Genomic DNA, 288,358 nt, shown 5'->3' on the forward strand with positions numbered 1-288,358 from the left:
ACAACAGTAAACAAAGATCCAATGTAATTTTTTTCAACAAAATCCCAGAAGGAAGCTTGCTAAAGCTAAGAAAAGATATGCCTACCAAGAGGCAAGTGGCATACAGGACAGCAAATAGAGAGGATTTAAAAGGAAACCCCCATGTCACTTAGCCATCAGCACACTCAATGTATAGAACAAAGAAGAATATTGACAGCTTCAAGATAGAAAGTCCAGATAACATGGAAAGTCAGCCAATCAAAGTAACAGCTAACTTTTCTGTGGAGACTTTGAAAGCCAAAAGGGCCTGGACCAATGTTCTATAGTGCCACAACTGTAGGCTAGCAAATAAAAGCTGCATTACTGGGTGTCATTTATTTTTCAGTTGTTGGCCAGTGGGGCCCCATAGATTCCCAAACATTACAGGTTAATGTTATTGCTCTTGATTACCCTTTAGAACTTGATGGTAAGACAATATTTCAGAAAACATTATGTACTTGAGCCATGGTCCTTAGAGAAAACAAGCTGTTACTGACCTGGAAGTTTCATTCCTATTACCTACCTTTCATGACTACGAAAGGTACTATGTTACTTGAGAAGAAAACAAATCATCAATCTTACCCAGCTGTAATCTTAATAAACTACAACAATGACTATTCTGACAAGATATGTCCATTAATGTAATAGTCTCACAAATATTACAGGAGTTATTAACTACTTTTGATTGGATTTAAGAGCTGTTTCATGGAATGGAAACCATACTTGGCATCATTATTGAGGCTAAGAACCCATGTCTACATAGGCCATAGGCCTAAGGGGAAAATCTACTACTATTATTCTGTTAAATGTCCACAATGTTAAGCTGACTCCTAGTGACTTATCATGGCACTCAGAGATTAGTATATTATCAGCTTTCATCATTCATCAGATAATCTTTTCTTTGCAATAAATGCAATTACTATGGAAACTCAAAATTTCTTGTATATGTTTAGAGAATTTACAGAGTGCTGAGCTAAATAGGACATCCATATTACACCCCTTTCCCCAAGACTCAGGGAATCTTCTTAGAAGGGGAGTGATGGTGGAAATACTGTAAGAGCCAGAGGAAATAATGTTTTTCACACACAGCAGGGCAGTTGTACATGTGAACTCCAAGCAGTTGAGATTCATTAACAAGACCTGTGTAAGTTGAAGCCAGAAAAAAAAAAAAATCCTAGAGAAGAAAGGAGATAGAGGTAGTCATAAATTCCTACCCCTAGCTGGGGAACTATTAGCATTTTATAGCTGCTGGGAAAGAAAGAGTCAATTATCTTTGAGAGTGTGACTCTTGATAGGTCAACCATATTGCAAGGCAGACCCCACTTAAGAGTATTGGGCAGCACAAATTGGACTTGGGTTTAAAGAAGAAAAAGATAATGCAATATTGGAAGGATAGTGAGGAGTTGAAGGAGGGGTGACTATGATAAAAATACATTGTATGAGAGTCTCCAAGAATGTTTTAGAAATTTTCAAAATTAAAAATGTAGAACAATGATATAACAACGAAGAGGTCGGCTATAAATAGTTGGCAGCAATGGAAGCAAGGAAGGAGTTGTCTTGACGCAAGGCAAGAATCTACACACTAGGACTGATTTACACAAACAGAAAAACTCAGGATTAGTTACAGTGTTTTTCAGCCTTTTCTCTTTTTTTCTGGTATCTGAGTCAATGTGCTCTCTAGAAATTTGTCTCATTTAAAGCCTACCACCTCTCTAAAGCTTCAAAATTCCCCCTCTCATTGGTGATGGTGCTTATAGGGTTTTAATAATTCCAGTGTAGTAGAGTTGATAACCAGGAACAGCCATCAAAGTGGGTAAAATCCAATCTAAGACACATGAATGCCATACAGACGAGGAGTTCAAGTTCAACTTAAGAATCTGAAAGATGTCATATACAATACAGCAAAATATATAGCTAAACCTATTCTCAGTTATAAATGCTTTATGTAGTTGTATTTATCAACTAACCACTATGGCAAAATAAGGACATAATGTTAAGGATATAAACACTAAGGAAAAAAAAAAGGATGTGACATTCATTCATAATCCCAAAGGCTTTTCAGAGTATATGCTATTGTCAAATGAAAGGCTTAAGTCAACTAAAGGAATGATTTAGGACCTATGTGAAAGGTGACTCAATATCTTATAGAAATTCACTATGTAAAAATCTACTTAAAGTTAAAATGAAAAATATAAAAGGAGTTAAGAGGAACCTGTGTGGATAGATAAAGTTGCTCTTAAAAGCCATAGGTTATTAGACAAAAATTCCAATGCCAAGTAGGGGATACTACTTTATAAGGTTTTGGCCATAAGTTTCCAGAAGTCCCTTAAATAATACAGGCCAATCACCTTGTTACATGGTTGCTTACCAGAACTAGATGATAAAACCTGATTGCTGAAGTCAACATATACTTTGATTATAAGAAACAAAGAAATAAAGTTAGAACTGACTTATATTCTCCTGGATAGCTTTCATAGTTTTTATGTAGGAGGCTGGGTGAGAAAAGTCATCAGTGGTTTTACCAAGCAGTGGATGTCTCCTGTTATAGTGTGAATCTGCCAGGAAGATATATCCACTAGTGTAATAATAGTATGATTGCTCTTGGCAATAATCAACCACTTTCTAATTAAATTTGTGGTCCACTATACAGGAGGTATATCATGGCTGGTACTGTATGCCTGGTCAAATACTCATGGCTATGGAATGGTCTAGGCTCAAGTGGAAACTCAACCATCATTTTCTTGTTAAATAGACACTGTTGTGTTGTGAAGCAAACTTATAAATATTTATTCTTGTATTCATACATCTGTGCAGCTCTCAGCTTTGGTCAAAAACACATGTTTGTAGTGGCCAGTAGTTACTTCAGAGACTTATCATTGGCCAAGTATGGAGAATAATTGACTGTTGAGTGTTTAGACCTCAATGGGACATTTACATCATTTCTCCTAACCAGTGCTCAGGAATGCCATACAAAATGGAGCAAAAAGAATGTATAAACCAAAAGGCAGGGGTGTTATGAAACACTATCTATATACCTGACATGGCAGTTATATGCATGAGCTCCCTGCAGTCATTGTTACCTCCACAAGATCTTCAAAAGGTCAACCTAATAAATATTACAGCATGGATGGGAAAGGAAATCATGAGCTCCTCTCTCTCCCCCAAGGGGGTATAGGGAGTTAATGGGAGGGAGGAAGAGAGGCTGAGCCTGATGTGGGCTTTTGAAACTTCAAAGCCCACCCTCAGTGACACACCTTCTTCAACAAGGCCACACCTCCTAATCCTTCTTAAATAGTCTACCTACTGGGAAACAAAAGCTCCAATATGTGAGCCTATGGGGGCCATTGTCATCCAACCTCCACATTTCTATTTCCCATCTGTAATTGTGTTGTTTTCTTGATGTCCATTTCTTTTTAATCCTTTGGATGTTCTAAATATTGATCAGATGCATAATTGGTAAAGAAGCTTCCCATTCTTATAGGCTGCTATTTGGCTCAAATGATGGTGACCTTGGCTATATGGAAATTTTGTTTTTATGAAGTCTTGTTTACCAATTTTTGGACATGATGTTTGTGCTATCTGGGTCCTATTCAGAACATCCTTTCATGTGATGATAATTTCAATAAATTCAGGATATCTGGTCTCATGTGGAGGTCCATGATCCATTTGGAGTTGAGTTTTGTGTACCATGATAGATGTGGTTATTTTTATTCTTCTATATGCAAAAGGCCTAGGGATGTAGCTTAGTAACCCAGCATTTCTCTTCTGTCTTATTTACTTTTCCCAATGCTCTTATAAAATACACTGACAAAAATAACTTAGGGAATAAACAACTTATTTTGTCTCACAGTTCAAGGGTATAGACCATCATGGTAAAGAAGTCATAGTCACAGTAGCTTGAGGATTCTGGTCATATTACATCTGCAGAAAGGAAGCAGAGAGCAATGAGTTTTGTTCTCAGTTCATATTTTACTCAGTCTAGTGTCCAATCTCAGGAAATGTTGCTTTCCATTATGGTAGGTGTTTCTACCTCTCAATCAAGTTAATCCCCCCTAGTCAAAGCTCCTGACTAACCAATTAAAAAAATACCTCACATGTATGTCTGGTGGCTTGTCTCCTACGTGATTCCAAATCCTGTCTAGTTGACAACCAGCACAAAACATTGGGCCCACCACCTACAAGGCCATGGGTTTGAACTCTCATACTAAGGAAAAATCACTTTCAGTACCTTACTTATTTTAATAATGAATACCATTTTCATAATTGTGATCATGCAGTCACTGTCTATGGTGATATTTTATTTGTACTGAATGTGGTTTTATTTGTATGTTAATAAATAAAGTTGCCTGGGGGCCAGAGATAATAGTAAGCCATAGCAGAGCTGGGTGTTTGTGGTGCATGCCTTTAATCCCAGCACTTGGTAGGCAGAGCTAGGTAGATCTCTGTGTGTTCAAGGATACAGCCAGCATAGAGACATATGCCTTTAATCTCAATACCAACCACAGAAGACCTGGAGGTCTGTACAGACCGGCAGTGATGAGGCGGTCATGTAGTTGGGTTTACAACTAATGAGAAGGCAGAACAGAAAGTCTATATAAAGACAAACACACAGGATGTAGGTCTCTCTTGGCTGAAGAGGCTAGCTGCAGCAGACGGGTAAGGCTCTTAGCTCTGATCTCTTGGCTTTCTTCTTTGCATTGGTTCTGTGTTTCTTATTTAATAAGATGGTTAGTTACATCTACATATGGCGCCCAACATGACAAGAATCCATTAAAAACCGCTTGGCTTGGCTTGGCTTGGCACCAGGTCCGGTTTCCTGCCTGGGTGGCCAGCTCCCTAACTCGGGCCCAGGTCAGCTTGGTCTCAGGCCAGACTGACTGTAGCCCCAAGCAGTTAGCTGCAGCTGGAGCTACTTGCTTAAAGCCAGTGCTACAAACAGCTTAGGCCTGCCCTGCCAAACAGGGCCCCTACCTGTAAAGCCAATGGACGTGGTCAGAGCTTAAGGTAGCCGGAGCCAAGGCTTGACTCAGCTCAAGTGGGAACACGTGGCTGATTTAAGCTTTTAGCCAGAACTTGTGGCTACACTTTCTTGAGCTCTCTCTCTCTCTCTCTCTCTCTCTCTCTCTCTCTCTCTCTCTCTCTCTCTCTCTCTCTTTCTCTCCTCTGGATTCACACCCCGGACACTAGGTGGCTGTTTTGAATTTCCCTCAGATTTCTACTGTTCTGCACAGACTTTGTAAGTCAATTAACATATCAGATATTTTAAAGGAAACTATTTAAAAGAGAAATTTTTTCCACATTAAAAAAAATGGGTTTTATGTGTACATTGGAAGAAAATTGGGCTTTGTTTGAAATTTTAGGCAGTCTGACAATGGAACAACTATGTGAGAAGATTACTGTTGATCAAATTATGCAGTTTATTACTTTTTTATCCTCATTTTACTATTTAAAAAGATAGTCAATTTAAGTGCCAGGATAACAGTTTTAGAAAAACCTGTTAAACCTGTGAAAATGAATTATAGAGAAATTCAAATTCAGACAGAAGAAATTAACAGTGAAGTTGTTTCAAGACTGGATCATAAGGTTACAGAAAGAAAGCCTGTTTTCACACATTCACCCTTAATTTATCCAGTTGCCTAATCAAATGACTACACAAAAAATTTGGGCTGTAATTGAAATGTTAGATTTAACGAAGGTTTAAGGAGGCAATAGTATCTTATGGCATGCATTCCCCATATGTAAAGCAAATGTTAAACTCTTGGTCAACATATAATAGGATTATACCACAGGACTGGTGGGAGCTGGTCCAGGCTGTTCTGGAACCCAGTCAAAGGCTCCAGTGGCAAATGTGGTTCAAGGATGAGCCTAAAAACATAGAAAAACAATGGAGGGATAAAGGAATACAAGCCTTCCAGGATCAGCTTATTGGAGAAGGCCAATATGCTTCAGTACAAGCACAGTGTTTATATGATGTCCAAACCCTAATTCTATGTCAAACGGCAGCCTTGAATGCATGGGACAGAGTTGAGGAACCAGGAAAAAAAACTGAGTCATTTACAAAGGTTATAAAAGGCCCATAAGAATCTTTCACAAAGACTGGCTTCAGCAGTAAAGAGAATGGTCCTGGATTCAGAAGCTAGTCAGGTAATAATTGAATCTTTGGCCTTTGAGAATGCGAATGCAGCATGCAAAAGAATAATCAGGCCCTTAAAGGCAAGATCTGCACCTTTGGAAGATTGGATTAAAGACATGGTTAATGTTGAGGCTCATGACCATGATGATATGTGGGTAGGAGAAGCAATTTCAAAAGGTTTGAGGAATGTTAGATGTTTTTGATGTGGAAAGCAAGGATATTTGAAAAGGGACTGTAAACATGTCATTCCTAGAAACAATGTTTCTTCAAGAAACAACGACAACAGAATGCCCCTTCCTTCTGTAGTATGCAGAAGGTGTGGTAAGGGAAAACAATGGACCAACGAATGTAGATCAACAAGGGACAGGCAAGGTAATCCTTTGCCTCGGTCTTCGGGAAACTCCTAGAGGGGTCTCATGGAGGCCCCCATAGCAAATCCTGTTCAAACCTTTCCTGCAATCATAGAAGAAAACCCTACTCAGAGCAATTAAATAACCAAATGCCTATTGGAATAAATCATGCTGGTCAGGATGATAAAACAGACAGAATAGAGAATTCAGGAGAAACCATAAAGAAAAATTTTTGGCAAACTTCTATTGATGAACAAAGACCAAAATTAAAATAAAGAGAGATGATTGGATCTTGCCTCGAATTGCACAGGAAAAACTTATATTTGGAGTTTGTACCTTTTATACAAATGCCAACAAACAAGGAAAGGCAGGTTACAAATCAGAAAATTTAAGTAAAGTGGTTCAAAGTCCATATAATTCAGTTCAAAAATCAGAATTGTATGCTATTCTGTTGGTATTAATGAATTTTTCAGAACCTCTCAACATAGTAACTGACTCTCAGTATACTGAAAGAGTGGTATTACATATTGAGACTGCAGAATTTATCCCTGATGCTTCAGAATTAACTTCAGTTATTCAATTACAAGATACAATCAGGAAAAGGAGTCATTCTTTATATATAACTCACATCTGATCCCATACTGGTCTGCCAGGCCCTCTAGCACAAGGCAATGATGAGATTGATAAATTATTGATAGGAAATGTGCTGGAGGCCTCAGAATTTCATAAAAAACATCATGTCAATAGTAAAGGTTTAAAAGAGGATTTTTCCATAACCTGGCAACAAGCCAAAGAAATAGTAAAGAAATGTCCTACTTGTTCCTTCTACAATCAAATGCCATTACCATCAGGATGTAACCCAAAGGGTACTCAGAGGAATGAAATCTGGCAGATGGACGTGTTTCACTTTGCAGAATTTGGAAAATTGAAATATGTACACCATACCATCAATACTTATTCAGGATTTCAATGGGCAACTGCTTTGAGTTCTGAAAAAGCTGATTCTGTAATCACTCATTTGCTAGAAGTTATGGCCATCATGGGTATACCTGCACAAATCAAAACTGACAATGCTCCATCATATGTCTTTGTTAAAATGAAACAGTTTTTTGCTTATTACAATATAAGGCATATTGCAGGCATAGCACATAATCCTACAGGTCAAGCAGTTATAGAAAGGTCAAACAGAACTCTAAAGAATATGCTAAACAGAAAGGGGTAACAAAACCCCCCAGAAATAGACTGCATAATGCTCTATTAACTTTGAATTTTCTCAGTGCCAATGAGAAAGGAACAACAGCTGCAGAGAGACATTGGATAATAGAAAAAACTACAGAATTAAATCAGCTTATATACTTTAAGGATGTGCTAACCTCAGAATGAAAACCAGGATATGTGTTACATTGGGGACAAGGTTTTGCTTTTGTTTATACAGAAGAAGATAAGCTGTGGGTACCATCAAAACTGATAAAGGTTGGATTTGAACAAGAGAGGCCTCTTATTTAAAGGAAGTGATAGTTCATCAACCAGCATGAACATCCAATTTAAAATAACTTATACCAGTAACACATGTCTTTTCATTTAATCAGACAATAACTTGCCAAAAAGCAACATCCCCAAAATTAGTCTTGGGGAAAGTTTTTTGTTTTTGTCTTCTAGGAGAATGAAGATTAAGGAATCTGAAGAACACTGGACAAATGAGACAACTGAAGAAAAGGGACAAATCATCTATCCCAGGAAACAGAGTGAAATGGCATATGGGTATCTCATCTGAAAAATTTTATGTCTTCCTAAATGTTTGTTTCTGCTCTTCTATAAATATTTAACACTATTGTCTTCCCATAGTCCCAATTCAATTAAAAATTAAAGCTGACTTTGGAGTTGGAGAATGGCTTTCTCCATCTTTAAATTCAAGCATGTTGTTAAAAGGAAAATGCAAACTCCCTGTATCATGACAGAAGAAAAGAGCCATCTTCTGCTATGGGAAAGGAGAAAAACCAAACTAATTAAGGGACTATTCTCTTACTAATCTCAACTCTTTGATTCTATTCTGATTCTTTAAACTTTTCTTAAAGTATGAATTTTATATCAAAATTTACAAGATTTATACACACACACACACATATATATACATACATACATACATACATACATTTTAAACTTTGTTAAGATATGAATGGTCATATAGAGTACTAACTAATTCTAGAGAAAAGGCTTCAATTAGCTGCATATATATGTCTTTGTGTTCGAGTCTCTTATCAGTTTTTTGCAGGGAATCCCGGCCAGGCCTAACATTAACTGAAGTCTCCAGGAAGAAGATGGGGCCCCACAACAACAATTCCACGTGGACAATAATAATATCACTAAGCTGACAAACATCATCCACAGATCAGCTTTGAACTACAATGTGCTCAGAGCAATTTTGAGATGACTAGCTGAGATGATCCAGTCTCAAAGACTACTTGAATTAGGACTTGAGATAAACCCTGAACTTTGGCATTATACACAGACTGGATAATGAAGGATATAGTTACCTCTCCTAGAATTTGACAATTAACCTAAAATTTTTCTTTTCAGGATAAAGATACCTTTGCCTATACCCAGCAGGAATCAATTTTAAGAATACGACGCCCACATTCCCAAAGACGTGGTGTGGGGCGGGTGGTTTTTTTGGTGTTTTAATGGGTTTTGGGTCTGGGATAATTTTCATTGTTTATGGGGTTTGGTTACAAGTTGTTGTCAAGGTTAAGGGAAAGGGCTAAGCAAAGGAGATTAGGTTTAAGGTTTTTTTTTTTTTTTTTTTTTTTAAAAAAAAAAAGAAAGAAAAAGAAAAAGACAATTACTAGTTTTAAATTCTTTACACAGGATTGGATTGTTTTATATTATATATTGAAATTGATATTGTTAGAAAATGCTATATGTATATTTCTCATTGTACTTATACCGTTCATTTAACAAATAATGCAGTTTTCTGAATCTTGAATGTTATTATTGCCAACTATTAGGACAAAAAGAAATGAAAGTTAGTAGTTAAACATTACAATAGAACTTGTAGTCATATTAGGTATGTTTTCAAGATTGAGCAGAGATGTTTTAGACAGGTCATCTTCAAACCCTTCAGAGATCTACAGAATATGACATTTAAAATGTTTTAATAACTTAAAAAATTTTTCTTTTTGTTATAACTATGAGACATGTTGGCTCCTGGCAGTACCAATCTACTTCAGAGAGAATATGAGCACTGAAGAAACTGCATATGGAGTTAACTTTCATTGTGGCAAAAGTTAGCCACTGGACAACAAAGTATCCTCGAATCAACTGCTGACAAACAGGACAGACAGGACATGAAACAAAGGACTACAGATTCTTGCCAAAACAAGTGTTGTTATGGTTTTATCAAAAGGTAGCTTCTGAAGCCAGGACAATATGGTACTATCCCTGAAGTGGCCTTCACAATCCAGAAAAGGTACAGTGCCCTTTTCTTTGAAGGCAGCTGAACAGGCAGTGGGCTGATGGTTTCTGATGTGCAATGGAACAGCCGCTGAATCAGTTATTCTTGAAGAGTAAATAAGTTCACACCTCTCAATAGTAAACTGGAATTTAATAGAGGGATGCAGAGAAGAACAGGATGCTGAGATGAAGCCATATATACACAGCCAAGAAGAATGGACAGCTGATTTCAAAAACCGTCAACAATTTTCAGAGTTTAAAATCCTGAATCATGACATGACACTAGTGGAATTCAGGTGTTTCTGGTACATGGACTGCTCTCACCCAATGTGAGGTTGAACTGTTGACCTTATGTACATCCTACTTCACAAATGAGTCTGTCAGATACGCTAAGCCTATAGGCTGAAGATGATGCCCCAACACTGTGGAGAAACCTCAGGTGACTGTCCAGGCAGCTAGCTGTTTCTGTCAACTCACAAATTTTTTGGAAGTTGCTTGCATGCACTTCCTGTTTTTATTTTTGTTAGGTAATATTATTTCCTTCTTGGGTCTCTGAGGAAGTTGAAGATTAGTTAGAGTTGAAGATTAGTTAATTATAGTTGAAGACTAGTTAGGATAGAAAGTGAAGGTACATTTTGGATTTACCAAAATAGGATAGATAATGGAATTATTTTCTCTAAATTTGTCAAATACAAATGGACTAGACATTGATTAGGTATTTATTACTTGTGTATATTGTATATAGTTATTGTACTTTTGTATATAGTTTTTCTTATGTTAGTTATAACCTTTTTCCTTTTTTCTTTTTACTAAAATAGGAAAGGGGAAATATGGTTATATTTTATTTGCACTGAACTGTGATTTTATTTGTATGTTAATAAATAAAGTTGCCTGGGGGTCAGAGATAATAGTAAGCCATAGCAGAGCTGGGTGTTTGTGGTGCATGCCTTTAATCCCAGCACTTGGTAGGCAGAGCTAGGTAGATCTCTGTGTGGTCAAGGATACAGCCAGCATGGAGACACACACCTTAGTCTCAATACCAACCATAGAAGACCTGGAGGTCTGTACAGACAGGTAGTGACAAGGCGGTCATGTGGTTGGGCTTACAACCAATGAGAAGACAGAACAGAAAGTCTATATAAAGACAAACACACAGGATGTAGGTCTCTCTTGGCTGAAGAGGCTAGCTGCAGCAGACGGGTAAGGCTCTTAGCTCTGATCTCTTGGCTTTCTTCTTTGCATTGGTTCTGTGTTTCTTATTTAATAAGACGGTTGGTTACATCTACAACTATCCTGTGGTATAACTTGACAAAAGGAGAAAAAATAAATAAAAGGTTTATATTAAAAAACTAAAGTATCAACTGCAATATTTACAAATTAAATTGTTACCCATCCTACACAGAAGTAAATAGATAATCTCTAAACTGATGAAATTCAGGAATAACAGTAGAAGCTGATTAATTATAAATGCAGAGACAAATGTCATGAGCAAAACTAGGGAAATTAGTGGCTGTTATCTTTAGCAAATAAAACTAAACATTGAAAATATGACAGATTATTTTTTTTTCTAAATGTAAGTCATTGAGAACTAGTTGTTCAATTGCTTTGTTTTACCTGTATACACTTTGAGGTAGGGAGAAGAAACCATAGGCATGCTTCATGCCTTGTGGAGCTGGGTGATTGGGCACCATTATGATTAGCAAATATATGGTGTGGTACAGGACAGAGAGAGAGAGAGAGGCAGAATGGTTCATGACCTGTGGAGAGAGGCTGATCTGAAGAGGTGAAGATGGTGAAGAATGAGCTGATGTGTGGGGCCTGTTTGCCACCTGGGGCCATGGTGATGTCCAGACCTGGGGTACTGCCAAGGGACGGGGTCAGTGTTGATATCCATAGTGCTGTTACCATTGAAGGCAAAGTGGATGACCAGGATCTGGACCCTCACCTGGGGCCATGCTGGTGCCCAAGGGCCTGCAGCTGGAAAGATCCAATCTGATGGCCTATGCTGCCACCCAGGGCCATGGTAACATCCAGCCCCGGGATGCTGGCAAGGACCATGTCTGGGTCCATGGTCCTACTGGGGACTGTGTTGATGTCTACTAAAGGCCACCCAGATGCCCAGGTTTTGGGCCACCACCTGTAGCTGTGTTGGGGACCAAGAGATGTGACACAGTTGGGACTGTGCTGATCTGAGTGGCCTGTCCTGACACCAGTGGCTGTGGAGTTGATGTGGCCCGATCAACCAGGGTCTACAGTCATGTCAGTGGCTCCTGTTACACTGAAGGTTGTGCAGATGCCCAGGGTATGGTCAACATCTGAGGCCATGTTGGAATCCAAGAGTCATGCTGCCACAGGTACCACACAGATCTGAGCGCCCAGTGCTGTTACCAGGGGTCAAGATGAAATCTAGGCCAGATCTCTGGCTGGGAGCCATGTCTAGGTCTGTGGCCCTACTGCAGCCAGGGTCTGTGTTGAGGTCAATGACTCCTGTTACCATCAAAGATCATGCCCAGGATCTGAACCAACACTAGGGGCCATGTTGGAGTCTGTGGACCACCCTGCTTATCTGAAAGGTTTATGTTGCCACCTGAGACCATGTGACATCTGGGCCCAATCTGCTGCTGCTGGCCATATCTGGGTCCATGGTCCTGCCATAGCTTGGGTCCGTGTTGACGTCTGTTACCTGTGTTACCACAAGGGCCCATGGGAACTATGTGTTGAACCTTGTGTTGAAAAATGTGTTGTACCACCTGTTGAGTACAAGGGTCATGCTGAACTAGTCCCATCCATCACTAGCCCAAGAAGAGCCTACCCCCTCCCACCAGAGGGCTGCCCCTGCCCCTTACTGGCCCTGGGATAATGGACCCTGATGACCCCCGCATGGGTGAGCTGATCCTCCCCATAATAAGAGAGCCAGGCCCCCACACTTGGGTAAGCTAGCCCCATGGGCAGTAGAGCTGATTCTGTCCCTTACCTGAGGAGGTATGATGCTAGCAGCCTGGACTGACCAACTTAGCTACCACCCAGACATATACCCAGGGCTTTGGGTTGGCACTCCCCAACACCTACCCCATCTATGACCTGTTGGAGCTTTTGAAGGGACTGGTCCTATGGAAGAGTTAGCTGCAGGATCTCTATGACGCAGGGCAACAGGAGGATGTCTGAGAATTTTGGTGATGGTCCAGTTTTGATGGTGTATCAGAAGTCAGAGGCCTTGAGCCAGACCAACCACATGTCACACATTGAAAGTTGTTTGGACAAATGGTTATCCCACGTGATACACAGCAGCTCCCATGCCCCAAAGATGAATGAAGGCAAGAAAGACAGAAGAATGAAGCGTTTTTGTTGTTTCTTTTTTAATTAATATTCTTATTTTTATTTTTTATTTAAGTTTTATGATTTCTCTTTTAGTTTTCCTTTGTGGGTGAATGCTGCAAAAGTGGATGGTGGATAAGGAGGGGCTGGGAAATGGGTGGGACTGGGGTGCATGATGTGAAATTTTTAAAAAAAAATGTTTAAGAACTCCAGTGCCAGGAATGATTACTTCTTTTTGAGTTGTTAGCCAATGGGGTCACATAGACCTTCATGCATTTCAGGTTATTGCCAATAATTTTGAGTACTCTATACAATTTGATGATAAGATCCTGTTATTGAAGATACCCCATACTCAGAGCATTGAGAAATCAAGCAGGTAGAGTAAGGTAGATGAAGATCTGCAGTTTTCATTCCTACTAGCAGACTTTCACAGTATTCATTGTTGGTAGGCGTACTGTCACAGGAGAAACCTTTAATTTCATCAATATATGAACCATATAAGCTACAATAATTACCATGTTGGCAAGATATGTCCATTTGTACAATTGTGGCATGAATAATAATAGTGATAATAATATCACTATTGATAGTGATCAACCACTTTCTTATTGGATAGAAGGCTGGGTTGCATGAGATAGAACCCATACCTAGAACTGTTAGAGACACGAGAACCTGTGACTACATAGGTCATAGGTCCTGGAGGAGAAGCCAATACTATTGTTTTGCTGAATGGACATAATATTAAAATGACTCCTAATGACTTACTGCTATGCCAGTAGACCAGAGCATCTTTCATCCCTCATCAGAGAAGCTTCTCCTTATAGTAAATGGCACAGAGGTCTTCAATTAGTCAATGTGCAGAGAATGAGACTATGCTATTGTCAGCCCTAAATGGGACATACATATCATACCCTTCCCCACAAGACCCAGGATCTTATGAGAAGAGATGGGGAAAGGTTGTAAGAGCCAGAAGTGGTGGATAACATCAAGGGAATATTGTTTCTCCAGACACAACAGGACACCTGCACATATGAAATCATGGTGATCATGAAAACATGTACAAAACCTGTTCAAGTTCCATCGAGGCAAATATTACAGCATAGAGTGGGAAGCTGGGCATACAGTCTTACCATTAACTGAAGATCTATTGATATTCGATAGCCACAGGGAGACTGAATCTATTTCTTTAGTGGTGTGTCCCCTGCTAGGGAGACAACACACCAGGCAGGCCCCAACTCCAAGAGTAGCTGTGTAACACAAATTGGACTCAACATGGAAACAAAACAAAAAGAAGAAATCTCGAAGTTGGGTGGCAAGAGAGATGGTAGTGATGAGTAGACTTGGGAGAGGGGGGTGGATATGTTCAAAATGCATTGTATGAAATTCTCAAGGCATTAGTAAAACTGTTGTTAAAATGTTTATGCACTTGCTTGTTGCTCTTAAAGCCACTTCTAAAGAATTACACTCTTGCTTGTTCATGCTTGTCATTTCCTGACATTTTCTTTCCAGAAACGGTTCTTCTTTAATGAGCTTTGATTTTATGTTAACAACACCACATCTCAGACATTTAGGTATCTTTTCTTTAAAGTGAAGATAATGCTACCTGGCTTTCAAAAGTATACTCACAGAGTGATTCACGTATTTTTAATGTGAAAGGCTTGTTTGTGAAGGCCTGCTGTTGTAATATTTAATCAAAGGTGATCAAACACACCCTATGCTTATGCATCTATAAAATATTTCCTGAATACCAGTTGGGTGTACTGTTCGAAATTGTGGGAACTTTGACCAGACCAAAGATCTTGACAGACATATTTTCTGGCAATAGACATATATAAAAAGCAAATCAAATTGCAAAATAATGTCAGGAAATAATAAGCACTATTAAAAAGTAAATCAAACCAAGGCTAGAAAGTGATATTAGTTGTCACATGTAGAGTCCAACTATTCCATTTCCCCCCCTCAAAACAGCAAGCTATTTAGCAGTCTCAAAATTTTAACATCCAAATACTATATGTATTCAAATATAGAGGAAAAAACCCTGGCAACTCATTTGGACCTTGACAATATGTGTTGTCAAGGGTTTATGTCCAAAGCAATGCTTAGATCTAATAATCTTTAAAGATTACTTCTCTGCTTTTAATCTCAAGAGTATCTGAATATGTGAGACAAACTAATAGACTCTTTGATTACTTCCAATTCTGTTTTTCTATGACATGATGATACACTTTCTATATATGAATGGTAATTAAGAGAAAGTGAGGAAAAGAATAAAGTTCTTACACATCTTAGCAATTTCTATTGGAGCTAAATTATTGTAGATGTCAGAATTTGTTATTTAAAACAGGTAGAAAAATAAAATGTGACATAAATTACATAGAAGAACTAAATCCCAAGATATTTTTATGCATTAATATCCCTAGAGGATAGATATTTGAATATTCACTGCAAATCACAACCAGCAAGAATCTATGAATTGCCTTACACTATCCATGAATGCAATTAAAATTAAAATATATACTCTAGCCTCACAGAGTTTGCATCATGATAAAAAATAAATAAATAAAACTATGGAAATAACCATGGAATATTTGTGTCCCTTGACACATTCTAGGGTTAGTGTTAGGATGAAGTTTACCCCATAGCTGCTTCATTCAATTGCTTTTGTCCCAATTAAAATACTGTAGAAATTAAGAGGCAAGGATTGTTTCTTGGATGATGCCTACTACCTTATCTTGTTCCTGGTTGCTCTATCACCTCTAACAGAGCTTGCAATCTGCTTCTCTAAGTGTGTGGCTGTGGGTGGAGTGAGGGAAATACTATCTCATGAAAGTATCTCATTGTCTTTAGCAGGAAGTTGGCTGTAGAGAAACTGTGAAAAAGTTGGCCAAATGTGTTCACCAGGCTAAACGTTGTCAGGTTTGTGTCAAAGATCCAGCTCACTCTGAGTACACAGTCTCCTCAAGGGTTCAGTCTATGTTGGCAAAGAATTATTAATTCATAATAGAATATGGGTCTGTGGCTTGGCTTTGCCTCACTGAGTTGAAAAAACAAGACTGAGAATGAGTCAATGTAATTTCAGAGATAGTGTAGCTCTACATTAATTAAGGGGTGACATAAAAGTGGAGGACATAGAGGAATTATTATGCACGGTATTGTCATGGTGTTTATATTAAATGAAATAAAACAGAAATAGATCAAAGAACAAAGAATGGCAGACAAGAAGTAGATAAAGGAAGATGAAATAAATTATCATTATGAATAAAGAACACATCTCATAGTAAAACTGACTAACAAATTTTCTGTAAGAATTGCAAAGTCTTATATAATTTTCTAAAATAATAGCAATTATTATGATGATTTGGGTAGTTGAAACATGACTACAGAAACCAAGAAATTGAATTTTAAAACTTGTTGGGTTTTATCTAATTTTAATCTAACCACATTTATCCAATGGCTGTTGTGGATATTACCTTAACTAGGCAAACATGTGTTACATTTGTTTATGCTGTATTTGTTTAATGAATAAAGATGTGTTGCTTTGCCTGCCTAAAGCACCTGGTTAGTCTAATACAAATTTGAACAGCCTATAGCTAGACAGTAGATGAAGAGACAGGGATGGTGGGCAGAGAGAATAACTAGAAGGAGGAATCTAGGCTTTGGGGAGAAGAAAAGAGAAAAGAATGAGGGAGAAAAAGAGTGAGATGCTCTGGGACAGTCAGACAGACACAGAGGAGGACATACAGAATGAAAAAGAGGTGAAAAGCCCCAAGTTAAAACATAGATGAAGAGAAACAGGTTAATTTAAGTTATAAGAGCTAGTGGAACAAACATAAACTAAGGCTGAGCATTCATAACTAATATTTCTCTGTGTCATGATTTGGGAGCTAGTTGGTGGCCCAAAAGAAAGCCTGCTCCAAATGAAATGGCTACCATCTTACACATTACTGTCCTACAGATTTGGGAAGACACAGATGGAAATCAGTGCATGGCTAAGCCTACAGCTGAAGTGCTCTGTAGGATAGCACTGGATGCCTTCCCACTTGCCTTTGTATCCTTCTCTTTATTATCTATACTACTTCTCTACAGGTCCAATAGGCCAAAGGCTGAACAGAGCTGGTTAGGCTTGCGAAGCAGGTATTGGACATGCCGTTGGAATTTAGGTGCTTGTTAATTAAGCACTACTCATAAATATGTACCCTTTTTGTCTTTATAGGTATATGGTCTTCTGTCAGAATGTCCTAAATAATTTTATATGGAGCATCACTTCCACATATAGGGAACCTTCAGTGTTGCCAAGATTCTCGCAGATGATCTAGTAGGTAAAAAATACACATTCAACAAGTGAGCTCCAGGAAAGGCGCAAAGCTACACAGAGAAACCCTGTCTCGAAAAACCAAAAAAAAAAAAAAAAAAAAAAAAAATACACATTCAAAACACGTAATTAATATATTTGACTTTTTCCCCTATGCTGACATTGGCACCAATTTTATAGAAACACTCTTAATCTAAAGAGTGATAACACACTAAACAAATTTTAATTGGATTCTCCATTATCAAGCACTTAAGCTTTAAAAATATCCAATTTTACTGGAAAATATTTTAATGAGGCAATAAATTACTAATTTTATTGAAATTAAAATAGCACACTAATAATTATTCAAATGAAAACTAGATTTAATATAAAAATAATAGATAAGAAAATTAATTGTATTAAATCTCAATTGACACCACATTACTAAAGATGAAATTTTAGTTTTGATAACATTTTTAAACTTTGAAAAGCCTATTTTTTCCACAGTTAAAGTATGAGTGATGGTTTGGCTTGAGACTACTTTACATTATGTAATGAAGTATATGAAATTTTGAAAGGTTGACAAAAGTCAATGAAAAATATTTCCCAAACGACTAAGGCACAATGATTCATGAGTAAAATACCCAAAGAGGTTCCTGGAGTTTAATGGCACACAGCAGTGCAAGGCCCTGATACAGCTCCAGAATGCACAGCACAGCTCACTTGTAAGAATCTGCAGCGTGTCAGAAATACTGTTTTCAATTACATGAAAAGGTTATTGAAGTAATTTCCCCTTGTTCAACTGTAAATCAGTGTGAGGTGAAATTCCAAATGGCAGCAGGACAGCATGGCCGTGGCTGTAGTGCAGAGTGCATCAAGAAACCAACGGTGTTAAGATGTCAAAGAGATTTGAACAACTGTAAAGCAATACACTTTTCAAACTCTGCGTACTGGACTTTTCAACAGGCGTATCTTTCTGTAAAAACGGGTATTTTTGTTGGCATGTAATTATTTCTGAATGAATGAATTAAATATCTTATAAATTTGTGCCTTAATTGATATTTGTATTATACATACCTTATTATAATCCACATGAACAAAGGCTCTTAAATAACAAGTATCTCCTTCCATACAAGGCTAGAGGAAGATCACAGAATAAGGGCCAGAGAGGCTCTAAGGGTCCAAGGTTTGGAAGTATTACTGGAAAATACTATCTTCTGGTCATGATAGGGCCAGTGTACTCATGAACTCGCAGCAGCTGTGGGTGCCTGAACAAGACCAAGTTGGTAAATATTCCAGCATAGACAGAGGCTGAGCTCAGGAGGCCCTGCCCCTAGCTGAGGACCTATTGGCAATTGCTGGCTGTTGAAGGAGGAAGAATGGGTTTTCTTCTGGGGTCAAACCCATGGTAGGTTGCTCATGATTCATGGATGGCCTGACACTCCTGCTCATCTTAGCAACATCGATTTAACTCAGTGAGTTCACTGGGTTAAAAAGAAAGAATAAGAGGGCACGAATTTGGGAGGAGGATATGAGTGGAGGTCTGAGAGGAGTTGGAAGGGCATAGAAAGACAATCATACTCTAAACACATTGTTTATGTGTATCAGATTATCAAGAAGAAATAAAAATGAACGAATTTTAATAGGAAAGAATGGTAGAAAGTGAAGGAAAGAAGAATATTAGCCATATTTGAAGAATACATAAGAAGAAAAGCTAAAGTGAAAGGATTAGTCATAGATAAGTGAGACTGTATTTTATTTTTTACAACATTGAGTGTATTAGTGTTGCTATAAACAACACAGATGAAATGAAAACTAAGAGATACAAAGCCATGGTCCAAATTTGGTCTGCCCAAAATTCATATTGAAATCCTAGCCCCAGGGTGATGAAGATATTGGGAAGTGATTAAGTCATGAGGACCCTATTTCATGAGTGGGATTAGTGTTCTTATAAAAGAGACCTAAGAGAGACTCCTGACTCCTTCCATCATGTAAGTTAGAATGTGCCATATGAAGCAGAAGTCAGCCTTCACTAAATCTGTCAGCACCGGATCTTTGACTCCTTGGAAATAAAATTCTATGGTTTATAAAGCATATATTTGTTTGGCCTAAATAGCTCCAGATAATGAGATATAGTATTAAAAGATGTAATCCTCCACCATTAAAGAGGAAACCTATAAGAGAGAGTGAGGAGAAGGGGAACTTGAGATCCTGGCCACCATAGTCCTTGGGCCCTGCAATGAAACAGAGACAAGTTGAGAGGCTTTGCTGTGCAGCAGAGAAGGAAGGGCCATGGTTAGGTAGTTCAGAACATTATCAGCACTTCCCTGAACTTGTTCTGTCTTTCTCCATAATGTAGAACAGAGCAACTTGCTCAGACTGTCAACTTCAGAGCTAGCAGAGAGATAGTGAGCAGCTTTGGCACACAAGGGACTCTTGGGGGTACTGAGGGGGAGGTTTATTTGTTTGCTTTACTTGGCATATTTAATTGTCTACTTAATATAAAGCAAATTACACTAATAACTTACTCTGGCAAATAATTGCTATGTGTTATAATCTTTGATATCTGGCAAATGTCTAACTTAATTAAGCAACTTTACTAATTATAAGTGCAGACATAATTCTTTTATGAAGGACAAGGAGACCTTAGGGTAAAATATACCTTCTGCCCTAACCATAGAAAAACGTCAAAGGTGGCATCATGGGACTCCTTCATCAGCAGTTGTCCTTGTATCAGTTCTTTTTTTCACACTGCAGTGATAGATGCTTCACAAAACTAGCACACAGAAAAAAGGCTTCATTTTGGCTCTTGGTTTGAGTAGGTATGGTCCATAATGCTGAGGGGTCATGCTTGCTGTGGAGGCTTAGTCCACGGTGCCAGTTGGGTAGCAGAAATGAGAACGCCAATGCTCATTTTTCTATCTCCTTCTTCCTGGTTACTCACATCCAGGGTGGAGCTCCCTCTTCTGTGACACCCTATTGGAAATGTCCTCAAAGACATGCCCAGGGGTGTTCATCTTATGTGATTCCATATCCAGTCAGATTAACAAAGAAAATTAGCTACCACAAGCCTCAAAGAGCATTGATGATGGCAGAAGAGTTCATGTAAAACCTCTTAATAAATTTGATGGTACAAAGGCATTGATGTATTTCTTTTGGTTTTCTGTTTTGTATTTTGCACATCTAATTGTTTAGTTTTTGCGCGCGCGCGCGTGTGTGTGTGTGTGTGTGTGTGTGTGTGTGTGTGTGTGTGTGATTATGCATGGTGTGGTGGAGCATATCTATAATCCCACCCCTTGATAGACAGAGGCAGGAAGATAAGAAGTTAAAAAAATAAAAGGTTATTCTTAAGTTCTGGGCTATCTTAGGATACTTGTAACCTTGTTTTATGAAATAATAATTTAAAAATGATAACTAAAGAGATGGTGTATCCCCACTACTGGAAGCTTTTAATTTATCTTCCAATGAGCCCTTGACTACTTCAATGAGTTTTCTTTGATTTCCCAAGACTTGTTGAATGCCTTTTCACTGGAATCCCATACCATGAACAACAGGGGGCACTTAAAAAGAGTTGTGGGGTGATCCCACCCATTACCAGTGTATCAGGAGTCAGACTCAGATTGTCTGGTTAGGCAGCAAGAAAATGTACTATCTTAGTCAGCTATTCAGCCTCATCTTTTGCTTGTTTTAAAGTGAAACTAATGCTTAATTTTCAGCTTGTTTCTCAAAATATTGTTGCCTCAGAGAATTCTAAGTGAGCATAAAATAAGGATACCTGCATCCATCTTTATTGCAGTACTATTTATAGCAACCGGGTCGTGGAATCAGACCAGATACCAATTAAAAAATGAATAGACAAAGAAAATGTGCCATTAGGTATAAGTCATATCTTGTTGAGTCATTGGCCAAAGTGGTCCTATAGAACCCTCCAAGCAGCAAGGCTATTTTGCCAAGGCTATTTGTTACTATCTATGAATTAATCTATAACATTGATTTCTTAATGCTCTATCACTGAAGACATAACTTACTTATGTCATCAAATATGAAGAAATCAAGCTGGTCCTCATATAGGCACTTTCATCCTACTGACTCGCATTCATGGTGCTTGAAGGCACATTTCAGGCTACTGGATGAGCAAAGTAATCATTAATATCACCTAGGTAAAAATTCAATAACCTGCAATAGTGATTTATCTGCAAGACATACTGGTTAAAAAACAAGTGGGATAAACATTGTGGGAGTAACCAACCACTTTTTGATTGTACTTAGAGCCCACTCCATGGGATGGAACTGTTACATGACTAAAGTGCAAAGAATCCAAGATAGGGTAGGTAAGAGGCATAGAAAAATTCCTAGTACTATCAGTCTGCTAAAGGAACGTAGCAATAACATTGTTCCTAATGACATATTGCTATATCCATAGATCAGAGCATCATCCAACCCTATCAGAGCAGCTTCTTCTTGCAGGAGATGGGAATTAACAAAAGGATCCTCAACAGGACAATGTGCAGATGGTAGAGACCTGGGAACACTCAGCCCTTAGGGGGATGTCTTGGTCAAATCCATCATCTCAAGGCTCGAGGATCTATGCAGAAAAGTCAGAAAGACTGTAAGAGCCAGAGGTGCTGCAGGACTCCAAGGAAACTTCTTCAGAAAACGGGACTTATTCACAAATGAACTCATAGAGACTATGACAGCATACACAAGGCTTATACAGGTTTAAACACTGACAAAATTCCAGCACTGAGAAGAAGAAGCAGGCATAAGTCCCCATTTTTAACCAAAAAGATATTTGCAAGTTATATCTGCTGGAAAAGGGATAAGGGAAGATTTTCTCCAGTAGAATATCACTGAGGCACTCTAGAACAATCCCCTTGCCCCTAAGTAGTTGGCCACTCGAAAATGGACTACGTGGCTTGTTTTGTTTATTTGTTTTGAAATGGGCTTTTTGCTTATTTTGATTTTTTTTTTTTTTTTTTTTTTTTTTTTTGGTTTTTCGAGACAGGTGTTTCTCTGTGTAGCTTTTGCGCTTTCTGAATCTCACTTGGTAGCCCAGGCTGGCCTCGAACTCACAGAGATCCGCCTGCCTCTGCCTCCCGAGTGCTGGGATTAAAGGCGTGCGCCACCACCGCCCAGCTAAAGATTTATTTATTTATTATGTATACAGTGTTCTGTTTCTGCTTGCATATATCCCTTCAGGTCAGAAGAGGGTCGCTTTACAGCTGCTCGCAGTACTAGAGAGGGTTGAAGGTTTGAGCACTCGATGTCTGTACTGCGGGAATGGTTGAACTCAGGACCTCTGGAAGAACAGTCAGTGCTCTTAACCTCTGAGCCATCTCTCCAGCCCTTGTATTTTTTATCTTATTGATTTTCTATTTTAAAGTTTATTTTGATTTTGTTCCCCTTCTTGTTTTCCCTGTTTGGTTTGTTTGTTTGTTTGCTTTTTGAGAGGCAGAAAGAACATGAAATTGGATGCACAGGGAAATAGGATCTGTGAGTTGAGGTAAAAAAAAAAAAATGACCAAATATATTATAAGAAAAAATTAAACAAAAATTAAAGAAAGAAAACATTCCATTTATACACTGCATAGCTTTATTCAGTCATGAAGAAGAATGCAGTTTTGTCATGATCAGGAAAACAGATGCAACTGAAGCCCTGTCATCTTTTAACTGAACTGATTTAGACTCAGATACACAAATACTGTGTTTTCTCTCACACAGAGAACTAATTTTTAAAGAAAGGCTGCAATCAAGCACACTTTTTCACACATGCAGGACTAATTTTTTTAATGCTGCAATGAAACAAGTCATTTTATATAAGAAATGTGCAAATAATAGAAAAGAAGTAAAATTACATAATTTACCAGTTGTGATTCTGAGTAACTGGAAACAGGATGTTAAAAGGATGTTTTCTTCCCTCATGTTCCTAAGCATGGTTTTAACTATAGACCAACAGCAGAAGAATGGAAAAACATGACATATACATATAGTAGAATATAATTTTTTAAAATTGCTGACCTGGCCTAGGAACTAGAGTTCTTGCCTAGAATGTACTAAGGCCAGGATTTAAATTAACACTACTTCACAAATCTGGTTGGTGACATATGCTTATAGTCCCAGTACTCAGTAGATAGAGGCAAGAGGATCACAAGTTTACCAAAGGTCATCCTGGCTACATGGTAAGTCTGGGATACACGAGACTCAACTCATCTTCCAGTTAGCTGTTGACTCCTCCAGCGAGGTTTTCTTGATTTCTCAAAAGTTCCTGAATGCCTTTCTATTTTGGGCTCCATACCATGTTATGCCAAGAACTGCTTCAGAATATGTCAAAAGCGGGAGATATAAGTAATTATTTGTTTTCCTGCATTTCTTAGACAACAGTTATTGGAAGATAAAGAAATGCATGTATATTTTTATTGTCATTTCCAGACACAGGACCTGGAACAAGCCATGCAACTAGTAAATGTTTCTGATGAAATTAAACACATGTACAAATAATAAATGAAACAGTGGTAGATTTAGTTTCAGATGGTTGTTCCATGTTGCATAAGGGGACAGACTGACACACAGTGGAAAGATCAAGGACTTACATTTACAGTACAGTCCAAGCAGCTCTTTACTATGTGGCACCAGGAGGTTTTGATATAAAGATTGTGGGACAGTTAAGAAATTTATGGTCCTTTATATCCTGTCACTCATAGCAAGATCGTTGCTTAGATATATGAAATCTTTCATATCACCTTCATCATCACTAGGAAAATAAAAGCTTAGTAGCCCAAACATATATTGGGCCACAGTGAACTCTCATAAGTATTTCTTTGAATATTTTTTAAAATTTTATTTAAAAATATGGAGCCAATTCTATCTTAGAAACTTTCAGAGATTACAGCTAATTTGAAATGATGCTTTTGAATACAGAATACATTGAATAGATTCATTATTCAAAGACTATAAAAGAATTGCATAATAGAGGAATTCTCCATTATTTCCACATGACCCAGCAACAGAATGCTTATGGCAGGCACTGGAGGATCTTACAGATAATTTGTAAAATGAGAGCTTGACTTAAGTAGAGTGTATTTTTATGATGCAGAGAGCCTCCCGGATTCCTCGTTGGGATTCAAAATTCATCTGTTATCTGATCTCATGGCATTAGGTAATTTCTCCTTTATCGAATCGTACCGAGAATTTTTTTACATAATATATGTGTTGTAAACAAGAGTATAATTTTTAAAATGGGTGAAGAAAATGCATGAATCCTATGAGTACACCATTTTAACCTCAGAAAAAAAACTTTACACAAGGATGATATGTAGAGAAACTTTGATGCAAGAGAGTTAGACAACTGAGGTTTAGGTTACACACAATACTTATCCACTCTCTTTCTGTCAATGACTTTGTTCTACTAAAGGGAATGCCTGCTGGGTGTTGTTACATCCAAAGGAGAGAAATTAAAATCTTTTTATCTCAAAATAAGTATACTGTGTCAGTATTAAGTCCCTACATGCTCAAAAGAAATTCCCCACAAACTATGAGAATGAGTTTCTTCATATGTTCAGTAGTGAATAATGTGTGTCAGATCTATAGACTGAAGAGAAACATGATAAGCATTCTAGCACACAGTGTATGTCAGGCAACTACAAATGCAAAGTATAGAATGGCAAAAAAATGTTTGCTTTTCCATAATTGGGAAGCATTTATAGTTTCTGGAATATAAAAATATATGATCATAATATATCCTTTGTTTTCTGATACCAACTTTGGGCCATCAGAGAAACATTCCAGACCCTTATTTATATAATTTTTTCATTGTTGAAGAGCTCAAGAGAAAAAGAAAGGAAAACTGTGTCAATTACATAAATATGGAGAGGTTCCAAAGTGTAAACTGTGTCGCTAGAATGAAAACATTATTTTTGAAGAGTTATTAACAGCAAAGAAAAATTGAAATATTGTGGTTTTATTTGCAATAATTGTGGTATGGATATCCAGGGAAGGAAGCAAAACAAAAACAAGCACAGGCTTTGGATTTTTTTTTTCCTACTGGTGCAAACTCCTAAGAGAAAGTAATACCAAAAAAATGTGAATGATTTGAATTTACCTTGCTCAGACTACTCTGTGCTGGACTTTAAAATTTCTGGATACTTGTTGCAAGTTCATTAAGTAAATGACTGGTGGAATATTTGGAGCATTATAGGTGGGAAGTTGCTTGGAAATTAAATAAATGGTGTTCAAGACATCGAGATCAAAAGAAGGGCATCACTTATCCCAGTTAGATACATGATATTCATCAAATAGATCACCCCACCCACCCACCCCCACACATACACCTTTCTTCAGTATAGTTAAGCTATTCTGGGTATAGTATTCTATCAGCATTGGGATTAATTTCAGAGCTGTGCAACCAGGCACAAAATCATTTTGTTCCCTTTTCCTCTCTGTACTTAGAGATAAATGTAGCACCCAATTGAGAGGATGCTTGTAATTATGAATGAAACAATGCTTATAAAATGCTGTCAAAAAAACAAAACAAACAAACAACAGTAACTTGAAGCTGGGCATGATGGCACAAGCCTTTAATCCCAGCACTCAGAAGGTAGGGGCAGGTGGATCTCTGATTTCAAGGCCAACTTGGTCTTACAATGAGAGTTACAGGACAGTCAGGGCCACAGAGATTTCAGGATAATGGCTCCTATCTCAGTCTTGAGCAATACTTTCTGATTTTTCCAACAAACACTAGTTAGTCATCTGAATTAGAGTTATGTTGTATTTGTGTGGGACCTAGAGGAGGAAACAGTACTCATTCCCATATTGTAGTGGTATTTTCCTCATGATTCATTGTGATGTCATTATACTGCCATGGAATCATTCCAAAATTCTTCCCTGAGAGTTTTCTTAGCCATAATAGTGACCCAGCATCAAACTGATGATTATAATTACTAATATGTTTAGATAAAAAAAAATCTCATAACTGAGTCTTCACTCCATTTTGAATATACAGAGATTCAAGAGGGACTGTGCTCCTTGGCCAGGCCCTTTCTCTGTTGAGATATGAAGAAGGCTGTTGGTGACCATTTTTTGACTATTAATAATCCAAAATGAGCACCAAAAGACAGTGTTCATCTAAATACTTTGCACATAGCTGACATTCATGAATTACCATTGTGATGCACTGATTCAAAAGTTACAACTCTGAAAAATGTCAGGTATGAATGTCCAGATGATCATGCTAAACATATCAAATGCTCATCAATGAATCAGCAACATGTGTACAATATGATGAATAATATCAGTAGTTATTCGAAAGAGAGAGGTAGAGCAGAACTACATTATTATGAAGATGTTATTTGACTGGCATAATGAACTGTAAGGAAATAAGTCTTACAGCTATGAGCAACAGTATTTTAGTTAGAGGCCATGTGGAACCACAAGAAGAAGTGGAGAGTAGGGCAGCCATCACTGATGCTGGCTGCTGAACTGTCTGTTTTAGAGGTGAGCAGGTTTCCAATTTGATGGCAGCTGCTTAGCATCATTAATACAGTGAGGAGAGAAATGGAGATGCTCCATAAAATTAACCATTGACTTAAAGTAAAAGAAAACTTGGGGTGCCCTTGTAAGCTGTGTTTGTGGATTCTTCTCTGTTACAACTTGTAGTAAGCAAGGTGGTTTCTGAGAGTCAAGACTTATTGGCAAAGTGCTTCATATGAATGTTTGTGGGAGATTAAACCCACAGCCTTGCCAAGTATCTCATGCCAAACCAGAACCATATTAAAGGAAATATGCTAGGGCAAATAAATATTTCTCCTCGAGTCCTGGTTTCCTAAAGCAGTCTGGGAGCAGAGAAGCAAAAGAACTCACGGCGTTTGTAAAGTGAATTTTCTGTACACAGATCACTGCACATGATAGCAGACAGTGTGTATAGATTTATCGATTCAAATTTCTGTTCTGATGACTTTTCTACAATTTCTGTTCATCAACTCTTACTGGGTTCTTGCTGTCCTAGGTGCAGAATGTGAAAACAGAATAAATTTCAGTAATAAGTTTCCTGAAGTCCTTATTTTGGTCTTATAATTCTATTGTTATTTTACAATATTAACTGAAAAAAAATTAAATTATGTGTTATTTGGATGTCAAAATGATAACATTAAATTAATTTTATAATTCTCAACTTGCATTAGAGTTTGGTGAAATGCTACATATCACAATATTTCTTATGCTTAAAAACATTTATGTTTTCAGGCAAATAAGAGATAGCATATGTCATTACTAGAATTGGCAATGTATAACTTATTGATGTTAATCTAGTCACTATAACCAACATAGAATCAGTAGGAAATGGAAGCCCATGCCATATTACTAAGGGGTTTGTTCCAGTGTGCTTTTCATAGTGCCCTACTATCAGTTCACTTGATCGAAAGTCACCAAAGTGACCTATGGAGAAGAAGCCCATGATTGGTGATGTGCCAGTTTACTATAAACTGTGGTTCCTAGTCCTGTGATATTCTATGGAACAGTCCAGAAGTTTCAGGAAATCTGCTGACAAAGTGTCAAATGTGGCACAAAGTACATGATGAAAATCTTTCTCTTTTGTTTTCTTGATTGTATGAATGTATCAGAGTTTTTAAGCATCTCCAGATGGACATTTGAACAATGGCTTTTCATTCTTTCATAAAATACTGGCATGCCCCTATGGCAGGAAAACATTCACTGTCAAGTATGTGCTGTACAAAACCATCTCGAACCCTTGAGGCTCCAGACATGCTCTTCAGAAATCATGAAATAGCCGGCGTCTTTGAAATTTCTTGAATAGTTCTGAGTCTGAAGTTAAAAATGGGGAATTTTCTTTTATTTTCCTTTTATAATTCAGACCAGTTAGCAGCATCCCAGTGGTCTTTTCCTGCTCCAAATATCCTCCGGAATTATAGATATAAGATCAGTTGCCAGGTAGCTAAAAGTAAATAAATTATATTCTTCGTGTTTGTAGTCTGAGGGAGAAGACACAGCATTTTGAAGCACTCAAAAAGTCAGGACTTTATGTGGTTATGCTGAGAAGAATCTGAGATGATGGTGTAACATTAGAAAATATTGTGGAAAATAGTAGGGATTAAAAAAAAAAGAAACACAGCATGAATGAACACAGAAGAACAGAATTTGATATACAAAAGTACTACAGAAATTGCTATCTCTACCTCTAGGATAAAACCCTCCTAGATTTGGTAATTTAAGCTTAAAGAATCAATCCTTTGAAAAAGCAAAACACAAGGAGGAACATGCAGAAGAAACTCTGGAATAGTCTTTACCAGGGTGCACTTCAGGAAGGTTCTTAGAGAGTCCTTTTCATGATGAGTAAAAGAAAGAAAGGGAAAGAGATGGGAAGGAAGAAGGAAGTCACAAAGACAAAGGAGGGACAAAGAGGAGGGGAGGGCAAGGGGGAGGAAAAGGAGAGAAGGAAGGAAACTGAAAAAGCATGAAGAGGATTCTATAGTCTAATAAAATAAGGTTAGAAACTAAAACTAAATAGATAAAAAATTTCAGACTTTATTTTCCTTGTATTTGAATTTATGATTACATGAGGATGGTGTGTAGGTTGTAGATTCCCCCCTCCTCAAAAAAAATTGATCACTGAAATGGCTGAAATACACTTGGAAAAAAAATGCTGCTATAGACTGATTCTTTTTAAAGAAGTTTTTTAAGAGATCAAACAATTCTGGAAGGTCACCAAATCCTGGAATAATACAGGTCCTTGGTTACAGAGAGCATCTATAAAAACAAATACAAAAACATATAATACTGGTGAGTATTTATCCAATTATTCATAGGCTATAAAAATTTTCACAAAAATTTCTATTTTGATTCTCAATACACCTTTTCAAAATAAGTATCACCTCTACATGTACAAATAAAGCCATAAATGCCGGTGGAGTTGAGGCTTTTAAGATCACATAATTAGTGGCAGAGTTTCCATTTCAACTGTGAAATTCTTCCACTCAACCTCTCCTGCTGCTGTATCGTACACCGATCATAAGTGGAAAGGAAAACTCTCTTTTAGTTTTTTAAAAATGAAAAAAATGAAGAATTTTTCTCGGACAGATATGGCATATCTCCAATAGGATGTTTTGGTTTTCATGGGAACAGAACCACTCTTTAGGGGGCTTTTTAAATCTTGAGAATTTATGGCATGAAATGATGTTTATCAATCCAGGGGTACTACATACCAACTGTATGTGGGATAGGCTTATACTACTTTCAAATGTAATTTCAATTGACAGTTTAACAAGTGTTAAACATAGAGAAATTATGGTGTGGTAGGACTCTGTACAAGTATACATTCACTAAATTTTATAAAACTTTAACAAAATGCTCACTAAAGTAGGTGATAGTCATTTTGATAGGAATCTACTATGGTATACAGACATTGCCTTTCTGATCAGGTAAGCTTCCCTCCTCTTCATCTTGGTTCTTCACACAACTATATTGGTAGCTTTAAACACTATATATTAGTTTGTTTGTTTTTTTTTTTTTTTTTTTTTTTTTTCATTAAATAAAAAAAAAAATAAACAATAATAAAGTTGTGTTTGTTTTCACAAATTGAGAGACTAGAACAATCAAGATCAAGGTGTCAACGATTTGGTTTATTACCTGCCTTAGGGACAGATGACTTATATCTGGTTAAAAGACTCTGATACTTAAGGAGAGGAACCTCCAGGTATTTGCTAAAATTATCCAGGTATATTGAAGACTAAGTGAGATAAATGATTGTCTTCGCAAAGGAGGGTATACAAGAATTTGCTAAATTGTTGTAGAATTCCTTGCTGAAGCTAAATCACTTTCCAGGAAGGGAGCTATCTGGGTGTTTAGAGCCACATCTGAGGAATACCACACAGGCTCCGATATGAGAGTGCTTGTGTACTGAAACTCCTAGGTGCAGCCATCACGTATTCAAACAATTTGAGAGGTAAACTGATGAGCACTGAGAAGTCATGTGTATTTCCTATGGTTTCAGGATGAATGGGAAGTGCTGGAAATTTGAGTGAAAGGGAGTAATCAGGCAAGGCTGTGCTTGAGGTCTTGATATCTTGATATCTGGACCCTACTCTGAGATTAAACAGGTAAGAGACTTGGAGGCATGAGCAAATAGAATGTCAAAACGAAGATGTTCAAAGTTAGCTTGGTGAAACTAACACACACACAAAGTCTTTAAAATGCCAATCCATAAGTGTGAGATTTGCCCTACAGGCTATCTGGTGATTACATACTGGGTTTGTTTTCTTGGTGATATGTTTCCTGCATAATGAATCGTTATACAGCCTTAATGTTGCTTCTGATCCAAACAGGATGACCACTAATGCATGTGGTATCTTTCTCTGTGTGAAATTTGAAAACAGTGTTGCTTTTTAGAAACCTGTTACTTCATCTATCAGAAAATTAGTATATACAGACTTTAAAAAAGTTAAAAACTCATTTTACTGCCATCTACTGGAAAATCATGTCATACAAATGAATGACGTGGCGAGAAATAGTCTTAGTAGCCCTAAGCTTTTTGTCTCTAATCCTACCTAAAGAAAATTTTCTCTCCTCTCCTCCCCTCCCCTCCCCTCCTATCTATTCTTCTCTTTCAGCATATGTGTGTGTGTGTGTGTGTGTGTGTGTGTGTGTGTGTGTGTGTATTCACAGTTAGAAAAGTGGGTATAAAGAAATAGTTGGGAGTGTGCGTGTGTCTGGATTGAACCCAGGGCCTTTTGCCTATGAAGTAAGTCCTCTTCCACTGAGCCATATATCTCCAGCCTGAAGAAAGTTTGATCTTCACCATTAATTTTTTTAGCTGAGCAAAATTCAGTTTCTGTCCTATAAAATGTTGCCCCACTAACAAACACTAGGCATTATTATAGACTATTTTGCTATAACCAAACATAGTATTTTAAACAAAAAACTCTGGTTTTCACAATAATGAGGGCTGGAAATCCAAAATAAAGTTTCTGGAGGATGTGGTCTCTATTGAGGGTGTTCTTAAATGGGGTCTTCTAAAAGTAGCTTTAAATTATTGTGTGCGGTGTGGGATGCAATGCTCTTGGGCACCTTTACAAATGTTCTAATGCCATTCATGAAGATTACTCCCTCATCACCTGATCACTCTCAACGGCCCCATTTTCTAATACTATCTCCTTGTTGGCTAAGATTTCAACTAATGAGCTGGAGTGGTGTGGGGGCAAGAATACACAGACTCTAACAGAGATCCAAGAAAATGACTTGACTGACCACTTAAGAAAGTGAGCAGGAAGAGATAGTTGGAGACATTTTCACTTTGTATTAGACTCATATATGAAATTATCTATTTGTTTCTATGGGAGCAATTTCTTACCAAATGTAGTGAATGTTTGCTTCTCAGAATGGATTCTTGTCCAGAATAAAAATTTCGTTGAGTTGAATTAATTTTAAAACACACAGAAAAACACCCTTACTTTGTCATTTCATTGTCAAACATTTATGCAGAAGCTACTTTTCAATAGTTCTGTTTACTGACTATAATACATGGAATGCTTTCAAACTAATATAGCACAGTAATGCTTAGCCCCTGTGCCAAAACAATTGATAAATAAAAAGGGGGCATTAGTTGTGTATGCTGGCACACACCTTTAATCTCAGAACTAGGGAGGTACAGGAAGGTGTATCTATGTGAGTTTGAAGCCATATCTATATGAGTTCTGGGATACCCAGGGCTACACCCAAGAAGTATAAGTTTCAGGGGTTTTTTATATATATATATATGAAAATTAGAGATACCCTTTAACCTACCCCTAAAGTTTTAGTTTTCTCACCTATAATATAAGTAGATAAATTATAATTATAGCTGATCTATAAGACAGTGCAGTTAAAAGTAGCTTAAATTTTAATATTTCCAACAAAGGTTTCCAAAGTGTGGCCACGTACTGGCCTACAAGTATGTTCAAATGAAATTCCCAGACCTACCTCCAGAACGATTGAATCAGACACTATGGGAATTAAGTTCACAAACCTGTGTCTATGGCAAATTGTTATGTACGTTAGAGTTTGATAATCACTGCTTCGAAATAAATAATGCATTTCATATCAATGTATTCATACATGTATCACCAATGTTGTTTTCTCTCTTAACTTCCACCTCCTCTAAAATTTCCTCCTCCCATCTCTCAATGAAAAGGATTTTGATGAAGATAAAACTTTTTTTTATGCTTCATGTCTTCAGATATTCTTCATGGATACATGGGATCTTGCAAACAAAATAAGCTCATGCCAAGGAAATGGTTATCCATTTAGAGTAATTTTTAAGGTCTGTAGAATTTTCTTAGTGGTTAGTGAGCTTGCTGTTTTTATGGAGGAGTTCAGTTTCTAGTATCACATAACCATGAGTAAATCCAGTTCCAGGGATTGGACACTGTTTTATGACCTCTATGGTCATTGTACACATGTGGTCCACTTACATGTAGACAAAACATCTGTAAACATAAAATAGAAAAGACAGGGTTTCTCTGTGTAGCTTTGTGCCTTTCTTGGATCTCGCTCTGTAGACCAGGCTGGCCTAGAACTCACAGAGATCCACCTGCCTCTGCCTCCCAAGTGCTGGGATTAAAGGTGTGCGGGCTGGAGAGATGGCTCAGCCTTTAAAGGCTAGGTTCACAACCACAACAACAACAAAAAAAAAACCAAATATTTTAAATAGTAATCTTTGTGAATTTTTTTTTTTAGAATCATTGGATAGTAGAGTAGTGAATTAATAGCATCAATACAAGCTCACAGGTTAATAAGTAGGGGAAGCATTTTGCTGCCATTTTGTGCTTATTGTGAGTTAAAAGAAGTTCGTACAGGATTTTCTCCTAAAGGCTAATCTCTAGAGATCAGTTGTAATGGGTTAAAATGACAAACCCATGTTATAGATTTGTAACCTTAGAAACAAGCACCAGGTGATATCCCATATTTATCCTGTTCTTTCTGCTACAGATCATAAAAAAATGAGAAATTATATATATATACACATACATACATATATAATTCTGGGCACAAAGCGACTTCATCAACTGAGAGAGACTCCTATCTGGTTTTAAATTTGTTATCCTCTCTAGGTTTATAATGTGGTCTGGGGTATGTTCTCACGTACAGTTAGCACTAGTTTGTAAGCACATTTATAGAAATATTAATCAGAAATCTTATGAGGTTTCACTTGTGCTTTTGGTTCAAACATCATGCACCCTTGCTGTCTGAGGGAACCTAAGATGAGTTAAAGCATGACATATTTCAACAAGGGTATATCCAAATGGAGAACAAATGGATTTGATTATAGCTGTATGTTCTTCTTCTGTCTGTGCCCCATAATATTTCAATTCCTTTTATAAAACTTCCTTCAGGAAAGCCATTTTTGGACAGGCTTTTCGCAATCCTTAGTGACTGGGAGATTGAAGTAAATGTAGATACCACTCCCCCAGGAGTCCTTCCAGTTCTCTCAACTCGGGTCTGGAAGCCAGTTCGGGCCTTTCGTTTTCAGTTGCTGGATTTTATATCTTGATATAGACAGGGTCATTATTTGAGGAAAGATGTGATGAGGAATTCAAGGATGTGCTCCTGAGTGACAGTGATTTGATTCTGAGCTACAGCAGCTTGACTCAGCAATAGCAATGGACGTGACTAAGGCAGATTGGGGCTGTTTGCGTTCAGTCTCTAGGGAATGATCCCACATGGCCTAACATTTACATGTATTTTTGAGAGAAACATTTCATCATGAATAGAAAAATCACATCTTCTCCTATTCTCCACTATCCTTCTCTAAGGTCATTGTCTTTTGAGTTATTGGCCTTCCTGAGTCACTACCAAGACTCAAAAATTCAAGTCTAGTCGGTCATTGCTTTCTCTTTTTTTTCTCACTTTAGTTTCTATCATCTCTAACATCTATTTTCTTCAGATATGAAATTGGAAGAACTTGGGTGACTTGGACTTTCCAGGGGTAGTGTTTGTAAAACAGATGCAACTAGTTTTACTGTTAGGGCTTCCTAAAGAATCCAAAGAGAAAAGAGAAGATGGGGGTGGGTGAACTCAGCTACATTCTCTCCCTAGGCAGCTCCCCAGGGTAGGTAACACCTCCAAACGCTCTCCCATCTCGTTTGCAAACTAGTTCTTTCCCTGTTTCATCATTTTGTTTCTGATACTGTTAAGTGCTTCGCACCTTTCTTTGGTGTTCTTTGTTTAATGATTTCCCATTGGTTTGATACCATTTGGTCATGTCTATGCTTTTATGTGTTCTCTTTTTCCTCTCATCACAGGTCACAGACAGCTATGCAGAGGAACTGTTCACCTGAAGACTGGTTATTAGGAGGAGCCCAGGAAGTGGGAAGAGCGGAGCTATCAGGTTTTCTTCATGCTTAGAGGCGCATTCTGGTTCTGCATACCTGAAGTGTGAGAAGCAAAAGCTGGAGCCAGGCTAAGGCAGGACCAAGATGAGAAGCCTGTAAAAGGAATGTTCCTGGAGGGGGTGTGAACTAGGAGAGGCAAACTAGAGCCAGCCTGCCAGGTCAGTAGCTAACAGTCCATGAGTTTGCTACTAAGGAAATTAAGACTGGAGCTAATGAGATGGCAGCCACCTCCTGAGAGGGAGCTGGAGGCGTCCTATTAATTCTCTTTTCCAGGTACCTTCGCCTAAACAATCTTAAAGTTGTTTCCTATTTGTTTAAAAAGCACAAGACCCAGAAGACAAAGGCATTTATAGAAGAGAAGTTGGAGGAAAACTCTTATTACACTCTCCCTGGAAATGTTCTTCAACAAAAAACATATCCTAGGTCACGGAAAGAAGATAGAAGGGGGAAAAAAAAGATTCTGCATAGATAAGAAATGCAGCCAAGATGACTCAGACAGTCTCAGGGGGAATTCTGGTGAGAGGGCATTGATAAATCTGCTATTGGCTCCGTAGACTCAGCATTGTTAGTCTACCTCTTACAAGCACATGAGTCGATTTTGAGAATTTCAGGTGTTGAGCAGTCCTAACTTGTGTCCATTTATCCCCCCACCTCCACCCCACCCCACCCCCTGCCCGGTTGCAGAAGTCTCTTCAACTGGCAGGTCATCAGGAGAGTGATTGGAAGTCTGGCTATAGCTTGTTCCTGGATAAACATGTAGGGTCACTTTATAGCCTGGGACTCCAGCTTCTGGTTGCACTGTGGTCCCTTACGAACCGAGCCAGGTCTTTGCGGGAGGGCGAAGCTGAAGGAGCCTTGGCTGGCTTGGAAGAAGACAGGCAGCCTCTTCGCTGCAGGCTGCAGTGATAGGGACGTTTCGGAATGAGGATGTGAGGGGTGGGACAGCTCGCGAACTTGTCCCCCGGCATCATGACGCCAAGGAGGTCTGGGAGAGACCCTAGCGGGATGTTCCCCCCGGGGCGGTGCAGCTGACATCCCCCAGCGGCGCCGCGCGGCCCCTCTCTCCACCCGCGAGTGTGCGCGCGAGCGGCGGCAGGCGGCGGCGGGAGGAGGCGCAGGCGCGCTGCTCGCCCGTCTGCAGCCCCGCGCCGAGCGCCTCGTCTCGGGGAGTTGATGGCAGCACCACAGTGCGGCCGCCCGGCCGAGCGCACCGCGCAGCCACCCGCCGCTGCCCTCCGAGCGGCCGATATGTGGGGGGACTGGGGTGGGAGCGGCCGGAGCAGCGCCAGGGACCCGGGCGCGCAGCAGCCTCTGCTCGCTCGCCTGTCCTGACCTGACTCGCTAGTTCCCCCACCGAAGAATGTCAGCCAAGTCCAAGGGGAACCCCTCCTCGTCCTCTGCAGCCGAGGGACCTCCGGCAGCCTCCAAAACCAAGGTGAAGGAGCAGATCAAGATCATAGTGGAGGATCTGGAATTAGTCCTGGGCGACCTGAAGGACGTGGCCAAAGAACTTAAGGAGGTGAGAGGGGCTGGGGTGGGGAGGGAGTGGGGCGACCCGCGCCCTTCGGGTGGGTTCCGGTCCCCCTCTTCGCTTGGGACCGTGGCATTTCCAAACTCCTAGCAACTACAGAGGGATGCCTGCAGACCGACTTTCTTGGCTCTGGCTACTCGTGAGAAGAGTTGTGGCACTTTCCATCTCTCTCTTTTTTAATCAGACAGAAATCAACTAGTGTTCTAATCGATGGTCTCAGTAGGATGGTGGGAGGGATGGAGGCAAACTACTGTCTACACGGGACTGCGGGTGGTGTCAGGGGAAGGGGTTAACTGGGGGTGTGTCATCAGAGAAGACGTGAGCACCGGCTGGCCGGAGCCTGTATGATGCTCTTTGCCTGCCCGGCTGCTCCCCTTAGAGTCCTTTTTGGCAAGTCCCTTCCTGGCCTGGCAGCTTCTGGAAGCTGAGCTGAAGGGGGTGTCTTCTGGGCCCTGGGCCAGGCCAGGGAGGGCACTGGGAGGGGGAAAGCTCAGCTCTGGCTCCCCTCTCCTCTTCCCAAGCCCCACCAAAAAGAAGGCGACCCTGGATGCTGACAGGAGAATCCTGCTTTGGGGAAGGAGCTATGTCTGGGACTTTCTCACTTTCGCAATTCCTGAAGCATCTCCTGCCCCTTTTCCCAAATGTTTCCAGCAACTCTGGGCCTTCGCGCCACCCCGGGTGTCGCCATTCTTCACTTCCGTCCTTTCATTCTGTCATCGCTTGGCATTGAACCTGAGCAGTAGGGCTTACAGAGGAGAGTGTATGTGTGTGTGCGTCGCGCGTGCCTTGTGGTCTCGCCACTTGCATCCTGGGTTTTTTGAACTGGGATTGTTTTCCCCCTCCCCCGCCAGTATTCTACCCCCCTCTATACTCCGCCCCTCCCTATCCAGGTGAACTGGATTGGAAGAGGTGAGGTGTCTGTCGGGTTGAGGCTGCGTAACTCAGGCAGCCTAAGCAGTCCAGGGCCCCAGTGAGGGCCAGTGGGCAGGAGGTGGGTCTCCTTGTCAACCTGGCTTCCTCTTGTGGCTGGGGGAGCTATTGGCGATGCCCACAGCGCTGTCGCACTATGGAGTGGGGCTCCTGGTGCAGTTCTTGGTGAGGGAGTCTGGCAGTTCGAGCTGCAAGAAGACAAACTTCTTAGGTGGTGGTTGTGGTGGTCTCCATGGAAAGATAAGGGGAGGGGCAATCATAGCCTAAATCCGAAGTCTAAGAAGTCTAATTCGGTTTCCGAAGCCGAGTAGGGGGAAATTGGGGGCTGTTTGGATGATTGGCCTCTGGAAATTATCCTCCTGTCTTTTCCAGCCCAAATGTGAAGAGTCTTCCAGGGATTACCTCTATGAACAAAACCCCGAGTTTCTAACCAAATTCACAGCCTGTTGAGAGGATCCATTCCTGGCCAGAGTTTGTTTTGCCGATGATGAATTCTTTCCTGTAGGTTTCTCTGCAAAAGGAACACAATTACTGCTAAGGTCCTGATAGTGGTGGTAGGCATTGACACGTCAGGAAACTTGTTTGTGTTTGCGGGATTTTCCTAGGCTTGTTTCACAACTAGTTGGCAGCTGGAGAGGTTGTGCACCGAAATCCAAGGCTAAAGATGTTTGTTTCTTTGTTATCCTTTCACTAGCCATGTTTGGCAGATTGTTTTCATTTGCAACATTATGGTGGTTTTAAAAATGAATAATTTAGAAGAGCTCCTCGTGGCACACCCCTGCTTTGCATTTAAAAAAAAAAAAGGTAGTGGATGTAGAAAACCAATAGCACTGAAGGGTATAGCTTGTTTTGTTTACAGGGAGAGACTATGAGGAAAGGTGGCCAGCTAACATTTTGCTTCTGTGGGTCATAGTAATGTGTCAGGACACTCACTCTTTTGGACAGAGTAAACCAGAAGCTACTACTCATGACCTTGGTTCTTTGCATTATTATTATTATTATTATTATTTATTATTATTATTATTATTATTATTATTATTATTATTATTATTTAGACATTTGAAGGCCAAGATAATATACAGGAAAATGTTTAACCTCTCTCTGGTCTGTGGCTAGAATTAGAGATGTTGGTCTTCCCATGTATTCATTTGAAAAAGTATACATATTTAAGAGGACAAAAATCGGTACTTCACAAAGGGACAGAAATGCAGACCTGACACAGCTTGAGAAAACATCTTCATTTGATGCCTTGCAAGGTTTCATTCACTAAGCAAGGCCTAGTTGGGTAAATATATCAGCACAAAGCTAAAATATGTGAGTGATACATGATGTGATTGATTACCAGCTAACTTTGCTGTGGACAGTCATCATCCTAGGCTTGAGTGTGGGAGTGTATATGCTAAAGCTAAATATCAAAAGTGGCTATTTATAGAAGAAGAATGGGAGTATTTCCAGCACCAAATATTTATAGGGCATGTTTAACCTATGACATCTTGCGGTTGTTCAGCTTTGATCTGTCTGGATAATGCAGCATACATGACTAAGTATGTCTTTCATGAAGCTTTAAAGAAGCACATCACTGAAAACTTTGGTAAACTCTGCAAAGCTTATTTATACATATATACATTATTATATAGTACACATAAATTATTATAGTATTATACTATTGCTATACATAATATAAATTATTATATTCAAAATTCAAATTCCTTTATGCATAACACTATGCTTTTAAACCATATTATATTTTGACATGAATTTACAGTGAACTTTTATTAACTTGGAATGGAAACTAAAGTAATAACATAATTTTGACTGAATCACTGTCAATTTCATTTTCATTACAACTTAAGGTTGAAACATTCTGCCTTTTATCTTTGTACAAACCTCAGCAATAACACTGAATTTTGTTTGATTACTTTAATATTTTTGAAATTAAAGTATAATTACATCATTTTCCCCATTCCTTTTCTTCCCTCCAATCCCATTTGACCCCTCCTTTTCTCTCTTACAGATTCACGATTGATTATTTTAATAGTAGCTTTTTGAATTCTGATAGACAGGGTAGATTTGATCACCATACTAGCTGTTTGAAACACTTAATAATTAGTAAGAAAACTCCAGTGTGTTCACTAAGAGGAGTACTTGTTATATCTTTTTCTGATTTGTTGTTTAGTTATAATAATTTAATCAGTTATAATTGCATTGAGTGTTATAAAGAGACAGGATTTCTAGAAAACCCAGAGACTGTTTTATTCATTCTCAAAATTGAATAAAACCTCAAAACAACAGAAATATTATGAATCATTTATCTTTCTGTGCTATAATAAAAAACAAACCTAAAATATAGCTCTCTATATGTGTTCATTCAGCACCTACCATGTTACAATAGAATTTTGATTGTTGCTAAAATGAATAACTTTTGTTAATGCTCAAAATTTTACTTATGATGTGTTATGTTATTAAACATCAGTACTCTTAAAAAGTCATTAATGCTTTTACTGGCTGCTCTGACTATTGCTGTAAAGTAGAAATTGAAGCTAAGAGTACTAATTAGTACATGTTCATTTATAAATCTGTACTGGTTATGTACTCAGTAGTATGGTATTCTGTTAGCAAAGAACATGAAATTTAAGAAGAGAACAAGATAAAAACTTTAAGAAACTTATAGTTATCCAGGTTTTCATGGTGGACATAAATGGATTGGTTCACAAGAGATCACATATTCATGTGTTGTAAGTACATATGTGAGAGCTCCATGAAGAATAAAAGTTTTATAGAAATATAAACTCAAAGTATGAATCTTCCTTTGCAATATGGATAAGATTTGAAGAGTTAAAAAAGAAAAGACATTAACAAAATTTATCATTGGAATATGTGATTAATCCATGTTGTGTTTTCTATAAATTGAAGAAAGTGTTTGTGAAACTTTAAGATTAAGGAATAAAATTAAGCACAACTGGTATAGCAGATGTTAGTGTTCAATTTTTTACTAAGAAATGTGGAAACAAATCCACTTTTTAAAATATATTTTAAATAATTCAAAATGCTGGTAATAATCTGAGTGTTCCTTTCTAAAGATGGGACTTGTGAAATACTTTACATTAAATGTTTGTTTGCTGGAATCTCCAATAAAGAGCCTTAACTGCTTTAGCTGAGTTATCTTTTTGTTCAGACTATTTATAGCCTTGAACTTTCCTTATAGCATCTCAGTGCTTTAAATCTTGTCACAGTACTATTTTATGAATGGAACAAACTTTAACATGCAATATATAAAACTTAGGTTTATAACAAGTAAGAGGGGCACTTGTGAGTACGTGTCATGGAGGCAAAATAAGAACCATTCTGTTAGTGAACTAGAATCACCTCATGGCTGGATTCCACAGGTAGGCAGGTGAATCTGTGAATGGGAAGTACCCATGAGTTTTCCTATAATTTCATAGACAAAAGAGAGGAACAACTTAAGTTAACCTTAGAAAACTTGGAAAGTCGACATTGATTAAAAACAGAATTAACAATTACTTGTTAGGTATTCTTGCCTTGTAATGCTTTCTGTTTTAAAAATTATTGTTATTAATTTAAGTCTATGAGTGTTTTGCCTGTACGTACATGTGTGCACTATGGAGGCCAGCAGAGGGCATAACATCCCCTGGACCTGGAGTTAAAGATGGTTGTGAGCTAACGTGGGTGCTGGGAATTGAAGCTTTTTAACTTTTTAACAGAGCCATCTCTGGACCCCCCTTAATGATCTATCCTACTGACTTATTCACTTGAAATTCTGTAGTTGATTGCTCTGAGAAATCCTACAGTATTTTTAGTTAATGAATCTATGCATATAAAATGCATTCTTAGAACAAATTATAGAGAATGATCTCTGTAATATTTTCTAAGTTCTAAAATTATGAATGAATGTAAGTCAACAGTGCATCACTCTATCTTTACTACTCTATAGCCTACCTTACCCAAACTGAGATGTATTCACTAAACATTAACATGCATTAATTACCTTTTCTCTTCTTAAATATGGTGCCTTAGAAGACTACTGAAAGGATGCTTCTGTGAGCATAAGATAACTAATATCCACCCCTACCCCTCATCTCTCTCTTTTAATGAATTGAATCATTTAACACGAAGAATTAGCTGGTAAGAAACTCAAGCAGCCTTAAAGTAGTAACGTGCTTCAGGCAGTAGTGACATGACAGATAATGAAATCAGTGTAATAGATTTCATTGTTACCTGGATGGTGTTCTTCCACCTTGCTGCTCTGAGGATTTCAGATTTTTGTGTCTAGGTGTTAGGAAAAGAGAAAGGAATATGAATCAGAGCGAAGCATATTTTCCCAAACAAAACAGATGACATGATCTGCTTATGGAGCTACTTACTGGCAACTTTTGAGAATTGATAAAAATCACAACAGACTGATGATTATATTCTGACAGAAAGCCTGGTAACTGATATCAAGCTGCCAATGTAAAACTAATGCACAATAATGATACTACATTTTAAAGAACACTTTTTTTTTCTGATTGCAGAAATTTATGTGATCTGATAAATCATCTGGAAAGATGCTTTAAATGAGAAAATAAAAAATAATATTAATAGAAATAGATAATGCTGGACATTTTGTTATATTTATCTTTAGTCTTTTGCTGTGTATATTTTGATGAGGCTGAAGTAAGAGAAATATGAATTATATGCAATGCTATTGTCTGTTTTCTTTAATAACACTAGAGTATAACTATTATATGGTAGCTGTAGGATAAGTGATAATTCTGATAATGCCACATATACAACTTATCTCTAATGTTTTGTGGCTATTAAGTATCATTAGAAGCTGCAAGTTTGGCAACAAACAAGGCTAAAGAAGAGTGTTCTATTGCACCAGGTTGTCCTCTAAATACTCTTTAAAATTTTAACCCATCTAGTCCTCATAACCGTCATTTCTCATTTTACAGATAAGGAAACTAAGGTGATATGGGTCAAGTTCCTTGCTCAAAGCCATTTGTGCAAACACGAGGCTTAAAAATCATGTTTGTGTTGGGGACTAGACATTTCACTGTTCTGGACTATGGTTTCATTTAGAATATTTTGACTTTGTATTTATTTTTTTTAGTTGAAAGTGCAAGTTTTGAAGTCTTCAGTTCATATTAAACTACCATCCAGAGATGCTTCTTTTTTTGTTTTATTTTTCATTTTGTTTTATTGCCAGCAGCAGAATATATACAGATGCTTTTTCAGATTCATAGTGATACTAATAAAGTACTTAAACTCTAACTCTTGCTGTGTGGATTAATATCTTTTTGGTAACACTCCTTTTCTTTTTTTTTCAAAGAGTGTGAAATGCATTTACATTTTGGTACCAGGATTGAAGCAACCATTAATAGTGAAGAAATTAGATTCTTCAGTTTTCATTTTTCAAATAAATAGGTGCTTCAGTAAATCATGAATGTTATGCAGCTTTTCAATATCATGGCTTTGAAAGTAAGATGAAAAGTCAGTAAGAGTGATTCTAATGTCTCATGTTATGTATGAATTATACATATAATTATACATATATAAGCATAATTTGTATACAATATAAGACAATAGAAGAGCTTTTATTGGCTTTTCCTTATATTTTCTAAGCAATAACATTGAAAAGCTGTATAAGATTCACTATACACACACGCAAACACACAAACACACAAACACACACATTATTTTTCAGTGCTGGGTTTTGAACCCAGGACTTACACTTGCTAGTTATGCACTATACCACTTTGCTACAGCCCCGGTCCTATACAGGTCTTTCCAATGAAGAAAAAATAATTCAGGAAGTTATCATCTTTTGTTATCATATTGCATTCAAAGAAAGGGCCTATCATGATGATTGAGATTTGACAATAATTTTGCTTTTTGCACTAATTGATAAGTTAGAGAATTTGTTGAATTCTTAGCCAGGTAAAAAAGCATTAAACTGATTGATGCTGCCTTGTGTATTTTTATGTTCTTAGTCATGAGCCATTTCCTTTCCATGACATAAGAAACGTATAAGAAGTAGCCTTAAGTGTGTTTCCTTTCTGGTATGACATGAGCAAACTGTTTTCATCATATTGAAAGGTCATTAGGAAAAACTGCTCTAAATGAAGATTTCCTGTATAATCTAGAAGGCTCAAGTCAGCGATGTCATCTCTAAACAAGAGCCAGAAACTAATATTTACTGAAATGAAAACAATAAAGCCATGTCTAATTAATGCCCAAATCAGAAAACACTCACAAGATGGCCTGTCAACTTACAACAAATGTTGCCATATATTGCATGAGTTAGTCTGTGTATTTATTTATTTATTGTCTGAAGATGGAAAGTTAGGAGATCTCAAAGTAATTAAACTCCCAGATTCCACTTTCAGCTAAGAAATAGGAATAATGGAAGCACAGAACATTTACTTATGATCCTTGCCACTCCTCCTGAACTGTGCAAATGTTACTCAGGTACTGTCTGAGTACTTTCTTATGTGTAGAATAATTGAAATGACTCAAGTTCTGTTATTATGGTGTTTTACACAGCATAAGTAGATTATCCATTATGGATAACATATGCTTATTAGGAACAAGCAAATTTGATGATTCCTAACAGGTTATTATTACTTTTTCTTTAACAAAATAACAAAGGTTAACAGATATGCTGGTGTGTAAGCATCCTTTTCCCCAACATTTTATCTTATCACAAGATTTAAAATCACATTGTATATAGCAGAAAAATGCCAGGTTCAAACACTGACCAAGTCAATTATCTTAAATGTTAGTGATTCTTAATCTTTGCTACATATAATACTATGAACAAATGTTTAAAATCGGGGATATTTTTCCTGGAGCAAAACTCACGCTATTGTAAGTGTGTGCACACATTCTGAGAACTTTTGGTGAGTGAGGAGAACTCAAATAAAGGGACAAAACAGTCACTGACTGTACTCACACATTTCCAGTCTGTAATTTGAGCTCTGTCTCTCAAGTTTTCAATACTAAAAGTCTGTATCTATGGAAATGGGAAAAAAATCAACATACAAAATGGCTGAAGTCAGATGGTGTGATGGTTAGCTTTTGTTAACTTGACACAAACTAGAGACAGATGGGTAAAGGGAATCTGAGCTGAGAAGTCACCTCTGTCACACCGGTCTCTGTCTGTGTCTGTGGGCATTTTCTTGATTTCCGAATGATGGAGGAAGTTCTAGCTCACTGTGGATGGTGCCACCCCTGGGAAGGTGGTCCTGGGTTGTATAAATAAGTAGTGGAATGTGAACCTGGAAGCAAGCCAGTAAACAGCTTTCCTTCATGGCCTCTGCTTCAGTTCCTGCTCTGAGTTCCCGCTTTCAATTCCTGCCCTACCTTCCTCCAGTGACAGTTTGTGACCCATGAGTTGTAAGATGAAATAAACCCTTTCCTCCCCGAGTTGTTTTTGGCCTGTGTTTTATCAGAGCAATTAGAATGCAGACTAGGACGGATGGCTTTATTCCAGGGAGCACATTAGTAGTGTGTCAGAAATTCACTAATTTTAGAAGATTTTGTGTGTGTATGTGTGTGAAGCCACTGCTCTCCAAAATTGTCAAATTCACACTTGATTGATGTCTGGCTCATTTTTTTTCTTACAAAGTATAACACAGCAGAGCATTTTACAACAAGATAAAATATTTTTAGACCTCATTTTTAAGCATAACCTTTTCTTAAAACTTTCCCCAGGGAAGCATCTATCTTTGTTGTTATTAGTTTTCTCTGCAATGTGTATCTGTGAATTATAAAACATATATTGAATCTCTGACATGTGTAAGGTTTTGTTCTGAAGGCCCTGAAAGATACATGCATGAGTAAACTCAAGGACGTACTCTTAGAGAATGTTACTTCTGGGAAGAAGAGCTTCAGTTCTTTAAAGTTAAAACAGGGGCCTATGCAGGGACACTTTGCTCAGCCTGGGAGGAGGGGACTGGACCTGCCTGGACTGAATCTACCAGGTTGAGCTGAATCCCCAGAGGAGTCCTTGCCCTGGAGGAGATGGGAATGGGGGTGGGCTGGGGGGAGGGCGGGAGGAGGGAGGACAAGGGAATCCATGGCTGATATGTAATATTAAATCAAATAAAAAAAAAAAACAGTAAAGAAAGTTCAAAGGCCATGCTAAATTATACAGTGACCACAAAACACGAGACAAATCCATCTTAGTCTTTTTATTGGTTTCTGTGTTAATGCATTTAAAACTTCTCTAAATAATATCTGCAGTAACTCTTGCATTATGTTGTGGTTTCTGATGTGAGGGTAAACTTTTGAAACTCGTAAACACAAATGTTCATGTGATATCTTATAGTAGTGAATTATATTAGATTATGGTAAAATTTCTACCAGTTACTAACACTGGAACTTACTTTTATGAAACAATTCTCCCAATTAGAATTTCTGTTGTCAAGGAATGATTGCATTACAATAATCAATTATCATTAATCACATTATAAATAATTAGTTATTATTTATGTTTACACAGATTGGCATGGGCTTTCTTTAGGTACATTGTACTTACATTTTTAGTTCTATTGTATAAGACATGTAAACAATTTTAAGCAAATTACTGAAAAAATGGATTTTCTAATCATGATAATTCCTCAAGATACATAGAATGCAGAGTGTGCTGGATAAAAGATAGGATGGCATACAAAGAAGTGGTACATGTCGGGGGAAACCATGTGTCAGTCACTACTAGAACTGCATAAACTGACCATGAACAAAAATAATCCCATTTGGTACCAGCGTGAGCAGATAAAATCTACCAAAGAACTGAGCAAGCATTCATTCTCTCTCTCTCTCTCTCTCTCTCTCTCTCTCTCTCTCTCTCTCTCTCTCTCTCTCTCTCTCTCTCTCCTGTGTAGCTTTGGAACCCTTCCTCAAACTCACTCTGTAGACCAGGCTGGCCTCCAACTCAAAGAGATCTACCTGCCTCTGCCTTCCCAGTGCTGAGTTTAAAGGCTTGTACCACCACTGCCTAGCATGCATTTTCTCATTTTTAATACAATGGCTTTTTTTGGAGGGGTGGAGGTGGGACACTTACTAAGCAGATCAAACACATCCTTGAACTCTATGTTCTTGTCTCTGCTTCCTAAAGGCTGGGATATAATGGGCATGGGTCACCACCATTCCTGGTTTAATGCACATCCAAAGTCTCACTCTTATTTGACGGGGAACTTGAGGAGCCAATATTAAAGAATATCTAGTAAAGATATTAAGGACTAAAAGCCAATCATTCACTTGAGTGTTAGACTGTTCTTGTTAGTTTACTCAATGAAATTACTAATCTTCCCTTGTTTCTCTTATACCATCACACTGTTTTTTAACAGACTGCTAGAGGATTTCTCTCAAAATAAAATTGAAATAAAATATAATAAAGCTCTTTTTTATATAGTTCATGAATACTGCCATGCCATTTCTTAGCTTTCCTTTACAATAAACTTGAACCAGGGGGCTGTGCATGTTAACAGCTTTTTCTTCTTACTTTTTCTTAAACCCATTCCAACCAGGTCTCTTTGCATCACTCTAGCAAAGACATCTCTCCTAGGTTGACAATGGCCCAATTATTTAATCTAAAGTTCAATTTTCAGTGCTAGCATTCTGTAATCTATTAAGGGCTATTTTACATATTAGTAGCACTTGAAGTCTTTGTTAATATTTTTTCCGTGTGTTTGAAGAGTGCTGTATTTTTTCAAGCTACTAATTTCCCCCCTTTCTGGTATCTACACTTACTCTTCCTTAGAGATGTCTGAACTTAAATTAATATATTTTGTTTGTAATTTGCATTTTTTCTTTGGCATTTTTATTTACTCTGTGAATAAATTCCATTGATACATTCTCCAACTCTTAAATTTGTCTAACTAGTCCTTTCTTTCTTCCTTCCTTCCTTCTTTCCTTCCTTCCTCCCTCCCTCCCTCCCTCCCTCCCTCCCTCCCTCCCTCCCTCCCTCCCTCTTTCTTTCTTTCTTTCTTTCTTTCTTTCTTTCTTTCTTTCTTTCTTTCTTTCTTTCTTTCTTTCTTTTTTTCTTTCTTTCTTTCTTTCTTCTAGATTTTACCTGCCTAGTCTGCTGATATTCTTCCTCCTCCTAGACATTAGCCCCTGTCACCTTTCTCATGCCAGTTGGAGTTGTCTTTCAACTGGATTTGGGGACCATTATCAATTATCTCCAAGCCACGTGAAAGCATGATTGAATCTGTGTTCAAAGTTTGTCCAGGTCTTAACTTCTCCACTTCCTGCAGCCTGCACCTACCAACATACTGTCTCACTTGGGTTAGTACAATACTAACAATGCCCCTGCTCTCCTTTCCCTAACCATTTTTGTCCCCTATAACTTATCTAACCTCCTTTCTTACTAATTTCTTATTGGTTCTCTTTGCTTCAACAGCAGTAATCTTGCTATTTCTCGAGTGAATGTGATAGGCACATACAAGCTGTCTTCAACTGTTCTCTTTGAGAACCATTCTGTTGTTTTACTGTGTGTGTGTGTGTGTGTGTGTGTGTGTGTGTGTGTGTGTGTGTGCAGTCTTGTGTATACCAGTGGTTCTCAACCTGAGGGATATGTGAGAGGTTTGGAGGAAGGAAAGGAAAGGGGAAAATGTTGTAATTACATTATTATCTCAAAAAGTCATGTACAAATATCAACAAATACTTGAATTTATTTCTAACTCTAAATTTATCCTCCTAAACCTGTCCTCTTAAGGTTCAAAACCATCACCATTTACTTTCCACTACTATGCTACACTTTCTGAGAATGAACATATATAATACACATATAATATAATATGTATATTATATTATATACAATATTATATATACTTATATATAAAATATAATATTGTCTATCATATATAATAAATACATTTTGTAAGGATTCTTTGTTTTTCTTATCTATTACATGTAAGTTAGTTGAATGAGATCTTGTTTTCCCTTCTTTGATTTCACAATTGAGCAACATTTTATCCTTTGAAATGCTCAAAGGTTTTTTGGTAATGCTATCATGCTGAACAATGATTACATGCCAGAATTCTAAGTTAAACAAGTCAAAGCAAACAAAACCTTATCAAATCGTCACCCCTCTCATCCTTTCCCCTTTGGTTCTTAAGCTGTTCCTCCCATTTTGAAATTCTCAACACATTCTTTCTGTATAAACCATAAATTTGGTTTGGAATACGTTGGTTTCTCTGTCAGAAGAAAAAATTCTAGGTATGATTTGAGAAGGCTCATTTTCTTTGTAATACAGAGAAGTCACTTTAAAAATTTAAAACATTTAGCAAGTTATCTCCAATCAATTATAACTCTATTTTTTCCTAGTAGAATATGTAAATTGAAATGGAGAGAGAGTATATTTACTTTTTGAATAAAATAACATTTACGTTTGTTTCCCTTCTTTGAATATTGTTCATCTTCTTTTCATTAACTTTGTCAAATTTTAAACTGACTGGAAAAAAAAAACATTTAAAAAAAGACGTTGGATTTTGTTTAAATGAGTTTTAGCACTCCGTTTGAGAATCAAGCATAAACAACTTAGTGAGACCTAACGCATAAGATACCAAGGGAGTACAGCAGACCTAGGTTCAGCTTCCCATTTCTTTCTCTTCTACACTCCCTCTAGTGTTCAAAAATATGGACACTTACAATTAGTCTATTGTCATCATAGTACAAATGGTTATGTGGAAATAGTGTTTTCTTCTTAATAGTGTTTTGTTTTCTTAGGTAATGTTGCCCCGATCCTAACCTCTCAGAACTCACCGTCTCCCCTTCCCTAAGGCTGCTTGCCAACAGGTCTGGCTTTCCCATGCCCATGCTTACAATCTGTGCACTTCTGTCAGGGAACATGCCTGGGTTTCTGACTTTACATTTTCCCTCCATTAGTATACCTACAGTCAAGGTTTTAATTTTGCAACTTGAAAGGTCTCACTAAGTTGCTCATGCTTGATTCTCAAATGGAGTGTTAAAAAATGATTTAAGCAAGGCCCAATGATCAGTTATCTTTTTACTATTTGCTATGATTGAATTGAATATGGATATGAAAACATTAATGATGTAGTTTTGCTATAATATTATTGAAATGCCATTTAAATACATTCCTTTCAAATTCCCTTAAGAAACAACTAGAAAATCTCTAGGAGAAGAATGTTAAAAGGAAAAATGGATGGTTATTCAATATAAACCATTAATAATTATAAAACATGTCAAAGAGATTATTTTCAATCATGAAACTTAGCTGCTATTTGCTGATTTTTAAAAATTTGGGCCTAGTATTTAAATATGTTCTCTATATTAACTGGAAATATTACAGATATTTGTTTAATATTCTATAGTTTTTAAGCAATTTTAATGATTGCTATCATATTTTAATTTCTCATTATTAGATGAAGTTAAAACATATATGAAGAGAGCATTCAACACTTCTCCTCTCCTTCTGACTTCTGGGCATGACATGGCTTTTGTTTTTTAAGATCACAGCATCCATGATTACCCACATAAGGTCCCCAAGTCTGGGTCTGCCATGAAGCAGGAAAGAGCTCATGAGATCTCGTCCTTCCCTGAAGATTTGTAGGCACTTCATGGTTGCTGAGGGAAAGAGGGACATTTTTTCTTTTTCAGTAGCATAGTTACTGCGAAAGTATCCATGATCCTGTAGAGAAATCCTCTTTGTACGCCTGTAAGCAAACCTAAGGAAAATCATTTGGTTCATTAACGAAAACCAGAGAGACACGGTTTCTCTGTGTAGCTTTGCGCCTTTCCTGGATCTCGCTCTGTAGACCTGGCTCTGCCTCCCGAGTGCTGGGATTAAAGGCTTGTGCCACCACCGCTGGGCCTGAAGGGAGGGTCTTTAGGGAAAGGATGAGGACCAGCTGCAATTGAAGGGGGTGAAGAAAGTGAAAAGAGGTGAATAGGATCAAATGACATTACATATGTGGACATTTGTCATAATAAGAAACCAAAGGGAGAAAATAGAATAAAATTATGTTCAGAGCTACTGCTTCAAATTTCTGTTCACTGTTCAGTATATTATAAAGATTGATACATTTTAAAATAGAACTCAGAACTCAACATGCACTCTTTAACAGTCTTCCAAATTTATTTTGGGTGCTTAATCCTTGTTCATAACGGGTTACACTGTGTACCCTTGCAGGAACAAATTTTTAATACTGAGAATAATGCAATGCAGTGTGTGCATTTTTTGATTGTTTCATGAGTCACAAATGCTTGAGAGCTTACCATCTGCTTCCTGAAGTTACTAATACTCACAAGTCAATAAATTATATTACCAACTGCCTCTTAGCTTACCTGAGCCATGTAGCTCACTGAAAGCTGACATCCTAGCATGTTCCTGGAGAGGTAGAAGGTTTTCAAGAAACTGCCCAAGTAAATCTTCATTCATAACATGTTTCTTTTGCCAAGATACCAAGAAGGAAGTCCTAAGTTGTGCATAAACAATTTAGTATTACTTAATAGCATTAGCTTCAATAGTGTTCAATCTAGCTTTCAGAGATCTGAAATGTTTCTAGCTCTGCTAATGTTCTTATTGGATTATGATAATGTGTCTTATTTTTCCCTAAAGACTGGAGAAGAAAAAGATTTAATGTAAAAGTGCTGGCATCTGATCAGAGTTGCAGAGAGAAAAGAAAAACAGACCAAGCATTACCATTGAATGGCTGGAGAGAGAGAGAGAGAGAGAGAGAGAGAGAGAGAGAGAGAGAGAGAGAGAGAGAGAGAGAGAGAGAGAGAGAGAGATTGAGTCAACCCAGGGTTTCCTTGAACTCAATTTAAATCTTGTAATTCTAATCTGCCAAATGCTAGAATTACAGACGTTTGCTGCCATATCCCACTGCTAGTTTGTGCAATGTTTAGGCTAGAACTCAGGAATTAGGCCAGCACTCTGCCACTGAGTTTTATCCCCTGAATGGAGACTATATTAATAAGCTTGCTTTGTATGTAATGTTATGACATTATTACTATAATAGTGAAACTGAAAGAAGTCCATTATCTACTAGATTAATATATGGGGATACTTTTCTTAAACGTTAAGAAAAAAAATGAGCAGGGCGGTGGTGGCACACGCCTTTAATCCCAGCACTCAGGAGGCAGAGCCAGGCAGATCTCTGTGGGTTCGAGGCCAGCCTGGCTACCAAGTGAGCTCCAGGAAAGGCGCAAAGCTATGCAGAGAAACCCTGTCTCGAAAAACTAAAAAAATAAAAAAAATAAAAATAAAGAAAAAAATGAGTCAATTCATTATTTCTTAGCCAGAATTCTTGATTTCCTTTGTAGTGATATTTTATGTCATCTTGTAGCAACAACAGATGTAAAAAGTTTGTAGATCCAAAAGCTGTCCTTTAAAACACGTCGTCTAGTAACCATCATGTCACCATTAATCCAAAATACTCTTATAATGATAAAATACACCACAGTACTTTGACTGATGTAGTTTTCTTTGATGTTTATTTTCAGATTAATTATACTGACCTAACCTACATTTTAAAGTGTACTATTATTATTGTATATCAGCTTCCAGTGGTGTGCATACTTTGGATGGTTTTGGATACTCTGGGAGACTGAACCTCGCTAGAGGAAGTAGGCCAGTGCAGACAGATTCTCTGGGGTATATTATCTCTCCCCCTCCCCCTGCAGCTTTCTTTGCTTCCTGTCTGGCAAACTGGGAGAACAGCCTTTACCACCATCTCTGGCTGAGAAGAGTTTCTGCTCCAAGCTATGGAACAAGCCAGAACTGGGTGAAATGGTAGCTAAAAGGAATCCTGTTTCCTGAAGTTGTTTCTGTTAGAGATTTGTCATCGCAATGAGAAAATTAACACATATACCACTGCAGATAACTGCTTCCTTGATGAGCAGCAAAGGGGTCTAGCACACACAGGGTATTGTAACTTCTAGAAGACCCTGCAAGAGCCTCTGATTGGAAAAGTAAAGAGAAAATAAAGATGAGTTACATTAAAAGTTACTGTAAATTACAGAAAGCATATTATAGTTACCAGTATAGGCAGAATGTCATACATCCACACAGGTAAAATAATTTTAAAATAAGTTGTTTCTGTGAATTTAAGACAAGCTTCCTATAACATGCTCTCTTTACAGTGTCATACAGAGAGAATTTAGTTAATGATAAAAAAAGTTGATTTTAGCACTTATAAAACTGAGTGAAGTTTATTTAAAATTTCTAGAATAGTATCAGTTACAAAATATACAAAATTAATTTAAAAAACAGCTCAATGATTACAGTCAAATTGATTTCCATTCCTCAAGTGAACCAAGAAATGTCCAATCTGACTTACTATCTACCTAATCTATAATTCTGATTAAAAAAAAATGGCTCCTGGTCCTTTTATTGGGTTGTTGTTACTAAGACTACCATATTTTCATATATATACACAAAGTTTGACATATACACATTGTTAGCATTCAGACACGCCCCTTGGGGACCTGCCCAGCATCCTGACAATGCCATCTTACTAAAGTCCTCTTTAAGAAAACCTCTCCCCCTTCTCTCTCTCTTCCTCTCTCTCTCTTGCCAGGAGAGCCTGTGCACCTCCTCTTTCTTTCTCTCTCTCTGTTTTTCTCTCTCTTCCCTTCTCCCTTCCCCCTTTAATAATAAAGCTTTTCATGTGAGCACTATTGCATGGTGTGAGTGACTTTCAGCCATGCCCCTCGGCTCCAAACCTGCCAAGGCCTCCGCTGTGCCCTTTTTAAAATACAGCACACATTTCATAGAAAAATGGAGACACTCACACTGGTTAAATGCTACCTTAGTTTCTTTTTTTGTTGCTGTGATAAAATAAAATAAACCGACAAAAGCAACTTAAGGGTACGTGGGAGGTGTGTGTATTGTTTTGCTTTGCTTCACAGTCCAGGTTATAGTCACTCGAAACAGGGAAGTCACAGCTGCAAGAGCCCCAGACAGCTTGCCACATTGCAATCTGAGTCAAGAGCAGAGGGAAGAATGCTTATTCTCAGCCTTGTCCTTATGCAGTTCAAGATCCCAGCCCAGAGAATGGTCCCTCCCAGGGTATGCAGATCCCTTCATCTTGGTTAACCTAATTAAGAGATTCCCACACAGGCAAATCCAAAGGCCCATCCCTCTGGTGAAAGTACATTTCATCCATTTGACAATTCAGATTCATCATCTCAATATACATATCATCCTCTGGGCATTTTCTTCCTGTGATCAGCATGTTAGCTTACAGCATTGTATACCATGCAGCAGTGTTATAAAAAAGAGTCAATGAAGTTCTGTACACATAAAATTCAAAGTTTGTTTTTTGACAAGTATAATTAGCTGATATGGAGTGAATGAGAGATTTAAATATCTGAAATTTGTACTTAAAATCTTCTATCAGCCCCATTTCTACTACTTTCCTTATGTCGGGAATTCAACTATTGCCAGAGGGTGTGGTAATTAATGTCAACACTTGGGAGCCTGAGGCAGGAGGATCTCTGTGAGTTAGAGACCAGCCTGCCATTGTATAGGCTGGCAGCATGGTGCAATATGCCATAATGATATAGTACCCTCAAATCTCTGTTATCTAACTCAACAATAGTTCCTTTTGTCTGATATGAAAGCACTCTCCAAAGCCACTGGGTAAGGGGCTGTGCTCTAGTGGGTCATTCTGGGGCTCCTATTCTTCTTATTGTCGTATCAATATAATGCTTTTGAGGGGTAAATTCAAAAACTAATATCCACATGAATGTTTTAACCTTCAAGGAAAATAGATTTCCTGTACACACAGAACTGTGTTCCATAGAGAAATATAAGGGACTGAAGCTTTATTTATTTATTTTTATTTTATAATTAATTTAATTTTACATATCAGCCATAGATTCTCCTGTCCTCCCTCCTCCCACCTCCCAGCCTTCCCACCCAATCCTCCCCCGATTCCCTCCTCCTCCAAGGCAAGGTCTCCCTGGTATTCAGTTCTGCCTGGTAGATTCAGTTGAGGCAGGTCCAGTCCCCTCCTCCCTACACCAAGGCTGAGTAAAATGTCTCAGCATAGATCCTAGGTTCCAGAAAGCCAGCTCATGCACTAAGGACAGGTCCTGGTCAAACTGCCTGGGGGCCTGCTAAACCCTTCAAGCTAATCAACTGTCTCACTTATCCAGAGGGCCTGATCCAGTTCCATGGGGGTCCTCAGCTATTGGTTCATAGTTCATGTGTTTCCACTAGTTTGGCTATTTGTCCCTGTGCTTTTTCCAATCATGGTCTCAATATCTCTTGCTCATATAATCCCTCCTCTCTCTCTCTCTTGCTGATTGGACTCCTGGAGCTCCACCTGGGGTCTGGCCATGGATCTCTGCATCTGCTTCCATCAGTCATCAGTTGAGATTTCTAGCATGACAGTTAGGGTGTTCAGTCGTCAAATCACCAGAGTAGGTCAGCTCGGGTTTTCTCTGGACCATTGCCAGTAGTCTATTATAGAGGTATCTTTGTGGATTTCTGGGGACCTCTCTAACACTCTGCTTCTTCCTATTTCCATGGGTCTTCATTTATCATGGTATCTCTTTCCTTGTTCTCCCACTCTGTTTCTGATCCAGCTGGGACCTCCCGCTCCCCTAAGCTCTCTTTCCCCCAACCCTAGCCCTCCATTGCCCCACCCCCACGTCCAGGTTGCTCATGTAGATCTCATCCATTTCTCTGTCGTTGGGTGATCCCTGTGTCTTTCTTAGGGTCCCCTTTACTAGGTAGCCTCCCTGGAGTTGTGAGTTGAAGTCTGGTTATCTTTTGCTTTACATAAGTGGGTCAGGATGGCCGAGCGGTCTAGGGAGTGTAGCTTTATAAACCCACAATGGAAATGAAATGTGTTGAAACCTGAAGGCTCAGTATGATCCTACCCACAACTTAACATGATTTTAGTTTTCAATTTAATGATAATGTGATATTAACTTTATAGGATTTCACATATAAGCATACAGATACATGTGTACTTGTGTACACATGCTGAGTTTCATACATACATAGAGAATATGACAAACTCAACATATTGGTATTATTTTCCAGATGCTTGAAGATATAAGTTCTGCTCTTTGGTGGTGGTAGTGGTGGGTGTTGGAGAGATGGCTCAGCAGTTAAGAGCACTTCCTGTTATACCAGAGGACCTGAGTTCAGTTTCTAGAACCTACATCAAGTGATTCACAACCACCTGTAACTCCAGTTGCAAGGATCTGACGCTGTCTTTTGCCTTCCTCTTCTGGGCATTTGCACACAGGTGTCTATCGTTCACTCACACAGACCATGCACACATGCATATAAATAAACCTTTTGAATGAGTCTGCTTTTTATTTCTGAGATTCTGAGTCAGAATTACTGATTTCATAAAACACTGTCCATGATCTTCCAAATTGAATGCGTGTCAGAATGTGTCAAAGACTCATCTTTAGTGGAATCTTTTGTCTACAGTAAATCAAGGATACATCAGTTTGACTGTACTTGTCAGCAAAACCATAAATAGAAAACATAATGTGCCCTTTACTTTACAATGGCCAACATTTCTGGATGCGTCAATGCCAGCATATAGCTCAGAACACAAAGTCAGAGGCAAAAGTAAACATCTACCACTCTCTAAGCAATTCTAATCCACTTGTGCAAGAATCACACACTAAAATTATTTCATGTTTTGAGCTCCAGCATGGTCTGAGCTGGCTCAGGACATATCCAGTCTTCTTTGTCCACAGTAGGCTATAGACACTAAATCAGAATAGGCAGCAGGATGGCTACTTGTCTCTTCCTTGAGATTTGTACTCTGGCCTGAGTGTGAAACAGAAACAAACAAACAAACAAGCAATCTTATAATAACTTTCATGAAACAAGCAAGTCCCCAAACTGTGAGGGTCCCTGAAAGTATCCAGGCAGAAAAACAAACCACACAAAGAGAGAGATACGAATGAAAACTAACTGACTTTGTCAACCTGGATCAGACTTTGGGGAGTCTAATAACAGGCAAGGTTTCATTGCACTAAGAAGCATAATTACATTGAAACTCTACTCAGAGAATATGACATTTCCTCCAAGAAGGTGGGTTCTAGAGATAGGCTACCTGTACTAGCTTAAGGGCCTAAGGATCTGACCTGGTTTTAGTCATACAGATAGCATAGAGGTCATTTGGGCTATTAGCCATGTTTGGTCCTGGTTGTGGGAGCTTTGGGAGTCTCTGACTATAAAGGTCATTTAGATTACTAGCTACCTCGGGTCATGGTCATAGGAGCTTGAAATAGCCTGACCCAGGAGATAACACAAATCACCAGGCTATTAATCACTTCCAGTTTTCAGCTTTCTGGATGGAAAAACAGGTTTTTCATCTTTTTCATTGGATAGATAATCCTATGTGCTTAACATAGGTTTCTCTGGAGACTTACGGGTACAAGGATCTTCCTGCTATGCTCTCAACAACAAACAGGGTGGCTTTTTGTTTGTTTGTTTGTTTGTTTGTTTGTTTGTTTGAGATAGAGTTTCTGCTGGCCTGGAATTCACTCTGTAAACTAGGCTGGCTGGCCTTGAATTCCTGAGTGCTGGGATTAAAGGTGTGCACCACCACCACTGGACAAGGGTGGCTTTTAATTAAAGAAATTCCCAGTTACTTCATTTATCCAAATGAAGACACATATTCTGCTTGAAGCATTAGAGTATGACTAAGGCATTATGACTGTCTGGGGAAACACTAGAAGTTCAAAGAAACTTCCATCCCCCAGAACTGTAAACATCAAAAACATAAGGCTTCAGAAAATATCCTCTTTCCACCAGAAGTTAGAACCCAATTGCAGAATGCTCTCTTAAATTTGTAGAATGAAATCTGTGATCTTGATTTTAGTTTATTTTCTTCTTCCTAAAGTGATACAGTCAGTAGGAAGCATAGTACTTGATCCTGTAAGGGGTTCTGAATTGTACCCATTACATATATTTTGTATAATTTAACTTATTTGGTGTTCAATTTAAGTAGAATTCTAAAAATTTATATATTTTATTAGTTTTATTTTTTAGAGTCGATTTAAACATATTTTCCTATTTCTTGTATAATAACTGAAATTTTACAAAAAATATTTGGAGACTTTCTCAAATTATACAGAAAAAGTAAAAAGATAAGTTAAATACTGACTATCTTTGATTTTAGGAATAAAATTAGTATAAACATGTAAAAGGGCCATCATATAAGCTTTTAGCACATACACGGGTGCTATTTAAATCACAGAAAGTGCCAACATTAGATAGCCATCATCATGGTCACCTCTGGGCTTTCAACATCTGTTTGTGCTTGTTGTGGATGTGGTGGGGTTCTCCTAAATGGAAACAGCTACATAGCATGCAAATAGCTCATTATGACACTTCCAGATGTTGGCTGTGAATTATGTCCTAGATTTTCTTTCTCATGTTTCCCGGATAACACATTGACTATCCCGAAGTGACTTCAAAAGTATGGAAAATGTTGATGTCCCATAATGAATTTTCTTGGCAATCTGTTAACATGGCATTGACAATGTGTTACTAATGCTACACATCAGTCACCATCTCTTCTGGCTCTGTATGAACTTAGACAGGAGGTAGAGCAGGTATACACACACTCTCTTAGTGTTATTTGTGTTTTGGAACTATCGTCTTTACAGAATAATATTTATTCTCTAGATCATCAAACCTTGATAACAAACTTCATTATGTGTATTTGATGAATCTGTGAATTTCGAATGAGATAATCACAAGTACAAAGAGTGTTACAAAATTGTAACTGGATTTGATAAATTAGTATTTGGTTTCTTTGTTCCTTTTATTTGAATTCACATAAAGGAGACATTATACATCTTTAAAATTTTTGTAACTAAAGTTTCTTGATTATGTCTTTGAAGTTGAGTTAAAACACAACAGAAAAGTAGTATTGTTGTGAAAGACTATTTTATGCCAAAGATTACATTTTCTTTGTATTTAACCAGCCTTAATGAGTTGATACTATTTGCTTTTTAAATTTAGGCTCTAAATAACTCTGAATAAATAATTATTTTAGATTCACACACACGTGTAAAGAATATGTAGAGATTTCTTTGATCTTATCTAGCCTCTATGTGGAAATATCTTTCAAATCTGCAGTAAAATATCATAATGAGGATATTCACAATGATGAAGTCAGGCTACCAAAGGTTCTCACTGTCAGTCTTTTACAGCTATCCCAAATTCCCTACAACGTCCACTCAGGCACTAACCATTAGCAATCCTTTTCTGTAAATTTTCCTGTGTAAGATAGTTACAGCTATGAAATCAAATTATGTGTACTATTTTGAACTTTTTTCATAATTACATAATTATCTGGGGATTCATCAGCATATTGTGCATAGCAACAATTTATTTCTTTTTGCTTCTGACTAGTATGTCATGGTACAGATGCCCTACCCATTGTTGGACATTCACACATTGACATCTCAGTTTGGGGCAATGATGAAAAATTAGTTTTGACGGGTGAAAAAACAAAGAGAGGATATAAATTTGAGTGATAGGGAAGTAGCATTAACTGGGATTGTATGAATACAACACTAAAATATTTAGAAGAACTCATTTAAAAAGGAAGCGATATACTTCAAAATACTTGGAGATGATTTTGATGGAATTACACAAGTTTCACTAGATGCTGACCATCTTCTTTGCCTAGGAAGACAAGCTGACTTGACAATGTTAAAATAGAGTCCCCTACTTGAAACTGAGTGTGAAAAGAAGAATAAAATTTTGGAAAGAGTGTAGTTTATGACATGGTTGTGAAAAACTCATTATTTACTATTTTTTTACCTTATTCTTCTGAGATTTTTTTTATTAAAACACATCTCTTTATGATATAAAGAAGTGTTAAATTAAAATTCTGTTTCCATGTATTGACATACCTCCATTCATAGACACATGTTGAACTCTCCACGTTGAAGAATTGGATTTTATGTGATCCAGTGACTCATCACAGAGAGAAAGAAGTGATTAATATATGTTCCTAATGTCACTGGAGCAGAGAGGATGGGCTCCAGTACTCTGGGAATGACATGTCTTAGTGACTCACTGTGAACCCATGCAGCAATACCACTGGAGGGAAACTTGTCAGTGTATATCAGGAGCTGTCTCTATCCTTGGGGTCAGCAATTCTATTTCAAGGAGTTAGCCTAAAAGAATAGATAAGTACAGAACCACGACAATATACTGCTAATTCTATAACAATCCTAAAATAATTTCATGTTCTACTCTTGTTTCATTTTTAATTCTAATATTTCATTATATGGTTTTTATATTAGAAAAAGGAATTGAGTCTCAATTGGTAAATAATTATAGCAGATATTATTCTCAAAAATATATTTTTAAAAGGGAATTATTTTTCTCATTTTTATTAGTTCTTACAGAATTTTTTATATTGTATTTTGGTCATATTTACCCATTCCCTACTCCTTCCATATCCATTTCCTTTTCCCTACCCACCCAACTTTGTCTTCTCTCTGTTTTAAATCCATCAAATTCAGGTTGTACTGCCTGTAGATTCTTGGGTGTGTGGTCTTCACTGAAGCATTATTAATATGGAAAGTTTTAGTTCACTTAAACCACATTTAATAAATAGTTCGGGGATAAATATTTGTATTGTCTCTGTTTCTCTTCAGGCAGGAAATCCCTTTAACTCTTCCTGTGGCTATGACAGAAAAGTTTTCAGTTATAGAAAATAGAAATTGTGATACGAGGACAAATAAGGAGGAAGAGGCTGTGCATGCTTAAAATACAGCCCAGCCTGGGTATGAACATTTGTTTAGATCCAGCTCTGACACTAACCCTAAGTGAGTCTTGTTCCTTGTGGTAACAGTTTCCTTTTAAATATTTGGGGTAGGTGATGCTCCTTTTATTTTTAGGTCACACAGTTCTACACCAGCAATTACAGATACATCCTAATAAAATAAGGAATAAACTTGAAGTTAATACAGCTGTGTTTAAAAGAACAAGTAGTTTGTCTGTTGCTTTATTTGCTGGTCTTAGAACTGAAGGGATATCTCTGACCAATCTAAACTTCTCATCTTTATCAGTGAGATCATTATATTGCAAACTGAGAACAGGTTCATTCATTTAAGAAATAGTTTTGGGAGTTGAGAATCTTATTCTATACATTAAAGCATATGGCATACTAGCTGGGGCATTGAGTTGAAAATATCGTTATCCCAGTTAATCTTGGCTACAAGACACTACATTTCATCATTGAGAGTTCTATGAGCCCATTAAGACATAAAGTATTGTATTATTTTTAGCACAGAGTGCCTACATTTTATTTTGGATAAAAGGAAGAAAAAGAAAAGAAGATACAGAAAAACATTTCCTTAAATGCAACTTACAAAGGTTTCCTGTTTTAAAAATCATGTTTTAGACTTTTCAACTTGCATGAAATTCTGTCCTTTCACATGCTCTCACTTAAAGAGGGTTGGGCAAACGTGTTTTCTCCCAAAGTGTGTGGGGCCTAATTGAAAGGAATAGATGCAGAGTCATCCCAGGGAAGGTCTGCAACCCAATGGTTATCCCGAGGTACATTAAGAGAGAAATCATGGCCTTTTAGAGCCCATTCCCGATGCCTTACTCAGCAGTGATGCAGTGGGGAGGGGCTTGGTCTGTTTCCAACTTGATAGGGCAGTCTGTGTTGACTACCTAAGGGAGGCTTTACCCGCTATGAGGAGGGGATGGGGGTACGATGGGTAGTGGTATTGGGCAGAGAGGTTGTAGCTTCTCATGAGTCTGTTTTCCCTCCTCCCCCTTGCACTGTAATTGGATCAAATGATTTGTCATATCATCTCAAGTTCTCATCAGCTGTCACTGGAAGCACATTCTGACTCTTACTCTACATTCAACTGTGGCAGAAATAAAGCCAAAGGCATGTAAGAACTTTGAATCTCTACCGGGTGCTCTTGAAGCATGGAGTTAATACATTTCTAAATAATAATCATGGAGGTCTATCTATGCTTACTCACTTACATTGTGGCTGCTTGCTTTGAAGAAGGCTGTCTTGCACTCTGATGATATATTTAAAAGAAATGGTTTGTTTCTCATTTCTATGAGAAAATGTGCTTTGCCAGAGGATGCCAGGTGGGAATCAAAGGAGACAGCCAAGCCAGTCTTTACTACACAGATGACCAGCTCTCTTCAACAGCTATTTCCTCTGAAGCCAAGATCCTGAAGGGCCTGGCAGCACTGTAACACGTTCACACCCTGTGTTAATTGTTTAAGTGCCAGGGAGTCACACACTCTGAGATAACCTGCACCATCAAAATAACAATTTCCAGGGCCAAATTCACAAATATATAGGTGGGCTGTGTGGTGGTGGCAGTGGCGCACACCTTTAATCCCAACACTTGGGAGGCAGAGGCAGGTGGACCTCTGTGAGTTTGAGACCAGCCTGGGCTACGGAGTGAGTCCTAGGACAGGCTCCAAAGCTACACAGAGAAACCTTGTCTCAAAAAACCAAAACAAAAATGACAAACCAAAACCAAACAAACAAACCAAATATATAGGCATAGAAATACTTGTGTCTTCAAGAACTCCCATAAGCATGTAAATAGGTGGAGAGTTCATAAGGCAGGAAGTTCACTGTACTCTCCTCTCCCTTGTTCTTGGGAATTTTGTGATTTTTTTTTCCCCCTGAACAGTTTTGGAATATAATCTGAAAATTAAGCTTTATGTCAATCATTTCAAAAGTAATACAAAGCAGTGATTGCACATGATTAATTTTGTTCTGTCCTTTCTCTTCATTTTCTTTTCCCTTTTTCCTTTCCTGACTACTCTAAGAGATTCAAGATTATATTAATTTAATGAGGCTTTCCCTAAGTATTTTGAAGTTTTTTTTTTTTTTTTTCATTAAAAAAATAACTAATGGAACTACAGCTGGTAAGGGGTAAGGGTGGTACTGAGATTGTGGGAGTGACCAACCGATGACTAGTCCAGCCTGAGACCCATGCCACGAGGCCCACCCCTGATACTACCTGTAGCACCAGGACCCAGAGGCTGGGTGGCCCAGAGACCTGGGATAGAACCAAACATGACTGGAGGGGAAAACGGCAATGTGATGATGCCTAATGATATTCTGCTAGACTCATAGCTTGGTGCCTGTCCCAGTTGTCATCAGAGAGGCTTCATCTAGCAGCCTTTAGAAACACATGCAGAGACCCACAGTCAAGTATTAGGCTGAGCCCAGGTAGTAGGAGCCAGAGGGGTCAAGGACATCACAAGAAAACCCTCAGAATCAACTGACCTGGGCTCTTAAGAACTCACAGAGACTGAACAAAAAACCAGGGAGCCTTCATGGGACTGACCTAGGTCCTCTGCATACATGTGACAGTTGTGTAGCTTGGTCTTTTTGTGCGACTCCTAACAGTGGGAGTAGGGGCTGCCTCTGACTCTTGTACTAGCTTTTGGAATCCTACTCCTCATACTGGATTGCCTTACCCAGCCTTAATACAAGGGGAGGTGCTTGGTCTTACTGTAACTGGATGTGCCATGTTCTGTTGATATCCATGGGAGGCCTGTCTTTTTTTGGATAGAAACAAAGGAGGAGGAGGAGTGGATAGATGGGGCAGAGGGGAGGTGGGGGAAGGGCTGGAAAGAGAGGAAGGAGGGGAAACCGTGGTCTGGATGTAAAGTAAATACATTTTTAAAAAAGTAAACAAACAAAAACCCCTACACACTCTGGTGTGTATGTGTGTGTGTGTGTGTGTGTGAGAGAGTGAGTGTGTGTGTGTGAGTAGTGAGAGAGAGAGAGAGAGAGAGAGAGAGAGAGAGAGAGAGAGAGAGAGAGAGAGAGAGAGAGAGAGAGAGAGAGATACGTGTACCACACCATGGCATGCATGTGGTAGTTGGAGAACAATTTTTTTGAATCCATTTTTTCCTTCCACTTTTTGTGGGTTCCAGGGATCTAACTCAGGTCCCCATTATTGTAAGGCAAGGACTTTACAGGCTGAATCCTCTTGAGACCCGTCCTGATAGTGTTCTTAATGAAGAAGCAGTCTCTCATCCAGTTGGTCACTGAAGTACTCTAGCACATACATTGACTGTTGAACACAGTTTTTGCCTCTGATGTATGAGTAGACCCAGGTATGAATAGACTTCCTAAATTGTACTCCTGTATTCCACAGGTCAGGTAAAGATAATTTGGGTAGCTGAAGTTGAAACTCCATAATTGTAGTTTCAAAATGTAATTTTGGGATTGTTAGTGTTGATTTCATACTATACATCACTGATTCACAAAGCCTCCATACATGTACATGTGTCAATTATTTTAGTGGAAAAATGTTGTAATATTTACTTTTATTTTTTTTACAAGAGATTGATAAAAGTAGAGTTTGAAGTAGGTTAAACTTTCTGCTGGATTTCTATTTTAGTGATTTCCCAACAATCAAAAATATAATGACTCTGCATGAATTATTTGACATATGCACTTTAAATTTATAAAATAATCTATTCTTAAATGTACTATTTCTTTTTTGAAAGTATGTGAAGAAACATTTGTATATACTTATGTATATATACACTATGTTTGTATATATTTTTTTCATACATATGTACAAAGAGAAAATTTATGTATATATACCCCTTGCATGCAAAGTATATCTGGATTTTTCATGTTGACCTGTCTATCCACATCACATCACAAAGTACTGAATGTTGCTTGACTTGAAAACCTGTAGGTATCTATTTTCCAGATAGAATACTAAACAGATTATGCACCCTGAGATTACCATGAGTCGTTGTGTTCCAGCAGTGACTATTTTGGCTTCAGAGTGATGTACTTGAGATAGTTAATTTTTATTGCCAACTTGGCAGGATGTAGTGAAAGCATTTCCAGGAAAGTTAAGCAGAGAAGGGAAGACCCATCCTAAATATGGTGTTACCATATTGTGTGAGGAGGGTCCATACCAAATAGAAAGGAGAAAGGAGAAACTCTGGTGAGTGCCTGAATTCTCTTCTTCCATTTTCAGGTCCTTTTGATGTGAACAAGCAGTTTCACATTCCCATTGTCAAAGCCATGAGACACTTCTATTTCCACATTTTTCCTGTCATGATGGGACTGCGTTAAGGAACAAGCTAAAATAAATAATACCTCTTAAGTTTGTCTCATTTAAATGATGAGAAAGCTTCTCAGCACATGTACTCTCAGACCATAGAATTTTAAAATAGACTTTCTATAGGTGTTAATACCTTCCAGTATTAAACTTAAGGATTCAAACTCTAGGCACTTTTATATGAGGGTGGAGGCCTGAGATCGATGTCTGAAACTTTCTCAATTGCTCTTCCATCTTATTTTTTGGAAGCAGGGTGACACCATCAAACCTAGATCTTAGGGATATGGTTAGTTTCAGACTGTTCAGGGGATTGTCTGTTTCTTCCTTTTGGGGCTGTAGTTAAAGGAGACCAACCACACTCACTCAGCATTTTCGAGGTTCTGGAGATCCGAACTCCTCTTGTATGCCTAGCAAGTACTTTACTCCCCAGCCCCAGTTAATTCCTTTATAAGGTCGATCTGAAGTGTTTTGGAGATCATTGGGGCATTAATTACTATTTGATGAATGAATCCGTGTAAATTTTGTCAGAAACTTTGCAAACTGTGACTCATTGCGTTTGTTCACAGAAACAACTGGAGCTGAGAGCAGAGCAGTAGTAGACACTCCTAGCTAGTCATTATTTTTATTGCTTATTTCTCTCAGTTTTTGAGATGCTAATGTGCTTGTGAAATAGCTGTATTTCTCAGCTTCTCTTACTAAAGTACGGCATAATAAGGCCAGTCCTATCTCTGTAGGAGTCATTGGTGAAGCTTCTGCGAAGGGATTAAAGGGAGCTGACGGGGCTGCACATGCCTTTCTGGAAGGTCGAGCATAGAATCTGGTGGCATCTGGAATAGACATTCATTCCAGATTTCTTAGAGTTGTTACATCATCCCTGGGTGACTTAAATTTGGCTTCCTGTTATATAAAACCCTCTGTGCTGACAGCAGTGCTATTTGGTTTGTGTGTGTGTGTGTGGTTTGTTACAATTGAACACATTTTCAACTGTTATAATGAAAAGGAGAATGTGAAGATCCCGCCTCTTCACAGCAGTCTCTGTAGCATGATGCAGTCAGTATTTTTGAGCGTCCTTTGATATGTAACAAATCTAGACAATCTCAGTTGCTTTAGAACTTAGAGCAGAGAGGAAAGGCTTCAGGCTAGTGTGAAGCCTCTCTATGCGACTGGGCTCCATCATATGTAGAGAGAAGGCATGCATCTTCAATATACCTGAAGTGAACTTCACCAATCTGTGTTTGTCTAATAGAGCTTAATTTGAATCATATCGCCTAGCAAGCATTTTATGCTTGACACTTAGATGTATCCTTCTCCTGTATAGGGATCATTACACATTTTAAAAGTTTCATTTAAGGGAAAACTAATTATGCTGTAATCAACCCTTCAGTATGTTAAAAAATGTTGCCATAGACAGTAGAAGTTCTAAGATTATTCTTGTCTGGATATAACTGAACATTACTGGATGTGTTTTCTGTACAGATTTAGTTGGGTTTGGGGCATAACGATGACAATTTAGTAAGTTAATCAAAATTTGTTAAATTGAGGTTACCTAGAGATGGGGCCAGCTTTCTCTAAAACAGACTAGTTTACACTGTATAGTCCTGTCTAACGTGTGTCCTTGAGACATTAAATGGCGGACTTCCAATTAGCTGGGAAAATGCAGTAGCACAGTAAATCTTTGTGCTGCACATTCACACATGGTTTGTATTTCTTGCGTTCATCTTGTAAATACTTTTGCTCACACACTTTGTAAGTGACCACAGGCCTACAGTGCTGTAATCTGACATCTGTACACCAGGTTTCCCTGCTGGTTTCTGTTGAGTTATTTTCATCCATGTATAGCACCGTTACAACCTTCTGCTTTCGATGACGTGTAAGGATCAAATGACAGACTGAGACCACCAGAAGAAAGAGGGTTAGTCATCTCGGGCTACTAACATATCCCACTTGTGTGCAGTTGCATAGTAGGGAGTCTGTGATGCTGGCGGGGCTGTTTTGTTTTATATCCAAAGTGAGACAAGAAAGAGTGAGTAACAAGTGCTTCCACATTGAGGATTTCTCTACTGATTATTTCTCAGTGTTAAACACGTTGGCATTTAACATTACTTAGCCAGAAGGTTTCCATTTGGAAGAGCATATCATCCATTTTAGGCTACTGATGGCTGTTGCATTTTCACTGTCTTTTGGTGCTAGAGGCACCAGGGTTTTATGCTACAGTGCTCCAGGAATAGCAGGAGGAGATTAATGTGGGCTGCAGTTTGCCAGGTGAATACCAGGCTGCTCAGATTGTATTGTATAAATTTAATCAGAAAATTTCACTAACAGAGAGCAAGTAGTTTTTATTTTATTTTTAAAATTACCCTGCAAAGTATTAGGTATCCTGACTTTTTAAATACTAATTTTTAAATAACTACCCCTACCCTTGTTCACCTCCTTACCTCCAACTGACACCTCTGATTTTTCTTCCTGCTTTTGTATAACTGGGGTCCACTTTTCTTTATCTCTCCCTCTCTTGGTTCTTATCTAGTTCTTTGAGCTTTTACTCATGTTTACACCATTTCTATGTATATGTATAAACATTATAAACTTTGATCTATATGTGAGAGAGAGCATGAAGTTTAAATTGGAATTTTGGATGCTGATAAAATTGTCTTGAGTAACTTTTAATCCTTAGTGACCTATCAGGTTTTCAAGTCACTTCTCAGGAACAGTCTTTCAGATAGACATGTTGGGTTTCAAGCATGCATAACAGATGATTTATTACTTGTCCATCACACTGTTTTCTACATGCATCTGTTTAGAGTCGTGCAGCAGGTAGGCCTAACAGCCTCAAAGACATTTCAAATGGAACTAAACTATAAATGTCAACCAGTCTTTATGGTTACACAGACAGACCTGGGAAAACACCAATCACATTGCAATTGGTCTTGTAAAGACTGACCTGACTTTTGTAATTAGCTTACTCTGACTTACTGTTAGTTTCTCACCTGCAAAGATGAGAGAATGATTTGCCTCTAAAGAGATGATATTTATGAGCAAAGTATTTGTGAATGGCAGAGCCCTGTGTTCTTAGAAATCCATTTAAATAATAAATAATACCATTCAATGTGTTATTAGGAGCTTGCTAATATATGTTAGAATACAGTTAATAATGGAAATCTGATAAATAAATAGGTCTCAACAGTTGAAACTGCTCCCCAGTGGAAATTGCTAAAATGAAAAATTACTGTCTGGCATGCTTATCATTGTGCAGCAGAGCCTGCTATCTGTGGAGGTTTATTTTGCACTTCCTATCATTTGTAGAAAAGGATGGTGATGTCCCCTGAAATGCCATCTGTATCCACATATTGGATGTGAGACATGATGCGATGTTACCATTTTTTAAGAAGCAGTTTTGCACAAAACAGATGAAAGAAACAGAATGCAGTAGGTGATGATAGCACGGTGAAGTATGAAAATAATATACTCAGATGAATGAATTCGACAGTACAGTCCCCAGACTGAACCACCCAAGCAATCCCAGCTTACTGCAGGTCTCAACATTGAACCAGTCAATGGTGGATTACACTTTTCAATGATGTAGTAAGGTTGTCATGGAGGGAATGGTGGACAAAGAAAGATTTTGGTTCAGATTTTGGTTCAGGCCTGCCACTTAATGACCACGTGACCTTGATCATCTCATATAGGAAACCTATGGATTATCTCTTTTTAATTGCCTTATACAATAGTTATCGTGTGATTGGGAATGGAGGACAGTGTTAGGTTTTATGGTCTTGTTTTCATTTTTACTATCTTAAAACTTGACCTCCTGCATATTAATACAGACCTGTCTTGAAACATCCCATGCACAAGCTCCCAGTAACATGATAATAAGAGGATAATGGTTAAGAGGATGTATAGCTGAATCGTAAGATCCAGCATTACTAAGATGGACGGATGCTTTGGGCTAGCTGTTTTTTTCCCTGAAGGCAAAGTACTTGGGAAACCCCAGTGTGATTAGAAGCTTGCATAGTGGGCAAATGTTAAATGATGTGCATTTTCTAGATGAGAATGTGTCCAAATAAAAGTCTCCCTCTTGGTAGAAACAAAGAGATGATATCCACAGCCTACTTTTGATCCCAGTTTCTGAAAATGTTCATTTTCTGATACATTTGTATATTTCTGAAATGACAGACCTTATCTTTCTCTCTGACCTATATACAGTGACATTATAATTTAATTTTCAGAAGGAAAATTTTATCTCTTTTGTTTCTAAGTCACTGGCATTTTTTAAATATATCCTTCTCTTCACTTTACTGCATGTAATAGGTTAATTTCAATATTTACAGAGCTAAGATGCAGGGCAATTTCTACTCAATCTATTTATATTGGGACTTGATATTTTAGAGGCAATCAGACTTCTCAAATTTCAGTCTCATCCTGTGGTGGGTAAAATGCTTAATTATTTTGAAAGCCACAGAAGTGAAATACCGTCTTTTTAAAACGTGTGTTCATATTTATTTATTTACTCCCCCCCTTGAGTGTGTGTACCCATATATTCGCATGCACGCTCGGAAAATTGCTATGGTGTGCATACCAGAGGATAAACTTTAGAAGTGGGTCCTGCGGATTGCACTCAGGTTCTTAGACTTTGCCACAATCACATTTACCATCTCCCAGGCATAGCATCTTCCTCATGTAGTGAAGTGACAAGATGCATTTACACAGCCTGAAACCTAAAGGATTGACTCTGGACATGTCATTCCTGACAACTTATAAACTGAGGAAACTTTCCCTTTCTTGAGGAATTCTAGGAATGAAAAGTTGGTGTTTGGGTGTGAGCAGATCCTGTCTGAACCTTCGAACTTCATTGTGGATATGCTCAGGCTTATGACTCAGTCCAGCAGTTAGGTAATGTTTTATTCAAGTAGTTAGGAACAGCAAAGGTTTGGAAAGCAGTTAACGACATTTCCCAATCATCTTTACCACCGCTATGCTGACTGAGCACTACCTGAATTTCAGGCATCTGCTGACCAGATTTGCTGGCTTCCCTGTGGTTCATGGGAGCCTGTTTCTGTTACCACATTTCCCTTTAGCTACATGGATAGCATCCATCTTCCATCTACTGCCCTTAACTTGCTTATGAGGCATAACTTTCCATTTCCCTGTAGCTTTAAGCATAAGGTTTTGAGGGCTGGCTCCTGCTGATTAAATACATAAAGGATCAGAGTGGCCTGGCTATGGTTCTGCTCCTAGCGAAAAATGCCAGCAACTTTAGCAGAGAGAGAGAGGAATTACATAAAGCCAAGGTATCTCATACAGAACCTCTAGGTGGGAGTCTCTGGCTGTTAGAGATGCCCTTCTGACTAGTCTTCTGGGACATTTGTAAGAGAAACAAGATGTGAATGTTACCAGGAGTTGTTTTCTGTCTGCAGAAACAGACAAACAAATGAAAAAACCAAGGCATAAACACAACTTAATCTGACTGCAGAATCAAATTCTTTTCTTGTGGCAGGGACATGGCACTTAGAATGCCTGTCTCAGTCAGAAGTGCCACCTCCCATTAAAATGTGTGCCACTTGGCTTTGCTCCAAGCCCTGTCTACAAATGCCCCTTTCAGATGTGGTCACTTAATTCTTTGCCTTGTATGTCTTCAAGGACTTTCTGATGACTAGATGTCTTGTGATGGCAATTTCTCATTGCTTGTCTTTCCAACTCTCCTTCCTTTATTAGTCTCTGGACACACCCACTCCCTTCAGTTTTTCCAAGATTTCACAGGCCCAGGCCTTAAAGCTCTGCTTGAGATTCTGTCCCCAAGACTTGTGCCCAGTGTCTTCATTTCACACACTAACGTCTGCTTCTCTCACCAACTCTACCCACCACAACATTCACTATTTCCTTCCTGTGTTCTCACTTTTCATAGTGCCTGTCATCTTTTGGCTTAACCTGTTTATTCACAGTTTTACTTAATATTCCATTTGATAATTGTAAGTTCAGAGATCACATGTTTTATATTAGCATATGTCTGTCATTTCTCACCATTTTTGGTATAAAGTCAGCACCAGAATAAGTTACTGATGAATGAATGATAATGGGTAAACCTAAGCTTCCTTTTTCCCCCCAGTGGATCCTCTTCCCTGTGCAATTGTAATGATCACCATCTGGGATATTTGCACATTAAGTAAACCAAAGTGATTCATTCAATGCTGTGTCAGTTTGGGACTCTTTCTAAATGTGTTGTAAAGGAATACTAATGTATTTTCTTTAGATGCTTAAAATTTATATATGTCATGTGTTTTCTTGTTTTAATTAACAGAACATATTAGATGTTCCTTCTCATTTTCCGTGGAGGTCCCTTTCTAAACTGATGCATTTTATAAATCACTAAACCTTTGATGATATGCCATAAATTTTGCTGAAATGTAAACTGATGGATAACATAGGCCATGAGAACCTTGCACATCACCTCCATTTATATCACTTTTTATTAAATTGTACGACTCTTCCTAAGGAAAACTGAATAACATTTTTATATGAATCTTTGATAGCATCTATACATATGAGATATTGATTTAAATAATAACCATAGCATATTTCTTATCATCAGTTTTAACTTATGTTATAGAATAGAAAGGTATAATATGTGTGTATCAACTAGTATTCAGTGCCAATATCATTTATGGTTTGTTAGATTGTGTAGCTTTTGTTTCAGCCAGCAGTCTCTTCCCTGAACATTGTTTGCAATATTTATTTCTCAGATTAGCATCTGTTCTATTTTCTTTATGTCCAGAATTTGGGATGAGTAAGTTCCACTTTTCGAAAATTTCTTTGCGTGGGACAACTTCTTCTCTAGAGTGTCCTCATGCTGTAATTTAAAAATCCCTGTAAGAAATGAAAGTAACATTTTTGATACTATACTCATGAGAGAAGTACACATACATTAGCAATTATAAGGCATTTAAATTTTTATTAAAATCTTCTTCACAACTTTAATGCCTATAGAATATTAAGTCTGCAAGCATTCTAGGCCCCACATGGATGTTTTTCTTTTTCATAGTCAAAGACTGATCAAAATGTAAATTGGCTACCAGCTGCAAATCTTGACAACTGTATTGGTGGGAATGAGTGGTATTCCAAGGATTGTGGGATGTTTTGCATCATAAACTAATGCTAACTCCTCTGTGGCAAGAGAAGCTGGTGGCTTGAGAACCTGCTGCTTTATTTCCTGTTTTAGCAATTTCCATATGGCTCCTGTGGTACCTACCAGTGGGCATTGCCAGGCAGGGCAACTGCATTGCCTGTGGCATTTGGAACATCCTGCTGTGTCTGTATCCCAACCAAGAACAATTTCTATTGTTAGCAAGCTCTGAGAGAAATACCCACAAGGTAAATACAGGCCAAAGAGGAGGCTGCTCTGGGATTCCCCTGAATCAGAATTAAAAACTGGTGAAAAGAAATACTTGGCAATGTGAGCTCATACTGCTGTGCTGGAATCGTCAGGGGTGTGTGTGTGTGGGGGGGGGGTGTAATGACGGAGAACCTAGTGGAGCATATTTGCTTGTCACGAATCCTTTTGAAAACCCAGTCTTCCTCGTTGTAACATGAATTTTAATGTTTTGTTTGTTTTATTATGCAACCAGTACACAATGCAGTGTATAACCCTTCCAAATATTATGGTCAGATAGGTAAATGCCTGGCCTGACCATGCTCTGCACGCTGAACAGCAGGCCTCTGTCCTTTGCTGGCCCTCATCCCCACTCACTGTAACTTCAACTATGCTAAAGGCTTTTGCTGCATTCTTCCAGACACATCAAGAACCTAATTCAGGTACATAAGTGGATTCTCATAAGATATATAATTGCCTTTAAAAGAGGCATGAATAAAAGAAAGTAAGATTTGGCAATACAAAAAAAAAAATGTCTCCATACAAAATTCAGGATTAAAAAAAAATAAGTTCATAGTTAGTCTTTCTATCAAAAATTTGCTAGGATATTCAGATTTCTGTCTGACAAGAAAAGTACTTCAGGAGGCCCACTGTTAACACTCCACTGAGTATTCCCAAGCAAATTGCTGCTTTCTGTCTCAGTCATTCTATACTAGAGTCTATAGAGAGAAACTTCTGTGGAAGCCTGACTGACTGGACTCTATTGAAAACCGGGTGATTTGGATTTTAGTCTCAGTCACTGTTCTTGGCGTGACATTTCCACTTCCCTCTTCTAGGATAGCAACAAGGAGTCCCTGGTCTCTAAAGCACGGAGATTGTGAACCATGTTTTAGTGTGCTTGCAAGTTGAAGGAATTTTTCTGGTTGGTAGAAAGTTATGTTTCATAATAGTGAGTGATGGATTTTCAGTTCAACTGCCTGACTTTAAAACATCTTTCAGGTATGTAAGGGCCATAAGAAGTTATGTATCTTGTGTGCAGCAGCCTTATTTTTCAAGTTTTAAAATTTTATATAGAAAAGGGGTGAGGATTCATATTTCATAGGCAGCTTAAGGATTAAATGAGAATCTATTTACGAAGCATTCAGACAAGTAAATGGTTAGTGTATGGAAATTTTATTAAGTTTGAAGTTATATCATCATGCATGATTTTCATGACTGCAGTAATCTTAGTAAAATGGTGTGCTCAACTTTAATAATTATTTATTTAATTACAGAGTAGATACGTATCATTAAAAATAGGATGACTGTAAGACTGTTGATTCATTAGAACTCTGGGGCCCTTGAAATAGAATTATTTGTACAGAAAGGAGACTGTGATGGGTCTTCCATATGAGAGTCAAAAACAACATTGACATTGATTAGTATAGTTTATGAAGTTGGTTAATTTTGCCTAGTGAGTATGAACAGAGGCAATGAGGACCATTTTTATTTTCTGTTGTGTGAAATAATAAAAAGTTACTTTGTCTTTTTATCTTATTTAATGGCTGGGTTGTAGATGAGATAGCTGTGTTAGAAGAGCCATCATGGAATATGAGGCAGAAGTCAATTATGGATGTTTCTGCAATGATCATGAAGAAGTAAGACTATCTGACACCAAGCAGTAGTATGTGTTATAGACCATTTATTTCTGGACTCTCATCCATTGTCCTGTTTAAGGAATTATGGTTATTGTTTGTTAGTTAAGTCTATGTATTCACTAATGCATAGTAGTACTTTTGCTGTTCATTTAAACTTTTATTGATTCTTTGTGGATTACACATCATGCATTCCAATCCCACATATCTCCCCTATGTTTTTGCATCTGCCTTGTGCCCTTATAATCCCTCATCAAATTAAAACCAAATTTAAAAGAAAAATAAAAAACAAACAAAAGTAAACAAAACAAAAACAAACAAACAAGAAGGAGGAGGAGGGAGAGGAAGAGGAGGAGGAGGGGGAGGAGGAATAGGAAGAAAAGAGGAGGTGGAGGAGGAGAAGGACGAAAAGAAAGAGGAGGAAGAGGAGGAGGGAAGAAGAAGAAGAAGAAGAAGAAGAAGAAGAAGAAGAAGAAGAAGAAGAAGAAGAAGAAGAAGAAGAAGAAGAAGAAGAAGAAAATTCTTGTCATAGAAGCTGTAGTATGGCCCATTGAGAAACACAGTTTATCCTTTAGTCCATTCATGTTTACTTTCAAGTACTCATTGCCACAAGTCGTGGTTCTGTCTCAAGGACTCTAGCTTCCAATAAGGGGCTGTCATTGAGGTGCCTCATGGATATCCTATTGTTCTGTGTCATGGAGAGCCTGCTGTTCTAGATCTGTAGGTTCATCCTCTTTACATGCTCCTGCAGTTCATAGATTGGGTAGTTATGGTAACTCAACTCAGAGCCCTGGTTCTCAGCATGGGTGGTAGCTGAGTTGGTCAGTTCTCTAGCTTTCTCTCATCACGACCCAGATGAGCTTTCCAAAACTGCCTAAGCTAGGCTACCTTACCCAATGCAACCTATTGAAAAGAGTAGGCCAGATCTTCTGCTCTCTGGCCCTCAGATCTGGTCCCCCTCACTCATATTTCCAGGGCCAGTTCTACTGATTATTTTAAGCAAGGTGCAAGGCTCTCTTCCATTTGCTGTAGGGGAAATAAGAGGGAGGAACAGGGTCACATCTCATGGATGGCTACCTGCCACCTTGACAGCAGAGTCTGCTCTAGTGTATTTCCCAGGAGGACTTCAGGGCCCACTCTCCTGTGTGCTATAGTAGTTTTAACTCCAAAGAAGGAATAGTCACTATTCATTCCCTCTCAGAATACAGAACGTGGGGGATTTAGTGAGAATCTTGACCCCAGGACTTGAGGACAAATAATAGGAGCATGCCCTCAGGAGAAAGATTCATATTCATTCAATAAACTATTAAGTTAGTATCTACTTGGTGAGAGAATGTTGCTTGTGGGATTGGGGAATATGGAAAGACTTTGTGGTGTGTAGTAGAAGTACATAATCAGAAAGAGGATAACAGTTTCTTAGCAATAAATTGATTGGAACTTGTCATAAACAATAGCAGAGACATAGAGTATGAAAGAAGTGCCAATTTCATAATGTGTTAAATTGTTTCTTTTATGTACATTTGAATCATAGAATGAAGCTTGAAAAGTATTCCTGTTTTTTTTTTTTTTTCTTCCCATCTAATCATGATTTCACAGGATGGGGTGGTAAAAAGACACCATTGTTTATTTTGACATTATCTCCAGTAAACGTTAATTATGTTTCTCTCATTGTTAACTTCAGTCTTTTAGAAACTTACCACAGTTCTCAAATAAAATATGCCTTGCACCAGCAGGGAAATGGTAATAATGTTTCAAACTTTGACATATATTTTAAGAGGGGAAAAATGTAAGATACTTTGCTGAGTTCTTAAGATTTTAGGTTAAGAAAAACGCACACTAGTAAGAGCCCTCTCTGAAAAATAATAATTTGTATTGATTTTTTTTCTTGTTTTTAAACAGTTGGTTATGGCACTTTCAGTTTTCTTTCCTATTTTGAAGGGGCTTAGCGTTTTAAATCTGTTCTTCCACACTTGCTAGTAAAGATATAGGGACAAAAGGGTTTGCTCATGACTCACTGTGTCACACTACAGCTTCCATGATAGATTTTTCCTTTTTCCTCTTAAATTTTATATTAGTTTTTTGGGTGGGGGGAATTGCAAGGGCAGAGAGCACATACCAAGAGACAGAGAAAAGAATGGGGATCAAGATGCATGATGTGAAAGACAAAGAATAAGTAAAAAGAAAGTTTAAAACAAATAAATTTGTTCTTCTATACATCTATCTTTGAATTAATTAAACAAACGTTTAACTGTTCTTTTCTGAATCTTCTCTACTTACTATCGGTCCTGAAAATTATTGTTCTGAAAATTTTTATTAGAATTTCTCCTACAGAATTCATTTCCATTTCTGAAATGATAGATGAGTCAGTTCAAAGGGAAGCAAGGCAAAGGAACTTGCTGGGTAGATGCCTTCTTTACTTTAGAAGGGTCCAGGCTGGCACGCACATAACACCTGGAGCTCATGCTACTCTTGCCTGATGTAGCGCATCAACATCTCTTTGAGTTTAGATGAAGTTTTTGTCTTTGCATTTTATTCTTGTCAACTGAGGATCTTATTCGTTTTTCAAATATATGCCACAGTGAAAATCACATGCTTAGTATCAAAAACAGTCATGAAGATTATCTGTTGAAAATTTTGAGGATCTTGTTCATATGGACTTTTGGTTTTCCCTACCAAGTACAGTGTTCATCTGACACATTTAATTCTTTGATATTGAACTGTGGAAAACATTGCTTCGTCTTTCCTGTTACAGGAATTCTGTCACCGGTTCACTAGCCAATTGAGAGCAGTGTTTTTGGGCCAAGAGGCGGGGTTTTCATTGGGAATGGACTTGACCAAGAGAAAAGGCAGAGTGAGGAATGTGTGGGCCTTCTTGAGCAAAGAAACAAGCATTGGTGAGTGTGGGCGGTGGCTTGTGATATGGCTCAGGTCCCCCTTTTGTTCTTTAATATTTGTGCACAGGATTTTGCATTTTAATAAACCATAAAGAAATTTGTAACACTTTCCTTTGATTCTCATATCATCATGGTTCTTTTGTTTTTTCTTTTGAACATGGAAACTTGTTTACAAATGAATTTGACACTTGTGTGTCTTACAAGAATGATGTTATTTCATTTAATGCTAAATAACATTTAATGCTACTATCAACAAATGCTGTTTATTCTTATAGTATTGTGATGCTTTGACATGTAAATTCCAACAGTTTTCATTAAAATTCCTTAGCATATTGCAATTCTACTTTTATTTTCAACTAAAATATATTTTTCCCCAGGGCTTATAACTCCACTCTGGTTCTTACATTCAACGATTTTTTTCATGCTTGACTTTATACATTTGTTAAATTAGTAGAACATCTGTTTTCTGGTGGAAGTCACCTTCTGTCAATATTTTCAGAGCAACTGCATATATATATATATATACATTTTATACATATTGATTATACAATCATATTTATTTAGACTTATACATATTTAACTCAATCTGTACCACAAAAATGTTCTATAATGTCAAAGATACACTGTAATAAAAGTGGTGTGCAAAACAAAATTATATTTAACTATGTGGAAATAATAAGTGAAAACCAAGGGAAATAATATTAATATAGAGTAATACAAAAGTGGTGTGAAAATAGAGGGCCTCATCATCTGTTTCAGCATATTAAATCATCTAGTCTTCAGCTTCACCATACTGTGTTCTCTTTTCAGCCTTAACAGTTGAGCTGTGCTGTGCATGCAGACCTTAGTACTTCAGTTCTATTGTGTCCAGGCACAACACTAATAAACTAAGTACAAATTAAAACTCTAATGTTGTTTTGATTCTCTTCTTCCTCTTCTTCAATTTATGTCCTTTTTTCAAATTCTTCCTGGAACATGGCAGATTCTAAACAAGCCCAAGCATATATTAATTGTAAGTTTCATGTCAGGATGATAGCTTAAAGAACCACAATATATAGATAATATTGACTTAATAGTATCAATCTCCTGTAGTGGCAACACTCATCCTGGCAGTTTTACAGCAGTAGGTAGGAAACTTTTGAAGTGTTGTAAAGGCCAGTGTCCTCGCAAATTCACTCCTAGAAATAATTATTGATTCCTGCATATGACTCTATGCACACAAAGTTGTTATAGTACATGTCAATACTAGGAAGTCATGAATGCACTTTTTAACAGAAGACCATACTGAGAACTCACCAGTTCAAGTGGCCAAGTTGGTGCAATTAGATATTAAACATGTTTGTCTTTTTAAATGAGGCAGTGAAAGACTTACTAGGCAACGATAATCCTTGCCCTCTGATTCAACAATTTTAAGAATCATTTTTGGGGCAGGTATTTTCCTATTCAATAAAATAATAGAGGAAACTAGATTTGAAGTGAAATCTGATTCAGTCTATCCTTGGCTTGGAGAAGAAGCCTAGCAACAAGGATTTATGCAATATAAAAAAAAAAAAAATGACTCCTGTCTTGTAGGGAAAGTCATCCCTAGCACAATGTGTGAAGGTTGTGCTGTTATATAACTCCCAGGGAGTTTGTGCTTCAGGTTAATAAAGGTCTCACTGTATGTTAACCTCTTTTCATTGCTATGAGCCTTAGAGGCATTTTTTCCTATTCATTCACCAGGTCCCAACTGATGTATCTTTCCTGATGTGAATCCAAACAGAAGATCCCTTTTCCTTCAACACTTTAAGATGTGCATATTTTGAAGAAACATTTGTATATTTAATTATAGCTGTGTACTACTTCTCCGTTCTTTGTGCCGTTTTCATTACATGTAACAAACCTAATAATAATACTCACTATTTCACTTCCATTGTCACTTATCAGTAGTATGATATAATTACTGTGCTCCTTTTTGTTCCTGCCAAATTGACAGTCCACCTAATCACTGTCACCTGTATCAACTGTGTTTTCTACTAGAGACTTATTATCATAAAATACAGATACAGTATCTGGAAGTGCAATTGTTGGTAAAACCTTAAAACTTTTGAACAAACAGTAATATTAACAATGTAACAAGTGAAAGAATAAATATGTAATTATTTATTATTTGCCAAAAGTTTCCAGGTAGTCACAATATTTATATTTTTGGTGAGTCTGTGGTAGCAGAATTACCTTAACTATTTTAGATCCTTGAAGAGATTCAATAAATTGTGATTTGATTGGCCACTTGCGACCATTTCTCACATAGCATTCTGCTCTAAATTGTTTCACAATGTGGGCTTGGGGGCTTTTGAATCATAGAAAGATGAAATTGAAAGAAACACAGGCAGCATCAGAGTAAAAGCAACAACCCTCCCCAAAATTACTAACTATTCAAAGTGAAGTCAATGTTGTACGTGAATTAACAGCTGAGGTGCTTGGAGTGTAGGTGTGCCTATTGTGAAAGTGAGACCTTTCTTGATGCATTAATTTTTATTTGTCTTATAATCAGTATAGATGATGCTTTGATAGATAATGTTTCCTCAGTTAAAGCCTATTTAAGCTAGAACACAAGTAAAAGATGCAACAAACAATCACAACTTCCATTCTAAACCGCCACCGACCCAGGCTCCTCTGAACCAATTTTCCAATTTGAGATCTGAGAGTTACTCAGCCTGCTTTGGTCTTTGCCCGTGTATAGAGATCCATGCTGGACTTTGCAGTTCAAACAAGATCACGGTACTAGAAGTTCCAATTAGCATTGGGACACAGCTATTGCTACAGTCCTAAATCCCCATGCCAGAAAGGCTACTTGTGCAATTCCCAATGGGAAATCAAAGAACAGGGTGAACTACAGTGAAGAATGGCTACAGTGAAGATGGAGACAGTTGAGTTCCAAGGAACACAGGCTGAACAGCAAGGGATATAGTGCGTCATTGTGATTAAGATCAAGCTCACCTTTGCCAGGCACACACCAGTCTGCTTTTCCAGGTTTCCATTTCGTCATCATCTTTTCAAAAGAGTGATGCTTTCCGCACATGGTTTTTGCAATACATAAAAACCAATACCAAAAAAAGCATTCAGTGCCAGCAATGAGTACTACTATTAATTTTAAAATGGCAACACCTATTTTAAAAAGAAAAAGAAGTTAAAGGAGTTACCATGTTTTGCATATAATCAATAGCACATAGAATAATATGGGAAAACATAATGTGAAACTCAGACTTCTTGCTCTCATTTAAATGCTGTGTAAATGTTCCTTTGTTCTTCATGATGGCTCATCTCAATCTGAGTAATCCCTTATTCCTTGGCTATTTTTGTTTTCTTTTATTATGATAAGCACTCCTGAATAACAAAGGGCACTAAATGACACGCAACATGGGCCTGTTCTGACCATGGACCAGATGGGACACAGAAAAACTTTAGCAATAGCTAAACCTGTGTGTGTGTGTGTGTGTGTGTGTGTGTGTGTGTGTGTGTGTGCATATGAGTCATGTGTGTGTGCATGTACCTGTAAGAGCCAGAAATGTTTTAGCCAGAAATGTAGACAGGATTTCTTAGTGAACCTGGAGTTCACTGACAGCTATACTAGTTACCAAAGCTTCAGTCACTCTTTGTCCTTCATGTGTCAAATTAGCCTGCTTAAGTCCAAGAAATCCTCATTTCCCCTCCTATCCAGCACTTGGATTATAGACATGTATGGTAATGGTGCTTTTTATATAGGTACTGGGATTGGATAAAGGATCTTACACATGTATATCATACATTTTACTAGCTGAATTATATCCCCAGCCTCCAAAACTTCATATAAAGTTCCATAGTAACTATTCTAGGCTATAAGGGCTGGAAAGAGAATCAAGGATAAAATGTGGATACTTATATAACAATAACACGTTTCCACACATTTTATTGATGAATTTAAAATAATGGCATTCAAGTTTTCACAAAACAAATGTACAGAAGAGACTAATTAAGAAGAGTGTTTTTGTTTACAGGATTGAAGAAGAGGGTAATTTTCTCCCTAATTGTGGCTCAAGTTAGTTTTACCTTTCATCAAATTGATTGCTAATGTTCTCTTCTGCAAATATCCTTAGTTTGCATGCTGAAGTCATTGCAGACCTGATTTGGTATGGGGGTGTAGTTTGCTGACTGTATCCTTAGAAGATTTAGAAAGCAGAGGAACCAATCTACACTGATCAGATGAACATATCTCAGTAGACTCAAGGGAACTTTAGTCATGAAGGTAAATGTTTCACTGAAGCAGTATCTAACCATATTTGAGTGGGTGGATGATTTGAGACCATACTGTGGACCCCTAGTTTCTGAAGGAAGGCTCTAAAATTCATAACTAAGTTTCATTTGTCTTTTCAGACATTTCATGTTCACAAAGTGGTTAGGAAAGGTGGACAAATTCTTTTTATGGACACATTTACAGATGGTAGCCATTTTAGCAGAAAGAAGAAAGCCAATTTAAGGCAGCAATGAGGGATACTTATCTAATTTCTACTCTTAGAAGAGAACATGGAAGAGAAATTGACAATTTGAAAGAAATTGACCCCTTGCTTTCTGTTTGTTGTATGAAAACACTGTGAAGAGGGGAAGGAAAATCCATATACAGTCAAACACTCCCTTGTGTAAATAATAAAGTTTGCAATGACATTCTTTAGTAATTATTGCTATAGATTAAGGTCAGTATGAACAGGTGTGCAGAAATCTCAGTAGTGATAGGGTGGCTTACTTCTCCTGGCATGCCATGAAGGATGTTCTGTGAGCACCTGGAAGAGAAAGTGTGTCTTCCCTCCTGGTGCTGATGCTGATGCTGCTGAGGGAAATTCTAAATGTTGAATCAAAATGGGGGACTTAATATAAAGAGAGAGAGAATCCAAATGAATCTTCATAGGAACAAAAATACTTGAAGGATATTTTTATTACATTTTTAAGTTGATATTTTCTTAATTTTTATTTTATGTTTATGAGTGTTTTGCCTGAATACACACTTACACATCCTGCGTTTGCAGTACTCATGGGGTCCAGAAGAGGGCATTGAATCATCTAGAACTGAATTTACAGATGGTTGTGAGCCATATGTTAGTGCTGGAAACTGAAGTTGACTTCTCTGGAAGAATAGGTGCTCTTACCTGCTGAGCCATTTCTTCGTCTCCCACTAGAAGTTTGCAGACTGAGCTGGTATCCTTAGAGGAAGGTAACAGAGAGGAACCATTGAAGGGTTAGTTCAAGCATAATAGACTCAACATTTGGATAAAACTGATGGCTACACACTTGTAGAAATCAGGACACTGACCAGCTGTGTCAACTTTGCCTATTCAAGGGGAGGGATATGAAAAGAGGTGGATGAAGAAAAGTAGTACCTCAGGGGAATTACAGACCCGTAAGTCAGTTATGAAGTTGAGCTCAGAGAATCCATGAGATTTTAGCAGAACTCCAGACCTCCATGCAGAATGGGTAAGTATAGAAGCCTACTTGTAGAAAAAAAGAAGAGATGACAGAGGCAGCAGATCCATAGGTGATGCAGAGACTGGTGTGAGCATATGCTGGACCAAGTGCTTTCCACAGAAGTAGGAAAGTGAAAAAGATACCGGGAAGTAGGCTGAGGTGACTCGGCTCTGTTGCATTCATTATACTGAATTCAGATTGGTATACTCATACTCATGAGAGTACATGAGAGGAAAAAGATGGGGTCGGTGGAAAGAGACAAGTTATTTGGTTGATACCAACATTAAAGAGAAAATAATGTGCTTTGCAGCACTTTGGACAGATAAGTTTTGGGGATTTAATTTTTCTTTCCTCTTTAGGAAATAAATTTCATATCAACTCAACAGTCTTCAATTCTTAGTGAATATTAAAGCAGTGTGTGCCATTGATGAGCATCAAAGCAATCCATGTTCATTATGATTGATTTTCTCTTTTAGTATATGCTGAGGACCCAGTAAGTGCTATGTAACGTTTTAAGAATGAACTTGACATGAATTCTTGAGAGAATGGTTGGAGGAGTTGTATTAATTACGGCATAATGGTTACTGCTAACAAAGAGGGAGATGAAATCACTGCAAAAACATAGAGAAGACTTTTGTTTTCCTTTATGAATGTGTAACAATACTTTATTCACACACAGGTTGCTCTTCAGACAACATACCTAAAAAAATGTATGATAGGGACTTACTTTTTAAAGTTGTCTATATCTAACCCCAAATTCAGTGTTTCATCTGTAAAATCATGAACACAATAAATAATCTTCTGGATTATATAAACCATTGCTGTGGCATTTGTATGTTTGAATTAGGTACAGAATTTCCGGCTTGGGTTTTATGTATCACAGAATATATCAGATTTTTAGCTCTATGAACTGCTCCCACTCAAATCAGTTTGACGAGGGGTAAAACAGGACAGAACATATACATTTCTTAAACATCATTGTGAATAATATGGAAAAGATTAGGTAAGGATAAATTTAGTGATTATGAATATCAGAATACCAGGAGAAGATATTTTAACCCCTTTGTATTGAATTTCACTAAAATAGAATAATTGTCAAAAGATCTAGTTACCATGGTGACACATCTTTTAAGAGCAGGTAACTAAAATCACTCAATTGTAATACCAGAAAATATTGAATACAATTTAACTGATTTTTCTTTTTTCTTTTATCATTAACCTTTTTTTAATTATATAAAAGTATTATAAAATTAAGTTGTAGGTGCTAGAATGAAATTAGAGGGTAAGACTGCATTATGAACCATTCATTACAGTTTGAGAGAGTGTTCTTTTATGTAAAATTATTGCTTTGTTGTTGTATAAAATGCTAACGCAATCAGACCATTTAAGAAGTAACACAGTTACTATGGAAAAATGTTCCCTCTAAGCATGCTAATACAAACACATATATATACACATACTGATACAAATTCACATGTACACACACACAAACACATATTCACATATAAAAATGTATGCAGTCATGTATGCACACATACATACACACTACATAGAAATATACACATAAATACACACATACAGATAGTCACACAGACATATAAACACATATACACAGATGTATACATTCACACAGTGCACACATAGATATAAACACAGGTATACATGTGTATACTCACCTGCACTAATACACACACGTATACCAATACACACATAAACACACATATATAAACATATACATACAAACAAATATAAATATACACATATACATGCAGTTTCCACATATTTACACACAAACACTTATGCACACATACACTTATATACATATATACACATTCATTCACACATAGAAACACATCCACATACATACACACACAAATGTTACATACACAGTTATGCATTCACAAAATCACACACATACATACAGAGGCACACAAGTACAATAATAAGAACATACATATATACAAACACATAAGTTCACACATATACACACTTACACATGCACACACATACATACCTATACAAATAAATATACACTGACACACATACAGTCACACACACACACTGAAACACTGAACGTTTTTCTATATACAACTTGTTTTGTAACATCCTATGTTGGATCTTGCAGTGGTCTGAATGAGAAGGACCCTCATTGGCCTTCATGAATGCTTGGCCCCCAGTTGGTGGAACTATTTGGGAAAGATTAGGAGGTTTAATCTTGTTGGAGGAGGCATGTCACTGAGATGGGCTGTGAGGTTAAAGGGTTGCAGATTTAGGAAGGTCGAGAAGCACTGCTTTTGTAAGAGATGGGGGTAGAGCTGGTAGAATCTTCTTTAGAACTATAGTCACATCCATTCATGAAGAACATTCCTTAGCACAGCAGAAGCGAGAAGCAGAAAGAAACACACATGTACCGAAAAGTAAAAGCTGTGCTCTGACAGCCTTCACTGTCCTCCAAATCTAACATTCTGTCCTTGATTACTTTTCTCTGCACTCAATTGCATTGGCTAAGAACTACTATGTAGACCAGTTGGCCTCAAACTCATAAAGATCCAACACCTCTACCTCCCAAGTACTGGGAGTATTCTTAGATTTTTAAGAGCACTTGAGAAAGCCTGATTGATGTATCAACTATGGCATGACCATTAATGTCATGTTTGTTAAGCTCACTTTGGTGAGACTTTATGGGTGTAGATTCTGATGTTACAAGGGGACACAACATCACAGCAAGCTTCCTGATGATGCAAATATGAAGACATCTCTTCTCTCCACAGTAATACATATTTGGAGCTTGTTTGTTTCAGAAAATTGTAGTTCTTTGAGGATTATTATTAACTTTCTTCATAGGTCATTAATGTCTGCTGGTATAGAGAGGACATCAGTCTTACATAGGTAAATTAAGGAGAGTCATGCATATGGGAGATATGTAACAAAGTCATTCAGAATCAATCACAGGTATGGATGTGTGTGTGCATATATGTGTGTGTAACTTGTATCTACCATGTATCTATATATACCATCTTTCTATCTGTGTATCTATCAGTGTGCCCTATATATATTATTTGATTTATTATTTGTGGTAAATCTGGGGCAGTGCAGATCAACATACAGGACTATGTGATTGTTATATGGAAGCCAGAATGTTTTCAGTGATTTTCCCACACTGTCTCATTTCTAGTTTTGAGGTTAGCATTTTCTTGAGAAATTTAAACCAAATTACCCATTAGATTGTGCATCCCACCCTTGAGAACTAATGACAAGCAATTAAATAGTATATTCTTCCATAGGAGTCTTGAGGTTGTAAATTATTGATTAAGGGTGTTTTGACAACTTATTTGTTTCCTAGGATTCATGAACCAAGTTATTTTTTATATTCATGGTTCTTTCTAAAAACATTTAGCCTTTGGTTAAAATTGTGATTCCAGACATAGAGTGTATATTCCAGAATAATAGCACGCAGCTAATGTTCCGGGCTAAGCTGAACTTCAGAGAATAAATGTGTTCATCAAATGAAAAGTTTTCCTCTGTGAAGTCCTGGACAATTCAATTTATACACACCTGATATTTATTTCCTTCTTTGTTTTTCTTTATGAGTTTTTCTTTTTCTTTTTTAAAATTTTGGTGTTGCTAACTATTCCCAGCACCTTGTACATGCTAGACAAACATGGTCCCACTGAGCTATGTTCTCCAGCCCTGTCTTGTTTTATTCAGTTTGTTTTTAAAAAAGGTCTCATTCTGTAATGCAGCTTGATTTTGCATGAACTCTAAGAAATCTACCTGTTGGCTTTCCCTTGATCTTCCTTGAACATGCAAGAAAGGGTACTTTCTCCCTTTTCTGAATGTTCTTCTCGATCACAGATTAAGAATACATTCTGTGACATCCTAGGACAACTGCTGGAATCATGCCATTGACCTTTCTTTACTAGTTTTCCTGTGTTTTTCCTTAATAGTGGAATAGTCCTTGGACATGGCAATGACCACAAGTTAGCCTGTTTTAAGGCTTAAAAGTGATGTTACTTAGGTTAGAGAAGTTTTTGAAAGAAAAAAAGTAGATTTTTTTCTCCAAGTTAAATTGGTGTCATTTTTTTTAACAGTGAAATGATAGGGCATTCTCATGTCATCTATATCAACAGTTTCTTAATTATGTTAATAAACTCTTAATTTTGGAATAGCTCTATAGTTATAGAAAATTGACAAAGATACCACAGAAAATTCTTGTCTATGTAGTCGCTACTACTGGGTTAGTGTTTTGGCATATTTCATTACTTGACACATTGGAAAATATTAAAAAAATCATTAACAAAGTGACAACCAATGTCAATTGTTTAATATTTACTGAACTGAATGGTTCTTTGTACATGTGCCTGTTACTCTGCCAATCTTCCTCTTCTGCTCTGTGATCCAATTTAAGAAGTGGCATTCAATTAGTCCCCAGATTTCCCATGCATGAACACAACAGAATAAAAACATGGAGTGATAGTGATTACCTGAAAGACTGTTGGAAGATGTCATTGAGTACATCACTGATGAGAAGAGGTACATAGTTCATATGCACCCACTGCAGTGTCTGCACCTACTGTTGAAAAGCCCTCTGTTTGGAGGTACATCCATCTTTGCTTATTCACATTATTTCTTGCCTTTGTGTAGATGGTAAGTCTGTTTATATCACTTGCACTTATTATTTATGGATTCAAGATTAGAGATAATTTAGATGATCGTTAGGAGTAATTATACAACCTCAAAGTTTAATTGCTGTGTTTTTACTTATAAATTATGCACTCATTCTTTTAAAAGGAGAGTAAAACTTTTCATAGCATTATTACATTTTCTATCTATTAGCAATTACTCATTTGATTCTAATATATCTCAAACTTATTTTCATTAAAAATTTGTGGACTGAAATATAACCCACTTTTCTTTTAGCTGCATAGATTCACCTTGTTTGAAAGTCTTAAAAAATTGACTGTTTCCTATATAGCAAAAAAAATTCTGCTGGAAAAAAATTTAAATATGTCAATGGTATTAAAACTTGATCAAAATTACTCTAAATATGTTTAAGATCTACTCTTACATTCAGTGCTGTGTAGCACTGGTGACAGTCATAAGAAAACTATTTTTTTTCTGAATGAAAAAGTTTCATGAGTCTGCTGTTGACTTTTATTTAAGAACTGTTGGATGAAAGTACATCAGGAGCATGCTTCTTTTTCTGTTCACTTAGAAGTCATTCATTTACTCTCAAATATTGCCATGTGAACAGGATGTTTCTATGTTAGAGTTTACCTTTGTAGTAATCGATTTATAGGAGGCTGTATTCTTTCAGTTGAATACGCTTCTGGCAAGTGTTATCTACATTTACAAGATAAAATGTCATCGAGAGTAGAGAAGTGATTAAAAGAACATTGTTTTTATCAACACTGTCTACAAGACAGAGTTGCCTGGCTTGAGTGTGCCTTTGCACTGAGTGGATTGTTTTGTGTTTTTTAGAATACATGACCAACAGCAACAATGCATGATTAAAAGGCTATCAGTATGAGGGTGAGCAGAGCTGAGTTCTACATTATGCTAACTGTGAGAATTTTAGCTTTACATTTGCTCTCTGTGGGTTTCAGTTGCCACGAATGTGACATGAGAAGTTGAGTCGAGAACTTCTATTGGAGAGAGACTATAGAGTGTATTGCTTTACAGACTGATGACTTGGATGATTATTATTATTATTTTATTATTATTATTTGTCACTGTCATGTATAGTTTCTAGTCTGTGGCTGTCAAACTGTGAAGATATCTGGGATAATTAATTGATGGGCTTCTGTAATACTTTCTGGCCATTGTGGAAACAAAGATCTAGACCATAGGTGACAGGTTCAGATGTCTGGAGTTTTGTGTCAACTACAGAAATGAGCGAAGAAAGAGAAACCAGGTGCCCCAGCCAGGATGTGCCCTTTTTGAGGGGACACCTGTTGACTCCACAGATCAATGTTAGATCTTCTGACCTTTAAGAGAAAGCTGTATAAACAGCCTTTTGTATGAACTCTCTAATCTTTAAATGTTAGCAACTAATACAATTTCAAGAAAGCCCCATTGTAGATTAAATTAAAGATTCAGTAGTTTGGAACTCATTCACTGGACACTGGTTTGGACTTCTGCTTCCTTTCCGTGGTTTTCAAATTTTTTCCCCATAGCAGCAATAATAATGCATTCCCCATCATAATCTTGTATGCCCATGCTTCTGTGTGTCTTTTTCTGTGAAACAACAATTTTCTAAGGCAGTGTATGTCATGCATCTAAGTTTCTATTTTATGCTATATAGCAGATTTTGTTGATGCCAAGCACAACTTCCATCTCAAAGGTAATAAGAAATAATTTATTCCGACCCAAATGTGAGTGGCAACAATACAGAACCTGGATTCAGGTTACTCCAAATAACATGTTCTAATATGGAAGTAGCAAAAGGTTGTAAGAATACATCCAAAAATGAATTTTACCTCACATGTCAGACATAGAAGTAGGCAATGAATGACTATGGGGACTAAAGATAGCCCAAGGTAATTTGATTCTGGATTTGCAACATGGGATTATTTCATTCTGTGTTCCATCAATTCATTTGATTATACAGCATTTCATCTCTTCTCATTACAAAGTTCTATTACTCAGCTTTGCAGAATCTAACATAGATACAGTGTTTTTGGCACAGATCTGTTCATAGTTCCCCTGTTGGCCAAACGTCACATTTTGTGCACACACAAGCTAAATATTTTAAGTTTGATGGTGCTGGAAAGGCTCATTCCTAGGGTCAGAGAAAGAGGAAGTTTGGGTAGGCAGAAAAGCATCTTTAGGAGAGAATAATAGTGTTAAAGGCATTAAGAAAGTCTCCCCAGATCCTATCAATATCTCTGGTCCAGTCTAGATGTGATGTTCTCTCTGTTTCTGCCCATGCATCTGTTATAACATCTACACACCACTTACAGTAGGCACTATATCATAAGTTCAAATAATCAAGAATACGTAATACCCTCAACAGCAGATGAAGGAAACAGGCATTTTAACCCACAAAAATCACACTATTTAAGCAAACTAACTATATATAGTTTCTTCCTGTGTCTAGTTATTTATATTTTGTGAACTATTTTATTTGATGTTTGGTCTATTTGAGATGGTGTATTACTTGTTTTTCATACTTGAGTACTGAATGTATATTATTTTTGCCCCCCTTTCTCCTTTCCAAATTCATGACCTCTTCTTTAATGACTATTCTGTCTTTCTTATATATACATATATATATATACGTATATATATATACATATATATATATATATATATAAAATCTACTGAGTCAATTCACCATTATTTTTATTCTAGATAATTTTTTGACTACATTGGTTTTACAACCATAACCCAATACAAGGTTTGGCTGGCTTTAAATTTAAAAAAGTTTGAACTTTTATGTCCAGATCAGTGCTACTTAGTTTTATCTGGTACTTTTATTTGTCTTATTATTTGGATATTATACCAAATTACAGTATAGAAAAGGAAAAGGATAGCCACATTACAGGGGAAATCAGACAATACAGTGTTATTTAAAATAACAATACAGTGTTATTTAAAAATCCTTCCCTCCAAATTGTTCTCTCTCCACGTTTCAAACAGTGGTGGCAGACACAGAATCAATAGGCCAAACTGATTAGAAGTTAGGTTTCCACAGATTTTGTGGGTGTAATAATAATCATAAAGAGAAATGGAATTGTGGAAGGAATGACTCCATGACATTGTCATCTGCTTCTCATTGGTGAAGTTTGAGTGCTGTTTAGCAATCTTCCCAATTCTGGCTAAATACAATACAGGGCACCTTAGACTGATTTTTAGGAGTTTTTAATTTTTATTGAAGATTTACTTTTGTCCATACTTATGTGTGTCTTTATAAGGCTATGTGCACATGAAAGCAATCAGGAAGCAAAGAGAGATGTTCACCAGAATGCTGGGGTTCATCTTGCTTTTTCATTTTCATGCAGTCTGAGACCCCAGCCCCTGGAGTGGTGCCACACATATTCAGTGTGTCTTCTCACATCAAACCTAATCTGGATAATTCCTCACAGGCATGCCCAGAAGCTTGTCTCTTAGAGATTCATGTTCCTGTCCATTTGATAAGCAATGCTAATCATCAAAATTGCACAAAATAATTTAGCTCTGTATTTTCAAGATACCAGTCCCTTACAGTCATGAATTTCTAATTAGTCCAGCAGTCTCTTAGAATCCTTAGCAAATGTGTGGCCTTTTCTCAGAAAATTATCTATTCTATTCTGCATTTTTTTGTATTTAATATTAAATTCTTTCAAAAGTACTCGTATAGTTATTAAATAATTTTACAGATCACCAGCGGATTATCCTGCTCATTACTTCTATGAAAAAAACTAGATAGCAGTATTTTTGAACATGAGTGGGACTGGGAATGTAATTATAATAATTTCAAGAAATATAAATAATTATTATAAAATTAGATATGAAACATGTTTGGGAATTTCTGCCTAGAAACCAGACTTCCAAAATATTTTACAGGCAACTTCTTCAGCACAGAATCTTAAGGAACTTTTCATATATACTATGAACACATTGCTTGTTGAGTTGTGGGTAAAGTCTATGCCTCTAGACCTGACCTGCCATCAGCCAGCAGAGTAGAGATGGTTTTGACCCTGTATCCATGACAACATAATAAGCAGAATAATACAGTGGTGGCTAGGCTTACAGTAATGGTAGCAGGCTGCTGTTACTACTGATTAATAGAAGAGAGGCAGTACCAGGCAATATTCATTTGAGAATCTGTCTACCACTACTTTCCCCTGCCTTTCAACTCCACATGGTCTTGGAAGATAATGTTGTATAAAGAATGGAGAGGGTTAATTAAAGTCAGGATATAATGACACACCTTCCATGAGGTCACTAGTAGGTAGGGTTTTTCAGTGACACAACTGTGGTTGGGTCACTGATGCTCCCATGAGTATCCACTCAGTGATGATCCTGCAATCAAGCACAACAAACTCAACTGCTTAGCAAGCTGGACTTGTACAGAACCTATTTCTTTGACCTATCATTGGTACCCTATGTGAGTTAAGTGAACATTTACTCATATCTTCCCAGGAAATAAAAGTAAATACAATATATGGAATTGTGAATTCTGTGTAATCCAGATAACCAGTAAGCTTAGAAGTCATAGTTCTGAGACGGAATACAGAACTGAAGGAAAGACACAGAAAAGCATATGTGTATGCATATGAGCATAAAACTGAGCATGACATTCCTTTTCAATAAAGGAGTTCCTTTTATTCCCTTTAGTCAGCACAAGCAGCTCATGCAGGTGCTTATAAACAGGCTCTGTGGAGATAAGCATCCCAATTTCCAAATCTTAAGTTGTTATCTGGCAAATAAATGTGGATTTCATCAGAAAGTAAATATAGGTATCTTCATTCACTGGATTCTGTTCATGCAATTTATATTTATCAGAAATTAAATGTGGAATTGATTAATGTTCTCTGCTCATTTTAAATGTTTCAAGCTTATTTTAAATGTTTCTTTCAAATTAATATATTTATTGTTGACAAGTCCGTGTATGGTGATAGCTTTCAAATGTCACAATAAAGACTTGAAAAGCTCACATTAAACCTTTTACACTTCATGTAATTTACTCTTAGGTGAAAATAATGGCAAAGGAAAATTATTAAACTTTTGTAAGAATAAAGATATCATTTAACATCCAAAATTGAATGTTTTATACAATGCTGCATGGTGTATTTTATAGTTTTATTGATATACTTACAATAAGATCCTAATATTATATATTTTCTTAATGAGTTATTGAATACAAAGACTATATTATTTGTGAGTGTCTCAATTTGATAGGGATTAAGAGGTGTGGTCTTGTTGGAGTAGGTATGGACTTGCTGAAATGAAGGTTATAATGTATGTCATCAGAGGTGGGCTTTGAGGTTTCAGACACTCAGGCCAGGCCCAGTGTCATTCTCTTTCTGCTGCCAGTGGATCCAGATGTAGAATTCTCAAGCTACTTCTCTAGCACCATGTCTGCCTGCATACTGCTATGCTTCCTGACAATGGACTAAACTTCTGGACTGTAAGCAAGCCCCAATCAAATGTTTTCCTTTACAAGAGTTTCTGTGGTCATGGTGTATCTTCACATCAGTAGAGCATGAAGACTAAGTATTTAACTGAAAACAAATCATTTGTATCCATTAAAAAATAGAGTTAGGAAGACACTGGCTAGCCTCATATTTCACCTCACGTTTTATACCTGCTTTCAGATAAACTTGTTTCCCAATTCTAACTCAAGTTGAAGGAATACACCAAAGTAAGCTATGTTCTTCCCAATTTCTTTTACATAAATTTACCATATACCTTTTGGCTCTAAATTTCTTTGATTTTGACTGTACAGTTAGATAAAGATATGGCCTTTAGTAGTAAAGTAGACATGTACCAGATTTATTGAGCACTCACCATACAAAATACTTTTCATATATTACTTTATTAATTCTCAGAGCACTTGTTTGAGAGTGTTTTATCATTTCCATTTTATGAGTGTAGAAGCTGGAGTTAATAACAATTTTGCACAGTTGGTGGTAGAGCCCATGTTTTAAACCACTGAGATATTATGTCTCTGTATTTAGCTAAACTGACATTTACGTGCAAGCTGGTAATCAAATCATCAGAGTTCTTTGAGTATGGAGGGGTGCTTTTACATAAGAATTGGTTAATGTTCAGTTACTGCACATCAGTAAAGATGTATATCTTGTGCTGTGAAAATAAGAAAATGTTTCTATGAAGTATAAACGATGGTTGTTGGCCCAGACCACCCCACTACCAGCCACAGTTTCTCATAAGACCATCAACATGTTTTCTATGATTCATTAGCAAAATGGTTATTGCTTTATACTTTGGGAATAGAGCTATTGGAACAATCTGTGATCAGTGAACAGGTTTGCACTCATCCTTGAGTAGCAGATTTTAATTTTGATGCCTCATATTGTCTTGTGTGATGAGTCAAAAGCAGTTAGGGAGGGTTTAGCTAGAGTTCTCTGTCCTTGAGAGAGGTAAGAATGGACTTTGGATAATTATCTCACTGAAAGGCCTTAGTGTGTGTGTGTGTGTGTGTGTGTGTGTGTGTGTGTGTGTGCATGTGCAGATCAGAGAAAAAGTTGCAAGCATGGGTTCAGTCCTTCTGTCATGAACCATTATTTGTTTCAAATCTATGTCCTTTGAAAGGACAACTCCAAAGAGGAGGGGGAAGCAGAGACTCGGGGTGGTAAATCAGGTAGTGAAGAGCATGTCACACAAGCATGGGGACATAGGTTCCATCCTCAGCACTCATATAAGTAGCCGGTTGTTATGGCTTGCCTCTGTAACCCTAGTGTGGTGGATGTAGAGATAGAAGAATCCCCGGGCTCCTCTGACCAAACAGCTAAGATTTTGGTAAGTCCCACATCCCAGTGAAAGACTTTATCAGCATACAACAAAGTGAATGGTGTGTGAGGATGAATGATACCCAAGGTTGTCCCCTGACCCACACACACACTTGGAGCAGCACACACAGGAAAACACACACACACACACACACACACACACACACACACACACACACACACACAGATAAATAGAGTGAGGGGATAATCAATTTGTAGATTATTGTAAGTCTCAGTTGCAGGGATAGGCAGAAAGCAGAAGAATCCTTCTTCAACATTATCTCCTCACAGGCTACCTAGAGGGAAGCAGTTTGAGATTCTCTCCAAACCAAGTTTAGAGAGTTGGCCTGTCCATGGGGGAGAACCAGAAGATGTGGTGATTCTTCTGTCTGTGTGTGGTGTTCATCCTGGGTCCTTAACCGATGTTCCTAGACCCATGTTTCCTTAGGAAGACAATCTATCCTGACTATGCTGCAGTTTTCATTCTCATAATGAATTCTCTTGTGTCATTTTTCACAAGAACATAAAAGTTGAAAGTGTTGTATCTGTCACAGGATATTTGAAGAGTAGAATGACAGTCACTACAGTGAATAAAGTGAGCAATTTTTGCAATTTTAAAAAATTTCCTGCTCCAAATTTTACATTCTGTCATGCTGTTAAACTCACAAACATTCAAAAGAACTCACAGATCTATCTCTGGGTCTATACAGATACAATAATGCATACTGCTTCAAAGTATATGCTTATATACATATGATTTTATATATCTATGTACTCACCAAGCAGTGAGTATGGTTTTTGTCTAATTTATAGGAACTTCAATAATTGACATGTTCGATAATGTTGATGAAAAACAAACAGAATTTTTATGAGTAGATATGATGAGTTGTGACTTAGTACATCCTCAGCCTCTCTGTGATAAGATAAGACTATTTAAAGAGATAAAGATAATGGGTGAGGGTGTTTTGTAAGTTGAGAACCCAATTTGAAAAAAAGAAAACCACAAAGAATCTGCATATAGGAACTCCCAGCAGCTGTGACTGCAGGCACAAGGTCCAAACCAGATCAATGCAGACTCAATCCCAGCATGTGAAGGAAAGGGTCTCAGGAAGTTCCACCTGTACTGAGGAGCTGCTGGCATTGATGGTTGCTGGGGTGGGACAATCAGTTTTCCTCAGGGGTCCAGTGCCTTGGAGTCTACTCACGCTCCAGTAAGTAGGTGGACTTATACCCTTTTCACATTGACATCACTGAGTAGACTTAGTCAGTTTAAAAAAAAAATAGGAAAAAAAAAAACCCAATATGTGAAACTGGGAGGGAATAGTGGGCAGTGGGGATAAGGAAAGATTGAAAGAAAGAGGATGGATGGGCATGAGTTCATCAAAACACATCATATGAATGCATGAAATTCTTTTTTTTTTTTTTCTTTTATAAATTTCTTTCTTTATTTATTTCCTTCCTTCCTTCCTTCCTTCCTTCCTTCCTTCCTTCCTTCCTTCCTTCTTTCCTTCCTTCTTTCTTTCTTTCTTTCTTTCTTTCTTTCTCTTCTTCTTTCTTTACTCACATACTTATTTTACATACTGGCTACAGTTTCTTCTCTCCTCTCTTCCCAGTCCCTTCCCCGAACCCCCTTCTGCACCCCAGGATCTACTCCTCCTCCATTTCAATTCAGAAAAGGGCAGACCTCCCATTGATATTGACAAAACATGGCATATCAAGTTACAGTAAGACTGAGTACCTCCCCATATATTAAGGCTGGGCAAGGTGACCCAGTATGAGGAGTAGGGTCCCAAAGCCATGTTTTTATGCACTGGACTGAGTTTGTCCCCCAACTCCTGACTGCTGTAGACTTGCAGATCTTTACCTGTTTGGTCTGAGAAGTATGATAGCCCATTTTGTCTCTTGTCTTACATGTACACCCTCTTGTTCTCTCTGTCCGTCTCTCTCTGTCTCTCTCTGTCTCTGTCTCTGTCTCTCTCTCTGTCTCTCTCTCTCTCTCTCTCTCTCTCTCACACACACACACACACACACACACACACACACACACACACACACACACGTTTCTTTCTTTTCTATGATAAAGCCCAGTTATCTTTCTTAAGAAATCACAATGGCTTGTTTTCTACGTACCTCTAAGTCTCCTAAACTCCGCATATTCTCCCTTTTGAAAAGAGAAATGTATTAGAATTGTCTCCTACAAGATTAGAAAGCAGTTCTTTGTAGTCTATCCCATCAGCTGAGATCACAGGGTGAGCGTTAGAACCATTATTCAGCTCTGACTTTCCTTTGTACGAAAGCTTTCCACTGTATTTTCACCTCTACAGGAACCGAGCATGTCTCCTTTCCTTCCTTCATGTTTGCTTTCCACCGTCCTCCAGCCTGGAGCCACACCTCTTCTGCTTCAGTCCATGTTCTGTACCTGTCATTCCCTGGCACGGCATCTTCTCCCCTTCTGTGTCCTTGTGTGTGGACCCAAGCTCTGGCCCATAGTAAACTCTCTCTTTCTTCCTCTCTATCTAGTGCGGTTGGGTCCTTACATCTTCCCCTTGCTCTGAACATCTTAGTGCATTTGTTACATTAACTGTGCTCTGAGACATGGATCTACAGTTTGCATTTCTTATACATTTGAATGCTATCATGTGCATGGAGATTTTCAGCATATACCTTTTGATTCCTTAGAAATGAACATTAGCATTGTTGGTCTTGAGAAAACTGACACATTGTCATACAGATATAAGATGGAGACAAGTCAGGGCTAGTGGACCTATGGTGGGACCCTGTAGCTGGAAGTTTTCCTGTGTCCTGCCTGGTCCTACAGCAGCTCAGACGCAAGTAAACACACAAAAGTGTATATTAATTATAACTGCTCAGCCATTAGGTCAGGCTTATTATTGACTAGCTCTTACACCTAAACTCAGCCCATTTCTATTAATCTATATGTCACCACATATTCTGTGGCTTTACCTGTGTGCCATTACATGCTGCTCCATGGACGGCAGGTTGACATCTTTCCCCTCTCTTCTTTCACTATCTCCCCTGGACTTTCCCACCTGGCTCCATCCTGCCTTGTCATAGGCCAATGCAGCTTTATTTTATCAACCAATCAGAGCAACACATATTCACAGCATACAGAAAGACATCCCACAGTAGGAACACTGATTCAATTTAAGGCAATTTCATATCATGCCATGAACATGCTAGTGACGTGTCTATAATTCCAGCATTCACAAGACAGAATTAAGAGGATCTGAAGTTGGTGACTAACTTGTAAGTTAATTAATTCAGCATATACTCATGAGGCAACTACAGTATACAGGATTGTTGCTAGGCAACTAAGGATATATCCTAAGTAGAGTCAGTCAGCTCCCTGCCTCTTAGAAGACTCCAGAGGACTAAAACCATATAATCACTCAATGAACTTTATGAATGTCTCTGTCAAGAATGCAGTTAGGATGCATAAAGGGATTTATCTAGTCAGGAACACTTTAGTGAGAACAAACTTTACTCAGAGGAAAAAAATATGAGAGGATTGAAGTTAAGTAAATAACAAGAGGAGGGACATCTGTTAGGCAGAAAACATCGATGGCACATTATCAGGAAGAAGAGGGATTCCAGGAGACATTTTATCAGACCTATTCCCACTGTAACTGCAAGCATCTTGGGGCACATGTTCCTCTACTTTTGCTTAATAACAAGTCTAAGTATGTTCTTCAAGGCATTTTATGTTTGTTTCTGAGATATAACAGTCCTGTTCACTGAGTTTGAATAATTTGCCCTAATTTTTTAGAGACTGGCAGAGTAGAAATGATTTGACTCTGGTAAAAGATAAAACAGAGTTTTGAAGTATGAGAGAAAATACGAGTGAGATAAATTCACAAGCATGGGATCTAGGGACTTCTTGGGTTTGGTGATGAGGAGAAGTGCAATCAAGGCTCAGAAAGCAGGTGCACATTCCTTCCTGTATGAGAGCAAGGGTATTTCTGCTGCCTCTTGCGTGGAGTAGGGCTAAGGGAAGTCACAAGTGCGTCCCAGCGCAGGGAAAACAAGGGTGAGGAGAATGTGTTGTCTCTCAGTCAGACAAAACTGCAGGCCTCTCCTGGTGCTATTCCTAGGGTAACTTCTCCATCTGTGAAACAGAAACAATGTAGAAAGTTGAATTACTATTGGTGTAAGTCCTAAGCATTATACCTTCAAAGCAGAAAATGTTTTACTCTCTTTCTCTCTCTTTATTGCATCCTTCCTCATCATTGACACATTTTAATGAAATTTAAGCCAATATAGGGAAGGGGAAGGGCTCAGGAAGTGCCTGATAATTTTAATCTTTCTTACCTTTTAACCCTGCTCACCACTGTTCACTTTCTTTTTTTTTCCAGTTAAGATACTTTTACAACACAAATTATATAGATTGAAGGCATAGAATGCACTGTTTCAATGTATGAATACATTGTGAAATAATTGCTCCAACCAGTCTTACCAACCTATCCATTACTTTATGCAGTCTTCTATTTTTGATTGTTAGTCATCAGACCCAGATGGGACCCAGATCCTCCCATGCTACACAGGCAATGTCCAGTTGACTTATATCCTCAGCCATATTTTCCAATTTTTAGTGTGAACAGAATATGTAAAAATCATTCTTTTCAACCCATTTTAAGGACAGAATGCATTAATGCTGCAAACTATAGTGGCTCCTCTGAGCTAAGTTTGTAGATCTTATACAAGTGTATGGTCAACATCTCACCTCTGCCTCCAGTCTTGGTTCTTGGTAGCCTCTCTATTTCTGTGAATTTGGTATTTAAAAATCCCACATATGAGAGCACATAGCCCATTTTTGCCGCTATCTTCCTTTGTTAAGTAATTGTGAAACTACAGTTTGCATACTTAGTTTTAGATTTAGATTAATTATCTATTAAGGATGGATAATAAGAGCTCCCTTATCAAACCGCTGTTCTGCTGGCACAGTGCATGGCATGTAATCAGTGCATGATAAATCACGTTCATTTTCTCTTGAATATTGCAGAAAAGTCAAGTTTAAACTTCTGCTTCCTCAAATGTCATGGTGTTCAAATTCAAGTGTTTGCTAGCAAATGACAATGATTCCTTTGATGAACATGCAAGAGTAGTAAAATGACATCATGTTGGAGGACTTGCAGTTGATGCAGAACCAATGAGTGAATGAGTGTGGAGGCATCATCAAAGGATGTCTTGGCTCACCACAGGAAAGACACTACTGGCTTCTCTGACTTGGTAGAATATCTTCTCATGTTGGCACCATATCTTATGCATTTAAAAATATGACTGGTTATGTGAATGAGAATTTACCCAGGAGCCCATCCTAGGATGTACAGAGCATCTGAGGACTTGCTTACTCATTTAGCACCACACAAAGGTTTTCTACTGACAGTTGGAGTCTTAAACAAATGCCAGTCTCACACAACCTTTCAGATTCACGAACTCCTAGGACCTTTTGGAGACAAAAGTAATTGTCATAGTAGTAGAGAGCTATTGAATGAGAAGGTTATGTTTGTTTATTTGAGACAAGATCTTGCTAGGTGGCCAAGGCTGGTCCTGTAACTAATCAATCTCTTGCCTTCCCAGGGGTAAGATTATAGATATGTTCCACTACTCGTAGTTCATAGCAGATTGTGGGCTTTGTTTGTTTATCCCATAAAGGATCTACCATTTTAGTCCAGGCTTACATGGAAGTAACTATGTAGCCCAGGCTGGTATCAAACTCAGGATCTAACTACCCGAGTCTCCTGATTGCTAGGTCCACATAGGCATAGCATCATGCCCAGCTACAAGGATACAGGTTTGGTATGATTTAGTGAACCTATAAGGTTTCTACTGATTGAAAAATCACTTTTTGTCTCTCAAATGTTTCTAATGGTTTCTTTAAGACAGCATGTCTAGTGATATTGATATTAATAGTAAACACTTATTTGGTTTATTGTATTACCTCAAGTCATTGCATTAGGATCTAAGGCCTACCATTAATACTATATCAAAAAATTAATCATAAATATCATAACAGTAAGGTGAGCATTTTATTTCTGGAAAGGTGTTGAAGTATAGTATAAAATCAGAAATTGTAAAGCAGTTAATGAAACATAATATTTATTTATTCTTTTATAATTCAGAATTTATTCTATTTGTATTCTATTTAAGATAGAGTACAGATAAGGATATATTTTCTGACTGTATGGATTATTCTTAACTTGATATAAATATTAATGTAGGTTTTGGTGTTTTTAGGTAAAAATAGTTTTGGAAAATACTTGTCATTTTGAAAACCAGTATTTTTCATGAATTACCTATTTCATAATTTGGAACAATTACTATGGAATTAATTAATATGAAATTTCCTTCTTAACTATCTAATCTTAGACAAACCTTGTATTTGTCTTTTTTTATTTATATAAAATTGTATTTAGTATTATGAAAATTTTGCATATGAAATGTGTTTTCTTTCTCTATAGAATTTCATTCTTTCCGAAGTTTCTCAGAGCTTGTTTCTTGCTGTTTTTTCAAGATGTACAGGATGTTCAGCTAGTGACATAATAATCAGAATCTGCACTAGCAGATCAGAGTTCTGAGCTCCCCCATGCAACTAACCAGTTTCCTGATCATGACTACATGCTCTCAGCTCTCCACAATCACAGTTCAGAGAACAGCCCAGAAAACGCAGATAACTTCTACCACTTGTAGAAGGCCCCGAAGATTTTACTAGCTTGTTCAAAACAAATTTATCTGAGCAATAGACCTATGACTCTAAGTGGTCTGACCTTGGCTACATTCCTGTTTTCATGCCAGAGAAATTGACACAGACCACAGAGTATTGAATAGCAGGTCATATTTGCATGGTATAATCATAAATTAGCATGCATGTATGTAAAGAGGTGAGTGTTCTTACAAACTTTTGCATAAACCCATTATTATATCTGGTGCCAAGAAGAACAATGATGACCAGGATATAGTGTAGATTCTCCAGGAACAGCATAATCACTCTCATGTAATGTTTTCATTGGGTACTAGGAATAATTACATCCTTTGTACCATACATTGATATTAGAGAGGCACCTTGAAGAGTGGGTTATGATTTCTTTGTTACACAAAGAAACTATCTCTAAATTCAGGGAAAAAAGGGTCTCCTTGGAATTTTTACTTGGTTTTCAAAAGTATGATCATTCTAAAAATTATATAACAGGTATGATGTCCTGTGTGTGTGTGTGTGTGTGTGTGTGTGTGTGTGTGTGTGTGTGTGAGCATAATGTTTAATCTTAACTGTCTAGTTGATTGGATTGAAAGATGCTCATATTACTAAAGCAGTGCTTCGAGTGTGATTACAAGGGCATTTCCAGAGAGGATCAGCTAAAGAAGGGAAGACTTACCATGGAGGGGATATTGGTGGCACAATCCCATAGCTATGGGCCTGGAAGGAATAAAAGGGGATATAGGAGAAAACCAAGCCATATGGGTTTCTCTCTCTGTCTGCTTCCTGGATATCTGCAATAATAAAGTGCACCACACACTCCCTTATATGATAGCGAAACCCTGAGATCCATGAGCTGGAATCAATCCTCTCTCCCTTCAACTGATGTTTTCCACAGTATAGATAACAAAAAGATTCTTAGCTGTTGTCGTTGTTGTTTCTCCTTTTCCTCTAAATTGCTTTCTTTTGCCTTTATAAAACTTATTTTCAAAATTGATTTATTGACTGTAGGTAAACATGAGATGCTTCACAATGTATTTATGGATCATTTGATTATCACAACCTTTATATTGAACTCTTACATAAAAAACTTACATAGTAACTTCTGAATCCATGTGTAAAAAAATGAAACTCCCTTATCCTTCAAGATAAAACAAAGCCATTTACTCAGATATACACATAACCATTGTCTTTTTTTTTCTTCTGCACTCTGGTTAGTATTGTTTTAATTCTCTATTTCTAATCATGTTGAAAATAACATCCTCATTGACGTTATATCTTGGTGTAATCGCTATCTAAAAAACAAGCTTACTCCTATCACATCAGTGGACAGCTTTTCATTGAATGAGGTAGCATGCAAGTAACTGTCCATCAAACCAAACAGCCATAAATGCCCTATTTTGCTTGAACCAGAACAGCTTATCTAGTCACATGGTGATCTGTTTTGTTGTGTTCTTTTAACTCCTTGTTCTTCATTTGGTTAAGTCCATAAAATGAATATAAGCTATATTTATAAATGATTCACAAGCAAGAGAGACTAGCAGATATACTGACTTTTAGAATTCAGTTTTGAAATCAGGCTTATTGTTTTGTTAGGAAGGATCAGGTGTATGTGCGGGAGTGAGGCAGAGGACTTCGTAGGCTGTCCTTATGTCTACCCACTGTAGAAGAGCTCATTCCAATAAACCCTGCACAAGTCTGCAAGGAAGTATCTATACATAGATATGTTTTCCTGTTAGTAGCAAGATCTTGATAGATCCTGTCATCATGGGTGGACATTATGACCAAATTTAATCAAAGGGTAATTAAATAATTCAGTTTGCAAATATAAGATAGGCAATGATTTTTAAGAAAATAAAACTGTATATTAGAGAACCATACTACTTCATTAGAAATCAAGGCAAGAATAAATGAAGGAGAATACAGAAGTTCAGAGACAGGACGAGAGGGTGATAATAAAATTGAAATTGCAGTTATCCCCAAACTTAGCAGTATTTCTCTGTTGAATAAGGAAAATAGAAGAAAGCTGTAAATACAATGATGGACACTGATTAACTGCTAAGTCTGAGGCTCAGTATTGTTTCTTTTTCATATACTACGTCACTCAGTCTTCATGCTGTCCTAGAATGCAACCTACTCAGGTCATTTCAGCTGAAGCATTCCCTCTGTTACCGTGACTTTAATATTAGAGTGCTTTGAAGATGTTGGGAGTCGGGATGGATTAGAAGGAAGGAACACAGCTACCTGTTGAAGTGGCTTTGAAATTGCTGAATGCAAGAGCAGTACCAGGCAGAGTGCAAACACCCTCATATCCCATTCTTCACAGGCTGCCACGAAGAATGTATGTCAAAGGTGCTCTGTGTCTGGGGGATTCTAACAGTGTGTGTGTGGGGGGGGGCAAGTTCCTGCCCTGTAAAGACACTTTTGTTATAAGAGATGATTTTGTAGTGTGAGGGAATTGATACTAAGGATTTCTGTAATTAGTTCTAGAGCATTTTATAAACACATTATGTGTACTTATTGACTGATGCTATTTTCATTGATGAGGACAGCTGCAGTATTTGTTCCCTCACTCAAAATGAGTTTTACTCATATTCTAATTCTAAGGAGCTTTTTAATCCCAGAAGTATCACATAAGGATTATATGCAAATGGATTAACTGTTGCTGAAAAGTGTTTTGAGCTCACTGTGGCTCGTGTATTTGCCAGCTAGGGGCCTTTGACAGCAGCCTCCAAAGAGGGAGGTTTAAGCCATGGGAATTTATTTCTTATAGTCTTGAAACAATAGATTTAAAATAATAATACATGTTTTTTTTTTCCTGGTTTACAAAAGCTTACCTACTATTGAAAACAGAGCTCTGGTTGCTTCCCCTTCCTATAAGGACAAGAAAATAAGGGAGGTGGCTCAGTGGTTAAAGGTGCTGGCTGCCAAACAGGATTACCTTAGTTCGAGCCCCATTACCTACTGACTCTCTTAAGTTGTCCTCTGACCTCAGTATGCAAGCTGTTTGTGTGTGTGTTTGTGTTTGTGTGTGTGTGTGTGTGTGTGTGTATTTATACATTTAAAAACCTATTTATTATAGGATCACTCTTATTACTTTATCTGAGCCCAATTTCTTCCTCCATACCTTAGTGTCAACATAAGAATTTACAGAAGATGCAAACATTCATACAGAGCAGGGCATGTATAAAATAGATAGCAAGATAGATTTATAGATAGCAAACCCATTCTGCTATATAACACTCTAACCTTCTATTGGTCTGAGTTTCTCAATTAATTTTTTCTCTGAGTCTTAGCAGAGCATTGGTTTCAAAACCATGATTCTGATCATTGTCACATTTGTTATACACTTTAGCAAAAGAAGTAGTAGTATTTTAGAAATTGTAAGATTCTGTTTCTGTGAGTAGGGAACTGTGTGCCAGCCAAGTCCTAATCCTTTGAATATATTCATCAAATTCTCACCAACACCATTCTGAGGTGATACATATTATATTGATGGGAAAGTTTAAAAGACATAAAATAGAGTTCTAGCTTAACCTCCACTCTCACCAGCTCTACAAAAGCATACACATCTTTTGAAAGAGAATCGGCCATCAGTCACTCGCATATCTTCAGGCTACCAGTGAGAACTTTTAATTTTAATTATTCTAGAATCACTTTCATTCTTTGAATTTCATACTATCATGTCAAACTTCCTAGTGGGAAGTCTTTTACGTTTATAATTTCTGTGATCAGATTCTTCCTGCTCAGGGCCATTATTTCTATGATTTCCAGTGTACAGCTCTTGAACTGACCAGATGTATTTTAAGGATTAAATAATGAGAGATATTTCTTTAAAAAGAACCTGGTGTAGCGTAGATACTCTATAGACTACCACTGGCTATGCTGGAGTCCAAGGCTCCTTTACCTTTCACATCCACTGTCTTTTCCATAGTCTGTACGCTTTTGTTAAATTGAGGTAGATTGGACAGAATGTGAAAGTGCTCTTCCTCTTGGCTGGCCAGGAATTTGCATTATTTGTCATGGAAACTGGGGGCTGGCTGCATTTGAATCTCATTAAACAGACTTAGTTGACTTTCTTTGGAGAAGAACTTAAAAATCTTGCACAACACTTCTGCTTCCTTACTGGGCCCTACAAGTAGCATTAAGCAATTTTAAACTCCTCCTCATCTGAGAGTTCTCCAAAGAGCTAGCACATTCAATGACTACACAATGAAAGTGTTCAAGGATGCATATTGTAAAAGATTTTCTAATTTTATAATAGATTATAAAGTTCTCTTTATAGAATCGCATGCTACCCTGAGCTATTGGTATTACTATGACATTCAGCAATATGTATGTAAGTATATTAACATTTGAGAGCTATTGTCTCTAATGATGTTTTTAAAGTAAAGATCATAAAATTCTCTCAGCTCTTGGAATCAAGAAAAAAAACTGACCCTTCTGAGTTACTGATTCACAATTTTTGAGTTGAAGAAACTGTTTATTAGAAAGAATTAATTATAAGTTTGAATTCTAAATGTAAAATTCCTGTTCCTTCCTTTACTTGAGAAGTAATGTAGTTTGGATAGGAAACTTTTCCCAAAGTCTTCTGTGTGTGAACACTCAGACATCAACACATAGTGTTCTATTGGGAGGTTATAGAACCCGTAGGCATGGACTGCTTGTTGGAGGGTTGACCTTATGTGTTAGGGTCCTCAGCTACATCTGTATACCTAAGTCTATGTGGTTCTAGCTGTAGATATAGGTATACATCAATAATGTGTTAATGCATGTCTATGTATATCTACATTGTCCTCCTCTCTTTATATTTTATTTCACATGTATGGAATTGAAAGGAAATATATCTTTGCTTACTTTGCAAATTACTTCAAATTGTCACTACTGACACAATTAACTAAATATGCATTTATGTGATGACAAGGTATATGGGCTGGATTTCAAGAAAGCTGGGTTCAAAGAATTGACTCAAATAATTGCCATTGGTAACTTTGTGAATTTGGGCAAACCTCTGGTGCTTACGGTATTCATTTTTTTCATACAAATGAAAAGTTTAATTACATGTGGACTAAAGGTTTACTTAAGTGTGAACTAAAATATGTAATTTAATCCATTAAATATTTAAAGGAAGAAATACTAATCACGTGTAAAATACATAAATAAAAAATTGCAACTATTTAGCATATCTTAAAATAATTTTTTCAAAGTTAGATTTTCTATACATGGATATGTATTCTGAAGAACTTCTGTAACTTGCACTACTTAGAACCTAAAAACACTTAGAAATTGTTTCAAACTTTGGGAGGAGCTTCTGGTGAAGACATTAGAATTTCCATTGGGAATTAGAAAGCATTTTAATATTCATATGCATACATAAATATCCTTCAGATATCTTAATTCCTGATTTTTTCAATTTTTAATATATATAAAATCAAGAATTAAATAACTATGGCTTAAAATAATATAATCATTCAATGAAAGAGTGAAGAAAACTGAGGAGTTCTGCATGTAAAAGCCATTTTAGATAGACCATGTCCTAAAACAAACAAAAAGTGTTCAAAGTTTAAAGAATATAAGGAAATAGATTCTTTTTATATAAACAAGTTTCCAATCAAAAAGAGAAAAAGTAGATTTTGTGGGATGGTAAGATTAGCATGTGACTTGTTTTTTTACATAGGAGATTTTGAAATAAATGTGGATCTATGAATATGAATTTTGCAATATATTGCTTTAATTACGGGTTAATCACACTTGTATGTAAATTCAGAAATACTTTCAACACACATCTAAATTCCTTTACCAACAGTAAATTTCCAGTAACCAATATTTATAAGGACTTTTTTAAGTTTTAAATGCATGTGATACAGATTGCATTGTCAACTGTGACAGAGTAAAATATAAAACTTTGTTATGTTCTGAAAACATAAATACACCAGGTTAGCATAAAATCCTCTAACATCTTACGCCAATAATCCACTGTTGGAAAGGTTTGAGCTGTAGAGTGGCATGATGGGAGGGAAGGATTCTTGAACAGTGAGAGGCTAATGAGCCATGTATACACCCTTGTTTAGCTCAGTGATTTCATGTGTCACAAGTTAACTAGAACAAGACAACATCTTAATGTTAGAAGCTTGGATAACCCTGTTTAAAAAGCAGAAACTACTATAAACAACTACTATTAAAAAAAACCCTACTACATATAACTAGTGTACATATAAACTACTATAATTACATTGACATAAAATGGCACGTTTTGCATGTAAAAACCAGGCTATCAAACTAGTTCAAGTGATTAACCTTGTATAAATCTGGAGAAACATGCAGATCTAGTAATGCCAAAAAGACTGGTCCTACCATGTTTGATTTCTAGCTCATTAAAACGCAATATGGGGAAATGAGATATTAGAAATAAAGTATTATCACTGGTTAACCTTGTCTTTTTAATACTAATTTAAAATATGGTTACATAATATACATATTTATACATATACATGTATATGTGTATAAAATTATGACTGGGAGGGTACTGGGAGGGACTTTAGTAGTGGTTCTCAACCTTTCTTATGTTGCAACCCTTTAATATAGTTCCTCATGTTGTGCTGACCCTCAATCATAAAATTATTTCATTGCTATTTTGTAACTGTAATTTTGCTACTGTAATGAATTGTAAAGTAAATAACTAGCGTGTTGGATATCTGATACATGACCCCCCAAAGGGCTTATCACCCAGAGGTTGAAAACCACTACTTTAGAGCCTGTCTTTCCCACTTGTTGGCTGGAAGATTTCTAGCCAAGCTTTCTTTTATATTAGAAGTAAAAGTTGTACTACAACTTAGTGTTCTCTGATGCAAGAAAAGTAGACTGTTTTCTATAAAATGGCTTTGTTAATTCCACAGCACATTTCAAGACCTCGTATTTATCTTCTCAAAGCCCAATCCTGCTAAAATCTCATTCTATTTTATTGTTTTGAGCATTGGGCTTATTATACGTGCAATTAACCTTACAATTATATCATGCATGGATTTCTTTCACAGTATTTTGACATTCAATACATTTCAAATGGTTTTCCCCCTGAATTTTGACGAGGCTCAATTGCACATCACACATGGATCATAGAGCATTCTGTTGTGTGAGGACATAGGAAGACTGACTAGGATGTATCCCCTATTACTCATCCCAGGATGTCATAAAAACATTTGATTGCCATGTTTTGGTAACTTTTATATATTGTTTTGGAGTTTGTTTTTTAAGAAAATTGTAGAACCTTTTAGCCTTACACTATTTAATAGTATTTTTAACAGAAGACTGTGACTCATGGATGGAAATGTTTTTGACACCAATTTCAGATACGGTTATATAAATGTATGTAAAAATAAGACTGGGAGAGGCCTGTGGCATAGTGCAATAGATAAGGCGTTGGCTGTGCAAGCATGAGGTCCTATGTCTGGACTGCTAGCAGCCACGTAAACAACTGCCCATTGCAGAGCATGCCTGCCTACTCAGTGACAGGAATCAGAGGTTGGTGATCCAAAGACTCAGAAACAATCAGTCTGGAACAAACTCTCAGTTCCAGGTTTAGTGAGAAACTGTCTCACAAAATGATGTGGAGGGCAATAGAGAAAGACACTTGATGTGAGCCTCCGACTTCTACACGAGGCCTTAAATATGAGGGTGGTTGCAGACTCCTGTACACATCCATAAATAACACACATCCTATACAGAAATAGAATCATCTATTTTTTTGTTTTAACAGTGATTCATTTAAAATCGTGAGTACATGCATATGCTTTAGAATTTAGAATTTAGAAATTTCAAAAGGGTATGAACTTTGTGCTACAACTTTTCCTTGTCGAGGATCGTGCTTTTCCTTCCCCTGGGAAGTAATGACTGCCAACAGTTTCCCTGCAGTCTAGAAGTAATTCTCTATGAATTCAATCAGTGAAGCACTTTACTCTAACCTAGTCGGTGTTATGCTATTTTAAGTTTCACTCTAATCTTTGTTATAGTGCTCTCAAGTTGACAAAAAAGAGTTACTTTCCTACAGGTTCCTGAAATTTTCTCAACTATTTTTTTTTTTTCATTTTTAAGACATACTCAATTCCTGTACAGCTTCAAAGTACACAGCTTCTCTGCAGTTGGCTTTGGCCTTTCTTGTTAACCAGACGTGCTGTGCTGTACTTTCATGGTTATCACATCTTATAACCAGATATAGAAGAATAAAACTATTGTCCTAAGTCCAGTATCTCACATGTACAATTCAACCCTGAAGTGACATTCACATATCTACTAATGAACAGTTTGTCAAACTTAGATAAAATAATACATGCCCTATCAGTGGAGCTGGGTTTGTGCTCTTGCTTTTTTGACCTGGGGCACAGGCTACATGACTAGAGTCCTAACAACATACCCAGCTCTTAGGACTTGTTACCTAGGGGACTAGATCTTGCCATGGTTCTTCATTTTACTTTCTTGACTATCACGAAGCTTTAATCATCGCCTCTACCTCTTTGAATTACAATACTTTCCTGGGATTGAGTTCACAGAGGACAGGCTATCAGAAATGGATCACCTTCTAGGGATCAGCCTTGTGTAATAAATGAACGATCACTTTGGTGTAAGGTCATAGTCATTGATATCCACTCGACTTCCTATTTGACCCTTTTTGGTCATGTCTGTAAATGAGGCTGCACTGGCAGGTATATGTTTTGGTATTTTATGATGAATGTTTGACTACAACTAAATGGATATATTTGAACACTACATTGTTTCAGTAGTTATTAATTAGTAGCCTAAACCAGAAGAACAGATGATTAGGAAATGCACTGTGATGCAATTTCTTCTTTGCATATACTTCATCATATTAGGTCTATAAAACCAGAAAAGCTGAGGCAGATGAGCAGGCATAGTACAACAATAGCAGAGATTAAAAATGTCAAGACATTCACCCACGAAACTATTTTTTGTTTGATTGATCATTTTATTTATTTATTTATTTATTTATTTATTTATTTATTTATTTATTTATTTAGAAATATATGTCTCCATGTGCCACGCAGAGAGTTTCTGGATCAACAGGGCTGAGACAGACCCTAAAATATGTATAGTACAATCCCCCTAGATAACTAAAGCTATGGAGCTGGTGAGGATTATCTGTGCCACAGGGCAAGGAGTGAACTTTCTTTGACTCACTATGATGAAGGATTTGTATTATTTCTGGGAAACAGCATTCCTGAAAGGCACCAAAAGGAAACCATTAGGGGAAAATGGTATTTTATGGCTTTATACAAAAACAATATAAAGATTATACTCTTCGTCCTCAGTTTCCTTACATTCTCTACCACCTAATCAAAGAAAAACAATTGTAAGTAAAAAGTGTTGTTCAATATTTTTGATGTTTTGTCACTATTGAATTTTTATTATATGCAGTGAAAAGATAATACAAAATGGAGAACTACACATTCTTTTGTAATGATAGGTTTCATCCAGCCTGAAACATACTTTTTAAAACGTGATTTTGTTGCTGTGTAGCAGAGGAGTTTAGACATTAACTCTCTGTTAGATGAGATTAACTTGTCAGAACCGACCATCTCAGAAGAAATTTTGTAAAATGAACTCAGCACATTTTAGGAAGATTGTCAGATATTTTTGGAATGCTGTTGTTGCGAGTTCTTGGAAAATATGATAGACTATCAAACTATCTCCGCAAGATGTAATTCCCATTTGATGCCTCAACTGGCAGAATCTTATTTTTGGCTGTAGGAGGATCACTCATTTTATTCATAGACTTTCATTTCACTTCTCACTCACATAGGAATCTTTTTTTTATTTTTTAGTCAATAAATGTTTACAGACATTTTGTCAATTTAATTAAGTGTTTCTATGCATACTTATAAAATACTTTTCTTAAGGCAATGTTTTGCTGTGACTTCACATTCTTTTCTTTCTTTTTTTTTTTTTTAGTCAGCCTCAGAGTAGCCAGTAGCTGAAATTACAGTCACCTGCCATTGTACTGATCCAGTCACCACACACATTTCAAAAATCAATTGCAATTTTATCTTCCATTATCATTAAAGAAATTTACTTTAAAAACACTTGTTTGTAGTCTAGCAATTTGCATGCATGTCAAGATTCACAAGAATGATGGACACACTGTGAGAACATCTGGGGAAACACCCTTGCTAGGTGAGAAACCACTAGTTTAGTTCTAACAGTGACTGAAACACAAGAGCTTTATATTCCACATAGAATTTTATGTCTTAGACAGAGAAACTGGAATCAGAAATTTTCCCGCTCCGTGGCATGAGCACGGACACAGTGTGTTTAGTTAATAAGTATTAAGTTAAGCAGTAGCCTGGGAAGAAATAGCAAAATAAAATCAGTGGTCTCTGAAAGTCTACAAATTTTACAAGGGGACAAGCATAGTACAGAACACAAGAAATTATCCACTGAAATAGCAGTCTCAAAAGAATGACAATAGCAGACTATCACTGTACAAGGAGAAGCAAAAGAGAATGGTGGGGTCGTCAGGAGCGAGATGGAAAACAGGCTTGCACTGGCAGTGTGGCTGGGCCTCGGCTTGACTGAGAGTAGAAGATGTCAGGGCAGTGGAAAAGGACCTGCCTCTGAGCAGCAGGGAAGGACAAACAAAAAGAAGCAATTGGAGATTAACCCTGGGTGGTGTTGTACCTTCTTTGAGACAAGTAACAGGAATCCCTATTGAAGAAGAACATTAGTGTGGAGTATGAAAGCATGACGACTGCGTAAGTTTTCAGGGACAACCTGGTATGATGATGCCTCCCTGAGAATTCTTGGAAAATAATGAGTTGAGAGCCTACCTAGCAATGCAATGAGATCCCATCTCAGAAAAAACACCCCAGGAGTTAAGACATGGATTCACCTTAAGGTCGAAGGCAGACCTGGATTTTGTGCTCCTCCTCCTTGACTTTGGATACTCAGGGATTAGTTCCTTCCCAGATTATAAACCTCATAATGTTCATTATCAACCCCAAAGAAAGAACATTTTCTGTTGTAAAAATAAAACTCTTCCCTTCAGAAGCCAAGGCATATATGTCTAAAAGTGTTCCCTACATACCTCTCTCTGATTGGTCACTGTGGAAATAGAGGATGGAATTTGTGGGAATGTCTTTTGCCACACAGTTCTATTTCTATAACCACCTAGAGTGCTTAAAATGGAGATGGAGTAATATTATCAGGGGAAAATCTCGGAATTACAATAGAAGAAAGAGAGGACACATTTTAAAGGAAGCCATCAGTGTCTCGATTAATTCCCTACCCTAAAGGATCAGAAGCCCTGTTAAAGAAGAGGCAGAAAGATTATTAAGAGCCAGAGGGGAAAGGAGGACACCATGGAAAGAAGGCCTTCTAAGCACAGGAAGACTAATTTACATGTGAACTCACAGAAGCTGTGCCAGCATGCATAGGTCGGGGCCAGATGGGGTTCCAGCACTGATCGGAGAAGTGGACACAAGCCCCTATCTCTAACTCAGAAACTATCTCTAACTGAAAACCATTCACACAAAAAAGAATAATTTTCTCCAAGGGAGTCTCACTGGGTATGTAAACCACTCTTAAGTCAAGACAAAATTAAGTCAATGGTATTTTTGGAGGGTTTACCTATTTATTTATGTCTCATAGTGCTGTGTCTGGGCATTTTTCTATTTTTCTTTTATTGAAAATAGATTCTTCCAGGAAAGGCGCAAAGCTACGCAGAGAAACCCTGTCTCGAAAAACCAAAAAAAAAAAAAAAAAAAAAAAAAAAAAAAAAAAAAAAAAGAAAATAGATTCTTTTTTCCTTTCCTCTTTATTATTAAAAGATTTTCTATTCATTTTACATACCAACCCCAACCAACCCCAACCAACCCCAACCAACCCCAACCAACCCCAACCAAACCCAACCAACCCCAACCAACCCCAACCAACCCCAACCACAGATTCCTCTCTCCTCCCTCCTTCCTCCTCCTGCCCTCAAGTTTTCCCCCACAACCCACCTCCCATTCCCACCTCCTCCAAGGCAAGGTCTCACATGGGGAATCAGCGCAGCCTGATACATTCAGATGAGGCAGATCCAGGTCCCTCCTCCCTGCACCAAGGCTGCACAAAGTGTCCCACCATAGGCACTTGGCTCCAAAAAACCAGCTCATGCACCAGGGATGGGTCCTGATCCCACTGCCTGTAGGCCCCCTAAATAGTTCAAGCTAAACAACTATCTTGCCCATCCAGAGGGCCTAGTCTAGTACCATGGGGTCTCTTTAGCTATTGGTCCACAGTTCATGCATTTCCACTAGTTTGGCTGGTCATCTCTGTACATTTTCCCATCATGATCTCTATGTCCCTTGTTCATAGAATCCCTCCTCTCTCTCATCAATTGGACTCCTGGAGCTCGGCCTGGCACCCGGCTGTGGATCTCTGCATCTGCTTCCTGGGCATTTTTCTTTTCTTACTCTACAGGTCTTTTGTTTAAATATTTCGGTTTTCATTTTGTTTTTTTTATGGAATTTCTATGTTTGCCAATGTGTGTGTGTGTGTGTGTGTGTGTGTGTGTGTGTGTGTGTGTGTGTCTGTATCTATATGTGTTCTCATGCTTCATTGAGTCTTTGTTTCTTTTGCTTTATTCAGGTATTTTTAGTTTTTATTTCTCCTCCTCCTTATTCATGCCTACTTGTTTTCTAATGATAGAAAGTAAGAAAGGGTGTGGATTTGGGGATAGGTAGGCAGGATTAGAACATTAGAGAGGGCAGATATCGTACAAGGTTATTGCTTCTTTTAAGGATCTAGATATTAACATACATAAGATAACAATGCATTAGAAAGTTGAGATCAGAGGACTGATGCCATTTTAAAGGATTGACAGGACTCTTGAAAAAACAGAGGGAAGTGTGGATTCAAGGGAATCAGAGTTTACTTAATTTGCTTTAAACTCAGCCAAAACCAGGGATAATAAATAGTGTCTTAAGAGAGGATGATTTTGATTGCATTTACTTCTGTGTAGCTTGTGACAAAACATAATGACCAAGACAACTTACAGAAGAAAGAACTTATTTCGCTTAGAGTTATAGCAGCTTAGTGTCCATAATGGCTGGCAGAGTGCAGCAGAAGACATGGTAAGTAGGTGGCAAAAAACAAAAAGCTAAGAGCACATGTCTTGAACTGCAAGCACAAAGCAGAGAGAGAGAGAAAAAAAAAACCCTAGAATTATGTAAGATTTTTAATCACAGCCCCAAATGACAGACTTCCTCTGGCAAGGACACACCCTCTAAATCTTCCCAAGCACTTCCACCAACTGGGGACCAAGTGTTCAATGCACAAGATTGTGGAGCATATCTCATTCAAATCCTCATAGTCTGATTTTCTACTTTATTGGGGAAAAAAATCCCTAAGATTGGTATTTAAAACAGCTATTCTATAACGTACTGTACTTTGTATTTAAAAGACATGGGAAGTGCTCTCATGTGCATAGTTCTGCTTCATGAGCAGCTAACTGAGGTCATTTGAGGATGGTTTGTCTGGAATGTCTAAGGCACCTTTACAGACATACTTATAGGAACATCAAGAAGACTAGGATTAATTGAGTCCTTTTTCTTCTATGTAGTCTCACAGCCTCTCTCATGGTTTATCTATCATGGTATTCAGAGAATTTATACAAAGACTACGACTGCAAAAGCAAGTTCACAAAGGGCCAAAGTGTTACTTTCCAGTGTTCTAAGGACTTAATCTAAAAGCTAGGTGTACATCACTTCCATTGCTTTCCACTGATCATTTCCATTGCAGACTCTTCTCAGATACCAGTCTTCAGTCTCTCTCTCTCTCTCTTTCTTCCCTTTCCTCTCCCATTTACTCCACCCTCTCTCTTACTTTATTATAATGGTATAATACAGCCTTACTAATCTCTCTCTGAAATATGGAAGAAATACTAGTTTTCCATAGGCTATTTTGTTCTTAAATGAGGGAATGAACAAAAGGCAATGTCTGCATTCTCCATAGATCTTTAAAATGCTTTGGGAATAGCTCCTACCTCACTGTTTTGGTTTGTGGCGATATATTGTGTCCCCCAAATATATTGTACACTCCAATAAACATATCTGGGGGTCAGAGAACAGAACAGCCACTCTATTAAACATAGAGTTTAGGCAGTGGTAGCACATGCCTTTAATCGTAGTATTCAGATCTCTGTGAATTCAAGGCCACAGTGGGAACAGAGCCAGGTGTGGTGTCACACACCTTTAATCCCAGCATTTGAGATCTCATATCTTTGCTTGGGAAGGACACACACCTTTAATCTCAGGAAGTAATATGGCAGGACACAGAAAGGTATATAAGGCGTGAGGAAACAGGAACTCACGCTCTTAAGGCTGAGGACCAGGAACTAGAGGCTTTTGAGCAACAGTTCAGCTGAGATCCCTTCTAGGTGAGGACTCATAGGCTTTTAGTCTAAGGAAACAGGATCAGCTGAGAAGTTGGTGAGGTGAGGTTGGCTGTGGTTAGTTCTGTTTCTCTGATTTTTCAGAATTCACTTCAATATCTGACTCTGGGTTTTGTTTTTGTTTTTGTTTTTTTTTAAAGACCTTTCAAGATTCATGTTACATTGGTTGTTGTTTTTATATATACTGCTATCACTCATGAAGTCACTTTTTACTCTGCTACTATTCAATTAATTCACTCCCCCTATTTTCATGCTTTTGAATTTTATTTTGGATGAAATAAAATTACAGTGTTTTACATAATTGCAGAGTATTTTAAAGCTTTTTATTGTTGTTCAAAATCTGTAGGATATCCATGTAGCAATAGCATACAATGTTTTTATATTTTAAGAATGTAGATACTAGAACTAAATGGAAATGGACAGAGTAAAGAAAACTCAGTCATAATACAGGTTTTATGGGAAAGAAGCTTATAACACTAGTAACAATAATGGTACTCAAATGTATCATATTTGTGTTTAGTTTTAGAAAAAGACATTCGTGAGGATGATATGTGTAGATATAGTTGATTTAATAGCATATCATTTAGTTTTATTTCTGACACATAAAGATTTGCGTGTTTATAGATGAAGTATAATAGCCAATCCAGGGCTTAATAATCAAACCTAAGGAATTATCATTTTCATTTTCTTGGACACTCCTTCTTTCTTGTTGTTGGTAAAACTCATCATTTGATGGGAGAACTCTTCAACCATAAATAGCTATTTGCTGTGACTTGCTTAGGTTATGAGAAGTATCTAAACTCTCGATAAATTTTAATGATTATCTTATCAATGTGGTTTATTAAATGGGCATTTGTTTGAAAAACAAGAATTAAAGGCACTGGGACTTTTTTTTTCTGAGCAACAAGAGAAGTAGCACAGTGGTTGTGTGCCATAGGGGATGTTGTGGGGAGGACGTTCAGTGGTTACATTTTGTCTGTAAAAACCCGAGTTGCTTGTTAGATACCCAAGCAGACAGGGAAGTAGCCTATGAGCTATATGAGTGGAAAGTTCAAGAAAGTCTCTGCAGAGAGCTATTTATTTATAGATACTATTTGAGTTAATGAAACTAGATGGATTTCACTTAGGGATGAGGGAAGAGGTATAATTACTGAGCCTCTGAGAGGTTCAAATGCTGGTGATTACAGAAATGAGAAGGAGCTAATAAAGGGACTTTAAAAAGTAGGTCATGAAATAGAATAAGGGGAACAGGACGTCCAGAAATCTAACGAAATATTTGAAGGAATGGGGACCATGTAATTGGCATATTCTGTGGATTGTTAGGTAAGAATTGATAATGGAACAGCCATTTGGGGCCTGGAAACCATTGACTTTTATAGATAAAACTTTGCTTCAGTAGTTTAAAAAGGAAAGCCCATGGGAAGTGTTCTCACATGAAATATGAGGAGAACATATGGAGAAAGCCAGTGTGGACAAAGTCCATGATACACTTTCCACCTTACCAGCTATTTGCCAAAGTGAAATGCCACTCTTGTACCTTGGCTACCTCTCCAAGTATAGTTAAATAGGAGGCTTTTTCTACACCATTAGCTTAGGTGCAACTGTTGAAGTGAATACCTGTGAACTGAAAAAAACTTATCAAACAAAAGAATTGTTTCTGGTCGATCATAAGAGATTTCAAACTTTTTGTTGTCTAAATTAACAATGAAGTTGTACAATTAGGAAAATAATTGGAATATACTATTAATTTGTCAGAATTCAAATTATCTTTTAAATACTTTTTAAAGAGTAGCAGAAATATCTCTAATATTTCCTTTCTACATTTGTACATTAACTATGCTGGTTAAAATTGAAAATAAAAATATTCATGTTAGACAAAATATAATATTTTCAAGACTTTTTTATATAAAGTGTAATTTTGAAAATTATAATAATCCCTAACTGTACTGGGAAAGCTTTAATAAATTAAACTAGATGAAGCTGAACTGCTGCTTAATGAAAAATAATAGAATAATAGAACAAAGTACATAGAAGGAAATGTGTGTGATAGGTAGATCTCTGAGAGAGACAGAGCTTATTTCTAGACTATAATAATTTAAAAATCAATGATAGCACCAACTGATAAAGATAAACCACGTCAAGTGTACAAATGATACGAATAGCCAAATCACAACATAGGACACTCAGAGGGCCACAAAACATGAGAGGTTGCTCAAGTTCATTAGTCAAAGAAGTACACAAAATTAAAATCACTTTAAATTTTATTTTATTTCTTTTTCTTTTCCACTCTCTTCTGCTCTCTATTTTAGAAATTGCCACAATGTCTCTCAAGATGGCTTGAAATGCACTATGTAGGCCAGACATATAGCTGGCTTTTAACTCCCATAATCTTCCTGCCCCAGTCTCATAAGTATTAGAATTACAGTCATCGTGAGCCACCACACCTGATTTTTACAGGATTTTTACATATCCCCAGAATGATTACAACAGGAAAACAAGTGCTATGGAATACTAGTAAGGGTAAGGAATAATTAGAACTTTCATATACTAGCGGTGAAAATGTAAATTATTTAGGTACTTTGAAAAGTGTGTTTTAGCATCTACTGAAGCACAAGGAATGTGCTCATTAAGCCCTACCTGTAGGTGTATGCCTACAAAATATTTTGTTGTTGTAATTACTGTCTGTTGCTTGAATATTTGTTTAGGCATGTAAACACAACTCTCATCACCCACATAGTGCACTAATGTCAGACAAAAAGAGCAATTCTACCCAAGTGTAGTTTGGGGGACCAGTGAACTTGTTGGGGTTACTTAGAAGGAGCATGGGTGACTGAAAGGCAACTCAAAGCCACCATAGCATGGATGAGAACTCAAGAAAGCTATATCAATGGAGCTGCCTCCCTGGTCAGCTTGAAGGCAGCTCCCTTGTGGTTTCTCTTTCCTTACTGTTTGCTGCATCTTCAACTTCAGGCAGGGCCTTGTCAATTTTGTAAAGCTATGGTTTCTTAGCCTCGTAAATTTCATTAGCTTCCTGGTCGTACTAACCTCCCTCCTTCTTTAAGGAAGTGTTATTTTAATTTGGAGGAAATAGCTGTGTGAAAGTAAGCAAATGATCATTTACAGAAGGATTATTTAAAACAGTCCAAAATGGGGAGAAACCCAGAGTAATAGTAGAATGGAAAAGTGTGATGAAAGCAATACTTCATAGCAAAGGAATAAATTCGATGCCACAATAGGAATTAATCTTGATAGCTTGCTCACTTATCAAGCAAAATAAGTCAGATATGAAAGGTAAATCAATTCATGTAAAATTGAAAGCATGTTAATGAAGCAAAAGTAGTGTATATGTTAAATCATACCTCTAAGTGTAAACCACAGGATCTTGTTCATGTAATTGCCGCCTGTTGAAGGTAAATTCCTGGTAATATTTCTAGGGAAATAGAAGCAGAGAGGCCTGGGGGGGAGGGGGCTTTAGAGTTTTGTTTATAGTGTTTCTTAAGCTTCCTGCTCGTTTTGTGGCTGACTTCACTTTGGAATCAATTGTAAGTGTTTTATGACCTTTTGTGTATTCCTGGTATACAACAATAACAAATACTGTTGAAGGTTGCAAAAATTAAGGGAAATTAAGGAAGACTGTTTGTAGATGTAACCAACAGACTTATTAAATAAGAAACACAGAGCCAATACAGAGATGAAAGCCAAGAGGTCAGAGCAATAGCTAAGAGCTAAAAACCTTACCCTTCACGGTCGCTGTACCTCTCCAAAAGAGACCTACTTCCTGAGTGTCTGTCTTTTTATAGTGTTTCTGTTCTGCCTTCTCATTGGTTGTAAACCCAACCACATGACCTTCTAGTCACTGCCTGTCTGTACAGACCTCCAGGTCTTCTATGGTTGGTACTGAGATTAAAGGCGTGTGTCTCCATGCTGGCTGTATCCTTGAGGACACAGAGATCCACTTAGCTCTGCCTCCCAAGAGCTGGGATTAAAGGCGTGCACCACCACTGCCCAGCTTCTGCTAAGGCTTGCTATTAGCTCTGACCCCCAGGCAACTTTATTTATTAACATACAAATCACATTTTAGTACAAATAAAATACCACCATAACTGTTTGCAACTAATATAATGCCCACACTAGCTTTTCCTAGAGAAAAGATGAGTTTCTTAAATAATAAAGCCCTTTCTAGTGCTTAAGGAAAAAAAGTCCACTCTTATACACTGCTCTGTGTCAGGCCATTTATTACCCTACAAGGAGCTTTAATCATACTACTGCCTTATTTTTTCATTTTTATACGGAAAACATAAAATTATGAATGTAAAAAATAATAATAAAATAAATATTTAAAATAATTTTTTCTTATTAAGGATTTACTAAAACATTTTTTGGTGGGTACTGTGACACTTCCATATCAATTTTGCCTAGTCATACTTACTGATTAGAATAACGCATTTGCATTTTCCTCAAGGGATTTCCTTTTTTCTTCATTTTTATTCTTCCATTTACTTTTTCCTTTGCTCTGGAACCACCACACTATATCATATCATGAGTAGCAAATACTTCCTTGATATTTAAGTTTGTGGGTTTGATATATAAAAGTTAAATATAAATATTGTGTTTAGATAGTTAGGCATTGGTATAACAAATTTCAAATATGTTCTATTTTGTTATCATTTAGTGATCAAGGGAGGTATTTAAAAAATGTTTATTTTGTTCTGTAACCCTATACTCACATAAATAAGCAGGTCTTCTTTGAGTCGTGTTTCCAAAGATGAATTCATGGGGGCAGATAGCTGTAAAGATGGGCTTGTATCAGGTGTTTGTATTAGGAAGTTTAAAACTTACCAGAACAATTACAGTGTTAACTTGAACCACACTTCTCAGGAAGCTGCCTCTTTCCTGTCTCCTGCATCCAGGAGTGTCCTTCTGTCTGTGTTCCTTTTCCATTTAACCACCAAGACCAAATTATTGCATAATGTTCACTGCCCTTTGCTGTAAGTTTCTAATAACAACCTGCTTGTGCATATGCTTGTACTTACAAAAGCAAGGTTTTGTGGAACTTAGGAAAAATGTTATTAGTTTTTTTTTTCTCTAAGCCCCTCAATGTCACAAAGGTAAGAAAAAAATACCTAAGCTACTTATATGTATCATATATAATACTACTTAAATAGTTATAATTGGATTGGACCAATGTAGTTCTTCACTTCACCTCTGTCAAATAACTATGAATTTTTATATATTAGGTACCCTCTTAATAGCTTGGTTTACTTAGTTTACAAAGAAAAAATGGAATATGGTATTTTAGATTTTTCATTATCTTATTTTATTTTTAAATATCTACTGTTCATAAAAAATTACCTTGTACATATTAATTGAGAGCTATAATATGCACTGTGTGAGGCTTAAATAAAGTATAATATTTTTAATCTCCTTAAATGTTTATCTTTTTTTTCTGGCAAAGTTTTCAAAGTCCTTTCTTGTAGCATTTTAAAATGTAGAGTTCATTCTTATTTTTCAGAGTCATCATGTTTGATAGTAATAATCCAGAGTCTCTTGCTTCTTTTCAATATTCTGTAGAACTCATTGATTGCACAGTTCCATTTTTCCCAAGGTACTTTTTCCACCTCTTACCAACTGTTACCCTCAATTTCCTTAAAAGCAATTCTTTTTGAATTCTACATTTCAGTGAGATCACACAGAAATTATCCTCTGTTCCTAGCTTATTTAGTTAAAGAAAATGTGCAGTGTAGTGGGTAGCCATTCCAGCTTTGATCTGGAAGTTCCAACCCCCACTGAGGCTTCCGTAACTGTCACACCTACAAGGTGGGGCTGAGAGAGAACCCTGAAGACCCTAGATCCACATGCAGGGCTCTCTTGGTTCCTGGACCTTGGATGCTGGAGGTAGGTCGAGCAGTATTCTCCAGAGAACACCGCTAGACTGTGCTACACCTTTCCCAGACCCTGTAACCAATCCCTTCACTTGTAAGTTAACCCACAAAATAAACCTCCCTTTTAACTACGTGGAGTGGCCTTAATAATTTCACCCATAGTGTGGTTCTACCTATGTTTCTATAAATTATAGGGTTCCATGTGTTTCTATCACTGAGATCACTGAGGAGGATTGCCTGTGTATATATACCAGCTTACCTGCATATCAGTTGATGAACACTTGCACTGTTTCCATTTCTTGGCTCTTTCAAAGAGTGTTGTAATATGAACACAGGACTGAGAATTTCTCTTTAACATAATGATGTCATTTCCTTGGGTACATGCCCAGGAGTGGGATTGTTGAATAGTGAGGTAGTTCTAATTTTAATTTCTGAGATGCCTCCATATCATTCTGCATAGTGGCTTTGGTAATTTACAATCCCACCAACAGAATGTAAAACTACACTTTTCAACACATCTTTTGCATTAATTGCTGACTTTAGACTTTTAGTTAGCTCTTCCTCAATCTCATTTGGAGTTCAACTTGCTTTTCCCTGGTTTGTGATACTGCAGTTTTTATCCTGTGATTACTGTCTCCACTGTGAAATGTCTCTATTTACATCTATTGACCACATTTAAATTAGTTTATATGCTTTCAAGTTTTGTAACTTCCTTTATATCCTGGGTATCAAACCATTGGCTGATACACACACTGCAAATATCTTCTAGTACACAGGCTGCCTTTGCATTTTTTCCTTGGCTGTGCAGAAATGTTTTCGTTTAATGTAATCCCATTGTTCTCTTTTGACTTTACTTTCCTGTGCTTTTCGGAAGCAAAACAAATTTCAGGATCTATTGTTCCACTCTAATCTGCACAGGAGTGATCAACGGAATACGTTAATGTTCATATGAAAATTACACATTTTCTATAGGCTGTGCCCAAAGGTAATATGCTTTCCACTTGGCATAGTGTGCATTAGCGGCAAGCTATGACTCTTTGCACTTATGTTTAAGTACTTGACTATAACGCCATGATGTCATATTCAGTGTGGCAGTGTGACAGGGTTATGGGGTGTCTAGATACGAATACTGTCTTGAGTATGTTTATGAGACTGTTTTGTGTGAGATTGAACAGTTGAGATGGTAGACTGAGTAAAGCATATTGCCCATCCTAATTTCCAGGCTTTCCCTCTTTATGTTAAAATCCTTAACAGGAGAAAATGTGGGAGCTTAGGTGAGCAGGAGTGAAGGCCTGCCTGACTGTCCCACAGGACCTTTCTTTTCCTGCCTTTAGAATCAAAGGGAAACAACAGCTATTCTTGAGTCTGATGCTGTTTTATTTATTTATTTATTTTGTTGGAACCCAATGTTATTAATTCTCATGGTTTTCAAGTCTTCAGACTCTGTAGACTCACACCACCACATCTATTGTGTGCGTATGAACACAGATACATAAATATATGTGCATGCTGATAAGTTTTCACATTTCTCTTTTCTCCTAGAATTCTTATAAACCACTTCTAAAAAAAATACATATATATATATATATATATATATATATATATATATATATATATATTTTATGTTGAGAGACTTACTTCCAGGAAATGGTTAAATGAGGGTAAATGATTACATAATCTTGTGAGTTCACCTTAAATATGATTCACATGAAACTCACAAAATGTTTTCCAAGGATGTTCTTTGAAATTTTGACAAAGATATTGAAGCACAAAGAGTTTTGTATTTTTATCTAAATGTTGTGTTTGAAGTCTTGCTATGCCCATGTTAAGAACTCACTAACATGAAGTCTCAGTAAGGGCTATAAACTCTTTGGGAAAGAAATTTGGGATTTGGGAAAGAAAAGAAAAAGTCCTAGCAAGAGAGGGAGAGAGTGGTGGTGGAGAGTTAGCAGTCCACTGAGGTCTAGAAGATAAGCTGGGCAAGCCTTCATTCTCATAGGATGTAAATTAGTTGCAGGGTAGTTAGTTCAGTTTTCAGGAAATGAAATAGCAAAGAAATAATACCAATATCTTCTTTAAGACAGATTTCACTTCCACAGGTTTCTGTGCTGTGATTATTTATTTTTTAGATTTTATAAACTTATATGAAAAGTCTTGCAAAAGCATCACACATCAAAATCAAGCAGACCCCAAATCCACATGACTCAGTGAACGTCTATACAAGTAGAATAGGAATTTGGAACAGACACTGTGGAACTTCACATTTTTAAGTTTTACGTTTTTCAGTATCTAATATACCTTATACACTTATCTTTCAAGAAGCAGATATTTTTCCGATGTTTGGGGGAACCCCAAGTTATGAATGCTGCTTTCCTGCAGAGCACTCTTAAAAACCTTTCACATCGGTCAGTGAAGTCTGAAAGGCTGCACAGGTGTGTGCTTTGGTTAGGTAATGTGTGCTGTGCCTTCTGTCTCTGTTTACAGTGGGTCACATGAGAAGTGGGAGATGACAAAGCACCTGTACTTTTATTACATGCGGGCTACAGGTCAGGTGTAATTGGAAGACCTTTATTTCTGTGAACTCACTTGATTTTCCTGAGAATCGGAGTTGGAGATGACATCATTATGCGAGTATTACAGACTGAAACTACGTTTACACTGTTAGAAAATGATTTAAATATCATGTAAAGCCAGTCATTTTGAACTATTTAGACCAAACATTAATTAATGTGGTAACTTACAAAGGGAAGAAACAGAAGAGAGAAGGGATGAAGAAAACAAGAGGAGAGAATTAAATTAACAACTGCTTAGTATGAGAAAAGACATTGCACTAAAATACTCTGAAAAAGAGCAAAAAGGTAAAAGAAAAAGAAAGTTAGTTATAACCTTTAAATCTAAAGACCCCTTCACTTTCCCTCTGTTACTATGCAGCTCATACATTCATTTTATTATAAAGCTGTCCTCAGGAATTTTCTGGTGCCATGATTCAGTGTAAATAATCTACTATTGTACAAAATTATACTGAGTAATTGAGTTATAATTACAGTAACATTATCTTCATTACTGGCATGTGCCTGTCATTGTGATATACAGAACAGATGGGGACACCAGTGGAGTATTTTTTCTAAAATTTGGGGCAATCTTTCTCCTCTAAGTATCTATTTTACATGAAACTTGGTATTGTTTCTTCACAGTATGTGAAGAGGTGACTCGGTTCAATATTTGATTGGTATGCTCTGGCCTCAGCTGCCAATATTACAAAACAAAAAAAAGTAGTTATAACTGTTCACCCTTGACGTTACAATTCAGCTCTTAAAAAGTTACCTATCCTTGTGGTGTTGTTGAGCATTCTTTGGGTATATACGCAAGAGTGCTATCGCTGGTCTTGAGGGAGGTTGATTTCCAATTTTCTAAGAAAGTGCCATATTGATTTCCAAAGTGGCTGTATAAGTTTGCCTCCCCACCAACAGTGTAGGAGTGTTCCCCTAGCTCCACATCCTTTCCAACATAAGCTGTCTTCAGTGTTTTTGATCTTAGCCATTCTCATGGGTGTAAGAAGGTATCTCAGAGTCATTTTTCATTTCCCTGATGATTAAAGATAATGAGCAATTCCTTAAATGCCTTTCAGCCACTTGAGCTTCTTCTGTTAAGAATTCTCTATTTAGCTCTATAGCCCATTTTTTAATTGGACTGTTGGTTATTTTGATGTCTAATTTCTTGAGTTCTTTATATATTCTGGAGATCAGCCCTCTTTCAGATGTGGGATTGGTGAAGATCTTTTTCCATTCTGTAGGCTGTCGTTTTGTCTTATTGACCATGTCCTTTGCCCTACAAAAGCTTCTCAGTTTCAAGAAGTCCCATTTATTAATTGTTTCTCTCAGTGTCTGTGCTACTGGTGTTATATTTAGGAAGTGATCTCCAGTGCCAATGTGTTCAAGACTACTTTCTCTTCTATCAGGTACAGAGTAACTGGATTTATGTTGATATCTTTGATCCACTTGGACTTAAGTTTTATTATTTGTAATAGCCAGAACCTGGAAACAACCTAGATGCCCTTCAGCTGAAGAATGGATAAATAAAATGTGGTACATATACACAATGGAGTACTACTCAGCAGAGAAAAACAATGACATCATGAGGTTTGTGGGCAAATGGATGGAACTGGAAAATATCTTGAGTGAGGTAACCCAGACTCAGAAAGACAAACATGGTATGTACTCACTCATAAGTAAATACTAGATATAAGCAAAGGATAACCAGACTGCAACTCACAACTCCAGGGAGGCTACCTAGTAAAGAGAACCTTAAGAAAGACACAGGTATCATCCAGCCACAGAGAAATGGATGAGATCTACATGAGCAAACTGGGGGTGGAGGGAGGTAATGGGGGGCAAGAGTCAGGGGAAAGTGAGCTTAGGGGAACAAGAGGTCTCAGTTGGATCAGGAACAGAATGGAGAAAAAGGAAAGAGACACCATGATAAATGAAGACCCCATGGGAATAGGAAGAAGCAGAGTGCTAGAGAGGGCCCCAGAAATCCACAAAGATACCTCTACTATAGACTACTGGCAATGATTGAGAGAGTGCCTGAGCGGACCTGCTCTGGTGATCGGATGGTCTAACGCCCTGATTGTCATGATGGAACTCTCATCTAGTTTCTGATGGAAGAAGATGCAGAGATCCATGGCCAAACCCTAAGTGGAGCTCCAGGAGTCCAACTGGTGAGAGAGAGGAGAGATTGTATGAGAGAGAGATATGGAGACCATGACTGGAAAAAGCACAGGGACAAATAGCCAAACTAGCGGAAACACATGAACTGTGAACCAATAGCTGAGGAGCCCCCATGGAACTGGATCAGGCCCTCTGGATAAGTGAGACAGTTGATTAGCTTGAACTGTTTGGGAGGCATCCAGGCAGTGGGACCAGGACCTGTCCTTAGTGCATGAGCTGGCTTTTTGGAACCTAGGGCCTAAGCTGAGACACTTTGCTCAGCCTTGGTGCAGGGAGGAGGGGACTGGACCTGCCTCAACTGAATCTGCCAGGCTGGGCTGTATCCCCAGGGGAGACCTTGCCTTGGAGAAGATGGGAATGGGGGATGAATTGGTGGGAGGAGGGAGGACAGGTAAATCTGTGGCTGATATGTAAAATTAAATTAATTATAAAATAAAAAATATTTATTAAAAAATTTTCCTGTCATTGGCTTTTAAGACAAAATATCTCTATGTGATTTACTGGAGGGCTGTATCGTACGAGGAGCTCAGATTACTGGGATCACTCTTTTCTTTAGCCACAGTGTGTACATTTGCCAAGTTGTTTTTCTTTTCTTTCTTCACACTCTCCCCTGTCATTTCAAGAAAGTCCCGTAATGATACTGATTAGAACCATTCAGACAGAGATTAACTTTTCACAAAGTAAGCATTATGTTTATGAACCTTTCATTTTGTATAATATCCTCACCTGCAGATTACCAAGGCTTCCATTATCCCCTCCCTTCCTGCAAATCCTCTCCCACAACTGGGTGTTAAGATCATCATCAATCTTGGCCCTCTGGAGAACAGAGACTGACAAAAGTTGCTTTGTTTTTATTCTTTCAACACCTTGAGAGGAGCTGGAGGCTACACTTCTCTCAGGGAGGAGATTGTTCACTGAGCTTCTGGCAGATGAAGTTCTGATTCAGAAAATCACTTTTCTAGGTAAGCTGTTATCACATGACTTTTCAGTTTTCCACACATTTCATTAGAATACGTTCTGCACAGGTGCTGGGAACCCATCACTTTTCCTTGCTTGATCGTAAATCACAGTCATTTCTTAAATTTGATTATCTCCTTTTGCCCTTCAAATCAATCATTTACAAGTTTGTGTTCTCAATTTATCTGTGCATAATCATATATAATTGGCATTAGGTGACTTGACACAGTGGTATGGTAGATTAAGAGACCATTTAGAGATCATCTTTACTACTTATCTTTACAATTGTAGATTTAATTCAATTTATATTATAGAGACACTTCAGTTGATATTTTTCTTTCATTCCCATGGCAACCTTACTAACAAGGTGCAATTATTCCCTTTAGAGACAGTAGAACTCAAACATAGATTAAAATATAAATTCTAGCCTGGAAAGGAAGTTGAGTTATATTGGCTTCAGGACTACACTATTGGGTGGATTGGAATGGCATGTTTCAAGAAGGCTTGTGGAATGTCTGTGGACATATTTGTTGGTGAGTAGATAGATTCTGTGGATGTTAAGATGAGCCATTGGCCTGTGTGGTGGAGCATTTGCATAGCACTCATACATCCATAGGTTCTAGGTTCAATGCTCAGCACTTAGATAAAAGAAAAAAAAAAAACAAGGAAGATAGTGATGAGCTACAGGTTTAAAGAGAGATTCGAAAAGAATTATAGAGTGAGGGAACAAAACTGCATTTCAAAGAGATGAGTTCCTAACTCAAAGTATTTGAATGGAATTGAGTTTGGGTTTTATAGACCAGTGCATTTTTTAACCAAAAATAATTTACATTTCATTAAAAAGAAAAAAGAAAAACTTAAACTAAAACAAAATAACAAAACAGCAGTACCTGTGCACTACCAAATCTTGCCAGAGAGAAATAGCTGAAGACGTAGAAAAAATATTGCAGAGAACTTCAGAGATAACCTGGATGATTTCAACAGCAGGAATGTAAAATATTCTTTTTTGTTTGTTTGTTTTGGTTTTTCGAGACCGGGTTTTTCTGTGTAGCTTTGCGTTGGTAGCCCAGGCTGGCCTCGAACTCACAGAGATCCGCCTGGTTCTGCCTCCCAAGTGCTGGAATTAAAGGCATGCGCCACCACCGCCCGGCTGTAAAATATTCTTTCTCAGATTATTTCACAATCTTCCATGATGGTAATATTAGCTGTAGAAACGTGAAATGAAAAGTTGATATTTTCTGCCAATAAAAAAGCATTCATAAAGCCGGGCGGTGGTGGCGCACGCCTTTAATTCCAGCACTCGGGAGGCAGAACCAGGCGGATCTCTGTGAGTTCGAGGCCAGCCTGGGCTACCAAGTGAGTCCCAAGAAAAGCGCAAAGCTACACAGAGAAACCCTGTCTCGAAAAAACCAAAAAAAAAAAAAAAAAAAAAAAAAAAGCATTCATAACGTATAGGACACCTCAGACTTTTTTAATTCTAGTTGTAAATTGATGTTCCAAAGTCCAAGCAGACTTCCAGATCCATACTGGTTGTCTATTGATACCTAAAAAGTCATCCTGTGATCTGTTAGTTTAAACATAGCAACGATAATCTCTTATTTCTATTATTATCATGATTTCTAGAAACTCAAATGTTAAGGGTTTATAATTATCTGTGTTCTTATTCTATCACAAAATTGCAAGGTCTAATGTGGATCTTGGTTGAAATATCTGTGTGGGGCATCTGCAGGTAGCTTGTACTTACCTATAATATGATAGCTGGATTATAATGACAAGTGCCTTAAAAGAGTGAGCCGTGAAAAATCACATGACCTTTTTACATTCTAATATCAGACTCTACTCAGCATCACTTCCTCTGCGTTTTTTCTTTTTTTAGTAGAGACAGTTACAAAGTTCTACCCTTGTGTCTTAGTGATTCTATTGCTGTGAGTAGACACCATAACCACTCTGCATCCCCAGGTCTGATGTCAAAGCCATCTCCAGCTCTCCAACTCTTTTCATCCTTATTGACTGCAATACACTTTCTTTCTCTTGGGCTGGTTCCACTGCCTGTTAGCAGCTTTCCTCAGCAGATATCCTACAACTCTGCATCTCAACACCTTGGGTTCTCCAAGGCAATGTAGGTTTAACCTTCACAATTTCACACAATGGCCTCCCTCTAGGCCTCCATACACCACACCAAGTTTCAGGAGAAAAGACGTATGGAGCTCACTTTTCACTGTAGGATTTCTAAATGCTACATTTTAATAGGAACACTGAAGGTGAGATGCCTGGCATAAGACTCTGTGTGTGTGTGTGTGTGTGTGTGTGTGTGTGTGTGTGTGTGTGTGTGTGTGTGCGTGTGTCACCATTTTTGGAAAATACAATCTGTCATTCCATCTGAGAGTTCTAAAAATTACCAAGACCTGGCCACAAGGTAGGAAGCAATGAGTCACATTAACCTCCTGGAGGTATTTTATTAAGCACATCAGGGGTTACCACAAGGGGAGACTTTATCCTGTCTCTCTTATACTCGTGAATATTTGTACTGCAAAACCTCAGGAAATTCTGATGGGTTAGATTGCCAAGTCTAAGCTTAGTTGCTTGATGCAAGAGCAGCTTCCCTAGTTAATGCATGCACAGAAAATACTAGCTTCTGAGTGCCGACTACCCAGGCTGTAGGCTGTCTTTAGTTGTGTGATGCTATGAAGGCTCTCAGACACAATAACTGTCATCATTCAGGTGACTGACCCAGGCTGCCTCAGGGATTCCCGAGATTTTCAGTCATTGCAAAGATGCCCTGACTTTTATTGATTTGTTTAATACTTACTAAATACTTGTTATGGGTCAATCACTGTGTCTTATGATCAAAATGTAAAGATCAGCAATGATTTAGGAATCTATCTTCTAAGGAAAATAGAGGTGTACACAAGTCATTTTGTGATGCGCTCGGAAATAGAAAAAAAAAATAGGTACCTTTTAATGTCTCCCCCCAAATAATGACATTATATTAATCCATGAAAGGATTAGTCCAATGATTAGGCTAGAGTCTTCAGGATCTGATCAATTCCCAAAAAAACATAGACTGGCAACCAAACATTACCATCCAAGTCTTTTGGGGAGATATTTCATGTCTGAATCATGCCAGAAAAGTCCAGAAAATGAAAAATCAGTTGGCCTTAAAATTATTTGCTGTTCTAGAACATGAAAAATTTTTGCTCCTTCCCATTCATCTCCATCCTATGTAGGAATTATCTTTGTCCAGGGATTCCACATTGTATAGGCTATCAGTCCTATTTTCATTTATTAGTCCTTTTGGCTATCAGATTTTCATTCACAGTATTTGTGATAGTTTGAATGAAAACACCCACCATGGGCTCATATATTTGATTGCCTGATTACCAGGGAGTGGGTCTATTGGGAGGTGTGGCCTTGTTGGAGGAAGTGTGTCACTGAGGGTAGGCTTTCAGGTTTCAAATGCTCAAGCCAGGCCTAATGTCTCTCTTTCCACTAACTGCTGATCCGGATATAGAACTGTTAGCTACCTCTCCAGCACCATGTCTGCCTGTATGCCTCCAGGCTTCCCACTATGATGACAGTTTACTAAACCTCTGAACCTGTAAGCAAGCCCCAATTAAATGCTCTTCTTTTACAAGAGTTGGCATGGTCATGGTGGTTCATCACAATAATAGCAACCCTAAATAAGACAGCATTGCAAAGCTGTATTCAAGTAACCTTAATTTTACTTAATAATGGCTCCAAAGCACAAGAGTAGTCATGCTGGCAATTTTGAAATGCCAAAGGAAAAGATGTAAAATTCTTTAATTAAGTGAGCAGATGGAAGTTTTTAATTTAATAAAAAAAAAGACATTACATATTCAAAGTGGTAAAAGCATACAAAAAGCATGGAACTTGCATTCATGGAATTATGAAAAGGAAAGAAAGCCATGTGCTTCTTTTACTTTTGCATCCTCAGCTGCAAAAGTTTCAGCCACAGCAAGTGATAAGCAATCAGTAAAGATAACATTACATTATTGAGTGTGTTACTATCCGTGGTATCATGAATTCCTTGTAGGTCTTGGGACCCACCCTGTAATTAGAAGCTTGGAGGTAATGTAGTATCTAGGACATAGAGGAATAGCTTATTGTTTATTCTTTAAAAGTGCTACCTGAACTAAATAGAAAACTCAATGTCTTCATTTTCCTGAGTTCTGGTTTAGAGTCTGACTAAGCAAATTTTACAAGAAGACATTAACATTTATAAAACTTATGAATAGGAAAGAATTTTAGAGGTCAGGTCATTGTTATACAACCCTAGTTAAGTATGGGCTAATAAACTGGTTTATGAAGTAAAAGTATCTATACTTGAGCAACAGACTGAAGTTAATTGCTATTTTTCTTGCCTTTATTCTTGAATTTTAAAACATTTTTATGAATGCTGTTTGAATTTATTATACTGCATTTATTGCATTTTTTACTTACTAGACAATATGAAATTTGATGCTTAAGCAAAGTTTTTAAATATACACCAAGCAGATTGTCTCCATTTTATAGTGGACTCTGTGTTTTAGGTGGCCTTTGGGTAGCACATTGATGAAACATTTAGCAATTTCTGAAACCAGAAATATTTTTTTTTCCTGGCTTGTGATTTCAAATATAATGTTTAAGATCAAGAAAACGGCTTGTAAAATAGTAGTATTCTGTGTCTGTCACTTGTATGGCATGCAGGGGGATCCTCTAAAGCCCAGCTTCTTAAACTGTATAGGTCAGCACCTCACAGGGAGTCCTTAACTGGATGTGAAGGCCATGAAGAACTTGGCAATGGTAAAAAGTTCCTGGCTGCAGAGTGACCAAAAATCAGTTGAGGATCAAAGGCACAATGAATTTCTGGAAGCCTGTGACTGTGTTGCATCACACAACTTTACAACAACATTAGTTCTGAACACAGATTACATGCTCAGCCCTAAATGTGCTGCCCTGCCAAGCAACGTGAACTCTGCCTGAAACATCTCAACTCTGAGTATTTACTCATTGCCAAGTTCAAATAAGGTTTTCTCACATCTGCCCACTGTAATTCCTCAGCATGTAATGAATTAGTAAAACCTTTGGCTACATTATTTTAGAATATTTGATTTTTAAAGTTACTTTTTCAGTTCCTGACTCAAATTTCATAAATTATTAAATGAATTTGTTAAGGTTTATGACAAAATTCCCAGCAATATCTCAAAAGCCCCAAACATGACTCTGCCTTTTGCCATAAATATATGTTTATTTTTATATATGGTTGTTCTTTGAGAGTTTCATACAACATGTTTTGGTCATATGTACCCCATCCCCCATCTCTTCCCAGATCTATCTCCCTCCCCACTCACCCAACTTTGTGTCTCTTTTTCTTTTTTTCTCATCAAGTCAAATTTGTGTCACCCAAATATTCTTGGATGTGTGGTGTTCTACTGGAGCATGATTGACTTACCAGGCTCTATATTCTTATAGGAAATAGTTTCTCAGGCAACAATTGCCAGTAGCATGCCAGTTAGGGATAGGATTTTGTGCCCAACTCCCATCGGCATGCTGGAGTTTCGTCTGGCTTAGGCTTGTGCAGGTTTTGTGCATACAGATGAAACCATGTATATGTATATGTGCGGTTTCCCAGCTGTGTCCCCCAAACACCATTTTTTCATAGTCATCCACCACCTCTACCACATCTAGCTCTTCTGCTTAGTCTGTCCCCTCTTTTACAGTGATTCCTGAGCCTTGGGAGGAAGAGGTGAGACACAGACTGAGACATAGACATTTCATTCAGAGCTGAGCATTCTGCAGTCTCTTATTCTCTACAACTTGACCAGTTCTTGGTCTCTGGTTTTTTTTTGTTTTTTTTTTTTTTTTTTTTTTTTTGGTTTTTGAGACAGGGTTTCTCTGTGTAGCTTTGTGTCTTTCCTGGAACTCACTTGGTAGCCCAGACTGGCCTCGAACTCACAGAGATCTGCCTGCCTCTGCCTCCCGAGTGCTGGGATTAAAGGCGTGCACCACCACTGCCCAGCTGGTCTCTGTTTTTATCACTCTATGCTGCAAATAGAAGCTTCTCAGTTGAGGGCTGAGGGATGCATTGATCTATGGTTAAGTCAATAGGAGTCCGTTTACCATGGTTCTTTAGCAAAATAATAGTAGTAAGTTCTTCACTATGGCCTACAAACTGTCTAGCCAGTGGAGTTTCATCACTGGTTAATATAAAATAAAAAATATTGACAAACTTTGAAAACTGAATAGTTAGTCAAGATTTAATTCTTTTGTAAAATAAATAAGAACATCCATCAAATAGGCATGCAGATTTGCTTTCATCTGTTAAAATTATAAAGTTATATCAACACTAAAGAATTACTTTACATAATCTCCATATGATTTGCTATCAGCAAATGCTTAATTTGTCTCTATTTTTTTTAATATGTATGTAGGCTTTGGTGGTTTGAATGAGAATATCTCTCATAGGTTCATATATTTGAATACTTGGTCCCCAGTTCCTGGAACTGTTTGGACAGAATTACAAGGTGTGGCCTTGCTGGAGGAGGTGTGTCACCGTAGATGTGCTTTGAGTTTCAAAAGCCCACACTCTTCATAGTTAGATCTCTTTGTTTCTGGGGTGTGTTTCAAGGTGTAAGCTCTCAACATTTGCTTCAGAACCATGCCTGCCTTCCTCTGCCATGATCCCTGCTGTAATGGTCATGGACTCTAACCTTCTGAAACTGTAAGCACCCCCAAAGACTTTCTTTTATAGTCTTGGTGTTTTATCAGAGTGATAGAGAAATAACTGATATATAGGATTATGTAAGATTCACTCAGACCAAAAGGGTTGCAAGCGGGAAAAGCTTACAGAGTCATTGCTGTGTGCTGTCCTGTGTCTTCTTCCCAGCCCTTCTATGAGATGGCTGGTGCAAGGGAACAGCCAAGACTGTAGACACAGCGTGATAGCCATTCCACCCAGCAGAGACACTTTCTAACTGGACCGACTCAGCAGTTGTTTTCAGACTCTCAGAAGGACTTTTTCTCAGAAGAGTAGCTAGGAAGAGATGGAGGGCAAACTGGAAAAGCGGTGCAATTCTATTTCAGTGAAAAAAAAGTGAAAATTCTAAAAATATAATGAAATTAAGAGTGAAAAAGATCATTTCTCACAAAAACAGCGAAGAAATTTCCCCTTCTCCATGTGCAAGCAAAGGCCCAATTGCTTAAAACCATATAAAAGGTCAACAGGCTTTGAAATACTACAGGGAAATAAAACAGATATGGGAGTCTAGCACAGCGCATGCCTTCTCTTATGAAAATGGGCACACTGCAGACCATTAAGTTTAAAGTGAGTGGAACAACAGCATTCGCCTACACCTAGCATAAGAGAATTTCGTAAGAGAATTTCACTGATGTGACCAGTGAAAGAAAGTGTATCCCTGTTTGGTTACGATTATTTAAAGTTCTAGTCTGTTTCCTTGCTCTTCCCTGTTCCTTATAGGTACATACTGTAGGTTAATTTATTGTCTCCCATATTAAGTATTGGATTATGAACCATCTATAAGAATAAATATTTGAAGTTAATATTTCAAGATAACTGTGAGTTTCAGATGCATGTAAGCACTGTACATTGATTTTTTTAGGATTCCTGCTACCATCTGGCTTACTCTGTAGACAAATAATGTATAAAATACTTTTAATTTACTTATAAAATTATTTTAGTGTTAAAAATAATATGCCTAACTATTGTAAGAAATAATAGACTAGATAATTCTGCCTTAAGAAGAATAGGTAATCAATCTATTAAGAGGAAATAGATTATAGTATAATCCTTGTTTAAACTCTAATACTAAATACCTACCTAAAATTATATTGAAATACTATATGTCTCAATTATATATTTTTGATTGTGAATTTCGGTAATTTGTACTTAAAATTCAGACAATGTATTCATCTGTTGTTCAATCATCCTGATTTAACCCTTCCTGTTTCTTTACTTAAAATAGTAGACCAGTGTCAGTCATGGTGGCCTATATCTTTAATGCTAGTCCTCAGGAAGTTGAGGTAGCAAGCTGAAAAGGTCAATGCTAACCTGGGCTACACCATGACACCCTATCTCAAACAAAACACAAAAAAACTGGGCAGAAGTAAAATTGTAATACAACCAGCATTTTTATTTTCCTCTATCTAAAATAGGATTCAAACTATTTGTATTAAAACCCAATGCTAATAAGCTTCTTTTCAATGGAGAAGAGTTCACTTCCTGGCTTAGAATATTTGTCTTCAATTTCCTCTCTCTAATGTAACTTTAAACTCCTTAACTGCTCTGATTCAGTTTTACTAGTGTGAAATAGATATAATAATAAGACCCATTTTATAGGTTTAAACGAATAAGCATATTTTAGTAGACATTAAAAGTTAAGATCATTGACCTGATTCAAGGCTTTTTAGTGTCTAATTTGGAGGTACTCTCTGAAATATATTTTCTGCCTTAAAAAAAATGTGTCCTCACATTGGCAAGGAAGAGTGCCGAGTTTCTGAGAGATTCCTATTTGTAGCACAAATCCTAATTGGTCTTAATTAAAAACCTGGAGTAAATGCTGAAAGATCAGAGAAGCAGAGCAGTCAGCCACTAGAGGTCTTATCTCTACTGAACCCTTAGCCTGAAAGAGACTGAGCTCCTTTCTCCTCTCACTTTATATTCCTTTCTCTCCCCAGCCGTATCACTTCCTGTCTCAACCTCCCTAGTGCTGGGATTAAAGGTGTGAGATCCCAAAGGCTGGGATCAAATTTGTGTGCCACCACTGCCTGGCTTTGTTTCTCTTTTAGACTGGACCAATCTTGTGTATCCTAGGGTGGCCTTGAACTCACAGAGATTTGTCTGCCTCTGCTTCCAGACTGCTGGGATTAAAGGTGTGTGTGCCACCACTGCCTAGCCAATATGGCTAACTAGTGGCTTAGCTCTGTACTCTGATCTTCAGGCAAGTTTTATTTGTAAGATCACAAACAAAATATCACCACATTTATTGGCTCCAAACTTACTTTCTCCAATGCCACTACAATTCCATACAATGCTTTCTATTTAATTTTCAGTTATCATCATCCATTTATATATTCTGTAACCCACTTCAGCCACAGGATAACCAAGGATAGGCAACATGATGCAAGTTTTGTTGTCTTCTCATAGGCGTTGTCGGCAGCTGTGGATCTAGCATACTGGTGCTTTGACCAGGTGGGAAAAGGGCATGATGGGAAAGCAAATTCTCTTCTCAAGAAGATAGCTTAGAAACAAGAATAGTTTCCCATATATTTTTATAACAATATCACCCATGCCATTTTTCTCTATTCGAAAGCATATGATTGATTTTTTTAAAAAATTTATTCCATATTTTGAGGGAGTTCCTTTTGAGTAGTGTTTGTTTTCTAGGAGGGCTTTCCATATGTTAGGCTGTCTCAAGTTTCTATAACTGAGGCTAGCGTTGGTATCTATAACTGGAGAGATGGCTCAGTAATGAAGAGCACTGGCTGTGCTTCCAGAGGGCCTTGGTTTGATTCCCAGTACTCGTGTGGTGGCTCACAGCCATCTGTTACTTCAGGGGATCTGATATCCTCTTTTGGCCTCCAGGAGCACACATGATGTGCAGACATGCATGCAGCCCAAGCACCCACACAAGAATAAAAATAAACAAATAAAATGTTATTTTAAAAAAAGAAATGAGACTAGAAAGTGAAGATCAAAGCAAAAAGCCAATTCCTGGCTCATGAGAGAATTTACCAAAAATTTACTGTTATTAGTATTAATAATACTAGTATTGATATGACTATATGTATCAATTATGATTATCCATCACAGTTCTGGAATATAGTTCTGCAAAATAAAGAAAAAGCCTTGTTCTTTGTTACATGCAGTATTATTTAGATTTAATCAGCTTTCTAGACTCTTCTGATACCATTAAATAACAATACTCTTTTATAGTTTTTATAGTAACTCCTTGAATTGCAAGAATTTTCTGCAAAAAAAGTATTTACACCAACGCATGTACACACACATACATACGTCCATAGATACATATATCCATACCCACACATATAGCTCTTTGTACTCTCATGCCACAATCATTGCTTTAAGGATCTACAAGGGATGGGGAAATGCTCAGTGAGTTTCTTACGATAGAACAACAAATATTTGAATTTGGTTTCCCAGCACTTCCATGAAAAGCCAGGCATAGACAGTCACATCTGTAAATGCAATGCTTGGAAGAGGGAGACAGGCTAGCTCTTGTTTAGTGCTCAGATTGTCCAACCACTTGACAAGCTTCAAATTTAGTGAAACAGTGTGTCTTAAAAATATGAACAATCACAAACAAACAAACAAATAAGACAAACATAAACAAAACACAGAGAGATACTAAAGTAGACACGGAATGTCAACCTCTGGTCTCTAAACACAAGCACACACAATTGCACGCACACCACATGCAGGCACACATATTTATGTGCACCTACATATGCCACACAGAAACACCCCTGCTAGCCAAAAAAGACTATAAGTAATTTTTTATAAATGCATGTACCCAAATTAAATTATGATGGAATTCCTTGAACTCTTGGTATTGTAAATGATCTGTACTGTTTTTTTAAATTATTTTTTATTAAGGAATTTTTAAAATTCATTTTACATACCAATCAAAGATCTCCCCCCTTTACCTCCTCCTGCCGCTCCCACTCCCCCCCCCAAACCCACCCTCATTCCCTCCAACAAGGTAAGGTCTCCCATGGGGAGAAGAGCCTGATATATTCAGTTGAGGCAGGTCCTAGCCTGCTCCCCCTTCATCAAGGCTGTGCAAGGTGTCCCACCATAGGTAGTGGGCTCCAAAAAACCAGCTAATGCACCAGGGATGGATCCTGATCCTACTGCCAGGGGGTCCCTTAAGCAGATCAAGCTACTCAATTGTCTCACTTATGCAGAGGGCCTAGTCCAGTGCCATGGAACTCCACAGATGTTGGTCTATAGTTCATGAGTTCCCACTAGTTACTAATTTACAGGCAAATGGATGGAACCAGAAAATATCATTCTGAGTGAGATAACCTAGACTCAGAAGGACAAGCATGGTATGTACTCACTCATAAGAGGATACTAGTTGTAAAGCAAAGGACAACCAGGCTACAACCCATAGCTCCAGAGAAGCTAGCTAACAAAGAGGACCCTAAGAGGGATGCATGGATTGCCCTGGGAATGGCAAATACATGAGTCTCCATGAGTAAATTGGGGATGGGGGGGCAATGGAGGTTAGGGAATGGGGGATGAGAACATGACCTGTACATTTTAAAGTCAAATATGAACTGGATTTTTTTATTCAGTTGATTTAGTAAATTCAAAAAGTTGTTCTGTCAGTTATTCTTTTGTTTTATGAGCTGCATGTGTAAAAACTTTACATTTTCCATAGTAGCATGCATTGTCAAAACATCTAGGGTATGTAAATAGCACTGATGGATGCAATTTTCACAATCATGGAAACTGTTGGATAATATCATGTTAAGAATAATTTCAAGATAGCAAACTCAGAGGTTAACAGTTTAACTAACATGTGTAAAGAACTCAGGATTCCTTATTTTGAGTTGCATATATACACATTAAAATGTTTTGATTCTCTTCTGAAACTCGCTAAAACCACAGCTTTGTTGGAATAATTTATGTGTTCACTTGCTTCAGATGAGAAGAAAGGGCAAACATTGTTGCCATAGCCTTTATTTCTCATGCAATCCAACAGCTTGAACATTTATGCGGCATTTTGGCTATCACTTTAATCATCAAATCGTCAGAAAAGATAAACTAGCATAACCAGATATTTTATGCTGTTATAATTTTGTCATAGATGATAATGAAGGTGTCATCTCATCTCATCTTCTCATAAATTTTGCTAACAAAGTTACTTGGTTGAAGTCACTGTATATTTCCACAGCATTCTCTTTCAAGTATACATTTCTGAAGGAAAAAGATTATTCTTAATGTTGTGTATAAGTACTTGTGGGTTTGGAGAACAAAATTCAAAGTATGTTTCAAGGTGAATTATTCTGATCACTTGGTTTATAAGTAAAGGCTCTTATTTGAATTGATGGAAGACTCAGCTTAGTTGTAAAGTACTGGGGGCCCAGGTAATTTCTTTCTGTTCTGCTTTCAAAGAAAAGGCATCATTTAACCCAACACCTTTCTAGAACTGTGTGAATCTTAGTAAATCAGTTTTCTTTTCATTGTGATTTTAAGAACATAGACAGAGGCAGGAAACAGTTACAGCTTCATTTTTTTTAAATGTGTAGAATGTAGATGCTTTTTAAGTGCGTGAAAATAGAAAGAGGACTATTTGGGACAAACAAGGGAAATGGGAAATGGGGGAAAAGGGAAGATGGGACAAGAAAGAAAATGGGAAAGTAAATAATATCAAAATATATTATAAACATGTGTGAAAATATCTCAGTGGGACCTACTGATTTATAACTTAGTACATCCTAGTAACAAAATGATTTTTAAAAAGGGTTAATGGTGCTTACTGATCCTTCTTCAGAGGATCAGAGTTTTGTTCCCAGCACCCATATCTGGAGGCTCACAATGTGTGATGATTAACCTTTTTAGTGGCTCCAATACCTTCTTTGGTCTCTGTGCATTCCCACAGGTAAGTGCACATACACACACAAACATATGCACACACACATACACATCAATAAATAATAAATACATAAAACAACAGCATAAAGAGCAAAGATTTGGAGCCATTGGTAGAACTACACTCTTTTGCAGTGGTTTCAGAAATAATTAAAAATACAACTTTTCAACGCTTTTTCCCCCTCTTTTCTTTCATCACCACACTTTCTGTGGTCAGTCCTTAGAAGGATTATGCTTCAAACTTCAGTGGAAACAATTTTGTTTCCTTATCTTACCTAATCATCCTGGTTCTCACAAACCCTTTTATTATTGAATAGAACATGTTGAAGTATTTTATTATACTGTAAAATTTTTATTGTATCTCCATGTCTTACATTAATGTCTTACTTTCTTTGAAATTTTACTTTATCTTTTCTTAAGTATTCTTTTAGTCTATTTCCTTATATTTTAGTGTCAACTTTAAATTGTAACTATTCAGACAATGTCTTATTTTTTTTTATAAGTTGTGTGTTCTTTGAAAGTTGTATACATGTTTGTAATGTCTTGTGATTGCTTTTCTCCTAATCTCTCTCACATTGCACCCATCTCTATCAACCTTCCTTTCTTCCTTCCTTCACATTTTTTGTTTGTTTGTTGTGTTGTTTTGTTCTGTTACTCATTGAATTTAACTAAGGCTGTCTGCATGAACAGCGTTGGAGACATTGATCAGAGGCTGGTGGGCTCACCAGTATGTAGACAACTGAAGGCATGGACGCCTTTCTCAGCACCTATCAGTAGCCAATGATTCAGCAGTGCCAGTGGGGGTAGGGTTCCACAGCTCCTCTCCAACCATGTCTGAATGTTGACATTCTCTGGCAGACTCAATACATCCATCTTCCACTGCTTTGAGTTCCTGATCAGTAGAAATGAGAGGTCCTAGCAGGCCCACAGCAGGGCTAGCAATGCTACTGACATGAAAGCAGGAGGTACATACTGTTCTGAACAAACAGAAACTCGCAGGACTGGACCCTCTCCTAAGGGTCTGAGTCAGACTAAGTGAGTGTCCTGTGTTCCTCTGAGCCAGCAGCTGTCAGACTTCAGAGCAGTGGTTCTCAACCCTCCTAATCCTCCTAATGCTGTGACCCTTTAATACAGCTCCTCATGTTGTGGTGACCCCCAACCATAACATTATTATCGTTGCTATTTCCTAACTGTAATTTTGCTACTGTTATGAATTGTAAATACTTTCAGAGACAGAGGTTTGTAAAGAGGGTCACCCCCCCACACACCTGTTGAGAACCACTACCTCAGAGTATCTTGGGAGCTGACCTCCCTGTCAAACAGCTGAGAATGACTGCAGTTGACAGTAAGGTATATGAGACTCTATTTCAAATAAAGAGGAAAGAAAGTTCCAGAGCAAAACAAACAAGTGGACAATGTGGGTAAAGCTCTGGTTTTAAACTGCCAGTTTCTGGGCTATGAACCAGCTAACCACGAGGTGAGAGAAATAGATGGTGTGAATGGGAAAAGTTCACCAAAAAGAGCTCACATAACGATGACTATGGTGAAGAAGTCTAATGCTAATGTAGACAACAGAATCAACAACTGTCGCTAAAAAGGACACAAGAGTGGTTTTGAACATTGTGATTAAAAAAAAAAAAACTTTAAAATATGCTTGTATTTAAAGAGATCAAGAAAGCACACTGTCTTTAGAAAGGAGTAAGAGATTGTTATAAAAAAAAAATAAAAGCCGGGCGTTGGTGGCGCACGCCTTTAATCCCAGCACTTGGGAGGCAGAGGCAGGCGGATCTCTGTGAGTTCGAGGCCAGCCTGGGCTACCAAGTGAGCTCCAGGAAAGGCACAAAGCTACACAGAGAAACCCTGTCTCGAAAAACCAAAAAAAAAAAAAAAAAAAAAAAAAAAAAAAAATAAAATAAAATAAAATAAAATGTATGTGGTTAGAGAGATAGCTGAGCGGGAGAACAGTGCTATTGTAGAAGCTTGGCGACCAGAGTTCAAATCCTCAGCATCCAAGTAAAAAGCCAAGTGTGGCACTAGGCACCCGAAGCACCAGTGGGATGAGGGGACAAAGGCAGAAGGATCACTGGGGTTTCCTGGCCACGACTCTATCCGCAGGCGCAGGGAGAGACCTTGTCTCAAGGGAATCAGGGGAAGGGTGATGAAGTTACACCTTGTGTGTCCTTTTCTGGACTCCATGCACATGTATATACACCATAAACATACATCGGATACTCATACAAATCATAAAATAAAACAAAATAAAAATACAATTTAGAGTGCTTTGTGTGTTTCATCCAAGCTTGAGACCAAACCCAGGAGGTGGGAACCCCAGCATTAAGCTATTGAATTTCCAAATTCTCCAGCCCCAAGAGTGCTAATGTTTTCTGTCTTAGAATAAATCACTGGGTAATTTAAGGTGCATTAAAGAAACGAGTATTTCACCGATGCTGTTTAAGATTTAAAGGCCTGTGTTATATATAGTAACGGGGAAAGCCCAGAGGCTTGATTTTGGCAAGGGGGGTGTGCTCTGTGCTTCTCTTGTTTTGTAGCTGCTGTAATGTCAATCTTGATTTATTTTTCCTTAGGACTAGAGAGGTATTATTTTTTCTTTTAAAAATGTTTATTAAAGTATAATGACATCATTCCTCCCCTTTCTTCTGCCTTGCCCTTCTGTGTATGACACCACCACCACCACCCCCAACACTCACGGTCTCTTCTGCTCATCCATTGTGACATATATACATTCAGAAACACATAAATACAGCCAGCTGAGTCTTTTCAGTGTTGGACCTTTTGGATAGTCTCATGTACAAAGAGAACCATTTCATACCCACATTTACCCACTCCCCTGGCCTGTTAAGAAAATTTTTTTTTGTAGGGATTTTCTTGCAGTGGTCTTGTCGTTTTCTTTGTTTGCCTGGTCATTATTACCAATGAGCCTGTATGTATATTCAGTTAAATGAACTTTAGATAAAATAAGGTATGTTACAGACTGGGCTTCTCTTACATGTCCCAGAGGTCTTGTGTTTCTCTTTTTGTTGCCTGGAAACGTGCAGTGTTTCATGTTTGCAGGATTTGCCAAGACAAATGCCAAGGTTTCTCATAGCCAAAGAGGGGAATACTATTTAATATTCCCTACATGATCACCTAGTTTTCCTCATTGTTAGCTCCTCCAAAAGAACCTATGTTAGAGTAAATGTATTGTTCTTATGCAAAACAGGTTTCTTGACAGGGTCCCTGGCCTACCTTTGCACTTAGACCAGATGCCTCTTACTATTGAAAGTAGCACTGGGTTGGAATCTGTGACAAATTAATATTCAACATAGAAGGCATAGATGAAGAGTCGTTAATGAAAAATATCCCACTTAGGCAAAAGACAAAACAAAACACGATGCAGTTCTACTTCCAAAGTGACTGCTAATTGTGGAAGAGTCCAAATTTCATAATCATTTTGCATACATTTTTTTAAAAAAATTACTACTTAATGATCAAATATTCAGAATTAAGTAATATAAGTCTGATTAATTAATTTAATTATGTCTGTTGTGCTAAGTTTTACTGACAATTCTTCAGTATAATCTGGGTTGCTTTCAAATGAAGTTTTTGATGATTATGGGTCTCTGAACCCCCTAGAGAGCCTTTCGTATCTTCTTTCCTTCTTGTCATAATGCAGGATCTGTTTTCTAGTTGACTGGTTAGCTGAGAGTGACCTACTTATTGTACTTTCTTGAGTGTACAGAAGGACCTTCATTCCTATTCTATTTCTTCAGAATCAAAAAGGTATTTAAAGGATGGTTTCTGCTGCTGATCTCAGCATCCTGTGAAGAAAATTAGTCCTAGAAACTCTCCATATGTGAAACAGAACTGACTTCATCCAGGAAAGATCAGGTCTTTACGTAAGATTTTTTTTCCATAAGGAAGGATATTCTGTCTTAAAAATTCCCTGGTTGAGATATGTTCTAGTTGTTTTTCTCCTGCAGTTACAGAACACTAACCAAAATCAACATGAAGGGAGAGGGTTTATTTGGTTTATACTTCCAGGTCAAAAGTAAGGGAAGTCAGGGCAGGAATTCAAGGCAGGAATTTAGAGACAAGAATCATGGAGAAGGACTGGAGAGATGCCCAGTGTCTGAGAATACTCAGTGCTCTTTCTAAGACAACTTTGGTTTCTGGCACTTCTATTCGGTGGCTTACTATCACTTGGAACACTAGTTGCAGGGAAACTGACACCCTCTTCTGGACTCCATGGGAAGCCACAGCCACAGCCACATTGTGTGTGTGTGTGTGTGTGTGTGTGTGTGTGTGTGTGTGTAGACTATGAAGGAATGCTTACTCTCTCTCAGACTCACTCTCACCTAGCTTCCTTGTACAGCCCAGGAGCACATGCTAGGGATGGCAACACCCTCAGTGACTTAGTCCCTTTTATGTCAATCAGCAACCAATACAGCTCCTTGGAGACAGGGCCACAGGCAAATCTGAGCCAGGAAATCCCTGAATTGACATTGCCTCAACTGACTCATGTTGACAGCTGAAGGTACTAGGAGGAGGTATATGTGTTTCCTGCAAATTTATGCAAATCAGTGGATTGTGCATATGAAACAATTAACTTTTCAAATGTGGTTAAATAAATATGTGTAAATAAAACTTTCACTTTATCGCTTCAAGTGCACAGATTAGGAATATTAATTACATACACAGTATTGTGCAGTTGACATTAGTATTTGTTTTCACATTTTTTCATCACCCCAAATGGAAACTCTGTGGTCATTAACTAGCAAGCCTTATTCTCCATTGATTTCCTGGTAACCTCTAATCCACTTTCTTAAAAACAGAATACAGATATTCTTTATCAGATTGATTCTCTTGGCTTCCTTTTTCAAATATTAAGGATGTTTGCCTTTTTTTTTTTTTTTTTTTTTTTGGTGTTTCGAGACAGGGTTTCTCTGTGTAGCTTTGTGCCTTTCCTGGAACTCACTTGGTAGCCCAGGCTGGCCTTGAACTTGCAAAGATCCACCTGCCTCTGCCTCCCGAGTGAGTGCTAGGATTAAAGGCGTGCGCCACCACCGCCCGGCAAATGTTTGCCAAATATTGAATGATAATCTCAGAAGGAAAATCTAATTCAGACAAGGCAAGACAATGAAAACTTTTATATTAGTAACCTAACCCCCCCCCAAAAAAAAAAGTATCCCACAAAAGCTTGAGATAGTTGAGCAGTTAAGAGTATTTCCTGGTCAAGCCTGAGGCCTGTACTTGGATCCCAGCACCCATATAGTAAACTGGGCATCAAGCAGGGAGCTGACAGAAGGAATGTTAGGGCCCCAGGCTTCCAGCATGGCCAGGAAATATGAATCCCAGGTTAGGAGAGGGAGTCTATCTCAAAAACTAGATGAAGAGTGATAGAGAAAGACATCTGACCTCTTCTGGCAGAACTCGGGCACACACATATACACACAAACACATTTACCCACACACAGATACACACAAATACTCACAGACGTACACACACACACACACACATACACACACACACACACACACACACACACACACGTTCATAGACATCCTGTCCATATATCACAAGCATGGAAGTAGACTAATGTAATTGATGTCAAGTTGTTTCCTCTCTTTTTTGCTGTATTTTATTTTATTTTGTTTTAGAGAAATTACATATGTGTGAACACGGTGTATGTATATTCTGTAATTCCTCATGGAATTAAGTGAATGGGATACAAAATTTAAAATGATGATTTTATTAGCTGAGAAACTTTCCTCCAGCTTCCTTTCTATCCCCTGAAAAAGCAATGGTTCACATTTTGTGAAAAGCCTGCACAGTGTCCATTCTGTTCCCATGGCTGCTGTTACTCTCTCACACTGTGCTCAGCTTCCCACACTCCCTGGCCTCCCTGAGATGCCCTCTGCTATGAGCCTTTGCTTTGCTCTTCTTGCCTGACATGGACAGGGACATTTAACTCAGGCAGACTGAGCAGTCCAACCCTGGTGTGGGAGGCTCCCTTCACGGGCCTGCTTTAGCACTCTGGATCACTGTGTTTCAAAGACAGGTGGAAAACTGGTTCCTTAGCATTTAATGTACTTTGGGGTAGGAAAGTTTCCTCCATTTCTATCTTGTTGATACTGATCATTGAATAAACTCTCTGACAGGTTGAGATGGCTTTGAAGTGTTCTATATGAAAGCCACTCTCTACCTAAACACTGTGTACTTAATATGGCAGCATGAGATTTCAATTTTCAGGTAATATTACAATTAAATATACTTTAAATAATTTTCTTCAATATATATTATTATTTCATCACATTTAAAATGTGTTTTTTTTTAATGCTAACAAAAGCAGTTATTTAATTGCACTATTGAGTGAAGTAGGTATGTGGTATTACTTCCACAAATCCATTATTGATTATGAATGGATATTTTCCTTCACAATTGAGCTCAGAAAAAATGTGATCAGATTTTGATCCTGAAGACCCACTATGTGCATTTTACTGATGGGATCAAGTACTTAAGAAGCCACTGCAGCTGTAGTACTGTGTTTTGCAACTCTGAATCTTGTTGGGCATTGTGTATACTTCACGAAGGTCACAGGTAAGGCTTGCGCCCTCTGTTGCAATTACGCAACACTCTAACACAATTATGTGCCCATGCACACTTGAGCGTGGTGAAAGTATATCCTGCCCCCAAAGTGAAGGAAACCTAGTAAAAAAGCATACATTTTAAAGCAATGACTATTTCTGTATTTGATCACTGGTATTCTGAACAATCATGGAATGCACAATTAAAGTGGTGTCAGCCTTTTAATGAGGAATGTGCTTTATGATCAGACTGTACATGCCATTTGGTCATACTTAAACTGAAATTAGTTTAAAATTGAACACTTTACATATTATTTTTTTTCCTTTTCTTAAATACTGAATGTTAACATTTTTGTTCTTTAGTAGGGAGTGCTTTTTATTTTTAAAAATAATTTTATGTATGTTACTAAAATTCATGACTAAAATTCCATGAAAGCATTAATATAACTTGCGTGTAGGTTTCTATTTTGGACAAAATAAGAAAAGCATAATCCAAGATTTCAATATGGGACTTATTTCACATTATTTCTTTATGTATATGATTTGTTTGGTCAAATTAAGTTTAAAATGACATTTATTTTGTAGCTTCCTGAGGTTGATTGATATTTCAGGGTTGATGATCGATAAATATATTTTCTTTTTCAAGTTTGGCTTGTTCATTGGTGTCATCCTCGTTTGACTCAAAAAATAGAAAGGGAAAAATGTTGTAATTAAATTCTAATCTCAAAAAAAATTCATTTTCTTTAAGACAGTAATGACTTTTAGATGGTGGCCACTGAAAATGGTACTGAACTACTTTTTAAGTGTTTCAGGTGCATGGCTTGCTGAAGCCACTGGGCTGAGATTCCCAGAGTGCTCTGCTGATTTGCCTAATTGCATTTTAATTAAGTGTGCTTTGCCAGTAAACAGACCTCTTTTCATTCTCAGAGGTCTGTGCTATGTGGATGAGTAAGAGGTTATCTCTTTGAAGGAACAGTTCCTCCTGCCAGTGGGATACTGATTAGCATTTGAAAACAGCTTTCCTTAGCAAACGTTTCCACACACATGGATTCAATTGACGGGTGTTTGTAGCTTGTGGGTTATGGGCATGTGTTTGATTCCTAGACAAATCTGATGGCTTAATACTGAGACATTGTTTTCTATAGCACAACTGTGACCCCTGAGCATGTGATGCATTTTAAATTTGTGCCATTGATCATAGAGAGACAAAATAGTGTAGTAAGCTCCATGTGGAACTTAGAGTGAGTCCTGAGAAATCCACTCAACATTCAGTCCTCACACTTCGGAATTTTTGCATCTTGCCTTTGGAAAGAAAAAGCAAACTTATTCTGGGTGGAGTTATCAAAACAGACTGTGATGTTGATTCATTCTGCAACAGCCAAAAGACGTGAATGCAAGCTTGTTAGGAATTTAGGTTGGTATTCTCCCTCCAACAAATTCAGGTTCCCTTGTTTCTGAATAACCAAGGCCAAGCATGAGTTTAGCAGACACTAGACCTCCAATAACTAGAATGCAGTCTAGTTATTCACTTGAAACCTTTTCCATCTTAGTTTGGTTGGTTTTGTCTAAGTCCTTCTAAGACATGTTCAGAGAAAGAAGGAAGGGATTGTTCAGCTTGCAGTTGGCAGGAGAGTGCTAGTGCTGAATAAGATCGCAAGTGATGGCTGAAATGGTTTGGTGGTAGTTTTTTCCACTGCACAAAGCCAGATGCCTCAGCCAAGCGGCTGAACAGAATACACAGTGTCAAAATGGAGACAAAGGAGTGGTGGTAATTATGAAGCTGGGGGATTCTGTCCATGTGCTTAAGTTTTGCCCCCTGTACTTTGTTGTGAGGAGGACCTTATGGTCACCAACTACTTCAGCCTGTTCTGCTGCTACACTCTATGGAGAGTTCTTTGTCCAGCCTTGAGTGTTGAGTTCAGAGCTTTACACTCAGGACTTTCAGAATCTCGATCAACACAGGTTCTGACGTGCACCGTCCTTCCCTGATCTTCCAACTCTACCATAGAAACAAAAGCCCTTGTTTTGGCCTCTCACACGTTCAAGCCTCTCCTTTATTAGCTCATTTTGTTTTCACTGTGACCCTGTGAAGCCAGTTCTTCCTTAGACTGACACTTCCTGTTCCTTACTGGACCACCCACCCCTCACCACTGTATTTTTGTAAAGAATGAGAGTAACATTCCTGATCAAGAGAAGAATGCATATTCTTCTCCAGTTCCATAGACCCTTAGGACTTTATGGTTAATCTTATTTTTAAATAACTATTTTGAGGGAGAGAAGAGCAAAAGTATGCAAATTCCTTCTAACATATTAATGATAGGTTATAACGTTTTAAAAATTAATTTAAAAAATTAATCATGGGTCTGTCCCCTTAAGACACCATTCATTCTAAAAGGCCAGACCCCATAGCCTGAAGAAATCAAACCACACCCCTCTATAGATGTCTCTCTAGGATACAGAGTTAAGAAGCCATGCTGTGTGGTGGCCTAACAGCTCCTGACTTATGGTAACTGGCTGTCCTAGTTAGCTTTAATTGTTCATTTGACACAGCCTAGAATCATGTAAAAAGTCAGTCTCAATTGTGGGATTACTTGGGTTCGATTGGCCTATAGGCATGCCTGTGGGGCATTGTCTTGATTACTAACAGCTGTAGAAGGGTCCAAACCATGTGGGTAGTATCATTTGTGAGTGGATGGTGGTTCTGGGCTGTACAAGAAAGCTAGGCAGGAACATGTGAGCCAGCAAGTGGCATTCCTCCATAGTTTTTGCCCTCAAGTGCCTGCCTTGTGTTCCTGCCCTGGCTTCCCTCAATGATAGTGTGCTGTGGGATGTTCTGTATGTCCTGTGGGAGCCCTTCTTGGGTTCCTTGTGGCGTTACCCAGCAGGTCTGCATAGAGGATGATTAAGGACCATGGGCCTGAGTGCAGGTGTCTGAGATGGTCTGCACTTGGCTGTACTGGGGGATGGTCTGTATGTCAAGTTGTTCTGATTGATCAATAAATAAAACCTGATCGGCTGTGGCTAGGCAGGAAGGATAGGCGGGACTAACAGAGAGGAGAAATAAAAGGACAGGAAGGCAGAAGAACTGACGGCCAGATGCCACCAGCACAAGAAGCATGTGAAAATGCTGGTAAGCCACGAGCCACGTGGCAAGGTATAGATTTCTAGAAATGGGTTACTTTAAGATATAAGAACAGTTAGCAAGAAGCCTGCCACGGCCATACAGTTTGTATGCAATATAAGTCTCTGTGTTTACTTGGTTGGGTCTGAGCGGCTGTGGGACTGGCGGGTGACAAAGATTTGTCCTGACTGTGGGCAAGGCAGGAAAACTCTAGCTACAATAGTCTGTGACCTAGAAGTGTAAGCCAAATAAATCCTCTTCTCCCCTAAGTTGCTTTTGGTCAGATTGTTTTATTATGGCAAGAGAATGAAACTAGAACACTGACTAGTTTATTTTACCTGGCTCCTCCATGCTCTTCCTTGTGTATGCTCTTTTGAACTAAATCATGGAGTGTGGAAGTTCCCATCATTTCCTGAAAGGATGCAAGAGTTAGATGTTTTCTTTAGTTGGAGTATTTCTCCAGAAGGCTCTCCCCAACCCTCTACCCCCACCATATCACTCTGTGTATGGTGGTTGTCCATCTGGTACTTTTTGTTTCAGCTACAACCAATTTTCATAATTAGTTATTAACAGATATTTCCTATAACCCCTGGGCACACAATAAATGATTAGGAGGGGCTGTATGTATTTTATTTATTCCCATATTCTGTACAAGTAAAAATATTAGCACGTAGCACTAAACGAGCATTTACTGACTGTACTAACAAATGGATGAAAAATGAAGTTAAAGCATTGAGTTTATTCAAATGCAAAATTTTGCTGTGCTCTACTAAATATTCAAGGATATTTTTAGTTAAATGAAATAAGTAACAACACAGGAAGTGTCAATAAGATGTGAAAATTCTTCCCTTTTTCAAGCTCCATCTCATGTTAGCTCCATTTGAGCTCCTTGAAGGTGGGGTTTGTCTTAACTGTTTTGCCTTCTTAGTGCAGACCCATCATAAAGCTCCATGAGTAGTTAATGAATAATCAAAATAATCAAAAATGATTTAAGTTCTTTTCCACTTTTTTCATAGTTAGCCTGAATAATTCTGTTTTTAATTAAGAAAAAACTTTTATTCACTTTATATAGCCAATCAAAGATCCCCTCTTCCCTCCTCCTGCCCCTCCAGCCTCCCCCTCCCAACTTACCTCCCATTCCCTTCTACAAGAAGTTAAGGCCTCCTGTGGGGAGGTACATTTAGTAGAGGCAGGTCCAAGCCCCTCCCCCTGCCTCAAGGCTGTGTGAGATGTCCCATCATAGGTAATAGGCTCCAAAAAGCCTACTCATGCACCAGGGATTGATTCTGATCTTACTGCCAGGTGGCGCCTTATGCAGATCAAGCTAAACAACTGTCTTGAGCCTGCATGGGACTGAATAATTCTTAAGTGCAACAGCTATAGCATTTGGAAAACTAAAGTGTTACCTAAGGTGTAGGGTAAGGATGAGGGTCTGTTTCCTTTATGGTCAGCAATCTGGATTGAGTACAACCTCACAGGACATGACTTCCAACAGCCCTTTGGAACTTGGAATCTTCAAAGTGTCCTCAACCAAGAGTTCACCTAGCCTCTGCTTCAATATTTAATCATTCAGATTTAGTAGTCTTTGATTCATTTGACCTGAGTTTATGATCAGCCCATTGGAACCTGAGATACCAAGTGTGAGTGTCTGAGAAATGCCATTTCTATACTTTTTGAATATTGCTGCCTCCTGTTCAGAGGCCACTGCATACCACCATGCTGAATGGAGTGTTAGTATCTTCATCATGTTTGACTGCCTGTTCTGCCTCTTCTGCTCTGGATTACTATACCTAGTGCTAGTCCTAATTTTTCTATGGGAATAATAATGGCTCAGTGTTAATTGTAAGAAAGTTTACAATGCTGACTATAATATTAAGTAATACTTGATTGAATGATCCACACCCAGGGTTCTTATGTTTTCACTCACAGTATATGACACATGGCATTTATTTCCTTCATAGACTTGTTCCGTCCTAGAAATGTGTCCCTTTTCCCCAATGTATAAATTTTCTTCCATATACCTATGCTTCATAGCTATTAGACACATAACTTCATCATCATCTTCTTCTTTATATGATTTGGAAACTCTTAAGTAAATATCAATTTTTTTTCTAGAGTTATCTCATTTTCTTAACAGAATCTCCATAATCAACTCCCAACTCCAATCGCCATATTAACAAACAGAGAAGCAGTGCCACATGTGGGTATGATATCAGGACACCAGGAAATGCCTGGGAAGCTCTGTCCTATCTTTGACATACTTTTGGAGTTTAAATACTCCACAGCAGCATTTCATTTCTAAGAATATACAAATACAACACAACATTTCCTGCTTGCCATATATACAAAAGTACTACTACCAAGATCTCTTTGAATATTAAAACTACTATGGAACATGAATATTATAATTAACAATCATACTAACTACCATCATTTAAGTCACTGTATATTTTGGTCTTTTTATTGTTTATATTCTATGGGAGGAGCTAACTATAATATCATGAATTTCATCAATATTTACTTAAATATTGGTCATTAAAATTGAGTGCTCATTTATACTTAAATATTGATTTGTGAAACACAGAACTTATCCTTATAAGGGCATGGTCTTTGATGTACCACATGCCATCTTTATTTTGAACAGCTGTGAGTTCCTTATGAACTGAAAGCATACACAGTCAAGGTCAACAACATTCTTTTGCTGAGGTTTTCTGTTTTCTCATCACAAGAAAGCCACTGGTGAGTGTTTTTATTGGTTTCAGTATTGTCCTGTGTAAAAAAGAGTATAGACCTATTAATAAAACACTGATGCTTCTGATGCAATAATTTGAGATTGTGCTTATTGTGTGTGTTAAAAATTCCTGTCTTAGTAAAATATAAAAGATGCCATGATCAGTCAGGATTTGAAGAGCAAATTTATTAGATCTAAAAGACAAATAAAAGATGTCTGGGCAATGTCAAGCATTGTAAATACGTGGGCAGATTTGCAATGACTATAACCAGTTACAGGTTTTGTCCTGCATTGTACAGCATTGATGTGGATTGAATTCCTATGAGTAATAATTTTCAGTTGGGTTTCTTTTAGACAACTTCTCTGTATTAGTGTATAATAAATATGAGAATGTAATTGATAAATGATTTTCATTTGTGAGATGACAGTAATTACACTTCAAATTTTCTTATTTATTATTAATGTGTGTGTTATGTGAGTGTAAGCTTGAGCTCATGTGTGCAGTAATAGTACACATGAAGCAAGAGGACAATTCTGAGGTGTTGGTCCTCTCCATCCACCAAAGGTCTCCAGCATCAAACTCTGGTCATCAGGGTTACATTGTAAGCCCTTTGACCCACAGAGCCAGCTTGGCTGCTCATTAATTGCCCTTTCTAACAGTTAGTTAGAGCTGTGTTATGAATCTAACCTTCATCTTAACATGTTCTAGTAAGTGGTAATAAGAAGAGATGCTACTTGGAATTTATCTATACTGATACTCTTCTTTGGTGGGAAGTACAAAAAGACTTTAAAGACCAGGTAAAATAAAAATTGTATAATGATAATATGTCAAATCCTAAACATCCTAAACAAGAGAAAAGGTACAGTTAGATCTCTATCTGTATGTATTATTATTGTTAAGCAAGACCCGTGGAAACATGTTTCAAAATCAATAGTATGAATTCACCATGAAGTTTCACAACACAACTGGTAGTAAGTTATGTCTTGAAGAGAATATGAGCAAAACTTAAGATTTCTGAATTACAAATTTTAGCACTAAAATTAATTTGCCAGTTAATATTTGGCACATCACTTGTTCAATTCAAAACCCCAAGGCCTGTTTAAACTGAGTTCTAAAAACCTGTAGGTGACTTAATGAACCAAAAAGTTTAAGACACCATTTCCATGTTGTGTTGCTTTTTTTTTTTTTTTTTTTTTTAACCTGACATAAACAATGGTCATCTGTGAAGAGGGAACCACAACAGAGAAAATGTCTCAATAAGATAGGCCTGCAGGCAAGCTTTTGAAACATTTTTCTTGATTAATGATCAATGTGGGAGGTTCCAGCCCACTGTAAGTGGTGCCATGCTTGGGCATCAGGTCCTAGGGGTTGTAAGGAAGCAGTGTAGTGGGTAGCCATTCCAGCTTTGGTCTGGAAGTTCCAAACCCCATTGAGGCTTCGGTAACTATCACGCCTACAAGGTGGGGTGAAGAGAGGGCCCCAAGACCCAAGATTAGGATGTACTGCGCTCTTTTCCTTCTTGGACGGTGGACACTAGAGGTAGACCTAGGAGTATTTTCCAGAGAACACCGCTGGACTGTGCTGCATCTTTCACAGAACCGCAACCTACCTATCCCTTCATTTGTAAGTTACGCCATTAAATAAATCTCCCTATTAACTACGTGGAGTGGTCTTAATAATTTCACCAATAAAGCAGGCTGAGCCAGCTATGGGGAGCAAGCCAGTAAGCAGTGTTTCTCTATGGCCCCTGCTGCAGTTCCTGATTCCAACTTCCTGCCTTGGGTTCCTGTTCTGACTTCCCTTTCATGATAGACTGTAAGCTATAAGATGAAATGAACCCTTTTATCCTCCAGTGAGTTTTGCTCATAATGTTTAGCAACAGAAAGCAAACTAGGGTATGCATATGTCTTGTCAGTTTCAAATGGCTTTTACAGAACAAGCAGAACCCCGCCCCCCCCCAAAAAGGTTGACACTTACCTTTTTCTACTGTAGTGAAGTCTTATTCTCTACCATAGGACAATGTTTTTTGTTGTTGTTGTTTTTTTACACAGAAAATATTTGATTGAAGTAGCTAATATTTGAGAATGAAAAGTTGGTACCAAGCTGGTAAATATATTTAAAAATGACCTCAAGTAGATGGAGCTAAAAAAAAAAAAAGTTATTCAAACTCAGCATTTTGTGAAGTTTAAAGGGCCCATGTCCTTATTAAATAATGAAACAAGCCTTGAACTCAATCATGATTTTATATTAAAAGATTCCGAACTAAATATTATACTTTAAATTAATACAAAATATAGATTTACTGATGACATGAAGTTGACTAGCAATATTTAACTGAATTAGAACTTGGCTAGAATTAGTGCCAATAAAACAGTACTGTGTCCATTCATACTTATAGGGACTATGAATTTTGTTAAAATATATGAAATATTTGCTTTGTTGAGGCAAAGAGGGAAATCATTTTGTAATGTAGTATTAATTTTAATAACATTGGTAGTTCCAGAAGATCAAAAAAAAAATCCACAGTTAAATTGAATAGCAATTATCACTCAAAATGGTTTGTTTTGCTAGGATACTAATGAAAGTGATATAGGACTCTTAAAAAGCTTTAAAAAGCAAACAAACAAAAACCTTCAAGAGACTGATTGAATCTTTGAGACAGAAAGAATTTTCCAAGTGTCCAGTTCAAAGTACATTGTATTCTGATATTTTAACCATGTTTTGTTAAACTAAAATTGAATAGTTTCAGCAAATCTCAAAGATGCTATAATTCTTTTATTTCATACTTAATAAATATCTACTAGGCTCTATGCTAGACATGATAAGCAAGGGTTAAGTAGACATGCTCAGTCAGATGAAGAGTATGTAAGGAAAGAGTAAGTCATTGTTTATATAAAGATTTGTTCTGTTTGAGTCTGAAGCAAATCAGAGAAAAGTTGAAAGTAAATAGACTGTGTTTTATAAAATAAGAATGTGAGACAATATTACAGGGGAGCTAAACTTATTTTGGGTCAAAACTGAAATAAGTAATACTGAATGACTATCTGACTATCAAAAGGAAGGCTCAAAGAATTGGTGAGCTTGGTAAATAGTGTGCTTTAGTGAAGTAAAAAGCGTGTGAGAAATGGATGCCAGAAATTTGAAATATTGCACAATTCCACAATAAAACAGCAAATGAAATTTATCTTAAATGCATTTGTCAGCAGCAGTGACCTTGAATATGATAACAGTGACGAATTATGAGCTTGCTGACAGCCAGGCCAGCGGCCGCAGCAGTTAAGCAAGCAGATCAGCGCTGCGATGATGTTGCTGTTCCCGCAGATGCACAGAGTGATTGATCACCTGCAGAAAATGTGCTTATGAGGCGGGGTTGCTTAGTTTTGTTGTCAAGTCAAAACAACTATGGGAGTTACTTCAGAGAATTATTGCTCACAGCCCCCTTAATCAGCAAGCAAGGCTCCATGGTACAGGCCAGTGAATCAGCTACAATCCTTGAGGCCTAACTCACCACCCACATTTTTATTAATTTTTGCTGAATCCTGCTTGTGTCTTCTCATCCTTTAAATATAAGGGGCCCTACCCTTGTTATTCTTCCTCTCAGGCTCCTCTTTTCTATTGCTATACTTTTACCCCACTCCTTGCTAACCTAATTTGGTGTCTTAGCTTTAGATGTATGTAACAGTCTCCTAAATATCCATCTTTAGTCCCAGCCTCTGCTCTGAGCTCCTCCATGCTGACCATTAATGTTTAATGGACATCTCAAGCACATCAAAAGTAGACATTTGTGTGGACACAGCAGCCTGTATGCCAGCACTGAAGATCTGAGGCAGCAGTGTTATCACTTGAGCTGAGGAGTCGGAAGTAGCCCAGGAAACAAGTCAGATGCTCACCGAGCACCAGATAAACAAGGAGAACCACAAGATCAATATCTTGGGCCATGGCTGCTTTCATCTTCAGACTTAAATCTCAGTCAGTCATCCCATTGTCTTAAAAGCAGCTTCATCCAAAGTTCTGCACATTCTTTTTGCTTCATCCCGTTTACCTGTTCTTCACATCTCACTCTTTACGAAGTTTTGTGACATTTGCTTTGAACTGTGCTCTGCCTTCTCCTTGTCACCACACTTATTACCCCACTCTAGACATCACATCTTCCAATTAGACTGCCTTGATGGGGCTCTAGAGACATATTCTACATCCTTTCCTGCCTCTCCATGAGTGATTTTCCTAACACAAAGTGTCACTGGTGATGATTGAAATATAAAAGAATCCATGCCATGCTACCTAGGGGACATTGATGATCCCTCTCTCTCACTAGAGCTCTGCCAGTCTCCTGACCTTGACTTATCTATATTGTGACTGCTCCACTGTGAATCTCTCTAGCCACAGAAAGCACCTAGTATTTGGCTGCGCTGCTTCTGCCTAACACCCTAATACTATGCAGAACTGGCTAAGTTTCTCAAGCTCATTTTCACTATCTAACCTTGGACTCACTATGTACATGGCTCATTATTTATAATCTTCAAGTCTTGTTTCAGGTGACACTTGATTCAAAGATGCCTATACTGACCACCTTATTCTAATTTCTGTAGTCAATGCATCTCTCCTCCCATACAGAGATGCCTGGTGTAACATTACCCGAAATACTGTCTGTAACTTCTCCTTGATACTTACCTACCTGCCAGGGAACCTTTTGACCAGATGTTTGCCTACTTCTTTGTTGTCTGTCTCCTAACAAATGCAAGCTCTGAATGAGCCCTGTCTCCTAACAAATGCAAGCTATGAATGAGCCTGGGCCTCATCAGTCCTTGGTGTGCCTGAGACTTCAAGGTTTGTAAAAGTAAGAGTGTGGTGAGTGTGTATGGAGGGAATGAAGCAGACTCTGTAGCTTTAGATTTTCTCTTTATTCCACCTTGAGAAACTTTAGTTTAGTTACCTGGAGACAGAAAGGCTAACAACAACAACAAAAAAAAAAAACCAAATATCTCATTAGTCATTCTGATATTGTCTTCTGAGAGAGAAGCATGACAAGAGAGCAATGTTTTTTTTTTTTTAAGTCAGCACTCCATATGTTAGCAACTTCTCACTATTTAAATGTACTTTTTGCATGATTTCTTTTTTGTTCCTTAAAGCCGAGTGTCAGAATAGAATTTGATTTGCAGAAACTTAATGGTAATGCTTCTGAAGAATACAGTGTGAAGAAAACAATAAAAAAATTGGATACTGTTCACTTACTGACACAGCATACTTTGTATCTTGGGGTTAATGTGTGAATAATCCTTCATATAAAAAAGAAAGATAGTATGAGACAGTTCTGTGACTGCATAAACACTCTGCTATTTTCACCTATTTACGGATTATACCAGAATATAAAAATGTGCTGTCACTGTGGGTTTTTTTTTTGGGGGGGGGCCGCGGTGAGAGGGGAAAAGGTAAAGAAACAATCACCACACTCCATGATGAAGGAAAAAAGAGGCATGAGCAGCACAAAGGTTGAGAATAGGAAGTGTCAGAATTAACAAGAACTGGTGAGGCTACTAAATTGTATCTGCTGCTCCAAGATTTTTCTTTTGTAGTTTTACGGAATTGTTACCTGTGCTCCAGCCTGTTCATGTTATAGAGTCTATGTGTGCCACGATCCGATTTCCTGGGATACACTGGAAACAATTTGCTGCAATATAGATTCTGTGTTGACAGTGCTTACGTTCAGAACGTAGCTTTACCTCTCATTTTCTGCATGCTTTGGGCACAGCACCCAGTTTATTCTTCTGTAAACATGGATCTTGTGCTAATGTAAGAATCAAGTAAGATAACTGGGCTAACTATATTCTGTTTATTATCAGTTTTATATTTACATCTGCTTTTGTATATGATTACTTGTTATTTTTCTCATTACCACCCCCAAATATTAGCTTAGAATATGACTTTAGAGGGAAGATTAGTAGAAATTGTATTTATTAATTTGTTGTAGGTTTAACAGTTATCTAGGATGGGAAAAGGTAATGATTTGTGTGCAGAACAAACTGATCATGCTTCTACTTGCTTTATAGGAATATTTTATTCCATTTACAGCAGCTATTTCTACTTTGACTAAATAAGGTGACAGCATGCTGTGACGTTCTAAGACAGGAGACGGTCAGGCTGCCAGGTTTGCAGCCCAGCTCTGCACTTAGTGACTGAGTAATGTTGGTCAAGTTACTCAGTGCCTCTGTGCCTCAGTTCCCTCGCATGAAGGTAGAGATAGTAGATTTGACTCCATGGGAGCAATAAGAAGATTAAAGGAGTCAACTGGTTTTTAAGAATCATCCCTGGTGCATGAGCAGGCTTTTTGGAGCCCATTACCTATGATGGGACACCTCACACAGCCTTGAGGCAGGGTGAGGAGCTTGGACCTGCCTCTGCTAAATGTACCTCCCCATGAGAGGTCTTACTTTCTTGTAGGAGGGAATGGAGGGTGGGTTGGGAGGGGGAGGCTAGAGGGGCAGGAGGAGGGAAGAGGGGGATCTTTGGTATGTAAAATCAATAAAAAAATTTCTTAGTAAAAGAAGAATTAAGAATATCTTCTGGTTTATAGTGCATAGTCTATACTTGTTAAGTTTATCATGTTGAAAACACATCATAGTACTTTTTCAATTTATTTTTATTTCACTTCTTCCATTGTGTGTTTAATGTCACATTCTCATGAGTATCCGATGGTAGAAATTTAATTATCATTTGTCTGTAGGGCCAATAAAATCCTGTCTTTAGGAGTCTCTTTGAGTTTCCACTCCACAGGGGCTTCATGGTCGTAACCAGACTGGAAAGTAAACATTTTGCTCTTTCATATAAAAGTACAAGCTGCCTAAAAGCATGCGGTATCCATCAAGAAGGAATTTGCATATGTGAGTGAGAAAACAGACTCAGAAATCCAAGGGTTGTGTTTATTAGCAATACTACTCACTTCTCTCCACCACGAACTGGTACGTGACATAATAGTCACATCCTGAGACTACTGTGTTACATATGGTTTACATAATTTAACCCTCATGTCAAGCTTCTTGGGCAGTCACTGCCATTGTCTCTACTCTACAGTAGAAGAAATCAGATAAGTTAATACCTTGCCCAACTCAATAAAAGCCATGTTGAGTGCTCAAGGAGCACAACTTCAACCCTATGATTGTACAGTGCAGTAGCTTCAAGTTCTCTCTTCATATCTGGGAATAATTTGTTTTTCAGAACAAAGCAAAACAGTAGCACCTATAGAAAAGATACAGTCTATGAGCATTTTCTCATTATAGTTTGCAGATGTACTGACTATAGACATGTACATATCTATACATCTTGGTTTTAAGCTTTCCTTAGCAGAATTATTCATCATGCTGAAAATTGAAACAATCTAACTATCCAATAACTGATTGTATGATTAAAAGGACTATAATGTATCAGTACAGTGGAAAATTATTTAATGCTACAAAGAAAATACTAAATGGTAATAAATAAAAAATAAAAAAAAAAAAAAAAAAAAAAAACATTGTATATTATCATCTCTGTAAAATATCCAGAAAGAAATCTATGGCATCAGAATTTATATTGTCAGTGTTTAAGACTAGGAGTTACAATGTGGTGATCATGAGAAGCCTTTTGAGGTGACATCAGCTTCCTAAAGCTGTCAATGGCTTCACCAAATCCACAGATATTAGCAGTTATTTACTAGAAAAAAATTGTACATGTTTGAGTGATTTTTACCACATACATATTGTGCCTAAATAATCCTGTTAAAAGAGGCAACAAACAAACAAACAAGCAAAACCTAGACAGGAGGTTTGCTAGATTATAAGAATGAGGATAAAGCAGATGAAAATTAAATCCAAACATTTGTACTCCACCATAAGTTTTAGACTTATCTGTCTTTTCTCTATAATTATCATTTCAAAAGGTAAAGGGCTACTTTGGAACATCTAACATAAAAATATATTAATGATGAAATAGGAAATTTTGTGCTGATGCTCTTTCCTGGGAAACAATACCATGAATACTGAATTTTGAAAATAAATATCAGAATATCATTCAGTTTGTCTCTGTAAGTAAAATGTTTAACTGGCAAATACACTGTGTTATTAGATACATGGACAGAAGGCCTGCATGGTATATATATAAAAATCCTAGTCTTTACCCTGAGGAAATAATTAATGTATTTCTTTAAACTCAGTAACTCAATTCCATTAGGTTCTGTTCTTAATTTTCCACATAATGCTACATAGGGCAATTTATCATTTCCTTCATTTACAGACCAGGCAACAGAGATTCATGGGAATTAAGCCTAAATCATGTAGTTTTACATACTTGAGATATGGCCAGTACTTAGTTTTTCTTAACACTAGTCATATATGATTCCTTTTTGCAGTCATTAGTTCAAGTAATAGCCATGTGCCAAGCATTACTTAATTCTGTCAGTCTGTGGGAGATATCATAGCTATGTTCCAAAGTACTTACACTGATACCATCTTATGAGGCTCTTTTACTATCCTAAGTTGGAACTGTAAACATTTTCAAAGTAGGACTCAAGGTTGATGCATCCTGATAAATCTTTGATGTGTGCTATCAGGCATTTTCAGCAGACTGATGGAGAAAAGGGTGATCTCCCACCCATTATACCTGTTTGAAATAATGTTCCCCAATGCACCACTGTTCATTCCTTGGCTTGAAAGTTTATTAAAAACAGGAGAGAATGATAGATCATGTAACCATCACACTGCCTGGCCACAGATGAAAGCTCAGGGAGCTTTATTGCTGCTTTTGTTCAGAAGGTGTCACTGGCTGCCGCTCCAGTGTGCTGTCCCAGGATGCTCTTCCCAGGAATATTATGAATCACATTGAGGCTTAAAAGTCTTAGATCCCAGGCCATTTCTTACAGGCACAAGTCACTGTTCAAAAAATGAGAGATGAACCAAATCAAAGACTCACAACTTTTTAATGAAAGGAATATCACCATTTGTTTCATGTAAACCAATATATTTTACCTGTCCTTAGGATAATAATTCACCTCAATTGTTTTTCCCTTCTGTTGTCTTTATTCTGATGGTGAGTTTCTTCCTTCAACAGCAGTATGCACACTGCAATTGCTTCCTCACTTACGTTGGGTACCTTGTGAATTTATGTTCCTTGCATGGGAAGAGAGAGTGCTTCCTGGATAGTTGAACACGAAGCCTGGATTGTTCGGTTTATTTATTTATTTTTTTACCTGTAGTCCCCCTGTTTTCACTTCATGATGTTTTTCTTTTTTGGATTAGAAATCAATATACTGAAGGCAAGGGAACAAAGATGGGTATCTGTTTCTGAAAGGGGTGTGCACAGGAACTGTGTAAACATTTTCCTGGTTGTATTTCTTTTGTTTTTGAGACAGTTGTCTTTTAGATGTGAGGCTGGGCTGGGCAGACTTAATGTAAAGCACATGTACTGGCTAGCCTGCAGACATGTGGTAGACTTCTCAAAACCCGTGCTTAACAATAGATTCTGTTTGGGTTGTGGTTCCCTGCCAAAGCTCTGCAGAGTGCTTTCAAAAGTCTGGGAAGCAATCATTTTTGGGGGTATTACTTTTCCCTCCTAAGGCTGTGAAAGGAAACAATAAAAGATTTGAACAAGAGAGATTAGATTTCCCTCTAATAAAGCAGATATTTATCCTTCATATTGCTAATGAATTTGGATGTCTTCCAAACCCTCCCTTCATACCCTGAAGGTAAGATGTCCTTCATTTTCATACTCAGGTTCCCTTAACTTATTTGAAGTAAACACTTGTTTACCTCCAGAATCATTCACCTGGAGAAAGTCTCAAGGGATTTCTGCAAATATGTATTTCCAAGTTTCAAATCTAACTTTCTTAGTAAGTGTTTCTACAGGCCTTGACCAGGAAAGATCACTAGAGTGTTTCATTCTGCCCTCCGTTGTGCTGTCTTAGACTTGTTTGGGTTTGTGTGTCATAAAGCAGTCATTGAAACTATTACTGTTTTGTACTAGGGATACTTATTTAGATTTAGGGACATGCTGTACAGTTCCTTTGCTGACCTTTCCTCCCCACGGTCTCATAGCTCGACTTCTATACTCTTAATGCATCTCTCTAGGATTATTCTGCTTGTTTTGTTTTAGGTAGGATCAGCTAGCCGAAGGTTCCCCTTGCTGTTGTTTCAGATATATTTATATCTTCAAGTCTAGGAAGTGATTTACTACTGGGCAGAGGAAGGCAAGCAGTTGTTTCCTCTCAGCACTTCTGGTATTAATCCATTACTTTCTGGGTCCTGTCGTTCTTTTTGAGTGGCCTGATAACAGCTGCCAACATAAATCTATCCTTTAGCAAGTCATCAGACTTTGTTCTCAAGATTTTTTTTCTTTTTTCTTTTTGGTCATTGGCTATTATGACTATTCAAGCTATGAGTTTTCTTTTTCTAATTCACAAGTCATTTTTTATTTTTAATCTCTAAAGATTGTCATTTTGTCTGGAATACTCTCAGCTTCCTTTCTTTAGATATGAGTTCCCATTTTCCTTCTTTTCTTTTTTTTTTTAAATTTTTTCCCTTATTTTCATTTTCCCTCTCTTGTTTTCCCTCTTCCGACTTCTACGAAATGTCGTTACTTATCATTAGACTATGTGCACCTCTGTCAGGTTTAGATAGTTATCTCCTAAGACCCACATGCTAGGCTGTGGCTACTGAGAGGGTTCCTGTGTCACTGAGACGATGAAGAATCTTTAAGAGGTAGGGCCTAGAGGAAGAAAGATGGGTCAATAGGGGTGTTTCTGAATGGGCTATTGGGACCACGGTCTCCTTATTTATTTTTGGTTACTACAAAGTGAGCAGCTTCCCCTGCTGCCCCAGAGACCCCAACACAATGGAACGACAGTGCATGGACTCAAACTCCGAAAGCTGTAGATGGAAGTGAACTGCTTCCTTTTCATGTCGATGGTCCAGGTGCTTGTTATGGACTCAGAAATATGGGCAGCACAGTCTGCTAACTACCTTCCCATACTTCCCCCATCTCTGTGTTTTCCTACTGTGTCTCCTCTTACTGGGTTCATGGTTTTCTCTTCAGATATACACCTCGGTTTATATTTAATTTGCTTGCTTTTTATTTAAATTTATGTGTAATAGCTTATTCTTTTGGAAATTAATTCTTTAGTCACTTTTAGCATGCTAATTTTGCCATTTATCTACCTGATTACCTTAATTTCTATAATAATTATTTACCCTCTGTGTGAACTCACGGGCTCGTTAATTTATTTCTTCATGAATTTGGATCACGTTTAATGTAAAGCTTCCTTACACTTTGAATGTTTTAAATTTTCTCACTTTGCCAGGTGCTCCCACACTGTCAAAAAGCTCAGTGCTACTCAAGTTTATGGTTTTCTGGTTTACACTTGCTAAGAGGTATAGGCTTTGTAATTAGAATCTTGAACTTTTTCTTAGATAAAAAAAAAAAGAGGTTACATTTACCCCACCCCACCCCATCACAGCCAGAGTACCAGAAACCTTGCCTATATACCTCTTCTTTCCCTTGCCTTCCATTCCCAGGGCGCAGCTGGTGCAGTCTCAGTCTTCCACGCAGGTGTCTCCACCTCCTCAGTCTCTGCACCATCTGTTTCCTTTCCGAACAAACCTAGAAACACATCTTGAAAGAGCTTTCATCTTATCTAATCTGTCTAGTCTGGTAAACATTAAGAGTCAGAAGTTTCTCATGCCCTGTAGTTGTTTAGATGTTTTCTCTAAATGTTCAGCACCTACCCGGTAATAAACAGATTTCCAACATTTATAATTGATTCACAACATGAACCAAGTGACAATAAAATGAGAAGAAAATAACGATGTCTCAAAGACACAAAGCTTCGGAGAGTATTTGCCAACTTTAAAAACAGACAACATCATCGTTATACCAGTAAAATCAAATGCGTTGATAATTTAAAGCTGGTGATTTGAGGACATAGTCAGAACACTAGTTATGATTGCAACTATACAACATAGCTTAGAATAGTCCATTTCTTCAGAGATTAGCGGGAAATAGGTTGGAAAGAACATCATTTAGCATTTCAGTATTGCTTCTTTTCTCTCCTGCTGCATCTACTTCCTCTGAGTCGCTGATGTCTTCCTAGATTTTTCTGCTTTTCAACTCATTCTGCTGCACACTTTTCAAAAGGACTCTCTTAAAAAGGGGCCCTGAGTTGGCAGTTTCATTGTTGGTTTGCTTTGAAAGACGTGTTTCTTGTCCTTGTTTGCAAGGTACCACATAAAAGCAGAGAAACTTGTTAATGTTCAGCGTGCAGTGCCAACATCTTGGTGGGAAGTTTACTGGTGTTGGTGGACACCAGAGTAACCTTTACATGTATATGGATCATCTCACAGGCAGGTTATTTCACCAGCATCGTTAATGGGATTGACAATAGTGTGGGATTTTAAAATGCAAGATATTCTCCCAGAGGTCTCTAAGCAATGTGTGTAGGCCATTATTATTTAGAATATGTGTAACACTAATAAAATTAATAGTATTCTGAACCAGGTACTGCTTTGAAATCTTCTGTGTATTTACTTACTTAACTAAAAGACATCCCTGAGATTCAATCATAGTCCACCTTAAATACTAAGTTTTATGACAAGCTTCATTCCTTCTCAATGTCACCCTGAAATTTACAGCCAGGCTCTTTGTAGTATGGCTCCAGAGTCCATCTGACCATTTTTCTCTGTTTCTAACTTCTCTTCCCTTCTTTCTCCCTGACTCTTTGACTCTGATTCACCCCCTACTCTCTTTATTACATGCACACAATCTTATACATTCACAAAGACATACCCTATGTATATACACACCTCAGCACGCACACATCAATATATGCCCCAACATACACATGTGACCTGAGGTGTAGCATTTATCTTAGAAATATTTTTGCACATATTTTCCTTTCTTTTTATCTGTAAAGAAGAAGAGTCAAACATTGCCATTCAGTTTATAGTAATGGTTTGAATATAATGGACTATCTGACCAGTCTCACTCCTCAGGAAATATGTGATTTGAGAGTTTTAGAGGCTCATAGATCATAGATGAAAATAAAGTTAGGTCCCAACTATGTCATTAACTTCTAGGAGTTCTGAAATTGCAACTTTATAGTTTCTATTATCAGAAAACAATAGTTTTCACTTGAACTCCAGTATTTAGTGGTTTAATTGAGCATCTGTGCTTTTTACTAACTCAGAACAAGGAAATAAATTTCCCATTTTTAAGTAAATTAGTTTTGGGTCTTTAGCCAAATTATACATAATGACTACTTATTAATTAATATTATGTATTTAAAGATAATTTTGGATTTAAGTAATGCATTTTTATTGTCTAATATTTGCCTTTTATTTATTATAAACTTCTAAAACTCTAATTTTTGGAAAGAAATAAGAGCTTAGTTATAGTCAATTTACTAGCAAGAGGGTTAGGGAAGATGAAAATATTCCAGTAAATAGGAAACATTTCATTTTGCTTTCATGATGTTTTCATCTGTTTTATGTTTTCGGTAATTTAGCTGATTAGATGAGGCAGAGGAAACAGTCTATAGAAATCACTTGTATCTACTCAAAATCTAAAGCCCCCCAAATGATTGAGGCTTCTCAGTTTCTTTCTTGCCTTAAGACATTCCCATCACCCTTTTACACCAGTACCACTGCATTCACTTATTTTATTTATTTATTTATTTATTTATTTATTTATTTATTTATTTATTTAGAGATAGGGTTTCTCTGTGTAGCCATGGCTGTCCTGGAACTCACTTTGTAGACCACGATGGCCTTGGACTCACAGAGATCTGACTGCCTCTGCCTCCTGAGTGCGGGGATTATGCACCATCACCGCCCAGCTGCATTTACATCTTTAAACTCTATGAGGGTTTTTATGTTATGGGCATGAGTGTACTTGGAGCATGTACAGACAAGCTGTATACAGAGAATTTTGACAGACACCTGTGAACGTTTCACAGAGAAAACCATCCTCTATGAGTGAAACTCTAGGTATGGAATCAATATTAAACATGAATTCACTGATATTTTGTTCACAGGATAATATTTTCTCAATTCCTTCAGGCTTAAGTGAGGATGGATGAGTTTCTTACTCTCAAAATTAAAAAAGAAAGAAAAAGTATAGCTAACTTGCTCAGCTGCCGTTGCAAGGAATAGGCTATGGCAATAAAAAGGCCAGAAGGGCAAGGAAAGAGAAGAGCTCAGCAAATGAGACAGGATTACGTCAATGGACAAAGCAAAACTTCATCTCGCTTAGGATTAGGCAAAGCCAATATCATCAGCTCTCTGGACACACATGGCATGAGGATGAGTTTATCAATTTATACAGTCGGCACTTTAGGCAATGTGAAATTCCAACTATTCAGAAACTATTCTACCTGATATGGTGGCTATAAACAACAAATGACTAAGAAACATAAATAAAAAATATAAGAGATGACAAGCTGTTAGATAAGCATCAGCAACAACTCAGGCACATAGTATTATGTAGTTTCTCTAAAAATGAGAGAACAGGGGAAAAGGAACAAATGAGTTTTTTTCCCCTCATTTTTCTTTAAGGTATCCATCTAGAGTAGATTGAAATTTAGCATCCTGGTAGCATAGTGACATCATCATAAGAGAGCTGAGGCAAGAAGGAACCTTAGACGTTGCTATCCAAGTCTGCAAAGAGGATAACAAATATCCATTTAACTTACTCTGGATTATGTAGAACACTTTGAGCTTTCTTCTGTTTTGTCTCACATTCATTTCTTCAAAGGAAAACATCTAGTATAAGACACTGACTTTGTTTGCTTAAAGTAACATGCCTGGAACAAATTACTCATGTGAAGCTGCCCTCTATGATGCTGAAGAAATGTCATGATGAAGGTACAGGTTAGATTTTAGTCCCAGCCTCAATGTTGACATCCTTTCTGTATTGACTACATGCATTTGGGTGCCCCCGGAATTTGAATCCCAGTGCCAAAACCTTAGGCTATTTGTTCCTCAATGCTTTTCACTGTCTCCAACCTAGCACAGTTTATCTAACAGTATGGTGTACATTACATTGTCCACCTGATTCCTCAAGTCAGAAAGACAAGAGGCACCCTAACCTCCCTGGCCTCCCAAATAGAACACATAAGTATTACCAGGTCCTATCCATCTCGTTCTCTAACTTGTCTACTATATCTTCACTCTTTTATTCTTTATTATCTTCAAGATGCCATTATTTATCACCTGCATGATGGGGTTACAGGCCTTACAGATCATTGTCAGCCCCATCAGAGAAAATGAAGGCTTTTAAACATTTCTACCTGTAAATTTGATCCCCTCATTTCCCTATTAAAAGTTGCTAAAGGACTCCCCAGTTTTCATAATAGTGTTTTAACTAACTTAATTAATAATTTGTTTATTTTACGTTTGTGGTGTTAAGGATTTAATTTTGGGCCTTTCTCATGCAGAGCCATCTCTAGTACCCTCCCCTCTCTGCCCCAGTACTTTCATTTTGTTTAGGACAGTGCTGTGCTAAGTTGACCAGGCTGGGCTTGAACTTTCTCTTAAAATCGTCCTGCCTCAGTCTCCTGAAGTAGCTGGTCTCATCGCCTTCTGTGACCAGGTCTAGTTAGTGACTCCAGTGATTTTAAGCTTGTTTTATGTGGAAGGAAATCTCCCACAAATGCTATTTTATGTATCATCTCAACTACACGGAGTTGACTAGAGTTGAAAAGAAGGGTTTTGTTTGTGTGCCGAACAGGATGTAGGTTTTATGTGCATAAAATACAAGATCTCTTAGCCTAGGGGCTGCCTGATTGGAACAACTTCCCTGTGTAGCCGTGGTCTAGTAATAAAGTCCTTCTTTTTGGCTTGAAGAGTACCTGTGTGGTGGTCTCTTGATGGGTTTATCTTGCAGCAATACTTCACACTGCAGACATATGGGGTAGTTGCTACTTTACAAACCCCCCTCAGAGACCTACTCTAGCCAAGTCTGAACACTCATCTAGACTGGAGCCGTGAGAGTGGCAACCGATTAGCTTCTCATTGCTGAAGCCCTGGCAATATCATCTGTACTTGCCAGGTGTAGTGCTGTAGTCCTTGTCCACTTCAGGTTTCCTTCTCTGCACACTGTCATTGGGTTTCTACCTTAACTTGTGGTGCATGTCGTTTTACAAATCAGTTTGAACATCCTTTTCTCTAAGATACTGACTGTAGTCAGCCATCATGCTTTCATTTTAATTTCTCCATACCTGGTGCAGTCATCCTGCCTATAGTGAGTCATTAGGAAATATTTGTCATACAAATACATGAATAGCTTACACTTATAATTAATAAATTTCGAGTGAAATTCATTTCATAAATAGCCATAACAATTAAAATGTTTTATAGCATGGTATTTTTTCTCAATCACGTAAGAATTCAAACATTTAGTTTATTGATAATAAAAAGATTGAAAGCAAGAAGATACATATTTTTAAGTTTAAAATTGTCAGCTTCAAACAACTTGAAGTCCATCATTTGAACATATAATTTACCATTGATTTTTTTAGCTAATTGTTAGTAAATCTGAGCTATTTGAAATGAACAAGCTGAATCTTGAGTCAACTCACAGTTTATATTCCATATAAGAGTGTACTGTGATCACCTCAACCAAACCCACAATCACCTTACCGTCAGGAAACCATCAAGTAGCAGTACTAGGAATTAAAAATACGGAAGAAATATAAGTATGGTTAAAAAAATGAAATGCTCTGGTGGTACGGGTTTTACATAGTGCTCCTAAGTGCATGCACATGGGGGTGATGCCAAGATTGTGATAAATATAAAAAATGACTCTTTCTCTTGGTTAGGTCACAATATAACTCTTTAGAAAAGAGAATCATAGAGTATGACCTGAGTCACTATTCTTCGAATACAAACATTATTAAAGTTAGTGCCAAATACATGGGGTGAAACCTGGTAAGTGCCACTGGGTATGGCCTGCAAGTCCCAGATGAACTGATTATCTTTTCTATAAGAAACATCTAATGTCTTTGCCAAATAGGGCTTCAGTAAACATGAGGAACTTGGGGGTTGAGGTTTGTCTTGGAGCTAATAGATATTAAAAGATACTGAAGAGCTCCCTGGGTAGACCTGAGCCCGAGGTACTGAATCTGTTTATAATCACACACGCTGAGCGAGTACTTAGGTTAGCTGCTGAACTTTAATAGCCATCATTCTTCATAAGCAAAACTAATGCAGATAGTGCCTATGAATTACTAGCTCAATTTTCAGAACAAGTTAAACAAACAATAAATATCGGTCAATATTTCTATTATTTTATTTCAATGGAGAGAATATGAGTTTTATAACAAAAAATATTTGACATGATAACAGGACTACCAATGGGGGGATAAACACAACAAAGTGGCCATGGGTGATGAAAACAAAAAAATACAGAAATTTCAAGAATTTTTATGAAATAAATGTTTAATTTCATTCATATACTAAATAAAAGTTCCAATGGGATTTAATGACATACTTGATAGAAAGATGGTGTAGTTTGATACAGGGAATGAAAGTAGGGTTTTTCAGACTGTCTTTCTAACCATTGTCTTTCTACCTAAGTCGATGAAAAATCAAACCTGTTTTTCTTTCTTTTAACCTTGCCTTTTGACTAAATAGATTTCATCATCTCTTGAGATGAAGGTTGACACCCTTATCATTATTTTTAAAAATGTACAGTCTTGATTCTTCATTTGACCTGGCATCTAGAAAAGTATTTCCTTTCATAAAGGAATGGATGGTTCCTGCATTTCTCAGACAGAGCATTGACAGAGTGTATTTTGTACATTGAACTAATGTTGCTGCTGTATGTAGAACAGGCAGTTTATACAACAAGGTCACAAATCTCATGGTAATTTAAATAATGGGAAGTGAGAATGTTGACAGAAGACATTCTTACCCAATTTTCATTTTCAGTAGAACGATTTATATGTGCAACAACTTTCTTCATCTAGAGCCAAATGCTGAGTCAATCAAATATTTAGTCTCATTGTCATCTCAGAGAGGAGTTAGATATTTTACAATGTCTCTAATATCTATAGTTTCTTCATTCTTAAAACTACAGATGGCTTGCTTCTATCTAGGCAGCAGTACAGAGACAATCACAAATCCCATATTTATTACATTATTAACAATTAGCAATATGAAGTCAATTCCTTCTTTGTTTCTCTATGTCATCTTAAATGCTCAACTTTTGGATTACAGTCTCATAAGGGAAATAATTCCAACAGAGCAGGGGCTTTAAGCCCATTTACAACCATATTATAAATACAATAGAGACAATACTATTTTGTTTCAAGTATAAATTCAATTTTGATTTTTCCTAACTACTATTTCTTGAACATCTAGTATGAACAAAACCCATTTCAGATACTATGGAAAGAACAAATAGGGAAAAGACCTATCCTTCACCTTAACAGAGTTTACAATTAAGGCAGGAATTAAGTATCACATTTCCTGTAAATTAGTGATTTCAGCACAAATGAACAAATTAATGCCATTTGTTTAATAATTACTTTAGCAATATGTATGTGGCTTCTATGGATTAGTTTTCTAGCATTGTGTTATGGTTGGGTTTTGTATGCTTCCTCTAGTAACTAATTACCCATAGTACTTATAAACATGACATAGTAAATGTCAGTGACAACAGGAAAGTAAATATATATGGCATAATCATGTAGTTATATTTCTTAATATGAAGGACAATTTACCCTGGGAACAGCACAGCAATCTTCCCTATATGTCTCATTACCCAGTGTATGTACCATAATAAATAAGACTGGTTACATGAGAAGCGATTGAGATAGAGTGCTAATCTATAATCCATGAAATGTAAAGCTGAATCAGGCTGTATGTGTCTATATATTTATATATTTTTATGAATATATACACACCAAAGTTTGAAAATATTACCGACTATTAATATTGAAATATCCAAATGTTATATTTAGTGATGAGAAATATAACTTTAGTCTCTTTGGTTATGATGGATTGATGAAGAATATGTGTAAAAAGTTGTATATATTTTCCACATTACATCTAACTTCTCTATCATAACAGTCCTCATAATTTCAAGCAATTATTTTTTTAGCTGTTGCCATTATGCTGAACTCTCACAAGCTCAGGCATAGTGAGTATCTCATTCATTTATGTATCCCTCTTTGTAAAAAAAATCTAAGAATGATTGAGGAGCCTTGTAAGTTTGCAGAATCTTCACAAGAGTAGGGAATTCCATATACAGGAGTACCAATAGCAAAGTCATCTCAGGAAATCCTAGATACTTTCCTGGATCATAGGGCAAGTGTAGAAAAAAAAGGATTAGTGTTGGGATAAGGGAACATCAGGTGAAATCTTTGTGCCAGTCATTAAGTAGAACTGAATATTGAATGTTTCAGATTGAATGGCAATATCATAAGAATACTGTTCTACTAAGAACTGCTTTATTAGTGTGTCAGAGACACTACAAGGGAAAGAACTGGCCAAAGTCTGTGTCAGCAGTTGAAAACATTATAGTGATTCAGGATTAGCCAAGGAACACAATTTGAATAAATCAATCATCACAAATATTATTGATGAGAATTATGATAACATGTATAAAATATCTATTTTTTGTGTATGCATGTGAACAACTTATATGCAAATTACTTAAACATAAGTAGGAGAGGAAGGAGTAGAAACTTGAGGACTCAAAGAAACAGGATAACAGGATTGTAGGTATTAGTAGCTAGCATTAAATTCTGATTTACATTTTTCAGGAATATGGTATGTAGAGGCCATGTTGAATTAAGAAAATGCCATGGTTTTTCCAGGTGGGTAAATAATTTCAGAGCCCAGTGTCATAAAGTGGAATACTTTGTGTTGTGAATGTTATAGAATGGATAGATACAGTAATTAAAGTTGTATTAAGTTTTTTCTGAAATGACCTAATCATAAATAACCTTTCACCACCTCAAAAGGAATCTGAGGTTAAGAAAAAAATAAAACAGAGTAAGTACATGGCAAAAAAAAAAAAATGAGAAGTTGATTGTACTAGACTTCACTGGCACATTTTACCCAGTAATTATCTAGGTGTTTCCTGATATGTGTCTTAGCTTTACTGTGTGTTTATAGACCAGAAATGTACTTTCATAAAATTTTCCATCTTTTTTTTTAAGTAAAAAATAAGGTATTTCAGATACAGATAAATAAGCTTAATTTTGAAGACTATTTCAAGAAGAGTAATTTTATAGAGTTACTTTGTGTTTGTTCATATAATATAGGGATCGTCAGGGAAATATTAACAACTACTTATCTAGGTATGCTTCAGAGATAGAGAGTAAATGACCTATTACATTGTATTTTGAATTTTAAACTATAATTACATCATTTCCCCCACTCCCATCCTCTCTCCAATGCCTCCTATATCGCTCCCCTTGATCTTTTTTTTTTTTTTTTTTTTTTTTTTTTTTTTGAGATAGGGTTTCTCTGTGTAGCTTTGCGCCTTTCCTGGAACTCACTTGGTAGCCCAGGCTAGCCTCGAACTCACAGAGATCTGCCTGGCTCTGCCTCCCGAGTGCTGGGATTAAAGGCATGTGCCACCACCGCCTGGCGCTCCCCTTGATCTTAATCCCCTTCCATATCCATCTCCTCTCTGCCACTCAAATTGATGGTCTCTTTGTATTACACACACACACACACACACACACACACACACACACACACACACACAAATATGTATATATAAATACAACCTACTGAGCTCTTATATTGTGGCTTATATGTATATCATTTCAGGGCTGACCGCTTTGTATTGGATAATCAATTAGGGGGTTTATCCCTGGGAGAAGTATTCCCTAACTCAGAAGTCATTAATTGTCTGTACTTCTCCATCTAGGAGAGGGACCCCATAAAATTTTTCTCTTCTGTATTAGCATGTCTTGTACAGGCAGCAATATTGTTGAGGTGTCAGGGGTTCTGGGAAATATCTTGTCCTCTGGCCCTTAAAATCTTTCCACCCCATCTTCTACAATATTCCCTGAGCATTAGGCACAGGAGTTGTGTTGTAAGCATGCCCACTGGAGCTGGGATCCCCATGATCTGTTAATTTTTATAGTATGGCCTGCTGTGGTTTTCTGTAATGGTTTCTGTATATTGTAAAAAGATGAGGGGTGGGTGCTATACTTATCATCAAATCTTACAATTTTTTTTGCAGTGATGGAAATTTAACACAAGGTTCTAAATGTGTTCAGTAAACTCCCTGCCATTGAGTTTAATCTACAGCCTCTATACTATTGGTCATTGAAGAGAAATGAGTTATTCATTGGCTGAAATTGGAACATCAAGGAAAATATGACTTTTAAGGATAAATGCTAAGTACATTTATTTAGCTTTCTCATATGATGAATTTTTGAGAGCTCAAGCATGTTAATACTGAATGCAAATATACACGTAGAGCTAAGAAAAGATTGATAAGCACTGGACACGTTAGGAGATTTTTTCATTCATAATCCTGTTTTCATATAGTGTCATATTGAAAATCCAGCTACATGCTATATAAATAACAGTTGATAATTATTTACCAGCAGTTTCATGTTTGTTATTTCACTTACTCTTTGTAAAAATGCCTTTCTTTCTCATTTATTTTATAATTCAAAGGTTTATATTATTATCAAGAATTTTGTACATCTTCAGTATTTTTGATCTTAGCCATTCTGACAGGTGTGATGTGCTATCTCAGAGTCATTTTGATTTGCATTTCCCTTATGATTAAGGATTTTGAGCAATTCCTTAAATGTCTTTCAGCCATTTGAGCTTCTTCTGTTGAGAATTCTCTGTTTAGCTCCATAACCCATTTTTTTTTTTTTAAATTGGACTGTTGGTTATTTTAAGGTCAAATTTCTTGAGTTCTTTATATATTCTGGATATCGGCCTTCTGTCAGATGTGGAGTTGGTGAAGATCTTTTCCTATTCTGTAGACTGTTGTTTTCTCTTGTTAACTGCATCCTTTGCCCTATAAAAGCTTCTCAGTTTCAAGAGGTCCCATTTATTAATTGTTTCTCTCAGTGTCTGTGCTACTGGTGTTATATTTAGGAAGTGACCTCCAGTGCCAATGCATTCAAGACTACTTCCTACTTTCTCTTCTATCAGGTACAGAGTAACTGGATTTATGGTGAGGTCTTCGATCCACTTGGACTTAAGTTTTGTGCACGGTGACAGATATGGATCTATTTGCAGCCTACTACATGTTGACATGCAGTTATGCCAGCACCGTTTGTTGAAGATGCTTTCTTTTTTCCATTGTAGAGTTATGCCGGTTGTGGTGGCACACGTGGGTAGGATTTGCTGAAGGAGGCAGGAGGATCATGAATTTTGTACATCTATACAATAAAATATCTACCCCCATTTCCTCTTCCAACTCCCCCCCCATAGTCTCCATAACACATTTCCTTTTCAGCTTCTTATCCTGCTTCTCCTCCTCTTCCTCCTCCTCCCCTTCTCCTCCTCTTTTCTTTTTCTTCTCCTAACACTAAATCCTATTAGTGTTTCTCTCATACAGGAGTGAGTGTCAGGCCATCCACTGGAACATGGAAAATCTACCAGTGGCTCTATCCTCGCAAAGGGAATCACTTTCTCTCTCTTAGTAGCTACCAACTGCCAATAGATTTTCTCAAGTGGATGAAGCCTAGATGGCACCTTTCTCATTTCAGTAGAATTTTACTAACTTCATTTTGTATAGTGTCTGTGCAAGTAACCACAGTTGCCATGAACTCATGAGCGTGACAGCCTTGGCATTTCTAGAAGGCAGAATCTCACAGCAGTTCTCATTCCATGACTCTTAAATTCCCTCTGTCACCCATTTCCACAATGTTCCCAGAGACTTGGCAGTATCCTAACAAAAATGTCCCATTTCAGGCTGAGAACCATTTAGGACTGCACACTCAGTCCCTTATTCTAGCAGTTTTACAAGCTACGCGTCTATCCATTGACTACTGTTCAATGTTAAAAGAAGTTTCTCTGGCTGAATTAGAGAGCAGCCTACGTGTATGGGTATAGAAATAAATATTTACAAGGCAGTTTGATAACATGAGCATTCACCAGGTTTGACTGTGGGACCTATGATCTCCCCATTCCTGGACTTCTCACTGGGATAACAGTGCCAGGCATAAAATTTTTTCCTGTGGAACAGGCACCAATTCCAATCATAAAGTGGTTAGTTACTCCTCCACAGTTTTTTCAGTTTTGTATCTAGCAGGTCATTAGTGTGATATGCAGGGTCCATCCCTGAGTAAGAGCACCAATGCCTCAAAGCAACTCTGTAGTATGTATGAGATGTGACCACTTAAAATGTAATAATAATTCAAGTTTTTAATGGGATTTGTTTCTACTCTAGAAAGCAGCATAATCAAGATTAAACTCAAATTGCTCTAGCATGACTATATTCTTGTTTTTTTTCTATTACATTCAGAAGTTGTTCTGTGTAATCTAGAAGTATTCCTTATGGAAGATAGGTGTTTCACAAACAATCATTGAGTATTAATTAACAAGGTGGCAGTTAATATGGCATTGGTCACTGGTAAATGTCTAAGAGCTGACTTTTCGAATAGTACTAATAGGAAGGTAGAGCCCTAGCTTACAATATTTGCCTATTTTCACGGTGCAAATACTTTCTGCAGGACTAATTTCAAGCCATTGGCTTTTGTCACCCAATGTGAATTTGAAGGAGATGTCCAAGGCCTCAATACTAACACTATCAAAAATTTTATCATTAAGTTTTAGGTATGTCATCGGCAGCTTAAATAAAGTAAGGAATTAAGAAATAATGAGTCATCTAGCCTTGTCAATGGGCAAATTGCTAATGAGGGTAAGGCAGAATGGTTAAAAGCTCCAATCCAGCCTGGGCCACACATCACTGGTCATTGTGTTTCTGGCCTATATTCCCACAACACAGGAGGGGAAGGCAGGAGGACTGCTGTGGATCTGAAGTCAGTGTGGGACATATGCTCAGCTCCTTCGAAATTAAAAGAAAGAAAGATATGAATTTTAAATGTTGATTAACAATTTTAGTAGGAGCAATTATGTTTGTAGAATTTAATTTTTAATAGCAGCTATAGTATTAATATCAAATTGTCAATTCCAGAAAGTTTAACCACTAGTTCCTGAGATCTAGTATGAAGGGTTTTCAGCACATGACTGAATTAGAATCAAAGATATAATTTAAGTCACCCAGGAAAAAAATTATGAAGGGAGCATTTAACACAGTTTCAGTACAGAGCTCCTACTCTCTGAACAGTGTTTGTGCTTTAAGGTAATGGAACTTTAGCAGTATGGGGTTTTCTACAAAGGCTGCACCTCGATTCTTGTTGATTTACATTTTCCTCCAAACTTGTGGTGTATGACAGTCAGAGCAGCCTGTGTGATTCATCCTTGGCATAACGATCAAGAGTCTTGTTGCTCCAGGGATGAATGAAGATAACAGAATATGCTTCTGATGATGACTATCATTTCCACGGCTACCGCCTGCAGAGAATTTATGAGTTAGCTAGCTTCTCGTGTTTACTACAGTTCACACTAATGGAAGGCAACTCATTTTAAGCATAAAGTGAACATGCTAACCATTGTCTGTGGTCATTGAGAAGGTGGTATATAACACTGAATGGCCTTGGAAAATGAGAGTGGGCTTTATATTTAAAATGCAATATATTGAAAGTATAGGATATTTCTGTGTTGCTGTTTTTAAAAATACTTTACAAAATGAATGAAAGTGATTAAGTCATATTTCATTCATATTACACACTGGACATAGAAATATTTATTTTTTTTATGAGTTAAAATGATAGTATTGACTCTCCTTTTTAAAAGGTACTATATAACACATTAAGTGATATAATCTGTTTAACTCTATGAGACAAGATGTTGTCAACCTTCCTTATTTGAGATATTCACTCTTTGTATTACATCATATATGTTGGTGGATATAGTCGTGGGAAACTTGGATTGTAGACTTTGATATACTAGTTGCTGTGGGATGTTCTGTATGCTGTGAATGTGTTGCTTTGATTTGTTCATAAATCAAAAGCTGACTGGCCAGTAACCAGGCAGGAAGTATAGGAGGGGTAAATGGACAAGGAGAATTCTGGGAATAGCAGACATCAGCTGCCACCATAAGAACAACATGCCAGCAGAGCAGTAAGCCACAGTCACGTGGCAACTTATATAGATTTATAGAAATGGGTTAATTTAAGATATAAGAATTAGCTAGCAAGAGGCCTGCCATGGCCATAATTTAAAAATAATATAAGTCTGTGTATGTTTATTTGGGTCCAGGCAGCAGCGGAACTGGTGGGTAAGAGAGATTTTCCTGACCACGAGGCAGCAGGAGCTGGGCAGGACCAAGAAAACTTAGCTATAGCTAGTGAAAAGAAAGAATTAAACCATCTAAACTAGGCTAATCCACATTCTAACTAAGTTTTATACTTGAATTATTTCATTCTTTTCAGATTTTTTTCACTTCGCTTTGTGTGGGCACAGTGTGCAACTATTTGCATGCATGTAAGTTGATAGAAATGCCAGTTTAACCAGCTGACAGCCAATTTGCATCTTTTTTTTTAAAGTCAATTTATAGTGATGTCTCTGTTTTCTGAATTTGCATTTTATGTGTAGATATATAATGTAATTATGACATTCTGCTTTGGAGTAATATAAGCTTGCTGTTTTTCAATATCTACTACTTTCTTCTAATATTTTTATAGCAAAAAATGGGGAAATCGTATAATTTGACATTGAAGAAGCTAAGTACCAAAAGGTAGGTAAATACAGATTACCAAACATAAACCAAATTGATAATAAGTGTTTTTGATATGTGTTGAAAATGATATTTTACCTCTATGATCTTTTCTATATAATTTTTCCTTAGTACATCTATGAGAAAAACAACTCTCAGTTGAATGACATTACATAGAATACCAGCTCTGTAATACTCAATACTCTCAAGGTTATGAAAAGCAAGAGATGTCTGAGAAATTTTAACAGCCAAGAAAATCCATGGACACTGAAAAGTGAATACACACACACACACTCACACAAACACTTTGTTATTTTGTTTTAATATATAGGTTCCTGGAGTAAAACAGAGATATTAAGGTAAAAATGAGGAAATACCTCATTTTTGTGGTAACTCATAATGTAAAAAAAAAGTACTTTAACAATACTACATAATATTGGCCCATTAATTTCATGAATGAACCATTATTACTATGAGATAGATGTGAACATCAGGAATACATAAGCTGAGAAGTATGTGATTACTTTCTACTCTTTTCTAAATAATTCAGTTAATATTAAAACATGTTATAGAATCTAATGTTTATTGGAGGACAAAAACTATATATACAATGAAGTAGAGATATTAGTATAAAGTGATGATTAAACATACCCAAGAAGGTCAAGTAATATATAATCCCAAAGAGTTAAGTAGAGAAATATAAGAAAATAACAACTCAACAGTGAAATGACAGGAATAAACATTATTCATTATTAACTCTCAACATTAAGAGCTTCAGTTCCTCTCTAAAAGGACACAGATTAACAGATTGAATTAGAAAACAAAATCCAACTTTCTGCTTTCTTCAAGAAACTCACCTCATAATCAAGCACAGATACCACCTTAGGGTAAAAGGAAAAAGTTATTCCAAGTAAATTCAGCAATAAAATAAAAAAAAAAAACAGGCATATCTATTCCAGAATTTGATAAAATAGACTTCAAACCAAGACAAGTCAGATTTGGAAGGGCATTTCAGATGTGTTAAAGGAAAAACACCCATCAAGAGGATACTACAATTCTAAAAATTTATAGGCTAAACACAGGGACACCTCGTTTATAAAACAAACAATATTAGATTTAAAAATCAGATTGAACCCAAGAGAGTTGTAGTAGATGATTTAAGTACTCCATTCTTAACAATAGACATGCCATAGAGACAAAAACAAAATAGAGAAACTCTTGAGCTAAATGATATAATAAATCCAATGGGCCTAATAGGCACCTACAGAACAGTCAGACCAAGCACTGAAAACTAAACTAGCATCCTTTGGAACTTTCTCTGAAATCAAATGTGTATTAGTACACAAAGTAAGTCTCAACAAGTTTGGAGAAATTTAAATAACCTCTCACATACTATCCAACTATAAATGATTAAGCTGGAGATGAGTAAGAGCAGATGACAGGATTTGTATATATTCCTGGAAGTTACACAACACAATATCAAAGGAAAATTGGGTCAAAGGAGAAATAGAGAAAGAAATTAAAAATTCCTAGAATGGAACTGTACAAACTTTTAGCAACACTGGTGCTGAGTCTCTCTCTCTCATTCCTCATGAACAGTCTTAACAAGTCCTTCTCACAGTAATGTTCTGCTGCTTGCTTAAGGCACATCTCCACATACTTCCCCCTCTCCTCCCTTCAGCAACAATAGCCTTTCTAAATTAAAGACATTCCAGGGTGTAAATCCTTTCTTTGATCCTTATACACTGGACAAATCAAAACTCCTACTTGAGACTATGAAGGAACATATTAAGATTCTCTTCCCTTGTCAATAAAAGAACACTGGGGTGTTACCCGGGTGCCTTCCTCCATCAAGCTCTTAATGATAGGTATGACCTATGACTTAGGCCAAACCAATGGTAGAATGTTCTGTGTACAACTTGCAGATATGTTGGAAATGTTTTCAACCTGTCCTGTAGGATTAAGACATGAGGGAATAAGGAGACGTCTGGGACAACAAACTACAAGGCACACCCTCATCCTGCTCTGGATTCTTAATTTTGATGAACAGAAATTATGCTTCTTACTTGTTTAAGCTCCTCTTATTCTGACCACTGAATCTAACCCCATAGTTTCATTTTTATCCCCAATCAGGTCTTGGTTCTTGCATGTGAAACCAGGCAATGGACTCACTGGGTGAATAAAGCTTACTAGTGTGTTTTTCCCGCCTGTGTCACATGACTAACTACTTGAAATATAATAGTTGACTTAGAAATGGTTTATTAACTTGACTTATCATAACTATTGATTGCCTCAGGCAAAAATGGAAGTTTGGAGGTATATCTTAAAGCTAAAGATTACCAATATCCCATTTTCATCATTCAGCAGGGAAACGTGGTTAGCACATGCCTTTAATCCCAGCACTTGGGAGTCAGAAGGCAGACTCAGGCAGATCTCTAAGTCTGAGGTCTGCTGGATATGCACAGCAATTTCTAGGCCATCCAAGGCTGCAAAGTGAGACACTGTCTCCAAAAATTACAATAACAACAATGTTATATTCAACCAAGTACATCTATTAATGAATTCCCAGGTAGTATCAAAAAAAAAATAAATAAAAAGACAGAAAGAAAAAGTGGAGGAGAGGCATTTATTAATAACAATGCATTAATCTCAAGACAAAACAAATGACTTTAAATATATAGATTTTGAAGAACACATGTGTTTCTTATTTTGTGAATATCAATCATAATATTTATCATATAATACCTGCCAGAATATTAGCCATTGGAGGGGAAAAATAATAGATAAAACTTCTGAACTCCAGTTTCCTCCTATTATATTCCTTTATTATTATATTACCTCTGACCTGTGTAATCATGATGAGTAAATAAGACTTGATAACAATAAATGCTGCCTTTCTATTGATTCATTGGTATTAAGTACTTATAAATCACATCAAATGAGAGAGACAGACACATACACACACGAGAGAGAGAGAGAGAGAGAGAGAGAGAGAGAGAGAGAGGAAGAGGAAGAGGAAGAGGGAGAAAGGAAAGAGAGATAGAGATTGATTTATTCTGTTCACCAGGGATGGTGCTGTATACCTATAATACCCATGCATGGGAAGTGAAAGCAGATGAAGCAAAAACTCAATGCCATTCTTGGCTACATAATGCATGTTTGGAGGACTGAGACTAGTAGTTGGTTTTCAATCTAAATCAGTCTTAGACTTTCAAATGAACATGGTTGAATGAGAAATGCAGTCATGGAAAGAAGAATGTGAATCTTTTTAAAGAGATATCCAGGTAGAGAAAATATTCTCAAAATCCTGGTATTGATCAGTCCTAACTCCTTGTATAGATATAGCAAAACTGGTTCAGATTAATCAGAAAAGTCAATGAATCAGTACCACTCTGCCGAGGCTCCAACTAGTGCCAGGATCCCGTGTTTCCCATCTGTTTTAAAGCAGAACTGATGGGTGCCACCAGGTGTCCCACATTCCAGCTGGCACTTGGAACACAAGGCCAGATCCATAAACTTCAAATACCCTAACTGCATGGGCTTATTTTATTTTATTGTATTACTGTATGTATACAAATGACACTTGGACCCATGATCTCGTGTTGGCAAAATACTTGACAAAAGCAGCGGAAGCAAGGAAGGAAGGAAGGAAGGAAGGAAGGAAGGAAGGAAGGAAGGAAGGAAGGAAGGGATCTTAGTTACTTTCCATGTATCTGTGATAAAATACCCTGATAAAGGCAACTTAGGTGAGAAAGGGTTTGTGTTGTTGGCTCAAGGCTATTTTCCAACATGGTTGGGGTACTCCTGGTGGCAGGAGCTTGAAGGAGCTGGTCACGGTACATTAACAGTCAGGAGGCAGAGAATGTTGATCACTGATGCTCAGATGGCCTTGAAATTTCTACTCTAACAGCCAAGCCCATTGAATTGTGCTACCCAATTTCCATCTCAATTAGCCCAATCAAGACAACTCTTCATAATCACTCATATGTAGGCCCAGAGTTTTGGGTCCTAGCTGATTCTTTATCTTCCCAAGATGACAAGCAATATTTTTATGGATTAAATAAATTAATGGTATTTCCAAGTCACCAACAATGCATTAATATCACAATAATGAAAGAATTAAAAGCACTTCCCTTGGAAGTCATTTAAACAAGAGCAAGTCCAAATTTGAATTCTCTGCTTCATGCTCTTTGTCTTTCATCCTCTGTCTGTTGTGTGTGTCTGCACCTTTGCCTACTTGAAGGATCCTGTCTTGTGAATCTATCCCAGTATCTGTAACTGTATGTGTTCTTGTATGTCTGTCTGTTGTGTGACTATGTGTTTCTCTATGCCTGTCTGTTTGTCTGCCTGCCTGCCTGTCTGTTACGTCTCTGTGTGTGTGTGTGTGTGTGTGTGTGTGTGTCTATATTTGTTCCTCACAAAGGGCTCTCCATATTGAACACCACAGACAGCATTACACAAGAAAGGAATGGAATATTGTCTAGAAGTCTTTGACTGAGTTTTATCAGGGATTAAGTCACTGGCTCCAGCTGATCCCAACTGACTGAGACGAGAAACAGTATAACAAACGTCATTGTTTATCAGCCAATATCCAAATGTTGTTGCAGTCGGCATTTATGATGGATGCTTGTTTTAGAAGATTTGTTTCAACCACTATATATGTGCTGCTTTCAGCACATGATGCACATGCATTGTACTGAGGACATAATTTAAGATTACAGCTATGCATTAGCTTAGGTTCTAAAAGTTGATTACATAGGACACCCAGTGCAAGTCAGGCTGATGGTTACATTGTTCTCTTAAAATAAGTTTAAGCAAACAGGCTGAGTGCACAGTAAGACATCAGGCCTCAGTGTTAAGTGACTTCAAGTTGTATTATAAACTCTGACTTTAAGGTCTAGCAAAAGTAGCAGTCTCTCATAACATAAGAGATGTTTTTATCACAAGGCACAACAATATTAACCATTTTAGGAGGTTTTATTTATCTATTCATATTTATTTTTGGTCCATGGTCCATTTGAACATACACTCTGTTATGGTGGGAATGGTCTGGCAACATGAACAGGAGGCAGCTGGTCACATTGCATCCACAATCAGAAAGCAAAGAGAGATGAATGGTGTACTCGGCACGCTGTCTCCTTTTTCACCAGTCAGGAATCCCAAACCATGGAATGGCATTACTTTCATTTATGGTGGACCTTTCTACTTAAACTAATCCAATCTAGAAACTTTGTCCAAAATTTGTCTCTTAGGTGATTCTAGGTCCTGTCAAGTTGACTGTATTGACCCTTGCAGACTCTGTTTACCACATTTTAACAAGGTTTTGTAGTGCTTTAATTTGTACTACCCGAAATTCTGCAATTATACTACTACCAGGGATCATGGAGGAAAAAGTCAATAGAACAGCCTGATTGTGTCAGTCATTTAAATTTGTGTCTTTGCTTTCTTTGGCTTACTTGACTATCCACTTAGTGCTACAGCTATCTATAGATGTAAGAAAGAAACTAACCAGTTTGTGAAACCGTTTTCTCCATCATCTCTCATGTCACATTTTAGTTTCAAAGAAGATAACTTTCTTTTAGAAAAAAATAAGGTGTAAATTGAAATACAATTGCATCTTTTTCCTTCTTTTTTTTTTCTCTCTAGTCCTTCCCAGGTATCCTCCTTCATACCCCTCCCATGTCTCCTTCACTCAAGTCATTAGCCTCTTCCCCCCTCCTTTAGTTATTGTTCGTTTGTATGTGTGTGTGTGTATATGTGCACAAGTATATAAATACCACATGCTGTCAGTGTGTATATGGTTTTACATTATATTGGATACCAATAAAAGTACTCATCCCTGGGAAAGGCTAATTCTCCTTCATCCAGCAGTTATTAGTTGCCTGTGGTTCTTTGTTTAGAATGGAACCCTACAAAAGATTTCCCCTTCGTGTTAATAAGCCCATGAATGGGGCCATAGTTCCAGTCTTGTTTATGCAGCCATCAAAATACAAACTTTCTAATGGTACCCATCATTTTGCAGGAAAAAAATATTAATTATATGTCAAATCCTATCATAACAAGGGGAATCATTGTAGTTATAAATAACATTTGAAACCCAGTGTAATTATATGTGACTATAAATAAGCTTTACAAATGATACATTTCATTTGCCTAATTTACATATGCCTTATCAAAGCAGCTTCCTGCTAATTTTAAAATCATTTCTATATTTTTGTGTTCATAGTAAACACAAATAACAAATTTAAATAGCTAGTGATTGTCCTATTATCATATGTAACTGACATTTTGTGCTAAGTTTTTTTCTATATAAAACTTTTGGGAAATTAATTCTCTTCAACCTGCATTTATTATGAGATTACTATCTATTTATAGTCCTTCTTGTTGAAGCCTTCAAGGAGAAAATGCGTTCAAATGCTCTTGGTACAAATCCTCGAGGTTAATAAATAATTTAACCATTTTGTTTAGCAAAGCTTTTGACTGAGAAATGCCTGCATTTATCTTTAAAGTAGCCAAATTACTTTTTGGGACCTAGATTGTTTGACTGGAAACTGTAGAATGTGACATATTGTGCATGTAGAAATATCTTCATACAGCCACTAAATTAAGCTTTATCACTTTCCTTTCCTTAGTCTTTAGGAGGTTTAGTTACTGTTCTAATCACAGAATTGTAGATAAAAACTCAAGTGGTCCACTTATACTTAGGTATTTGATGAAGAAAAATAATTAATCCCCCTCTCTTTGGGATGTGACATAAAAACTATTAAAAATAAACATCTGAGTAAGCAGAATGAATTAAGGTAGCATTGAAGTTTCTGATAAAAGGCAGGTTGAGCAATAAACCTCCTTTGCCACTGAGCTGGTTCACAGAGGCTGTGTGAGGTGATGGTTCAGATTGTTCCAACTTGGTGTTCAGTGACATCATCTTGTTGGTGCTGTAACTCTTCCATGGTGGGAGTAATTATACCATGAAAATTGATAAATGACACAGTCAGAGACTTTGTTCCCTGGGGAGCTGGTTGCTGAGCATAACACAATAGCACTGTGAGAAATTAACTATTGGCTCCCAGGGTTGCATATTCATTTCTACCAAGTGAATGCTGGAGGACTCATTCCTTGAACTTGGAACTGAGCAAGTATCTTATTCACGGAAAAGGGGGAAAAACAGCAAGACCTTAAGTGGAGCTCTTCTGAAATTTTACTGAATGGTTTTCATGCAGAGAAGTGAGAGTAAAAATGTACGGTGGGACTTTGAAGCAATCAATAATAATGAGAATTATTTTTCTGTAATCATTGTCTCCACCTTTTACTTTGTGTTCTTTTGCCCACTGCATTTAATTATTGAGAACTGGATATCATTAAGGGTATAATATTTTCCCGCTGTATGGGGAAGAAATTAACATTCCATTGGATGGCCTCTTTCTCCCTACATGAAGCTGGGCATAATGGTATTCAATGATGTTTCTAGAAAGCTTTACTGCTTAGACCAATTATATAGGTGGAGTTTTCCTGTCCCAGGAGCCACTTCCAAATTACCACACAGAGGCTTATATTAATTACAAATGCTCAGCCTATATCTCAAGATTATTACTAATTAGCTCTTGTACCTGAATTTAACCCATTAAACTACATTTTGCCACATAGCTTGTGGCTTTAGCTGTCTTCTAGCATGTCCTTCTCCCTCTGCTGCTGGCTGGTGTCTCTCTGACTCTGCCCTTCTTCTTCTTCTCATCATTCCCAGTTAGGCTTCCTGCTAAACTTCCTGACCAGCTACCTGCCTGCAGCTTTTTATTGACCAATAAAAGAATACATGTTCACAGTGTACAGAATTATTCCTCAGCACAACTATATGAAAACTGAATGCTGATATATTTAATTCCAACATCCTGTCTATAGTTTCAGCTCCAGGATTTACTTGTGCATGTTTTCCCTGTAATAACGTATGATTTCACAATGCAAAGGGTATTTTTCTGAGAGACCCTTGGCTGTGTATATGCATATCTCCAACAAGATACATGTGTGTCTCTTTGTCTGTGTCTGTGTGTCTCTGTGAGTAGTACATAACAACTTAAGCTGTAATTAGGCTAATAGAACTTAAGCATTTCTGTAGTTGTGTATCAGCTTCCCATGAGCTTTCAAAGATCTACACCATCATGTCTCTTTTTCCACCAAGCCAATGCATGTACAATTACTGATTGTACAAGAGGAAAAGGAAACAAATAGGAAATATACCTGTGTGATCAATTCCACTATGCCCAGAATGCAGAGGAAAATATTCAAACCAATACAGTGGTTAAATGAATTCTAATGGCTATATATATTCCATTAGAAAATTTATATGAAAATTTATATCTATACTCTTTCACATCTCACATTTACAATTAAATTGTCTAAAGGAAACTTACAAATTCAGTCAACATGAAAAAAATAAGACACTTTACTATCATACATGCACATAGAAATACAATATGCAATGATGCAAAATGCATTATTAAAATAGCAAATGGAACCAGTAATGTGTACCACATTTATACATACATCTTCTGTTTTCTAATTATTTGATAATAAGGTGACTACTTGAAAATTAGATTTTTCTTTTATTTGAGTGAAATAGTCCTGTTCATTTTTATACTGAAGTTTTTTAAAAGATTTGAAGAACATGAGTTATTCTGTAATCAAATAATTCCCCATATTAATCTAAAAGGGTGAATAAATTGTGATACTTGCCAGTGTCTTACATTCCTCTTTCTGATCATAATAAGTGACATGGACAGCTTAACATAGCTCATTAATTCTTACCTTTTCATAATAATCTCCCCTACCTCTCTTTCCTCCCTTTCATTCTGTTTTTCACTCTCGGTTTTTTTTTTTTTTTTTTTTGGTTTTTTGATACAGGGTTTCTCTGTGTAGCTTTGCGCCTTTCCTGGAACTCACTTGGTAGCCCAGACTGGCCTCGAACTCACAGAGATCTGCCTGGCTCTGCCTCCCGAGTGCTGGAATTAAAGGCGTGTGCCACCAACGCCCGGCCTTTTTACTCTCTTTCTTATTCTCTCCCCCTCTCCCCTTCTCTTTCTTTCTCTTCTGTCTCACGTAAGTTCTTTTACAGTTTTAGGATTTCTATTAGTTTAGTACAAAGTCTTTTATGAATCATAATTTTTTAAGATACCAAAGAATTAATTGTACACATGCACACACACAGAGGAGGGACAGGGAGATAGATAGATAGATAGATAGATAGATAGATAGATAGATAGATAGATAGATAGATAGATAGATAGATAGAACATTCCCTGGTTACAGAAAATCAAAATCTGTGAGTGAGCCAACAGTGTGATTCCAGGACTTGATAGATTAGTTCTTCAATACCAGTGATTTTTTGATTTTTTTTGTCTTCATAAGTTAAATTTTACTATCTAGTAGGTTATTTTAAATAATATTTAGTGGATTTTAGACTGGGTTTTCTTGGTTATTTGAAGATTTCTCTCACTTGTTTCTATAGCTCATGGATAAAGGGCAATACTGAAATGTCCTAGTAATATACGTTATTTGGCAGAATATGTAGCCCATCCCACAAAATATCAGTCTAAACTTTGAAGCACTGTTTTCCTTTCATCATATGGTTTGTGAATTCTAATGTTTCTTATAGACTTGGACAAGAAACTGACTTGTCTCTTATGTTCATACTCAAAACAGCAGCTTGATTGGTATACTAGTTCCTTTCCTATACTTGTGACCAAATACCTGGTGTGAAACAACAAATGGGAAGAAAGATTTATTTTGGCACATAATTCAAGGTGCTCAAGTCCTTCATGTTATAGAAAACCTGCAACAAGGATAAGCTTGGTGCCAGACAGAAGGAGGTTTCTTTACGTCTCACAGAATCAAGAAGTACAAATGGGACACAAAGCTCATGCAAGCTACAAATTTCAAAAGTCCCCTGGATATCCAGCCAGACCCAGTTGCTCAAAGGTCACACCAAAAATTGGGGACCAAGTGTTCAAATACTTCAGCTTATGGTAAAATTTTACATCAAGACCAAAGGAGACATCTATATCATATCTTCTCTACACATGGCTCAGGGCGGGCAGAGAGTTGTAACAACTAGAATTTGTGGGGCACTACTAAAAAGCAGTGTCTTCTGGACATGATGGGGTCATTAAACTCCTGAACACATAGTGGCTGTAGGTATACAAAACTACACAAGATCGAGCCAGTCAAAAATCTAACAGAGATGGGAGAGGTCCTCACAAAAACCCAGTCATAACTGAAGAGCATTGGCAATTGATGTCTTCTGGATAAGGCAACTCAATTTTCATTAAGGAAGTAGTCCTTGATAGGTTAATCCACTGCATGATCCTACACCCTAACACTGCAAGGACTCAGTGGACTCTGAAAAGATGACATGAAATTGGGAGTGTGATGTAGCTGGAGTCTTCCTGTAGTCCACCCAGCTCCTGCAGCCTCTAGAAACAACACAGAGATTTATATTACTTATAAACTGTATGGCCTCAGCAGTCTTCTTGCTATCTAGTTCTTATATCTTAAATTAACCTATTTCTATTGATCTATAAGTTGCCATGTGGCTTGTGGCTTACCAGTACTTTTACATCTTGCTTCCTCTGTGTCTGGCTGGTGACTCCTGACTCTGCCTTCCTGTTCCCAGAGTTCTCCTTTCTCTTTGTCCCACCTATTCTTCCTGCCTGGCTACTGACCAATCAGCACTTTATTTTTTAACCAATCAGAGCAACACATTTACAGCATATAGAGCAATATCCACAGCAGTGTGATGTGGCAGATAAAAAAAGTTTGAATAGAGCTAGATCGAGAATGGGAAGTTGATATAATCAAAATACATTGTGTGTTTGAAATTCTTAAACAAATATCTATATCTATCTATCTCTATAACTCTCTCTCTCTCTCTCTCTCTCTCTCTCTCTCTCTCTCTCTCTCTCTATATATATATATATATATATATAGAGAGAGAGAGAGAGAAACAAATGGGAAATGGGTTGGCATTCATAGGTCAAATGAGATAATGATAATAGAGGGAAGGACGTTTGAGAGTAGGCCACTGATACAGGTAACTTGATCTTTATTGGTTTATTGAGAGAGGTTGTTACTGGGTAACACAGTCTTCCTCAAACTCATGGTACTCTTGTCTCTGCCTCCTATGATAGGACTATAGATGGGTATATCCATACCTTCCTCATTTTTTTAAGAGATAGCAGACATCTATTTCCTCCAAACAGAGCCTCAGGGCTTCTTTCTGCATATGGGCTACCTCTAGTATTCTAGCATTCTTATATGCTCTCCTTGTCTTAGTTTGCTTCCTCAGATTTAATGAAGCCTTGGACACAGATGGCTGTTTCATTACTAAACTCATTCTAAATTTATGAAGCTAGCATAAGGACAGTATAAATGCATTCATGTTTTACATAAAACAAGCATTTTATTAAATATATAGATGTTCCATTTCTGGTCCCCAAACAATATTATTACAGTTATTCTTACATTTGAAATTGTGTTTCTTATAAACAGTTTGTGTTATTATCAAGACATTTCAAATAAAGTGATATCAATGGCAACACAATTTTTAACATGATTTCTGTTTCTTTGTTAGACATCACTGTGAAGAACTTTGGATCATGGTGCCCTTTCTATTTGTTTCCTTAGTAGAGAAGCTTCATTTGAATAACTTCACACATTGCACACTTAAAATGTTCAAAAGTTTTACATTGTCAAGAGAGCAAATACATTCTACAGGCTTTGTATTTTTAACATATTTAATTGTGAATGTTTTAAGCCTATAGAATTTCACAGAAAATAAAAGAGGCACATGGTACCAGTGATCCACATTTAGCTATGTTCTCATTCAACACATTTGCCTAAGGACTTTCCTTTCCCAATTAAGTCATGCAAATTAAGCTAAGCTCTTCATCTCCTGGACCTCAGCCTGATCTCTAACTCTTTCAGTTGTTTCTCACCTCCCGCTCAATTGCTTTGAACTTTACCATTAAGATGTTCATGAAAACATACTTGCTTTTGGAGTTTATATAATCACCATAATGTCTGAATTTATTTTAAAATATGATGTTACTTTTCATTGATTAAAGGAAAATGGATTGGAAATCCTTTTCCATGTTTAATATGATCCAATACCACCCAAGCATATTGTCAAGTAATTTCTCTTTCTTTGTGTCCCTGTCTAGAGAAATGCTCAAAAGGTTTTGTACTCTGCATGCTTTCTGTCCCTTGAGAGTTTTAGTCAGTCATCTCCGTACTTGAAGGAAGCATCGGTGTTAAAATTGTCTGAAACAATGCACCATCCAAATAATGTGTATACTTAGATATCGAATATTTCTCTCATCATAGCTTTTCCTTTCATCTTCTGGGTAAATTTAGAACTTGTTCCTTTCTTAGAACTTGCATCTCCAACATTGCTATCTCTTTTGTTTTCATACTTCATAGCATTGTTGCTGAACAGGATGTCCTTGGGTCACACTTTCTCTCAGAACTTTGTATTCACTGTTGTTTGTCCTTTGTTTTTTGATGTTGCCCTGGGAAAGGCTGAAAGGAGCCTCAGTTTTCTGTCTCATGCTTACCTCTTTCTGCTTTGATGCCTATCCTTGAAGCACATGGTATTTCTGTGTGTCAATCATGCCCTACACAATTTGTAATTTAAAGAGCCAACTGCAAGGGATTCCTTCTTTTAGAGAAATTCACTTCTTGAATGCATTTTATCCCACAGCAGTGAAATATACGCCATAAACCATAGCATATGCTTTGATGATATTACTCTGCCTAGTTTCTACAATTTATACTAACGTTAAACCTAAGCAAGAAGTCTGCTTTGGGCATTGTGCTGAAGATTGCCTTGTGATGCCCCTTCTATTTGCAGTGTGAAGCCAAGTGGCTATGGCTATCTTGAAAGTTATTCTCCCTTGAGAGCATACTACTACAACTGAGATCCTGAATTCCCCAACCACTGATTTCAAGCATATTTCCAAGTCTTGTAGTGAACTTTTGGTATAAATTTAATTTCTCTAAACATACTGAACTGGAGCTGGAAAGATGATTCAGCAATTAGGAGCAGTAGCTTTTCTGTCAGAGGGCTCAGGTTCAATCCCCAGCACCCACATGGGGTCTTACAACCATCTGTAACTCCAACTCCTGGTGGAATAAGATGCCTTCTTCTGGTTACTATGGGCAAGGCATACACATGGTGCACAGATAGTACATACAAGCAAAATCCCACACACATAAGAAAATTGATCAAATCCTGGGAGAATTGTGTTAAGTCTATGAAATGACTAACAGATGCTTGCAGAAAACATAGACAGAGCTTGAAAGGACACATGTATATTTGAATCTTTCATATTGTGGTACAGAGGTAGAGTGAGAGATAAAGGTGATGAGTAATGGCTGAGACTTGGTGGCTAAGATTTGGTCTTTGTTCATTGACACATTCTGACATGGATTGTTGAGATGTCCACAAATTCTATGCTCAAAACTTGTGTTACATGACTTTTTTTTTTTTAAAATCAAGCTGTATTTTCAGGCAAGACATAGAAAATGAAGACACTTTAAATTAGCATATTAGCTTAAAATGTACTGAAAACTTCAAATGTGTCATTCACTAGGACCCCAGGCTCTGAAAGTGTTAAGGGCAGGCATTTCTAAAAATCTCTGGTTTTCCTTCTGTGGTCACAGTGATTATATCCAGCCTCCCTTTTATGTCTGTACTTGAATTTCAGATCGTGTCTATTATCTATTCTTCTGCTGGCATTTTATTTGTTAGTTTTGAAATTGGGGAATTTTTAGACTCACTCTCTTTCTCTGACTCCTCAATCCCTTTTCTATTTTCCTTTCTTCTTGCCTTTTATATGTTATTAATATTTCTCTAGCACAAACCCCTTCAGGAACGTTTTTGCTTTTTCTTCCAAACTGAACTCTTCATCCACCCAATGCACTCTTTTCTTCATTCCTTTTCTTTTTCACTTGCTACATTCATAGTGATTCAGTTATCTTCCCAATTGTTTTCATCCTCTATGTCTGTAAGGTGAACAGCTCTGCTATGAATGTATGGGAGCTACGGGAGTAGTTTTTATTTAGCACGTTCCTGCTATATGTAAGACTGTATTCAAGGTGAAGCCAATATGAAAAGAACCTTGTTCCACATATTGCCACATTTCTATAACTTAAAAGCTTGGGGTGTAGCAGGTGGTGGAAGCATCCTTGGTAAATCAGGGAAATGTGGTCTTCCATGTCTTACTTCAACTACACAAGGAATATAATGGACTGTGTGATACTATGGCTCTGTGCAGGAACCAGAAATGGTGTTTGCTACTCTACATTGTACTCTTTCACCATTGTCTCTTTTCCAGTCTACTCATTTACAGTTCATATTTCATTGTTCATACTCAACAATTTTCATGATAAATGCTCAGGTTTTGCTTTCTCACTAATGCATGCTGAAACACCCAAGAATCATTTAGTATCTGAACTAAACTGAGATAAACCTACTTTTCCTTGATAAGTTGCAATGGGATAATTGTCTTGTACACTGTAAAGGTTTGTCACTCAAATTGGTTTAATAAAACACTGTTTGGCTAGGAAGTTTAGGCAGGGTGACCAGACTATGAAGATTCTGGGAAGTGAAAGGGCAGAGTCAGGAGTCACCAGCCAGACACAGAGGAATGAATATGGGAATATTGCACTGAGAAAAGGTGCCAAGCCATGTGGCTAAACATAGATAAGAATTATGGGTTAATTTAAGTGTAAGAGCTAGTCAGTAATAAGCCTGAGCTACTTGTCAGGCATTTATAAGTAATATTAAGTCTCTGAGTCAATATTTAGGAAGTGGCTGCAGGGTATTTGGGAACAGGCAGGCAGGAGAGAAACTCCTGCCTACAATAAATGTTTTAAATCTGAGATATCCAGTAGTACTCTTTTATCTTTCTACTTCTCATATTAAAGGTAGGTCCTATTTGTGATTTTGTTTATAAGAAAAAAAAAATCTAGTGTACTTCATCACCCATTTCCTAAAATTTTCAACATGGCATCATCTCTTACCAGTGGAAATAATTCACGAATGTCATTGTAAAGATGGAAAGGTTAAACAGGTACAGGTTGAAAAGACATAAAAATAATGCCTTTGCCAGTCCCCTCCAGGGCACACTTCCTCCCATGACTTCTAGTTCTGATGGCCTGGAGAACTGTCTTTTATCATGGGCCTGAGGGATTCTAGTCCTCATCATGCTCTTTTAAGTGGAGTTTGTTCTTTGGCCAGCTCTCATGCCCAAACACTTGAAGCCAAGGAAACACAGGCTGAGGAAAAGAAACTTTGATTAGAAAATCAGGCCTTCTGGCTCTTCACCACTTAACTTGACTTCTCCCTTCCAACTCTCCTGCCTCAGATGTACACATTCCTTTTGCTGACAACAATGCCTTCGGCCTATGTTGTTGAGGACTGGATTATTCTCTTGCTTTTAACAGTTGAGTCTGAGCTATCTCTCAGCATCTTCTCACTCTGTGCTAGGAAATTCCCTTAAACAATTATAATGGTGTCTCTCAAAAATTTACTTTTGTACTCTGTTCCAATCATTGTGATGGGCAGAAAGCTAATTTTTTGTTTACTAATGGTAATAATTAAAACAAGTTAGTTTACTTCTGAAAATGAATAATTATGTCAATTTTATCATTTATCATATTATTGCTTATTAAATGATTGAAAGTAATTATGCTCAGAGGTATACACTCAATGGTTTGTAAAACAGAAATGTGTCAAGAATTATACAAATTCTTAACTATCATAAATCACTCATGCCACAAGGCTGAGAAAATAGCTGCTGAGTACATCGTCCTGCATATGATGATCATGAGAAGATAAGAGAACTCTTAGAAGGTAAAGTGGATGTGGCAGCATACTTGTAATTCAAGCCCCAGAAAGCAGAGCTAGATCACCAGAACAGGCTAGCCATATCAGGTTTGATTGAGAGACCCTGTCTCAGTGAGTAGTGTGGAGGAGTAATTGAGGATATTGTCATCAATCTCAGACCGTCACATATATAAATAAATATGTACTAAGCATGCATGTGTACATTCATGTATATGATAGCTCACACATGTGCAAAAGTACAAATGTGCACATTCTCACAGCATATACACTCATTAAAAAAGTAAGGAAAAGAGACACATTGGCAATTGCCACTCACTGGATTAACTTACTGCTTGGGGGAAGACTCAGGATGAAAGGGGTATTTTGATTTTGAGTTGTAGTCTAGTATGTTTTAATGTACCAGAAGAGGATAATTCTGTGGTGACTTCACATCATGAGTCTTGTCCATTAAGCCATAGGTGTCAACATGGTAGTCCCCTTGATTAACTCCCGCATGCAACTTAGTTCCGCCTGTCCTGTCACATTGTCTAAGTGTATAGTTGTGTGAAAAGTTAAACTTCAAAATAAACCTCTCTCCCTTCTCTTAAAAATCTTCCCAAAAGGACATGAAATGACCTCATCTCATGTTCTCACTGTCCAGCTGAATGCTGGGCTATCCCATCACTTCCTCACACTATATTCACACACCTCCACCTTTTATGTTTGTCAGGTCTGCTTTCTGAAGTATTAGAAAATGCCTTATCAACTTTATACTAATTCCATGATGATAGATAGATAGATAGAGATATTGTGTAAATATTTAACTTAAGCATTCTAGAAAAAAAATGCTGTTGAGTAGATATTAGCACTAATGTTTACTGTTTAACCACATTATATAATTCTCTCATGTGCACTAAGAACCATGTATCTAACTGTACATATATTACATTTTGAAATTTAAAACATTCCCACCACTTACAATTTTGCAATATTGCATATTTTTATGATTTCCATTGCATTAATGATATTATTTTAAAAGCCATACCTGTGTATTTTCTTTCAAATTAGACCTTATTGTTGATTTTTGAAGTGAGCCTTGTTTGAAAAGATAAAACAATATTCTTGTACTGTATGTTCACAGCATGATCATATATTAACTAATTTAAGGAATAAATACTTTGGTAAAGCACAGTAGGTTATTTACATTGTTAGACTCTAGGGGGCTTTGACTTTTATAAATAATTGAAAGTGTGATTATAAAAAGAAGCATTTAAACAGCTGTTGAAAGTGAAGTGAAAAACTGAGGGCCTTCAGTAGCATTATCCTTCATAAAATGCACCGCAGATATACTGGGTTGATGTCGTTTGTGTGTGACGGTGGTGCTTTCTACTTTAATATATGGAAAGGGATGTGTAATGTGTTTTTAAAAATAAGGCATACTTTAGAATTTTTTGTATATTAGCTATATTAGCTTTTCAGAAAAGTTACAAAGCATATTTTACATTTCTCTTCCTTCATCACTTTATGTAGACCATGTGCATTTATAACCCTTTCCGACGCAGTTTTGTTAAAGCAAACCAAGGGTAGGTTTTACTATAAAAACTATGCTCTCAGGGAAAAGACGGTGCATGCTGAAGCCTTTCAGGGATTTAGCCACAGAATAATAGTCATGAAAGATTAATTTTCAAAACCCTTGAGCAGATTTAAATGGCTCTTTGCTCCCTGTGATGGAGACGTTCATTGTTTTTCAAATTATGTTTAATTTATTTTTATAAACTGTATCTAGAGTCCCCTGACAGTGAAGACAGATGCCTGGAAAGCCTACTTTATGAGAGTTCACATTTGAAACTTCCTCTTTCTTTTTCATCTCATATATTCTGGTTCATTAAATTCAGCATGAAGTTATATTTTAAAATGAAACTCCCAAGTCTCCATTAAGAATGGTAGAACTTAAGCACAGAAAGGGATGTCACAATGCCTGCATATCCTTATTAATCAAGGATAATGTTCCCAAATGCCTTCCCACTAAGCACACTTCCATCATATTCTAGTGAAAGGTATTTTCAAGTTGAGAAAGACATTCTAAAGATGAACTTTAGAGGTTCTCAAATGTTTTCACTAATGCAAGAAAAAATACAATGCACCATTCCTGATTGCATCATTTTCCATTATTTTCATTGTGTTTGCTTATCATATTTTTAATGACTTGCTTCATGGAAACCTCCAGATTCTGCAAAATGCTAAGTGATCACATCACTTGTACATACACCTTTAGTGTCATCCTGTTTATGTCTGGCAAAGGCCAAACCCTTTAGGGTGGTTTGAAGATCCTGCTAACCTCTGTGTGCTGTTATCAGCTGGTCTCTATCTTTTTGTCTTTATATGGTTCTTCATTTTCCTTCATGTTTCTTTTTATTAACTAAACATCCTCCATTACGAATATGCACATCCACGCCATTCCAACTACACTCTACCACAGAGTTTCTACTTCTGGAACTCTCATTTTCTCCTGCAAATTGTCTTGTTTACTCTCTCTCTCTCTCTCTCTCTCTCTCTCTCTCTCTCTCTCTCTCTCTCTCTCTCTCTCTTTGAGTGTGTGTGTGTAAGGAGTACATTTTAAGAAATTTCTAGTGCAAAAGGAACAGATTGAATGGAAATAGGAGTTGGTTAGATCCAGAAGTTACTTTATTGTTGATGTTTGCAGAACTTCCCCCCCCCCACTGGGGTAATACTGATATTGATTGGCAAAATAGTGGCAACTTAGTTCATTTTTCCATTTTCACATTTATAAATGCAAAATGATAGAGACTGGTGACTGCAAGATGATGTTTACAAGTTACAGGTCCATTATGCCAAGTTATAACCTACCCTTGAACGTGATTGAAATGAGTATACTCTCAGAAGAAGCAAATAGATGAATAATTTGCATTTGTCAGGCTGCTGAAGTAAAAGGATATTTCTTTTCCCACACTTTACATGAAGCAGCAGGAGAAGCTTGCTACTCATTAAAATAGCAAGAAATATTATGAAAACAGAAATGAGTTAGCTAGGGCATTTTAGTCAAGATCTGTGGGTGATATTTGTTGAAAAGAAAAGTAAAATGGAAATGCTTCCCTTATTAAAGACAAGTAAATATCAAACTTACATGATTACATCTTGTAGTACATTTTATCTCTGGGAGTCAGCTGCAGATTTAACTAGACGCAATGTCTCTACATCACTGAACTTCTGTATAGTTATAGTAGCCATTCAGTATGAAAGCTATGGAGATTCATGTTTGACTTTACACTTTCATTATCAATATATTTTAATGCATTTATGCACTACCAAAAATGAAAATTCCTTGACAGAGTTACAGCCCTCTTAGATTATTCTGTTAAATGTGTACAGAAAAGGTAGACAGAAAAAAATATAACCTTAATATTTCTTATAAGTCAGTATCAGTGAACTTGTAGTAAACCAATCTTTTGCTATAAAAATATATTAAGCAAAGTTTTATATGTAGACTAAGCTGTGTTTTCATGTAATTTTTTCTTTAGTACTGCTTATATGTTGCCTCATACTGAATAGAAAGCTGCTTGGCATATAACAAATAGAAACTATGTTAATCACACAAACCATGTTTGTACCACCCGTGTTAATTATCACCATTAACGTGAGTAATAATACAGGAGAGTTCTACCATATTTACAAGCAACTCAAAAATGTTTCTAACCATATTCCAAAATCCTTAGACCAGCTCTTCAGATTACATTCCAAGATGGAGTCAGAAGGAACAGACGATTTGAGACATATCTGGTACCTCTTATAAGTAAAAAAATTAGCCTTAGAGTGTCCTTTCAAGGTACTGAATCTCACTATGTGAGGAATGAGATTCAATCTCACTACACTGGCTTAACTGAGGCATGCTCTAAGCTGGAGTGTCCCCCAAGAATAGATTATCTCTGAACTTAAAGAGGTAAAAACAAGTTTGACTCGGACCCAACCCCATGCAGTTTCTGAGAGCTAGTAGCTAACTGCAATTGGCTACAGATTGCATATGAGGGAAAGGAGAACTCAGTCTTCTGGAGAAACTGAAAACCTGGTACCATAGAACTCTCAGATCAGGAAGGAAAACTGAAGACTCCAAAACTCCTAGCCATACAACCTACTCTCTCGAGCTCTAACAGAAGGAGAGAGTAATGAGGGGTCCTCACAATATGTTTATGCTCATCTTAGATGAGCAGTTGTCTTCGTGCCTCACTTTAAGATTGAGAGTAGCTCCTAAAAGGGAGAACATAGACTTTTCCTCTTCAAAGAAACAAAGGAACTCCTTAGCTCACAGGACTGCTTGGCTGAACACCATAAGCACTGGAGTGAAGAGCTGGCCCCATACACAGAAGTATATGAGCACTGCAAATTGAATTCAATGGATTATTATTAAAAATTTTAAAAAGAAAACACAAAGTGTAGGAGGTAGTGAGATGGGAATGGACAGGAAGAAGTTAATGGGAAGAGTAGGGAATGAGATGAAAAATCACTGAATGAAGCATGATGTAGGGGTGTATGACTTTACTCTGGAAACTGAAGCAGATGGATCTCTGTGAGTTTAAGGCCACCCTGGTTTATACAGTGAGTTCTGGACAAGCTGAGATTATATCGTGATAAATATATACATATATACACACACATATATATATATATATACATATATATATAATATATTAAGTGGTTTCCATTGTCTATATAATGTGCTGTGTCAAATACAGGAAATAAGGAAGAGGATAAATAAGAATTATGTAACATATTTTATTACTATAAAATTTTGGATGTTTTACACTGTGAAAGAGACACACTCTGTTAGTGTGACCAGTAAAGACATCTCAGTGGAAATAGCTTAGTGACTGATTGGCCTACATAAATAACAATAGATTTGTGAGAGAAATACTTGTTGCTCTAAAAATCTGAAGATAGCCCTGTGTTCCAAGGCTAGCCTAGTTGTCTTTCCTTGCTTGTAACTGAGCTTCTTTTTCAGAGACTGAGAGAGGGGCCCAAGTCAATCTTGTCTTTTTAATGTCTTACAGATCCTTTCACATAAATAAATTTAAAAGCTAGACAAAATTGTGGAATAAATTAAATGTTTCCATTTGCTACAGTTTTCTAAGATAAGTACAATTTAGTGTAATTTGACGAGTCACACTATAATTACAGGGTTTGTTCATGCATACAAATCCACATGCCCTTTCTCAAACATGCTGTCATCTAGCAGCAGAACACAAAATTGTGATGCAGAACTATTTACTTTAATCCCTACAGTAGATCATTTGGGCAAATAGATAGAAACGGAGCATGTGAGTTATGACTATAAATGGAAGGCAGATTAGCTCTCCTTTTTAGTGATGGAGCACACTCAAGGCTGCCTCCATCTTGCTTCTTCCTTTTCATCTTTACATTCCATCTGTCACAGGTTGAACAAAATGTTCTGTCAGCCATCATTTGCGTTCAGCTACTGAGTGTGAACCAATAATAATGGAAATTAGTATTATCTATGCTTCTTTTAGTATTACTTCCTTTAACTCTTATTCATTTTTCCTTTTAGATTTTTACCACAGACATCGACAGTTTAAGATAGATGTGTTCATAGATCATTCCTAAATATTTCAGAATCAATCAATCTTCTGATAAAAGTCTCAATGGGAGACAAACTCCTCTTTTTCCTTTAGGAATTTTGTAGTCAAAATTCTTGTGGCTGAGAATTGTTGATGACTGACCCCAGAGAAAGATTCATGCAAATTAAAAATGTAAGATTATTGGCCTCCACGTTACATTACTTTAGTTGACTAAGATGAGTACCATGTAGGAAAAAATCTGGATATATTTAGAGTTATATTTAAAGTCTTTCAGTAGTTGGAAGAATTTTTATCAGAAGATTGGGGGTCAAATCTGTGCTTCAGTGAACAGGAAGAGAGTCCTCCTTGTCTCATCAAATCTTCACTTGCCTTCTCGTCCCTTCCTATTCCACATCTGTCTTTCTGAGCCATATGGATTAGTGGGTTTGATGGCCTTAAAAATGAGACACAAACCCTGAAGACACAGATAGAAATAAAGGCAAGGAGTCACTTAAGTTTGAGTCTCTATTCCATTGCTTCACTAGGTAAATTGTCATTTAATACATCAGTTCAAAGTCACTGCACTGTGCTATGAACAGCAGAAAGTTAGCCTGAAGGGAGCACAGAGCGTTCCAGTGCATGAGCCAACCACTCACTGCAGGGATGGGACACAGTGGTAAGAAAGAAATCCCTGAATTTTGTATTTTTGCTGGATTGTACTTCAGTGACATACATTAAAGGTCTTGTTTTGGTCCTAGCAATTTAATAGTTGTACAAGTAATATATACACAGTATCTTTCCCTTTTTATTGATCTGTTATACCTGGTCATATATATCATAAAGATGATTTCTTTCTACTGTATCATGGACTTTGTGCATATTGATCCCCCAAATCCTCCCATTCCTTCATCTATCCCTTACTCTCTTATTAACATCTGAGCTTCTCTTGCCCCCCTTATTTATTTTATATCATTCATATACATACTTATATATGATCTGTGCACATTCAAATATCCACAAATGAAGTGAAAGCACAGTTGTCTTTGTGAATCTGACTTATTTTGCTTACAATGGTGATGCCCTCTCACAAACCATTTTTAGCAAAGGGCACGATGTTGTTTCCATCATGACTGAATAAGGCTCCATTTTGAATATACAGCACATTTTCTTTACCCATTCTGTTGGTGGGCATCGAGGCTGACCTTAGAACTGAATTTTTGCAAAGAGCCCTGTGAAAGCATGGCTATGTAATATCTCTGTAGCATGTTGACTCAAAGTCCTATGGAAATTCACCCAGAAGTGGTATGACTGCAGCATATGGTAGATCTATTTTTAATTTTTAACTCCATACTGATTTGCATAGTGACTAGACCACTATTTTTTTGTTCTCCCAAGGAGTTTTGTTTTCCCAAGGAGCTCCCTTTGTCCACAACCTCACTGACATCTCTTGTTTTCTTAATGATAGCCATTCTGATTCTAGTAAATAAATCTCAATCTATTTTTAATTTGTATCTTTTTCCCCATCTTATTCCTAATTTCAGTGGAAATGCTTTGAGGCTTTATCCTAGTAGTACAATGCTGAGTGTGGGTTTCCCATTTATAGCTTCATTATTTTAGCAATATACTTCTGTTCCTAGTTTCTTTAGAGCTTTTATCATGAAGGATGCCTTTTTGCTGTCTGTTGAGATTATCAAGAGGCCTGAAATCTATGAATGTGATACATTATTTCTTCATTTCTAGTTTAATTTTGATATGACTTATTGGTCTATAACTATATCACTTCCTTCTAATTTTTACAACTTAGAGTATAGATTTTCCACATATACCTTAATGATTCTTTGAATCTCACTGATGTCTGTTGTATGTCCACCTTTTCACTTCCAATGCTATTAATTTGAATCTTCTCTCTTTGTCTTGTGGTTAATTTGCCTAAAGATTTCTCAGTCTTTGCTGTTTTTTTTTAAGAGCCATCACTTTACTTTATTGATCCTAAGTATTATTCATTTGTCTCCATTTTATTAATCCTTCCCTGATCTTTTTTTTTTTTTTTTTTTTTTTTCGAGAGGTTTCTCTGTGTAGCTTTCGTCTTTCTGGAGTCACTTGGTAGCCAGGCTGCTCGAACCACAGAGATCGCCTGCTCTGCTCCGAGTGCTGGGATTAAAGGCGTGCGCCACCAACGCCCGGCTAACCCTGATCATTTTTATTTGTGTCTACTTATTATATTGTTTCCCTAAGGTGTTGAAGAATGTTATATCATTATTTGTTTCAGATTTATTTTTAAAATACAGACTTTCCAGTTATAAAATTTCCCTATAGAACTATTTTTGTTATATTACACAGTTTTTAGTATGTTGTGTTTTCATTTTTCATTCAATTCTAAGATTTTTCCATTTTCTCTTCTGTATTTTTTAGTAACCCATTCATCATCTAGTAGTGTGTTGATCGATCTCCTTGATATGAGTACTTTCATATAGTATTTTGCAGTCAGTGTCTATTTCAATGATCTGCAGGGAACTGGACTTTACCTGTCTCAATCAGCAGGGATGAAGGAAGGAGAGACACATGTAGCAGAAAAGCTGGGATTAGATGGACTGTGTGCTCTGGTGGAGACTCACTAGTGTCACAGACAGTTTATTATACACCACCGAGTAAAGAGGAGAACTAATTGTATACAACTCAACTGGGAGGCAGTTTTATTGCATATAGCTGAATGAGAAGGAAACAGCTAGTCAATCTCTATAGAGAACCAGTTTCACATTTCAGTCAACAGGAGGTAGACTCTGTAGTTGATAGTTACTGTGCACTAGTTTTATTTAAAGAGCAATCCTTCCTAACATCTGTAGTTGGACCAGAGAAAGGCTTTGCCATTCATCTATTTGTTTGTTGCTTGGGAGTTTTAAACAATACCACTCTGAGTGAGATTGAGTTTCAGTGTAGTTTTTATTTTGATTTTCATAATGACAAAAGATGCTCAATACCTTTTTGTGTTTATAGTCCATTTGTGCTTCTTTGAGATGTGTCTTTTCTGATCATTTTTCTGCCTTTGTTGGATTTCTTGATCTTATTATTTCTTTTTCTTTTTATATTGTGCATATCAATTCTCTGAATGACTGGTCAATATTTCTCCCATTCTTTATGGTGGCTCTACACTTTGTTCAGTGTTAGTATCACTTTATTTTGTTACACAGACATTTTGTAAACAGGTTACAATCTCATGTCAATTATTAATTTAATTTCCTGAGCTATTAGAAACTTATTAGGAAGTCATTGCTTGTACTAATCTTGATGTATTTCCCTTGTGTTTATCACTACAATTTTCAGAGTTTCTGAAACTATTATGCTCTTTAATGTATTTTGAGTTGATTTTTTTATAGATGGTGGATAAAAGTCTACTTTTAATCTTCTACATATGAATATTCAGTTTTCTTAGGCTCAATTTGATGAAAAAATTGTATTTATTCAAGGTATATTTTGATATCTTTTAAAATATATTATTATTGTTGTTGTTATTGTTATTACATGCTGACTGAAGTTCCCCCTCCCTCCTCTCCTCTCAGTCATTTCCACCTACCTTCTCCTCTGCCCCTCACTATCCACTCTGTTTCTATTCAGCAAAAAGCAGGTCTCCCATGGATGTCAACCAAACTTGGCAAGTCAAGTTGCAGTAAAACTAGGCACCTCCCCTTGTGTTAAAACTGGACAAGGCAACGAAGTATGAGGCATAGGGTCCCAAAAGCTGGTAAAAGAGTCAGCTCCCTACTCCTACTGTTAGGAGTCCCAGGCAGCACTAATTTTGACTTCTTCTTTTCCAATTTGTATCACCTTCATCTCCCTTAGTTGTCTTATTTCTCTATCTAGAACTTCAAGTACTATATTGAATAGATATGGAGAGAGTAGACAGCCTTGTCTTGTTCCTGGTTTTAGTGGACTTGCTTTGACTTTCTCTCCATTTAATTTGATGTTGGCTATTGGCTTGCTGTATTTTGTCTTTATTATGTTTAAATATGTCTCTTGTATCCCTGATCGCTTCAAGACTTTTATCATGAAGGCGTGTTGGATATTGTCAAAGGATTTTTTCAGCGTCTACTGAGATGGTCATGTGGTTTTTCTTTCAGGTTGTTTATATGATGGATTACATTGACAGATTTTTTTTGTATTTTGAACCATCCCTGAATCTCTGGGAAGCCTACTTTATCACGGTAGATGATCTTTTTGATTTGTTCTTGGATTCAGTTTGCAGAATCAGTATTTATTTGTTTATTTTTATTGATTTATCTCCCAATTACAATTTTACCTCCCTCCTCTTCTCCCATTCCTCCCTTCCTTTCCCAATCCACTCTTCCTCTGTTTCTGTTTAGAGAGTAACCAGCCTCCCATGGATATCAACAAAGCATGGCATACCCATATGCAGTAAGACTAAGTAGCTCCCCTTATATTAAGGTTTTGCAAGGCAATCCAGTATGAGGAATAAGTTCCCAGGAGCCAGCCAAAGCATTAGGAACAGCCCCTGCTGCCATTGTTAGGAGGTCTGCTAGTATTCTACTGAGAATTTTTTCATCAATGTTCATGAGGGGAATTGGTCTGTAATTCTTTCTTTGCTGAGTGTTTGTGTGGTTTGGGTATCAGGGTCACTGGGGACTCATAAAGTGAATTTGTCAATGTTCCTTCTGTTTCTATTTTGTGAAATAATTTGAGAAGTATTGATATTAGCTCTTCATTGAAAATCTGGTATAATTCTTCACTAACACCGTCTGGGCTTTTTTTGGTTGGGAGACTTTTAATGACTGTTACTATTTCCTTAAGGGTTATTTATATGTCTCTTTAATTGTTATCTGATTTTGATTTAACTTTGGTTAATGGTATCTATCAAGAAATTTTTCCTTCCTCCAATCTCTTTCATTTCTTTCTTACCTTTCCCTTGTTTCACACACAAGTGTGTTTACAACCAGTTGAGTTCATATCGTGTCGCTGTGTATATATTGTTTTGGGTAATGACTACTTAGAATTGGATAACCATTTATCAATGGTGGGGCCCAATGATTTTTTTTGTTTAAAAATACATATTTATTATATGTATTATATTTATATTATTTCATATTATATTAAATCTGTATATGCATGTGTATGCTGTGAATATTGCTCTATATAAATAAAACACTGATGGTCAGTGACCAGGCAGTAAGTATAGGCGGGACAAGGAGAGAGGAGAATTGGGGAAACAGGAAGAAGGGGGAGAGACACTGCAGCCACCGCCAGGAGAAGCAGCATGTAAAGACGCCGGTAAGCCACCAGCCACATGGCAAGGTATAGATTTATAGAAATGGGTTAATTTAAGATATAAGAACAGTTAGCAAGAAGTCTGCCACAGCCATATAGTTTATAAGTAATATAAGCGTCTGAGTGATTATTTTATACGTGGATTGTGGGAATGAGGGGCTTGGTGGAACCTGAAGAGAAGCCCTCCAACAATATGTGTATATCTATGTACTCATGAAAATATAATTTTTTTAAAATATACAATTAAAAATAATTTAATTTTTTAATTAAGATGTGTGACAAGCTACAAAATTACTGATTCTGAGGGTCAGGATTAAGGTTTCAATTATCTTTTTGTTGTTATTGTTTTCACCTTTTATTGAAAATAGATTGTTTTCTCATATAACATATCCTGACTATAGTTTCACTTCCTTATATTCTTCCTAGTTTCTCTCACTGTCTCATGTAATTATATTTTAACTAATTTTTTTTCTTTGAAAAATAAAAACAAATAAAAAATAAGTAAGTCTATAAAAGAATCCCCCCCCCTTTTTTTTTTAGATTTCCAACTTTGAGGACTACAGGTTTTTGAAATATGACCTAATGAGCCATTGTACTTCCTCAATGTCTGTTGTTATGTCTTCCTTTTGTTTCTGATTTTGTTAATTTTATTGTTCTTTTCCTGCCTTTCAGTTAGTTTGAATACAGGTTTGTCTATCTTGTTGAATTATCAAAGAACCAACTCTTTGTTTCATTGAGTGTTTGTATTGTTCTCTTTGTTTCTGTTTTACTGATTTCAGCCCTCAGTTTAACTATTTCCTGCCATCTACTCCTCTTGGGTCTGTTTGCATCTTTTTGCTACAGAGCTTTCCGGTGTGCTGTTAAGTTGCTAGTGTGAGATCTCTACAAATTCTTTATGTAGGTACTTAGTACTCTGAACTTTCTTCTTAGCACCATGTTCATAGTATCCCATAAGTTTGGGAATGTTTTGCATTCATTTTCATTGAATTCTAGGAAGTCTTTAATTTCCTTCTTTATTTCTCCTTTGGCCCTGCAGTCTTTCAGTATCGAGTTGTACATTGTATATAGTGAGTTTGTAGGCTCTCTCTTGTTTCTGTTGTTGCTGAAATCCAGTTTTAATCTGTGGTGGTTTGATAGGATGCATGAAGTTATTTCAGTTTTCTTATATCTGTTGAGATGTGCTTTGTGACCTAGTATGTGGTCAGTTTTGGAGAAGGTACCATGAGGTGCTGAGAAGAAGGTATATGCTTTTGTGTCTGGATGAAATGTTCTGTAGGTAACTGTTAAGTTCATTTAGTTAATAATGACTGTTAACTCCACTATTTCTCTTTTTAGTTTATGTCTGAGTGACCTGTTCATAGGTGAGAGTGGGGTAGTGAAGTCTACTCTTAATGTGTGAGGGTTGATGTGTGATTTAAGCTTTAGTAATGTTTCTTTTAAAATTTGGGTGCCCTTGCGTTTGAGGCATAGATGTTGAGAACTGAAACTTCATCTTGGTAGATTTTTTTCCTTTGATGAGTATGAAGTGTTCTTTCCCATCTCTTTTTATTAAATTTGATTTGAAGTCTATTTTGATAGATATTAGAATAGCTAAACCAGCTTGCTTCTTAGGTCCATTTGCTTGGAAGATCTTTGGTCAACTTTTTACTCTGAGGTAATGTCTATCTTTGATGTTGAGGTGTGTTTCTTTTTTTTGGTTTTTCGAGACAGGGTTTCTCTGTGTAGCTTTGCGCCTTTCCTGGAACTCACTTGGTAGCCCAGGCTGGCCTCGAACTCACAGAGATCCGCCTGGGTCTGCCTCCCGAGTGCTGGGACTAAAGGCGTGCGCCACCACCACCCGGCGAGGTGTGTTTCTTATGGATCTTGTTTTCTTATGGATTCTGTTAGTCTGTGTCTTTTTTTTTTTTTTTTTTTTTTTTTTTTTCTGTGACAGGGTTTCTCTGTGTAACATCTCTGGCTGTTCTAGAAATTGCTTTGTACACTAGGGTGGCCTCTAACTCATGGAGATCTGCCTGCCTCTGCCTCTTGAGTGCTGGGATTAAAGGTGTGCGTCACCACCACCCAGCAGCCTATGTCTTTTAATTTTGGAATCAAGTCCATTGATTTCGAAAGATATCAATGACCAATGATTTTAAATTCCTGTTACTTTGTTGTAGTTAGTGGTGGTGGTAGTGTGTGTGTGTGTGTGTGTGTGTGTGTGTGTGTGTGTGTGTGTTTTCCTTCTTTCAGACATGCTGATGTGAGATTATTTATTGCTTGTGTTTTCATGAGTCTACTTAACTTTCTTGGGTTGTAGTTTTCTTTCTAGTACCTTCTTTAGGGCTCTGTTTGTGGATAGATATTGTTTAAATGTGATTTCATTATGGGATATCTTGTTTTCTCCATCTACAGTGATTAAAAATTTTGCTGGATATAGTAGTCTGGACTAACGTCTGTATTCTCTTAGCGTCTGCAGCACACCTGTGACTTTTAGATTCTCCATTGAGAAATAAGGTGTAATTCTAATAGGTCTGTATTTATATGTTACTTGGCCATTTTCATTTTTAGCTTTTAATATTCCTTGTTCTCTGTGTTTAGTGTTTTGATTATTATGTGGTGTGGGAACTTTCTTTTCTGGTCCAAACTATTTGGTATTCTTTAAGATTCTTGTACCTTTCTAGGCATCTCCTTCTTTAGTTTAGGAAATTTTTCTTCTATAATTTTGTTTAAAATGTTTTCTGGGCCTTTGAGTTTGGAATCTTCTTCTTCTTCTCTTCCTATTATTCTTAGTTTTGGTCTCCTATTCCTGTTATTTTTTGTTTGTTTGTTTGTTTCACAGTGTCACAGATTTCTTTTTGTGTCAGGAATTTTTTAGATTTAACATTTTCTCTGACTGCTATATCAATTTCCTCTATTGTTTCTTCAATGCCTGAGATTTTTCTCTTCCATCTCTTGTATTCTGTTGGTGATGCTTCTGTAGTTCCTCTTCCCTTACCTAGATTTTCCATTTCCAGATTTCCCCCAGTATGTATTTTCTTTATTGCTTCTATTACCATTTTTATGTCTTTAGCAGTTTTGTTTCCTTCAACTGTTTTTTCTTGGTTTTCTTTACATTCTTTAAAGGATTCATTGGTTTCCTCCAGTTTTTTTGATTGTCTTTTCCTAGATTTCTTTAAGGGATTTATTCATTTTCTCTTTAAGGGTTTCTATCATCTTCATAAATTTGGATTTAAGGTCATTTTCTTATGCTTCAGCTGTGGTAGAATATTCAAGGCTTGCTGTAGTAGGATTGCTGGGATTTTGGTGGTGACTTATTGTCCTGGCTGTTTTTGATTGTGTTCTGTTTAGGTATCTGGATTTGGGCTGATTTTATGTCAAGGTGCCATTCTCTGGGTTTGACTTTTTTGGATGGATGTTTTGTTCCTTGGTTTCCATTTCCTTTCTGGTCTTCGGGCTGGAGTGGCCTGTGGTTGAGCAGAGGGACTCTGCCAGGGTTGAGGACTGGACTTCTGATGGCCTGCATGGTCTCTGGTCCAGCAGGTAGTTGCCACCCAAGTTGAGGACTGGAGTTCTGGTGATGTGCATGGTCTCTGATCTTGCCAGCCTTCCTCTGGGGTTCAGCATTCTGACCTGGCTTCCAGTAGAATATGAGGCTCTTGCTTGATTTTCAGGGAACAGATCTAGTCCCTAGGGTTCAGGATGCTGGTCTGGCTTCTGTTTGAGTAGGAGGTTTCTGCCAAAGGTTTGGGCCATGGTATGGTGAAAAGGAGAGGTGGGTGGTTGGGTTTATCCTGGGAAGGCATGGTCAGGTTGGAAGGGTGGTCTTACCTGGGTTTAAAGATGCTGGTCTGGCCTCTGGTGGGATAGAAGGCTTCTGGCAGAGTTGTGGGCTTGGATACAGTGATGAGGAGAAGAGAGGCAGTTGGAGTTATGATGGATGAGTGTAGGTGTTTTTGGTATGTTGGTGGTGGCTTACCTAGTTTCCATGGACCTGACCTGACCTATGGTGTGGTTGGAGGGGCTTCAGCTGGTTTTCAGGAAACTGACCTGACTTCTGGTAGGGTAGGAGGCTTGTTTTTGGTATCTTTGGTGAAGAACAAATTTACAGATTTGTTTTCTGGGTATTTAATCCCATTCCACTTCTCTCTGTGTCTGTTTTGGAGCAATATGGTACTGTGTGCTTTGCCACACCTCTGCAGCACACTTCAAAATAATGTGGGTTTTGTGAGGCCAACATTGTTGTTTTTGTTCAACATTGCTTTGGATAATCATAGATATCTGAGTTTTCATAGGATTGTGGGATTTTGTTTCTAGATGTGTGAAGAGTGTTATTGACAATGAGATGACACATTGTTTTCAATCTGTGGACTGTCTTTCTATAGTGTTACTATCCTAATGGCATTATTTGTCTTGGTGCTAAGTCATGTTACTTCAGGCTACCTTCGGGATTCTCAACACTGTTTAGGCTTTCCCATCACTTGTGTGTCAGTGTGTGCTTACATGTGTACAGATGTATTCACATGTGTGGGTGTTTTTATTTGTGTGGAGGCCACAGGTCAATGTCAGGTGTCTCCTCGATCACTCTCCATCTTATTTCTTGAGATAGTGTCTCTCACATAATTGAGCTAGACTGGATGGCCAGAGTTTTATATGTGGGTAGGTTTCTGAGGGATTGTACTCAGAACATGATGCTTGTATAGGATGCACCCTACCAGCTGAGCTATCCCCTCAGCATGTCTTTATTGCTTCCTAGAGGCCAATCTCTCTTTCTTAGAACATGGTGTTTTCTTTGTTGCCCTGGGTCTTCACAGTGTATTACAGAGAGAAATTCTTTTCTGCAATCTTCTTGTTTCCCTTAGTGAATCCATTTATTCTACTCTATATTTACTAAATCAATCACTTGCTAATATATATTTTGGTTATCACTAGTTTTTTTTCATTTATATTTATTTGCTTATGTATATATTTTGAACTATAATAAATTAAAAGAAACAAATAAAAATCCAGTGAAGAAAACTGTTATAGGATTCCATGTCTATAAATATGTTAGTTTCCCTGGAGTAGGATGGAATTTGTTCTTAAAAGAGCTGTACCAACGATCTATACCTTACCTCATTTGTCAGATATTGACAATCTTGTAAGTTAAGTTTATATCTGTATTACTAATGTATAAATTTTTCACTTACTCAAATCACAACTAACAATTTACATTAAAAAAAAACTGTATTCTGGTACCGTTCCTGCCCCTCATCAGCTGCAGGACTCAGGAGAATGGCACTTACACCTCTCCTGGGCAGCACAGTAGAGCTGCCCTGAAGGTGCAGGTGTGAAAGAAGGACCCTGAGGAATGGAAAGCCAGAGAACTGATCCCACCCCTTGCTCATCTCCTCATGGCTTAAAGGAGTGAGCTAGCCTGGACAGTGCTTGAGAGCTCACCCTGGTGGAGAGGATAGGGAAGAGCTGCAACTACCCAAGCCCAGAACCAGGTTATTGTAGCCTGAGTTTTCCGGCCTTGCCCACAGTCAGGACAAATCTCTGTCACCCGCCAGTCCCACAGCCGCTCAGACCCAACCAAGTAAACACAGAGACTTATATAGCTTACAAACTGTATGGCCGTGGCAGGCTTCTTGCTAACTGTGCTTATAGCTTAAATTAGTCCATTTCCATAAATCTATACCTTGCCACGTGGCTGGTGGCATACCGGCATCTTCACATGCTGCTGGTCATGGCGGCGGCTGCAGCCTCTCTGGTCATTGCAGCGGCTGCAGCGTCTCCTTCTGCCTTTCTGTCCTTTTTATTTCTCCTCTCTGCTAGTCCCGCCTATCTTTCCTGCCTAGCCACGGCCGATCAGGTTTTATTTATTAACCAATCAGAACAACTTGACATACAGACCATCCCCCAGCACAGCCAAGTGCAGACCATCTCAAACACCTGCACTCAGGCCCATGGTCCCAATCATCCTCTATACGGACCTGCTGGGCAACGCCACAAGGAACCCAAGAAGGGCTCCCACAGGACATACAGAACATCCCACAGCAGGTTATATGTTGGCCCACTCCAACATCCACTCCATTTTGGATCTGTTGGAGTAAGGGGGTTGGGGGAGGGGAGCTGGGTCAGTCCTGTAGACTCAGGGCTTCAGGATCTCCATGAAACGGGGCAGCAATGGGATGTCCAGGAAGAGTCCCAGTGAGGGCCCAGCATTGATGGTGCAGCAGAGAAAAAGATCCTTGAATCAGACCAATCATTCTTTGTGATAAATGCCTGCAAGTAAAAATGTATGGATAAAGGGGTTTACTGTGTGACTCACTGTTTCACACCACAGCTTCCATGATGAGATGTTCCCCTTCTTCCTTACCCCCTTTTGTTTCCCTTAAATTTTATCTTGTTTTATTTTTGGGGAGTAGAGACAGGTGGGATCAGGAGGCATGATGTGAAAGACAGACACAAGGAATAAATAAATAAATAAATAAATAAATAAATAAATATAAATACATACATACATAAATGTTAAAAATGAACAAAAAATTGTATTCTCTCTCTGACTAAGCAATTGGCATTAAATTCTACATCATTTTTAATTAATGTATATTTTTTCAATTTCTGTTACGATTGAGAGCTTTTATATTCTTAATTATTTATGTGTGCATCTTATGTAAATTACTTGCTCATAAGTGCCCCTTGCCCAATTTTCTTATGTATGTGGGTGTTCTTATATGGATAGGATCTTTGAATTGTTTCATTTATTTAGTTACCTAAGTTTGTATTGAGACCATGATGTTTCTTTCTTTATGAAAGACTTGAGTATGCTGTTAGTATAAATCACCAGCCTTAGCTTATCAGTGAAAGCTCCTACTCTTCAGTAAAGGAAAACATCCACTTCTCTCAGTTTAACATAAAATTAAACTATAATAAAATTCCAATTGTTTTCATCCAATATGACATGAATTTGTAAATTATCTTGAAGTATTTATAATTTGTATAAGTATCTGATGTTTACCAATTTTTTTTGGTTTTTAATTTATTAATTTTAGTATGCAAAGTAATAAGTTTCATCATTTTATTTTCAAACATACTCCATTGTATTTTTCCTATAATTACTCTTTATTATCATCTCTTATTTCCTTCTTCTCTCTTACTGAGTCCCCTGCTCCCCACAAATAGTCCTTTCATGCTATATGGGCCTAATTTTTGATAGTCTATAATACTTGATTTCTGAGCCTTTTTGTTGCTCCAATTTTTTTTATAACTCTTTTTCTGTGTCCTGTAGTTTCCGTTGTGGTATGTTAAGAAATGATTTATATTCTTCTGTTTGAAACTCCATGTAATATTTAGCTAGAATGTACACTCTCAAGAACTTCACAATGAAGTAAGAAAGACAAATCACAAAAAGCACGAAATGTTTTCTGTGAGCTTATGATTTTATGCTAGGCCTCATTTGGCTGTTCTCAACATGTTTGGGGGGCTGTCTTAGTTTTGGTTCCTACTGCTGTGAAAAGACACCATGACCATGGCAGCTCTTATAAAGAAACATGTAATTTGGTCTGGCTTACAGTTCAGAGGTTTAATCCATTATCGTCATGGTAGGAAACATGGTGGCACTCAGGCAAACATGGCTCCTGAGAGGTAGCAGAGAGTCCTACATTCCGATCTGCAGGTACTGAAGAGAAAGAGACACTGGGCCTGGCTTGAGCATCTGAGACCTCAAGGCCAACCCCCGTGACACACTTCCTCCAGTAAATACATACGTATTTCAATAAAGTCATGCCTCCTAATAGTTCTACTCCTTATGGGCTTATGGGGCCATTTTCATTCAAACCACAGGGTCTAAGAAAGGACAGTCATCATATTAAATGCCCAGCCATTATCCAGAATGTTGAGATCATTTTTCAGCATAGAAGTAATGCTCTGTAGCTTTCTAAATGCTAACCAGACATGAAGTTTCAACTTTTTCATTGTTAAATATTAGTCATATTTTTTGCAACTGAATTCTACCTTTGGTGGTGGTAGCAGAGTCATGAAGAAAAATAATGCATCAGGTTCTAGGCTTATGAGATTTTTTTTTTTTATATCAAACAGTTGGTACCTTGTGTGATGGTCACTATCTCTAAATTTATTGACTAAAATGTTCAGGTAGCATTGAAGTTACCAGTTCAAGACCAGTCAGGGCTTCGGTAAAGCAATCAAAGCCGGCCAGAAAAGATTAGTCCTATGTGTGTTTTGCTTCCAGTTGCTCTTCAACACAATTACCTTGTCGTTTCCACCAGGTGGTTGACCAGATTGATACCCTGACTTCTGACCTACAGCTGGAGGATGAGATGACTGACAGTTCCAAGACAGACACGCTGAACAGCAGCTCCAGCGGCACAACGGCGTCCAGCATAGAGAAGATCAAAGTGCAGGCCAATGCCCCCCTCATTAAACCTCCAGCACACCCATCTGCTATCCTCACGGTTCTGAGAAAGCCAAACCCTCCACCACCTCCTCCAAGGCTGACACCTGTCAGGTGTGAAGAGCCTCCGAGAGCGGCGCCGACTGTCAATCCTGTAAAGACCAACGGCACCCTTCTACGGAACGGAGGCTTACCCGGTAGACCCAACAAAATTCCAAATGGAGACATCTGTTGCATACCCAATAGTAACTTGGACAAGGCCCCAGTGCAGTCTCTGATGCCCAGACCTGAAAAGGACAGAAGTCCCCAAGTAGGACCTCCTCGGGAACGAGTACGGTTCAATGAAAAAGTACAATACCATGGCTATTGTCCTGACTGTGAGACCCGGTATAACGTAAAGAATAGGGAGGTCCAAATGCACAGTGAACCAGTCCATCCGCCTGGAAAGATCCCTCACCAAGGGCCTCCCTTCCCTCCTCCACCTCATCTCCCCACTTTCCCATTAGAAAATGGGGGACTGGGAATAAGCCACAGTAACAGCTTCCCCCCTCCCACACCTGCACCTGTGCCTCCTCCCACTGCACCAAAACCACAGAAGACTATCTTGAGAAAATCCACCACTACCACAGTGTGATGTCTGCCCTTTAAGAAAACGTTTTGTTCGTTTTTAATTTTCTATATGATAAACATAAAATGATAAGTAATGAGCACTTTCTACTCAAGCAATAAAAAGCCCAAATATATTAATCTGCATTCGACAAAGTGGCATAAAAATCACCTGGTAAGTATGCAGAGTGATGCTTCTGTCCTGGATATACATTGTTTTCCATGTTCCATCATCAGAAACTGCCGAATAATGAGAAAGTATGAATGCATTTTATTTTTTGCAATTGACCTATGACAAACTGTGACCTTCAGATTCCAAGTATTTTGATTTATTATAAGGGACGGGATATCAAATATTTTGATTTGTTGATAATGCCAGGGCAATTCATTTCATTCATGCCTAGCTCATCTATGCATTGATGATGTCATAATTCTCCCTTTGATCTAATGTTTTTTAATAAGAATTTTAATACCGAAGGACTATTTTATTATTTTTCTAAAGATGTTTGTCAATAATTTTGCATCATGAAATGCTGAGGACAATACCAAAAAAGTTTATTTTCTATACTATACAATTATGAATAATGTGTTCAAATATATGTGTAATAAAATATTTTGAGCTTTGGAAACATGTCAATAAATAATAGTAAATAATGAGAAGGCCTAATGTTCCTAAGGATTGAAATGAAGTAGGGGTTCCTTTAACCCCATGTTATCTTCACTGAAATGGGAAGTAAGTCCCAAGAGTTTGGACAAGATGGCACTGATTGAATATCAGAATTTCTAGACTAACTATCATAACTCATTTGGTAAGTACATCCTTCCAACAGTTTCATATTCTACACCTCCATTATGGTACTTCTAGAACCATCTGCTGAAAGCCTTGGATGTTGTCAAGCCTTTATTCAGGACACATTGTAGATAAGAACATTGAAAGTTTGGAATTGTTGCCTTCTGCCCATCTGAGCTAGCTCAATGTTCCCAAAAAGACACACTTTTATAGGAGGGACTGTGGAGGTGTCTCTGGTCACGGGGTGTGTTCAGCAATGGCCTGTCCCCCTTTCTCTTCTGAGTTAAGGATGTCAGGGGTTTTTATGTCCCATATAAGAACATTTTCCTTCTACCATCAAACACAAGTCTTTCTCCTCAGTAGTATTTGCCAACTCAAGAAACTTACAAATCAATGTGTCAGTCAGTTCCCAGGTGCACTGATTTTGAGTGATGTGATGCATTGCTTTGGAGCTAAAACTTAGTTATCTCCCCTAAAATCATTGTGAGGGAATGTGCCAAGGGGGTGGGGGAAGGTGTTTTAAGAGGTAACAGAGGCAAGCAACATGTTGATGGGAATTATTACATTGTGTGATCTGGAAAGTCTAGTGACCTTTTCAAATATTTGCCTTTTAATTTTAAAACTTTAACTTTTGCTGCTACAGGGAGGCAGCTTTATGATTTAGAATACCCCTTCAAAGAGCTTTCTATTGAAATATGACAATGTATTTTTGGGAAGAATATAGAAAGAAAATAGCCTTTATTATTGAAATGAATGAATGAATGAATGAACAAAATAATGTCCTGTTACAAGTTTGCTAAAATGCTATTTTATCTTTTTGTGTTGTATATGAGGGTGATGTAAGCTTAGTAATCCAATATTTCAGAAAGATATGAAACAAAAATGGAGAAAGACAATGATCTGATATTTATTAATTGTATGATCAGTGTATTTAAGAGATACCACCCAGGTAAATAAATAATTGAATTGTTTAATACCAAATAATGTGTTTTTAGCTTTTTACTCTATGCATTGTCTTGAAATAAAAATTATTGTAGTTATATCACAATTTTATATCTAATATATTATTGTCTTTTACACTCCAAACTAGTGTTAGATCCTGAACTTTATTTTCTTCCTTTAGTCCATCTTTCTTTTTCAACCAGTTACTAAGATCTAAGAATCACCACATGGATTCAGATTTTGACCCATGTCGATGTCTGGGAACCATGTTATATCTCAAGGTATCACAAATAATTCACAGAGCAGAAAAAATTTCTTGTAGTAAAGCAAATTGAATAAGCCAGATATCAGGGCAAAAGCTGAAAGATCATTGAAGCAGAGCAGCCAGCCACAAGTTTTTACCTCTACGAAATCCTCAGCCTAAGGCGAGTGAGTTCCTGTCTCCTCATGCCTTTTATACCTTTCTCTGCCCAGACATCACTTCCTGGGATTAAAGGCATGTGTGCTTCCCAGTACTGGGATTAAAGGCGTGTGCCACCACTATTGGTGAAATTACTAAGGCCACTCTGGAATGGCTACCCACTACACACCACTGCCTGCTCCATTTCCAGTGTGGCCTTGAACTCACAGTGATCTAGATGGATCTCTGCCTCCCCAGTGATAGGATTAAGGCTGTGTGCCACCATTGTCTGGCCTCTATGTCTGATTTAGTGGCTGGCTCTGTCCTTTAATTCCCAAGCAAGTTTACTAAGGTAGACAATATATCACTATAGAGATCCAAATCTATCTCTCTTCTTAAAAACATAGACAAAATTTTCCCATAAAAAAAAATCTCTTTCTGTCTAATTGGTGACTACATCTGTTTCTAAGTCAAAGTATTTATAGCAAAATATTTACCTAGAAAGCTGAGTCAAATTTCAACTAAAAATATCATGTTCATTGATTTATAATATAGATATATAGAATATATTATGTATTCTATACATACACATAATACATATAATTTTATGTATATAATTTGTTTATTAGCCAACATAAACAATATAGTACAAACCATCAAGACTTTAAGTGTATTTTAAATCCTTTTTTTTCAATTTTCTTTAACATAGAATATACTATACCAATGTGATTTTTACAGAAATGATAATTTTACCACACTTACTGGAATCTGTAATTTGGACCCATAGAAACCTGTAAACCATGTAACAAAATGAACATAGAGCATCAAAATATTTCCCTGGAGACATATAATTAAAACATCCCTAATGGCAGAAGAGTTTTTGTAACCAGCCACCATTGCTCGCAAAAAGTGAAAAGTTGAAGTGCACACTCTGCTTGCTATGGAGCAGAGCATTAGAAAATATAATAATCATTCCTCTTTCTAAAAAGAAACACATAGATGGGAACACTTTATTTTCTTAAAAGCAGCTACTCGTTAGGACATACATTTGTGAACTATTAGTTACATTGAGTTTACCATAGAGTTCATGCCCATGCTCCTTGAAGGGATGATTCCTGCTGAGTGTGAGATGGCAGACACTGCCTATGACAACATCCCTTCGTGGGGTAGTGCCAAAACATATTTCCATAGACATTGTAGTTGTTAATTAAAGAAGAGTGAGAATTGTATGCTTTTTCAGTATAGACACATATTTTCAAAATTTAAAGGCTATTATATTTCTATTCAATAATAACCAGAAATTAGAAAAAAATTTTACCTCCCAATATTTTTAACAATTTTATAAAGGACTCAGTCTATGATTTTTTAGATTTTTTTCTTTCTTTTTACACAACAAGATTTCACTGTGTAGCTTTGGCTGTCCTAGAATTCGCTCTGTAGACCAGGCTGGCCTCGAACTCACAGAGATGTCTCTGCCTGCCTCTGCCTCCCAAGTGCTGCGATTAAAGTCATGCACCACCATGCCCAGCTATAATTCTTAAGCTAAGTGAAATATTTTCAGAAAAATACAAAAATTTACAAAAATGTAGAATTCTCCCCTCCCCAATTTGTTATCATTTTCATATGTTTCCTCACTAATTTACTCATGCTGAGAAGAAATGCATTTGTTTACTAAGGTGCCTTAACTGACCTAAGAAAAGCACTTAGATTTGAAACATAACTTCTCTGCTATTGTTCATAGAATAAAGCAAGAAGACATTTTTTTTATGGTTTTCTATCACTATTTGCTTTTAGCACGATCAAGGCATCACCTACAGAGAATATGACAGTATTCAGAACCTTTTATCTGTAGAGTTCAATTATATCTTTCTTTTTCTGGTGTTCTGTGAGAAATTCTGAGTAGTTACATTTTTAATTGCATGTAATCAAGTCAGGAGCCATTTCTTGCCTGGATATATTTCTGGACTATATATGGCTGAGACTCATAATGATCCTGAAATTTCTGGGTTTTTTTTTCCCCTCTCTTTATTTTTTTTTTTGGTAATGTATTTTCCTGTAATGTACAATTAAAATTGGAGCAAAAGATTGCGCTGCAATTTACTTCACTAAAATACTGATGATTTCTAAGTGAGGAAATGATTTATGAGCAACGGAGTTTTTAAAAAGTCATATCACATAATTATGTAAAGTGCTTGGGCTATGACAATTACTGGGCATTATCATAAAATCACATGGCATTTTCTGGGTCAATGTGTAGCTGTGGCACTATAATTAAGTTTTCAGAGTAAACATTTCAGAATTTTGGAGTCATCCAACTTTGATGATTCTGAAATAATGGCAGGCATGATGGAACTGTTAAGGCACATGGCTGTGTGGAACATACATGCCAGTTAGCTTCACTTTCATGAAACAGTGATTATGTGGGTGGTGTTCCATTTGGAGCACTTAAAATTATCTTTCCTATCTCTTATGAAAGGAGCATATTTTTTTCTGTGCATTTTTATGTTGGCATGACTCCTCATGCCTTTTTCATTCCCAAACATCAACATTTAATTGTGTTCTTCACAGCCCTGAACTCTGCACAACTTTTCTTTATTCTGAATAGTTATTTTGATGCTTAGAAATAGTTACCTAATGTTGTTTTGACATTCTTAATGTGTTTGAGCTTTACAGGATATAAAAGGGGATTTCAGACAATTTAGCCACCATCTAAATGGAATGAGTCCCTGAATAATGCAAGCCTCATTTTCTCATGTATAATACCATCAGCATCACCTGCCAGTTCTCTCCCTAAATTCAAACACTGTTATTATAAGTCTTTCTTCCAAGAAGGTCTGATTCCATAGCATTCATGCTCTTGACCCTAGGTGTGTCAATTTATTCACTAGTGTTTCCTTTGTGAATTTCATCTATTTAACCCTGACCCCCGAGAACTAAAATAGCGCTGGTTCACAATGGGACCTTTAAGGAAGCAGTGTGAAACAACCTCTCTAATGAGAGCTGACATTCTTTTGTTATTAAACAATGGATGCAATTTCCTTCAATCTTAAAAATATAACTGTCAATTCTCATAACATCAAAGGGGGCTTTGGACCAGATAAATTAAATGGTGTGTGTTTAGAGTGGGGGTACAAGTTCATGACAGCAAGACATGTGATATCAAACACTTTAAGGAGGCTTACTTTGTCCTGAAATACTCTTCAAAATGCTTTGTATTATTTTTCATTTATAACATCATTTTTTCTCCATAACATCTTGAAACTTTAGACATTTTTATTATCTAAATTTTACAAATTAGCAAAGTGTGGTATTGGAAACCAGGTGCTTGAGATCTTAGAGTCTTTCATGGCAAAATGATAAAATTGAAAGGCAAGCATATGTCCTCCACAACTCACTTTCATTACTATCTCTAAAAGTAAAACATTGACCAAGCATTGTTTACAAATAATCTGCTGAAACCAAATTAATTATTCTCTAGCATTTGCATGAAAAGTTGTTTCTTGATATAAGTGAGAAAAACAGTGTATTTCTGCATTAGTTAAGAGTACCTATGTCTCCATTCTACCAGAACAAATAACTCTAGTGTCTTTGCTTTCCTAAGCCCATAGAACCCATTTAAAAAATAACCTGTAAAGATCCAAATTCAACTTCTAGGACAGACTGCAACAGCCAAAGTAGGTGGAACTGAAGACACTCTGTCAGGCTTGCATGCGTCATTTGTAACACTAGTCATGTGAACCCATCATGCTTAATACTATGTTCAAAGATTGATGGGTTTGTAGTGTCTATGACCTCATCATTTTAACAATGGTCAAAGATCCCCCTCCTTTTTATATTATGTCATGTTGCTTTCATTTCAACACAATTAAGATGTTTTGTTATTTTAATAATAGATAAGAGAAAATAAATATACCTCACAAGAGTCATAAAAAAGCCATATTAAAAATTCAGTAAGGGAAATGGACATTGTGTGTGTGTATGTGTGTGTGTGTTAGAGAGAGAGAGAGAGAGAGAGAGAGAGAGAGAGAGAGAGAGAGAGAGAGAGAGAGAGATGAGATATTTGTATTTTATTTTAACCTCTAAGTACATTATAAGTCTGTCTGAGGCTACTCATTACCCTATAATATTTTATGTAAACATTTCAAAATTGCTTACTAAATTTTTCTTGAACAAAATTTCTTTGAAAGGGCATTAATCTTTTTATCTCAGAAACCTAGCACTTACTGGGTAGCCTAGATTGACCTGGAACTTATATCAGTCCTCCTGCTTTAGCCTCCTGGGTGTTGGGATAATATAAGCAGCTTAAAATGTATTATAAAGAATTGTTGAGTACATTAGGTTACTATATGTATAACTTTACTCCAAAAGATGCATAAACCTGGTTTGACCACAGGTACTCATAAAATAGTCAGAGAAACATTTAATCCTACTCCAGAAATATGTTCCTAGACATACACATTGTGACATTTGTATGTTTAATATGATTCAGAAGGTGAATGTATTGTTATAAAACATCAAATTGAAACCAGATTGTCAAGATTTTAGTCACATCTTTTCTCAACACCTGAGAGTGTTTTAGATCAAATCATTTAACCAGATCTGAGGCCTGCTCTTAAATGAAGGCATACAAGGTTGGGGATATAGCTCATTGGTGCTTTCCCACCACACATAGGACCCATGGCTCAATCCTGAGTAATAAATCCCCAGGAAAACACATAAATAAATAAAATGAAAACCATGGTGCTACTTTTGATTCTTGACCTGGCTGTATCCATCTAATCCTGTATTATAAGGCAAAGAGAGTGATGGCCTCAGACGGAAGCTGTAATTGCATCAACACAGGCTAAGGTGCAAGCTTCAGCAACTTCATTGGCATTGGTGATGAAATGAAAAATTGATGAAGCAGCTTCAAGGTTGAGCAAGGCTGGAAACTTCAGGGCTGCTGAATACATAGAATCACGAAATTACTCTTTCTCTGCATATGTGAAAAACATCTCCTTAACTGTTTTGTTTGTTTATTTGTTTGTTTTTTGAAGGAATGGGTTTTGAAAAGAGTCTTATAAATGGGTTTTGAAAGAGGTCTTAAGCATGCTAAAGGGTTCTAACCCTGAGTGACACCCCTGTCACATCCCAAGCTTTAATAGCATCCTCTAGATTAGAGCTAACTAGACTATGGATGGCATCATAGCTAACCACTATCTACTTCAACGCTGCAGGTTTTCAAACAGTGTTATGTCAAGTTGCATGAAATGAAAGCCCTTGTCCTGGTAGAAATGAGATGCACGCACCACTCACCTCAGACACACCTTTTATTTTATTTCCCTGAACAGCTCCCATTCTTTTCCAGCTTACGTCTCTCTTGTGGTCACAGCACAGAAGCAATCAATGTCTATTCCCTTGCTTTACATATCCCTCCCCAACACCTTGGCTCTGCACTTGCTCCCTGTGTTATATTCTTTCTTAATTTCATTTCTTAGATTATAATTACTTAAAAATCATTCATCCTTTACCACTACTTTATGCCTTAGCAATTTCCCGTGTATTCTTCATCTGAATGTGCCACCTGCTAGCATGTTGATATTAGGCCCTAATTATTCAATGCGTATAAAAGCACTTTAGCAGGTGTAAAACAACAAATAAAACCTAAGCCTTGTCATTAATCTCGTGATACTTGTCAAATTACTTATGTTCCTTGATAATCTAGTAAATGTATTTGTATTTACTAAGGTAAATGCTAATGACATTTTGTCTCATTTATGAAATGATTATTTTACTGAAATACTTTTCTAGTTGCCATTATTACTAAGTAACCCTAATTAGTTTCTTCAAACACTGACAGATTATATATACAGGTCTAATTTTTACTTTATTACATTTTGTGAATTAGCAAGTCAGAAAACAAACATGATAGAAATCTGAGGAGAATGCTACAATAACACAAATTGTAACTGGTTTAACAAGAGTGCCTTGGTTTTTATTGCTTATGATAATATGCAATGTAAGCATTAGTTAACCCATTTAGTATAGAACTTTCAAAGTATCTAAATCCTAATGCCAGAAAGCACCTACATATCTTCTGAAAATGTTTGTTCAAATAAGAGGTTAAACCATAGAATGGTTGTTTAGAAGAAACAATCTATGTTTGTGTTAAAAGAATTATTTATTAGTGACATATATAATTTTGACATGAATTTGTTTATTTGGTCAGAATTCCTAATAAAAGTGAACAAATATTCCAGTGACATACATTTCATAATGCATGGGAACAGTACCAAAATAGACCACAATGTTATCTCATACTGTGATCATCTATTAGGATTATTTCCTCCTAATTTAAATCACCCTTCATGAAAAAGATAGAGTATTTTCAACTTCAACTTATGTTTCAGTTTTAAACTTCAGATTTGTATCACATGGTGGCTTTATTTTGCTTAATATCTACAATACACAAAAGAAGTCCCTTTGTGAGTTGATGCAGTCATTCACTCTGTAAACCAGGCTGGCCTCTAGCTTGCAGCTCTCCAAACCTCTGCTTCCCCAGTGCTAAGATAACAGGTATACCCCAACCAGCATGCCTGCCCTAAAAGGTCAACAGTTCTAGCATATTTCTTTTCATGGTTTCTTAATAAATTAACTGATTATCCCCATTGCACAATTAAGCTCCATTTGGCCTCTCCATCCTCCTCATTCCATGTATCTAAGTCATTTTCATTCTTGCTGAGTTTTCTATTGTAAAGTCACAATATAACTGACTAAGATGACTACTTTAATCCTTTCCCTTCTGACCATTACCTTTGCCACCTGCCTGCTCACTGACCTCTTGCTCCTGTGTCTGCTTCATTCTGTCAACCCTGGTGAGAGATTTTTTTCTTTCATCATTTAATAATAATACTGAAATGTTTATGGGTTTAGGATTATCTGAGCTTTGAAATTCTTCACTAAGATTGCTAGCTCTAACAAAATCTTTTCCAGGGCAATATTTTGTTTGTTTGAGAATTTCACATTTGCATATAATGTGCTTTAGTGAAGTCTATCCATCATTTCTTCACTTCCAATTTCTTCCCCATCCCCAATTCCATGTGCTCTTAAAAAACAAACAAACAAACAAACAAACAAACAAAAACAAAAACCACAATCCAAAACCAAACCAAAACAAAATCCTCAATGAATCTACTTAAAGATGCAAGTTTATGTATGGGTGACATACATGGGGAGCCTCTCCAGGGCCATATCCCTGAAAACAGCTGATTCTCACTGTCCCAGCAGTCACCAATTGTCAAGAGTTCCTAAGGTAGGGTTAGGACTTCCTGTCCATCTCTGATCTCCATGCTGGCATTTTTTGGCTTGATTTATGCATGTTTTGAACTTGCTGTCACAACTTCTGTGAGTTACCATGTGCATCTTCACTGTTGCATCCCGAAAACATTGTTTGCTGCATTCAACCACTGCCTCTTGTTCTTGTGATATTTCCACCCTTCTTCCATACTGATCCTGGAGCTTCTGAGAGGGAGAGGAGTGCAATCTAGATGTCTGCTTAGGGCTGAAAACTCTGCAGTCTCTTCATGCAGGTTCTCTAATCACCAAATTCTGTGAAAAGAAACCTCTGTGATGATTGCGGGGAGATGCCTGTATATGTGAGTATAATGATTAGCCATCAGGAGTCAGTTTAATAGTATGTCCACTTAGCAAAATAATTGTAGTAGGCTTTTTCTTGAAGGTCTTATCTGCCTGGCCACAGATTCTTGGCCCTGTTCACAGTGCCAAGTCTTGTGGAGCAGGCCTTAAATCCAATCAAAAGTGGTTGTTTATTTCCATAATGTTCATGGCACTGCTGCACCAGTGGACATGTCTTGCTAGGCCAGACATTACTTTAATTGGAAGGGTTCACACCTTGGTAAGATTGATGATGACTTTTCTCCTCTGGTAGTGTACGTAGCACCATTCAGAACTATGAAAGCCAACTGACAGGGGTGTTCCTGGTCAGAAACAACTTGATTTCTCTACATGCTAAGACTCGAGTATATGGTTTCTTCATCAAGGTCTTTAAACAGGTTCTGGAAAGCAAATGAGAGCAATAGCAACAGCCTGTAATATTTGAGTAGAGTCTGGGAACCCAATGATGAACAACTCCAAAAAAGTAACCTTTTCCTGGCATTGGGCTTTCTGTTTGATACCTTATGATGTTTAGGAGGGATAATATTCCCTTAAATTTCTATTACACTCTTTTTCTTGTATATACATGTATTTTTTAAAGCTCTGTATTGATATGATTCATATGGCTTTTTCAAAGGTCTTTAATGTAATTTAGTCCTCTCATACACAGTATGGAGGCTCCCTAAAAGTCTATAAACAGATCTATTACATGACCCAGTTATATCACTTTGGGGCAAATCCTCAAAGTAGTCTACACACTACAAGAGAGATACTTGTATATACACATTTATGGCTGTTCTGTTCACAATAGTGAGGAATTGTAAACAGCCTACATTTCCATCAAATGATGACTCAGTAATGAAAATGTGGTACATTTACACAACTGAATATTATTCAGCTGTTAAAAAAACAAAATTATAAAATCTGTGGCTAAGTGGATGGAACTAGGAATAGTTATTACTGAGTGAGGTGACCCAGACTCAGTAAGACAAATGTCAAATGTTGCACATTCTCCCTCATATGTGTATGCTAGCTTTGAATCCTTAGATATGTATATCTAAATAGGAGTGCCATAGAAGTCAGGAAACCAGTAAAAAATCATGGATAGGGGAGGCTATCAAGAAAAGGCTTATGCAACCCGAGTGATATGAAAAGGGAACTGTGACATATTGGAACAAAAGGGCATAAGTGCAGTGAGTGTTACTGATATTGTTCCACTGGGGAGGTTAATTCCTCTCTCCTTTGTCGTACCTTACTCATTTGCAATTGTGGCATCTTCCTTTGCCACGTGACCCCAGCAAAAAATGATGCTCTTAATCTATAGATCCTTCTCTGTGTAATTTCAACACTGATCTTAATATTTTACTCACTTAAAAACAACAGAAAAGCAATGGTTATAGAAATGAATATGTAAAAGTAAAATTTCACACACAGCAGAAAAGTAAACATAAAAATATTTATAGGAAGGGGGCTGGATAGATGGCTCAGGAGTTAAGAGCACAGGCTGCTCTTGCAGAGGACCATGATTCAATTCCCAGCAACCACATGCAGCTCACTGACATCTGTGACTTCAGTACCAAGAGATTAGTGCCATGTTCTGGCCTCCATCTGTAGCACCCACGCACATGGTATACGACACATGCAGGCAAAACACTCATGTTCATAAAATAAAAAATAAATTAATATATTTTTAAAATATCTATGAAAAATGTTTGTTTAGATTTTTTTCTTCATCTGGCAAGATGGTGTACTAGTTTTCTTCTCTGCTGTCATGATAAATAATCTGACAAAATCACCAGTAGGAGATAAAGGTTTATGTTAGCTCACAATTCCAGGTTAGAGTCCATCATAGCTGAGAAGGCATAGTGGCAGGAGATTGGGATCGCTAGTCATGTTACATTCATAGTCAGGGCAGCGAAAACTAAATTAACATATGCATGCATGCATGCTCTTGATCAGCTCAACTTCTACATTTGAAAAATTATTATTTGGTCATTTCATACATGTATATCATGTGTTTATATCATGTATTTCCACAGTGGGTAAGTCCTCTCACCTTGATTAACATAATCAAGATAATCCCATAATATATGTCACAGGGCAACCAGTTGTACACAACTCCTCCTTTAGACCCTTCCCCCAGTTGATTCTAAGTTATGTCAAACCAACCAAACTAACCATCACAATAGGCAAAGATGCTTGCCTCCAAGCCAGAGGACTGTCCATAGCTCTACCAGGACCACAATATTGAAAACAAATCAAAGCAAACACAAAACCTGACTCTCTCAAATTGTCCTCTGACTACCATATGAGTGCCATGACCAACACATGTGATGTGTTTGTGGATACAAATGCAGGCATATGCTTGCGTACACACAAACATACACACACCAATAACTAAAGATTTTTAAAATATTTCTTCTCTTGCTGGTGATATTAATAAAGACCATATCTATTACAAAGAGTTAGAGTTCTGGGAAGAATGATTAGATCCAATACTTACAGATAATAGGTTGTAATTTGACCTTTGCGTAGGCTAAATAAACTTGTACAAATTTGTGTTTTAAAATGTTATGTTTCTTATTTGATATGAAACATAACTCCTTAAACTTAAAATCAGTAGCACAGATAGCAAAATTGCTACAGACTGATGAGTTAGAAACAGAATGTTTACTGAAGAAAGAAAAAACAAAATTTGAGTTAATAATGTACAGTGTACTCATATATACAGAAAGTGTTTAATAATATGGAAACACTTATAATAATCATTTAAAAATGAAATGTCAGGAAAAATGTAAAAATTGTGTGGGATCAGGCATATTGGAAATAGTTACAATTAGCCATTCTTTACACAATGCATATCTATCCCAAAATACATTAGATACAGCTGTCAATTTAAAAGATAAATAAAAGCTGCCAGATGTCTTAGCAGTCAAAGGTGCATAATGATCTTGTAGAGAACCACATTCCTTTCCCAGCACCCATGCAGGTTAACTCACAACTGCCTCTCACTCCTACTCCAGAGGATCTGACAACCTCTTCTAGCCTTCAGAGGTTCCTTCATGCCCAGGTGCCTACCTCCACACAGACACATACATAAATATGAAGGTACATCTTTTTAAGTACCAAAACATATTTTAATAAATAATCACTGAAATTATACACAAATAAGTGACAATGGACTGAGAAAGTTGTATTTATATATTTAGGCATAAATACGTCACGTCGTAATAAGTAAAGAACAAGGGGCAATGAATGTGAGAGGAAGCAAAGCAGGTATATGGAAGGAGTAGAGGGAGAAAAGGGAAAGGGGAGATGATGTAACAAAAGTTTGATTAAAAATATATTTTGACATTGAAAAATGTACTAAAAGTTGTCCTTAACATGATGTTAAAAAAAAGGAATATGTTGACTCTATGTCTGAGGGTTGACCGACCATATGTTTATCCACTGAGATTTACATTAAAAACATTCTTCATTCCTTTTAAAATATTGAGAATTGTTTTTTTACTCTACTTTGACTGAACTAATGTAGATCTCCAAGGAATGAGTTTAGCTGATAGGAAAGATTATTGAGAGACAGTCTGCTACATAAATGAAGCTTTCAGTTAGGGTTATATTTATCAATTTTCATTGCATGCATTTGAGACCTGTCTCAGCCTCAGCTCCATCTAAATCTCTATGGTAATGATGATGGAATCAGAAGCAATACTCTCAGTGTCAGATTCAAGCATAATATAAAATATGTAAATACAATTTAAAACTGGAATTGTACCAATAGTATTCTTAAATCACATTAAATACATCCACTTACTGGAATAAACCACACAAAACTGTATGAGTTTTCTCCTTTCTGAGAAAAAAAATGTGTTGCTTTTGCACAGTTATAATTAGCATTTTTATCATGTTCAGCTTCTAAACCTAGTGACCTGAAGCCTTATATTTTGTTTCCTATACTGTGCAAATCATGTTCTCCAGGGGACTGAATCCAGGACCTTCTTTCTCTTATTATTTTCAATGAATCACATTGATGAGGATTTAGCAACTACTTTGATGTATATATTTGTTGACTGAATTCATAGAATGGGCAATCAGGTGTAAAGTGACTTACTGACTGCCATGTCCTGTTCTCATGTCTTTTCCTTTGCTTTGCTTAATGTATTGTTCCTTGCAATGTTTAAGGAGACTAAGTATAATTTTGAAAGACTTTTGCATCTTAGACTTCTTGCATGAAAGCTTTCCTATTAATAGTTTAGAGGTGTGACATTTATCTAGCTTGAAGTTATAAAGGTTAGTTCTCTTACATTTCCTAATCCATGCAATAAAAGGGAAGTTTGTTTTGGATTTCTGGTAAGCCAAGGTAGATACAAATAGTGGCTGATGGCTTGATACACAGTAATCCTTTAAAGAACAGGGAGATGGGATTGGATTTTGTGATACTACCTACAGCTATTTGAGGGCTTTTCTAAAATGAGTTGGGTCTCCTTGATGCAGCAGAGCTTAGGGAAGCAAACAGAAGTGTGTGTGTTTTTCTTTATCAGCTGCTATAATTCAAACACAGAAACCAACTCATATGTAAAGCATTTCTCTTAAGAGGACACAGGGTCCTAGAGTCCTTTCTGTACTCCATAGAGAATACAGCTTCATACAGAAACAAAATAAGAATTGAAGGCAGTGGGAAAAGATAAGGCCATTGTTTGATTCAGCAGGTATTGCTGTGTGGAGTGGAATTCCTCAGCAATGTTGGATATTAGAAATACACAGTAATGGAAGATCTTAGGGCTTCTGGGTGTAGGGAAACAGACACCATTAGTCATTTGAAAGATACAGGGCTTGTACAAAAATTATGCTAATTGAATAAAAAAGAACATGATTTTATTTTCCATATAAAACATCTACAAAACAGAAAAATATGAAAATTCTGCACTCTATATTCAAGAATAGTTTATCTCTCCTATTTACCTCATTTCTTTTCCTCAAATATCAGTGTGGTTCTCATTCATGCCTAATCATCTGATTGGCTTAGCCCCATTACAAACCAATTAAATCATATTATCTTTAATTGGGCCTGGGCATCAATATGTCTAAAATTCATCAGATGATATTAGTATGTGAAAAGCTTATGGTGCAATACACAGAGATTAGTGACTATGATATGATTCTATCCTAATTGTTATAGCATAAAACCAACATACAGAAATACTGTTGGTACATCATTTCATTTCATGTACAAGATACAAAAATGACTTAGGAATCTATGTTTTCAAATGTTGAAGTGTTGACTAAATCCTTTTTTACTTAATGCCAAATAAATTCCCAAGTTAAAAAAAAATAAATAACTTCTAGGTATGACTTTAATACTCTGATTTTTGGTTCCATTTTGATTCCCAAAATCAGAAAGTAAAATTTAATATTAAGTAATTATCAAAAGCAAAAGTTGAATTTTGTGCTTTTAAGAAATATTGTCGAGGTCTCAACAATATACTACGACATTTCTAATTCTAAACAATTTTGTTCTAATTGTATGAAAATCCATGTACATTTATGGTTTTGATTTTGTTTTTGTTTTTTTTAAGAAAGATGCCCTTCTGCATCCCTGACTAACCTGGGACTTGTCAGGTAGACCAGGATAGCGGGGAACTTGTAGTCATCTTCTTGCCTATGCCTCTAAGCGTAAGAATCACAGGTGTGTACCACCCACCTTGTAGCTGGAAGTTTCCTGTGTCCTGCCTGGCCCACGGTCAGGACAAATCTCTCCCATTCATGTCCTCCAAGTAATCAGAGGCTTATATTAATTACAACTGTATGACCATTAGCTCAGGCTTATTACTGACTAGTTCTTACACTTAAATTAACACATAATTCTTATCTATGTTTAGCCACGTGGCTTGATACCTTTTCTCAGTTCTGCCTTGTCATCTTGCTTCCTTTGTGTCTGTCTGGTGACTCCTGACTCAGCCTTCCTCTTCCCAGAATTCTCCTTGTCTGTTTATGTTGCCTATACTTCCTGCCTGGCTACTGGCCAATCAGCATTTTATTTATTAACCAATCAGAGCAACACACATTCACAGTTTAGAGAATGACATTCCATAGTACTTCTCCTTTTCTGTCTAATCAAAAGGGCAGGTTTTAACTTTAATATAGAACAACATTCCACAGCAATACCTGTCGTTGTTAATGGCTTTACTAACTTTTACTAATGCTGTAGCTAAAATATCAAATATAATATCTTGACATTGTTATAGATCTGACTGTAGATGTAACCAACCGTCTTATTAAAATAAGAAACACAGAACCAATGTAAAAGAGAAAGCCGAGAGGTCAGAGCTCAGAGCTAAAATCTTACCTCCTGCAGTGCTCCTAACTTCCCCGAGAGAGCTACTTCCTATGTGTCTGTCTTTAAATAGTCTTCCTGTTCTGCCTTCTCATTGGTTATAAACCCAAACACATGACTGCCTCGTCACTGCCTGTAAGTACCGCCCTCCAGGTCTTAAAGGCATATGTCTCCAATGCTGGCTGTATCCCTGAACACACAGAAAACTACCTAGCTCTTCTAACCACCACGCTTTTGCTATGGCTCTAATAGCTCTGACCCCAGGGCAACTTTATTTATTAACATACAATTAAAATCACATTTCAGTACAAATAAAACACCACCATATCTGACATTCTGCATGATCTCCTGAGATGAAATAGTCCTTCAGCAGTGGTGATTATTTATAGTAAGTTTATATATCTTAGTGTGTTTTTATGTGCCTAAAAAATGAACTATCTCCTCATTTTTTTTATTTTTCACACTAAGGTAGATGGATTTTTTTTTTCTGTATAGGAAAAGTATTACATTCTTTTCTGGCATTTTCTAAATGACTAATTTTCTACTAATTATGCTCTTTTGTGATTGCTTGATTTTCCACACTGCCATTAACAAACTTCAAACTTTTCCTTATTCTTTAATTTTTATGCTCTAAGGCAGTCAAGGTCACATTTTGATAATCATGAAAAAGAAACCACTAAGAACATGATGATCATTTAGAATATTCAAATTATATATTAAACACTAAAGATAACTATATACTGTGAACAATTCACAATGCTCTCTTCTGACACTGTGATAATTATTTTCCTGACTTGCTTTTCCATTGCTGAAGGTGGAATCCAGCTTATTCCAGATAAGTATCTAGCATCCTGCTATTTCCTTAGCATATAATTAATCTCCTTGTTACCAAAGAGATACTTCCAGATAGAAAATGTGTTGCAGCTGGGACAGGATAATGTGGATTGAGAAAGCAACATAGCACATCATAATTTAAAAACACATTTTCCAAAAGATGCCTGTGCCCCATGGATTACTTACTGCACAACAGAAAGTGTCACCTTTGGACAAGGCTCCTCAGATGAAATTTACATTTTCCTTTCACCACTCTCCTTTAGCAGTTATGGAGAAAAGTTCAGAGAAATGTACTCTAATTAAAATGGGCATAAAAACGCAGCCAACTGCCCTTACAAAGGATCCCAGCAAGAATAAAAAGGGAAGACATTACTTTTATATCCATGATACGGAAAGTACAATCCCTTGCATTTTCTCCTTTTGTACTCAGAGACCCACGTGTCCTGGGATTTTTGGTTAAACTACAGAGTACACTTAGGCTACAATGAGGTGTAAGATTTTACATTCGATGCTTTCAGGGAATGGCATTTCCATGCCTCCTGATGTGATGACCTTCAGAGAGTCTTACTTCACGATTTCATTGGTTTCAGGAGGAAATCTGCAGTTTTGCTTTGGGGACACAGTCTGTGTACTGTCTGTGCAGGGTATGTGCTGGTGACTGTGCATTGAAGACTGTGGACTTCAGGAGTCTGCCTAGGATGTGCCTGTTAAAGTCCCAGCACTGCTACTGAGTGGTGTGTGGACCACTCAAGACAGCTCAACAGATACCAGAAGCAGAATTTGCTATACTGTTCCTTGCTTCTGTCTGTCCTTAAAACATATAACCAAACAATAAGAAAACGTTAAAGGATTTTTATAAAATGCCACAGCAGACCACAGTACCTGATCATTGAAAAGAGACACTCAGCATCATTAGGGCTGGGAATGCAGAAAAGAAGTGTGTGCTTTGAAAGGGGAGTGAAGAAACAATCAGTTTTCCTAAGAAATCAGTGTATGCTGAGCTGAGTATTTGCTATGTTAACACTACTGTTCATGGCAACCTTTCTCAAGGAATACTTTGAACTGCCTGAAGGAGACTTTATGTGTGTTTAAGGCATAGGGAAATATTATTTCAGTAATGAAGAAAGATTAAACTCATCTCTGCTGAAGTAAAAGGCCAGAGGCTTCTGAACTTCTAGGTAAGCTGGTAGAAAGGATCCTGGGAAAAGTCAATCATTATGCTTAGGTCATCTTTGTTTACTAACTGCTTAGTAGTATTTAGGCTCCTAAGTTACAGAGAAACTGATAAATGAGCACTGATTCTTAATTATTACATTTGGGAAAAAAACAACAGGAAAAAAAATAAACAAAAAACACTGTTCCCTAAGGTGAGAAAGAAAATATGCATCCAAGGAACAGAAATTTACAACTGAAGTTTGCGAAAATGCACAAGAATGGTGGATCTCGGTCAAATGTGGAAGAAGTTCATGTAATATGTAAGAGTTGAAAGGAACGTTAATGTCCTGTTGATCACCCTAATGTAGACTGTCATTCCTTTCACTACTTCCTAAGTAGCTTAGCCTAGACCATTTAAGGTAGCTTTCCCTACTTTTCCCAGCAATGGAAGGGTAGAGTCAGAATTTAAATTCTTATATGGTGCAAAGCCCATGCCTTTCCCACTGAACTTCAGTTTAAAAAAAAATCCCAGACTAGAATAGACTGGTGGTCCATCCAATAAAGTTTGCCCAAGTGAGCTCAGCAGTCTTTTCCTGATGCCATCAACTCTTTTGAGAAGAGAAGACTCCTGTTGTGCACACATTCTGCCCAGGTCAGTCTTTTTTTTTTTTTTTTTTTTTAATTCTGACACTGGACATCCTGAGAATAGAACTGGGTCCTCTGGAACATCAGTCAGTGCTCTTAAATGCTCCTTCACAGGCCAGACATCTTAACGTCTTAAAAGCAGATAAAACTTTAGGACAGAAAGAATCATTTAAGTTGCCTATGTTTATTCATTTTCTTATTTGTATTAAAGGTTTATTAAGAGTATATAAAAGGCCTGGAGAGATGGTTCAGCAGTTCAGAACACTTGCTGCTTTTACAGGGATCTCAAGTTAGGTTCCCGGCTCCCACATAGCTCACCATTGTCTCTCAGTTCAGTTCTAGGAAATCAGGTGTCTTCTAACCTGACCACCCAGACATGGATGCGGTATACATACATACATGTGTGCAAAACACACATACTCATAAAATAAAAATAAGTCCTTTTAAAAAAGAGAAATACAAAAGTTTATCTCAGAATTTTTGTGAACTAGCTCTATGGTATTTGTGTGAGGGAGAAGGACAGGAAAATAATGACTAGAAAAGACAGTTTCTTCTTTATTTAAGCTGAAAGGGAAATAAGGTATAAAAAAGCTGCCTGGGAATCTAAAGGACATGGAGGTTGTATTGACTATGGAGGTTGTATTGACTACAGAGGGTAGATTCGTGATCATTGTGATAGATTTGATCTGTCTCAGGTCCCAGAGGGAGGCTGTGAGGAGTGGCTTAGGAGCCTGGCACAGAATCAGTGGCGATCAGACATTTAACCTTTTTTTTTTTTTTTTTTAATAGCTTCTTGAGTTCTCACTTACCAAATAACTATCATTAATTTCTTGATGTTTTCAATGACAGTAAAGATGCGATAGAACTCATGGAAATTTTTTTTTTTAAGTTAGTAACAACTTTGTTCATAGCTTCAACTTTCCCGTTCCACCTTCTACTATAAATTATTCTAATGTAATCAGTGTTATTCATCATTTCTTGCCTCTGATCTTAGACTACATGAAAGACAAAAACAGACAAACAACAAACAGAATAAGCCCTGAGCCTCTGGTTTTCATAAGGAACTCATCCAAAGCTTAGAGAATTCCAATCAAGCACTTTAGATACAGCTATCAGTTATTTATCTCAGCTTTTCAAAAGAATGCTTTTGTTTACCTTTGTGACTGAAGAGGTTACTCCCTTTAGAATAGTTGTAACATGGTGAGCTCTTAGTTGGATTTTCATTGTCAGCAAACAGTTTCCTTGGGATAGTTAACAGGAAATTATCACAAAGTATCATTGCTTTAAAATGTTAATGTTCTAGTAAACTTCAGTCAGAAAAAGCTGAAAATGTCCTTAGTATTGAGGGGATAAAACGGAAATGCAGTGGAGACATCTGTGATGTAATGAAGAGAGAGGATCTAGTACTGTGGGCAATATAGGAAATGTAGCTGTTTGCATTAAATTAAACATACCTGTTTCAGAGCTCTACCCTAGATGGAAAATAAAGGTTAGAATTAAACTAAATGTGCATAACAAATGTTAAGTTTTTAAGAAGCTGAGGAAATAGAAGAAGAAGGTGGCTGAATATTAGTGACCACACTTGGTTTAAATTAGCATTTAATTAAAATGCAAACCCCATACACACAAACACACACCATTCTCAGAGGATCATCTGTCAGTCATTCCAGGACTTCCACAGAGGTTTTCAAGAGCAGCAACTTATCTTTCCCTGGTCATACCTCCTAAATTGACTTTTATTTTTTTGGTACTTAAAAAAACATCCTTAAAGTTGCATGTCATCTTATGTGTAATGATTTCTTGCCAGGAGAAGTATACTAACAAGAAATCAATCATTTGTTATAACATAGAAAAACATGAGAAATCTCTGATATTAGTGTGTTTTTTTCAAAACCAAAGGCCTCAAATAAATAGTGGTAAATAGTGGTGTGTGTGTGTGTGTGTGTGTGTGTGTGTGTGTGTGTGTGTGTGTGTGTGGTCTGCTTTTAAATATCAGGATTCTGTTACATATTTAGGTATATAAGGAAGGGCTTTCACTCATAAAGTATTTGAACTTTTAGACACAGTTCCACCTCAATATAGAGCATCTGTCTTGAATGCTGTTTCTCCTAAGGCTCGGAGTCTGCAGTGCAGCTCTTCCAGACCTAGTGCCATAGACTCTGTGGTCTTCCAGCCAAAGTTCTTTCGATTTCAGTCTTGAAAATAAGGCTTCCAATTGAACTTCCCTATTCAGTATCACTCTCACCTTCATTGATCCTTCCTATGTGACATAGAGCAGAATGTGAATATATTTTCATACTCTGTTTTAAAAGGAATTGGTTTGTAGTTGAACTTTTAGACAAGATTTTACATTTTTTTTTTGGTTTTTTGAGACAGGGTTTCTCTGCGTAGCTTTGCGCCTTTCCTGGAGCTCACTTGGTAGCCCAGGCTGGCCTCGAACTCACAGAGATCCGTCTGCCTCTGCCTCCCGAGTGCTGGGATTAAAGGCGTGCGCCACCACCGCCCGGCACTTTTTTTTTTTTTTTAGAATAAGGACATATCACTATTTTATGAGAATCTTTTAAAACGTAGGCCCTCTTGAAAATTACCTCTTTCATTTACATAGATACTGAAAATCCCTTAGATCCCTAAAGATAAAGTGCTTTTCTGTCTCTTACTGGTTTTTATATTAACTTGAATGGCCACATTGGAAGAAATCTCTACCAAATACTAAAATTTGCAAAACCTTCATCCTCATGCTTATTCCTTAAATGCTGAAAATTAGTTAAAATGTATGAAATCATCTCAGATTTCAGAGAAAATTTTGCTTATGTAATATGTTTATGGATATTAACTATTTCCTAATATTTGAAGACATTTAGATATAGCCTGCCCTGACTTAAGATGTTTCCATCTTGGGGACAGCAGACATTGAAAGTAAGCCACAGCCCCAAATCTATGACAAATACCGATGTGTGGCCTTGTTCAGTATGTTAGGTGTATTTGATGAATTTTACATCTATGTACTTTCTGTTTGTGGTAGAATTTCTTTTCTTAAACCAAGAAGCATCTGCATTCCCAAACAACTTTGCATAACTTTTTTCCCTGATAAAAGGGAAAGGAAAATGCATTTCCAAAAACAGAGCCTTTTATTTTTTACAAGAACTCTGAACCAGGTTAGACAGGAAATGCCACAGTAAATTATTTATTTATAATATCTTGTTATTAGTGAATTAATGTAGGTGAACAATGAGTTAGGAGTGTAACATCAATGCAATTCTTTGAAACTTTAGAACTTTATTTTTTTTGTTACTGGTTTATTTTTTATTTTATTGAAAATAGATTTTTTAAAAATATAATATAGGCTGATTACATTTTACCCTTCCTCTGGTCCTGGTGGCTCCTCCACACCTCCCCTCTCATCTAGATAATTTCTGTTCTCATTAGAAAGCAAATAATATTTTAATAAATAATGATAAAGTAAAAAGATAAAACAATAACAAGAACATGAAAATAGGACAAAACAAAGTGAAGGGAAAAAAGCAAGAAAAGTTACAAGAAATAAATATAGACACAAAGTTCCACTTATTTGCACATGCATGAATCCCCAAAAAAAACCCACTAACTGGAAGCCATAATATATATGTGTAACGAACCTGAGGAATAAAAATAAAAGAGAAATAAATAATTTTAAAAAGATAAAAATTAAAAAAAAAAAAAAGAAAAAGTCCTGCTCTGGCATTATACACAGAGAACCTCCAAAGCTGCTGTTGGCCACCTACTGCGGGGCATGTGGCCTTCCCTTAAGAGTAGTCTGTTTTCCCAGTGAGACATTCTTGGAGGAAGCTCATTTTCATTTGCAAGTGGTTATCAACTGGAGATAGCTTCTGGCTTAGGGATCAGGGCATGTGTGCTCTTTTTTTCAGCCTAGGAACCCATCTGGTGCAGATCAGGGAAGGCCCTGCACATGGTGCCAAAGTCTCTTTGAGTTCATGAGTACATCAATCATGTTGATTTAGAGGGCCTTGTTTCTGCAGTGTCCTCCAACTACTCTGATGTTGTTGGTTTTTTTTTTTTTTTTTTTTAATACGTTTCATTCTTTGAGCTTTTTGCTCTTTTGGGGGTCCTGCCACCCAGCTCCCAAATAAATCACACATGGAGGCTTATTATTAATTATGAATGCCTGGCCTTAGCTTGGCTCATTCTAGCCAGGTTTTTTTAAATTTAAATTAGCCTGTCTATTGTTTGCCTCTGGGTTTTTATCTTTCTCTATTCCTGTATACCTTTCTTTACTTCTTACTCTGTGGCTGGACATGTGGCTGGACCCTAGCATCCTTGTCTCCTTGTTCTCTTGTTCTTCCTTCTTTTTCTCCAAGATTTCTCCTTCTATTTATTCTCTCTGCCTGCCAGCCCTGTCTATCCTTTCTTCTGCCTCACTGTTGGTCATTCAGCTCTTTATTAGACCGTCAGGTACCTTAGACAGGAAAAGTAACACAGCTTCACAGAGTTAAACAAATGTAACATAACAGAATGCAGCGCATCTTTGCATCGTTAAACAAATGTTCCAAAGCATAAACAAATATAAGACATCTGAAAATAATATGCTACAATACTCTGACTCATACACTCTTTCTGTCTTCTTTTCTGCAGAATTTCCTGGGTCCTGAGGAGAAAGATTTCATGGAGAGATTCCCATTTAGGGCTGAGTGTTCCAAGGTCTCTAACTCTTCATGTTTTCTGACTGTGGGAACAAACTATATTTGTTCCCATCTATTGCAGGAGGAGGCTTCTCTGATGATAGCGGAACAAGGAACTGATGTATGAATATAGCAGAATGTCATTAGTAGTCATTTATTGCTACATTCCTTCAGTAGAACATTAGTATTTGGTTTACCCTAGGTCCTCGGGCTGTGCAGTCTCTGGTTCTTGGTCATCCAAGCAGTGTCATGTATGAGTTCCATCATGTGGAGTGGGCCGTCCGTCAAATCAGATATCAGTTGGTTTCTCCCACAAGCTTTGGACAATACTTTAAATTTGTTTACCTAAAACAAAGTAGTTGAATTGACAGTTGTATATAGCTTTATAAATTTGCATACTCTGTAAGTAGAAATGAACAGGAATTTTTTTTTTTTTTTTGCAATGGACAACATTGTATTTTATGTGACTATTAAATTAAGATGAAGTGAATAATGATATACTTTATAAGCATATCCCTGCACAACTCATTGAACATGGAAACGTTGAGCTTCTACATGGAGCCCTAATGCCTGTGTTCTAGTTTCTTTGGTGAGGGAAGATTCTCTGCAGGCTACCTGAAGGAAATGTGGACACCAACCCAGCCAAAAAAATGTTTGACCTACAATCTTTGCTACCTGAAAAAATATGCTAGGGCAATGGTAGCATAGAACTTGTTAGAGTAGCTAACTAATGCCTGATTTGACATAAGGCCTACTCTATGAGAAGGAACTTATACTTAACATTGCTTGAGTGATCAAGAACCAGAGACTAGATAGTCCAGAGACCTAGGATAAAATAAAACACTACTGGTATAAAATAAGAATATATCAGTTAAATGATTCCTAATGATATTCTGCTATCTCCTAGATCAATGCCTTATTCAGTTATCACCAGAGCAGATGGGGAAAAAAAGGCAAAGACCCACAGTCAGATATTATGTGGAGCGAGTCTAAAATTAAAGGACTCCATCAAATTCCTCCTCTCAGGGCTCAGGGAATAACAAGAGGAGGCTGAAAGATTCTAAGAGTCATGGGGGATGGAGGACATTACAAATATAAGGCCCTCTGAATCAATCAAGCAAGGTGCATATGAGCTCACAGAGCCTGAAGCAGCAAACCCAGGACCTACAAAGGTCTGCACCAGGTCCTCTGCATATAATAGTTATTAACTTAGGATTTTTATGGGACTCCTGACTGTGAGAATGAGTGGGTCTCTGACTTGTGTCTGCTCTTGGGATCCTTTTCCTCCTGTTAGGTTGCCATGTCCAACTTTAATATGATAGTTTTGCTTCATCTTATTATATATTTTATTTTGTCAAGTTTGGTTGTTATCTCATAGAAGCCTGTTTTTTATTTTTTCTAGTGAGAGACAGAAAGGGAATGGATCGTGAGGAGAAGGGAGGGGAGTGGTAGAGAGGAGAGGAGATGGAAGAGGAGGGGATATGATATGGGGAGGAACTAGAAGGAGTAGAGGGAAAGGAAACTATAATTATGATATATTGTATGAGAAAATAATCTATTTTCAATAAAAATAAAGCAGTAATGTAAAAAAATTCTTCTTATTATTACATTTGGTTTACATTTATATCTCTATGTACAATGTACATGTCTAGTGCCCACAGAAACAAGAAAAGTGGGTCAGATCCCTTAGAACTAATGTTACAAAAGGCTGTGAGCTGCCATGTGGGTTCTGGGAATTGAACCAGGGTCCTCTGGAAGAGCAACAAGTGCTCTTAACTATTGAGCCATCTCTCCATCTTGTAAGCATTTTATTGAGTATAATCATTTTTTTTTTAAAAAAAGGTTTTAAAATGTGTTGGCTGACAAGCAAGGAAGGGAATCTCTGTATTACCATTGATTACTGACTAATCTAGTGTAATGATTCTGCCAAAAATACTCAGTGTAAAGTGTAGTGATAATGAGGCATGTGGACATCAAATGATATGAGTCACCTAAAAGCAGTAGGATTAAAAATGTTAAAACTCCCAGACACATTTCATAAACTGTGTGACTGGTAGTTCACCATGGTTGTGGCAAACACATTGCATCCTATTAGAAACATTTGTCTTCATAAGGTTTATCACCACTGTAATCTACTGCTGCCATTGCAGGTTTTTCAAAGTTAATGGCATGGAGCAACCTGAACATATTACCTTAGAGCTGTAGCACATAGGAGTCCCAAATGTCTAACCACCCTATAATCAGGGAGTGTAGAGGCTTCAGATGGCAAGCCACTCCCTTGCTTTCTTCCAGCATCTAAAGGCAGACAAATTACCTAGGCTCTTGGCTACTTCCTTCATTCAAAGTCAACACCACCCAAGAGAGTCTATGCATATTGCATCAACCTCTATTTGGCTTTTCTGCCTCCCTGTCAATATCAAATGGATCCTTGTGATCACAATGGGTCTACATGGATAATCCCAAAACAGTTTATATACTTCCAAGTAGGTAGTTAGCATTGCTCTTATGTTCACAATCTAAATTCCTACTTACTATATGAAAGCTCATTGACAGCTTCTGAGAATAAGGATGTGAACAGCTTTGAAAAGCCATGATTCTATCTATCAAAACTACAAATAATTTTTTGACTTATTTTTGTATAGCCAAGTAAAGGACCACAACTGTGTCTATCTTTTTTATTTCTTATTGAAGAACTACTGGTGTGATGAGAGCTAAATACATGAGCTTGTATCTAAAATGCTGTTTAGTATGGCTTTCAGTTCCCAGTTATATACTCCTCTATATTGATTATGTCAAGAACAATTTAAACTTCATGCAAAAGTCAAATGAAAGGATATCAGTATGCTAGCCCAACGGAGGTGGGGCTAGGTAGAAATTGAAATTGTGTCCAGAAGAAGATACAGCACACTAGGATACCAGGTATGAAAGGTATGAAGCAATCTGAAGTAGGAAACAGCTGGCCCAAATTGCATATTATTAGATACATACACACACACACACACACACACACACTCACACATACAAACACACACATATATGAGCTAAATGTCTGAAATACATTAACATTTCACAAAAACCTATAAATTAAATAAAAAACCCCATAAGTGTCCAGATTTAAAATTAGTAGATATTTTTCTAAAGATAACATAAAATGAGAAAAATTCAAAATATTCAGAATAACTAGCTATCGTTAAATTAGTAAAAATGCAAATGAAAACTTCAGAGAACTATAACTTCACACCTGCTAGGTTGTTGTTGTCAGGACATCAGCTGATAAATGTCGGTAAGGGCACAGAGAAAATGAGCCCTTGCACAGTGTTAAAGGGGATATAAATTGGTAGAGATATTCTGGGAAGCAGTACAGTTGTTCTAGGAAAGTTAAAAATAGTGTGACAGGTACATCCCACCTCATTCTACCATGAGTCCAGACACGACATTAGCCTGCGTTGGGTGAGGGGGTATATACATCATAAAGTATAGAGCACATTCACATGTGTATGCCCAAAAGCAGGGGGAAGAGGAGAGAGAGTATTCACTTTAAAATATATTATTCTCCAGCATGAGTGGAATTGGAGAACACTGCAGGAGTTGAAATAATCTCAATACAGAAACAACAACAACACTCAGTGATTGTTTAGTTTCACACTCTATTTTAAGACTCTTTAGAATTTATTTTTGCAACCTTGTTAAGTCAATGCAGCATACAATACCTGCATTCACTATATACCCAAGACTTAACATTTTCCACAGACTAGAAAGAGAAAATGTGCTCACTAATCTAGAAAAGTTTTCCAATACATGGGAATTTATTTTTCTAACATAAATAAGAAATATTTAAAAAATATTTAATGACCTTAGTATTCACACATTTTAAAAAAGGTAAAACTCAGTCCTCTGTGTGAAAAATATAAATTAAATATCTTAGATAGTTTCTTGAAGATTTGATATTAACAATGTGTAATTAAACCATTAATATTATAATTGAGGGATCTGAGTACAAGATGGTAAATAGCTTGTCTGAGAGCCCATAGCTCTGAAGTAGCTCAGAGTCAGAACCTGAGACTCCACTCGGTAGTTTGATCCCTTCACTATTGCTGTGCCTTTTTGCATCTTTTCTTTATATGCTATAATTTTGAAAGTGATTATTTAAATTGATAGACCTATGAAAATGCAGTGTTTTCATGTTTAAATGATATGATAAATACAGATGCATGACTTTATGAGAAGATCTGAGTATACTTGACTTAATAACAAATCTTTTCACAGCATTTCTCCAGTACAAAAGCCCAGGTTATATGAGTAACCTATTCCCTGAACATGGTTTTGATACATTACAAAACGGTCTTCCTAGTGAGCCCATGTCCACACAAAAGGGTATTCTATGTTTAGACAACAATTATAAATAAAAATTCTATCACTTGTCTTAATATTTTTTCTTTATTTTAGTAAAGAATTTTTTCCTTGTGCTCTGGATAGGATTTGTATTAGAATCAAATATAGTTTGCCAGTGGTGGTACCTGCCCATAATCCCAGCACTTGAGAGGCAAAGGAAGGAAGAGCTCTGAGTTTGAGGCCAGCCTGGTCTACAGAGTGAGTTCCAGGACAGCCAGGGATACACAGAGAAACACTGTCTTGAAAAAAAATCAAATATAGAAGTACATTATGTAAAATATATGACTGTACTCTAAGAATGTTTTCAAAATTATTTTTATCAGAAGTGAATTAAAATTAAAACTGCACTTGCTTTTGTCTATAATTTTGTGTGTGTGTGTGTGTGTGTGTGTGTGTGTGTGTGTGTGTGTGTGAAGGTGCATATGTGTATGTGGGTGCACTTGTGTGTAAATGTTTGTGGAGGTTGGGGGACAACATTGGTGGCTCTCGTTGCAAAGGTGCTATCTGCCTTGTTTTTGGAGACATGGTCTCTCACTGGTCTGGAACAGACTGATTCATCCAGACTGCCCATCTATTCTCATGTTTTCACCTTTTAAAAGAAGCAATGATAAGAACCATAGCATGGCTTTTTCTTATGGGTTCTGGGGAATCACACTTGTATCCTCAAGCTCATGAGGCAAGCACTTATAAATAGGGCTATCACAGCTGCCTTGTCTTTGTCCATATTATATGCAACAGCTTTGTTATATTTTGAAGTCTTCACATAATGTTTTATGTCTAGAACCTATAACATATGGCAATGGCACCATGAAGAAGATCATAGAAACTGTTTTTTGGTCAGTGTTTTACATCTGTATTGATTTCCACTACATAAAACAAAGGAACATTCATACATAGGCAAGCTATTCATGGTATAATTAGATGCCATGTAAACTGTAAACAGATATTTCCCCGATGCAATCAAAAACTTAAATTAAACTAGAATATATTTATTCATGCTATTTCCTGATACAATGTGTTAATGTTACACTTTGGAAACTGTGTGCTCATGAATCTCTTATCAACCTGAACTGCAGGTTCGTGTCTAACCTAATACCAAGGCATTTGCCCTAATCATGTTAAGAGCTCATCCAAGAGAAGCAGGAGTGACAGTAGTGATGTGTATGAAGTCAAATAAGTAAGTGCCTGACGGGTATCCTTTTGTTACTCTGTGTTTGAAAAATCTCAGCAAACACTTTGTCATTTGAAGGTTGGCTCCTGTGCCCCCTCTAATCCTTTGCAGCAAGAGGAACACAGGAAGTTGTTTAAAAGGCTGCCAAATTCATCTGTGCAGGTCTTCTCTCTAGGGAGTAGAATCTGAGGTCATCTCCTGTGTTTGCTTCCAGATGACTGTGCACCATAATTTCTTCTCCTGCATTGGACTGTGACTGGATTTTAGGATATAATAGCAGCAAGAAAAGGTTTAGCTACAATATGCCCACTTGTGTGTTCATCACAAATTTAAAATAAATCCAAATAGTCTCTTTAAAAGCATCTGTAAAAATATTCAAACAAGAGAAAAATGTAGTTGTAAAAAAGAAAAGCTAGCTTTATTGTCCAGGTCCTCTTTTGCCTTTGATGCATCAAAAATGTCTTTCTTTGTTCAGCCCTTTCTCAAATCCTTCATCTTCCTTGATTTTGTGACAAATAGAGTTATGTCTTCTCACCTGCGTGACTATTTTCCCTATAGTGTCGATGATTTCTTCCTTTAAAAAAATCAGTCAATCCCAACTGTCTTTCTTTAATTCTATTTATTTTCAGTCTATTTCCTGTGGAATCATGCCATTGTGTTTATCTACTCAACCACCGTTAGATGTCTGTAGAACATCTGGACTTCATCATCCTAAGTGTGTGCTTTTCTTTCTTCCTCATATCACAAACTGATTCGCCAGGATATGCTCCTGCAGTTACAATTTCGCCTTCTTCCTTCTGCCCTATCAGTGGCTAGCATGATCCTTGAATGGGTGAAAATTTAATAAGCAGTAGAATAGTAAGCAGACTTCACAAATGAGTGAAAAAAACCCATAATTTCTGAGCATTCACTCTAGAAGGCAGTGCAGACAGCTGATGGAAAGGATGACAGAAACACATAATTTACTCATAATTTTCATTCTAACAATAATTACAATAACCATATTATCCATTATTTGATGATTATTTCGAGTGGAAAGGTTGTATTATAATGTGATGAACATGCTACTTAAAAGAGTTTCCTATACTAATAATTGAGAATGCCAGTCCAGACATAGAATTAATGATTCAAAAGGCTTCAATGATTTATTTGTTACTTCACATTTATTATAAAATCAGGAGCTGTAACTAGTGACAGCTACACACACACACACACACACACACACACACACACACACACACACTTATATATCCATTGGGAAATATTTCTAGAGGGAAATATTGTAGTTACACATATCTTGTTTCTGTTGAATACAGTATTTCTAATTTTTCCTGGTTACCCATATTTATTTTGAAAACTGCTGAGGAAACTCACAGACATTCCCTTAAAGATGTTGGTTGATTTAATAAATGCTCAGGAGAAATTACATAGAAATCAAAAAAACCTATCTCTTAAATGTGTTTATTTTTAATTTTCTGCTTTTCTACTAGCCACAAACAAAATGTCAAGGCTACCTGTCATATGCATATGCTCTGTCTTCCATCCTGCTAACAATCAAAAGAGATGATGACATTTGACTTACAAAGAAAGTGGGTTCATGGGAACACTGGAATATTTCTCCTGTGATGAGAGCAGTATGAAGTCCACCTGGTGCCTTCAATGACTCTGTTCTTTATAAACCAATGTTCAGAAATGAACCACAGTGGTTGGAACCAAGAGTATTAATTAAATCTTGATATCAGAAAGGATCTCTATGGGCAACTTTGAGGCTGTATCATTTAATATCCAAATCAAAGGCTGGCATTAGGTTTGCTTTGTGTATCAAACTGTGCCTTCCATTCAGTAGTTCGAGGTTAAAATAACAGTGGAATACTATGCCTTTGCCCCTTCTCATCTGGAAAGACATGCTTCATTAAATAAAGCATAAATCATTTGTAGAATCGATTCATTCTCTTTATAATACATTTCACTTCTTTGAGTTTTGGTTATTGGACATTTACTTTGCAGATTCTATTTTCATTTCCTACAATGTGTTTTCCTGGTATATAAGATTATGTATTTACCAAATATTCCTGTCTGATATTCACATTCTACAGTGAAACTCAATTTCATTATTCATTTAATGTATTTGAAGTGTAGCTTCAAATACATTAAATGAAAAGGAATATGGCAAAAACATTCTAAATACCTATGACTTCAGACAACAGAAAACCCTAACAAATTAGACTTAATTATAAAGGAATTGATCGTCATTCATACCCTCAAAGGTACAGGGCTTCAGAAGGTAATTCAGGGAAGAACACAGCTTCTCTTTCTATGCTTATTATCTCTAGGAAATCTCCCACATGGTTGCAGAATTTTTGTCACACATGTGGGTCCATTAATGGGGACTCCAAAGTCTTGAAGAGAGGAGAGTGATCATCCCTTCCTGACTCTTATTTTCTAAGGCTTAATAGGCATCTCCAGTTATCACCCTAAAGGCTTCCTCTGGTTTTTCCTTGTGCACTGTTGTATCTAACACTTATGTCTAAGCCAAGTGTGTGAACAGAAAGAAATGGTGATATAGTTATAACCCAGGTTTGGTCTGGACCAAGAGAAAAGCCTCTTTTTCCAGGCTTGCATGGTATATGGGTGAGGGATTGATTCTCTATTAAGTAATTGCATATGTACAGCTTTTGCTAGGCAGCAAGTGTTATCTAAAAAATAAAACACAACTTTGAATGATTTTATAGTATGATATGGAAATAGATAAGACAATAAAGGATCATAAATTGTAGCTGACGTTTTCCTGTGTCTCCCCTGGTCCTCAGCTGCTTGGACCCCAGTAAACACACTGAGGTTTGTAGTAATTAAAACTGCTTGACCATTAGCTCAGGCTTACCACTGACTAGCTCTTACACTTAAACTCAGCTCACTTCTGTTAATCTATATGTTGCCACATGTTCCATGGCTTTACCTGTGTGCCATTACATGCTGCTCCCAGGACAGCAGGCTGGCATCTCCTGACTCAGCCTTCCTCTTCCCAGAATTCTCCTCATTTCCTTGTCCCACTATACCTTCTGCCTGGCCAATCAGTGCTTTATTTATCAACCAAACAGAGCCACATATATTCACAGCATACAGAACATCCCACAGCAGTAAATAGTATTAAAATGTGTAACATTAACTGGGTGGTGGTGGGGCACACCTTTAATCCCAGCACTCGGCAGGCAGAGCCAGGCAGATCTCTATAAGTTCAAGGCCAGCCTGGTCTACAGAGTGAGATCCAGGACAGGCACCAAAACTACACAGAGAAACTCTGTCTCAAAAAAACAGAAACAAAAACAAAATGTGTAGCACTAATGGACGTGTATTCAGGGTTGTTCCTGGTATCCTGACAGTAAGCCCTAGGAAGGAGAATCAGATTTAAGATGAAAGGTACCAATCAGAGATACTGGAGATAAAGAGAGGGTCAGAAAGCAAATATTATTATATATGATTATGATTACTATTTACGAAATTTGTCCTTTCAATTTTGATAAAACTAAATAGGACATCATAAATTAACCTGATTTAATTTTTGAAGTGACATGCCATTGTCATTATCTCTGTTTAGGATATATTTTTAAAGAAAGCTAAAATTCTAAAGGTCCAAAATGGTAATTTTAGAATTAATAAGTTTGATATATCAGAATTATGACATTGACAGACAAATGCCTCCATGCTGTTCATTTGACTGTTGTTGTTACACTCTAGCATATGTTTCACTCAGAGTCTTTGTACCAAAATACCACAATTATTTGTGAAATTAACTCCATCAAGGTAATTTTCAGTTATATTGTCAGAAAATAAGTTGTCAATTTCATTTTTCTGTTTTAATCATAAAAGAAGAGAGGCATTTTGAATTTCCAGCTGATAGGAACATTTTCATGCTCATTAAGTCCATTCTTAAGGTTTGAGTCATATTTCATAAGTATCACATAAAGTCAGATTTTCTTCTGTGAAATATGTGGTCCAATCTAAGGTGAAGCTAAGGAAGTAGCATGGCATATATAAGAGAAGAAATTTCAATGGTTACATTTGTAAAAATATTCTGGTGATGGGCAGGAGAAATAGCTTAGTAGTTAAGAGTACTTGTTTTTTCGGAGGACCTGGGTTTGATTCCCAGCACCCACACAGCTTCTCACAGTTCTCCATATCTCAACTTCCAGGGTATCTGATGCCTTTTCTGACCTCCAGAGCACCAGGCATGTATACAATGAATAGACACACAAGTAAGCAAAACACTCATGCACATAAAATAAAAGTTAAAAAACACTAAAAAATAAGAATAACCATGAACAATTAAAAAAAAAAGAAATATTCTAGAAATAAACTAATAATGCAGCTTTTATGAATCTTGTCCTTAGGATACATTCAGTTAAATTCATTTAAAACTTGCATTAATTATCTTCCATGGAAGATGTGATGTCCTATATGTCAAAGTGAAAAAACTGTAATGCTCTATAATTGAATTTAAATGACTGTAAATTCACTTATAATAAAAGACTTGCTACGTTTGCTTTTTATTTGGAGGAAATTTTAAAGTAAAGAGATGTCTATAATACCCTGCATTTAGTAGGAGATTTTTTTTTTTTATCAATTATTTGCTTTAGAGATACAAATTGGGAGAAACACTTGTCATATATTTCATTTTATCTTAATGGTATTGCATTTGTCAATGGTTTCAAAAAATAAATATCCATTGCCTTAAAAATAAGACCCTGTAGCAAGTTTTCTGTTCCTCAGGCTTTCAGCAGGAACTTAGAGTCTGAGGTTTCCATACTAGACTCAGGACTCAGCATGTCCTCCTGCGGCGTTTCTCTCCAGTTTTTCATGTTCTTCCTTCTCTTTAGTTTCCTGACTATTTTTCTTTTCTTTATCTTTATTCTACATCTACCTTGCTGATACACACACACACACACACACACACACACACACACACACACACACACACACAATTAAATTTCGTTGATCTGTTGCCTTTGCTTATTCCACATGAACACATACATGTCTTCCTTCTACACACATAGGAAATTAACACCTTCTCAAGCCTGTTTTATTATTTATTCATGGTAGAGAAATTTTCATCTTATACCTAGACAGACTAGAAATCCTTTTCAGTCTATGACAAATTATCTTATAGATTCAACCATCTACAACAGAAATATTTTTGAGTGCTCTTGTTATCTTTCCTCATTTATATAATTTATGTTTGGTTGGGAAATATCAAACAATAGAAACTAAGAACAAAAAATTTGAAATAATTTACTTCAAATGATAAGACTGCATATTGCAGAATTTTATCATATTTAATGCTTGTTCTTTCACATTAAATACAAGTGTTTTCTCAAGTAGTGCTTAGAACAGCTCTGTGATAGATTTAGAATGTTTTTGCCATATTACTTTTCATTTAAATGAACTATAGGTAGCTTTTTATTATATAAAAATATGGAACAGTCAAATACCTTGTTCTTTAAACATTATTACCTTCCATATCTGAAAGAAAAACAGTAATCTTATCTAAAACTGAAGTAACCACTGTAATGTGGAAACATTTGGTCTGAATACTATGCCATATATATCAACTCCTTGTCTATGATATATATGTCAAGTGGTTTCCAGTAAATATTAGAGGAATTAGAAAGTTCAGATTTATGTTTCCACTCACTTATTAAATGTGACTTGACTGAATGACTTTGGTGAATGGCAGTTTTTGAGACAGTAAAGGATATAGCAATGAACACACAGAGATTGATAACCTTGATGATTATTTTCATCCCAGAGGGGCAACTGATGTAATTATATAGTAAGTATAATAATTATGCTTCATATTGTAAGAAAACATGTATGGAGATATAGCTCTAACACTAATGAGCCCATATCTTCAATTCCAAGTACCACAAAGAAAAGATGATAAATGGGTAAAGAAGATGTATCCAACATAAGTCAAATCTAGAATAGCACACAAAGAAGAAGGAAGATCTGGTTTGTAATTTTACAAAGAGCTGACAGGTTTAACCTCAGCAGGAGGATGTTTTGAAGTTAAAATGCAAACACAGATGATAAACTAAGTCATGATGTCATGTACATCAAGAGCTTTTGTATTAAAGGGCAAAGGAACAAGGATTTCTGAAGTAAAAGCCCTCTTGATCCTTGAGGAAGAAACAGCTCAGGAAGACTGAAGTCATAGACTCAAGGGGTGCCAATCAGCCTGATGATATGGGACTTTCTCAGTTTTCGTGAACAGAGGACTGTCATAGATTGACTTGTGTTTTATAGTAATTGCTTGTGGAGGCTGACAAAGGTTTCCAACAATTGCCCTCACTAATGTGTTCAGAATGTGCTGTACAGAATAAGAACACAAGCTGGAAGAGCAGTTGGATGGTTGTTACTGTGGCTCAGACAAGAAAAAAAAAAAAAAAAACAGTAGCCTGTAGATCAAGTGATAGTTTTGAAGGAGATGAAGAATATTAGTATTTTTGTAGAGTCAAGAATCCTAGGTTCTGCGGCGTTGGCGCAAGATTAATCCAGCACTCGGAGCAAGCAGCGGATCTCTTGAGTTCGAGCAGCTGCTACAAGTGATCCAGAAAGCGCAAGCTGCACAGAGAACCTGTCTGACTTTAGTTCTATTTTTAAAGTCTCAGCTAAGACTTTTCTATAGGAGATGATAAGCGTTTTTTTGTTGTTGTTGTTGTTTTCAGCAAAATTGAGGTTTAAAGTGTGCCAAGCTTGTAGCAAGGTATGTTACATTAGATTTCTTGGCTTGCTCATAGAAAAAAAACAAAAAACAAACAAACAACAGCAAAAAACCTTTAACAGGATAGGCGGTGGTGGTGGTGCATGCCTTTAATCCAAGCTCTTGGGATGCAGAGGCAGGTGGATCTCTGTGAGTTCAAGGCTAGCCTGGGCTACAGAGTTAGTTCCAAGAAAGGCACAAAGCTGCACAAAGAAATCCTGTCTCAAAAAACAAAAAAAAACAAACAAAAAAATAAAAACCACAACAAAAACCTTTAACAGGCTGGGCAGTGGTGGCACACGCCTTTAATCCCAGCACTTGGGAGGCAGAAGCAGGTAGATCTCAGTGAATTTGAAGCCAACCTGGTCTAGGACAGCCAGGACTGTTACATAGAGAAACCCTGTCTCGAAAAACCACAAACCAAACCAAAACAAAAACCTTTTAATAATTTCATACAAGTGTGTCATGGATGTTAATTCTGTTCTTCACACTCATGCATTCTCTCACTCCCCCTCTTTTTGAAACTCGTTTTCTCTCCAATAATTTCTTATCCTATTTTCATGATTTTTTTTCATGTGTGACCCACTGAGTTAAGTTAGAGTTGCTTGCCTAATACTAGGCAGAAGGCTACTCACTTAAGAGAAGGAAACTTATCTGTAATCATACCAATGAACAAAGCAGCATTCCCTCCTAAGTAACCATTGACTGACAACGGTTCCTCAGTGAAGGATGGGGCCTCTTGAGCTCCTTTTCATTCCATAATGAATTGCTGACTGGCCTGATCTTGTGTGGGTCATGGGAAAATAACCACACAGAGTGAGTTCATGAGTGTTATAGTCGTGCCATGTGGCCAATGTCATGTGATGTAGACTGTTAGACTAAGCTGAGAAGACGGAGACAAGAAGATCAAGAGTTCAAGACCGGTTTTGGCTACATTGGCTTCTAATGCGAGATAGTTTAGTGTAAAACACTCAGTAACCACAGAGACAGTGAATATATTTACTGACTATCTAATAAGTCCAAGATTTATAAGAAATAACCTTTAGGTTATTTAAAGTATTTGATGATTCCACTTAAAAAGTACAATCCAATGAAGAATTATACCAAGATAAATGAAATCCATAAGATTCTTGTAAATGAGCTAAAGGAATGTCCATATATCAAGTTTGCTTAGACATATCAAATGCTTATTGTTCTGTGGAAGCATTTTAGCATGGTTAATATCATTTACTCTATGTAAAAGCTCATCTTACTACACTAGTCTGTACCACATTGCCAGAACCTGAATAAGTATTGCATGAAACTATACCTGCCCAGATGTGAACAAATGACCACTCACCCCAGATAGAGAAATAAGTAAGTCAATAAGTAAGGATACCACCAAAGTCCAACTTGGTGACTCACCGGTGAGCTTTATTGGGGCTACTAACAGGAACAGGGGTGAAGGTTTCTTACAACAGCAGAAATGACTCAACGACAGTTGCATCACAAAAGGTGAGAATGACTCCTTGTGAAATCTAGATACCTGGAGAGCTAAATGAACAGCCAACCAGCAGGTGAACAAGTTGGACAGTGCACTTTCCAAGTAGCTCCATCGGTCTAAGCTTTTCCTAAGCAGCTCAGATTGTCTGCAAGTGGCTCTTAGAAGCCTTTGGTGCTTACACACAATTGGGGAAGGTGGAGCCTGGTGAATCTGGCCAGTTCCAGGGACCTCTTAAATCCTTTGAGTTGTTTGCTTCCTTAGGTTGATGAGTTTTTCTGCAGGGTGGAACATTTCACTTTCCCTTAGGATATCATGTTGTTTTACCTCCCTGCAAACATCCTATCTTATACCACCCAGTTGTGTTTTTTTTTTTTTTCATTCATATCCTTATCTTAATGGGCTTCAGTAAGAGGTGGAAGGTTTTCATCTCAGAGTAAACTGCTATCCATGAATTAATTACATGGTCACTCCTTCTGTTCTCCTTTTCTTGTCCACAGATAATAGGTACTAGCAGTACATACAATTTCAAATTTTTCATTTTTCAATGGCTATTTCAATAAATATAGACATTCTAAGAAAGAGTATGTATAGCTGTTTTTCCACATATTCAACTATGTATATATCTAGTGATGTATGTGTTTATATGTTCATACATATATTCTCTCTAAATTTGTGTATACATACATATATTATATATTCGTAGTGACACATTCATGTGCATACAAAGCATGTATAGCCAAACAATTATTTCACTAAAAGAAAAGCCTATATATCTGTTATGTATGTTTGCCTGTATCACTGAGAATAGTACCTGGCATACAACACTGATAGCCTTTTCCAGCTATAAAAATTTTACTAAAACTGATATTAAACAACATTAAAATAATGAGATTTAATTTAATATTTTACCTAAAACCCTTGCATTGCCATTTTATTGTTGCAACTGTACCATCATTTTCGTTCACTCTACAAATATTCACATAGAGCAACAACTAAGGTTATACATCTCGAATGATCTGTAGTATTTAATGAAATGGGACATTTAACATAAGAGTCAGAGAATTTTAGTCTCTGGTAATATGTAGCACACATCTCAATTTCCTGGAACATGGTAGATGCTAGATTTTTCTTGTTTTCCTCTGAGTAACTTTGTTACACATTTATATGCAATGTGACATCAGTGAATCAGTTTATAAAGTATAAATCAGATTCATTTCTATCTCTTATTACTTGCACAGCAAATAAAAAATGGAGAAAATTGATGTATTCTCTAAGTGATTTCATAAGTGAGTTAATACAGTGCAAATTATTTTAAATTATGTAATTTCAAAATTAAATATTTTGGTAACATTAATAGCATAATTACTAAGAATCATGCACTGATTGCAAATTGTATTATCTATACAGCATAGAAAACACAACAGTACTTGTATCAGTCATTATAAGTCATTTATACTAATACAAATATCAGAAGAAATAAGATTCTTGATTTGAACTGAGCCTTGGAACTCATATTCATTGTTAAATGCGCTATTAGTGAGATTAGTTTCTAAATTGGGATCAGGCTTTAAAATCTATCTGCAGGTGATACAAGATGAAAATAAAGATATAAATGATAGAGGAATCTGACAAGAGATTTATAAGCACAGATACACTAATAGAACTTTGTAGATTGTTTCTACAGTGAGAAAGGAGACCCTTGGCACCTGGTTTCCTGCTAAAGGACTCTATGACTGTATGGCTAGTCCTTGACAAGGACATCAGAGGAAGGAGATGTAATTCCATGTGTTTGGAATAATGTAATTTATTGCTAGTTTCTTGTGTATCTGGTAAAACAAGTTAAAATAACACACAGTAAAAGAACTTGTAGTACATTATGCTGCCATCCATGGCCCACTGTACAATAACTTACACATAAGATGCTTCGTTAAATATCTGTTTAGGATTTTATATGTCAGCTCATTTTATTAAATACACTTAATAAGTATAAAGACCAGAAGGGAAAATTCAGTCCATAGGATTAAACACATAGTTATAATGAAATGTCTTTGCACATAAACATGAATAGAATTGATGGTTGTCGTTGTTATTTTGTCTGTGAGACAAGATAATACCAAAGTCCCCAAGTTTACTCAAAGATTGTTGTTCCAGCAGATGGAAAGTCTTTTAAAAAATGAATTGAGTCATTGTATATTAAGAAAGTAAAGTCAAAATTCTAATGTGTTGCTATATATTTTTAAATACATGTCAAAGGACTTAATATTTTTATGTGGCTGTAGAGGGTGATTTTGCTCAGCAGCTCCTAAAACACACATCACTTGATTCCCTAGGCTTCCTTAATATCTATAATGAGCATTTTGTCGCACTTATGCTGACTGGTTTGTTAAGTAAATCTCTCCCACTTGTGCCAAATGCCTCCCTTCTGGGAAATTTGTCTTAACTTCTAGGTAATCTCACCAACATTATGATGTTATGGTGTTCTGTGTCTACAGCTTTCGAAAGAAAATGAGGATTTGTGCAATTAAAATTGTCAATGCCATCCTTTTTATTAGTACCACGTACCTGGTGTGTATATATTACACCTCATTCCTGAAGACATAATATTTAGATATTTGTCCTCTATTATTTAACAAAAGCAATTACACAATATGCAGGAAAGTAATTATATGTACAAACACTGGGCATTTAATTGCCCGAAACTTACAGTCATTCTATCTATCCCATGAGTTTTAACTCAGGAATTAATTAGATTAGCTTAAAAATCTACCTCCTTCATACATTGTAATATTAAATTCACATTTAATATCAATTTATTTTGTTTTCTTCCTTGTCTTCTTCATATAATTATAAGTGTAGATGATGGAATATGAATTGTTATTCTTCATCAATCTGTAGAATGTCAGCTGCTGCAATTGGTGGCTTTAGGGAAAGTTTTTTTTTAATATTTCATCATTTGACTTGATTTTTATCTTAATGACAGAAAGGTATATTGCTGTGGGGTGTCTTTCTGTACACTGTGAATATATTTTGTTCCCATTGGTTAGTAAATAAGCTGCTTTGGCCTATGGCAAGGCAGCTTAGAGGTAGGAAGGAAATCCAAGCAGAGATAGAGGAATGAGACAGGCAGAAATGAGAGATGCCAGCCTGTCACCCAAGGAGCAACATGCCAGCAGATCGGTAACACCACAGCCACATGGCAATATATAGATTAACAGAAATTGGTTGATTTAAGATGAAAGAGCTAGTTAGCAAGATGCCTGAGCCATAGGTCATGCAGTTTGTAATTAATATAAGCCTCTGATTTTTATTTTACAAGTGCTTTCAGGACTATGGGTAGCAAAGATTCATCCAGACTGTGGGGCTAGGTGGGACAGAGAAACTTCTGTCTACAGTATATGGTTATTCAAAAATATTCCATGACACTAGGTGAAAGAATAATATGTCCATGGTGACCCTCAGCCTGCAGCATGGCCTCTCTTCAGTACTCTTGTGAACCTACTCTATGCCACACACATGGAGCACCAGCACTCTGGGTAGCAGCACTTCAGTTCTTGGCTCTGACATTCACAGGCTGCTGTTAACCCCAACCATTGACATACTTTCCCCTTCAGCATTGTAAACACCTTCTATGCAGAGATTTCTTCTTCTTTTTTTTTTTAAAGGCTTGAGGTCTTCAGAAATAAACACTAGATATCATTGGTTTTCAATGTTTTTTCTTGAATTGCTGTTATGATTACAATGCAGAGAAATCCTTATAATCTGTGGGAGGAAGTCAATAAACTCTACCTGAAGCACATCCTTAAACTATCTTCTTGGAGACACTCTCTATTGATAAGATTTAGTAATGTCAACATTTTGGGACTGTCTTGAAAGGAGGAGATCATTGTGCTGAACATTCCTTTGTACTTAGTAGTAAATTTGTTCAGTGCATACAATTAAAGTTTGTACAACTCAGGATTAAGTGCAATCAATAAGAAAATGCTATGAGTTTAGAGTGACTTGGGTAGTTCTGCTAATGTTTGAGTATAAAACACAAGGAAAGCACAGATGTAAGTAAGTTGTTGTTGTTTTTCTAAACAAAAGAAAAGTAGAACAAAGGATTATCATGTTCAGATTCAAAGAATGGCCGTGGTAATTATATGTGGATGTGAGAAGTCATCATAGTACTTTTTATTTCTAACCCTTCAGCAAGAGTGCAGCTGGAACTCACTATCAGGACTGCACTGCTTAAAGGTTGTCCATCTGGGATGGGTGAAGAAGGAGATACCTACATGAATTTCCTGGGTGCCTTACAATGTGTTTTCTTTTGCAAAGCAAATATAGATGAATCATATGTTAAGAAACTGCATACTGCTCAAAACCACAATGATCCCACTGCTTCCTCCCAGCTCTTGGCAAACAGAAACAGCATGCAAATTAGAAAAGGCAGCTGCCATCATTGCAATGTACCCTACTGGTTTCACGTATTTTTTTTTTTTTTTTTTTTTTTTTTTTTTTTTTTGTATCTCTTAGTTTGATTTTTTGAGTAGCTCATCATTTAAAACATCTGATCGTTGGCAGTGCCTTGTGGGGAGAATAACACAAGACAACTTGGTTGTTTCCATTTGGAATGACAGGTTGTAGTTTTGCTTTTTCTGATGGTGAATCGGTTGTGATGGGGTAAGAACAGTCTGTGTCAAGCTCCCGTGTACTTAATCTGAACCCAGGACTATAGATACTGAAGAGGTCAATTTAGGATCTCTAAGAATGGCCTGAGCTCCATTCACCTAGTCAGGAGATTGGTAACTATAGTCTGCAAGAGGACAGGCAAGCATCTTTCCCACTTGCCACATTCATCCTCTCAATCAGTTATTCCCATTACATCAGGCGGATATCCTTCAACCCACTCAAGTTTCCCTTGAGCCTCGGAATATCATCAAAACGTCCCTTAACCAAGATTCCAATAGCAACCATATTACCAAATGATTGATGTCCTATCACTCAAATTGCCTTCTTTCTTGATTTCCAACTTTCCACTCAAATTTTCTTTTATCTGTTTTCCTTTGTTCTTTTGGGCGTTCTTTCTTCTTCTTGCCAAATGCATCTATCCTGCCAGAACCCAGTGCATGTGGCCTTTCCTTCACAGGCTGAGAACTTTCCTGGCGAGATTTCTTTCAGTTCCACGATCTCAAATCCATTTGTACCTGACAACTCTAAAGCCAGTGTTATTGAAATGCATTTGACTCCAACTTCCAGATCTGTGCATTCAGCCTACCTATCATGCAAGTCCATTTTTTTCCACAGGCAGTCTGTATAAACTCAGTGCACTCAGAAGAGAAGTCATTCTTCCTTCCACAAAACTATCCTCTTCTATTGAGATGTCTGGTCCTGCAGCACCCTTATTAAATTCTAGAATAATGCTTTTCAAATGCTGGGTCCTTAGTTGTCTGTGAAATGAACATGAATAATACCTGTAATAAATATTTAATAATAAAATTGCTGTCAAGTATTTGATTTTAAAAAATACACTAATTTGAAAAAACATGATTGTTACCTCTTTTGCAGATCTACATAAAACTAGGACACCACACACTTGTTAATATGAAGATATGAAAATGAGGAAAGGTTTATTTTCCCTTTGAGCATCCTCTGCAAAGTTATTTTTATAATGTTGAAGAAAATCTTAAAATATGTAACATGCTATGGGTCTCTTTAAAATCAGGGAAACAAAATTTATAATATATTAGAAATTTTAAAGTTAATATATAATTATCTAGAAGCAAGATGGAATAATTATATGACATTAATTGAACAGAATATTGGCTATTAAAATGAGTCAAAAATAATAAAATGTACATGAAAAAATTATGATACAGAATTATATGTATGGCAGATTAAATTATTTAAAACAAAAAATCATAAATATATAATTCAAGAATATAACTTTTTCAATATTTGTTTTTAAAATTTAGAATATCACATTACACCATTAAAGCAATATTTTCTTTCCCAAAATACTATCAAAAATTTTAAACACACATAATAAATTGATATAGTAACACAATTTTTATTCTTTGATAAACAAAAGTTTTATTTAGTATCTTGAAATCATTTTGCATAATAGAATACATAAATACCCTAAACTCAAAACAAAATGCAAAGATGCATTTGTCCTCTACTTTCCAGCAATGGGATAATTTTTAATTTATTAAGTTTAATGAAATTAGAAATAATTTTGAGTTACTTCTTTTCTGATATCAAATCATGCCCATCTAAATCATGCTAAATTCCCTCTTGTCTTTCTTAGTTTTGTTATAAGATAAAGCAACTGATTTGGAATCCAAATTATTAGCTGAGCTGTGATTTTTTTTTTTTTTTTTTTTTTTTTTTTTTTGGTCCTGGGGATTTATGTTGGTAGCTTCAAGGAGAGCATTTATTTGAACTCTATGGAGAAATGATTTTTCTGTCTGTCAGAAGAGATGCAGTGTTTTCTGCAGCTGGGCAGCCACAACCTGCAGTCCCAGCTCTCCAATATCCAGGGTTTGATGTTATTTACTTTATTCATTCTCACTATATCCTTGTAACCACCATGTATTCCTATGAAGGCATGTGTTAGTGATTATATCTGAGACTCACATCTATCATTTGAGACTCTTATTGTAAAGCTGGAAGCATTTTCAAAATGCACACCTGAAGCCTTAATTTGATGTTTATACAGAAACAAAGGCCTTCAACACCAGCTACTCTGGGAAACATTTAAGCTCTCCCCAACCTTCTTTTGCCATTTCATTCTAACACATGCTGTTGGATACTATTCCTTCCTATTTCTCATATCAGCAGAAATCTGATAGTATGTTTTTCAGATTCACTACTCCTCATTGAGTCCTGTGAGTTTTATGTACATGTAAAATTTTCCTCAAAGCTTGCTCGAGTTTAGTTGAATCAAGTTAAACTAAGAAATTTAACTAAGTGAATTGAATTCAGATCCATTCCACTTCTTCGTCCGATCTCATGAGAGCTGAGATTACTGGTATGTGCCACCATGCCAAGGCTCCAAAAAGTTTTTTTTTTTTTTTTTTTTTAGCTCAATGTAATAACATCATAAGCAAAAGTGGCTGATTTTGGAAACTCAAAGTTTCTCATTTGTATTCAAGTTATACTCATTAGTAAGGTCACAGGTAAATTTTCTCTTGACCTTTGTCTCCTTGGACACAAAGAAAGCAGACTGGCATTGTTTATCTCTTACAATAGTTTTATGAATTAAAATGAGCAAATCTTATGCCCAGATCGAGGGGACCTCTCAAAGACAACCACCGAGACATCTAATATGTATGCAAAAGCAAAGAACCTTTATTTCAAGCTCAAGCTTGGACTCTCCATCTGTCAGACTCAGTGGTGAGAGCAGAGAGCCCCAAGACCAGGAAGAGTAAGGTTTTTATCATGGCAGAGGTTGGGGTGAGGGGATTTCCATAATTCAGGACCTGATTGGCTGACATTTGTCCAGGGGTATCTTGGTGAAAGGGAAATAGGTGTGTGTTGGGCTCAGGCTCTGGTGAGTTTACTTAATCTTATCTAATGGTTGAAATGTTCGGGATGTTAGGTATTTCCTCTTAGATGCTAGCCCAACTTGGAGGATCACCTTACAGCTTTTCCTAGATCCAGGTGTTGCCTGCTCGTAAGATTGTCATGGCAACTGTGTGGGCAAGCTGTTTTGCCCTCCCTGCTCCTCCCCTCCACCCCCCACCCTAGGATGCACCTAACACTGTACAAGACACTGTAAATTTTTTTGTGTCCATTACATGCCAACATAGCAGTAAGAGATGATTTAGACCATTCCTCTTTTACTAGGCTTTGTGCATTGGTTTACTTACTGTCTGATTCTCCCAAGAACATATGCTTCCCCAGAGCAAGCATGTTATTAATTTTGTTCAAACACAGATGTTTTAGGAAGTGCTACTTATTTCACTCTTTCTGATTTTGAGGGCCAAGTAGTCTGAGCAAGGAGACTTAAAGGCATTTTTCACAAGGAAGAATCATTTCCAAAGGACAGGGAATTAATTGCAATGCAGGGTCTAAGCAAAGGGCAAATTGTTTCATATTTCTGGGATCAGAGGAAAGTGAGAAGTATGTTGTGAAGGGCTTAACATGCCAAGCAGTGAATATTATCACACAGTTAATCAGTTTCATATCTGTCACATAGACCTAAGTAGATCTGATGTGCTTCTCAGGTACCTCAAAATATCAAGGCCATTGATAAGGCTTTATTCTGCAATCTCTGCTTCTACACCACCATTTCAGGATAATAACCAAGAAAAATTTAATTGGCTTCACATATTTTGAATCATGTTTGTTTGACTTTAAGTACTATTGCATTTTTAGGAATTATTTTATCAGCACAAAACATATAAACATATTATGTTAATAACAATAACAGAATCTTTTAGGGTGGAAGAATGATTGGCCACTTTCAGCAGACAATTCTGGGAGCTCCCTGAAGTATTTACACTTGGGATTAAGATAAGAATACGTTCTGTTCTTCTAGAGGATCCGACTTTAATTCCCAGGACCCACAACAGGAGGCTCACAACCGCCTATAAGCTCAGGTCCAGGGACTCCAACTTTCTTTTCTGGTATTTGCCACTGCCTGTACTTAGACACACAAACCCAACACACATACAAACACACACACACACACACACACACACACACACACACACACACAATTTAAAAGAAATAGAAATGATTTTTTAAGAAACTTAATCTTGGTACAATTGATATGGAAATCACAAAGGACACAAATCAATCTTAGTCTGAAGATATACAGTCATTTTACATCAAAACTGAACTTCCATAACAACATGAAGAGCTTCTAGCAGTTGGTGTCCACATTAGTTATTCCCTTGGTGCTACAATGAAATACCAACCATGAAACAACTTACTGGAGGGTTTATTTAGGGTTACAATTCAAGGGCGTACTGTCCACTATAGTGGTCAGAGCTCAAGGCCGTGGGTCACAAATGATCTGCAGTCAGAAAGAAGAAAATGAGGAATTCTGGCTCTCAGTTGGCTTTTTCCTTTCATTTAGTCCGAGATTTCAAACACATGAAATGGTATTGAACACATTTAGGGTGGGTCTTCCTATCTTTACTAACTTAATCTAGAAACTCACACAGGTGTGCCCAGAGGCTAATTTCCATAGTGATTCTAAATCTCATTAGTTTACAACAATAATTAATCATCAGGCTGTCAAACTAAAACTTCTTGTTCTTCTTCTTCTTTTTTTTTTTTTTTTTTTTTTTTTTTTTTTTTTTTTTTTTTTTTGGTTTTTCGAGACAACGGTTCTCTGTGTAGTTTTGGAGCCTGTCCTGGATCTCTGTCTATAGACCAGGCTGACCTCGAACTCACAGAGATCCACCTGCCTCTGCCTCCCGAGTGCTGGGGTTAAAGGCATGCACCACCACTGCCTGGCTAAAACTTCTATAAATAAATCTGAAGCTTGAAGAAATTTCTGAGTTGAAGTAATGGGTTTGTGTATTAAGTTCAAAGAGGCCAAACTATAAATATTGGATTAAATATAACAAGTGAAGTTTTACTACAAGATCTCTAGAAGAAAGACCCTTGAAAATCACTAGGTTTTGAAAGACCAGCATCATATAAGAAACCCTGGAAGGTGATAAAGAAAATAAGTCAAAGAAAATTAGGATAGTTTAGGAACTAGGGACCTTAATAAAGGATGGGCATATTGAGGTTATGAAGAGCTGTGGGGGACCTAGTGAGATGGCTCATCAGGTAAAGATACTTGTCATCATGAATGACAGCCCAAGTCTGATCCCTGGGACTAACATTTGGAAGGAGTGAATTGACTCCCATAAATTGTACTCTGACCTTGACACATACATTTTGATATATATGTACACATAACACACACACACACACACACACACACACACACACACACACACACCATTGAATGCCATAAAACTTTTATAAAAGAAGGGAGGAGGAAAGGTATAAAATATACTCTATTGTATTTATGTAATACAGTCAAAATTACATTTCATAACATAAGAAATAAGAATACTGTTTCCAGTGCTACCACACAACTTAAGTGGGACTTCCTTTCCTGTTTTTATTGCCTCCAGACTTACTTAGCCATGCCTTACTCAGTCTGAAAATTGTTCACATGAGGATTACAGTTAATGTTTATATTTTTAGTATGGGCTTGGAAACACGATTAAAGAATAAATTATATACACAACAGTGTGACCTTGAATATTGGAAATTTGACTGTATATTTAACATGTTTCATAGCATTTGCAAGAAATTTGAGCTAAAATACACACTGTAAATCTGCAGGCATCTGAACATAACAGGAAATCATGGTTTTGAACTTGATGGAATATTTCCCTTCAAAATATTGAGATGTCCACTACATATAGTGGTATATGTCTGTAACCTCAGAACTGATGATATGAAGGCAGGAGAACTGAGGGTCCAAGGCCAGTCTGGACCCTGTCAGAGACATAAGATAGAAGGGAGGGAAGAAGAGAAGAAAGGAGGGAGTGATGAAGGGGGAGAGAAAATATATGCAGTTTTTAAAACACTAAAGTTATTTAAAAGCTTTCAGTATGTATCTAAAAATCTGTAGGTGACTAAGCTATGTTATACATTCTGAAATATAGTGGACAGTGTGGTGTGTCAGTGATTTTCATGGTTGTTCTTCTAAAGTTTCTGTGCAACAGAAGAGAGCCTGCAAATGGCTGGGACTCATTTCAATTACAATAGTATTTAGCAAAAAGTTGGGAAACTTTCTGGGTTAAAGATGTATTTATGACCTTCATTTTGGTGCTGGTTTCATGACAGTATTAGCATGTCAACTTGTTATATTGTACATTAAATATATGCATTGATTATATTCCAATTCAATGGAAATAATAAAAAATGAAAAACCGAATTTAGTATCTGATAGTGTTCTAGCACTGTGCAGGATCCTGCTGAATCAGCTCACAAGCTAATCCATGCAATTTTACTCAACCCCACGTTCAGTGTGTTCATGTGTCTTGCGATCAGTTGTGGTGGGAATATTTCAAACACAAAATCTATCAAGGGCTACAAATCTTTTTGTTTGTTTGTTTGTTTGTCAATTTTCCTCTTTCACAGTTAGTTGTTAACACACCAGCGCAGTCCTGGAGTTGCAACACTGGCAACAGAGCCAGGCAAGAGCAAACTGAATTTATCTGCTAGTTTGTATGCGTCTCTGTACCCTGGTGCACTCAGACACACCACAGTCTTCATCTCCATGGTAAGGAAAGGCTGGGGATGAAGACACACCAGAGTGTAGGTAGTTGGAACCCACTCTACTCTGGTAGCCTCCTTCATAAGCACTGAACACTATCAACCTAGACAGTTCACAGTTAACTTTGCTTCAACTCTTCGATGTACTCTCCTTTTACATTATAAGCTATGCTAAACACCTACCTGGACTGCTGAAAATTGCTGAAATCTTTCATGCAGCAGCTGGAGAAGGTTGTAATCATGAACATTAGCCCTGCACACAGCTCTCTCCCAATTATCTCCTTGGGAATGTTGTTATTGTGCAACTGAGATGCATATGAGCTTTCAAACTATAATCACCCACAGAACCATTCCAACCAGGCCAGTTGCCCAGCAATCCCAGTTTGCCTCAGCTACCTAAAAGGAGCTCTGTGAAGTAAATTTTTCTATACCCCTTTCTTCATTTTTTTTCACTTTTCATGGATTTTAATATATTTCCTATAAAGGAGTTATAGAACATTTTTTCATATAAAACATTTTCTGAACTTATATTAACCATTATCTACCCTTTGTGTAAAAAGAAAAGACTGTAATAATTTATGAATAAACCTGAATGTCTGAAGTCCACTCATCTTAATTTTTCATGTTCTTTGTATTTGGTGCATTTTTATGTGGGCCTCAGATCTGTGTAGCCTTAAACTATCTTTACTCTAAATATTACTTCAAATAACTTATTTTCTTTCCTCAAATTTATCTTTAAAATTAATAGTTAAATTGCATGAATTTATTGCACATAACAATATTTTGGAGTATATTAACAAATTATACCTCAGTTTTCCCATTTATAAATTGTGAACAATGGCAATAACTTTATGCTGATTATTTGTGTAGGTTAAATGAATTGTATGGCCCATACTGTATATGTTGAGAATCACACAGCTATTTTCTATAGTAATTACTACATAAGCTTCTGAAAATGAGATAATTAAATGTTTGAAAAGTAAATGTGAAGGCTCTAGATGTCTAAAAGCACAACAATAACGTCTTCAACACTCACGGTTACTTATAAACAACAGTAAGATGGAGTTCAATAGATTCCATACAGATGCCGCCTCTTTATTTGAGGGAATTTTAAAAAACATAGTTATTTTATGTAGGGATTGGAGATGTAGATCAGATGTAGGAAAATAATTGTTTAATACATACAAGACCCTGGGTTCAATTTTCAACATCACACTAGATACACAAAGGCAAAGAACACCTTTGGAGGAGTTAGTTTTACCTTAATCCATTCCTCTTCCTCTTCCTTCTTCACTTCCCTTCTTTTCCATTCCCTTTCCTTCTTCCCTCTTCTCTTCTCTTCTCTTCTCTTCTCTTCTCTTCTCTTCTCTTCTCTCCTCTCCTCCTCTCCTCTCCTCTCCTGTCCTCTCTTCTCTTCTCCTCTCTTCTTCTCTTCTCATCTTCCCTCCCCTTTCCTTAGTCTCTCTTCTCCCATCATTTCATTACCATAATGTTTTAACTACTCTGTCTTTCTCTCCTTTATTTCATTACCATAATGTTTTAACTATTAAACTTTGTAATATGCATTTAAAGCAAGAAATATGAGAGTTCTGATTTTATTCTTCTATTTTAAAGATTATTTGAGCTAATTGATTTTTTTGAGACTGAATATCAAAATTCAGACTTTCTCCTAAAAAGAATGCCACTGGAATTTGATCTTGAGAGCCATTGTATTAAACCTGTGTTTATTTAGATGATAAAGACATATTAATAGTCATTTGTAGGGATGGAGCGATGACTCTGCAGTTAAGAACACTGGCTTGCCTTCCAGAGGATCTGGGTTCAATTCCTAGTACCCAGCAACTCACAACCCTCTGTGACTCCAGCTCCAGAGGATCCTGACACCTCTTCTGACCTCTTTTGGCATTGCATGCATTTGATATACAGACATACATTCAGGCAAAACATTAATACATATAAAACCTAATGCATTAAATACAATTATTTCAGTATACAATCACATTTTGGAGAGAAGATGAGCTGGCATAGCAGTAGATGTCTATAATCGCAGCATTTGGTGAAAAAAAAATGAGGGAGGACCAGGAGGTTAAGGCCAGCTTGAGGTACATGACTCTCTGCTTTAAAATAAAAATAAAAGCTAAAAAGGATGAACTTGTGATCTTAGTCTCTGTGATTTGCAGGGCAGATATAGCAGCCTTACCACACATTTCAGAAACAGCTTTCTTAGACATAATTGACTCTCTTCCAGTCATAATGATGATGTCAAACTTATCAAGTGACTAAACCATGGGGTAGTTGTGCAGGTTTTAAGACCCAGAGCAAAAGGGTGATTTTGTACATATTACAGGGTTATTTCAAACTAGCTGTGACCTGTTATAACTGACTATAAACCAAAGCTCCTTAAAATATACAGGGTCACGGCTGATTTCACCTTTCATGTCTTAAGCACAGAGCTCAATATGTGGCGTATGCTTTTAGTAACTCCATCTGTGCCCTGGCTTGATTTGATCTCATCAGAGAATGACTGAGTGATCTGTGTTCAGTGTCTGTAATTATAGATTTGAACAGACACTTCCTTTTGCAGTTGGCTCCTCAGCAAATAGCAGTTACTAAGAGGCAGGGCCACCTACTGAGATGAGCTAAGATCAAGCAAAAGGCCTGCACTGGGTCAAACACTACATTGTCCTCCAAGGGAATCTGTTTCCCTAGATTTTTTTAACTTTACTTATTCTTACACAATGCCGTTATTTATGTACTAGACTGAATGTACTCTTCTGTCACTGGCAAAAAGGAGAAAATGAACAAACGATAAAAATAGAAATAAATAGAGGTAAGAAACAGCTAATAGTATGATGAGGCAAATGTGACTTTGGAGGGTCTCCTTCACAGAAAAATTAGCAAAAGATAAAGTAAACTAAGGTTCCTAAATTGATCATGCAGAAGAGCAATATTTCACAAGAATTGTGTGTTATCTAAACTATACTTCCTATGTCATGTTACATTACACAACTTTTAAAAAACCTATTGTATTGAAATGTAATTAAAAATTGAATCTCACCAAGTGAGTTCCAGGAAAGGCGCAAAGCTACACAGAGAAACCCTGTCTCGAAAAACCAAAAAAAAAAAAAAATTGAATCTCACAAAGTGGTGTATATACTTCAACACAGATCGTTAACTAATATGTAGAATTTTCAATATTGACTAAAAAGAAAATTAAGAAAAATATGTGTATGGTATACTAGTACAGGCAATAAGTTCATAACTTTAAGGTATACTCGGGCTGCACTGTGCCTTCCAAGCTATCCTGTGCTATCCAACAAAACTCTGAACTTAAAAAAACAGAATTAACATATGGTCCAGCCATCCTTCTACTTCTTTTGCAGCCAAATTAATTGAACTATGTATAACAAAGAAATATCTGCATTACCATGTCTATTGCAGCACTATTCACAATAGTTAAGAACTGCAGTTAATGTAACCATTCCTCAATGGTGCACAGATTTCTTTAAAAGCACTGTAGATATAAAGAAAGAATTAGTACTCAGGCACAAAGAATGAGCCTGTGTCATTTGCTGTAACATGGATGGAATTAGAAGACTTTATGAAAGGTGAAAATAGCACAGGAAGAAAAATATCACATTCCTTCAATCATACAGGAGTTAAAAAGTTGCAAAACACTGGTTACTAGAGTCTGGGAAAGGAATGGTGGTTATGGGCAGACAGGAGTAATACATGAGTACAGTTGGATAGGAAGAATAGCTGGAAACTTTCCAAAGTACCATAGATTACCTATGGTTGGCAATAATCGAGTATTCAAAATATCTAGAGTAAACATTCCCTAAGAAAGAAACGATACATGCCTTATCTGGCCATTGTACATTGCAGACATGTATTCAAATGCATATCACATGGTATGCCATATATATGTACAATAACTATGTAGGAAATAATTTATTTTAAAAAGACTATTGCTACACATGAGAGCGGGGAGAGGGGGATTAGAATAATACATTGAGTAGTAAAGTTAGAGACAAATGAAATTAACAAGTAACTATTCAATTATTTAAATTATTTTGCCACAAACCTCTAATATATATATATATATATATATATATATATATATATATATATACACATATGACACCAATAACTATAATCTTAAACTTAGCAATACAACTACTTTCTAAGAAGAAATCTTTTATTAACTTCTGCTTGACTATAGGAGTTTTATTGTTTCTCTTCTTATGAGAAAAAAAAAATGTATTCATTATGGGTGTTTCCAGCCTAAGAAGTCAATAGTTTCTTAAAATATGTGAAGAGTCATTGGATGTTTTAGTTCATGGCCTTTTGGATTTTTTGTGAGTTTGACGGTAATATGGTACTATTCAGTAAGACTCAAATCAATATTTTACTAGGTAGGAGAAATGAAATAGATTTTAAAAATCTGTATGAAGATTGAATTCATTTGAGAATGGAAGACTCTGTATAATGAAACTCTTTGGCAAGTCTGTTCACATGTTAAATGACTATATTATTTCATTAGGACTCTATGATATTAGTTAATATTTGAAGCTCCAGCTGTCTGGTCCATAGCTTAATGCTTAGTAGTTTGCTGTGTAAAAAAGGCAAATTCTAAGTGAAAATTATGAGTGAATCCCTATAGACTTTCTGGACATTTATAAAAATGTTCATTTAATTTTGACAATTTCATACATATATGCTATGTATTATGAACATATTTTTCCCACTACCTTCTAATACTCCTCCCTAATTCTGCCTATCTTTATATATATTATGTGTGTGAATGGTTTGCTTGCACTATGTATGTGCCCCACGTGAGTGCAATGACATGGAGGCCATAAGATGCCATTGAGGCCCCTAGAAGTTTTTGAGCCACCACGAAGTTGCTGGGAACTAGAGTCAGGTCCTCTGTCAGAGAAGCAAGTGCTTTTAGCCTGTGAATTATCTTTATACCCCTTGTCTTCTTTCTAAACCATCTTGCTCATAATTTCACATTTATTTAGCTGCAGCTACTACATGTCTGTGATTTCATCAGGTATCTTAAAGCTAGAAAATAACATTTCATAGCCTTCCTGTTCATCTTATAGTTCTGACAGTCTTTCTGCCTTTTCCAGGATGTTCCTGGCCTGTAGGGGAGGTAAAAGAAATGTCCTGTTTAGGTCTGAGCAGTTCTTAACCTCTTATTCTCTGCATGTCGACCAGTTATGAGTCACTTTCTTAACTGTTGTCTCCTGAAAAAGCAAGCTTTTCTGATTAGAGCTGGGAGCATTACTATCTAAGAGTAGGAACAATAATTTGAAGGCAGTTTTGCTACAAGTCCACATAGCATAATAATAGTAGTAAGTTCTTCTGTCAGTCCTGTCACACTTACAATCACAACATTTTTGCCTAGATTTACAATACCAGTTATGTATACCTTCCCAGAAAATGATTAGTTGCCTCCCAAACAGTCGTGTCACTATTAAACCAGTGGGAACATATTGCTTGGGAGTTTAGTATTGTAATATTCTGGGTCCATATCTGGGTCAGACCATGTTTTAGTTAGAGTTTCTGTTGTTGCAATGAAACACCATGACCACAAAGCAAGTTGAGGAGGAAAGGGTTTATTTAGCTTACACTTCTACTTTGCTGTTCATCACTGGAGGAAGTCAAGGACAGGAACTCAAACAGGATGCTGGAGACAGGAGCTGATGCAGAGGCCATGGAGATTAAGGCTTGCTTCTCCTGGCTTGCTCAGCCCACCTTCTCATAGACCCCAGGGACAGCAGCCGAGGACTGGCACTACCCACTATGGGCTGGGCCCTCCACCATTGATCACTAAATAAGAAAATGCCTTACAGCTGGATCTCATAGAGGCATTTCGTCAGCTGAGGCTCCTTCCTCTGTTGATGCTAGCTTGTGTCAAGCTGACACACAAAACCAGCCAGGAAGGACTGTTGATGTCTTTTCTCCCATTACAGCTTACATAGATCCTGCCCGCACTGTGCATGTTAGCCAATGGAAAGCAACGTTCCACTTCAGTTCCAGCCTGGTTTACTGTGTGCTATGTATCAAGGATGAGGTATCTTCAGCAAAAGTCTTATCATCTAACACTGGTGGGTGACCAAGAGCAATGAAAGTATCTTTCCCATTTTCGGAGCCTCTGAGAGCCAACAGCTGAAGGGGCATCCCACACTTAGCACTGAGATTGTTCCTGAAAAATCCTATGGCTTCTGGGAGCAACATTATCTACACATTTATGATAGCTCAATTCAAATTAAAAATCAAAATAGTGAAAACTTTTAGTAAGCTTCTGAAGTAGGTTTCCATATGCCCTTTATCGTTTTGTTTTGTTTTGTTTTTTTGTTTTGTTTTTTTGTTTTTTATTTTATTTTATTTTCTCTTTATATAGGATTTTATTTCATGATGACTTAATAGCAATAGGATAACTATGTCATATGGCCTCTTTTTTTTTTTTTTACAACACCATTCAGTTCCACATAATAGCCACAGATTCCCATGCTCTCCCCGCCCCCGCTCCCCTCCCCCCAGCCCACCCCCATTCCCACCACCTCCAGATCAAGGTCTCCCCGGAGGACCGGGATCGACCTGGTAGACTCAGTCCAGGCAGGTCCATTCCCCCCTCCCAGACCGAGCCAAGCGTCCCTGCATAAGTCCCAGGATTCAAACAGCCAACTCATGCAACGAGCACAGGACCCAGCACCACTGCCCAAAGAGAGGGAGAACAAGGAATAGGAGACCATGGTAAATGAAGACCACATGAGAAGGGGAGAAAGCAGAGAGCTAGGGAGGCCCACGGAGATCCACAAAGATACCCCCGCAAAAGACTGCTGGCAATGGTCAAGAGACGGCCGGGACTGACCTACTCTGGTGATGGGATGGCCAAACACCCTGATAGTTGTGCCATAAACCCCATCCAAGGACTGAGGAATCTGGATGAAGACATCCACTGCTGGGCCTCTGGTGGAGCCCTGGGAGTCTAATTAGTGAGAAAGAGGAGGGTGTATATGAGCGAGAATTGTTGAAACCAAGGTTGGATAAAGCACAGGGACAGATAACCAAATGAATGGAAGCACATGAACTATGAACCAAAGGCTGAGGGGCCCCCAACTGGGTCAGGCCCTCTGAATGGGTGAGACAGTCGATTGACTTGATCTGTTTGGGAGGCAGCTGGGCCCTTTATCATTTTGACCCTGCCCCATCCTTGTTTAAACTTACCCAGACCTCTTCTATCACATGACATGTGCTTACTGTGATGACTCTCTAACTCGTACTTCTGCACTGCCCTCGAGTCATGATCAATAATCATGTCTGCATCTGCATTGGCATTTACTTTTTAAAACGGATTAAAACAATGTACTTAATGGCATCTATTGTCCAAAGAAAGTTCTGGAAAATAATGTACTTATACGGCTTTCTAGTTATATGAATTTCCTGTTCCTTTCTCACTTCATATATATGTATATGTATTTGTATGTGTATATAAACATATGTGTGTGGTGTGTGTTTTTTTTTTTGTGTGTGTGTGTGTGTGGAGAGAGAGAGAGAGAGAGAGAGAGAGAGAGAGAGAGAGAGAGAGAGAGAGAGAGAGAGAGAGAGAGAGCGCACATTTATTTGTGTGAATGCCAGCACTCAAGTACCATGGAGTTTGAATGAAGGTCAGAGTCAAGCTCATGAGTCAATCCTCACCTTTCACCTTGATTGAAATAGTGTCTCTTTCGTTGTTTATCCACTGTACTCTGTGCTAGCTGAGCCATGACCTGCCAGTTTCCTATCTCAGCTTCCCTCCTCCCAGTTAAAGCGCTTGGTCACAGATTTTCTCTCTATGCTTTTGACTTTTATGTGGGTTCTTGTCATCCAAACTCAAGTCCACATTTTCTTCAGGAGGGTGCTTTTACCTGCTGAGTCAAATCCCAGCTTCTGTGTTAGTTTCTTGATTCAGCTTTAATAAATTAACCATAAATTTAGAGGTTTAAAACTATGTAGATTTATTGTGCTAGGACTCTTACTTCTATAATTCCACAGTTTCTTTGACCTAAATTCAAACTGGCCAAGACTTGTTCTGTCTTTACCTTAGAAGATATTCTACTGCCCCAGAGTTTGTGGCTTCTACAGATTGCCTGCATTTTAGGCGCACAGATCAATGCATTCTTTCAACTTTTGCCTCCACAACTCCTGCTCCTATCAGCTTTTGTCAAACTATTGTCCCGATGATTACACTGAATCCATCTCTGAAACTCTGCTTGGGTCAGAACCCTTATATCATCTCATGTGCAAGGTCCCCATTCTGCCTAGTGTCTAGCAATAAAACACATCCACAGGTCCAAAGATTAGAACCTTTGATGCCATTACTCTACCTGCCACATTCAGCCCCTCTTTCTCTTCCTTTCTCATATCTTATGTGGTTTATTTTTAGACATTTGCTCCCTATAATCCTATTCCCTACCTAATCCATTTTATTCATATTTAAGTAAATCTAGAGATTTGAATGTATCTTGATTAGTGCAGCGACTCTATTTTGGAAAGGTTTTGCCAATTATTTTCCCCAAGTACACCTCCCTAGAGCACTGTTTCTCATGTTTGTTTATGAGGAAGTTCAGTGTATTGGTTGTTATGTTTTTATGTGTGAGGATGAGTTAAATTTCATTTTGCAAATGTCTGTTTAGTTGTATTAATAACCATGCCAGGTCAAAACACACTTTCCCTCCAGACTCTCATGTTATTGCATTAATGGCTTCTACATCCCAATATTGTAATAGAGTTCTCTGAAGACAGCCTGACATTTTCCCAAACCTCATTTCTGAACTTTAATTACTTATTTGAAATATTTCATTGCTGATTACTTCACATGCATTCATGCTTATTGTCATCATTGTCATATATTTCTGAAAGTGTTCTTCATGTCTCTAAGAACACATAAGTTCCACTCCTTGTATTTGTTTTTTCAGGGACTCTGATTATCCATAGTTTGGTCCACTTTTTTCAACTCCCACACTCATTTTCCCTGTGTAGTTTAAACACTATGTTTTCTTCTTTGCCCTTCCTTTAAAGATACTGTTCTTTTTATTTATCAAAAACTCATTTCTTACTGGTCTATCCCCATCACATGTGGTTACTAATTCACGAACAGTAGAATATTGGTTCTGAATTTGATTCTTCACTGTTAGTTAAATTTCCTTCCTCATTTTTAGCTGTTGCCTTCTGATTTCATCTTTAAAATATAGCTGTATTGGAATAATGATTTAAATATAAATTACATATTCATTTTTTTGCAAAAATAAAAGGTAATGATGACTTCTTCCTGGACTATACTTTATATGGACAAGGTAGCTCAAACTTCCTATTTCAATCACTATTATTTACTTAACTTTAGCATACATGCTTGTTTTCTCCCATAATGTGGCATATGCATGTCTTTTCCTTCAAAGCTTCAGCATGACTCTAGGTATCATTCCCATGTGTTTGAATGGAGATAGCCAGTGGGGAATGGGGTAGGGATCAGTTGGGACTAAGCATAAGCCCAGGCATAAAATATTATTTTTCTTTTACTTACTAATATCCCATAAATAAACATTCATCCTAATCCATTCCAAAATATTCTGAGGCTACAGATATCATGTATGATTTGAATGAGTCTTTAGGGTCTAGGTATTCATCATTAAACATTTCTCCTTTTCTGAACTGTTTAAATCTTAAAATACTTTGATCTGCACGTATGCTCTCTCATCCTGCTATTTTTAACCAAGTGATTTTAGTTTGAAAGTTTCAAAATATCTCTATAATCATGTCTCTCCCCACATGCTTATAATTGATCTATTAGGAATTGTATAGAAATAAATTGCAGCATGTAAGGTTTTTCCTTATTAGCTTTGTTTTGTTCTTAACTGATTTCCATGTATGTGCAGGCAGAAGAAATTGAAATTTTGACACAGCTGTGTTATCTTTGAAGATTTCTGTTGTGTGTATATGAATAATATATATTCAATTATATATATATATCACATATGTTATATATATATATATTACATTTTTATTCCAAAACACTTCTCTTCCAGTTTGTCTGAAAGTATATTAAGTATATTTGTTTATCTATGACAATTTTCATAATGTGATTGATATAGAAATATGTTAATGTGTGTGATCTTCATAGACCTGGTATGACAAAACCTTAGCCAAACCTGAGAGAGAGGAAGAGAGAGGGAGAGAGAGAGAGCTCAAATTACACAAAATTACATATGATAAAAGAGACATTATGATGAAATTGAGAAAATAATTAGGACATATTTTTAAAACTAAAGTTCTCCAAATTGGAATTTCTACAAGAAATAGATGAATTTATAAATGCCTATAACCTAACAAAATTAAAGCAAGATGATCTAATTACAATGAATTATTAGATTGAAGCGGTAATAAAAAGATAGCTCCCAAATGAAACAAGTCTAAGCCTAGATCAAATCACTGTTGAATTCTGATGGACCTTTAAAGAATCATCACCAATGTTTCTCAAAGTAGTCCATAAATAAAAAGTAAGGAACACTGTTAATTCCTTCTGTGAAGCACATATTCCCAGGTACTAATGATGAAAGACACAACAACAAAAGTATAGACCAATCTCTCTGATGTACATAAGTACAAAAATTCTTAGTAAAACACCTTCAAAAAGAATTCATTAAAATATCAAAGCCAGGATTGGGGTTGGGGATTTAGCTCAGTGGTAGAGCTCTTGCCTAGCAAGTGCAAGGCCCTGGGTTAGGTCCTCAGCTCTGAAAAAAAACAAAGTAACCAAATATCAAACCCAGCATTTACCATGATCAACTCAGATTCATTCTAGAGAGGGAAGGATGATTCAGTAGGTGCTGTCAGTAGATGTAATTTGAGAATGTGTAGCTTTCCTTTATCTTGGTGAGGCAAAGGAATCTATTTCCAGTTTCTGGACCTGTGCATTGTTGAAGGATAACCCTTATTTGGGATTCAGACATCCTCCAAAGTGACAATGGCTTTCTAGAATATATTTTCTCATCTGAAATAAATAACAAGAACTTCACTAGTACAATATATTTATGTGTATTTAATAGGATACATTGTTGATGAGTTGAGAATTACAACTAGAATGGTCACAATTTTTCAACTCTATTGTTGTGCTTATTCTTGATTTTTTTGAAAACATTAGTTTTCAGCCTTCATTGTGAATTATAATTTCTTGACAATATTAAATGCAATAGTTGACTATCTTACTGATCCAGAAATTTATTGAGAATATTAATTTAAGATGCGTTACATTCATTTATACCATGCAATATTTTCTTTTGTCTTTTTTTTTTTTTTTTTGGTTTTTTGAGACAGGGTTTCTCTGTGTAGCTTTGGTGCCTGTCCCGGATCTCGCTCTGTAGACCAGTCTGGCCTCAAACTCACAGAGATCCTCCTGGCTCTGCCTCTCGAGTGCTAGGATTAAAGGCATGTGCCGCCACTTCCTGGCTTTAGGAATATTTTCTTAATGATGCAAATTTGTATTGCATTCTTTTATGGTATATTTGTTTAACTCTGTGAAGTTGTGTTACTTTACCTGCCTAAAACACCTGTTTGGTCTAACCCTGAGGGAGGAGAAAGGATAGGTGGGGCTGATAGACAGAGAGAATAAATAGGAGAAAAAAAAGGAAGAGGGAGAGAAGAGGAGAGGAAGACACCAGAGGCCAGCCACCCAATTCCACAGCAAGACATGGAGTAAGAAGTAAAGAAATATATATAGAAAGGTAAAAGGCTAGAGATAAAAGACTGATGGGATAATTTAAGCTAAGAAAAGGTGACTAGGAATAAGTCAAGCTAAGGCTGGACATCCATGAATAAGAATAACACTTTGTGTATTTATTTGGGAGCTGGGTGGTGGGCCTCCCAAAGAATAAAAGAGTAGAAAAATTCAACTACAGAAATTTGCATTGTGATTTGAATAGGAGTTTCTCTGAGAGTGCTGACTCTAATAGCTCCTATTTATCATGCAGCTAAGTTAAAAAAACACCATAACAACAACAACAACAAGCAAACAAAAAACAACTGAGCAAGAGGAATGACCATTTTCAGGAGAAGTAGCTGGGCAACTTTGACTCAACACCTAAACAGAAATTGAAACTTGCATTAAAATGTGTGAAAAATGTTATTAGACAAATGATATATGGAAACAAAATTAGAAAAAAAAATAGTGAGCACAAGTACCTAGAATGCATTGTGAGGAAAGTTGTATTCATTTATTCATTACAATCTTGTCTTAACACCGCAAGACCAATACAAATTCAAGATAGGTTTGCAAAGTCTCTCTGAATTCCTTGTAGTAACAGTACCAGGTACATAACTGAATATATGGTCTACAAGCTGATCAATAACTGGTTGGACTGTTTGAAATTGCCTTCAAATGTGTGATATGGAAGTGTGTGTGTGGGGGGGGGGTATTGATTTAAAGAATACCACAGGGGAGAATTCAAAGTGGAAGATGAAAGCTGGAAGGAAAGAACACAGCTCAATTTAAGACCAACACACTATGGAACTATCCAGCCATGAAATAGAAGACCTTGGGAGGCCACAGACTCCCCAGGGTGGTTGTCTAAGCAGTATGGATTTGCCCTTTTCATGAAATGATGGAGAGTGCAGCATGGATATCAGTTGTTTTTCTTTCTTTCTTTCTTTCTTTTTTTTTTTTTTTTTTTTTTTTTGCCCTACTACCATCCGTTTGTTCGTGTATTTTTCACAGGAGCTTTGTTTTGAGAAATTAGTCTAGCTGCACTTGTTAAAGTCCATGAGGGCAGTTAATGCAATCTCCTCTCAGGGCCAAGTTGGAAACTGTGTTCAAATTAATCAGAATCTCATTTTCAGGAAATTGAGCTGCAGAAGGTGGGAAGTCATTCATTCCTGGAGAGACAAACCCAATCCAGAAGGAGGCCAGTTTCTGCAGCTGGAATTCAAAGTTGCTTTAGTTTGTGACCTCATTAGAGTGTGGAGTTTCCGTGCTTACCCTAAGACACGCTCTTTTTTTTTTTTCTAATTAGTTCATTGATTCATAATACTATGTAACTAATCAGATAGAATTTCTGATATTTAAAACCTTTGGAGTGTGATCGATGCAGACATACCAACCTATATGTAGGTGATGAAACTGATTCACTGTGGGAATAAACACCAGATTGTCTGTGGAGTTTTATCTAGAAAGATTTTTGCCATTTTTTTTTTCCTTTTTGAGAAAGGGTTTTACTGTGTATCCCCGACTATCCTGGACCTCACCATCCCCCTGTTTTAGCCCCTAGACTGCCACCTCTCCATCTTCCCACCTCTATTTTACACTTTCTTTTTTTGTCATTTGTTTATTTTATTTTGTGCATGTGCATGGCAGGGTGCCTTGGCATATTTATGGAGGCTAAAGCACAGCTAATAAGAGTTGTTCTCTCCTCCCACCCTGTGGGTCCTGGGCATCAAACTCAGATCAACAGGATGGCTGGCACATGACTTTACCCATTGAGTCATCACCCACCTCTCCTCTTGCACCTTTAAAGTAGGTAAATAAGGCAGGCAAATAAGAGAGCTGGAATTTTTGTGCACTATAAAAGGTCGTTATACTTTTTCTGACTGTAAGAGTTTGTATAGAATTAGTCACGGTTTGTCTGTTACCCAGGTTATTGAGCTTTGGACCCAGCTGCATCTTCCTGTTTCATTCTGGCTGCTTTGGTTGGTCAGGATTGGGTCTGTGACACTGTGATCTCTAGAAATGATCAAATCATCTAAGAGAGCCATTTGATGAAATCTGACTATACCAGTACCAACATTCACTTCAGGGAATAAGTAGTCGGGATTGAACTAGCAGTCACTGGACAAGCATTACTCAAGGAAAACAAGTGAAGCTTACATCCTCACCTCTTTGAAGAGGCTGAATTGCTTCCCCAGACCATATAGCAAAAGTAAAGAGTTTTAAAGATTGCAAGCTCTCACCTTTTTGGGCAACATGTTTTCTCCATGTGTTTCAATATCCCATCCTGGTGATAGTTTGACAAATACAAATATCATGAAGTGCACAAAGAATTTAGTATTTTCTTTCTGTCCCCATTTACTCATAAATCCTGCTTATTCTCTAAGATATGCTCCATGGAGGGTGTTGGCAATAATTTCATATCTTCAGTAATCTAACCTCACTTATCTAGATCACTGCTATTTGTCTCAATCTTCTTCTTTCCATCAATTCTCTATGTAATTGACTACCTGGCTGAGTTCTCTATAATGTTAGAACAATAATGGTCTTCCTGATTTTCTTATGTTAATTGAATTATGCCAGTTTCTACACATTATGTAATGAATTTCAATTTTTTGGAGTATATGAATATATGTTTTTATTATCATGTACAAATACTATTTCCTGAGAGTTTTAAGTTCATTTTTGAGGACACTTATAACTTAATCTTTCATAAATATGAAGATAATTCCCTTTAGTATTCTAGGTCTGAATTTTCTGTCTTACACACATACATTTGGGAATACCCCTATGTTTTATTGGAATTTACAAAGAAGCAATAATTGGACTCTGATCTCCCCTGTTCTCCCTTCCCCCACCTCGTGTGTGTGTGTGTGTGTGTGTGTGTGTGTGTGTGTGTGTGTGTGTGTAAGAGACAGAGTTCATATGTGCTAGGACCTTGTCATGGTCAGCAAATATTATTTTACTGCAGATGCTTTTATAACCATTCTGCCACCTTTTCCACACTGATCCTGAGCCTTGGACCTGGGATGTGATACAAATGTTCCATTAGATGCTAGGCACTCAAATCTCAAAAGTAAAGATATATATATATATATTCATAGATAGATAGATAGATAGATAGATAGATAGATAGATAGATAGATAGGACTGATGAGCTGGCTCAGCAATTGAGAGTGTTTGTTGCTTGTGTAGAGAACCTGGGTTCAGTTCCTAGAAACCACATGGTAACTCAAAACCATCTGCAACTCTGTTTCAGGGGGTCCATAACCCTCTTATGATGTCAACTAACACGAAGCCTGAATGTGGTATACATGTATACAAACCAGCAAAACACACACACACACACACACACACACACCACACGTATACACACACAGTTTATATACGTGTGTGTGGTGTGTGTGTGTATGTGTGTGTGTGTGTGTGTGTCCCAAAAGTACTCCACATTTTTATTGTCTTTGTACCAGTTGGAGGTCTCTGTATTAAATGTTTGTACTGCCAAAAGAAGCTTCTCTAATGAGGGTTGAGAAGGACCCTACTCTATCTGCATGAAGATAAGACTTTAAGAGACAGTTTAAGACTATGATTACTTAGTAGCATAATAATGTTAGGTTCTCCTCTAGGGTTTAGGACCTAGCCAGCTACAGGATTTGACCCAGTTAACAATATCAGTACCAGGCATGAGTTCTGTCTGTAAAACCATTGGTTGGCCATTGCCACAACATTAATACCACTAAGGCACCAGTGGACATGTCTAGGTAGAAGAGCAATTAATTTTGCTCACAGGATACAACAATTGAATAAGACTATTGATTATTTTTCTCCCCAGGATAGCATGCCTAGAACCATTCAGCATTATGAAAGATAGCCAACAGGGAGCAAGATTCCATATTGTTACCAGCTTGAATTCTTCACGTCCTTTGACTCAAGCACATAGTATTTTTCACTATCGTGTCTAATCATCAAGTTCTAAAAGGTAATGAAGATAAGTGGCAACAGTTTGTAATGTTTGGCATGTCTATGGGGCCTCACTGACCAACAATTTAAGAAGAGGTAGCCCATACCTGACACTGGACTTTTTATGTTATAGCCCATGATATCTGGGAGAGGCATTGCTTATACACTCTCATTATAGAGTAGTATCATTTAAACTCCTTTTATATATGATGTATGTGTTTTAGAACTGTTCTTCAATAGTAAGTTTCTATATGTGTTTTTAAAGGTCTTTTTATTATATGTTTTTTATTATTTAAAGCAATTTTTAAATTTAAATATATTCATAGTTCTCTAATATTAGTTATGCCTTCTCATTATCCCTCCTCTATCCTGCCCCCCATCTTCCACCTCATTTAAACAGTCCTGCTCTTTTATCCAGCTTCCTCATTCTTACCACTTACATTCTATTATCCTACCTTAAACTCCTCCATGGCACTTTCTTATTTTATGACTTATCACGGTACTCCAATTTAAGAACACTAATATAAATATTCAATATTCAATGTATGAGAGAGAATGTGTGGCATTTTTCTTTCTGGGTCTGGGTCACCTCAATCTGAATGATTATTTCCAGGTCCATTCATCTACTTGCAAATTTCATTCATTTGAAGCTGGATAATAATAATAATAATAATAATAATAATAATAATAATAATAATAAACATTCTATTACATAAATATATCACATTTTCACTATCCTTTCACCAGTTGTGGACATTTAGGCTGTTTCTACTTCCTGGCTACTGTGACTAGAGCAGCAATGAACATGGCTGATGGAGTACTTTTGTTGTAGGATATAGAATTCTTTGGGAACATGGCCAGAAATGGTATAGCTGGATCATAGGATATCTATTTCCAGCTTTCTGAGGAACCGCCACACTGATTTCCATAGTAGTTCATGAGTTTACGCTCCCACAAATAACGAATAGCTGTTTCCATTTCCCCATATCTGTGCCAGTATTTATTGTCAGTTCATTTTCAATATTAACCATTCTGACTGGTGTAAGAAAAATCTCACAGCAGTTTTGAGTTACATTTCCCTGATGGCCAAGAATAACATTTAAAATAACATTAAAGGTAACATAAAAATGAAAACAAAAAAGAAAAAATGTTTTAGCTTTCTACTTAGTTTCTCACCCAATTTTTAATTGTTGCTTGTTTCCTTGGTGTTTAGGTTTTGGAATTTTGCACATTTGGACTAGTTGGGGTTCTTGTTGCTGTGATAAAACACCATGACCAAATGCAACTTGGGAAGGAAAGGAATTATTTCAGGTCTTCCTTCATCACTGAGGGATGTCAGGGAGCTGGCTGTCAGGAAATGGAGTAAAGGCCATGGCAGAGTGCTGCTGACTGGCTGGCTTGTTTTGCATTGCTTGCTCAGGCACTTGCTCACTTTGATACAATCTGGAACAACTGCCCAGGTTTGCCACTACACACAATGATCTTGGCCCTCTCACATCATCATTAATTAAAAATCCAGGGCTGGAAAGATGGCTGAGTAATTAAGTGCACTGGATGCTCTTCCAGAGGGCCTAGGTTCAATTCCCAGCATCCACAAGGCTGCTAAAAACCATCTGTTAGTCCAGTCTGAGGGAATCCAATACCCTGTTCTTGCCTCTAACGGTACTGTATTAACATAGTTCATAAATATACACTCAGGAAAAATATCTATATGCATAATAATAATTATTGATGATGATAAAATCTTTAAAAAAAAAAAGAAAATTTCCTATGGACTTACATAATGGCAATCTGGAAGGAGACAGTCTGTCAATTAAGATCACTTCTTCCTAGATATGTATGGGTTTATGTCACATCAATAAAAACTTACCAGAACACTATTCTAGATAGTAAACCTCTGTGAGATGGATAGCTGGTAGGAGGTTGTTTTTCTTATTAAGTAGGCTGCTTCTTCACTTGAATAAATGATGGTGTCTTTTGCTGTACGGAACTTTCTAGTTTCAAGAGATTCCCTTTAGAAAATTATTTGGCTTAATAATTGTTCTTCTGGACTCTAGTTCAGAAAACCTTTTCCTGTGCCAATAATTTCAGGTGTATTCCCTCCTTTCTTCTGTAACAGACTTAAGGTCCTTGGTCCATTTGGAATTCATTTTTACACGAAGTGAGAGCTGAGACTCTGATCTAATTCTTCCATATGTAGCTAACCAGTCAGACCAGCAGCATTTGTTAATGATGTTTTCTTTTCTCCAATGTCTACTTTGTCTCTTTTTCCTAAAAATCAGGTATGTGTTTGACGTGTGTATGCACAGGCATGCCGCAGTATGCCCGTGGAAGACAGAGGACAATTTGTAAAGTGGTTCAATTCTTCCACCACGTGGAGACTGGCAATGAAACTGTGGTCATCAGGCTCAGCTGGCAACACACCATTGCTCAATGAGCCATCTCATTGGTCCTGGTTTTACATTTTAAAATTGATTTTCATACTGGCATGTTTTCAGAAAGTTTGCTTCTTCTAAGAATCCACACAGGGATGAAATTTAAATAGCGCATGTTCACTTAAGACACAAACATGCTATTTCTTTATCACTTTTTAATTTCATGGAGACAGTTTTTAGAAACAACCAGATAGCATATGGGTAGCAGTGTATTGGTCTGTTTTGTTAATGCAAATTAATATTTTTAGTTTACTCAAATAGTAAGTTTATAATTCCTGTTACACTGCCTTGGGTGGGTAACTCAAGTATTTCCCCTTCATCTTCTAAATAACAGTAACAAGAGAACAAACATTTTTGAAGAATCTCACAGCATTTTATTGTGCTTCTTTAAACACATATGGATATGAATGACAGTTCTATGACATTATAGGATAGTATTCATTATTATACTCATTTATCATTTGGAAGTCTGTTATCACAGGAAGAATGCTAAAATATTCCAAAGGGGGGATCATTTTTATGAACAATTGCCCATTCCGAGGGGAAACACATTGCAAACTTTTTTGTTTTTTTCTATTACATAACATAAAGCCCATTTGAAGTTAGCTATAAATACGCTAATTCCAGATTCAATCTGGAGAGATGAGATGGGATATGGAACAGATGGCAATGGAGATAATAACCTCTGATCAAAGACTGGAAATCCCAAAATGGAATAAAATCTGGCTTTATAACCTAACTTACTATTGATGGAGCACCAGGAGGTTGTTAACATTTGTATGTCTGGGAAAAATGTAGATTAAGATTTCCTGAAAACTTCCTACAGGAAGTGGTACCTATTATGAATCAAGCAGTTAACAAGTTCTAGATGGCCAGACTCTGCTTCAAATAAGTTAGAGCTAAGTGAGCTGCCTAGTGGTGTGACGGGTGCCATTACAGCATCCAGTCCGAAAGGTTAATAAGTAGTGCTCCCTTACAAGCTTCTGCTCATTTGTGACTTGGGGGTAAATGAATTCCTCATAATGAAAGTAGTCAACATATAAATCCTAAGCCTAGCTCGAAATTGTCAGTTGGGACCAGTAAACAAAGAAGAGAGGAAAAGTAAAATGCAAGTTCCCACAATTAGGGGTGATTTTTCTTTCAAGAGAAAACAAATAAAATGTTGGTACAAAGAGCAGGCCATGTGAAACTAATGTCTTTCCTTCCAAACTTATTACAATGATAAAGGAAGATGAGGTTCTTGCAAAAGTATAATGATAGACCTTGGCCTTTAAAAAATTCTTCCCTATGAATAAATAAAGAAGTATTAACAGCTTTTAGATGAGGAGTAATTTGTTAAAGGTACAGTCCTAGGAGTTCAGTCTTCAGCATAAGGTAGATTTGAAAGGGATAAAAACCCAAGAAGTTTAAGGGGGAAAAAATGTCAATGGAATGAAATGTTCTGAAGTGAGTTAGATGCACAGGGAATATGAAACTACCTTTCAACTGGCAATTAATCATTCAGCCATGAAAATATAATTTCTATATGTTTATATTTGGAAATAAGTCTTTATGAGGTTGAAAATTTCCCTCTTAATCTTAAAGTGATACATTAACATTAAGTTAAGGGTAAGGTTCTAAGTCACGAACAGAATGAAAATGTCCTCATGTATTGGGGTAAATCAGAAGGACATTGGTTTTTCTTAAATATAGCTGCTTAATTAAGCAGTGGGGGGATAAACAGTGAGTAAAGATTGCTGGGCAGTGTTTTAAACACACACACAGATACACACACACAATAAACAATAATAATAAAATAATAACAAATAAAACAAAATCCACTTTTTCTGGACTCTTGAGTAGATGGTACACAGCACTGCTGATGGCAATAAATGAAAACTAGAAAACACTCTTGCTTTCCAGTGGGCCAGTCATTGGGCCAAGGACATTCACATGGACTACCTACCTTGTTTGATTCTCAATCTACCACCTGAGGGGTATTTTATTACTGTTCTCATTTTACAAGTTTTGTAGGAAAGTTAGTCATATCCATTATATATAATCATATAGTAGGAAATTTGTGTTCATTTGGAAGCCAATTATCCACTGTAAGCCTGTGTCTCTTTCTCCTAACTTTGGAAGCTAAAAGAAGTAATGTATCCTAAAAATAATTAGGCAGCTTTTTTTTTATATCATCACTTGAATTTCAATTTCCTCACAGTTAATTACAGTTGAAGTAAAAATGAATAAAATCGGCTGTTAGGTGAAAACTAGATTTTTGCTAGTTTTATTTTTTTCTGCTTTTTTCTCAATAGTAAAAAAAAATGGTGTTGAAATCAACAACTTATTTATTTTGTTGGTTATTCTTGTGAAAAAACACATAACTCACTTTAATAGGAATATTATTATCATATAATGTCATGATATTTCTAATTTAAGATTAAATAATGAAATAATAAATATAAAATAATGACTGAAATAAACCCTTTTCTCTCCAAGTTGTTTTTGGCCAATGTTTCATCACAGGGATAGAAAGAAGCAAGGACATAACTAAACTTAAAATGAGAAGCTGTATCTTTTACACATTAACTTATTTTGTATGTAGTGACTGAAGACTTTACTCAATCATAAGCCCAAGTCATGTTCCTTTTACCATGAGGGTTCTGAGGTTCCAAGTCTGCTCATTAGGCATGGCAGCATGCTGCTTTCCTTGTTGAGACCTCCCACAAGCACCATGAAAATATTTTAATATAGCCACACTGTTAGTAACTTTATCATTAATGGAAACTTCACTGATATTTTACTCTAGTCACTTTTTTTTTTTTTACTATGGGTGTTTGTAATTGTTTGTATTGGTACTTATTATAAAATATAAAGTACAATATTCTGTAAACTCAAATCATACTGTTTTACCACAAATATTTATTTCAGTAATAAACTAAAATAATAATTATTATTTATCAAAGCTTAGTACAGGCAGGCTTCGTGCCACAGGCTTCATCTACAATAACTCTTTGCTATCATTTAATTTTTTATCAGCTTTTACTTAAACCTCTTTGAAAACTCAGGAAGTTACTTCTCTTATCCAAATCCTATAGCCACAATCTAGTTGTGAGACACAAACTTGATGAAAGTTGGTAGTGGAATATCCTAATGATACCTAACCATGAGTATATAGCCTGATAAGGTTATCAAAAAACATAGTTGGGAATACAGCCCAGAGGACTTATGTAGTACTGGCCAGGTCTTGAGTTCACCCCCAACAATGAAAACAGTGCATGAAGCATCTGCACTCTCAGAGCTACAAGCAGCAGAAGACAAAATGACTAAGTGTAATACTGATGCAAAAAGAGGATACATTAGGAAGAAAAGAATTAAAGAGTCATATATGATTCACAAAAGGGGATATTTGGACTTACACCTTTCACATTTGGGGTTTTATATTTCTTTCTCTAACTGCCCTCACCAAGGCTTCCTCTGTCCTCTGATAAGAGTGGCTATCCTTGTCTTCCTCCACATCTTAGAAGAAATGATTTTAGCTCTTTTTTATCCTGTTTGAAGTTGACTATGATTTTGTTTATACAGACATCATTATGTTTATAGGTAATTCTTTGTTGCATAATTTTAGAGTGCTACTTTCTTTTATGTTCATAAAAGGATATTTAATTTTATCAAATATGGATATAAGATAAAAAAGGTCAATTATTGAATCTACTTTTAAAAAGGAACTACTTGTTTTACATAGGATAAGTAACGAATTTTTTTGTCTGAGTTTATCAAACGTTACTGGACTGGACATTGTCAATATATATAATGGAGTTTTTTGTCTTAATTTGTCAAATGTTAATGGACTAGACATCGTTAATGTAATTCTTGACTATATATTGTATATACTTATTGGATATAGTTTTTCTTGTATTAATTATAAGCTTTTTAAAATTTTAGACAAAAAAGGGGAAATGTGGTGGTATTGTGTTTCCCCAAAATATTGTGTGACCCTAATAAACTTATCTGAGGTCAGAGAACAGAACAGCCACTAGATATAAAGGCCAGAAAATGGTGGTGCACACGCCTTTAATCCTATCACTTGGGAGGCAGAGATCCATCCAGATCTCTGTAAGTCTAAAGCCACACTGGAAGGAGCCAGGCATGGTGATTCATGCCTTTAATCCCAAGAAGTAAGCCTTTAATCCCAAGAATTGAAGGCAGAAAGCAGAAAGGTATATAAGGTGTGAAAACCAGGAACTAGGCAGGTTAAGCTTTTAGGCTTTGAGCAGCACAGTTCAGCTGAGAGGCATCCAGTCTGAGGAAACATGATCACCTGAGGAATTGGCCAGGTGAGGTTAGCTATGGCTTGTTCTGCTTCTCTGATCTTCTATCATTCACTCCAATACCTGGCTCCAGGTTTGTTTTTTATTAATAAGATCTTTAAGATTCCTGCTACATCCAAATGCTTGTTTGTATCTGTTGAGATAACAGACAACTTCCAGAAATTCTTCATTCTGTTACTGTAACCAATGCTGAAATCTATGGGCAGAAAAATGAAATTGTGTGCTGTCTCATAGTTTGTACAACAGTGTACTGAAAATAGACCCAAAGTCTAAAATAAAAGCTGAAACTAATTTAAAAAAAAAAACCTCACAGGTAAAAATCCCTTAGGCAGTGAATGCAAGAGCACAGGATTTCAAAGGTAGTTTTCTTTCATGCATATATTTAACGATTGCCTTCTCTCTATGCTGCAGCTCTGTACACAGTTGACTTCTCATGTCAAAGTTTTCTGCAATATGAAGATTGCAGACATTCCCTTCAGGGGTCCACAACAGAAAGAATCCCAAGGGCATTGTTTCCATGATCATTGGTTTAGGACAAGAATGACATGTGACATTTAAGCAAAGAAGTACCCTCTTCTGTCCCTTCCCCAGTTACTGGCTAACTGTGAAATGCCCTAACCAGGACACAGGCAGTCCTTCCTCCTGGGTTGCAGGTAAAGGAAGATTTACTGCATTATATCTGATTTCCTAAGCAATCTAAGTGGATTTTAGTTCATGTAGATCTTGATGATTGAGAATATCTTTCTGGCCTATATTAATTTTTTTTTTTTGCCTATTGTCTCATGGGTGATTTGCTTTAATGCTTCAGTCAGACCTTTAATGAGATAAATCCTATTTTTATTTTCATACTGTTCTTTATTTTTAATCTCTTGTCCTTTGAATATGTAGAAAAATATTAGAAGGAAAAGTAAGTACTATTAAAAGCTATTGCCATCTGTCTAGTCTTGTATGAATATATCATGTGAGTTTGTATTTATGATCATGAACATAAAGGTCATATCCATTATTAGGACTTTTCCTATCAGATCCATGGGAAGGAGGTACAGTGGAATTCAAAGGAAATGAGACAATTGTACTGAAAAAGCCATCACAGAGCTCTAACAATGCACTTGATGTTTGGATGTCCAGTGCATGCAGCTCATTGTATGCATTCATTGTGATTTTGATATCTTGGTTATATAAAATACATCTTTTGTTTTTCAGGATAATGACTGATTTAGGTTGACCATTCCATAGTTCAGCATTCACAAAATCTGTTTGAATGTGCATGGTCTTCTGGCATACAGAATTTCAAGTTTAAGATGATTTGACAATATTCTTTGTTTTATGGAAGAAAAGGAGCTATCTATACTATGTTGCATATTCTGATTTTTTAGAATGTTTTACTTTGACATTATATATACTATATAATTAATATATGTATATAATTTATATGTACTTTAATTTTATATATATATGTATATATATATATGTGTATATATATATATATAATATATATATATATATATGCCTGTTTCTTTTGAAACCATTTACAGGACAAGGCTTAGACTTTCACTGAAGCTATACCTTGACTTTTACCAATGAGATACATCTTTTAAACTTTGCCAGTATTTTTAATTGAGTTTTTCTGTTCTGTTTTTATTTTTCTCAATTGGTCAAGTAGTAAATGGTTTTCTGTGCATTAAAAAGTAATTTCCAGGATAGTGATATGGCTCACCAGATAAAGTCGCTTGTTTCCAAGATTGAGGATCTGAATTTGAATCTAAGGGTCCACATGGTAGATGGGAGAACTCATATCTACAAGGTGTCTTCTGACCTCCTCATGTTTGATTTGGCACGTTTGTACACACATGTATACATGTCACATACACACCAAACAAAAGGTAAATGTACTAATTTTTGAAGTAACTTCAACTGTTCAATTTTTGGGATTAACACATTCTATATTTTCATTTTTGTTGTTGATGTTTTTTTTTTTTTTTTGAAGACAGAAACTACAGTGTTGTGACTGTGGGACAGGCAAGAAAATATAGGCACACATATACTCCACATACTACTCATCAGGAGATGAGGCATTCTGCCCTGTATCTTCCCAGTCATACTATGAGAACAGAATGTGTAAAAACAGAGTTAATCGTTTAGATTGTGTCTGATGAGTGGAGTAGGATAATTTAAAATGCATATCTGGTCAACAAACTACTGCATAAGAATAACACATTTGGTTTGATAGGAGTATATAAAAATTCATGTGACTTACATATGTTTTGTCCTTGTATTCTTAGAGAGATGGGGCTTTAAGTGGCAAAGGCCTGTTTTAAATCTTTTATGTTTTACTGTCTTCAATATTACCTCAGATCATTTCACTTGCAGTAACCTAAGTTTCTTAGTGGATGTGGAGAAGCTAAACACCGAGGTTTTGTCTCTCACACATCAATTTTCTTTTTCAACTCTATTGTATTTAACAATCTTTAAAATAGTACTGTGACAAGTCTAGCAATTACCTAGAACTCTTCATCACATTTTCAAATAAATGGAAAATGGGAAGAAGTCATATACTTCATATCCCTATTACTGCTTGCATCATCTGCACTTGAACCCACTCTCATACCATCACATAATATTTAAGCCCATCCCAGACAGGGTATCATGTTATCTGTAAATTTGGGGTAAGGTACCTCTTAAGCTTGAGATGCTTTGTTTGGCTCACAGTGATTACTCCCTCTCAAAGGCACCATGGGATAGCTTGTGGCACCTGCTGTATATCTCCTCTGTATTTATCTCTAAGCATTTTGTTTTTTATCACCTAAAACTTTTTATGTTGATTTTTTTTTTCTGACAATGGGATCACATTTGGGCTTTGAATAAAACAGAACAAAAGAGTTGGAAGGCTAAAACCTCCTTGCTTGTCTCACTACCTCCCTTACCTATCGGCATCCTGTAATCACGGCTCATATAAGCTGGGGCCTAAGAACCCTTCTTTCAGAATCTACTTTAAAGGGAGGAAAAAATCACACTCTGTGAAGAAATTAATGATAATTTCCTAATGAGATCAAACATCAATAACGTTGGCATTTGTAATTGTCTTAACATTTGAGTAGACTATTATTTTATTATGTATTGTAAATCAGAACACAATACTCTCCCCTGTCTATTGTTTGAATTCTTTTAAAATAAACTTATATATGGAACTTAAATATATATAGTCATTCCTTCCATATCTCATTGTATCTCCTTAAATTATTTGTTATCAGCGTTGTTTAAATTGGGTTGTTTTTCATATGTTATTTTACTGATTATACCTCGAGTCACAGTTTAATGAAATCTTATCCCTGATTGATTAGTATTTAGAAATAGAAACTTGATTGGAATCAGATTTTATTTTTCATTTTCCTGGAAAAACTACTCCGAGTGTGTTTCATAGGCTGCATTTATCAAGAGGCATGTAATGAAAATGTCTATTTCTCATTTTTTTTGTGTGTGTGTGCTGTTAGTAGTTGTGAATAAGGGCTTGGATCCATTAGTTGCTTACGGGTTGCAAAATATTGATAATGTGACTTAATGGTTCACTTTTCTTAACTTGAAATATTATAATAAAATAAACATTCTTTTCTGCATTATTCCTGAAGTTCTTTAAGGGTAGAGTTCATATATAGTCAGCATAAAAAACTTGATTTACTTCCTTTGCTAACCACTTTCTAAAAGTAATCTGTGCCCTAGTTCCTTCCATAGTAGCAGTCAATCACATTTCAGAGCAAATGGCTTTTGTCAGCTCTCCATATATATGAACTACATTATGCACTTTTTCTTATCAATGGCCCAGATGCTCGATCATGTTTCCCTTCTAGACTTCCACACGTGGTGAGTCATTTTTAACATAATTCTAGTGTTACTTTATATATCACTCTCCTGATATCTGGTACGACAAGATGTCCTGGGCTCACTTGGGCTCATTTCTGTGTCAGATCTGGAGTCATCCACTTTCCAGGAAACTTGGGATCCATTTAATGATAGCATTTGAAAGGCAAAGTCTGTCAATTAAGGTACAGTTGGCTATTGGTTTTGATACTCATCTTAGTTTTTTTTTTTTTTAATTTTTAACATGATAAGGCTAGGATGTTTTGTTTTGAGAAAATAAAAGGCTGAACTCTGAAATGTTTTTACAGTTTTTTTGTCTGTAGTATATATTTAAATAGACAAACTCCCAAATAACTGTGCTAGAATCACTAGAAATATGGTATTTTTTATGTTTATTTTAAGGAGTTGCTACTTTATATATTTTTAGCATATTGTAAAATTACAAATCCAAATTCTGTCTTAAAATTAATGCATATTTAAACAAATTTCTCTTCATTTTTTCTACCACCTGCTTTTCCAGTGTTGATTGTAATTCTTTCATTTTTAAAGTTATTTTAAACTTTTTATTATATGTATTATTACCTATATATTTTATAAACTTTGTATTTATTGTACATCAAATATATGTTTCATATATTTTCTTTTCCCTAAGACTTTTGTCTCTGCCTTTACCTTTCCAAGTAAATATTTATACTGTTATGAACTATTTTTTTCCAGGTTTCATCACTCTTAATGTTTTTATTTTTATTTTTTTTTTTTTGTTTTGTTTTTTTCAAGACAGAGTTACTCTGTGTAATTTTGTTGCCTGTCCTAGATCTCGCTCTGTAGACCAGGCTGGCCTTGAACTCACAAACATCTGCTTGGCTCTGCCTACCAAGTGCTGGGATTAAAGGTGTGTGCCACCACTGCCTGGCCTCATTACTCTTAATCTTGGTGGTGTTTTGAATGTATGGTGCTGTCTGTGA

At 37.0% G+C, this 288,358-nt stretch overlaps 1 protein-coding gene across 1 annotated transcript; it reads left to right on the plus strand.

Annotated features, from left to right (window-relative positions):
- Nucleotides 1-36,044: 36,044 nt before the first annotated feature.
- Prr16 (proline rich 16) lies at nt 36,045-214,419 on the plus strand. The gene is made up of 2 exons (XM_028871815.2): nt 36,045-36,451; nt 211,851-214,419. Exons 1-2 carry the CDS (start codon nt 36,293-36,295, stop codon nt 212,607-212,609), a joined length of 918 nt encoding a protein of 305 aa, XP_028727648.1. The 5' UTR covers nt 36,045-36,292; the 3' UTR covers nt 212,610-214,419.
- The last annotated feature ends 73,939 nt before the right edge of the window (nt 214,420-288,358 follow it).

Source organism: Peromyscus leucopus, chromosome 19 (genome assembly GCF_004664715.2).
Source record: "Peromyscus leucopus breed LL Stock chromosome 19, UCI_PerLeu_2.1, whole genome shotgun sequence".
In the NCBI taxonomy this organism is placed as follows: Eukaryota; Metazoa; Chordata; class Mammalia; order Rodentia; family Cricetidae; genus Peromyscus; species Peromyscus leucopus.

Bases quoted from the DNA above. Each gene is read 5' to 3' on its own strand.
- Prr16 (XM_028871815.2), top strand. From the start codon at position 36,293: ATGTCAGCCAAGTCCAAGGGGAACCCCTCCTCGTCCTCTGCAGCCGAG. The intron at 36,452-211,850 runs GTGAGAGGGGCT...CGTTTCCACCAG, and splicing joins TGGCCAAAGAACTTAAGGAG to GTGGTTGACCAGATTGATAC.